Source organism: Brassica napus, chromosome C1, assembly GCF_020379485.1.
Source record: "Brassica napus cultivar Da-Ae chromosome C1, Da-Ae, whole genome shotgun sequence".
Taxonomy (NCBI): domain Eukaryota; kingdom Viridiplantae; phylum Streptophyta; class Magnoliopsida; order Brassicales; family Brassicaceae; genus Brassica; species Brassica napus.
In genome coordinates, this window is record NC_063444.1 from 13,921,118 (window position 1) to 14,205,393 (window position 284,276).

The 284,276-nt window shown below is 36.4% G+C and overlaps 25 protein-coding genes, 2 long non-coding RNA genes and 3 pseudogenes across 42 annotated transcripts in view; 19 read left to right on the forward strand and 11 right to left on the reverse strand.

Annotated features, from left to right (window-relative positions):
• Nucleotides 1-6,855: 6,855 nt before the first annotated feature.
• On the forward strand, nt 6,856-7,891 carry BNAC01G17750D. Its single transcript, XM_013855277.3, has one exon. It carries the CDS (start codon nt 7,407-7,409, stop codon nt 7,755-7,757), a length of 351 nt encoding a protein of 116 aa, XP_013710731.1. The 5' UTR covers nt 6,856-7,406; the 3' UTR covers nt 7,758-7,891.
• Nucleotides 7,892-12,246: 4,355 nt separating this feature from the next.
• On the reverse strand, nt 12,247-15,678 carry LOC125580153. Its single transcript, XM_048744214.1, has 6 exons — nt 14,839-15,678; nt 14,261-14,584; nt 13,835-14,119; nt 13,286-13,623; nt 13,123-13,216; nt 12,247-12,954 (listed from the first exon to the last, which is right to left on the reverse strand). The coding sequence occupies exons 1-6, from the start codon at nt 15,676-15,678 to the stop codon at nt 12,247-12,249; spliced, it is 2,589 nt and encodes an 862-aa protein (XP_048600171.1).
• A 1,344-nt stretch (nt 15,679-17,022) lies between these two features.
• Nucleotides 17,023-21,558, forward strand: LOC106351263 (annotated as a pseudogene).
• Nucleotides 21,559-24,775: 3,217 nt separating this feature from the next.
• Nucleotides 24,776-28,964, forward strand: LOC106346516 (oxysterol-binding protein-related protein 4B). Of its 3 annotated transcripts, XM_022712579.2 has the most exons (7): nt 24,788-25,067; nt 25,338-25,444; nt 25,909-26,064; nt 27,423-27,671; nt 27,759-27,855; nt 28,112-28,409; nt 28,481-28,964. In XM_022712579.2, exons 2-7 carry the CDS (start codon nt 25,430-25,432, stop codon nt 28,854-28,856), a joined length of 1,191 nt encoding a protein of 396 aa, XP_022568300.1. In that variant the 5' UTR covers nt 24,788-25,067; nt 25,338-25,429; the 3' UTR covers nt 28,857-28,964. The 3 variants fall into 3 exon arrangements, with proteins under 3 accessions (XP_013641326.1, XP_022568300.1, XP_013641327.1); XM_013785872.3 differs by lacking the exon at nt 25,338-25,444 and having other exon boundaries at nt 24,776-25,067; XM_013785873.3 differs by lacking the exon at nt 25,338-25,444 and having other exon boundaries at nt 24,795-25,067; nt 25,913-26,064.
• BNAC01G17780D (glycosyltransferase BC10) lies at nt 28,934-31,760 on the reverse strand. Of its 2 annotated transcripts, none has more exons than XM_013785874.3 (10): nt 31,555-31,760; nt 30,730-31,156; nt 30,437-30,636; nt 30,156-30,227; nt 29,980-30,070; nt 29,806-29,886; nt 29,665-29,727; nt 29,453-29,575; nt 29,330-29,368; nt 28,934-29,253 (listed from the first exon to the last, which is right to left on the reverse strand). In XM_013785874.3, exons 2-10 carry the CDS (start codon nt 31,060-31,062, stop codon nt 29,116-29,118), a joined length of 1,140 nt encoding a protein of 379 aa, XP_013641328.1. In that variant the 5' UTR covers nt 31,063-31,156; nt 31,555-31,760; the 3' UTR covers nt 28,934-29,115. The 2 variants fall into 2 exon arrangements, with proteins under 2 accessions (XP_013641328.1, XP_013641329.1); XM_013785875.3 differs by having other exon boundaries at nt 30,730-31,082; nt 31,555-31,759.
• A 5,211-nt stretch (nt 31,761-36,971) lies between these two features.
• On the forward strand, nt 36,972-39,642 carry LOC106349784 (annotated as a pseudogene).
• A 162-nt stretch (nt 39,643-39,804) lies between these two features.
• Nucleotides 39,805-43,661, forward strand: LOC106346520 (pumilio homolog 6, chloroplastic-like). Of its 2 annotated transcripts, none has more exons than XM_048744220.1 (10): nt 39,805-39,829; nt 40,090-40,535; nt 40,646-41,649; nt 41,726-41,867; nt 41,958-42,065; nt 42,156-42,368; nt 42,480-42,590; nt 42,695-42,889; nt 42,973-43,144; nt 43,346-43,661. In XM_048744220.1, exons 1-10 carry the CDS (start codon nt 39,820-39,822, stop codon nt 43,366-43,368), a joined length of 2,424 nt encoding a protein of 807 aa, XP_048600177.1. In that variant the 5' UTR covers nt 39,805-39,819; the 3' UTR covers nt 43,369-43,661. The 2 variants fall into 2 exon arrangements, with proteins under 2 accessions (XP_048600177.1, XP_048600178.1); XM_048744221.1 differs by having other exon boundaries at nt 40,646-41,643.
• A 163-nt stretch (nt 43,662-43,824) lies between these two features.
• Nucleotides 43,825-52,045, reverse strand: LOC106346519 (HEAT repeat-containing protein 6-like). Of its 4 annotated transcripts, none has more exons than XM_048744217.1 (27): nt 51,799-52,045; nt 51,014-51,289; nt 50,762-50,937; nt 50,431-50,683; nt 50,284-50,351; nt 50,089-50,158; nt 49,607-49,972; nt 49,434-49,513; nt 49,300-49,351; nt 48,969-49,122; nt 48,783-48,870; nt 48,394-48,496; nt 47,651-47,741; nt 47,466-47,563; nt 46,949-47,131; nt 46,484-46,729; nt 46,290-46,385; nt 46,108-46,202; nt 45,958-46,021; nt 45,787-45,865; nt 45,639-45,715; nt 45,217-45,399; nt 44,923-44,996; nt 44,743-44,849; nt 44,491-44,609; nt 44,326-44,403; nt 43,825-44,228 (listed from the first exon to the last, which is right to left on the reverse strand). In XM_048744217.1, exons 2-27 carry the CDS (start codon nt 51,266-51,268, stop codon nt 44,013-44,015), a joined length of 3,471 nt encoding a protein of 1,156 aa, XP_048600174.1. In that variant the 5' UTR covers nt 51,269-51,289; nt 51,799-52,045; the 3' UTR covers nt 43,825-44,012. The 4 variants fall into 4 exon arrangements, with proteins under 4 accessions (XP_048600174.1, XP_048600175.1, XP_048600176.1 ...); XM_048744218.1 differs by having other exon boundaries at nt 51,014-51,445; nt 51,799-52,043; XM_048744219.1 differs by having other exon boundaries at nt 45,639-45,712; nt 51,014-51,420; nt 51,799-52,042.
• Nucleotides 52,046-54,661: 2,616 nt separating this feature from the next.
• LOC125579829 lies at nt 54,662-55,661 on the reverse strand. Its single transcript, XM_048743694.1, has 5 exons — nt 55,515-55,661; nt 55,170-55,434; nt 54,984-55,080; nt 54,753-54,877; nt 54,662-54,672 (listed from the first exon to the last, which is right to left on the reverse strand). Exons 1-5 carry the CDS (start codon nt 55,659-55,661, stop codon nt 54,662-54,664), a joined length of 645 nt encoding a protein of 214 aa, XP_048599651.1.
• Nucleotides 55,662-61,681: 6,020 nt separating this feature from the next.
• On the forward strand, nt 61,682-64,108 carry LOC106346522 (putative glucose-6-phosphate 1-epimerase). The gene is made up of 8 exons (XM_013785884.3): nt 61,682-62,046; nt 62,244-62,318; nt 62,403-62,459; nt 62,560-62,720; nt 62,953-63,087; nt 63,176-63,278; nt 63,352-63,451; nt 63,747-64,108. Exons 1-8 carry the CDS (start codon nt 61,897-61,899, stop codon nt 63,935-63,937), a joined length of 972 nt encoding a protein of 323 aa, XP_013641338.2. The 5' UTR covers nt 61,682-61,896; the 3' UTR covers nt 63,938-64,108.
• Nucleotides 64,109-64,776: 668 nt separating this feature from the next.
• LOC106346523 (putative glucose-6-phosphate 1-epimerase) lies at nt 64,777-67,239 on the forward strand. The gene is made up of 8 exons (XM_013785885.3): nt 64,777-64,989; nt 65,452-65,526; nt 65,658-65,714; nt 65,880-66,040; nt 66,207-66,341; nt 66,468-66,570; nt 66,638-66,737; nt 66,822-67,239. The coding sequence occupies exons 1-8, from the start codon at nt 64,831-64,833 to the stop codon at nt 66,980-66,982; spliced, it is 951 nt and encodes a 316-aa protein (XP_013641339.1). The 5' UTR covers nt 64,777-64,830; the 3' UTR covers nt 66,983-67,239.
• A 5,568-nt stretch (nt 67,240-72,807) lies between these two features.
• Nucleotides 72,808-74,555, forward strand: LOC106349786. The gene is made up of 5 exons (XM_048743696.1): nt 72,808-73,277; nt 73,337-73,426; nt 73,650-73,926; nt 74,138-74,203; nt 74,322-74,555. The coding sequence occupies exons 1-5, from the start codon at nt 72,808-72,810 to the stop codon at nt 74,553-74,555; spliced, it is 1,137 nt and encodes a 378-aa protein (XP_048599653.1).
• An 802-nt stretch (nt 74,556-75,357) lies between these two features.
• Nucleotides 75,358-75,660, reverse strand: LOC106349787. Its single transcript, XM_013789754.1, has one exon. It carries the CDS (start codon nt 75,658-75,660, stop codon nt 75,358-75,360), a length of 303 nt encoding a protein of 100 aa, XP_013645208.1.
• Nucleotides 75,661-94,006: 18,346 nt separating this feature from the next.
• On the forward strand, nt 94,007-95,202 carry LOC125580155 (nifU-like protein 3, chloroplastic). Of its 3 annotated transcripts, none has more exons than XM_048744224.1 (4): nt 94,007-94,273; nt 94,357-94,474; nt 94,550-94,851; nt 94,944-95,202. In XM_048744224.1, the coding sequence occupies exons 1-4, from the start codon at nt 94,172-94,174 to the stop codon at nt 95,133-95,135; spliced, it is 714 nt and encodes a 237-aa protein (XP_048600181.1). In that variant the 5' UTR covers nt 94,007-94,171; the 3' UTR covers nt 95,136-95,202. The 3 variants fall into 3 exon arrangements, with proteins under 3 accessions (XP_048600181.1, XP_048600183.1, XP_048600182.1); XM_048744226.1 differs by having other exon boundaries at nt 94,014-94,273; nt 94,545-94,851; XM_048744225.1 differs by having other exon boundaries at nt 94,018-94,273; nt 94,398-94,474; nt 94,545-94,851.
• Nucleotides 95,203-95,497: 295 nt separating this feature from the next.
• LOC125580154 (putative clathrin assembly protein At4g25940) lies at nt 95,498-98,697 on the reverse strand. Its single transcript, XM_048744223.1, has 14 exons — nt 98,444-98,697; nt 98,292-98,361; nt 98,107-98,204; nt 97,884-98,022; nt 97,670-97,797; nt 97,467-97,580; nt 97,278-97,394; nt 97,127-97,192; nt 96,974-97,054; nt 96,813-96,890; nt 96,537-96,731; nt 96,367-96,442; nt 96,138-96,271; nt 95,498-96,033 (listed from the first exon to the last, which is right to left on the reverse strand). Exons 1-14 carry the CDS (start codon nt 98,531-98,533, stop codon nt 95,620-95,622), a joined length of 1,800 nt encoding a protein of 599 aa, XP_048600180.1. The 5' UTR covers nt 98,534-98,697; the 3' UTR covers nt 95,498-95,619.
• LOC125580156 lies at nt 96,068-97,109 on the forward strand. The gene is made up of 2 exons (XR_007317893.1): nt 96,068-96,290; nt 96,386-97,109. It is a non-coding gene; the product is annotated as an uncharacterized LOC125580156 (long non-coding RNA).
• A 3,543-nt stretch (nt 98,698-102,240) lies between the features above and the next one.
• LOC106374483 (V-type proton ATPase subunit G3) lies at nt 102,241-103,202 on the reverse strand. The gene is made up of 3 exons (XM_013814496.3): nt 102,804-103,202; nt 102,608-102,708; nt 102,241-102,538 (listed from the first exon to the last, which is right to left on the reverse strand). Exons 1-3 carry the CDS (start codon nt 102,889-102,891, stop codon nt 102,401-102,403), a joined length of 327 nt encoding a protein of 108 aa, XP_013669950.2. The 5' UTR covers nt 102,892-103,202; the 3' UTR covers nt 102,241-102,400.
• Nucleotides 103,203-106,703: 3,501 nt separating this feature from the next.
• On the reverse strand, nt 106,704-108,148 carry LOC125579830. The gene is made up of 2 exons (XM_048743697.1): nt 107,747-108,148; nt 106,704-107,675 (listed from the first exon to the last, which is right to left on the reverse strand). The coding sequence occupies exons 1-2, from the start codon at nt 108,146-108,148 to the stop codon at nt 106,704-106,706; spliced, it is 1,374 nt and encodes a 457-aa protein (XP_048599654.1).
• A 4,378-nt stretch (nt 108,149-112,526) lies between these two features.
• On the forward strand, nt 112,527-118,592 carry LOC106376071 (ABC transporter B family member 2). The gene is made up of 12 exons (XM_013816122.3): nt 112,527-112,837; nt 113,128-113,182; nt 113,276-113,451; nt 114,253-114,453; nt 114,538-114,797; nt 114,886-115,426; nt 115,539-115,918; nt 116,158-116,558; nt 116,728-116,969; nt 117,054-117,714; nt 117,849-118,189; nt 118,268-118,592. Exons 1-12 carry the CDS (start codon nt 112,595-112,597, stop codon nt 118,469-118,471), a joined length of 3,705 nt encoding a protein of 1,234 aa, XP_013671576.2. The 5' UTR covers nt 112,527-112,594; the 3' UTR covers nt 118,472-118,592.
• An 857-nt stretch (nt 118,593-119,449) lies between these two features.
• Nucleotides 119,450-124,576, forward strand: LOC106376067 (phosphatidylserine decarboxylase proenzyme 3). Its single transcript, XM_013816118.3, has 21 exons — nt 119,450-119,784; nt 119,869-119,948; nt 120,043-120,067; nt 120,152-120,211; nt 120,308-120,376; nt 120,619-120,708; nt 120,799-120,849; nt 121,105-121,188; nt 121,376-121,467; nt 121,574-121,729; nt 121,826-121,910; nt 122,145-122,256; nt 122,374-122,474; nt 122,558-122,605; nt 122,878-123,024; nt 123,165-123,260; nt 123,359-123,433; nt 123,520-123,612; nt 123,778-123,864; nt 123,963-124,013; nt 124,227-124,576. The coding sequence occupies exons 1-21, from the start codon at nt 119,599-119,601 to the stop codon at nt 124,350-124,352; spliced, it is 1,914 nt and encodes a 637-aa protein (XP_013671572.2). The 5' UTR covers nt 119,450-119,598; the 3' UTR covers nt 124,353-124,576.
• A 63-nt stretch (nt 124,577-124,639) lies between these two features.
• Nucleotides 124,640-126,754, forward strand: LOC106376069 (peroxidase 43). Its single transcript, XM_013816120.3, has 4 exons — nt 124,640-124,931; nt 124,996-125,178; nt 125,253-125,415; nt 126,150-126,754. The coding sequence occupies exons 1-4, from the start codon at nt 124,719-124,721 to the stop codon at nt 126,569-126,571; spliced, it is 981 nt and encodes a 326-aa protein (XP_013671574.2). The 5' UTR covers nt 124,640-124,718; the 3' UTR covers nt 126,572-126,754.
• A 124-nt stretch (nt 126,755-126,878) lies between these two features.
• Nucleotides 126,879-129,392, reverse strand: LOC106376068 (protein CHLOROPLAST IMPORT APPARATUS 2). Of its 2 annotated transcripts, XM_022694777.2 has the most exons (4): nt 128,910-129,392; nt 127,790-128,805; nt 127,350-127,508; nt 126,879-127,197 (listed from the first exon to the last, which is right to left on the reverse strand). In XM_022694777.2, exons 2-4 carry the CDS (start codon nt 128,750-128,752, stop codon nt 127,144-127,146), a joined length of 1,176 nt encoding a protein of 391 aa, XP_022550498.2. In that variant the 5' UTR covers nt 128,753-128,805; nt 128,910-129,392; the 3' UTR covers nt 126,879-127,143. The 2 variants fall into 2 exon arrangements, with proteins under 2 accessions (XP_022550498.2, XP_013671573.2); XM_013816119.3 differs by having other exon boundaries at nt 127,790-129,357.
• A 32,572-nt stretch (nt 129,393-161,964) lies between these two features.
• Nucleotides 161,965-163,393, reverse strand: LOC106376066 (putative F-box only protein 15). Its single transcript, XM_048743698.1, is given in 4 exon segments — nt 161,965-162,740; nt 162,742-162,976; nt 163,246-163,252; nt 163,307-163,393. Coding segments are annotated over 4 exon segments (939 nt in total). The 3' UTR covers nt 161,965-162,130.
• Nucleotides 163,394-180,026: 16,633 nt separating this feature from the next.
• Nucleotides 180,027-182,684, forward strand: LOC106352237. Its single transcript, XR_007317894.1, has 2 exons — nt 180,027-181,838; nt 181,940-182,684. It is a non-coding gene; the product is annotated as an uncharacterized LOC106352237 (long non-coding RNA).
• A 4,600-nt stretch (nt 182,685-187,284) lies between these two features.
• Nucleotides 187,285-194,939, forward strand: LOC106350753 (calcium-transporting ATPase 8, plasma membrane-type-like). Of its 6 annotated transcripts, none has more exons than XM_048744228.1 (34): nt 187,285-187,534; nt 187,618-187,716; nt 187,829-187,868; nt 188,028-188,137; nt 188,230-188,361; nt 188,450-188,539; nt 188,665-188,734; nt 188,905-188,975; nt 189,059-189,142; nt 189,229-189,306; nt 189,383-189,457; nt 189,721-189,804; nt 189,881-189,963; nt 190,057-190,165; nt 190,247-190,302; nt 190,536-190,578; nt 190,651-190,734; nt 190,959-191,099; nt 191,187-191,252; nt 191,341-191,442; nt 191,612-191,719; nt 191,852-191,986; nt 192,119-192,178; nt 192,382-192,546; nt 192,642-192,758; nt 192,850-192,948; nt 193,030-193,167; nt 193,247-193,347; nt 193,503-193,607; nt 193,750-193,795; nt 193,983-194,117; nt 194,219-194,326; nt 194,424-194,515; nt 194,586-194,939. In XM_048744228.1, the coding sequence occupies exons 1-34, from the start codon at nt 187,448-187,450 to the stop codon at nt 194,647-194,649; spliced, it is 3,177 nt and encodes a 1,058-aa protein (XP_048600185.1). In that variant the 5' UTR covers nt 187,285-187,447; the 3' UTR covers nt 194,650-194,939. The 6 variants fall into 6 exon arrangements, with proteins under 6 accessions (XP_048600185.1, XP_048600186.1, XP_048600187.1 ...); XM_048744229.1 differs by having other exon boundaries at nt 191,344-191,442; XM_048744230.1 differs by having other exon boundaries at nt 188,046-188,137.
• A 20,744-nt stretch (nt 194,940-215,683) lies between these two features.
• On the reverse strand, nt 215,684-216,355 carry LOC106373173. The gene has a single exon (XM_013813389.2). It carries the CDS (start codon nt 216,353-216,355, stop codon nt 215,684-215,686), a length of 672 nt encoding a protein of 223 aa, XP_013668843.2.
• Nucleotides 216,356-242,355: 26,000 nt separating this feature from the next.
• Nucleotides 242,356-250,904, forward strand: LOC106374475 (annotated as a pseudogene).
• A 23,411-nt stretch (nt 250,905-274,315) lies between these two features.
• On the forward strand, nt 274,316-282,062 carry LOC106376061 (calcium-transporting ATPase 8, plasma membrane-type-like). Its single transcript, XM_048744234.1, has 34 exons — nt 274,316-274,611; nt 274,698-274,811; nt 274,922-274,964; nt 275,147-275,253; nt 275,336-275,467; nt 275,562-275,651; nt 275,866-275,935; nt 276,085-276,155; nt 276,247-276,330; nt 276,420-276,497; nt 276,575-276,649; nt 276,913-276,996; nt 277,074-277,156; nt 277,250-277,355; nt 277,441-277,496; nt 277,680-277,722; nt 277,796-277,879; nt 278,095-278,232; nt 278,320-278,394; nt 278,486-278,584; nt 278,755-278,862; nt 279,004-279,165; nt 279,293-279,352; nt 279,507-279,665; nt 279,761-279,877; nt 279,958-280,056; nt 280,139-280,276; nt 280,352-280,452; nt 280,865-280,910; nt 281,031-281,165; nt 281,266-281,373; nt 281,462-281,553; nt 281,628-281,711; nt 281,798-282,062. Exons 1-33 carry the CDS (start codon nt 274,477-274,479, stop codon nt 281,677-281,679), a joined length of 3,144 nt encoding a protein of 1,047 aa, XP_048600191.1. The 5' UTR covers nt 274,316-274,476; the 3' UTR covers nt 281,680-281,711; nt 281,798-282,062.
• Nucleotides 282,063-282,426: 364 nt separating this feature from the next.
• On the forward strand, nt 282,427-283,402 carry LOC125579831 (peroxidase 44-like). The gene is made up of 3 exons (XM_048743699.1): nt 282,427-282,451; nt 282,563-282,831; nt 283,118-283,402. Exons 1-3 carry the CDS (start codon nt 282,427-282,429, stop codon nt 283,385-283,387), a joined length of 564 nt encoding a protein of 187 aa, XP_048599656.1. The 3' UTR covers nt 283,388-283,402.
• Nucleotides 283,403-283,409: 7 nt separating this feature from the next.
• LOC106373169 overlaps nt 283,410-284,276 on the forward strand; it is a 2,244-nt gene continuing 1,377 nt past the window's right edge. The window contains exon 1 of the mRNA XM_048743700.1: nt 283,410-284,276. This exon is cut by the window's right edge and continues 1,377 nt beyond it. Within this exon, the coding sequence (XP_048599657.1) occupies nt 283,410-284,276 (867 nt within the window).

The following is a 284,276-nucleotide window of genomic DNA, read 5'->3' on the forward strand; positions in this document are numbered from 1 at the left end:
ACAGGGCATTACGTCTATGACTGTCCTGAACGAGTACTTAAGCTGCAGGAAGCTGAGAATGACAGCACACATGAGGCTGAAGATCTGATGGTTCATGAGCTGATCTATCTTAACGAAGAAAAGGTAGTACCAAGTAGGTTTGAGACCCAATCTGGTGCGGATAATATTTGGTACCTAGACAATGGAGCTAGCAGTCATATGACCGGGAATCGAAAATATTTCACAAGTCTGGATGAGTCTATTACTGGAAAGGTGCGCTTTGGAGATGACTCAAGGATTGACATCAGAGGCAAGGGGTCGATTTTGTTCATTACTAGAGACAGAAAGCGGAAGGTCTTGGCCGATGTGTATTATATACCAGAACTGAAGAGTAACATAATCAGTCTTGGTCAAGCAACAGAGTCTGGCTGTGAAGTTAAGATGAGAGATGAGTACCTAACACTCCGTGATCGAGAGGGAAACGTGTTACTTAAATCAGTAAGATCAAAAAATCGTTTATACAAGGTCACAATGGAGGTTGAAGGAACAGAGTGCCTCCAACTTGAGAAGGTTAGTGACTCGGCTCTATGGCACGGAAGGCTTGGACACGTTGGTGTGGATGTTATGAAGGTAATGATAAACAAGGAGATGATCACTGGTATACCAAAGATAAGTGTAGAGAAAGAAACGTGTGCCTCCTGTCTTATGGGAAAGCAAACAAAAGCATCTTTTCCTAAAGTTAGCCCCTACCGTGCCACAAAAGTTCTAGAGTTACTTCATGGTGATCTCTGTGGACCAATCTCACCATCAACAGCCGGAGGAAGAAAATATATTTTTGTTTTGATTGATGATCATTCAAGATACATGTGGTCAATTTTGCTGAGTGAAAAAAGTGAGACTCTTGAGCACTTCAAGAAGTTCAAGCAACTCGTTGAAAGAGAAACCGGAGCTACCATTCAAATATTACGTACTGACAGAGGTGGAGAGTTCATGTCTCGAGAGTTCAAAGAGTTTTGTGACACGCATGGGATTAAACGACATATGACCGCGCTATATTCTCCACAACAGAATGGCGTAGTTGAGAGACGCAACAGGACATTAATGGAGATGACCAGAAGTATCATGAAAGCTATGAATGTGCCACACTACTTATGGGGAGAAGCCGTGAGACACTCCACCTACCTGATCAATAGGGTCGCTACTCGAACGCTGAAGGATCAATGTCCATATGAGTGTCTCAAGAAGAAGAAGCCTAACATGGGGCACCTACGTATATTTGGTTGTGTATGTTATGCTAAACGTGACACTCATCTCCTTAAGAAGCTGGATGATAGGTCTAGAGAGCTAGTACATCTCGGGGTTGAACCAGGCACAAAGGCATACAGATTATATGATCCAAGGAGTCGCAAGATAGTAGTCAGTCGCGATGTTGTTTTTGATGAAAGCAAGGTTTGGAGTTGGGATAAAATTGAGAAGAAATCTTCTGGAGTAACGTGTGAGATCACGTTACCAACTCATACAGAGGTAACAGTCGCTGAATCTGAGACTGGAGATAGTGAAGCTGAACAAGATGAAGAAGATAGTGACAGTGGGGATGAGGAGAGCGATAGCCCAATACCTAGAAGATCAACAAGAGTTATCACACGGCCAGGTTACTTGGATGATTACGTCCTAAAACTAGAAGTGGACGAGACTGAGAGACTTCTTTTACTCATCAATGAGGAACCATGGGACTGGAACGAGGCGAAGCATGAGAAAGTTTGGAGAGAAGCTTGTGAAGATGAGATAGCTTCTATAAAGAAGAACAAGACATGGACACTGGTTGAGCTTCCTGCAGGATGTAAAGCTATTGGATTGAAGTGGGTCTTTAAATTAAAGCGCAATGCGGATGGAAGTATAAGTAAGTACAAAGCAAGACTTGTAGCTAAAGGCTACGTACAACGTCGTGGTATTGACTACGAAGAAGTGTTTGCCCCTGTCGCAAGGATAGAGACTGTCCGAGTTATCATTGCATTGGCGGCATCCAATGGATGGGAAGTTCACCATCTAGATGTGAAGACAGCATTCTTGCATGGAGATTTGGCTGAAGAAGTATATGTGTCTCAACCTGATGGTTTCAAGACAAGAGGAAGCGAAGATAAGGTGTACAAGCTTCATAAAGCTCTCTATGGTCTAAAACAGGCTCCAAGAGCTTGGAACATCAAACTGAAGTCAATTCTTAAAGAGTTAAACTTCAGTAAGTGTTCTAAGGAACCATCGCTTTTCAAGAAAAGAACGAATGGGCGTGAGTTGTTAGTTGCTGTTTACGTAGATGATCTTTTGGTAACTGGATCTTGCGTGGAGATCATACGATTTTTTAAAACAGAGATGGCGGCAAAATTTGAAATGACTGATCTTGGCAAGCTTACCTACTACTTAGGGATCGAAGTGGTCCAGTCTGAGCTTGGCATTGTTTTGAAGCAAGAACGATATGCGTTAAAAATCTTAGAAGAGGCAGGGATGAGTGAGTGTAATGCAGTCCAAATCCCGATGGACTCAGGCGTAAAACTATCTAAGGCAGAAGAAGAAGAAGACGTCAACGAGACAGAGTTTAGGAAGAACATTGGGTGTCTTAGGTATTTGATTCATACACGTCCTGATCTTGCCTACAGTGTAGGGGTTCTGAGCAGATATATGCATAATCCTAAGGTCTCACACTCAGTAGCGTTAAAGCAAGTGCTGAGGTCTCACACTCAGTAGCGTTAAAGCAAGTGCATAATCCTAAGGTCTCACACTCAGTAGCGTTAAAGCAAGTGCTGAGATACGTTCGAGGAAGTTGTTCTCTTGGTTTGTGTTATAGAAAAAAAAGAACAAGAAAGGGCTTATAGGATACAGTGATAGCAGCTACAATGTGGATCCTAATGATGGAAGAAGCACAACCGGTTTTATCTTCTACTTTAACGAGTGCCCTGTTTCCTGGTGTTCAATGAAGCAAGAGATCGTGGCTCTATCTTCTTGCGAGGCTGAGTTCATGGCTGCGACGGAGGCAGCAAAGCAAGCTATTTGGCTTCAAGAGCTTCTAGGAGAGATTGTGGACGAATCTAACAAAGCTATGATATTGATTGACAACAAATCCGCTATAGCCTTAACTAAGAATCCTGTGTTTCATGGTAGGAGCAAGCATATACATAAACGGTTCCATTTTATTAGAGAATGTGTAGAGGATGGGCTGGTGACCGTGAAACATGTAGCTGGTAAGGAGCAGAAGGCTGATATCTTGACTAAGGCACTTGGGAGATGCAAGTTCAAAGAGATGAGAGGCTTCATTGGCGTTCAAGAAGTAAAGGAAGAACACATCAAGCTTAAGGGGGAGAATGTTGACATAACTTAAGCTTGAAGTTATCTTGTTGTTATCCTAATGAGATTAGGATTTGAATATCTTGATTTGTAGTTATCTAGTTAAGTTTATCCTAATGAGTCTAGGAAACTATGAGTTGTTATATAAGGAGCTATCATGATGTGATAGAACTTAACGTGTTGAGAGCTTTTAGTTTTTGAGACTTTCTAAAGGCGATAAAGAGTTCTTGAGTTTGAGATTATTGAGTTTGATTGTTGAGCTACGTTCATATCTTTGGTTTCAATAATATTCACCCCATGTCGTGTTTGTGGATACACGCCTATTTTTGTTATGACGTGAACAAGATGAATATTGACTGTAGAAGAAAAATATTCTAGATACAGAACTGGAAAGATTTTGAATAAGCATATTTCCATTGCAATGTCGAACTTGACTCGCTACTATAGGCTATGAAATGATATCGATTCATTTTACTAGTGTTTCTTTCGTGGACTTGATTATGTACCATAATCACTAATTCGAGAGAGAGAGATCAATTTTTGCATCAAAACTTGAAGATTGATCTTCAAGTCTCTCAATATCTGGTTTCGTTTCCGCGACTGATTGGATAAAAAGACAAGAGTTCCAATTTTTGTTTTCTCCTAAGTTCAACAGTCATGACACATGGTTGGTTTATCTTAGAGAAGAGTGTATTGTGGCAAAAACTTAACAATGTTTTTGTCATGAAAGAAAAAGAGTGTATTGTGGCAAAAATAAACTTAGAGAAGAGTGTTCATTATTAAAGGTTACTCCATTGCAAAATCACATACACTCAATTATCACAGAACCATCAAGTAATGGATTTGTTATTTCTTTTGAATAAGTATATCAATTCAGGCCACCACCTTATGAAATCATACATGGTCAATTAACTAATAACTTTCTTTGTCTTTACTTATTAGTATTTTAACTTAGTTCAACTTATACCTAATTCATCCTCCATTAAACTGAATTAGATTAGAGTTAGAAAACATAGATCATTGTTAAAAGGGATCTCCCATTGGATAAGACCAATGTCCGAAGATCAGTGCCCTGTCAATGTCAAAGTACAAAAACACAAGACGAGTTGTTTACCCTTGAAGCCAAACATTTGATTGTTGACACGTTGATTTTTGGATTTTTTTAGCATTGTGGAATACTAGACTCATCCATAATATGTCAGAATGTGGTGTCACCTTTTTATATTATTTTGTTTAAGAAACAAAGTATATGCTTCTGCTAATTAACTGGTTGACAAACAGATTGGATCTATCCATCGACTATATATTAATTAAATTGTGATTATATTGCTCATAGATAATAAAGTAATCTTGTGAACATGCTATTCTATGATATGGATAGATTTGGATGTCTCTAGTCGCATTACCACAAACATAATGAGAGTTGAAGTTCTAAAAGAGACAAACTAATAAAGTTTAATGTCATGAAATGATAATTGTGTACAAGAAAATACCTAAAAAGAGTATATATTTTATATCTATTAGTACCTTTTTGGGATTTGGTGAGAAATAAAAAGAAGATTTGATTTAGAAGTGAGTTGGAGGTGATGCATGTTCACTAGGCTTTTGTCTGAAAAGCTGAGAAAACTACAAGACTTCTTAAACCTATTTAAATTTTATTTGATATGTACTCACACTTTTACTTTTAACGAAGACATCTTAGAATCTTAAATTTTCTAAGACAATGATTAACCCGGATTCTTTAGGGTGGAGTTCTTAGCTTCGGCTAAGAACTGTTTCTTATCTTTTAACTAAGAAAAGTTAAGAATCGTCTCTTAAATAAGAGATATAAGAGTCGACTCTTAGCCGAAACATATAAAAAAAAAATGTCAAATCATAAGTTAAGAATCCCAAATTAAGTGTCCGAGTTAATCATGCTCTAAGAAATACATTGTCAAACGGAAACGGTAGCTCAAGTTTCATGGCAAGACTAAAACCGAAAAAGTCTTTGCACTAGACCATGTAACTAAGGGGCTGTTAATGGAGCTTAGATTTCTATAGAGTTTGTTAGTTTGTTTGATTTAAAAAGTTGAAAGATTTTTTAAATTTGGAAAGAATAAAAAAGAATTTTGTATAATGTAAAAATCTATGAAAATAAAGTATTATAATGATTTTAAAAATCTAAGGGACACATATGTAACATTTTCAAAATTTTGTTTTGTGAGTTAAAATGTTAAGATACAACTCCCAATAACACACTTATTTTATAGATTTATAGAATCATTAAAATCTAATTTTTAATAACAAAAGATTTTGTATAGAATTATAAAATCATCAGACCAATAACATTAGTTTTTAATAAATCTGTAAAAATCTTAAGCTAATTAGACTTGAAAATTCTAATAATTATTATAAATTCAATTTCCACTAACACCCCCTAAATCATTTATCATTTCTACATACTCATTTTCTTCCACATCAATTCAAATACCAAAAAGTATCTATATAACATTTCACAATATCTATACTAACCATATAGTTTCATAAAATCTCAAATCTATCTTTTTATTGCTCAAAGCTAAACCTCCGAATTATGAGTCACAGCCCATGACTAAATGAAGCCTAGTTAAGAAGACCCAATAGTTTTTGGGTGGTGTGTGAGCATGAATGGTGATAATGGTACCAGATCCAAGACAGGACAAGTCCTACTGTGATGTTGCGGATCAAGTTCTAGCCTCTGCTAGATTTCATACCAGAGCAAAAACTAAGACCATGAGGCTTCAGGGTAACGTTATCCTCAAGCGAAAGATACTTGACTTGTTCGCTTTGATTCTTTCATGATTGAAAGCCCCGAATCCTGTGATTGGGAAGACCGTCCATACCTTGACATAAAGACGATTGGTTCTTATTGGGGTATTTTACTTCATATTATATGGTTTGATATTAGATCATCTTTATCCGGGGATACTAGAGGGTTTCTTAGCGTGTGAGTTCCGCGAATGACCCACTTTTTTTTAAAAAACCGGTTACAAAAACTACTAAATAGTATTCGGTTCTTAAAGATTTCTTACACTGTTCGCGGACCCCACTAATACGTGGCGGCTCACGATTGATTCATTTTTTTTTTTTTCTAAATTCAAAAAAGTAAAAAAAAAAAAAAAAATTAAGAAACTCCATTTGGGGTTTCAGGGATGATGATGCTCTTAGTACTCCAATATCTTTAAGATTCTTATTTTCAAACCTGGTAAATTAATTGTTTGACATTACCAAACGCAAATATTACACTGCATGTCACTGACATAAGGAACAGATTGTCGCGGATTTATTGCAAATTCTGTCACAAATTAATATGAGGAACATACGTATGTTGCATGCAGTAATAGTTTTTTGCTTGCAGTAAATTTTTTTTTTTTGCTTGCAGTAATCTTATAGGTTGCTTGCTTTACTATTAAAAGTTTCGTGTTAGTTTTTTTTGTGATACCGTTTGTAAGCGATTGATGACAAGATGAGTGCTAACGTAGATAACTGATGATTAAAGAAGACGCAAAAGTTTGGCGTTTCTTTAGAGTTTTGGTTTGAGCCCTCACATGCGCGTATGAACCGTCCAACATCAAAGTAACTAACGTGCGCTTCGTATCAAAGTTAACACAGATTTGACCAAATATCATATATCTAAATTAGATAATCTAATACACATCCATCTATTCCCATTCATATATACGAGTCCATGTGAATTGGATACATGCACCGTGATAATGTAGTATAAAGTGGTACCTTGACCGTGTAAAAGCAAGAGTCATTGAAGTATTAAGCAATAGTATCTATTGTGCAAAGTCAAAAACCCTCAACACAGACTTACAATATACATCATCAGCAAGTAATTAAATACAATATTACAAATCAACTTGATCTATCATAACATGTTGTGTTTCCATCTTCTCGGCCGGACAAGAATATCACTATATATATTTCATAATTCCCAAAATTCTAACATATTCTCCCTCAGTCTCTTCTTGTGTCTATACGAAAACATCAAACCAAGAACCCGCATATAGTGAATCAAGAACATATATAGCATAACTCAAACACCATAAGGATCATTGGTGCTAGTCATGGAGAATGATATAGGCAAGAAAGGATCGCCATCAATGTCGAGAAACTCATCGATCGGATACTACTATCAGCGGAGGTCGGAGGGTGTACCGTTCAAGTGGGAAATGCAGCCAGGGACTCCAATTAATACTCAGACCACGGAGATGATTCCTCCTCTCAGTCCTCCCCCGGCGATGCTCAGCCTCGGCTTCCCAAAGCCATCCATCTCGGTCGAAGAGTCAAACCACTCTGTGTTTCCAGCGAAGCTTAAGTTGCGGAAATGGAAATATATTCGTTGCAGGAAATATTTCTCTAGATTGGCTAACAAAATGGTTTTGCCTTCGATTCGTTTGTACCCTGAGAAACGGTAGATGGCCACAAATGAATAAAGCATATCAAAATAGGCCGCGTTAATATCCTATTCGGTCAATCAACATAGTTTAGTTTTTAATTTTTTATTACCTAAACAAAATGATTATTTTTTTGTTAAAAATAAATAAAATAAAATCCTAGCAAAAAAAAAAATATATATATATATATATATAGGGCTTTTTGCAAAAGTGACTCACAACTTGGAGTCAAACAGAAAACTAACATTTTCTTTTGACTCCTTTTTTTTTGAGATTTTAACCCCACACCTGCACTTTATCTACGAAAATGCCATTAACATTTTTTTTTTCTTTTTTTTCGAAAATGGCTTCTTTACTGTCTCAACCTCATCTTCTTCAAGTATTTACAATACTGCCACTGCAATGAATAGTGGCAACAACCTTGTACGAACTGTTTGGAGCTTTTAATGCCCTTTAATGCACGTAAATCTCTTTACACTCTCTCTGTTTCAATTGTTATGAACTAAAAACAACATTTCTTTCACTTTCTCTCTATATTCATCCAAAAAACTCAAGCTTTTGATTCAAAATATGGGCTATGGTTGCAGAGCCATATTTCTTTCGTTTTGACTTACGGTTGCTTTCGTTTGAGGTTCTGGGTGGTTGGAGAAGACCCTGTGTGCAAACGAAGTCATCTCACCTAGTTTAAGGTACGAATTTGAATTTTTTTTCAAGATCTGTTCGCGTAGAAGACTTACTAGTAAGTCATTTGTATGTAGAAGACTTACTGATGAGTCTTCTGGTCAAACGGACGACTTAAATTAAGTCGTCCAGCTTTGTTTGTTAAAAAAAAACACTTCAGACGACTTATATATACGTCGTCTACGAGAAACGGGCTAGTTTTGCATTTGACCGAATCGTGTCAGATCTTTGACTATTTCTGGACGACTTATAATTCAGTCGTCTCTGGGAAAGTTAAAATTTCAATATTTTATGAAAACTTGACGACTTACGTGTAAGTCGTCCTAGGTTAGTTTTGTAATTGAAAAATAAAACTTCATAATTTAACTTTAACCAGACGACTTAATATAAAGTCGTCCCTCCAGAAGACTTAATTTAAAGTCGTCCGGGGAAAGCAAAGTCGTCCAGAATTTTTCCCAATTTTCTGGTCAAACCTTGCTTATCCCGGACGACCTTAAATTAAGTCGTTTAGCTGGACGACTTTCATCTAAGTCGTCTGGAGAAAGTTAAATTTCAAGTTTTATTTTTCAATTACAAAACTAACCTAGGACGACTTACACGTAAGTCGTCAAGTTTTCATAAAATATTGAAATTTTAACTTTCCCAGAGACGACTGAATTATAAGTCGTCCAGAAATAGTCAAAGATCTGACACGATTCGGTCAAATGCAAAACTAGCCCGTTTCTCGTAGACGACTTATATATAAGTCGTCTGAAGTTTTTTTTTTAACAAACAAAGCCGGACGACTTAGAATTAAGTCGTCCCTTTTAATTTTCAATTGCAAAAGTGACCTCTTTAGACGACTTACCTTTAAGTCTTCTGGACGACTTAATGCTAAGTCGTCTGCGGCAATGTTTATTGAACTTCTTCATTTCCCTTTTCTCTATGTTTACTAATGTGTTTTATTTTGAATATTTGCAGATGATTTTTCAGTTACATGCAGTGTATGGAGAATGGTTGTTGAGAGATTTCCGTTGGGATTTTGTGGTTGATGATCTCAAAGGAGGAAGATTGTTTTTATTGAATGAAGATTCAACACATGCTGAACTTGTTGCAATGGCTCAAGAAGATTATAACCTGGACATGAGAACAGTGAGTGTGGAGATTAGCTACTCATTACCAGCAGAAATGATGATGGCTCCAGGCAGTCTTCCCATTCATGTTACAAGTGATAGACAAGTTCGAAACTTGCTGGAGATACTCAAAACCCATAGAGTATGTCTTTGTGTATCAAGCCGCAGCAAGGTCAAAACGGTTTCAGAGAAAAGGGATATTGATGAAGCTGGTGAATGGGAAAAAGATGTTGGTGATAATGATGAAGCTGGTGAATGGGAAGAAGATGTTGGTGATAATGATGAAGCTGGTGAATGGGAAGAAGATGGGGAGGAGGAAAATGGGGAGGAGGATGCTGATAATTCTATTGTTGGTGAAACGGATCAGAATGGTGGGGATTACAGTCTTTATGGAAAGGTTCCAGATGAGGACGAGGAAGATGATGATAATATTTGTTTTGAAGAAATCCAAAAGACATATGCTAAGACAAATGCTATTGAAGGAGGAAAATCGAATGGTACCAGTATCTATGTCAACCAGAGTTTTGTTAGCAAGGGTGCTCTGCTTTCAGAGCTGCGGTTGGCAGCAGTGAGGGGTAAGTTTTCTTTCAATTATACAAATCAACGAAAACTCTCGTTGTGGCAACATGTCCGGTTAGCTATTGTGGATGGAAGGTCAGAGCGAGTGTCAAACATGGGACAAACACGTTTTGGGTAACAAAGTATGTGGAAAAACATTTATGCTCAGCGGGAGACCGAATCGCTCAGCGGAGACACTGTACTCCGAAGTATGTAGGTAGTCTTTTCATTGATCGTGTTGGAATCATTGATGGGATAACTCCGCAGCATATCACTGATGCAATGAGGAACATGTTTGGCATGGCGCTTGATTACACCACTTCATACAGAGCACTGTTATATGCACAAAGATTGGTGAGAGGATCAGCAGAAGAAGGGTATTCGCGTCTGGCATCATATCTCGAGCAAATCTCCATTGCAAATCCTGATTCTATCACGGCGATAGAACTTGATTCTATGAAAAGATTTAAGTATCTATTTCTCTCTTTTGGAGCTTCTATCAAAGGTTTTAAGTATCAGAGAAGGGTCATTGTGGTGGATGGAACTCACCTAAGTGGAAAGTATGGAGGAACTATGTTAGTTGCAGCCGCACAAGATGGCAATTTTCAGATATTCCCATTGGCTTTTGGGATCGTGGATGAGGAAGATATACCTTCTTGGGAATGGTTTTTCACAAAATTGGCTAGTTGTATATCTCATGACAAGCCTCTGGTGATAGTCTCCGACCGGCACAAGGCCATTAAAAGTGCGTGTGATAAGGTGTTTCCTTGGGCAACCCGAGGAATATGTTATTATCACCTTCAAGATAACATTGTCAAAAAGTTTAAAGGGAAACATCTCATGTACTTGGTGAAAGGGGCTGCTTATGCTCACACGGTTTACGATTTTGACCGGTACATGGCTGAGATACGGAGTGCAAACCCGGAACTTGCAACGTATTTGGAGAAAGCCGACGTCAGGCTATGGTCAAGGGTTTATTGTAAGGGGAACAGGTTCAACATAAAAACAAGCAACATTGCTGAATCTATTAATTCCGCACTGAAGCGAGCAAGAGGATTTCCGATTACGTTCCTGCTGGAGTTCATAAGGCAGAAGTTAGGAAAATGGTATTGGAAAAGGAGACAAGATGCTTTGAGTCTCACAACTGAACATAGCGGGGGTGTTGAATACTTGCTTGCTGTTCGAGAAGAGATAGCGGGTACGATGACGGTCGAACCAATTGATGGATGGCATTTCTTTGTCAAAGGTGGCAAAATGGACTGTGTGGTTGATTTGGAACATGCAAAGTGTGATTGTGGTGTCTATGGAGTGGAGAAAATACCTTGCTCTCATGCTATAGCTGCTGGAATACATGCTGGTTTGCATATCTCCACACTTGTATGTCCACTGTACTCAAAGAATTATCTGTATGCAGGATACTCAGAGAATATATATCCTATCGTGTCACAACATATTGAGGAACGAGAATGCTTTCCTCCAGAACTAAAGCGTGGTCGGGGGAGACCGAAGAAATCAAGATGGCAATCTTGGTTGGAGCTATCTAGGATGAGAGGACACAAACCCAGGAAGAAACACAGGGCACGGAGATGCTCAAACTGCAAGGAAACTGGCCATACGAAACCACAATGTACACAACCAGTTGACTAGTTGTCCAGACGACCTAAATTTAAGTCGTCCAGTCTTGATTACCCGTCCAGACGACTAAATTTTTAGTCGTCCAGTGTATTTTATTTTTAGACGACCTTCTACTAAGTCGTCCAGTGTATTTTATTTTTAGACGACCTTCTACTAAGTCGTCCAGTGTATTTTATTTTTAGACGACCTTCTATTATCCCTTCAAGTGTATTTTATTTTTAGACTACCTTCTACTATCCCTTCAAGTCGTCCAAACCTTCTAGACGACTTATTTGTAAGTCGTCCAGTTGGAAAACCTTCCAGACGACTTATAATAAGTCGTCCAAACCTTCTAGACGACTTATTTGTAAGTCGTCCAGTTGGAAAACCTTCCAGACGACTTATTTCTTCCAAACAACTTATATATTTACAAGTTCAAATACAAACACTAATCTTCCAGACAACTTATATATTTACAACTTATATATTTACAAGTTCAACTTATATATTCAAATACAAAGACAAGTTCAAATACAAACACTAATCTAATCATACAAGCCCACGAACTTATCACCATCCACATTTTCTTTTAGATGCTGATCAACAAGCTCCTTCCATATATCCACCGCCATATTATCCCTCATTTTCTTTGCGTTGCACCTAGCAAAGTCTTTAGGGTCAAAGGAGACACCGAGAGCATGACATTCAATGTACTTTACAGTGTACACGCCACAATCACCATTGTTGGCCGTGGGTACACCTTTCAGCGGTCTCTCATATGTGTATGGCTCCAACCCGTATTTGACCCGTATTTCGTCGGTGGCTGCGCACTCAACAAGCAGATAAGGGACCATCTGGAGAAAAGGCTCCATTATCGCATCCCATGCGTCTGGTACACTAGATGAAGGTATGCTGTCCCAGACGACTATGTGCCTCTTAGGGATCGATATCCAAATAGCAACCCAATGCTTGTCGTCCAAGTTCACTGGCGCATAGATATCATCAATGTCCTCCCCCCACTTCTTGTTTGATTGGCAAAATGAAGGTATTGATCCGTCATAAAAATACGACGCCCCACCAGGTAGAACTCTTCCTAAACCTTTGTGATCAGGTTCCGATGTTTTGAAGAGGTGATACTGCTCTCTCCAAGACTGGGAAAAGTTGTGATCCAGGAAGCACATTCGCTCGCTCCTGAAAGCTTGTGGGTTCTCCTGATACCTCTGCCTTAGCACATTAATCCAAGCATCTATATGCTGCATATTAAATATAACAAGTTAGAAGTTACCAGACGACTTAAATATAAGTCGTCTACGTGGTCGTCCAAGTAGACGACTTTCCAGACGATTTATCTTTAAGTCGTCTGGAAAGTAGTCTACTTGGACGACTTTGTAGACGACTTAAATCGTGTGCAGAAGACTTACGCAGTCTTCCAGCCATCCTCTGGCTGTCCGGAGGAAGTGGTACCACCTTGTTGGTGATGTACGTGGTTTGTCCTCGGTCTTAGTTAAATAATGACTGCAAACAAAAAAAGCAATCAGTTTTGGACGACTAAATCAAGCTATTATGGGTAAAGCAATCACTTACGGATCAGTTTTCAACCAATCAGCGAGTTCCTTCAACCGATCTTTGTTTACTGGCGGAAATGGATTATAGGCTGCCACTTTATCTTTTTTTTTCTCTGCCGTATAAGGAGATCTCACAGTGGGAGCAGGTTTCTTCGCTCGTTTACTCTTTGCACGCTTGTCCAATACAACCAGGCTCGGTTCTGAAACTGGATCGCTTGGCTCGGTGGAAGCGAGGCTCGGTTGTTGATCGGTGGAAGCGAGGCTCGGTTGGTGATCGGTGGAAGTGACAGCAACAATCTCTTTGGAGGTCTTATTTACCGAGTTCGCCTCGGTTGCTGTATCCTCCGGCAACCATCTCTGCAATAAAAGTTGCACACAAGTTAACTCTGGACGACTTAAACAAAAGTTGTCTGGACGACTAGTTGGACCTGGACGACTTAAAATTAAGTCTTCCGTGGTCAACTAGTCGTCCAGACAACTTACGTTTAAGTCGTCCAGGGTCAACTAGTCGTCCAGACAACTTTTACAGTCGTCTGGACAACTAGTTAACCCTGGATTTGATACTAACCTCTTTGATTTGAGGAGGCTGTTTCTTTTGAGGAGGAGGCTGTTTCTTTTGAGGAGGAGGAGGCTGCTGCTGTTTCTTTTGAGGAGGAGGAGGCTGCTGTTTGGTTTGATGAGGAGGAGGCTGGTTACTAACCACGGTTTCATTGGCATGAGGGGTAGCCTGTTTGTTTCTACCCCCGGTTTCTTTGGCAAGAGGGGTAGGTTGTTTATCTTGAGGGGTAGCCTGTTTGTTTCTACCCCCGGTTTCTTTGGCAAGAGGGGTAGGCTGTTTATCTTGAGGGGTAGCCTGATTGGTGACACCAACCTTCTTCTCCACAGCTTCCAATCTATCGGACAACTTCCTAAACTCCCTCATGCACTTATTAAACCCTTTTTTCATGCAGTCAGCTACGCCCTTGAACATAATTTCCAACTCCTCTCTGGTCACCCCTCTAGCCTCTTCTCTAGCCTCTTCACTAGCCACTTTAGGAGCCTCTTTACGAGCTTTCTTCCGAGGTCTTGGATTGTCTTCCTCCTCCTCCTCCTCCTCCTCCAACACAACCATCTCTTTGGCCTTCTTTGATGGAGTCACAACCTTAGGTTTTGTATTGACCTTAGTACCAGTGACTTCCCAGCAATCCATGGTCCACTTCCACGGTCTCCGCTCATACATGACTTTAATGATGTTCTCCGCGGGCAGGTCCTCAACCTCAGAGTCCCATTTTGGCCACATTTCACTAATGTCCTTCTCAACAAAGTTGATCACGCGGGTCTGCAGTAAATAGAAGAATCGAGTTAGATATTTGAAAAAAAATACTAAATAGACGACTTAATTATAAGTCGTCTACTAAGTCGTCCAGCTGGAAGACCTTCCAGACGACTTATAATAAGTCGTCTAATAAGTCGTCCAGATGGAAGACTTTCCAGACGACTTAATTAAGTCGTCCGATAAGTCGTCCAGCTGGACGACCTTCCAGACGACTTATAATAAGTCGTCTGCGCAGTCTTTTGGATTGAAGTAAATACCTGACTCAAGATAGCAGCTTTCATTGATCTGCGGCCTCTGCTGCCCTCGTAAGCCAGTATCGGTGGAGACGGACTGTCTGCTCTGGGACCACCAATACTAGCACCCAATTCCGGCATAGCTGTGTACGTCCAGACCTGAAGAACTTGTATAAACCCATCCACGGTGTAACAGCCAGCAATTTCTTTGTTCCACAAAGAGTCCATCAGCACCTTAAATGCGACTCTCCCCCATGGATAATTCTCAAACCGTTCTAAATCCATCACTAGCCTTGCCAGAGTAGATCGTGTAGCGGTTGAAAACTTTCTCCCTTCAATGAATCCAGTGAAGATGGAGAGGTACGCGAGCCGCTTGCGATCTTCCCTGGACCAATCCCCGCATCTCTGCAGTGCTGCTATTATCTGATCAGTAGTTGGGCCAGCTTCCAGATGAACTCCCAGCATCCCCCAGAAAGAAACCATCTCTGGGGTAACGTCACATTTTGGTGTCTCAAGGTCCTCGATGTACTCGCAGTTTAGACCAGTGAGGTTTTCAAACTCTAACAGTGAAAACCTCAAAGGTTCTGGACCAACGAGAGACCACATCTCATACTTCTTCTTAATGTCCAGCTTGAAACTGAGCATGTAGTGAACCAGCCTTGAAGCCCAACCAAATCCCTGCTCCTTGAACTTGATGAAAACTCCCAAACTCGACTCCTTGAGCTCTTCAAATTCGTCATCAGTAAGAGCTTTCCTAAGAGCAGTATGCAACTTGCTGTTATCCGTATGATACGAAATGCTATTGTGGGCTTCTGGTTCTTCCCCTGATGTGTATAACCTACGGGGGAGTTCTGGAATATCCATCCTTTTTGTCTGCAAAATAATCAAAGACAACAATATAAGTCCAGACGACTTAGTAGACGACTTATAATTAAGTCGTCTGGAAAGTCTTCCAAATGGACGACTTATATTTAAGTCATCTACTAAGTCGTCCAGTTGGAAGACTTTCCAGACGACTTAAATTACTTACAAGTCTTCCAGTCGCAGAAGGAGTTGGAGTACTCGTCATTGCGGTTATAGATCTGAAAAAATAAACGTGAAACGGTGAGAATGAGTAAATTGATAGAGACAACGTTTTATGTTCATCTTTTCCTCGAGATTGATGACTTAGCGGCGTTAGGGTTTACAGAGAAACGGCGCTAAGGTTTACAGAGAAGAAGCGGCGGCGCTAGGGTTTAGAAGAAGCGGCGGCGCTAGTGTTTAGAACGTTGGTGACCACGGTGGCGAGGGCGACGGTTTGTTCGGAAATAGTGGAAGCGGCGGCGCTAGGGTTTAGAGGAATCGGCGGCGCTAGGGTTTAGAGGAATCGGCGGCGCTAGGGTTAGAAGAAGCTGCGGCGACAACGGTGAGAATGAAGTGAGATAGATAGCCGATGTTGAGAACGATGGTTTGTTCGGAAATCGTGGGAATTCGAAATCGCCTTTGAGAGAGAACTGTTAGGGTTTCTGAATATCGCGAAAAATGAAACAAAAAAATAAAATCACCTTATATATTGGGTAAATAATCCAGTTAGCTTTAAAATTACATTGGTAAACTTTAAGGTTTGGTCCGGTTTAGACGACTTATTCTGGCTGATAATGTACAACAGACGACTTAATATTTAGTCGTCTGTTTTCAGACGACAAAATATTAAGTCGTCCTAGACCCTAAAATGAACCCCTAAACTAAAATGACTAGATTAACTAACTAACCACGTTATAAAATCAAATTATACTTAAATAGTGTTTACTATACACAGAAATGAACACGCATAAGTAATTTTAAAAATTTTCAAAAACGGTTTTAATGCTTTCCAAAATCTAACCCTAAGAACACATACAATACTACAACATATGTTGATGAAACATAAACTTAAGAATATCATGACTCACTACTTTCACTCATCTATGCTGAAAACAATTGAAATTTGTTATATCTTAATTTATACCTCCTAAGACATATGTTAATTACATAATTCCCATTTTTCACTTATCAAAATATTTTTTACAAAATTTTTAAATTATGTTTAAGACTAACTGTCCAGACGACTTTAAGTTAAGTCGTCTGGACGACTTATTTTCAAGTCGTCTAAACAGACGACTTGCGAGGGGTAGAAACGTAAAAAGAATTCCGTTTTTTTGTTTGGTCACAAGGGGATAGTTGTAATTTCAATAGCCTTTTAGGTTACTTTTGCCTTTGACCCAAGTTGGGGTATTGTTTTGGGTTTGACTCCAAGTTTTGAGTCACACTTGGCAATTCTCCCATATATATACAACGCAAAATTCTGTTTGTTTTCACGTAACATCCGTGCAATACAAAGGCTATTTGCTAGATCCACCGGAAAGATAAAGCCTTGCAACTATGAGTTAACGTCGTTCCTAACAGGTTGATATTGAGCTTCCTCCCACGCTTTGTAGTCGACTTATGTGTAAAATCGAGCTCGACTTTGGTTAGAACTAATCTTCAACATTTTAGGTAAACCGAAATAACTTGACAGAACCAATAGACATATCGAAATAACTGCATCAAACACATGAAAACCCTCGCCAACCAATAACGAAATTTTTTTGTTCCTATAAAGTTGATTCTACTAAGAAGATTTTTTTAAAAAAGATTTGATAATACAGTATGATCAAAAGTAAATACATTACCCCTTACAAAGTTATCCGATTCTGTATATAATATATCCGGTTCTGTATAACAGATTTGATATTTACAAAATTATGTGTTGTAATGGATCCATAATACTAATGAGTTCAGCATTAGAGCACGTTTTAAGTATTATGCCAGCCCTAATTAAAACTCATGAGTCAACGTAAAACGAATTCGAGAACAAGTTAAAACTTAAAATCAAGAGTCTAAAATCATTCCCCTAACCACGGCATAAAACGGCTACGTATGATTTAAGCGAATAATGAGGTATTAAATGATACGAAGATGGGATCTAACGACTACCGCTTCCTCCAAATCTATAGTTAATGCTCATTCAATTCTTTTCCTTCTCTATCACCTCTCTAATTACATGTCCTTGACTATGTTTATATATAAATGGAGCAAAAGGTTAGAAGTAGTACTATGGGTAGTGTGATATATGAAGAGTAGTTTAACACTATGGTTTTTGAGCTCTTCAGTTTCGTTTTGATTTCATAAATACAACACCTTAGTTTTTTTTTAATCGTTCATTCAGAAAACGAAGTTTCGTCAGCAAAAGTCAGAAATATCATTTCCCTTCCAAGACTTTTCAAATGGTAAGTGGATGATACTCTATCACATTCTTAGTTTTCTTTTAGTTTTAATAGTTCCAACTGTTAGTGATTAATGTACCACCTAGTTCCTACTCTCTATTACCAGAAAACATGCGCAGAGTAAATTTGGTTACTACGTTCTCTTAATATTTGTTTTCTTTTACATATATACATCTCGATCTTAATCATGTCATTTTGTTAGCAGGCCATTTAAGATGAAACTAGATTTTTTTCTTTGGAGTACATATATAAGCTAGGGTATATATAATTATATATGATGATATGAGTTGGGAGAACCATGTTGAACAGCTTTTGGACGTGAGAAATGGTGGTTAATTTGAAGGAAGTACAGATAAAGTTTTAACAAAAAACTCCTTGATTTGAATGTGTTTAAAGGCAGAAGAACAAGAAATTAGAAGGCACGTTGTACTTACCAAACCTTACTCGTTGGAAGATGAAAAAGATTCTGAGCACACCGCTGCAAATGTCATCCGTCGGATCCTTAGCCTCCTCAAGAATGTACGCCCAGGATCCGATCTCACCAATTTTCAGGTTTAACTTTTTAGAACTTGATGGAGTGATAGTTTTTTTTATTGCTATCATCTTCCTAAAAAAATGTTAAAGAAAGTTTTAGTAAAGGCAGAAACCAAAGTTTGTGTTAGGATAAATATGCTTATATATAGTTTAGAATATCAACAGATATTTTGCATGAAAAAAAAGATCAAGGTATTAGTTAGTCTATAATGCTATATGTCCAGGTTGTATCATTAATCTCTCTAAGACTTCTAACAGTTGAAAATTATATATTCGTACAAATCACATCATTTTCCTGACGAATTCATTCCTTTCTTCAACCATAAATTTCATTTAGAATGATGAGTATGCATTTTCTCCTTTAAATGTTAATATTAACTATTTTATTTGAACGTAAAGCTGCCACCACAGCTGAACCTACCAAAATCGCAACTCCAATGTTACGGCGAGATGATCTACACAGCTTTGGTGGTCATGATCTGCTAGGGGAATGCAACCGTCGCGATCTTCCCATCGAACGGCTCAAATCGGTCGTAGCGTGGAACATCTCCAAACTCCGTCCTGTACTCTTTGGACAGGCTCCGTACAACCCCGTTCTTGGAGAGACCCACCATGTCTCCAGTGGTCATATCAACGTCCTCATCGAACAAGTACAATATTTATGACAATAATGAAGAAACTTATTAAATTTCCGAAGCGAATATCTTGTTAAAATCATCAATTATTTAGCTATTTTCAGAAGTACACATATTTTTATACAAATATCATACGAATAAAGCATTTATTTTAGTATGAAGTTATGATTCATCATAGGTCTTGTGTTTTGCATGCGACTTAACATACGTCAATACCAGAAGAGTTATTTGGGGTTAACTTCTAGATTCACCAGCCAATAGGATTTCATTATTTCAAATTCGATATCTCTTAAAAAAGGAAACGAAATATTATCAAGTTATATTATGATTTTTTTTCAAAAAGTAAAAAAATAGCAGCTACAGAAAAAAAAATTAAAAAAATATTTTGAACGTCGTCAGCAAAACACTAAACCCTAAATCCTAATCCCTAAATCCTAATCCCTAAACCCTAAATCCTAAACCCTAAACCCTTGGGTAAACCCTAAACTCTAGGATAAATCTTAAACTCTAAGATAAATCTTAAACTATAAATCAAAATCACTAAACACTAAAACACTCAAGGGTTTAGGGTTTAGGATTTAGGGTTTAAAGTTTTAGGGTTTAGGGTTTAGGATTTAGGGTTTAAAGTTTTAGGATTTAGTGTTTTTATTTAGAGTTTAGGATTTATCCAAGGGTTTAGGGTTTACCCAAGGGTTTAGAGTTTACCCAAGGGTTTAGGTTTACCCAAGGGTTTAGGGTTTAGGATTTAGGGTTTAGGGATTAGGATTTAGGGTTTAATGTTTTGCTGACGACGTTAAAAATATTTTTTTTGTAATTATTACTATTTTTTATTTATTTCTTTTTACCTTTTAATTTTAAAAAGATAATATAATTTGACAATATTTTGTTTCTTTTTTTAAAAGATATCGAATATGAAATAACACAATCCTATTAGTTGGTGAACCTAGAGGTTCATCCTAGGGTTGAACCCAAGAATAAGTCATACTAGAAAACATTAAGAAAAAAAAGTGTTAAATGCAAACGTCGATTGAACTTTTGAAACAATTGTGAGATCGACATCGTATTTACATCGTTAACTTTTCAGGTGTCGCATCATCCTCCCGTGTCTGCACTTCAAGCTACTCACGAGGAAGAAAACATTGACGTTATGTGGGTTCAGCATTTCATTCCTAAATTTCGTGGTATGCTATCTCTTATTTACATGCACAACATCCAAATTATCCCAAAACCAGGTCTAATTTTGAATAATTTGTCCAAAAAAAACACAACCAAATTTGAATAATCATTTGGTTTACTCTAATGGCGGACGCATATTCCAACTATTTTATCATGGTTATGTATCCGGTTTAATAATCTTGATTATAAATCTTATTTCTGCGTCTCTGCATGGTTACCAAGGTGCTTATGTGGAGCTTGAGGTAAAGGGAAAAAGAGTAATGAAACTTCAGAGCCGAAAAGAGACTTACGATATGAACCAACCAAGATTAGTTATACGACTAGTACCCGTGCCGAGAGCTGACTGGGCTGGAAAAATGAAAATAAAGTGTCCAGAGACCGATCTTGAAGCCGAGTTACACTTGGTCTCCGATTCATTCATCGAAAGGTTCAGAGGCAACAACAATAGAGCAGTCAAAGGAAAGATCTCTGAATCTTCCTCTGGGAGTAAGCTCTACGACATCTTTGGTAATTGGGACAGGTGAAAACATGAACCATAAAGCCCTTACAACTCTTACGAACATAGTAACATGTAATGTAATTAACATTAACATCCCATAATGTTTCAGAACAATATCGGCTAAAAATCTCAAGACCGGTGAGGTCGAGGTTATTTACAATGCCAATGAGAGTATCTCAGGACTCAAACCTCCAACTGTCAAGAATCTGAAAGAGGTAATGGAGAGTGAGTCTGCGATGGTGTGGAGTGAAGTAAGTGAAGGAATACTGAATAAAGACTGGGAAAGAGCAAGAGAAGCTAAGAAAGCTGTGGAGGAAAAACAGAGAAAGTCTCTGAAACAGAGAGAGGTTTCTGGTGAGTCATTGGTTCCCCAGCATTTCTCAGTTGTCAAAAACGGTAAAGACTGGGATTGCACACCACTACAGCCTACTGTTCCTCGTGCTCCACTCGTCATCACAGAGGCACATGAAGATATTATGAACATGAACTAATATAAAGATTCCAAGACTTTGTGTTAATGATAGCTTTAAGTTACTACAATCCCATATTCCCATGTAACACAAACCTATTCGTAAAGACCGAATCAAAGGGAAAATCGAAAAATTAACTCTTTTTAGCCATTTTCTTGTCTAACTGCGTGCAACTGGCTTTCAGCTCCATCCAGTGTTGTAATGGATGTAACAATAACGAATAGAAACGCAGAGACAGACACATATTTATGTGGTTCAGCAACATTGTATTGCTACTTCTACATGCAAAGGAGACTGGTTTAGTAGTGACTGGATAAAGCTTAGAAAATAATAGTAAAGGTTAATTAGAGTATAAATAGAAAACCACATAGCAAATTTATATATTTATTCTGTCAATTTTTACACATTTAAAATATAAGGCATGACCAAACCAAACTCTAGTCGAATTCAAATGACTTTGGTTACAGTTAATTCTAGTTCTACTAAAGTCTAAAACTGAAATAACTGTACCCAACCGAGAAATAAACAAAAATACCCACCTAATCTACAAAGAAAATCTGTTGAGAAGTTGTTAGAAATGAGTTACTCTGATGCCATATGAGTAGATAATCTCATCTATTCTATTAAAACACAAGTGTGACCTATTGATAAAAAGTTGTGTCTAATTATTATTTAAACAATTCATACATTTTCTAATATAACTGCATCAAATTTTCTTTTTTAATGTAACCACCACATACACATGCCTAATAATACGGGGACACATTTTTCTTAACTGCAGCAATTATATCTTATTTAGTCAAACATTAATCAGAAAATAAGTAAGAATACAAATAGTAAGGGATATCCAAACATAGATAACTAAAAAAGTATTGAGAATTTTTATAAGAAAATAATGCTTCTTATTAAAGTAACAGAAAGCTAACCCAAGTTTACCTGTTTCAACCATCATTATTACAAACTTTGTAACAATTCGTTAATAGTATATACTACAAAAACACATGATTACTCAAATCTAATTTCATCTAACAATCAGGATCTTGAAGAACCATGTTTTTCAGATTTGTGATAAAAAAATCAATGTAATTTAGTTATATCTATAAATATTAGGCAGAATAACCCAAGAAAATGATGAAAAAAATTAAGAAAAGAAGACAAAAATGGAAATTTATTAATAATATAAATTTACAATAGGGTATTAATAACAAAAATCTATTCTATTAAAACACAAGTGTGACGTATTGATGTTAGTTGAGTCCAACAAATATTTTCCATGATACCTACATTTTAATATGATAACTGTATATAAGAAAAATACAAACTTTATACGATAACCACCGCATCAGTTAACCTAATAACCACCACATCAGTTCTCGCCTAACTGCATCAATATATTTGGGCCATAAACATTTAATTTACAAAACCCATTAAAATTGGGCCATGGACTTTGATTTACATAATAAATGATAAATGATTTTTAACAGAATAACCTATTTACAATCTGTTAAAATAAATGAGTTTAAACGAATATTTATTTCTATTAAAAGTTTATTTAAAGCCTGTTAAAACCTATTTTAACATCATTTTAATCTAAGATTATATAGGTTTAAACCCGTTAAAACCTATTCTGTAAAACATTCAGAATTTGAATAAATTAATGTCTCGATGAATAAATCATAACTTCTTGGGTTGAGATGTAAATTATGTTATTGTGGTGTAAAAATCTATTCTATTAAAACAGCAGTGTGACCCATTGATAAAAAGTTATGTCCAACTAATTATTTTATAACTGCATCTAAATAATTATCTAAATATATTAAATAACCACCTTCTAAATATCAATAATATTAAAACACCTGTTTGACCCATTGATAAAAGTTGGATCCAACAACTATTTTTAATGATACATAACTTTTTAATGTGATAACTACTATGCCTTTTTAATTTTCAAAACTAACCACCACATCATTTTTTTTTCCGAAAATAACCACCACTCCTTAATAGTAGGAAACCTCTATTTATATGCAACTTCCGCTTTTACAAGCTGTTTTCTATTTGATCGGGACCGTTTAAAATATATTTTTGGACTTTAGCACCATTTAAATTTTCTACTAATATATTTTTCAGTTAAAACCTGGGCTGATCTGAGCCCAGGTTTTTTTTTACAGATCTGATCTGAGCAATTTTTTTTACAGATCGATTAAGTATGAGATGAGACAAGATCCCCGGTCGGTTGTAATAGAAAGAGGGAGAGAGAAACTCTATTTTCGAGCTGATCTTTTTTTTTTGATCAAAAGAGCTGACCTTTCTAAAAAGATTTTTTTTCTCTATAATAAGTTTGTGATCGGGATTTATTTATTTATATGGGCCTTGGGCCTCAAATTTGATACATTGTTTTGCATTGGGTATTTGTATGGGTTTTTAAAATTCCTATTGTTTTAAAATTATTTTGCCTAATTGACCTTAATTAGATATTACTAATCTATATTATTATCAAACAATTTTTTAGGGTCATCTGTTATAGCTATTCTGTTAAAACACCTACTTAAGTTTAGAAATAAAATGTGGGAAATTAAAAATGTTATAATATATGAAAGTACAAAAAAATATTACAAATTGCAAATTTGGTGAATAAAGGTTAAAAATAATTTCCCAAACGTATATGACACAAGTACACAATTATGAAACTTGATAAATTATTTATTTAATATAGAGAAAATTATATATATTCTATTAAATTCATATCATACAAAAATATAATTATACAAACACATACATGAATTATATTAGGCAAAAAATTAAAAAAACAAAAAAATATACCCGCCCTCTGAGGGCGGGTCAATATCTAGTTCTCATTAATTAGCAAAGACTCTGAATTGATAGAATACAAACATGACCAAGACCTAAACCAAGCCTTTAAACCAAAATGGAGATTCTATATACTTCTGGTCTATACTATACCAGATCACAAGGACTCAATGTACAAAGCATACAAAGATTCTCTATGTACAAGGACCCTCTATATATGTACAAGAATAATATGATTCCCCTATAAAATTTATATATGCTGTAAGGAAATTAGAGACTTACAAGATCCAGTCAATCTATTCGGTGGTAAGTAAAAAAAAATAAAAAATCTCTACAGATTTTCATCTCCATAATTTATTAAAATTAACTAAATGTAGGGGAACCTTTTTAAAGCATAAGGCCAGCCTTAACATTCAAAAAAATCAACTCAAAAAAGAAGCGAGCATCTTGGACCACTCCCCTAAGCACTACACAAAACGGCCACGATGAGATAATAAATGTTAAAAAAAAAAAAGAGATAATAAATGTTATGATGGGTGATGGATCCAACGACCAACGCCACCTCTGAATCCAAGAGTTAATGCTTATCAAACTCTTTTCCTTATCTATCATCTCTGTGTTTACATATTCCTACATATACTTCTATATAAAAGGAGCAAACGAGATTCAGAATTATCACTTTGTGTACTGTGATGAACATGATTTTAACTTTTATTTTTTGAGTTTTTCTGATCGTTTCATAAATTGTACTTCTTGCTTTTTTTTTTATTAACACCATTCATTCTATAAAAAAAATCTCATCCATAAAAGTCAGAAAGATCGTGTCTCAGCAACAACTTTTCTGATGGTAAGTGGGTCATATATTCTTCTATCTTTTTTATTTAACACAGGATCATATATTCTTCTATCACACACTTGGGGTTTGCTTGGGTCATGCATACTTGTAATCTTGAGACACTTTTAAAATTTCAACAGTTTAAGATTGCAAAATCTATTTATATATCATTATTTATCTATCGTTTTACAACCCATCACACAAACCTGAATCTAGTAACTATAGAGAGCATATTTTTGGTACATATGCACTCTTAATTTATATATTATCTTTTGTTGATAGTTCTCCCAGTGCCAGGCCCTTGGGGAAAGCTAAAAAAGCTCAGGCTTCCAGCCGATTCCGTTAAATAAAAGTTTCTGCCACAAATTTTATAAATGTCCTTTAGTCTGGTACTAGAGTATCATTAATTGAATCGGTTCTAGAACATCTTATAACAATCTATATCTTCGTTTTAATCTAAAGAGTGGCGATTTTTTTTGTTCTTGCTTATATATAGTCTTCAATATCTCAAAACCGGCTCTGAATTCTCCATATTAATTATCTATCCATTTCATTTTTGAATCTAACCATTTAAGATGAAACGTAGATAAAACTTTCTTGGACTATATGATCAAGGGTTTATACGAGTGTAGATGAACTATTTAATTTGAAGCATTTAAACATCTATTTTCCGGATATTAGTTATGGCTCCGAATGTACTTACTATATATGTAGAGTTTAGGAGGCGGATTGTACAAATATACAACCATTTTTGGTACATTCTGTCTGCTAAATCATGTGTGGAACAGTAATTCGGACCCAGGTGTTCTTTTTTGGCAACTTATAGATTCAATGTTTTTGTTGTTGTGCAAAGGCAGAAGAAGAAGAAACTAGAAAGAACCTTGTGATAGCCAAACCTTTCGCGTTGGAAGATGATAAAGATTCCGAGCACGCAGCTTCCAATGGCATCCGTCGGATTCTTAGCCTCTTCAAGAACGTCCGCCTTGGATCTGATCTCACCAATTTTCAGGTTCAAACAAAAAAAAACTTGTTGAATTAACGAGTCTTATTGATATAATACAGAACGACCATTGCTTTTTTAGAAGACTAACAGTTATATCAGAATTGACTAAATTTTCATAGATAGTAGTAGCTAGGCAGTAGGCGGCATCGTGCATGAAAGTGAACCCTCGAACTATATTTCTTCGCTCGTTATTTAATACTCCCTCCTCGGTTTCCAATTGGAAGTAGTTTTAACACAAATATTTAGGAAGCTGTAATTTGAAAAAAAATATATCATTTAATCAATTAATTCAACCAATTATACAAAACCTAACATTATTTCATTGGTCACACAATATCCAATAAATGAAAAGATGCTTGAAATACGTAAACTACTTAGAGCATGTTTATCCGGGGTACTTAATGAGTTTCTTAGTGCGTAGGCCCCCACAAAACCCTCAATGATCGGTTACAAAAACTACTAATTAAGAACCGATTTTAGTGAGTTTCTTACACTGTTCGCAGACCCCACTGACTCGTGGCGACCAGCGATTGGTTTGCTTTTTAATTTTATTTTTTTTGAAAAAAAAAAACCTAAAAAACCCAAATGGATTTCTTAGGAATAAACATGGTCTTATATTGTAAATCAAACTCTTTTTGTTAGAACTACTTACATTTGGAAGAGAAAGTATATTATTTCCTTTTAGAACATCTCCAACAGCCATTTATCTCCTCATTTTTTAGGGGTTTTGTCCTCCAACACTTCTCCTTCCGTTCAAATTTTAAAGGGTAGAGGGTGTACTATTCACCATCTTAAAATATTATTTACTTTTTACTTTTGTCTCTACAATTATATATTTTTGACAATTACATGAATAATATATTATATTTTAGTATTTATAGTTATATATTTTTAAAATTATTTTGATTAAAATTATTTTATTAACATTTTATACTATTTATAGTTATATTTGACTACATATTATTATATTTTTCAAAAATATTTTATTTTAATATGTTTCAAATAGTATATTTTATTAATTTTGAAAGTTTAGTGATTATAGTTAATTATTATAATTTTAAAGACTAAAATATAAATTTTTAATTTTTCTAAAATAAATTTGAAGATGGCTGTTGGAAAATTACTCCCTCATCCCCTTATTTTAAGGGTAGATCTCAATAAAAATGAGGGTGCTTGCGGGAGATGCCCTTATGCACTTTTGGATTTTTACTTTTGAAATATTAATTTCCAAATTGTCGTTATATATAACAGGTAAACATTTATATTTCATACCATATCACGTCATTTACCAATAATTTGTTCAAAATTGTGATTACGATTTGTTTTCCTTTAAAATTTATTAATCATATTCTTTGAACGTAAAGCTGCCACCTCAGCTGAACCAACCAAGATCACAGCTTCAATGTTACGGGGAGATGATCTACAGCTTTTGCGGTCAGGATCTCATAGGAGAATGCAGCCGTCGCGATCTTCCCATCGAACGGCTCAAATCGGTCGTGGCGTGGAACATCTCCACACTCCGTCCGATAGTCTTTGGCATGTCACCGTACAACCCCGTTCTTGGCGAGACTCACCACGTCTCCCACGGTCACATCAACGTCCTCACCGAACAAGTATAACCTTTATTTATTGCAATCGTAACACATATTGATACCATGTCACGTCAAATATTTTGTGGTTGTTAACTTGTTATGTTTCAGGTATCGCATCATCCTCCGGTGTCGGCACTTCATGCGACTCACGAGAATGAAAATATTGACGTGACATGGTGTCAATATTTCACTCCTAAGTTCCGTGGTATGTTTCGTTCTTACATCCCCAGTATCTCAAAACAACCATTTTTTTTACAATCAAACAACGGCTATTTCACTACCAAACCCAAAACAGAACAACCAACGAACCCAAAATCCCTATAAAACGTTATAACAGTAACTAAGAAATCTGAAAACAACCGTCAACACTATGATATATATTTTCTAAAACGGAAGCATCACGTTTTGGCTTTGAAATCTAACTCTAGATCTAATTTGTGCGTGTACTCATGGTTAACAAGGTGCTTACGTAGACGTTGAGGTAAAGGGCAAAAGGACAATGAAGCTTCTGAATAGGAAAGAGACTTACGAGATGGACCAACCAAGGCTTGTTGTGAGATTCTTACCTGCTCCTGGAGCTCACTGGACCGGGAAAATCAAGATAAAGTGTCCAGAGACTGATCTCGAAGCCGAACTACACTTGATATCTGATTCATTCATCGAAAGATTCAAAGGCAACAACAATAGATCAATCAAAGGAAAGATCTCTCAGACTTCCTCCGGAGATAAGCTCTATGACATCTCTGGCCATTGGGACAGGTAAGTAGTATATGAATCAAAGAGTCATTACAGCTCTCTAAGAACATCATTAACATCTCATAATGTTTCAGAACAATATCGGCTAAAAACCTGAAGACCGGTGAGGTCGAAGTTATATACAATGCTAAGGAGAGTATCTCAGGACTCAGACCTCCAACTGTGAAGAACCTGAAAGAGGTAATGGAGAGCGAGTCTGCGATGGTGTGGAGTGAAGTAAGTGAGAAGATACTGAATAAAGACTGGGAACGAGCAAGAGAAGCGAAGAAAGCTGTGGAGGAGAAACAGAGAGAGTCTCTGAAGCGGAGAGAGGCTTCTGGTGAGTCTTGGGTTCCCAAGCATTTCTCAGTGGTTAGAAACGGTAAAGACTGGGACTGCTCACCGCTTCAGCCAACGGTTCCCCGAGCTCCACTTGTCATCACAGAAGCACAAGAAGAAAACATGAACTGATATCAAGATTAAAGACTTTAAGCTTACTACTATGTCATGTAACATATACTTATTGATATAGACTGAACCAAAGTGAAAATCGCAAAATAAAATTCTTTTTAATCAAAACTTTCTGCTCTAATTGCGTATAAGCGGATTTCAGTTTCACCAAGAAACATCAACTTCCAAGAATCATTTCAGCTTTTTTTCAAGAAAATTTACAGTATCTAAAAGATCCAAGAATATAATTAGGTCCAAGAATCGGCTCAAGAATCATCTCTCAGGCAGCTGTGCTTGTGTAGTTAGGGAAGAGGTTGACCAAAGTGTCAAGAGCATCAGGATGAAACTTCCTTGCAAACAGATAACAAGGTCGCGTGATCCCATTCCATGTACAAGGCCAATGCAGCTCATCTCCATGCTTCAAAAACCACAAGTAAAAGTGAGAAAGAAAGAGATAACAGAAGGCAACGAGAAAGAAAGTTTCAAGAGCATACCTCTCCCACACTTGTGACGTGTGTACTCATTTCCTCAGACTGCACAAGCGCAAAATCAAGAAAAGTTAGAATAAGAAGCTAATTGTGATTAATTTTCGAAGAGATTTCGTTTCAAAACATTACCGTGACATTTTTTATGAACTCTAATGATATCTCATTTGCTGTGTAAGTCTTTGGATGCCACCTTCTTTCAGACCAATCAACATACGTTACTGACCAGTTCGAGATCCCCATGGGATCAAGCATCTGAAAGACGAAGATTCAGCAAATAAAGAAAATGTTAGAGCAACAAGAAGGCTTTAAAGATTGCAAAAGATAGGGGTGTTCTTCCTCACACTGAAGAATGTTGGCAAGTAATGTTCATCAGCAATACAGTTCTTGTCTGCCTCTATCCCTGGCTGAAATTTTTAGTAAATTTCTTGATCAAAATCAGACCTCAGGACGAAGAAACTGGAAAATTTATCAAAAGGTCTTACACCACAATACTCGCGGAATTTTGAGTAGTAGAGACCATCAGCCATCACTATAATCGCGTGTTGTCGCTTCATTGTGAACCACTGATCAGAAGAAAAGAAGAAAGTTACACTACAAAAGTAGCAACCATACTAACTCAGACATACTCTTAGAGATTGAAGCTTTGTTTTTTTTACCTGAGCACCCTTTCTAAAATCTTCCCTAGCAATTTCAGGTAACATGTGTTCCATGTGTCTACCAGTACCATGTTGTCCAGGATCCACAAAACTTGAGAAACATAGAAAATTGAAGCTTGTGTCATTAATGGATAACTCAAAACTTTTTTTCTTTTGATTTAAGTGATTAATTTTACCTCTCAATGAAGCTGATGTTGGAGTATAGCAAATATCTGTAGGTGTAGTCAAAAGTATGCAACGGTATACAACTGCACAGAAGAATAAAGTTAATGTGATTTTGATTTGTGCAAGAAAACCTTGATAGGGACACTTGAGCAAGATTGCATCATTACATCAAGGTTATTGAATTCAAAGTAAGTTTTTATTTTGGATTTATTTTATTAAAAATTTCAGTATTTAATTAGATTTTATTAATTCGGTTTAATTCGGTATTTTAGAGTATGGTGTTACACATTACCTCTCTGAAAGAAGAACAAAGTGTTGGTTGTCAGGATCTTCAAGAGCATTAACCAGTAAACGCTTCTCAGCATCAACCATTGAGATCCTTCCCCACGTGACCTCATCACTATGAATCTCCCTATCAGAAAAGTGACGGCTGATATGAACTGGCCGTTCCTTGGACGGGTGGATGTAAATAGAAAACTTCCCTCCATGACCCTTCACAACACAAGCAACAAACAATGAACGTTTTAGTGAAAAGAATGTGACTAAATTTGGATTTTGGAAAACGTTGATGTGTGTTACTGTTACCTTGAAGAACTCATCCCAGAGCTTCTCAAACGGCAAAGTCCCCGGAGTCAAGAACAAGAAAGCGATTTTGGAGTTTTCGGTTATGGAGGGAGGCGTTTTAAGTATGTCTCTGACCACTGCTCTAGCTGCTATCTCCTCATCAGTGTGTTTTCTCACATGAGCAGGCAGCCACGCGGAGAGAGCATCCGAGGAGCTCCTCTTGCCTTGTCGTGGGAACATGTGGGTACTGATGAGAAGCATGCTGATCACTGAAACTGTTAAGACGACCCATAAGGGCTTCTTGAGAGATGTGTGGTGACGTGGCACTTGAATAGTCTTCTGCGCCTCACCCATTTGTAACTCTAACCACCTCCCTTAAGGTATACAAAGATCGAATCTTTATTTCATCTTTTACATTACTTCTTTTTTTTGTTTAAATTGGCATTGCCTGAAGGAGAAAGATTTGAGTTTTTATTTGTTCTAATGAAGAACAAGGACTAATACAAAGGCTGATCAAGACCGGAAAACACGGAGAGATTAAGTAATGTTTCAAACTAATCTTTAAAGAACAAGACTCCTTTATAAAGAAGCAATCAGTAAAAATGCACGTTGTTCCCGTGATTCGGGAAAGTCCAGGACATTCCTTAAGTACTCCTAGCTATCTCTCTCTCTCTCTCTCTCTCGCACACGTACCAACTTAACAAAGTTTTAAGTAAGTTCTCCGACCAAACTAAAAAATCAAAAGCTACAAATCTCAGATTTGCTTTCCAGCAAAGTATTAAAAAGAACTTACTTAACTCTGGACTGGAGACACTGTAGCTAACTAAAGAGTCAAAATGCAGTTACCTGGATAGTATCGAGCTGAATAAAAAACGGCAGAATGCAGAAAGACACAGTCTTTGTCCGAACCCAGATCTAGAAAAAGTGGACTTTGATCTAGGGAAAGAAAAGTAAAGAACCCAGAAGAGTGATTCAACGAATATGAGAGGGGGAGGTCGAAAGAGAGAGAGAAATCAAAAGAGAGCTTCTTTTTATTTATTTATTTAGCTTAAAGTAAAGATGTTTAATTTTGTTAAAACTTAAAAGTACATACACATGTTTATTGTTAATGTCAATACAATTTCGAGCCTTTACCAAAAAAAAAATGAAGAGACTTTTTGCTGAAAAGAGAACATAATAGTTGTTATAAAAAAAAAGAGAATATAATTAAATACAGGTTTTCTATTTTCTCCAATAATTTCTCTTAATATTTTGTTACTAAACTAGTCAATAAAAATTCTCCAAATGATCAAATATTTCTATTTTGTGTTGGATTTGAGTTGGCTTCACGACTCTGGAACCTTTTTAATTTTTTAAGAAAAATAAGATTCTGCAAGTGGATATATAAATAAACGAATTTAGCTCTGTCATCGCACTAAACTCTTAATGACAGTCGCCGGTTGTTCCTTCCACAACGGCGACATATCTGCTTATTTACATTATTTATTTATTTTTCATATTTGTTTCCTAAACTAGTTTAGCTTGCTGTTGATGTGCTAAATTATTCAAGTGAAGTTTGTTGTTGATACAAAACTAAGACTGACTTTTGAAGCAGTTTTGCGTTCAAAAAAAAAGAGACTTTTGAAACCGTTTCCCAAAACAGGAATGCGTCTCACGTACTCAAGGAAGTGTCCCGATCATCAGGAGCCAAAAATATACAGATCCATCCATCAAAGATTCGACTATAAAGAGTTGTACGTAAAATAGAAATCTGTCATACGCATGACCTCTCTCATTGCTCTGCTTGGGCCTTGGAGCCTTGGACAATAATGGGTGAAAACATGAAAAACTTCTTAATTCAGATGGGCTTTGGATCTTAGACCCATATTCATATTGGGCTAGGAAGCAGAACAATGTTACTAAAATTAGTTTCCATCCTAGCACTTAAGCAGCAAAACTCGAACTTGAAATCTTGAGCAGGTGTACCTTTCTTTGGCGAGTCCCCACTACATCAATATATTTAATGAAGTTGTTTAGGTCGAGTTTTGCTGCTTAAGTGCTAGGATGGAAACTAATTCTAGGAACAACCAGTCACTTATCTTCCCAAAATGCATTAACCATAAATGAAGTATGGTTTCGATAACCTTGGATGGAAATACGGAATGGAGGATGTCATATCCAAGGAAAGAGAAAAGTATGAATGCTATTCAGAATTGACCCCCCCCCCCCCCCCCCAAAGTCCCAAAACTATGAAATCGATTAGTAATGTCTTCACGGTTTGGATAAGACCATGATTAACTTCAGTATCTTAACTGAGATTCTTAACTTCGGTTAAGAGACGGTTCTTACCTATTCTTAGATTTTAACTAAAAAAACTAAAAATCGTCTCTTAAATAAAAGATATAAGAGCCGTCTCTTAGCCGAAAAATGTAAAAAAAACAAAAAAATGTCAAATCATGAATTAATAATCCCGGCTAACAGACCGGAGTTAATCATGCGTTCTTGCTAAGGTTTTGATTTTCTTATTCAGCTATAGTTAAAGTGTCTAATGAATTTCTGTTGAGTAGTTATCGTTATTGCTCTTCTTGTGTTGTATAACTATTTTTTTTAAGTGTTCTATAAATATTTTTTTTGACAAAAATATTGTAGCTTTGGGTTTTACCTGTGTAAAGGTCTCAACTTTTGCCAATTTTGTGTAACAAAAAGCTAATAGCATCAGTGAAAATGAAAATGAAAATAACTTTAGTTATATCAACTGTATATTTTTCTTTTGGTAGCATAGTACTTTAAGTTAAGATTTCGTTTGCCGTGGTTCTTTAATTGACCACCGTTGGATATTTGAATTCTATTCACCGAAGAAGCCAATTTTAATTACTAGGGCATTCTCTCCGCGCAGTCGTGGAAAGAGTTCTTGTTTCATTTCAATATTTTTGCTAGGGTTATTGCAGTTGTGAATTTTGCGTTTTGAGTTATTTTTCAAGTTTTTTTTATTGTTATAAAGTTAGAATTGTGATGATGAATTGTGTATGCATTGTTCTTCACTTATGAAGGACTAAACTGTGTTAGTAATGTGATTGATATAATTCGTGTTGTTGTTTGTTGTGTCACTGAAACTTATTGTTTGTTTATCTTTTTAATTTGTTTCTTGTACTGTTGAGAGTACATAAATTATATTAAAGTTGTTGAAAATATCTTTTGTTTATAGATATTTTTTCTCCAGTTTAGTCGTGTAAGTTGTGTGTATTAAGTAATATTTTTTATTATCCTTATTATGTTTGTTATATGTTTTTATTTTATTTCTAAACTTGTTGCTCTTACCGAACCTTTAAAACAAATACATGAAGACTTGTAGAAATAACTATAAAACGAGTGACAGTTCTGAGTATTTGGGTTTTAATAAGTTTTAAACGAATTTATGTATTTTTCATAAGAAGACAATATCATTGGCCTGTTGACATTGGGCATGTAAGCTATTTTTATAAGACAAGAAGAGTGAGCATGTGGAGCTGTTGTTGCCGCCTTTGTGTCTGTCGGGATTGTCTCTTGTATCTTTTGTTGTGGCTGTGTTTGTTTATCTTTTATTTGATGGGTAATATGTAAACAAAAATCATTGTTAGTTGTATTTATCAGAGTTCATAACTTACTCTGCTTTTTTGTTTAGGTAATTTCATTGATCTTGTTTGTCGTCTTCGTCTTCTTCGTTGCAAAAGTAAGTTTGTAAATTGTTAAATAGTTGGCCGTGTAGTTTGTATTTGTTTAGCTGTCTCGATGTATGTGTCGTTGCGAAAGTAAGTTTGTAAATTATTAAATAGCTGGCCGTGTAGTTTGTATTTGTTTAGCAGACTTGATGTATGTGTCGTTGAGTTTTAGTTGAGGTGATTGGTTTGACATATTTGTTTTTAAGTTTATTTCTAAGATTAGACAAAAAAAGAGAGGTGATCATTAATGATTCGTCTTTTTTAGAATTCTAGTTTTTGATGTTTTAAAAGTTTGGGTTGTTGTGGTTTCTTTTAAGCCGTAAAATAAAGATTTGTGTAAAATTAGTTTGATAAGTAAGTTAGATAAATAGACGACCACATAATTTGGGTAGAAAATATTTTTGATTATTGATGTTAACACAATATAGATAATAGTATAAAGGCAATTGTGTGTTGATTGTTTCTTACGAATCAATGAGGAGACGGATAACGACTCAAGTTGTTTCTTTACTAAGGTCAGAGCCTTGGACAGAACGGATTTGCCAACCACATATGCGAGTTTAAATATCAGTTATGATAACGAAACATATTATAAACTCAGATGCAATATGATAATATACCTGAGAGTTCTAGGTTTGTGTTCGCAATCACTTGGAAATTGTCAAACAGTCCAATTATGATTGGAGATTGATCTCAGGAGCACCCGTGATGACTTCATCAATAATAGTTGGTGAAATGAAACGAATGAGGAATGGATGATCAATTATCTTGTACATGCTTGAGCACCTAGCAACCTCAAAATGATCGACTTTCACAATGGAACTGGCTTTCAAGATGGCATGTAGTGATTAGCACGTCCGGCGGAAATAAATCCATGAATCACGGAATCTGCAAATAATATTATTTAACAAAAAATCAGGAAATCAATTAAAAACAATTATATTAAATAAGTGTGATAAATCGAAGATTAACTTACCTTTTCATCAAGGAAGAGAACCGTGATTCCCATAAACTCATTGTCTTTCTTGAAGTTCAGGGAATCCCATAAGCGAGGAGGCTAGAGGCTATGCTCTGACTACTACGACCAACACGGAGAGACTCGAAGGTTGAGTGACTGATGTCGGGAACGCCAGTTTGAGGAACTGGAGAGGCAGAAATGCATTTTCTAGAAGATCGTTAAAGCTAAGAGGAATCAATGAGTTTTATGGAGATGCAAATTGGGTTCCTCAAAGATGAGAATTATATATATATATATGGTTTAAAGAAAGACTACAAATCAGGAACATTTAAGATCAAGCGATTTAAGATGGGGAGATGAAGAGTTCACCGGTGAAAAAATAGATTACGAACAGACACACAGTGCGACTCTTCAGACTTGTCTAAGACAATGATGAAAATAACCCTAACTCATGTTAAATGAAGACAATTTACAATATGAAAAAACAATAATTGTTTTTTTCATATAACGTGATGAACCTCATTTAAAAATGAAACTGATAATACATTTGTAGGCCCGGCCCACAGAGAAAACCGAAGAAGCAAAGGTTTCCGACCTTCATAGATATATATTAGTTTCAGCCATCAATGTAAAAAGAATCATTTAGTTTAGTGGTATAAATGTTGGTGTTTATATCTCAATAACTCGGGTTCGAACCACAGGTTTGACACTTTTTCACACTTTTTAAAAATGAGACTCATCAAAATGATGACATGCCGTCTCAGGAGTGAGGTAACTGCCTCATTATATTATAGATTTTTCTCCTTATTCATCCCATTTTTATATAGTTTTTTGTTAACGTCTGGTTAATTATGCTATTACAACGATGGAAAATATTCAGTTAAAAAAACGATGAGAAATATTGCGTAGACGATTCTACAGCTGATAATTCTACCATCATATGAGAATGCACGTCTGACTGCATCACTCCGAGCAGCCCTATGAGATCCATGTTCGATGATACGCCATGCACCATGCTGAAGACCTCTTGTAATTTTTTTCTCCATAATCTACATCAGGGGCGGAGGCAGCTAAGAGGTAGGGAGGTCAGCTGACCCACTACTTTAAAAAAAAATATTGTTTTAGATAAATTTTGGGTTGACCCCACTTAGAAAATAAATTTGACCCCACAAAAATAATTACAAAACATTAAAGGCAAAATTTAATTATACAACTAATATATTTTCATTTTTTATTTTTAAAACTTTGGATTTATATTAGTTTTAATCTTATTTTCTATAGTTGCAAAAAAAAAAAAATCATTAAACATGTTTTCGTTATTTAAACTTTGGTGTTATTTTAGTTTCAGCCCAACTTATATTAAGCCCAAATAAATTATAATACAGAAGCATTAAAAAAAAAACTTAAAATAGGAGGAAAAAAAAAATCCTTTCTCTTCCCCTGCAAACACAAGACGACGGCGACCTGCTCCAACTCGTGCTCTCCACATTCAGGTTGGCTTTTTATATACTTTTTTGTTATATTCTGCTCTTTTGTTTATATTGTTACTTTTTGTCATGATCTGAATATTTTTAACGATTAGTTTTATATCTAAAAAAGACTAATCTATCTTATTTAACAGAAAGTTAATGGATAAATTTCTAAGTCCGAAAAGAAAATCTCCACCAACCGATGATATTCACCTAGACAACATGCAGCAAGAAAAGGGATTCATGAATATGATCATAATCAAATAGACGAGGTGAGACGCAAGTACTTGACTTGAGGACCTTGTCAACTTCGTGGGCATAGTTTTAAGCAAAGAGTTATCTCAGGTGCATTAAGGCGGTTTAATCCTTCTTGGTTTGATCAGTATGGTGATTGGTTGGAATACAGTGTCAAGAAAGAGAAGACATATTGTTTCTTTTGTTATTTATTCAGCAACGAGAAAAAAAGTGAAAGTGTTGGATTTGTCACAGAGGGATTTGATAGTTGGAATAAGGCTGACATATTGGCTGGCCATGTAGGTGCGATAAATAGCTTTCACAACATAGCAAAAAAGAAGTGTGAAGATTTGATGAGACAAGGTCAGTCAATCAAACATGCTTTTCAAAAGCAAACCGATGTTGTAAAAAAAGAGTATCGTATCTGACTAAATGCTTCAGTCGATGCTGCTAGATACTTACTGAAACAAGGATTACCGTTTCGTGCTCATGATGAGATAGCCGATTCTAGCAGCTAAGGAAATTTTTTGGAGTTAGTGAAATATACTGCTGCACAGAATGAAGATGTGAGCAAGGTTGTGCTGAAGAATGCTCCTGGAAATAATCAAGTGGTGTCTCATCCTACTCAAAAAGATATTGTTAATTGCTTTTCGGAAGAAGCAATTAACTCTATAGTTCAAGAGATGGACAATGATGTGTTTGCTTTATTGGTGGATGAATCAGCTGATTGTTCTATGAAAGAGCAAATGGCTATAGTTTTTCGCTTTGTCGATAAACATGGTATGGTCAAAGAGAGATTTGTTGGTCTTATCCATGTGAAGGATATATGTTCTTTATCTTTGAAATCTGGAATTGATTCATTGCTTGCTAAATATAGTCTGAGTCTGAAAAAGGTGAGAGGACAACGCTATGATGGAGCAGAAATATGAGAGGTGAATTTAATGGTCTGAAAGCACTGATTCCAAAAGAAAATAGTTTGGCATACTATGTACACTGTTTTGCTCACCAACTACAATTGGTAGTTGTTGCTGTTGCGAAGAAACATTTTGAAGTTAAAGATTTCTTTGATAAGATTTTTTTGTTAGTGAATGTGATTGCAGCTTCTTGTAAAAGGAAAGATAAGATGCGAGAAATTCAGCGGGATATAATTGAAAAGGGAATAAGCAGTGGTGAAATCAAGACTGGAAAAGGACTGAATCAAGAGTCTTCTCTTCCAGGACCAAGAAGTACACGTTGGGGTTCTCATTATAAAACGTTGCTGCAGTTAGTTGAGATGTTTTCTTCTGTGGATGAGATGCTTATGTACGTCGAGGATGAAGGTGCTGATCTTACCCAGCGAAGTCAAGCAAATGGTCTTCTCAAATATATCCACACTTTTGATCGTGTGTTCTACCTACATTTGACGTTGCACATTTTGGGACTCACAGAGAACTTGTCACTGGCCTTGCAACTAAAAGATCAAGACATCCTAAATGCTGTCTCATTAGTAGAATCCACTAAGCGGCAACTACAGAAGTTCAGAGATGATGGCTGGGATTCTTTTGTGAATGATGTTTGAGCTTTGTGTGAGAAACATGACACTGGTAGTCTCAACATGGAGGACGATTTCATCGATCCAAGGAAGCCACACAAAAAGACCAACATTACCAACTTGCATCATTATCAAGTCAATTGTTTTTATACAGTATTGGATATGGAGCTTCAAGAGTTTAATGGTCACTTTAACGAGGTAAACTCTGAGTTACTCGTTTGCAGATCATCTTTAAGTCCTACTGCTTCATTCTGTGAGTTTGATAAAGAAAAGTTATTGAGACTGGCTAAATTTTATCCTGAGGATTTTAGTGTTATGGAGTGCATATCACTTAAGCAGCAACTTGACATTTATATTGATAATGTACGAGGAGATGAAAGGTTTGCTGATTTGAAACATCTTGGAGATCTATCGCGATTAATGGTAGAAACCAAGAAACATCTTTCTCAACCTTTGGTGTATAGGCTCTTGAAGTTATCTTTGACTTGAGAGATGTTTTTCAGGAATGAAGATCATCAAGACAGTACTACGAAATCGCATCGGTGATCAGTTTCTAAGTGACTGTCTTATTTGTTTTATTGGAAAAAAAAATATTTGAAGATGTAGCAAATGAAACTATTATAAAAAAGTTTCAAGCTATGAGTGAACGTAAAGTACATTTGTAGTTTTTTTTGGTGTAATACATTTGTAGTTTTTTTTGATCATTTAAACATTATGTTTTGATTTTTTTTTCCGATACTAGTACAAAAAGTTTTTGGCTCTGCGAGGGCATAGAAGCATTTTGAAATAAATGAAAAATACAAGTAAGACTAAAATTTTGGTTAACCGAGAATATGATAAAAAAAAGTCAAAACTCCACGAACTTCGCGGAAAAAGAAAGGACGAAACCAATGGTACACATTTTTTATTTTATTTTGCTTTTGTTGCCATTATCGGGAAAAAATCAAACATTTATAAAAAATTCCCACTGACCAAGCCAAAGAGGTCTCTTCTCTCTCTCTCACGACTTAAAGTAGCAGCAGAATCTAGGGTTTGTTAACAGTGAATCCTTTTGATTCCCCCTCGTTCCTGGTAAGAACGAATCATCATTCGACCTCTTCTCTCCCTCGTCTATCTCTTCTGCTTGTTAAGGAAAAAGCTAGGGCTTTTTTCATTTTCATTTCCATTTCCGTACTACTTACTTACATACACTCTGTTTCTTCTCTGCCTCTCGTTCCTTTTGGGTTCTCTCTGTCTTTTCTTATGCGACGAGGTCTACTAGATATGTCATAATAGCCTTTAAAGTTTTGTTCTTGCTTTCACTTTTCACTTCTACACTTGTTAAACTACTCGATTTCGAACTGTTTTAATTTTTCTGCTGATTTTTAATTATTATTATTATTATTATTACAAGCTATGTATCATTTGCTTATTTTATAAACATATTTCGAAAACGAGCTTATGAATTGGTGTGTTTCATTGCTTTATTTTGTGATTAGTTTGTTTGAATCTCCCTTCTTGTTCTTATTGTAGAGAACCCAAGAAAAGCAACAACCTTTAAGCAAATGGCAACTGAGAATCCTATTAGAATGTCTGGGAGCAATGAGAGATGGTCTAACTCTGTTCCTAACCGAAGTGGGAGTGCTCCTCCGAGCATGGAGGGATCTTTTCGAGCCGTTGATAATCTGTTGTCACGACAGGGCAGCTCCGGTTATAACAACTCGAGCTTTCAAAAGCAGGAGCCTTTGAAACACAACCTGAACCGCACACCTTCTCCACCTGTCTATTACCCTGCTCAGTATCATCAGTTCGTAGACAATCGTGTAGGTAGTAGATTTTATAAAGTTAAGTCTCCCATTCACTTGTCCCAAGGTGCACTTTCTACTCACAAGGAAGTGTCTGAGGATGAAAGCTCTCAGCAGCTATCTGTTATTAGTTTTTCCGATATGACAAATGCTGTGGAAGAAGATTTGAGACAGGTTCGGCTTCGCTTGCCTTGCCTTGCCTTCTCTTCTCCAAGTTCATGTTTTTTTTTTTTTGATGCTCCAAGGCCTTTGATAAGTTACATCTGAATCTCTTTTGGTCGCAGGATGATAGTAGTGAGTCTAACTCATCAAACGGTGAAATGAACATAGCGGATGAGAGTGGTAATGTCTCGGAGATATCAGATGATGCTGCTGCAGTGACTAGAGCTTCCGTTGTCACTGAGAAGACTCCTGATGAGTCAACCATCATCTCTAAGATGAAGAATGTCAACATATCTGGACCTGGAACTCCCAGATACCCTCGAGAGCCAAGGAACGCAAGGCCAGAAAGGCAGGTTTATCAACAACACAATAATCTAACATGGGTTCAAGGCGGCGGTGGCAAAATGGGTTATCATCATGGTGTAAACGATGCGGTTAACGGGACCGGACAGTTTCATTACGGTCAACATCTGCTTCAGTCTCCAGGCTTTAAGCCGCCGCCTCAGCTTTACGTTCCAACTCAGACAGCTTATGTGACTTCACCAACTCAAGTCTACAACATGCAGTCTCCTCCTGTTTACTCTCCTCAATATGGTTATGGACCTTACACTAACATGATCCCACACCCACAGTTCATACCTGGAGGATACCCTTCACATGGTTCCGTTCCGCTTATTGTCGGTCCAAGTGCGGGAGGTGAAATGCAGTATGCTCAGAAGTTCTATGCTCCACAGGGGCAGCCTTCTTTTCCAGATCCTATGTATATGCAGTACAGTCAACAGCCATTCGGGCAGATGGAGCTTCCTAGGGGGAACCATAAGAATGGTCCTGAGCCTCAGAAGTTTGTCCGGGGAATAAGGGGGCCGCCGAGTAACTCTAATATGGGTAGAATGGGTGTTAATTATTATGGAGTCCAGTCAAATATTGGCATTATGATGCAGTATCTGCCTGCACAGCCCGGTGCTCCTCTTTCACCGGGCTCTGTTCCCTATGTAGAGGCATCATATCCTGGGTGGCGGCCACAGGGCAATGGTCCGAGACTGTGCAATTTTCTTGAAGAGCTGAAATCTGGAAAAGGCAGGAGGTTTGGTTTATCAGACATCACAGGACACATTGTTGAGTTCAGGCAATTTTTTCACGAGTCTTTGTCTTTTGGTTTTCTTCTCAATCAACTTTACTAAAACCTTCTGTTTTCTTTTCAGTGCGGATCAGCACGGGAGCCGGTTCATTCAGCAAAAGCTTGAGCATTGTAATCCAGAAGAGAAAGCAGCTGTCTTTAGGGAGATTCTCCCACATGCTTGCAAACTTATGACTGATGTGTTTGGCAATTATGTCATTCAGAAGGTCTGTTTCTACTTTTGACCTTATGTTTTATCCTGCATTGTCACTCAGACTAATCCCTTTTCTTGATTATTTGCAATTATCTGTGTTCAGTTTTTCGAGTACGGAAACCCATCACAGAGAAAGGAACTCGCGGATCAACTCATGGGACAGATAGTACCACTTAGTCTGCAGATGTACGGTTGTAGAGTTATACAAAAGGTACAAAAAGTCACTATACATTTTGTCTGAACTTTTATAAAATTTGTTAAAATGGTTGACTCATGGGTGTTAATTTGTTCTGGTGTTTAGGCTCTTGATGTCATAGAACCTGATCAGAGAGTTCGTTTGGCACGTGAGCTTGACGGACAGGTCATGAGATGTGTTCGAGACCAAAACGGAAACCATGTGATCCAGAAATGCATCGAGAATATCTCTGCAGACAGAGTTGGATTCATGTTAGCTGCATTCCGTGGTCAAGTGTCCTCGCTCTCTATGCATCCTTATGGCTGCCGTGTCATACAGGTACTAAGAAATAAATTAAACGACTGATTCTTTCCTTTCTCCTTATCTTGGCTTCTCTCATTATTGCTCAATGACAATGCATCTGTACGTTTCCTTTTCCCTTATGTATAGAGGCTTCTGGAGCGTTGCGCAAATGAGCATCAGTGTCAGTTCATCACCGAGGAGATACTGGAATCAGTATGCGTCCTTTCCAAGGACCAATATGGAAATTATGTCACACAGGTATGTCACACCATTTAAATCTTTTGTAATCGAATTTGAAATAAACCAAAATCCCAGAGTTTGACAACCAATCACCACTAAAAGCCTGTGTTGCTATTTGGCAGCATGTCTTGGAGAAAGGGACATCTAAAGAACGTGAGAGAATCGTGAGAAAACTATCAGGGCACATTGTGCAGCTTAGCCTACACAAATTTGCATCAAATGTTATAGAGAAGTGCCTGGAGCATGGTGGCAGAATTGAGCGGGACCTTATTATCGAAGAGGTTGCAGGGCCCGACGAGAGCTATGATAGTCTATTGGTGAGCAAATGGACCAAACCTGATACATTTTTTTATCTTAAACTGATAGGATATTATTAACTGCAAGCCCACCTTTTCGACAGATGATGATGAAGGACCAGTATGGAAACTATGTGGTGCAGAAGATATTCGAGACGTGTACTGTTGAGCAGCGTGCAGCATTGTCCAGCCGAGTCAGGATGCACGCTTCTGCTTTGAAGAAATACACATATGGGAAACATATTGTTACTCGTTTGGAACAGCCCTTTGCTGAAGGTACTACTAACTTCCTCTACTTCAACTAAAGAGGGTTTTGTCTTGATGTGGATTATATAGGGAGAAACAGGGTGAAGTACACAATCAGATAGAGTCTGTATGTTAAAACTGATCGCTCACAATTGACAAGTGCATAAGACTGAACAGGCTAGATCAAATATGTCGGCTGTTGTTTAATTGAGCTGTGGCTTTGTTCTGCAGGAAGCCGAGAATCGAGGCGATGACTGGCTCTTCTGATTCAAGGCAAGTGGCTGGCTGAGATTTAGTTGATGATACAATTGGCTTTTCACAGAAGCTGGAGATTCACTGCATTGGAAATGTTAAGAGTTGACAATCATTGTGGAAGCAATTGGTTGTGAAGAAACGTATCAGTAGATTGTGTGGGCATGTTGGTAAATATTGAAAAATGTATTAGTACTGTAGCTGGTTTGTGGATTCATCAAAGACAATTCCAGAACTTTTCTAAACAGTATCATTACTGATTCCATGCTAGTCGTTATACAGCCTAGTTCCATGATTTCATATCTTTTGCCAACAAATTTTTCATTCCACAAAGAGGAACTTATCATAAATGGACTGGAGCCAGATTCCCGAGATGCCATAGAGTCAGCAACCTGTATCAGCCGAGGAGATTAAAAGACAGTTGTTGGTTACATGTACTCCTTTCTGTGTCAGACAAGTTCTAGCAACAAAATAAGTTTCTATAATATTTTCAGAGGTCATATATATCGGCCAACGCTATATCTATGTATACATGGTAGTATAACAAAATTTGTCATGGAGGTAATGTACATTTGTTGAATTGTATACATTAACTAGAGTTACAACATGGCGAAGAAGATAACCCCAAAACGTAGCCCCTGCTAAGTCAATTCAAGTTGCTATCTAACTCTTGCAACTTTAGAGCCATTTCCGGGTTATGTCCAGCCTCTAGGCTTCTGGCAAGTGACCGTATAGCTCTAGAGATCAACTCTTTTTTCTGCTTCTCACCAGAAGTGCTCGTGCTGCCTGATCCAGACGCATTGTCTTCCTCCTTCAGTGTCACACACAATCCTCTTAACCACTCCTCTAGAAAAGAGGCTTTCTGTAGGGTTTCCAACAAAAAAAGTTATGTCATTACTTTAAAATCTCGCAAATGAAAAGTTATGTCATTACTTTAACAATAGCTGCCAGTTTCTTACTTTTAGAAGAAAATCTGTCAACGCTTCACAACGACCGCTTGAAACTAAGCTAAGGAGATGCAGCATGGTCGAGGTTAACTGAAATCAACAACCGCACTTGAGATTAAATCATTCATTAATAACCTGAAATTACGCCAACAAGGGTTTCATGGTTTTAACTTTTACCTGATTCTCAAGTGATTTCTTATATTTGAAATTTGTTGGAGTCGTCTCTCTGTCGGAATTGAGATTCTGTAACGTATGCCACACACCTTTGACAACATCAGGGAATGATCTCCCATAAGCTGCAATTACATTATGTGTGAGGGAATAATCAACCAAACAGTACAATCCCCAAACATTATGAAACAAAAAGCGACCTTGTTTAATATTATAGCTACAGGGGATGGGAGAAAGAGGGTTTCGAATCAAACTAACCAAGTGGGGTTACAGGGACAGCTAAAGCGGCAGCAGCTTGTATTCTTATCTTAAAGTTCGATGCATCACGAAGCAGCAATAGTAGAATGCTAAAAACACTTGGAGCCCTTCAAAAAGTAAAAGAGTTTGTAATGGTAACCGAGAGAAGTAGCAGGTAATAGAGAGCTAAAGGATGCATACCAATCCATATCTTGTAGTTTCACTGTCTCATTGGAGAATAAATTGCTTAACGCATGACAAACATTCCATTGAACCTGTACCAACCGAACCACATTGATACAAACCAGATCAAATCGAATACATTTCTATATAAAACATCTTTTATCAAACCAAACCAAACCAAATTAATTACATTTGAGTATGGTAAGCTTTCTCTCAAACCAGTTTAGGCCAACTCAAACCAAAACTGATTGAAACCCAAATACTCACATACAGAAAATACCATCTAATTTAATACTACTTATTAGGTTATACCTTAACATTACCAGTAGTAACACAGGAAAGAAATGCTTGCACGGTTCTCTCCAACCAGGTTGAATCTACCGCGCCAGATAAATGGTGATGGACGGAAGGTAAAACATCGTGGTTACTTGTCATGCATCTCAATTTTACATATTTAGAAATACTCCCCAGTGCTCGAACTGCATTTGCTTTGACCTAACAATAGAATTACGGAAATGATGATGGCAGGCAAATAATACCAAAACCTACTGTGTGCTTCATAGAGAAAAGTTTCTGCAAGCTAAAGTCGCAAGACAGAAACAAAACATTTGGATAACAAGGTACGGAGAGGACAACTAATTAATTGTTCTTAAGAGTAATTTGGGATTGGGGAGCATATCACTGAGTAATAATAGAACTAATTATCACGAAATGTTGGAAGCAATTTTCATTACCTTGTCCCCATCCTCAGTAAGGCGCAAAGCACATTCTATGAGCGAGTCCACGACTTGTGAAGTTGTATTTGATCCTACTAAGGAGAAGAAAGAAAAAATAAAATCCAAAAGTTGTAACAGCGTCTAATTATAACTTCAGCATTAATACCTCCAAAGGACGTATCATTGACACGGTAACGCAGAGCTTCACATACATTGGCCAAAGCCCAGGATGCTGTTACACGCACCTGAATTGACAAAACGCATAGCAATAAGAAAAAAGTGAATCTAAAATGCATAGCTCATGAGAGCAAATAAATGAAAGTCGGTAATGAAATACCGAAATCAAGGGATCGCGGGTATTCGCTTCAACAGCCAAGATAAACTTTTCATATATCCCAATACTGCATCAACAAAGTTCCTTAAGTTCTCGACCACGGATACCAAGACAGAAATAATTGGAGACACTCAAGAGAATGGGTTAACCTACCTTAAAGAAGTTTCTGGAAAACATGAAACTACACCAATAGCTCGGCAGGCTGCTGATCTGACTGAAGGTGATTTGTCATGCAATGCAGCGTTTATCTACAAAAAAAGGACGTCATGCACATATACTATAAACTAAAATCGGGATACTTAAATTCCAATCCGCAACAAGGCTCAAGTACTTACAATTGATGAAGTAACAAATTCCCTTTCCTGCTGACTGAAAGAGACAAATACGGATGACGTAATACCAGCAAAGCAAGTGACCACAGTGCTCCTCACCTTCCAAACATACGAAGAAATTTAAGACCGCAAATATTATGCAAACTACAGCAACTGCATGTATGATTGAACTGTTATTTGTTAAGTTTTCAACCTACCACCGCAGAACCACTGTGTAACACCAGAACTATATGTTTACGAATAGCCTCAGACCATTGGTAACACCCTGCCTGAGAGAGTTGCTCTTGAGCAATTTCAGGATTCTCAAATCCATATGATGGTGCAGATGAAATTCTTATTGACCTTATGCAGTCAGATGTAAAAGGTGTATCGATTATTCTATCAAAATGAAGATCCTCATTTCCCTTAAATCCAGATATTGCGCGAAGGCATCCATCTAGAACCTACATGCAATCATGAGTAAGTTCTTATTGCCCATGTGGCCTTAAGATATCCCTTAAAACTAATTATGAATATGCTACCAATCAGCAATGGCTTATGATTCAATAATAGAATTATATTATTTCAAAATAGAATGATATTATTTCAATTCAAGTTTTCGGTTGTTTTGGCTGGATGAATCTTAGCGATGACTTTATCTGGTCCACTCCACAGAGTCCTACCTTAATAGCAGCTGTGAGAATTTTATCCCCAACATATCCAACAGGCTCTTTAACTGAAGCCTTCCATGTCTTTGCAGGATCTTCAACAACAGCAAACTGCAAAAGTTTATACACGAGGACAGAGACCCGTTCCCAACACGCTGACACTATTGTTGGGTAATTGAGAGCCATAGCTCGGAGAACCTGTGCAGCAACCATATTATCTTTGAGAAGGAAATGTAGCAGCTGTCATAATCAAAATCTATACAAAAGAGCTATAAATTTGGCTAGAATAGCATAACGTTACACGAAATGCAAAAAGAAAAAACAGTCGGCATATTCCTCAACCATGCACCAGTGTCACATAATTTTCTACCACATCTCACCCTCATTACAGAAATGTTTCAGACAGGTTAAAGTGTTCTTAACGTACAACTGCCGTCCAGACTCCAGACAGCACTAACCCGCCTGAATTTGTTCTATTCGTCTATCCTTCTACGTTTATAACTCCTTAAAAGGGTAGGAACCCACAAAATACCTGAAGAGCCTCAATGCATGTCGATGCGTCAGAATATTGCTCAGCAAAACGAAATAAAGTAAAAATAACTCCCGACTTCCTTTCACTTCCGTCGAATCCTAAAACGAGTTCAAGAAAAAATGTCAAACATCATAATGAGATTATAGTCACAATGGAACAGGAGCAAGTTATCTGATAAGGTCAACCTGCTGCTGTCTCATCCAAAAGCATATTATGTACATTCATCTGAGGAGGAAAGGTAGAGAATGCAGCTGTCAGGCAACCTATTGCGGCAACCTGTACAAAACATATCACAATATAGGTATTGGCATTCACAGGTACAACTTCTAAGGAGAAGAAGCTTGAGATCAGAGAAGAAAATTGTTCAGCATATCAAAGCAAAAGCATCTTAAAAGTCTGAGTTCCTAGCTCGCATAACGACGCACCATCTAGGTCAAACGTGGGAAGGGATTGTATTGTTGTGGGTTAGGTATTGGGGCTCGAGAGCTAAGAATCCTCTATTAAAGAGTCTAAAGGTAAGTCTTTCCTTGGGTGATTGAATGAAGGAAGATTTTAGTTTGTTCTTACCACAATAAAAACTTAAGATCAATGGGAATAGGAAACCAGCGAAACCAAATGGAATAGAACAGATTTTATTAACATGAAATGAACTGGGAAAACATAAACAGAGACGAAATTGTCCCAAGACATCCCTAGACCTTTGTCCAACGCCTGTACCGTCCAAAGAAATACCCATATTTTTCTCCTCCTATTACTTCCCTATGTCTAAAAACTAACGTATGTAACTAAAACTAGTCTAAATCCCACATGATTTAGCCAGTGGAAACTAGGATAGTCCAAAGTACCCTAGATATTAACACATGAATTCATATCTCCATCATAGACCAAGACAACAAACACATAAAAATGAGGAGAAGAAGGCACAAACCAGGAGACCAGTTTGATCATTTTTGAAGGAAAACCCCTCAGTAATCCTAGCGTGCAGAGACATTATAACTTTTGGCAGCAATTCTCCTGGCATTCTCGAGTAACTGAAAATGATAACAAACATTAAAGAACACAAGAAAAACTCATACAAAATACCAAAATATTGGAATATGTTTTTTAAAAAAAAGCATCAGCTAAACGGGAGCTGGGTCTACGCACATATCATGAAGCTCTTGCACTTAGTCAAAGATAAACCTTAACAAAGAGCCACTAAGGTCTTTTCGATGACAAATATCAAATACTAATTATAAGGATACTGCAATGCTTACAAAACAAAAATTATTAACCACGAAGAGCTGACAGGATATAACACAAAAGAAATTTACGTACGGTGTGCTCGATATCAGCAGCAAGAGAAACTTGAACAGCTGAATCAACAATCTACCATGATTATCACGGTGAATCAAATGTAGAATGCCTACAGCCATAACGGAATAAAAGATCTTAGTCAAACAAGGAATAACTAATAGCCAAGCCAGAATGAAAAGAGAAAGAAAATTAATGTTGTTGAAGTACCTGTGTGAAGTTGCATTAATACCAGACCAAGGGAATTTGAGAGGGGCGTGAACGATCCATACTTAGAGGATTCCTTGTACTCTGCTACTTGAAGGAAAATAGATGAAGCCCCATCCATCATGGTGGAAAGAGCTGACGCAGATGCTATCCTTACCTAGACATTGCAAAAATAAACAAAAATGTATTCTGTCGGGACTAAGCAATCACAAAACTGAGTCACAAATATAGACCTCTAAATATATTTGCTTAACCACATAAGATGTTGAGAATATAAGAATAGAAAATCGAAATATGCAACCTCGATGACAAAAAAAGGGACAGGAAAAAACACCTTCAAATGAGGATCAAAAAGCAAGCAGGTCATAAGAGTAGCTTCAAGCTTCCTGTTTATGATCTCAGAGAGTTTAAGGAGACAAGAAAACATAACGATACCCTTACAAGAGATGTTGTAGGTAAAAATTTTACCTTGGCTTCAGTACATCATTGGTTGGCACGAGGGTCATCCACTGAGTGGTAAATGACTTTGAATCAGCTTGGCAAAGATCCTTAACAGAAGAATAAAAAACTGAATAAGTAACAGCCACTGAAAATTTTAGTAGAATATGAGAACCACATAAGAACAAAACATTGTTACTCGCCTGTATGCAAACAATCGCAGCTATCCTGACCTTAGAGCTTTGGGCGCTATAAGAATCCCTAATGGATCCGTCACTGTCACTAAAATCAGAATCTGATAATATAACATCAGAACTAGCAGAATCCTGAGCAGACAGCCGCCGCCAGTCGCAAGACTCTGGAAGCTTAGAGTTCAAATCATCCCTCTTGCGCAAGTGGGGTGGCCTATAAGGAGTATCATTGGCGTTCTTACTTACTCCAGATCTCAATGGGGAAAGCTTGACATTTAACTGCTTATCCTTGCGAACAACATCAGGATGAGAGAACTGAGGTGGGCCATTAAGTCCAAAACAGAAAAACATTCTCAATGCCGCTATGAAACTTGAGACCTGCAATCTTACAATTTCTGGTTAAACAACGCGGAAAAGTCTGCATTTGTTGTTAAAACCATAACATCACTTTATATACGGATAAGACGATAAAGGGCTACCAAGAACCAACTTACATGATCAGAAACCGGACATTTGATATTTGTAAGGACCACGTGCACACAGTCAAGAAGGCATGAATAGAAGCTGAAGAAAATTGAGAAAACAATATTAGCTAAGAGGAACAACAAGTCTAATAAACCCAAAAAAAAGGAGTGAACTGTATTCTCCACAAAACCAAAAGGCATAGCTTTAAGGCCCATAAGACGTACCGCCACATAGATCGGTCTTCGACAAGCTGCCCCTTGGATGCTAATACGTCCATTACTTTCCTTAGAACCTATATCAAAATGTACAACCTTGAGTAACAAAGCATACATATTATAGAGATGAGAGGAGAAGTGAAGGGAACTGAGTACCTCCAGGGTGGATTGACAGACGTCATTAGGAAACAAAGACCCAGAGACAGAAAAGGCTCCACCAAACATGTCAAAGGCAAGAGCCATGGCATCCCATAAGCTTAGCAGTTTTTTCCCGGTAGGTTCTTGATTTGAGCAACCATAAGATGCAACTAAATCATGGTGTAGGAACGGAATAATGCGCAGGACAAACTTGACAAGGTGAATGTTCTCCGGATGGGAGCTATTTCTCTGGTACAGAGCGGCCAAACGTCTGGGAGAAGGGGAGAAAGTGAAAAGTCAGCAAGAAGAAAACAATCAGAGAGAGAGAGAGAGTGGGACATGATATAACCTTAGAGTCTCGAAACATTGGATCACAGGTTCGACTCTGGAGGAATATGCCGTGGAACGGGGCGAAGGCATTGGTTGGCGCAGAAGAAACTCCAAGACACAAGCAAAAGAGTGAAGAAAGAGCGGCCATGACGATGAGTTTTGTTGCACAAGTACACGAGCACAAACATCGTGTATCTGGATTTACAAAAGCAAATAGAGTTAAGAAGAGAGTGGAGAGAGCAATAGAAGAGAGGTGGAGGAGAGGACGCACCAGCTGGCAAGTATGAAGAGAGACGGGGATCCAGTCAGGACCATCAGCTTTGGAAACCAAATCGAGAAGGAACAAGCAGTCAGAAGTGAGCTCGTGGGGTGGGAGGAGAGAGACGGCAGAGAGCAGGGAATTGGAGTGAGAGAAGATTAGATCCTGAAGCAAACGAGGAACAGGTGGCTGTGGAGTGGTTGAGATTTCGTCCCTGAGAGAGAGAAAAGCTGTCCGCCACTTTCCCGCGCTCGCCGCCGTGAACATGTTCAGTTCTCACCGAGAGATCTGAGAGAGATGTGACGCAGTGGAATCGAAACGGTTCTGACTAAAGGCAGTGAAACTATATTGGGGGCTTATCAACTTGGGCTGCCTATTTTAAGTTATTAGTCTTTTCTCTTCTTCTTCTTCTCGTCCTCCTTGGGAACGGAAATATGAATTGATCTTAAATTTGATATAAACAGAGTCACGAGTATTCTCAATGCAAGGCAAGATTCAAAGAGCAATGTGATCACACTATATTGACTTGTACTAGTTTAAGATCCCTGGAAACTACATTAATGTCCCAGGTTAAGAATTGAGCTATCAAAAAGCTGTAACCTTTATGCATCCACTGTTACGGTTTTTAGCAATCACAACTGATAAAGAGACTATGATTCGTAATGGGCAAGTTTCGATCACAACCTAGTTAAACGAGATCATGTGAGAATACACCATGATATCACCTCAGCTACAGACAGTGAAAGAGAGAAGCGTGATCCAGCAATCAACCGAGAAAGAGAGGATTTTTATAATACCTGGCACACGGCGGAGGTAGGGCAGAGATGAGAAAAATGAAGACTGAACGCCGCCGGATGAATCAGAGGACCTGGACGATGCTTGCGCTTGAGCTCGAAGGTAGACGAAGCGAGCAGCGGCCCTCAATGTCTTTGCCGATCATTCTCTGCCGCTGTTCCTGCACACGACCGTGTATATTCCCATCTTCTCTGTTTGAAGGCCCATTAGAGATTAATGGGTCTCAGATGGGTCAATTTGGAGAGCATCGAACTTGTTGAATTGCAAATCTTTTTCGGAAAAAAATTATGGCCTCCGATTGAGGTTAGAGAGGTGACATACGAACGGCTGAATGGCGCTAAAAAAGCAAAAACGCAAAAAAATATTAATTAAAAAAAAAAAAATTGCGGACTATAACATAAAACACTGAAAAATACAAGGGAAAATTGCCAAATCACAACTTGAATACAAAGTTAAACCCAAACTTGAATAAAATGCAAAAATAACCTAAAAGGCTATTGAAATTACAACCAGCCCATTGTGAACAAACAAAAAAATTATGGCCTCCGATTGAGGTTAGAGAGGTGACATACGAACGGCTGACATCATCTCCAAAACAGCTTTATTTTTATCTCTATATTTTTTTCTAAAATAAAAAAACTCTATTATAGAGGTAAAAATACTCTAATGTATACTTCTATAAGAACAAAACTTAAGTTCAATCTTTAAATTCACTTCACTCTTAAATTCTTAATGACCAATTAAAATGTTACATGGATTATTAACTAAAAACATTAAATTAAATAAAAAATAGCAAAAAAAATAAATATGTTAATTTTAACGACGTTAGCGCCGCTAGCGAAACTCTAAACCATAAATCTTAAATTCTAAGCCTTATACCCTAAATTCTAAACCCAAATCCAAACTCCTAAACCTAAACCCTATACCCTAAACCCTAATCCTAGACCCTAAACCCAAATTATATACCTTAAACCAAAAAATAAGACTATAAACCTAAACCTTATACCTTAAACAAAAGTCTTAGACCCTAAACCCAAACCGTGGGTTGGGGTTTAGGATTTACGGTTTGGGTTTAGGATTTACCGTTTGGACTTATGGTTAAGGTTTTGGGTTTAGGGTATATAATTTGGGTTTAAGGTTTACGGTTTGGGTTTAGGGTCTAGGACTTGGGTTTAGGGTATAAAGTTTATGTTTATAGTCTAGTTTTTGGGTTTAGGATCTAGGATTAGGGTTTAGGGTATAGAGTTTGGGTTTAGGGGTTTAGATTTGGGTTTAGAATTTAGGATATAGGGTTTAGAATTTAAGATTTAGGGTTTACCTGTAAGCGTTAGCGTCGTTAAAATTAGCGTTTTAATTTTTTTAGCTATTTTTTATTTAATTTAATATTTTTTAATTAATAATCTATGTGTCACTTTGATTGGTTCTAAAAGGTAGGGTGAACCTAAGTTCTGTCCATTAATAGAGTTTCTCTATTTATAGGAGAAAATATAAAGATATGTTATTTTCACCTATAAATATAGAGGCAAAAGTAACTTTTCTCTATATTTTTCTCTAAAATAGAAGAACTATATTATAGAGGAATACATTAGAGCATTTTCATCTCTATTATAGAGGTGTACATTGGAAATGCTCTGAATGACGTCTAAAAAAAGCAAAACCGCAAAAAATATAAAATCAAAACAAATTGCGGAATATAACATAAAACACTGAAAAATACAAAGGAATTTTTATTAGGTGAAAAGTGTTTTAGCAGATTATTTGTGGAATCAAATTTTTATATTGTTTAATTATATGAAAATAATATTTTAAATATTAGTTAATTATAAATAATTATGAAATAAATAATATTAATCAATAACTCTATTTTTAATGTATATGTTATTATTATTAATGTATTTAGATTAAGATAAACTAGATCTGGACCCGTCCGACCGGGCGGGTGTTTTTTTCTGTTTACGTAATGTAATTAAAAATTATTACACCATTATATAATGTATCAAAATTATAATACAAATGATGACAAAAAACATCACATAATACAAAAATTGCTGTAACATAATTTGATTACAAAATTGATCACAGTGTGATAAGGTAATTTAAGTTGGGCCACATTTCTATTGACAACCATTAAAATATGATCAAACAAAGAATTATGAGTTAGTATGATATATGAAATAGATAAAAAATGTATGATTTTTTACGGAAATTCATTTATTCAACGGCTATGAAAAAATAACTTATTTAAAATTTGATTAAGATTTGTAAAAGATTTTTTTATACAGATTATGAATAATATTGAAAAAGTTACAATTTAATTAAAAGCTTGAGTTTGTGTTAAATAGAAAACTATTTGGGTCATTTAGCATTGAAAAAGGTCCATAATTTTAAAAGCCCATGTGTAACAGTTTTGTTTCCCGGGAAGCAGACATATTTTTTTGGGAACTCGGTTTTGGCAAACGGTTGATGTTCTCTTATCTCTCTCAATCTTCTGCGATCTCTCTATCTTCTTCAATGAGAAGAAAAGTAAAACAAATCCGATTCTGCACCTCGAATTCCTTCTTATGAAGATAGATGATCGAGAATACTAATTCCATCAGAAGAGCTATGCAAGGTTATCAACTGTAATCCTAATCGAGTACTTTAATTAATTTTTTTGTTTAGATATATATTGAACTTGCAGATCTTACAGTGATTTGGAGATATTAGACATGGAACAATCAGATCTTCAAACTTGATAGATCCACCGACGACTTCATCTCCTACGATCATGGAAACGGGTTAAATATTTTACTTCTCTTTGAAATCCAAAGCCTCAGCCATAGTTGGATTGAGATCCAAAAGCGATGCATCAAATGCATTTGTTATTTAAACTTCACCTACGATATTGATAGTTAAAAACAATTATAAAATCGCATAAATGTTTGATATTAAACAAAATAATTAAATATTTTCATACCTCCAAATTCACTGATTTTAGAAAATCTTATCAAGCAAACAATGTCTTCACCAACATGTTTCTCAAGATGATGTTCGATTTGCTCAGCATAACGGCCCCAAAGACAACATGCCAAAGCATTACCACTGTTTTACACACATGAAAACATAATTTTATATTGAAATCAATCTAAGTTTATTGAAATCAATCTAAGTTACGATCTAATTTATTATATTGTGTTAACTACAATACATGTTGTCTCGTATGCGAAACAGAATCCTTTTCCTGTCTTCATTATGAACTTGGATGATCTGAACCTCACCAATATCAATAGCTTGGCCTATTATGTCTGTCATAAGTAAATATAGTAACACTAGTCAGAATATGTAGTACTGAAAAGATAAAATAATCTAAGAAAAGCAGTTCAAAATTATATACCAATAAGACACTTAGTATCAGCACTTCCATTCAATATCTCTTTGTAACTTGCTAGAGATAAAAAGCTGCTATCGCCAGTGAGATCCGAATCTGTAAAAACGGTATCGTTTGTGATATTCATCTTATAGCCCAGTTTTGTCGGTTTGTATTTGCCACCGGTTCCAGATATTTTCATGTTCTGAATAACACGCCATTTTCCAAGAGGAAGGTTACGTTGGACTCGCTTAATGAGAGTTCTCTTGCACGAGCACTGAACTTTAGCATCCTAATAATAACAAATGATTGTTTCAGAAATAAAATCTACTTTATTAAAATTCAAAAAAATACAAAGATTATAGAACTAACAGTTTGATCAGCTAAAACCATTTCTAATGTTTCATCAGCGTAAGGTGGGTTTTGTATCCATGAGTGAATCAGTTTCACTTGAACACGGGACGCATCCTTAAAGGGTTTAAGATCGCTGATCAAATGAAATCTTTTGTTAGCAGACATGTTTTTTTGTGAGGTAAGTCGTAAAAGAATGTGTAGAATGGGTTTGTACTCGGGTAGAATATATAGTAGAGTGACAATACCCTAGTTGAGAATAAATATCTTTGCTTATTTTGCAAGGCATATTAGGCGAAATAAATGAAAAGAATGTTTTGTTGATTCTGTTTCTTGTTTTCGAAATTATGGTAAAATCTTAATGGTTATGATTTGAAATAGGAAATGATAAGATCTTGTGCTTGTTCCGCGAGTGTGTGGGTCAATTTTTTTAACGCAATACAAAACGCTAAAGTTGAGGAAATATCTTAATCACTCTCGCAAGGCATCTCTTGTTTGCATTAATACGCAGAATATTTTGTTTATTGTGTGTTATTGTTAAACCAACAAAATAGGAAAGGGTAAGATTATATTGGTGAAATTCGAATATTGTGTTTATTGTTTAGTAGTTATGGATCAAATTTTATATATATCTTTCTTGTTCCGAAATTGAAGGGAAAATCTGGTTTAGAAACAAATTAGTAAATTCTGCAAATATTTCTAATTATTTTTCCGAAGTCTAAGTAGAAGATTGTTAGGGAAAAAGATTTTCAATTCAAAAATATTAGATTTTAATAAGATAAATAATGATTATTAATTATTTGGACATATGGAAGTCAGTGGAATATTTCAATATAATAAGGTGGTTACAAATATGCTACAGACACCACCGTGAAATTAAGTGAACTGAAATTGTTCAAACTCGTTTGAGAATCATTGTTAGTTTTTCTTAGTTTAATTACTTATAAAGCTTATATAATTTGATGTTCGTGCAGGTTACGTAAGCTAAGGATGGGATTCATATAATAAGCAATGTTAGGGTGTCGATATTGCAGGGGAATTATTTATGTTTGTTCCTTTATTTAAAAAATATGTAGTTTGTTTGAGTTTATTAATAATATGTTTCCTTCTTTTGTGGTTCGTTTGAGTTATTTTAGGAAAACAATGAATAAGTGGAAAAGACAATCATTTTTAATGTAAGACTAATTTAATTCTCAATGGCAGTTGACTGTAAATATTGTGTAACTTTTATGGTTATTCTATAAGTGTACTTCTGTTTTAATAAAGTGGATTGAGATCCAAAAGCGATGCATCAAATGCATTTTTTATTTGAACTTCACCTAATATATTGATAGTTAAAAACAATTATAAAATCGCATAAATGTTTGATATTAAAAAAAAAAATTAAATATTTTCATACCTCCAAATTCACTGATTTTAGCAAATCTTATCAAGCAAACAATGTCTTCACCAACATGTTTCTCAAGATTATGTTCGATTTGCTCAGCATAACGGCCCCAAAGACAAGATGCCAAAGCATTACCACTGTTTTACACACATGAAAACAAAATTTTATATTGAAATCAATCTAAGTTTATTGAAATCAATCTAAGTTGCGATCTAATTTATTATATTGCGTTAACTACAATACATGTTGTCTCGTATGCGAAACGGAATCCTTTTCTTGTCTTCATTATGGACTTGGATGATCTGAACTTCACCAATATCAATAGTTTGGCCTATTATGTCTGTCATAAGTAAATATAGTAACGCTAGTCAAAATATGTAGTACTGAAAAGATAAAATAATCTAAGAAAAGCAGTTCAAAATTATATACCAATAAGACACTTAGTATCAGCACTTCCATTCAATATCTCTTCGTAACTTGCTAGGGATAAAAAGCTGCTATTGTCAGTGAGATCTGAATCTGTAAAAACAGTATCGTTTGTGATATTCATCTTATAACCCAGTTTTGTTGGTTTGTATTTGCCACTGGTTCCAGATATTTTCATGTTTGAATAACACGCCATTTTCCAAGAGGAAGGTTACGTTGGACTCGCTTAATGAGAGTTCTCTTGCACGAGCACTGAACTTTAGCACCCTAATAATAACAAATGATTGTTTCAGAAATAAAATCTACTTTATTAAAATTCAAAAAAATACAAAGATTGTAGAACTAACAGTTTGATCAGCTAAACCCATTTCTAATGTTTCATCAGCGTAAGGTGGGTTTTGTATCCATGAGTGAATCAGTTTCACTTGAACACGCCATGCATCCTTAAAGGGTTGAAGATCGCTGATCAAATGAAATCTTTTGTTAGCATACATGATTTTTTTGTGAGGTAAGTCGTAAAAGAATGTGTAGAATAGGTTTGTACTCGGGTAGAATATATAGTAGAGTGACAATACCCTAGTTGAGAATAAATATCTTTGCTTATTTTGCAAGGCATATTAGGCGAAATAAATGAAAAGAATATTTTGTTGATTATGTTTCTTGTTTTCGAAATTATGGTAAAATCTTAATGGTTTTGATTTGAAATAGGAAATGATAAGATCTTGTGCTTGTTCCGCGAGTGTGTGTGTCAATTTTTTTAACGCAATACAAAACGCTAAAGTTGAGGAAATATCTTAATCACTCTCGCAAGGCATCTCTTGTTTGCATTAATATGCAGAATATTTTGTTTATTGTGTGTTATTGTTAAACCAACAAAATAGGAAAGGGTAAGATTATATTGGTGAAATTCGAATATTGTGTTTATTGTTTAGTAGTTATGGATCAAATTTTATATATATATATTTCTTGTTCCGAAATTGAAGGGGAAATCTTGTTTAGAAACAAATTAGTAAATTCTGCAAATATTTCTAATTATTTTTCCGATGTCTAAGTAGAAGATTGTTAGGAAAAAATATTTTCAATTCAAAAATATTAGATTTTAATAAGATAGATAATGATATTAATTATTTGGACATATGGAAGTCAGTGTAATATTCAATATAATAAGGTGGTTACAAATATGCTACAGACACCACCGTGAAATTAAGTGAACTGAAATTGTTCAAACTCGTGTGAGAATCATTGTTAGTTTTTCTTAGTTTAAATACTTATAAAGCTTATATAATTTGATGTTCGTGCAGGTTACGTAAGCTAAGGATGTGATTCATATAATAAGCAATGTTAGGGTGTCGATATTGCAAGGGAATTATTTATATTTGTTCCTTTATTTAAAAATATGTAGTTTGTTTGAGTTTATTAATAATATGTTTCTTTTTTTTGTGGTTCGTTTGAGTTATTTTAGGAAAACAATGAATAAGTGGAAAAGACAATCATTTTTAATGGAAGACTAATTTAATTCTCAAAGGCAGTTGACTGTAAATATTGTGTAACTTTTAGGGTTATTCTATAAGTGTACTTCTGTTTTAATAAAGTAGATAATTGAAATAAAATAAATGTTTTGATTAAATTTAGTTAGTATTTCTATTACAATAATATATTTTTAGTTATTCATAGTTATTAATTTTCAATAGATTAAATAATCTTTTAAGTTTAAAAGTTTTGTTATAAATAATTTATATTCCACCATTCCGTAAAATTTATCGACTTATTTAGAAAACTATTCCGCATTTATTGTTCAACAAATTTCAGAATTTTGCGCAGCTTAATTAATTTTTCCACAATTTAACTAATTTTTTCGTGATTTCGTGATTAAATAATGTTATAAATCGAAACTAGTCAATTTTTTCACCAATCAAATTGTTCTAATTTTAATGATTCTATAGTTCTCAAATCCATTTTCTATTTATCTCTTTTTCTCAATGGAATACGTACGACATCATTCATTCACGTGGCTTTACAAAAAAAAAAAAAGGTTTTTGTTTTATTTTATTGTAAAAATATTTTTTCTTTTTCTCCACAATAACAAAAATACTTATTCTACTTTATATTGATTTTATTATAAACTTTATATGGTAAATTAATCATTGTTATTTTTTTGTTATTTCGAGATCTATATTGTATAAATTTTGGTTTCATATATGTTTTTTTTATTATTTACATAATTTTATATTTATAATGAAAATTTTAAAATATTATTTACTTTTTTGATGATTTTGATTATTAATTTTACTTTTTCAGTATTTAAAATATTAACAGTTTTAACAACCAACCGTCTAAAACAACAGTTTAAAACAAAAGTGTTTACCAAAATCTCTACGGTTAACGGTCTAAAGTAACAGTGTAAAGCAATCAAAGCCATGAGTTCATCTTTATGTGTTTCATTTTTCAAGTGTTTAGTTCATTTCTTTGTGCACTCAGATGTTTACTTCATTATTTTTAGTTTTTAAATCTTTTTCTTAAACTATGCATGGATAGTTTTAATTATCTTGTTTATGGTAGGAAATAGGGCTGGGCAAATAAAACGAACCGGAAAACCCGAACCGAACCCGGTCCGATAAAAATAAATCCGAACCGATCTGAATCCGGCATAAATACCGAATGGATCTTGTTTTATGGTATTTTGAGGTTATGGGTATTATCCGAACCGAACCCGAACCTAAATGGATACCTGATATAACCCGAAACATTCAAAATTTCCAAAAAGAACTTGTACCAAACATGGAGGATGATTGGTTGAGTTGTTACTGTAGAAATTTACTTTAGAATTTAATCTGTAGGATTTTTTGATTTAACTTTAAGAGATGTAGCTTTAAAATTTTCTACTGCCAAAAAGATGAGGCTTTAGAAAATAAGACTTTTACAGCTATATTTTTTGTTTTTCCGGCTGTAGCTTTAATTTTTTGGTTGTAGCTTTAAAAACTAATATAAAACATGATTGATGGTTTTAAGGCTGTAGATAAAAATTAAAGCTAAAGTCACTTGCTACAGCCCAACCAACCACCCCCCATGATCTCAATTCCTAATATGTATTCAAAACATATTGAACATCTAAAATAATTATCTATTATATGAAGATTGATGGTTGAAGGTGGCAGTTGAATGTTGAAGTTTTTAGATTTTGGTTTTGTTTTCATTGAATAATGTTTTTTATTTCAAGAGAACTTGGTTTTCGTTTTATACTTTCATTTATTTGGTTTTCTTTCGATCAATAACTATGTTTACCTTTCACACTGATTTTGAATGATCACATTTGATGCTCCTTTCTTTTTTTTGAACCGATTTTATTTATGTTTTGGTTACAAAATATGTACAAATCAAGTATTTTAAAACTGAAGAACCGATTTTACTTACTTTTTGGTTACAAAGTAGATATAAATCAGGTACATTTAAACCGGAGAATCGATTGGGACCCGAACCCGAAAGTACATCGGGTTGTACCGGTTCTTTGAAGATTTTCTAACCCCGACCCGAACCAGATAGAACCCGAACCGGTCCCTAACCGAATTTTCATATAGTCCGAATGAGACTGGTTTTTATAAACCCGAAAAACCGAAATCCGATTGGACTAAACCGAAACCCGATTGAGACTCCGAATACCCAGGCCTAGTAGGAAACCAATAATTATTATTTTTCTTTGGTCAATAAACCAATAATTTTTAAGCGCTTATTATAGTTAGCACGTGAAACGAAAAGAATCCAAAAACATGACAAGTTAGAACACGATTATCGCTAAAATGGGCTTAAAGGTTTCTTAAATTTTTTTTTTCTTTTTTTGTCAGAAAAAAATTAAAAAAAAATAATTGCGGATCGCCTTGTGTCAGTGGAGCCCGCGAACAGTACATGAAACCAACAAAAGTTGATTTTTATTTGATCACTTTTGTTACCGGTTTTTTGCTGATTCGTGGAGTCCACCACTATTTTTTTTTGTAAAACCCCTATAAAAACTAGTGATAAAGATGGCCTTCGATTTACAGTTTTCTATTGTTGATACTTGATTTTGTGTTACTATTGTTGATACAGTTTTACTATTGTTGAAACAAAGAGAATCAGAAGATATTAAATCAGTGATTTTGTGTTCATATTGTTGATACGCTACTATTTTTTTTTTGACATCGAGACGTTACTATTTAAGTTCAATAATTATTGACATATAAATAATTTAAACATGGCAATATGTGTCATTGAGCCGGAGATGACGGAAATAAATATAACAAAAATGGTGTATTAAACTCCAATAGATTAGAATGAAATGGGTAACCGGAGTAATCGGCGTGGATATTGGATAAGGTCAAGAGCAGGCAAACAAGACTATTCTTGTTTCTTTGTTCAACAAAATAAAGTCTCCTCTCTTTGATAAAAAAAAAATGTCTTCTCTCTCAATCAAATTAGCGAGTTGTAGGTTCTTACTCGTTTTATTTCGTTGACTTTTTTTTATTCCTTCTCATTGGCCTATTTATAGAAATAAAAAGGATATAAACTTTCAACAAGGTATCGTCCTCGTGAGCGAACAGTGTGAGGAGACGATTCACGATGGGGAATAAGGCAAATCTGATCTTCTTATGGGCTATGCTCGTTGCAGTAGTCGCCATGGCCAACGAGCATCGTCCCTTTGAGCGGACTAAGGGCATCAATGGTCTCGAGAAGATCATCGTCCGCGACCGTCGCGGTCGATCTTTCGAGGTACTCTTCTTTGTCTGATTATCATATACGGAACAACCAGATCAGCCCGTGTTAATGTTTGCTAATTATTAGTATCAGTTTTGACTTTTGATCTGATGATCGTTATGTATATAGCCGACAGTTGGTTTCCAGTAATCTTTTTAGAATTCAATTCTATATGTAATTCATTTTCTTCAATATTCGATACATAATTTCAGGTTTATTTGTATGGAGGTCAAGTGACTTCTTGGAAGAATGAGAAAGGAGAGGATTTACTTTTTATGAGTACCAAGGTACTTCAGATTCACCCTTGTATATGAGCTTTTATGAGCTCCAAAATGAGTGAGATCTGAGATAATGTGTTATGTGCTGTGCAGGCTATATTCAAGCCTCCAACACCTATTCGTGGAGGGATTCCAGTATTGTTTCCGCAAGTATGTGCTTAAGAATGTTCTTTTTTTTTTCTTACTATGTTTATTGAATGTTGTATAAATGTTGTTAATGAAATGCTCTTTTTTTTTTCTGTAAATGCAGTACGCTAACACTGGTCCACTTCCCTCACATGGGTTTGTCAGACAAAGGTTCTGGGAAATTGATGCTAATCCACCTCATTTACCATCACATCCTTCTTCTGGTGCTCACGTTGACCTCATCCTAAAATCATCCGAAGCTGATTTGAAGATCTGGCCTAATAAGTAAAGATTTTTAAACCTCTCTTTTTTTTCCTACTCTTATATCATTTTTCAATATGTTATAATATCCCACATTAGAAATGAAAATGATTCAAAATCAAAATAAAAATCATATGATATAATATCTCTGGAATTGTCAATTAGTTTTGTGTTGAAAACCGGCTAACATATAAGCCTTTTTGGTTTAATTCTCATTTAAAAGCAGCCTTGTGACCAGCTCTTTTATGTCTTTCAGATTTGTATATCGCCTGAGAGTAGCATTGGGGCATGGTGGAGACTTGACTTTGACGTCTCGTGTTAAAAACTCTGATGTAAAGCCGTTTAACTTCACTGTTGGTCTTCACCCCTATTTCTCTGTTTCCGATATCAGGTAAATCTCATCTCAATTCTTTTTAAATATTTTGTTGTGTTGGTGTTAGTATATAAAGTTATACATCGATTTGCTTCTTTTGTTTCAGTCAAATCCAGGTGGAAGGATTGCAAAATTTGGATTATCTTGACCAACAAAAGAACAGAACACGTTTCACTGACCATGGCAAAGTTATAACTTTTAATTCTCAGGTAAGTCTTTTCTTTTTTTCCACCGCTTATATCATCACTAGTATAAAAAACACTGCTAACTCTTTCAAAATAGCTTGACAGGCTTTACCTGAGGACTCCAAAAAAGATCAGAATCGTGGACCACAATAAAAAGAAGACAATCGTGGTACACAAGGAAGGATATGCTGATGCAGGTAATGCGTTAGATTTTCTTATACATAATTTTATGAAACAAATGGACACATAAACATTTTGTTCTAGTAACGATGGATCATTTATAATGATAATAAACCGGGCCTCGTGGTCTGGTGGTAAAGGAACCTCAGCTGAGGTGCCCGCCATCACGACTTCGAGCCCCGGCCACAGCGGATTTAACATCCCTTCCGCTGGGGCGCTGGACCCCCTACGGGGGGATAGTTGGGACTGTGGCTGCCCAGATACCAGAGTTATCAAAAAAAAAAAAATTTATAATGATAATACAATATGCAGTGGTGTGGAATCCATGGGAGAAGAAAGTGTCCGATTTGGGAGTTGAAGATTACAAACGTTTTGTTGCTGTGGAACCCGTTGCGGTCGAGAAACCGATCATATTGAAACCTAGACAAGAGTGGAAAGGAGTACTCCAAGTCTCTGTGGTTCCTTCTGGTTGCTCCAGAAAGCCATGCATTCCACATACTTAAAAACTTAAAAATGTTCTTGAAGATATACTTTATGTTACAGAATCGTATGTGAACTAGTCAGGATTCATACCGGACCTTACCAGTGTATTTGTTTTGTAACTTTAGTATTCTTGGATCATTATATCTGCAATAATTGATATTTTCAATAAGAATTTCAATTTTATTTCTCTAGTGTACTTGCCATATACATTTTTCCGTTGTTGATTAATACAAAATATTTCAGTTTTCAACTAATGATGTAAATAAAATATTGTCAAGAAACAGAAAAAGAAATGAGAACAGATGGAGAAAAAAATGTCGAGAAGATAGTTTCAAGACCAACGATGCGTTGGACTAGTTGTTTATTGATTGGAGTTGGTTCTATTGTACTATTAGTTCGATTTTCCCTGAGGATACTTTACCTCATGACACTGGTATGACCACCGGCTGATCTCAGGTCTAAGGAAAGATTAGGGACTTGGTTCAAACTCTTCCTAGTTTACCAAAAAAAAAGTTCGAAGGAATAATAATAAAAGTGTTGCATTGAGATTTGTAACGTGCTATCGAGCGATCATATTATAATCCGTGTTTTTAATATAGCAATATGTGTATGAATCGTAAGGCGACGAACAAGAGCAGATGTGGCGTTATCGCTGATTTTGAGCAAGATGGGATAAAATAAGACTTTTCTTTATATGGCCAACGTAATGAACTCCTTTACTACAATATTTTTGGTCAACATAAATAGTCTTTTCTTAAATTAAATGATTGGAACTGTACGATTTATTTCTGTTTTTAGGCTTTGTTCTTTTTTCACCTTCTGTTTCTTTGGTGTATATATGGAACGAAAAGATAAAAGAACTTGGACAAGGTATCTTCTTCGTGAGCTACATTGAAGGAGAAAATAAATAAATATGGGGAATAAAGGAAATCTCGGATATCTCATCTTCTTATGGGCAACTCTCGTTGCAGTAGTCGCCATGGCCACCGCGCAGCGTCCCTTTGAGCGGACTAAGGGCATCAATGGTCTTGAAAAGATCATCGTCCGTGACGATCGTGGCAGATCTTTTGAGGTATTTGTTTTGGTTTTAATAAGATATATATTGCTTTAGTAAAAAAAGATATTGCTAAAGCGTATGATAGTAAAAATAAAATAAAAATTGAAGTTGCAAAATGAGAGAAAACATGTAGTTTGGAAAATGAATAAACAAAAATGAGAGGAAATATGTAGATTGAAAAAGAATGACATTCCCTTATGCGTGTGACTGGATAAATTTGCAGAACCATATAAAAATGTTGCAAACTTAATATGTACACCTATTAAGAAGCAAATAATATATCTAAGAAGCAAATAATACCTTTTAAAATAATGAATGTCAATATATTATCCTACAGGGTGGATATTCAAAACTTAATTTGTTTTGGTCTCAAGTCATGTTTTCAGTAGGGTCTCACTATAAATTAATTAGTGATTTATGCTACCTAGACTTCAACTTCCGAATTGTTTGGGCATTATCTTAGTATAATACTTTCAGGTTTACTTGTATGGAGGTCAAGTAGCTTCTTGGAAGAATGAGAAAGGAAAGGAGTTACTTGTTATGAGTAGCAAGGTACTTCAGATTCAGTCATCAATCTTTACTTCATTTTAGGCATGTAGATGAACAGATAAGTAGTTACTAGCCTATAAGTATGATCTCCAGAACCAAAGGAACTATAAAATCATGGGTTGTATATTGTGCAGGCTATATTCAAGCCTCCAATACCAATTCGTGGAGGAATTCCGATATTGTTTCCGCAAGTATGTGCTTTCAGATTATTATTATTATTATAATTTTTAAACAATTCTTTTTTTTAAACAATTCTTCTTTGTGTTTCAAAAAAAAAAAAAAAAAAAAAAAAAAACAATTCTTCTTTGTAATTTATTTGTTTTGTTAATGAAATTATTCTTTTTCTGTAAATGCAGTACGCTAACACTGGTCCACTTCCCTCGCATGGATTTGTAAGACAAAGGTTCTGGGAAATAGATACTAATCCACCTCAGCTGCCATCAAACTCTTACTATAAAGCTTGGGTTGACCTAATCCTAAGGTCATCCCAAGATGATTTGAAGATCTGGCCTCATAAGTTAGTTTCTTGAAACCTCTCTTTTACTTTATGTTTCAGATACATATTTGGCTATATACATTTACATTGAACTTTGACCCAAAAAAAAAAAAAATTTACATTGAATATGAATCATATCTTCTTTTGTATAGTTAGTATCTCACGGAAACCTCTATATCCATTTCAGGTTTGAGTACAGACTGAGAGTACATTTGGGAACTGAAGGAGATTTGATATTGACATCTCGTGTTAAGAATACTGATGTAAAGCCGTTTAACTTCACAATGGCTCTTCACCCCTATTTCTCTGTTTCCGATATCAGGTAAGCTCATATCTAGACTCGAGGGCAGTCATCTTCATCATAGCAAATTGTTAAGCAGTTCTTGTTTTCGGTTCTGCTGGTTATAGTATATTATATGGAGTTACATAAGCTTCTTCTTGCGTGCAGTGAAATTCAGGTGGACGGATTGCAGAATCTGAATTATCTTGACCAACTAAAGAACAGAACACGTTTTACTGATCATGACAAGACTATAACTTTTAAATCTCAGGTAAGCTTTGTTCCATATTTCATTACTAGTTAAAAGGAGAGAAAAAAAATAACTCTTTTAAAAATAGTTTGACAGGATATACCTAAGCACTCCAAATGACATCAGAATCGTGGACAAGAAGAAACAGAAGACAATTGTTGTACACAAGGAGGGACAAGTTGATGCTGGTAAAAAAAAAACTTAAAAGATCTTGTCTACGTGATTGTATATGTTTTATAGTAATGATGGAATGTAACAATAATAATATGCAGTGGTGTGGAATCCATGGGAGAAGAAAGTGGAGGACTTGGGAACTGAAGACTACAGGCGTTTTGTAACGGTGGAAAGCGCTGCGGTAGAGAAACCGATCACAGTGAATCCAGGACAAGAGTGGAAAGGAATACTCCAAATGAGTGTGGTTCCTTCGAGTTAATCCAGTAGAAAGCTTGATGTAAAGAAAAGTCATGCATTCATCCTCATACTAAAAATCATATCTTTATATATAAAGTAGACTTCTTCCCTTCTTCCGACAAGTGGCAGGGGGGTTTGCTGCCACGTGTCCTCTTCCATTTCCTTTGAAAATTCACTACTTTGTTAATCAAAAAATTATCCATGTAACTTAAATAAAAAATCATATATTTATGATAAATTAATAAATAAAAAAAGACAAAAAGACAGACATTTCTATTAGTTTGAATATGATTTAATTTGATAGGTAGTGTTGAACTGAGAATTTTTGTTATTTAATCATTTTCGCACTAACCATCATCATATAAAGTTTGATAATCTATTTTATCACTAAAATTAAAGATAAATAAAGTAATACAAATATATTTTAATATTTAATTTATTGACAACTAAAATAACATAAAATTTTACTATTTTCTATTATTTTAGTTACAAATTATATATTTATTTTGCAATTAAAAATCATAAATTAACCAAACTAATAAGAAAAAACTAAAGCAAAACACATTATTTAAACATAAAATCTCTTGAATCACAGAGAAAAATAAAATGTCATAATAACACTAACACAATAAAGGTCCGGAGCTGAAAAGAGATCAAGAACAAAGACTAACTTACTTCACCTTGCTATATAGTGTTTTGGCCAGAACAGATAGAGGTTAGAAAATGATAGGAAGATAAAAATCTGAGATAAAGTAATCTCCGAACACAAAAGAGCACGATCAAGCACCAACGCAAAGAATCAAAAAAGTGGGTTGGAGAAAGAATAATCACCAGAAGGCCAAAACCACCACAAAGCATGAATACATATGCCTAAAGTACCGAAAGCACAACTACCAACTAAGAGGTGAGAAACACCTCACAAACTAAAAAAATCACATACAAGGCATCCATGCCAGCGAAGAGCCACAAAGTTCTTGATAAAAGGGACCAAAGCTCCAAAACTAATTCTGCACGCCTATACCAAGGGAAACAGAAGAAGAAGAAAAACAACTGAGGAGGGAGAACGGAAGCCAATCACCGAGAAACTAGAGTCCAAGCTTGAGACCAGAAATAACCTTCCAAGCTCACAAAGCATACACGAAAAATAAAGCACTATCCAAACTTAGAGGGCAAACATGGCGAAACTGAGAGACACCAGAGATGCGAGCAGCAGATGAAAGCTGCAACGAGATGAGAGAGCATATAGGAAAGAAAGACAAAACGAAATCGGCAAACTGTGAAGCCGTCTTTGAGTTATGAAAGAGAGCATAGAAGTCTGATCACCAAAAACCAAATCTTGAAACCTAAGACGAGCATAGACTACCGACGGAAAGCCAACGACAAGGAAGACAATATCAAAGATGAATAAACTCTGACTCAATCCATGGATATGCAGTCTCTAACATCAGCTTAAATCTAAGAAAAAAAAAGAAAACCCAATATTAACCGGAACAGCCTACAAAACCGTGAGAAACAACCGCACAAGTGGAACTCATAAACAAGATCTACAACAAATATTAGATAATCACACAGGGAAAGAATGCGAGGAAGAACAAGCACGGAGATGAGTCTTTTTCGGTGATGGTGAGAAGCACTGTACGCTGGAAAGGTAAACGAAATACATAGATGGTGACAACTAAATGTCAAAAATATAGAGAGAGGAAAAAACATCTTAAAGGAATAATGTTCAAAATATGAAAAAAAATACAATATGCTTTATATCATAGACTCATTGCACCACTAACAAGTAACACAACAATACATTAGTGAGAAACAAACATAAAATATATAACCTACCACCTACTACTATATAACACAAATAAAAAACCAAATGCTCTTAACAGACGTAATTATATCATCAATAAAGTCATGATTAACAACAGTAAAATAATATTTCGCGCGAAGCGCGGACACCCCTCTAGTATATAAAAAAGTATACTTTGTCAGGATCCAAACCAGACTTGACCAGTCTTTGGTTTTGTAAAATTTTAGAATCCTGTAATAAACTCTAACAAAATCATAATAAGAGTCAATTGCACTAGAATTACTAGATAACAAGAAAATTTGCAAGGATGGAAAAATGTAAAAGTTGAAAGAGAGAGAAAGAAGTAAAATGACACTGTTACCCTATGGAAAAAGAAAAAGAAAATTTAAGTCTATAAATAGTTTATCGGCTATAAACATATGTTTTGATATTTATTTTCCAATTTACAAACCATGGAATAATAAATTTGATATAGAAAATTGTGTTAAAATGAACTAAAATAAACAGTTTGTATATATGGATTGAAAATTAGAATAAACGAACAAGTGTAATTAGAACATATGAAAAAGAAGAACAGAGAATAAAGAGAGAATAGTATATATGTACATGATATAAGTTAAAAGATAATTTAGTGTAAATATAATCTTCTAATACATAGTTGAATACTGATAAATATTTTGTTTAAAATTTTGGTTAAATTTTAGTAAATATAATTCATAGTTGATATGTAAATAAACACGGTTAAATTATGAATTATTTCATATGCTTCGTAAATTAGCATGATTATATTCCAGTTTATCCGGATATTTTACATATTACATGGTTATTATGTTAGTTATCCGTACAATGTTATTGTTAGTTGGATTTTTCGAACAGTAGCCGATTATCAGACTCAAACTCTAATAAGTTAAGTAGTGTATATCAATTATCCGGATAGCATCATTATATAGCTGGATTTTCCGACCAATGGTCGGCTAAAAAAAGAGTTTAGGAGGATTACGGTCAAAGGGGGCATGCAAAGTGACATAAAACATATGCAATCATCGTTGATAGTATCCACCATGCAATCACTCATCATCATGTAATTCTAATTACACAAGAAGACTAAGAAGAAAGTATGAAACGTTTACACAAAGGGCAAGATCAGAGTCCAAAAAATAAAATTGAAAAAGTCATAAAAATCAAAACTTTATCAAAAAGGAAAAATTCAGAAAAGCCCTCAAATCTCATAGCTATTAAATCTGATCATTCACGACTGGATTCTGTTGTTGTAGTGAGAGAAAGCAGTGTGGCCAGGGTTTCTGATGGAGGTGAATTGGGAGTATGTGAAGCTGACGGAGCTGTGGCGAAGTAGAACGTGACGTTTGTGACGGAGATCTCGGGATCTCTTAGTCGGAAAACGGTGTGGTAAACGTAATCACGACCGTGATCAGGGACAATGAAAGGTTACAGAGAAAACAAAGAGTTCCTATGGAGAAAACAAATAGATTGAGAGAAGATAAAAGATGGTTCCGCAGAGAAAACAAAGAAATTGAGAAGAGAGATGTGAGAGATGATTCTGACGGAGAAAACAAAGAAGTTGAGAGAGATGAGAGATAACAGGGGCAGAATTGACAATAAGAAAAACCACATGAGCGAGAAAGTTCAAATTCCATCCGTGCAAAATAAGAGATTATGTTTGTATATGCACTGCAAATTCCATCCGTGCAAAATTTTAATGGTACACAATATATATCTTTTTATGTTTATGGAATGAACTATTAAATTCTCTCTCCTTGCATCGTATCAATTTCCGATGGCGAACAACCCTAGAGTGCTATGTCTTCCCGAAACATTTTCAGAAGTTGGTCAATCAGTTGCGAGCTTGGCAACTGAAGGTGGCCGAGATGGAGAATGCACTGGCAATGCAGACCATTTCATATGAAATGGGGAACCGCAAATTCGAGATAAAGGAGTCCATGGCACTGCAGGAGCTGCTCATGGTACCTTGTACCCACAGAAAAGTAGAGCAGTCGGTGCCACATGAAAGTGAAGGAGAAGGCCCTGGTCATGGCATTCCTGAAGAGAAGTAGAGCACTCTGCAAATAGTTACGGCAGTAGAGCACTCTGCATTCCTGAAGAGCAGTAGAGCACTCTGCAAATAGATATTTTGGCTGGAATGTACGTGGATTTAATAAGGTCAACCACCGTACTGGATTTAAAAAATGGTTCAATCAGCATAGACCATCTTTTGGGTGTCTTCTTGAGACACATGTACAACGGATTAAGCTGAATAAATTTGTTACCTCCCTCTTACCCGGTTGGGGTTTTGATGGTAATTACGAGTTTTCTGAGCTGGGAAAAATATGGATCTTGTGGCATCCTTCGCTCCAAGTCTCGATTATCCACAAATCCCTTCAGATGATCACTTGCCTTGTCAAGCATCCGGACTATCTACCTCCGGTCATTGTTTCTTGTATCTACGCCTCTACTGATGAGGATATTCGAAAAGAGCTTTGGTCTGAGATCATTCGCATCTCAACTCATTCAGAAGTGCAAGGGAAAGCTTGGCTTCTTGTTGGCGACTTCAACCATGTCTTAAAACCTGAGGAACACTCAAGACCCGCCTACTCTTAATGTAGACAGGAAAACCAGGGAGTTCCAGGAATGTATTTCAGATGCTGCGCTATCTGATCTCAGCTACATTGGGCCAACTTTCTCATGGTGGAACAGTCAAAAAGCCAACCCCATTGGAAAGAAGCTTGATCGTATCTTGGTAAATGACTAGTGGCATGTTCAATTCCCATCTTCTCTCGGTGTTTTTGGACCTCCACAATTTTCTGATCACACGTCTATGTCGGTCATATTTGAATCTGCTAAGTCTAAGCATCGAATCCCATTCAGATTCTACAACTTCTTACTCTTGGATGGTGAGTTCCTGCTAATAATCACCTGGCTCTGGTTTTCTACAAATATTGTGGGTTCTGAAATGTTCCGAGTCTCGAAAAAGCTCAAAGCTCTTAAGAACCCGATAAGATCTTTCAACGGAGACCATTACTCAAACCTGGAGAAATGGGCAGAAGAAGCTCTAACAAGTCTGAATCAAATTCAACAGGATCTCCTTTCTTCCCCGACTGTGGCTTTAGCAGAAGCAGAGGCCGAAGCACAAAGAAAGTTGGGCATTCTCCTCAATGCAGAGCAAGTGTTCCTATTTCAGAGATCTAACATATCATGGCTTAATGTTGGTGACTGTGGTTCTCACTACTTTCACAAAATTATGGCTACAAGGCACTCTCAGAATCATATCCATCTCTTAATTGGCCTGTCTAGTCAAAGATTCGAAACCCGTGGGGCTATTCATGCTCATTGTCTTGCTCACTTTGCTGACTTCTTAGGGAGCGCTCCTACCATGTCTCTCTTTGATCCTAAAGATATCACTCTACTGCTAAACTACAATTGCCCAGAAAGTCAATGCGACAAGCTGCAGGAGGATTTCTCAGACGAGGAAATCAAGGATGCATTCTTCAAGTTACCACGTAACAAATCATGTGGTTTTGATGGCTTCTCCTTCGAATTCTTCATTGGCTGCTGGTCTATCATTGGTCCTGAGATCACTTCAGCTGTTAAAGAATTCTTCAGGGAAGGAAAGCTGTTGAGGCAATGGAACTCAACATTGTTGGTGCTTATACCTAAAATCAGGAATGCTTCAAAGATAGGGGATTTCAGACCAATATCTTGTCTCAACACCTTATATAAAGTGATTTCTCGGCTGTTAACTGGCAGATTGAAGGAGGCTCTCATCCCGGTTATCTCTCATGCCCAATCAGCTTTTATGCCTGGTAGGCTCCTCGCTGAGAACGTCTTACTGGCTACGGAGCTAATTCAAGGTTACAAACGGAAGAACATCTCACCTCGTGTTATGCTCAAGGTTGATCTCCGTAAAGATTTTGACTCTATTTGATGGGATTTTGTTCTTGCATCACTCAGAGCCATTGGACTGCCTCATCGCTTTATAAACTAGATATCGGAGTGTATCTCTTCTGCCTCCTTCACGATCTGTGTAAATGGGAGAAGCAGGTGGCTATTTCAAAAGCTCGAGAGGATTGAGGCAGGAGGATCCCCTATCGCCGTATCTTTTCGTGCTGGCAATGGAAGTATTTTCTAGACTACTCAAATCTCGTTATGCGTCGGGCTATATTGAGTATCACCCAAACGCTAAACCAGTGGATATCTCTCATTTAATGTTCGCCGATGACGTAATGGTCTTCTATGATGGTAGCAGCTCTTCACTTCATGGCATCTCAGAAACGCTTGACGACTTTGCTATGTGGTCAGGACTTGAAATCAACCAAACCAAGTCTAAGCTTTTCACTGCAGGCCTCACCCATCAAGAAACAATCACCTCCATGAGCTATGGTTTCCCTATTGGTACACTACCTATCCGCTATTTGGGCCTCCCGCTTATGCACCGTAAGCTGAGAATCTCGGAATACTCCCCGCTGTTGGATAAAATTGCTGGAAACTTCAATGCTTGGTCAGCGAGACGTCTCTCCTTCGCAGGCAGACTTGTTCTTATAAAATCTGTTATCTCAGGCACGGTGGTGTTTTGGATCACAACGTTCATCTTGCCAAAGGGTTGTATCAAGAATATAAAATCTCTCTGCTCAAAGTTCCTATGGTCAGGTCAAATCGAAGGTCCCGTATTTACAAAGATCTCTTGGGCTACTTGTTGCCTACCAAAGCAAGAAGGCGGGTTAGGTCTGTGCCGTTATGAAACTTGGAATAAAACTCTATGCCTTCATCTCATCTGGCTACTATTTGCTGAATGAGGATCACTTTGGGTGGCGTGACACAAACACCATCACCTTAACTGTCAAAGTTTCTGGGAGTTAACTGGCCATGCTAGAGATTCATGGCATTTGAAGTCGCTTCTCAAGCTTAGACAACTTTCGAGGCCGTTTATTGTATGCACGGTTCAAAATGGAAGATCAGCTAATTTCTGGTTTGATCAATGGACACCATTGGGAGCTCTAATTGATGCTCTAGGACCTTCAGGACCCCGTGCTCTACGAATACCTCTTCAAGCTACTGTCTCCGAGGCTACTACAGACGACTTATGGAATCTGCCAGTGCCTAGATCCGACGAAGCAGTAGCTCTCCATGCTTATCTGACAACAATTCCTGTTCCTTCAGGTGCACTTGACTCAAATTTCTATTCTTGGACCATTGGGGGGGGGGGGGGGGGGGGGGGGTGAAGCTTCAGTCTTTCTCCTCATCCAAAACGTGGAACACAATCAGAGAAAGACAACCAAACCGTAATTGGTACAATGCGGTATGGTTTAAAGGCAATACGCCTAAACATGCTTTCCATATGTGGGTTGCTGTCAATGACAGGCTACCGACGCGCTCCAGATTAGCGGCTTGGGGAATGCTCATTCCAACCACATGTTGCTTGTGCATGTGTGGAGATGAATTAAGGGACCATATCTTCATAGAATGTCCTTTTAGCAAGGACCTTTGGCGAAGGATGCTCCAAAAACTGTCTTTAACAAGACTAACTTTTCACTCTTGGATGCAGCTACTGAATTGGCCTTCCACGGCTCCCGTTCGGCCTCTGCGTATCCTCAGAAGTGTTGCAGTCCAAGAAATTGTTTACAATCTCTGGGCTGAAAGAAATAACAGAATCTTCAAGAACAAGGTGTTAACCACATCAGAACTCTTCAAGATTTTGGACAGACAAGTGAGGAACACCATCTCTGCTCGCAAGACCAGGAAGCATTTCAAGAATCTCATGGCTGTTTGGTTGTTCTAACTAAAAGCGTCTAAAAACTCTTTCAGATTGTAGGCATGTTTTTCCTTTGTTTTTGCCATCCCAAGCAAACTTTAGTTTTCAAGCTATTTAGATTGTAAGCTTCTTTCATTTATATTATATTCAAAGTTAAGCAAACAAAAAAGGCGCTGGTCTCGTTTACTATTTCTTGTTGGTTGTTTGTTTGGTGTTGTTTACCTTCTTCTTGTTTTAATTTGGATACACTATTAAATAATGTTAAGCGTAAAAAAAAAAAAGAATGTTGTGAACTTAAGGATTTAGAATCTGTAAGTTCTTGTTATTATTACTCAATCATAAGGTGCCCTTATATATGGGAGTTACAAAAAGATAAAAGGAAAGACATAAATATGGAAATTATACAAATACAAGGAAAATAAAATATAGTTTCCTTTTTTCTAACTAGGTAAGCCGCCTCTCTCTCTCCATGCGTGGCCGCCTCTCTCTCTCTCTAGGTATTGGGCCGGTTATAGACAGGGCCAGTTATGGACATCCATCATTTAGAATAAATACAAGGAAAAAGAAATATAGTTTTCTTTTCTCTAACTAGGTAAACCACCTCTCTCTCTCTCTCCATGCGTGGCCGCCTCTCTCTCTCTAGGTATTGGGCCGGTTATGGACATCCATCATATGATTTATAACACTTCCCCCTTGGATGCCATAACCATACATGGATTGTATACGCTTTGGATGTTGCCTCATTAAAACCTTACCAGGAAAACCCAGTGGGACAAAACCATGGTGAAGGAAAAAAAGTACAACACATATACTCCCCCTGTTCTGATCATCACTGAAGATCATCCAGTCTACGCACCCTAATCTGATGCGTGAGCCTCCTGAATGTAGAAGTCGGAAGTGACTTGGTGAACAGGTCGGCTGAGTTATCGCTGGAACGTACTTGGACCACTTGGACCTCTCCAGCCTTTTGCAAATCGTGAGTGAAGAAGGACTTGGGCAAAATATGCTTTATTCTGTCTCCTTTGATGTAGCCATCTTTGAGCTGATCAATGCATGCTGCATTGTCCTCAAACATCTCGGTCGGTTTCTTGCACTCGACCATCCCACAATCTGATCGGACATGTTGGGTCATCGACCTCAACCAGACACATTCGCAGCTGGCCTCATGTATGGCCAATATTTTCGAATGGTTCGAAGATGTGGCCGCGATCGTCTGCTTCATGGAACGCCATGATATGGCCGTACCTCCATGTGTAAAGACATATCCTGTCTGTGATAGAGCATTGTATGGATCTGATAGAAAGCATGCATCAGCAAATCCAACTAAACCATCTTTGTTATGGTTAGTATAAAATAGACCCAAGTCTTTAGTTCCTTGCAGGTAACGAAAAACATGTTTAATCCTGTTTCAGTGCCTTTGGGTCGGACAGGAGCTAAACCTAGACAGTAGGTTCACGACAAAGGATATATCAGGTCATGTGTGAGTTGCTAAATACATTAAAGCTCCTATGGTACTGAGATATGGCACTTCGGGACCAAGGACATCCTCATCGTCCATCTTGGGACGAAAGGGATCAGTGTCTAGGCTTAGAGACCTCACGACCATGGGGCTAGACAAAGGGTGTGAGTCGGCCATGTTAAACCTCTTGAGTACCTTTTCTGTGTATGCCATTTGGTGCACAAGGATGCCATCTTTTATATACTCAAGTTGTAATCCCAAACAGAATTTTGTCTTCCCAAGATCTTTCATCTCGAATTCTTTCTTTAGATATTCAACTGTTTGAGAAATCTCTCCAGAGGTTCCTAGGATATTCAGATCATCAACATATACTGCTATGATCACGAATCCTTTATTTTTGAATTTCTTTATGAAAATACATGGACTGATCGGGTCGTTCTTATAGCCCTCTTTCACTAGGTACTCACTTAGTCTATTGTACCACATTCGACCAGATTGTTTCAGTCCATAAAGAGATTTATTCAACTTAATACAATGTTGTTCTCGAGAACTCTCTTTGCTTTTCAATTCAATACCCTCTGGGACTTTCATGTAAATCTCATTATCCAGTAGACCATGTAAATATGCAGTTACTACATCCATTAACCGTAGGTTTAAGTTTTCTCTTATGGCCAGACTTATCAGGAATCTAAAATTTGTTGCGTCCACCACAGGGGAATATGTTTTCTCATAATCGATTCCAGGTCTCTATGAGAATCCTTGTGCAACAAGCCGGGATTTATACCTCACGACTTCACCATTCTCATTTCTTTTCCTCACAAAGACCCATTTGTATCCAACTGGTTTTACATCAATTGGTGTTCGGATTATAGGGCCGAAAACACCTCTCTTCTTTAAAGTGTTTAACTCCATGTTTATAGCTTATTTCCATTTGATCCAATCTGATCGTTGAGTGCACTCATAAATGGACGTGGGTTCATGATCCTCGTTTAAATCCATAAGTTCAAGTGCTACCTTGTATGCAAATACATCATCAATGTCGACATTCTTTCTGTTCCATTGTATCCCATACAAGACATAGTTTATTGAGATCTCATTGTTATATGGACCATCAGTACCATGAGGCTCGGCATCCCAAGCCACATTTTTTGGTACATCAGGGCCGGCCGCTTTTAGGGCATCAGGGTCGACCATGGCCGTGTCCCGGGGTTTCGGATCAGCCGCGGCCGTTTCTCGGATATCATGTCCCTCGGTTTCTATTTCAACACATTTCTTTGTTTTTCGAGGGTTCTTATCTTTAGAACCTATTGGTCTACCACGTTTCAAACGTTGTCTAGACTCTATAGTAACTTGATTGTGTCCTTGAACATCAATTCTTATTGGTGCATTAGCAGCTGGTATATATGACTTAGTCACTCTATTCGGGTCAGCAAAGGAATCTGGCAATTGATTAGCTAGCTTTTGTAAATGTATGATCTTTTGAACTTCTAGATCACATTCTTGAGTTCGAGGATCTTGCCAAGATATGGATGTTTGATTCCATGATATTTCTTTTACCATTTTACTGTTATCTCCCCCCAATGTTGGAAGTTCGGATTCATTGAAATGACAATCCTCGTATCTGGCCTTAAACAAATCACCCGTAGTTGGCTCGAGATACTTTAAAATAGTGGGAGAATCAAAACCAACATATATCCCCATCCTCCTTTGAGGTCCCATCTTTGTTCTCTGTGGTGGAGCAATTGGAACATAAACGGCACAGCCGAATGTCCTAAGATGAGAAATGTCTGGCTCATGACCCGTAAGCAATTGTAATGGGGAATACTTATGTTCACTAGATGGCCTGATGCGTATGAGCTCGACCGCGTGAAGGACAGCGTGTCCCCACGCTGAGACCGGAAGTCTCAACCTCATGAGTAATGGTCGAGCTATGAGTTGTATGCGTTTTATAAATGATTCGGCCAAGCCGTTCTGTGTATGTACATGTGCCACGGAGTGTTCCACACTTACCCCCATGGACATACAGTAATCATTAAACGCTTGGGAAATGAACTCACCAGCATTATCAAGACGTATAGTCTTTAAAGGGAAATCTGGAAAATGAGCTCGTAATCGAATTATCTGAGCAAGCAACCTAGAAAATGCCTGGTTGCGGGATGACAGGAGACAGACATGCGACCATCTAGTGGACGCATCAATGATGACCATGAAATATTGAAATGTTCCACAAGGTGGGTGTATTGGTCCACAGATGTCTCCTTGAATTCTTTCCAGAAAGTTTATAGTCTCCTTAGTGACTTTAACTGGTGATGGCCTAGAAATGAGTTTCCCTTGGGAACAAGCAATACAAAATAGAAGCTTAGGGATGATTCTTTTCTCTTTAATAGAATGGCTGTTTGAGTTCAGGATCAGTTTACGCATCATGGTCGAACCGGGATGGCCAAGCCGGTCGTGCCATAGAGTGAAATTGTCGATTGCCTCTTTGTTAAAAGTGACATTGGCCTCGATCATACTGACTTTAGTATGGTAAAGACCAGTAGATAGTACGGGTATGGATTCTAAAAATTTCTTATGACCTTGGGCGTTTTCAATGATCTGAAGGAACTCTTTGTTTCCTTCGCCCTTGGTTTCAATATGAAAGCCATTCATTCGAATGTCTTTAAAGCTTAATAGACTTCTCTTAGAGTTGAGTGAATACAAAGCATCTGATATCTCAAGATGTGTACCCATATGCAACAGGATATTGGCCTGGCTGTGACCCTTTATGAGACTAGCTATACCCGCAATGGTGGAGATGTTGGCGTTTTTTAATGTTAAGTTTATGAAGTATCTCTTTTCTTTTAAGATCGTGTGGCTTGACCCACTGTCCACAACGAGTACATCCTTGTTCTCGTTCATTTCTAAAAACAAGATTCAAAAGGATGCTACTTAGAGACTTCATTTATAAAAACATTCATTTATTATTAAGTTTTAAGTTCAAAGAAATGACAACATAGAAATGAAAAACACCAAAGCAAAGAACATAGAATTTAGATTACAAATGTCGAAATCAATCTTCAGTCTTTTAGACAATCTGAAGTTTCATAATCCATAAGATCATCCTTTTCATGATTGAAGTCATGTTCATCATCTTGATAAGTCATATGCGCTTCATGATTCTTCCCTTTCAAACTCTCTTGATAGAGGTCAACTAGATGCTTGGGAGTCCTACAAGTCTTAGTCCAATGATTGCCCATACCACATCTATGGCACACTGATTTGCTTGAGTTGGTCGAGTGTTGAGGTTTGAATGAAAATCCACGGCCGCGACCATGACCTCTTCCAAATGAGCCACGGTCACGCCCATGGTCTCGACCATGTTGATTCCCTCGCCCGCGGCCAAAGGAGCTTCGTCCACGGCCACGTCCGTTTCTATTTCCTCGACCACGGCCATGATGGTCGTTTCTTTGGACATGGTGGGACTCTTTATTGTCCTCAGTGGTGTGTGCTTCAGGTGGTGGTGCTGAGCCAGGAGGTCTCATCTCACTGTTTCTCATCAGTAATTCATTGTTCTGCTCAGCGAGCAAGAGATAAGAAATAAGATTAGCATAGGTTTTGAAACCTTTCTCACGGTACTGTTGTTGTAACAGCACATTGCTTTTGTGGAAAGTGGAAAAGGTTTTCTCAAGCATATCCTGATCCGTAATACTTTCACCACACAGTTTCAATTTTGAAACAATCTTAAACAGTGCCGAGTTATACTCGTCCATGGACTTATAGTCCTGGATTCTGAGATTCGTCCAATCAAACCGAGCCTTAGGTAAGATCACTGTTCTCTGGTGATCATATCTCGATTTCAATTCATTCCAAAGATCTAGTGGATTCTCAATGGTCAGATACTGATCTTTGAGACTCTCAGCTAGCTGATGGCGAATGATCAAGATGGCTCTGTAACGATCTTTCTCACTGGCATTATTGTCCTCGGTGATACACTCACCGAGTCCCTTGGATTTAAGGATGATCTTAGCATCAAGCGCCCATTGAAGATAATTATCTCCAGAGAGATTTAGGGCAGCAAAATCCAAGTTGTTGATTTTCGACATCTGAAATCATAGATTTAATTATTTTAGGTCTTTTAGGAATATTATTAATGTTTAAACAATCAATATGCCTCACGGCCAAAGATGATGCCTCTCGGCCAAGAAGAAGCCACACGGCCAAAGATAGGAAACAAGCCGCACGGCCATAGATTCAATTTAGTATTAATGCATTCAGTTTGTTGTGTAATTGCAATCCTAGCATAGATGATTTATATCAGTTCATGATGCAATCAATACAAACAAACTTCTCAGCCAAGCAAAAGAACAATCATACGGCCACTTGTTTTTAATTCAATACCATCTTAGCATAAGGTTTCTAAGTGTAAATTCAATTAATCAATGTGATCAGGTTATGGTATGAATGCAACAAGGCTGCACGGCCGCGAGATGATATGGTCTAGTGATTTTAATCAAAGCTATCAATATTAGGGTTTCAATCAATTCAATACCAAATTCGAGATTAAACAATCTTAGCAACATTTCTATGTGGTAAAACAATCAATCAAGATTTCAAATTCAAACAATAAAAATCGATATTTAAAATTAGGGTTTAGGGTTTCGATTTGATCTTAGATCAAAGGGGTTTGATTTGAGATTCAAAACCATTAAGGACTTTGATTTTAATTGATCAATAGATCAATCTCGATTTTAGGGTTTGGGGTATCGAACTTTAGAGCTTCGATTTACTTATTAGGGGTCGATCTATTATCCTATGGCTTTATCATAAAGATTAGGTTTTAGGGTTTCATTCTTTATCAAACAATCCAAATTCGATTCACAGGTTCTCAGATTTCGAATTACTTTTAGCTTAGTAGATTGTTGAAACCGGACCACCAATGGATGAACCGCGACCTGCAACACGAATGGGAACGAACGCAAGCAATCCGTGAGCTAGACACGAGCTGTCTGATGTTTTCGCGAACGGATTGAGGCTGAGGTCGCGCGCGCCAACTGCTATCGGGTTACAGACGGTGTGCTTGCTGTCGGGAACGCGAGCTGAGGTTGAAGTCGTCTGAGCTGAGAACGGACAGAGATCGTCTGAAGCTGAGACGGATTGAGAACGCCTCGGATCGGGAACGTAAGAGACGCGATCGGGATTAGGGTTCGTCGGGTTCGCCGGCTAGAGTTAGGATTTTTAGGGTTTTGGCGATTTGGATTTTAGCTTAGGGATTTAGAGTTTCGTGCTGATAACGTGTTGTGAACTTAAGGATTTAGAATCTGTAAGTTCTTGTTATTATTACTCAATCATAAGGTGCCCTTATATATGAGAGTTACAAAGAGATAAAAAGAAAGACATAAATATGAAAAGTATACAAATCCTTACTAATAAAAGGGACCTTTTGAGGCTCCATAGAGCGTCCACATCAGCAAAAAACTTCTCCCGAAAAATGACACGTGGCATAAAATATTGTTTTACATTTTAATATTACTAATTTTCAAAAATTATAAATAATATGTAAACATACAGCATAAAAAATGGAAAAACTACATTAAACATATGTAAAATTACCATTTTTCACTTTAAAAAAAGACGGCTTATCTCCATAATGTAACATTACCGTTTTATAAAAAAAAAATAAAAAACATTATATATAATTTCGAAAATAATAAATATATGTAAACATACAGCATAAAAAATGGAAATACTACATTAAACATATGTAAGATTACCATTTTACATTTTTATTTTTAAAAAATAATATGTAAACATACAACATAAAAAATGGAAAAACTACATTAAACATATGTAAGATTACCATTTTTCACTAAAAAAAAGACGGCTTATCTCCATAATGTAACATTACTATTTTGTAAAAAAAAACATTATATATAATTTCGAAAATAATAAATAATATGTAAACATACAACATAAAAAATGGAAATACTACATTAAACATATGTAAGATTATCATTTTACATTTAAAAATAACAAAAATATGTAAACATACAACATAAAAAAATGGAAAAACTACATTAAACATATGTAAGATTACCATTTTTCACTAAAAAAACGGCTTATCTCCATAATGTAACATTATCATTTTATAAAAAAAGAAAAAAAAACATAAATATAACTATTTGACTATTTGTCCAAGTTCTTCTATTAAACATTGCCGTTTTACATTAAAAATGAAAAAAACATTAAGATTTAAACATCTATCTTAAAATATAAAATATAGATATTAACTAAATATAAAGTATAAGAAAGAGAAATACTCAATATATAGAAAAATAAATAATAAGTAAATATTATAAATATATAAATATATGAATTATATATACAATAATAAGTAAATGCACAATTTTTAAAATATGAAAATAGTACATTAAATATTAAACATCTATTTAAAAATGTAAAATATAGATATTAAGTAAATAGAAAGTATAAGAAAAAGAACTACACAACTTAAAAATAACGGAAAAAGTATATTAATATTTAAACATCTATCTTAGAATGTAAAATATAGATATTACGCAAATAGAAAGTATAAGAAAAGGAGATACACAATTTAAAAAAATGGAAAAAGTACATTAGTATTTAAACATTTATCTTAAAATGTAAATCTATCTTAAAATATAAAATTATTAATAAATAGAAAGTATAAGAAATAGAAATACACAATATAAAAAAATAAAATAATAAGTAAATATATAATATAAGTAAATACGCAATTTAAAAATGGAAAATTACATTAAGATTTAAAAATATATCTTAAAATTTAAAATAATGATATTACGTAAATAGAAAGTATAACAAATAGAAATATACGATTTAAAGAAAATGGAAAATGTACATTAAGATTTAAACATATATCTTAAAATGTAAAATAGAAATATTAAGTAAATAAAAAGTACAATAAATGGAAATATATATACAGGAAAATAAATAATAAGTAAATAATGTAAATCCTTACTAATAAAAGGAACCTTTTGAAGCTCCATAGAGCGTCCACATCAGCAAAAAACTTCTCCCGAAAAATGACATGTGGCATAAAATATTGTTTTACATTTTAATATTACTAATTTTCGAAAATTATAAATAATATGTAAACATACAGCTTAAAAAATGGAAAAACTACATTAAACATATGTAAAATTACCATTTTTCACTTTAAAAAAAAGACGGCTTATCTACATAATGTAACATTACCGTTTTATAAAAAAAAATAAAAAGCATTATATATAATTTCGAAAATAAGAAATATATGTAAACATACAACATAAAAAATGGAAATACTACATTAAACATATGTAAGATTACCATTTTACATTTTTATTTTTAAAAAATAATATGTAAACATACAACATTAAAAATGGAAAAACTACATTAAACATATGTAAGATTACTATTTTTCACTAAAAAAAAGACGGCTTATCTCCATAATGTAACATTACTATTTTGTAAAAAAAACATTATATATAATTTCAAAAATAATAAATAATATGTAAACATACAACATAAAAAATGGAAATACTACATTAAACATATGTAAGATTACCATTTTACATACAACATTAAAAATGGAAAAACTAAATTAAACATATGTAAGATTACTATTTTTCACTAAAAAAAAGACGGCTTATCTCCATAATGTAACATTACTATTTTGTAAAAAAAACATTATATATAATTTCAAAAATAATAAATAATATGTAAACATACAACATAAAAAATGGAAATACTACATTAAACATATGTAAGATTACCATTTTACATTTAAAAATAACAAAAATATGTAAACATACAACATAAAAAAATGGAAAAACTACATTAAACATATGTAAGATTACCACTTTTCACTAAAAAAAATGGCTTATCTCCATAATGTAACACTACCATTTTATAAAAAAAAAAAAAAAAAAAATAAATATAACTATTTGACTATTTGTCCAAGTTCTTCTATTAAACATTGCCGTTTTACATTAAAAATGGAAAAAATATTAAGATTTAAACATCTATCTTAAAATATAAAATATAGATATTAACTAAATATAAAGTATAAGAAAGAGAAATACTCAATATATAAAAAAATAAATAATAAGTAAATATTATAAATATATAAATATATGAATTATATATACAATAATAAGTAAATGCACAATTTTTAAAATATGGAAATAGTACATTAAATATTAAACATCTATTTAAAAATGTAAAATATAGATATTAAGTAAATAGAAAGTATAAGAAAAAGAAATACACAACTAAAAAATAACGGAAAAAGTATATTAATATTTAAACATCTATCTTAAAATATAAAATATAGATATTACGCAAATAGAAAGTATAAGAAAAGGAGATACACAATTTAAAAAAATGGAAAAAGTACATTAGTATTTAAACATCTATCTTAAAATGTAAATCTATCTTAAAATATAAAATTATTAGTAAATAGAAAGTATAAGAAATAGAAATACACAATATAAAGAAAAATAAATAATAAGTAAATATATAATATAAGTAAATACGCAATTTAAAAATGGAAAATTACATTAAGATTTAAGAATATTTCTTAAAATTTTAAATAATGATATTACGTAAATAGAAGGTATAACAAATAGAAATATACAATTTAAAGAAAATGAAAAATGTACATTAAGATTTAAACATCTATCTTAAAATGTAAAATAGAAATATTAAGTAAATAGAAAGTACAATAAATGGAAATATATATACAGGAAAATAAATAATAAGTAAATAATGTAAATATATAATATATGAATTATATATATAATAATAAGTAAATACACAATTTTTTTAAAAAAATGGAAAAAGTTTAAGCATTAACCATCTATCTTAAAATGTAAAATATATAATATAAGTAAATATATAATTTAAAAAAAATGGAAAAATTACATTAAGATTAAAATATCTATTTTAAAATATAAAATATAAATATAGATATTACGTAAATAAAAAATATAAGAAATGGAAATAAACATTTTTAAAAATGGAAAAAATACATTAAGATTTAAACATCTATCTTAAAATGGTAGTAAATTATATAAAAATGGAAATACCACATTAAGCAAAAAAAAAAATGTATAGTTTTACATCAAGAAAGTCCCTATAAAATTCATTATTCCATCAACATCAACCTCACACTATCAAGGAAAACTTCAAAGCACTCGAGCAAAAAAATGGTTCCACCATCAACTCTTGTCGTCCCAAAAACCTTTAATGACCTTGAAGGAGATTTTTTATAACAACGAACTTTTTGTTAGGTGGATTCATTGTTGGGAAACCCGCAACTTCCAAAAGCCAAACTTATTCATGGGAAATGAATTGTTTTTCATAGACTCAAAGGTATTCTTACAAATTTAAATTAATCTAATCCATAATTTTATTGTTAATATTCATATTACTCTTTCATGATTAAACCATTACAGTTAATACCATTCAAGCGTTTGTCCCGAAACACTTCTTTCCTCGCCGAATCAGGTATTGGTTCATGTTGGTTTAGTATTGTTTTTGGTTTATTAACCTGTTTAGGATGATCATATTGTAAATATAATTTAAGTTGGTTTAGCATATATAATGCTTAAAATAACTTAAATTAAATAATAGTAATATTATGATTAAAATATAATTTTAGAGAATTTTCAAATATAGTTTACAGAACATTATAGGTGATGAATTTAATTTATTAAATTCGTTTATTACTTAAAACTAAGTTTTTTTAAAAAACATACTGAGTTATAAATATCAATGCTGGATTGGTGAGTGTAATATGAAGACAAAAATATAAATATTTAATTTTCAAGATAAGAAATTCTGCTTTTATTCAGTTACTCAATATATAATATTTTAAATTATTTTTTAAAAAATGTACATAATTTATATATATAGATTAATCTTCCAAACTTAAACTATTATATTATATATGAATAATGTTTTTAAATAAAAATAATTTCTGATTTAAAAAAAAATAAAAACAACAAATAGTTATTTTCAAATAATGGATGTAATTTACGTTATACTATCATTTAACAAGTATTAGATACGTTTTGATATATCATTATTTTCTATTTCCAGAAAAAAATAAATTGTTAAACATCAATATCATCTAGGTTAAGTATGCTAACAGCACAAATTCAAACATCACAAAAAATATTTACATAAACATTATAATACAATAATTTAATCAAAAAATACAATTCAAAAAAAAATATTCAAAAGAATAGTTATATACTTAATATTTGAAAATCAAAGATATTTTTGCTAAAATTGTACTTACATGGCCAAGGAGATCGACCATCTTTTTACGGATCGATCAATTGTTGAGCATGTGGTCGATCCGAAAATACTTTGCAGTTTAATTAAATATCTAAAACATTTATTCCAACACTCAACAGATAGTTTTGCTAAATATGATAACTAGATAGCCAACAAAATTACAAAAAAATATTTAAATAGTAAAAAATATGTTAATTTAACGTGTTAAAATTTAAAAATAAATTTTAATTATGACATGCATCTTAACATTTATATAAATATATATCATAACCTAAATATAAATAATTTTAAAACTTATTATTTACTTATAATTTTAATAATAAGTAAATACACAATTTAAAAAAAAAATCGAAAAAGTTTATTAAGCATTAAACATCTATCTTAAAATGTAATATATATAATATAAGTAAATATACAATTTAAAAAAAATAGAAAAAGTACATTAAGATTTAAATATATATTTTAAAATATAAAATATAGATATTACGTAAATAAAAAATATAACAAATGGAAATAAACATTTTAAAAAATGGAAAAAGTACATTAGGATTTAAACATCTATCTTAAAATGTACATATATCTTAAAATAGTAGTAAATTATATAAAAATGGAAATACCACATTAAACAAAAAAAAAAATAAAAATGTATAGTTTTACATCAAGAAAGTCCCTATAAAATTCATTATTCCATCAACATCAACCTCACACTATCAATGAAAACTTCAAAGCACTCGAGCAAAAAAATGGTTCCACCATCGACCCTTGCCGTCCCAAAAACCTTTAATAACTTTGAAGGATATTTTTATAATAATGAACTTTTTGTTAGGTGGATTCATTGTTGGGAAACCCGCAACTTCCAAAAATCAAACTTATTCGTGGGAATTGAATTGATTTTCATAGACTCAACGGTATTCTTACAAATTTAAATTAATCTAATCCATAATTTTATTGTTAATATTCATTACTAACTCTTTCATGATCAAACCATTACAGTTAATAACCATTCAAGCGTTTATCCTGAAACACTTCTTTCCTCGCCGAATCAGGTATTGGTTCATGTTGGTTTAGTATTGTTTTTGGTTTATTAACCGGTTTAGGATGGTCTTATTGTAAATATAATTTAAGTTAGTTTAGCATATATTATGTTTAAAATAATTTAAATTAAATAATAGTAATATTATGCTTAAAATATAATTTTAGAGAGTTTTCAAATATAGTTTACAGAACATTATAGGTGATGAATTTAATTTATTAAATTCGTTTATTACTTAAAACTAAGTTTTTTTAAAAACATACTGAGTTATAAATATCAATGCTTGATTGGTGAGTATATGATGAAGACAAAAATATAAATATTTCATTTTCAAGATAAAAAATTCAGCTTTTATTCAGTTACTCAATATATAATATCTTAAATTATTTTTTAAAAAATATACATAATTTATATATATAGATTAATCTTCCAAACTTAAACTATTATATTATATATGATTAATGTTTTTAATTAAAAATGATTTCGGATTTAAAAAAATAAAAAAAACAAATTGTTATTTTCAAATAATGGATGTAATTTACATTATACTATCATTTAACAAGTATTAGATACGTTTTGATATATCATTATTTTCTATTTCCAGAAAAAAAAATTGTTAAACATCAATATCATCTAGGTTAAGTATACTAACATCACATAAACATTATAATACAATAATTTAATCAAAAATTACAATTAAAAAAACAATAATCAAAAGAATAGTTATATACTTAATATTTGAAAATCAAAGACATTTTTGCTAAAATTGTACTTACCTGGCCAAGGAGATCGACCATCTTTTTACGGATCGATCGATTGTTGAGCATGTGGTGGCTCTGAAAATACTCTGCAGATTAATTAAATATCTAAAACATTTATTCCAACACTCAACATATAGTTTTTCTAAATAAGATAACTAGATAGCCAACAAAATTACAAAAAAATATTTAAATAGTAAAAAATATGTTAATTTAACGTGTTAAAATTTAAAAATAAATTTTAATTATGACATGCATCTTAACATTTATATAAATATATATCATAACCTAAATATAAATAATTTAACAACTTAAATTAGAAATAAATAAAAATCCCGGGCGTAGCCCGGGGTAATCCCTACTCTATACTAATAAAAGAGACCTTTTGAGGCTCCATAGAGCGTCCACATCAGCAAAAAAAACTTCTTCCGAAAGATGACACGTGGCATAAAATATAGTTATTTTAATATTACTAATTTTCGAAAATTATAAATAATATGTAGACATACAGTATAAAAAATAGAAAAACTACATTAAACATATGTAAAATTACCATTTTTCACTTTAAAAAAAAAGACGGCTTATCTCCATAATGTAACATTACCGTTTTATAAAAAAAAACAAAAAACATTATACATAATTTTGAAAATAATAAATATATGTAAACATACAACATAAAAAATGGAAATATGTTTAATGTAATTATAATAGATGTTTAATGTAATATTTCTATTTCTTATATTGTATATTTACTTTTTATTTATTTTTCTCTATATTGTAAAAAATGAAAATATGTTTAATGTAATTATAATAGATGTTTAATGTAATATTTCTATTTCTTATATTGTATATTTAATTTTTATTTATTTTTCTCTATATTGTATATTTACTTATTTATTTTAATGTAATATTTCTATTTCTTATATTGTATATTTACTTATTATTTATTTTTCTTTATATGTATATTTATTTTTTATTAATGACACGTGTCATCTTTTAGAAGAAGTTTTTTTCGGTGATGTGGACGCTCTATGGAGCCTCAAAAGCTCTATTTTATTAATATAGATACATTTTTCAGATAGATGTTTAATTTAGTTTTTTTCATTTTTTAATTATATATTTACGTAATCTAATTTTGTTACTTTTATATCAGATGATAAATTATGATAGATGTTTAATGTAATATTCTATTTCTTATATTGTATATTTACTTTTTATTTATTTTTTTTATATTGTATATTTACTTATTATTGTTTAATGTAATATTTCTATTTCTTATATTTATATTTACTTATTATTTATTTTTCTTTATATGTATATTTATTTTTTATTTTTTGTTAATGCCATGTGTCATCTTTTAGAAGAAATTTTTTCCGTTGATGTGGACGCCCTATGAAGCCTCAAAAACTTCATTTTATTAGTATAGAGCTCTATTTTATTAGTATAGATACATTTTTCAATAGTATCTATCTTAAAATGTAAAATATAGATATTAAGTAAATAGAAAGTATAAAAAAAGAAATACACAACTTAAAAACAATGGAAAAAGTATATTAATATTTAAACATCTATCTTAAAATGTAAAATATAGATATTACGCAAATAGAAAGTATAAGAAAAAGAAATACACAATTTAAAAAATGGAAAAAGTACATTAGTATTTAAACATCTATCTTAAAATGTAAATCTATATAGAGCGTCCAAATCAGCAAAAAAAACTTCTCCCGAGAGATGACACGTGGCATAAAATATAGTTTTGCATTTTAATATTACTAATTTTCGAAAATTATAAATAATATGTAAACATACAACATAAAAAAATAGAAAAGCTACAATAAACATATGTAAAATTACCCTTTTTCACTTAAAAAAAAAAGACGGCTTATCTTCATAATGTAACATTACCGTTTTATAAAAAAAAAAACAAAAAAAAATTATATATAATTTCGAAAATAATAAATATATGTAAACATACAAGATAAAAAAAATGGAAATACTACATTAAACATATGTAAGATTACCATTTTACATTTTTATTTTTAAAAAATGATATGTAAACATACAACATAAAAAATGAAAAAACTACATTAAACATATGTAAGATTACCATTTTTCACTAAAAAAAAGACGGCTTATCTCCATAATGTAACATTACTATTTTGTAAAAAAAAACATTGTATATAATTTCGAAAATAATAAATAATATGTAAACATACAACATAAAAAATGGAAATACTACATTAAACATACGTAAGATTACCATTTTACATTTAAAAATAACAATAATATGTAAACATACAACATAAAAAAATGGAAAAAGTACATCAAACATATGTAAGATTACCATTTTTCACTAAAAAAACGGCTTATCTCCATAATGTAACATTATCATTTTATAAAAAAAGAAAAAAAAAACATAAATATAACTATTTGACTATTTGTCCAAGTTCTTCTATTAAACATTGCTGTTTTACATTAAAAATGAAAAAAATATTAAGATTTAAACATCTATCTTAAAATATAAACTATAGATATTAACTAAATATAAAGTATAAGAAAGATAAATACTCAATATATAGAAAAAAAATAATAATTAAATATTATAAATATATGAATTATATATACAATAATAAGTAAATGCATAATTTTTAAAATATGGAAAGAGTACATTAAATATTAAACATCTATCTTAAAATGTAAATATAGATATTAAGTAAATAGAAAGTATAAAAAAAAAGAAATACACAACTTAAAAACAATGGAAAAAGTATATTAATATTTAAACATCTATCTTAAAATGTAAAATATAGATATTACGCAAATAGAAAGTATAAGAAAAGGAAATACACAATTTAAAAAATGGAAAAAGTACATTAGTATTTAAACATCTATCTTAAAATGTAAATCTATCTTAAAATATAAAATTATTAGTAAATAGAAAGTATAAGAAATAGAAATACACAATATAAAGAAAAATAAATAATAAGTAAATATATAATATAAGTAAATACACAATTTAAAAATGGAAAATTACATTAAGATTTAAAAATATATCATAAAATTTAAAATATAGATATTACGTAAATAGAAAGTATAACAAATGAAAATATACAATTTAAAGAAAATGGAAAATTTACATTAAGATTTAAACATCTATCTTAAAATGTAAAATAGAGATATTAAGTAAATAAAAAGTACAAGAAATGGAAATACATATACAGGAAAATAAATAATAAGTAAATAATGTAAATATATAATATATGAATTATATATATAATAATAAGTAAATACACAATTTTTTTAAAAAAATGGAAAAGGTTCTTTAAGCATTAAACATCTATCTTAAAATGTAAAATATATAATATAAGTAAATGCACAATTTAAAAAAAATGGAAAAAGTACATTAAGATTTAAATATCTATTTTAAAATATAAAATATAGATATTACGTAAATAAAAAATATAAGAAATGGAAATAAATATTTTAAAAAATGGAAAAAGTACATTAAAATTTAAACATCTATCTTAAAATGTACTTCCATCTTAAAATGGTAGTAAATTATATAAAATTGGAAATACCACATTAAACCAAAAAAATAAAAATGTATAGTTTTACATCAAGAAAGTCTCTATAAAATTCATTATTCTATCAACATCAACCTCACACTATCAAGGAAAACTTCAAAGCACTCAAGCAAAAAAATGGTTCCACCATCAATTATTGCCGTCCCAAAAACCTTTAATGACCTTGAAGGAGATTTTTTATAACAACGAATTTTTTGTTAGGTGGATTCATTGTTGGGAAACTCGCAACTTCCAAAAGCCAAACTTATTCATGGGAATTGAATTGCTTTTTATAGACTCAAAGGTATTCTTACAAATTTAATTTAATCTAATCCATAATTTTATTGTTAATATTTATACTAACTCTTTCATGATCACACCATTACAGTTAATAATCATTCAAGCGTTTATCCCGAAACACTTCTTTCCTCGCCGAATCAAGTATTGGTTCATGTTGGTTTAATATTATTTTTGGTTTATTAACCGGTTTAGGATGGTCCTATTGTAAATATAATTTAAGTTGGTTTAACATATATTATGCTTAAAATAACTTAAATTAAATAATAGTAATATTATGCTTAAAATATAATTTTAGAGAGTTTTCAAATATAGTTTACAGAACATTATAGGTGATGAATTTAATTTATTAAATTCGTTTATTACTTAAAACTAAGTTTTTTTAAAAACATACTGAGTTATAAATATCAATGTTGGATTGGTGAGTATAACATGAAGACAAAAATATAAATATTTCATTTTCAAGATAAGAAATTCAGCTTTTATTCAGTTACTCAATATATAATATCTTAAATTATTTTTTAAAAGATATACATAATGTATATATATAGATTAATCTTCCAAACTTAAACTATTATATTATATATGAATAATGTTTTTGAATAAAAATAATTTCTGATTTAAAAATAAAAATAAAAACAACAAATGGTTATTTTCAAATAATGGATGTAATTTACATTATACTATCATTTAACAAGTATTGGATACGTTTTGATAAATCATTATTTTCTATTTCCAGAAAAAAAAAATTGTTAAACATCAATATCATCTAGGTTAAGTACACTAACCTCAGAAATTCAAACATCACAAAAAATATTTACATAAACATTATAATACAATAATTTAATAAAAAAATACAATTCAAAAAAACAATATTCAAAAGAATAGTTATATACTTAATATTTAAAAATCAAAGATATTTTTGCTAAAATTGTACTTACCTGGCCAAGGAGATCGACCATCTTTTTACGGATCGATCGATTGTTGAGCATGTGGTCGATCTGAAAATATTCTGCAGTTTAATTAAATATCTAAAACATTTATTCAAACACTCAACATATAGTTTTGCTAAATATGATAACTAGGTAGCCAACAAAATTACAAAAAAATATTTAAATAGTAAAAAATATGTTAATTTAAGGTGTTAAAATTTAAAAATAAATTTTAATTATGACATGCATCTTAACATTTATATAAATATATATCATAACCTAAATATAAATAATTTAACAACTTAAATTAGAAAAAATAAAAATCCCGGGCGTAGCCCGGGTTAATCTCTAGTACAAGGAAAAGGAAATAGGGTTTCCTTTTCTCTAACTAGGTAAGCCGCCTCTCTCTCTCATGCGTGGCAACCTCTCTCTCTCTAGGTATTGGGCCGGTTATGGACCGAACCGGTTATGGACATCCATCATTTAGAATAAATACAAGGAAAAAGAAATAAGATGAGAAAAAGACAAAAATAACACTAAATCAAGTTTTTTTTCCCAAACTAGCACTCAAGGTCAAAAGTCAGAAAAATAACACTTAATGTTTTATCAAAAGTCACAAACTTAGGGTTTAGAGTTAAAGGGTGGGGTTTAGGATTTAGTGTTTAAGGTTTAGGGTTTAGAGTTTAGGGTTTAGGGCTTAGGGTTTAGAGTTTAGGGTTTAGGGTTTAGTGTTTAGAGTTTAGGGTTTAAGGTTTAGGGTTTAGGGTTTAGAGTTTAGGGTTTAGGGTTTAGAGTTGAGAAATGAGGTTTTGGGGATAAGATTTTAAATTTTGAAAAATAAAAAAATTAAAATTTTCAAAGGATAAACTTAGAAATGTGCTATTTTGGTCATTTTAGTTTTTGAATGCTATTTTTGTGATATAAACTTAGAAATGTGCTATTTTGGAGATTTGCCCAAATAAGATTTCCTTTTCTTTAACTAGGTAAGTCGTTTCTCTCTCTCCATGCGTGACCGCCTCTCTTTCTCTAGGTATTGAGCCGGTTATGGACTGGACCGGTTATGGACATCCATCGTATCTTATGATTTATAACAAGGAATGAATTATTAAATTATTGAAGTGAAATAATATTGGCCACAAAATGAAATCAGACGTATCATCATCTCTTCATCCACCAATGAAAAAGTTCATCTTTTTCTCTTATACTGTTCAATTCCCAGGATATTCGAGAAGGGTTTCTTTTAAATTCTTTGAAATCTTATCGATCGTAAATTGAGGATTTCAAATGGGTTCGGTTTCGGGTCAAACCCGAATTGCTACGATGAACCTCTCCCTCTCCTCATCAGAGAAGAGCTCTAATTATCGCTCCTCGCTTCTCAACTCTAAGGTATTGTTTTCACCTTCATCGTCGTTCACCAGGAAAAAAAAAACAACTCTTTTTTTTATTCTTCTTCGTTGGCTTGTGTTTAGAACGCAATTTCAGATAGTTACGGGGTCTCTTCCAAATGCAGCACATTCCTCAGGGGCCAATTCCAAAGAATACAACTCTCTTGCGCTCGCCAAACTCGACCCTTGCCAAAACGTGCAGGTAATAATAAAACTCGTATTGATCACCACCAAATCGCTTAGAATGTTAATTGTGATTAGGTTTCTTGTAGTATAGGCCACGTTGTGTCGCCCAGCTGCGTGATGCCCCTGACGGAAGAGAATGTTGAGAGAGTGCTCGACGAAGTTCGCCCCGCGCTGATGGCAGACGGAGGAAACGTGGCGCTGCACGAAATCGACGGGCTTGTGGTGGTTCTTAAGCTACAAGGAGCTTGTGGTTCGTGTCCCAGCTCGTCGATGACGTTAAAGATGGGTATCGAGAGTCGTCTCCGTGACAAGATTCCAGAGATCATGTCCGTCGAGCAGTTTCTTGAAGCGGAGACTGGAGGGTTAGAGCTCAACGAGGAAAACATCGAAAAGGTTTGATTTTAACTAAAGAAAAGTTTTAGGGTGAAATTGAAATTTTAAGATATTTTTCAATTTGGCCCCTGAGTTTGATGACTTTTGTTCAGGTTCTCGCTGAGCTGCGGCCTTACCTATCAGGAACAGGAGGAGGGGGGCTTGAGCTTGTTGAGATCGATGGTTATATAGTTAAGATTCGGCTCACTGGACCAGCTGCTGGAGTCATGACGGTTCGTGTCGCGTTGACTCAGAAACTGAGGGAAAACATTCCTTCAATAGGTGCAGTCCAGCTTCTAGAGTGACCTTTTTGTATTGTTCATCTACACAGAGCCTATTTTTCGATTCTATATACATCATTTTCAAATCTAACATCCATACAGAAGAAAATAGTTCCATTAAGGTCCACCAAGTTCTCCTACTAGCCTCCTCTACTCTCTTTCTACTTGCTAGTGACTTTGATATTATCATTAATGGGACTGGGATTTCCGGTATTCGGGTCGGTCCCGGGTAAGAACCATTCAGTTCCTGGTGGCTCTTGTGTTGGCTCTCATTTTTGTCATATAACTAGTCTAACGATCCATATACTTTTTGATCTCATACGCAAACCTTGGATTCATTCTTGAGCATTTGACCGGTTTATATAATCAAATTAAGAAATCACCAGTGACCAGAAGAAGTAGGTATCTAGTAAGAATGAAAGAATATCACCCTGAATAAATATTCAAAAGACAACACTCAAACCATGCATGAGAGAGTGAGAACCTGAATAAGCTCGTATTTATCACTCTAGAGGAGCATATGATGATGGCTGTTTTGCTGCTGCATCTGACCAGATGAGCCTGGCGGAGGTGGGAGGGCAAGGAAATGGTCTCCAAAAGGGTTAGAAGGAGAAGGACCTGCGGCTGAGAACTGATGATGATGATGATCATGGGGATGAGAGTAATTGTAGGGACTTTGATGCATCATCATCATCTGTTGTTGCTGTTGTTGCTGCATTGCCATCTGAACGTTAGTTGGAGGAGCAATGTTATTTGACATTGCAAAGGGATCTTGTTGCATCTCAAATGGGTTTTGTGGTGGTGCTGCTCCTGCTGTCTCTGTGCCACCATGTCCATAGCCAGCATTGGTTAATTGTATCTGTCTCCTCGCTGAATCATCCTCGTAAAGACTATCAAGCAATAGCTTGTCAAATCCTCCTGCCTATAAAACACAACAAGAGAGAACAAACAACAAACCAATGTGAGTTTTGAGAGTATAAGTAGAGAGTTTCAAATTTAGATAGATGCGGTGTTAGACTTGATTACATATTTGGTGTCAGGAGCAGGGCGATGAGTGTTGTTGTTGTTGTTGTTTTGAGGAGTGACCAGTGCTAGTTCCCAACCGGATCCACCGGTTTCTATTAAGCTTAAACTATTGGATGGACCTGGAGCTTCATGACCTGTAGAGACCAATAACAGGTTCGCAATCTTAATTTCTTCCTTTAATAGTGAAAATGGACCAGATGGAACACAATAACGTGGTTGTTTTGGCTACCTGGTGGATATATTGCCAGAGCCAACGCATTGCGGTCTTCTATCTCTGTGGCTTTCGGGTTTATCTCACTCAGGCCCTGTGAAGTAGAAAAGAGGGGTCAAGGGGGTTTGAGAGTTTAGCCAAAAGAGATGTCAATACACATTAAGACAGTATGTAGAAAGAAGATTCACCAGCAAGTCATCCGTGTCTATCAAGAAAGAAGGTTTAGTATCTTCTTCTTCTATTTGTTCTTTCTCCTCTTCTTCGATAAGCGGCTGGTCTCCTTCAGTGTTTTCAGTTTGACTTTCGGTTTCTGCAGGTTCTTCAGGCTGAGCAGACTGTTCTTCTTCATCTTGTTCTTCTTCCTCCTCTTTTTCATAATACTCCTGTTAGAACAGCAAATGCCAACCATAAAGAAACTTGCTAATAGGCTTCAACAATATCTGTGGTGAGATAAGACTCTGTACCAGCTTTTTCTGTACAGAACCACTTTGAGGCGCTTCTTTAATGTATTCTTCCATTGTTGCAAGAAAAGACGGAGGAGGCTGAATCAAGTTTTACATATTAGGTCTTTTGAGTTGATCAATCTCATATCATAAACACACAAAAAAATGGTTTTAGAGTGAACCTGTCTCAATGTTGGGAACTGAAAGTTCCTTGCCAGCTCTAGACTTTTGCAGTGTTCATAAAAATCAGCCAGGTTTTCAGCCTGTGCAGTGAAAAACCTTTTAACATTCAAGCTTATAAAATATTGATACTAAGTGTAGCTTTAAACTCTTACCTGTTGGCCAGCTCGTTTGTATATATTTAGAGCCTTAACTGCATCATGTCTTGACATCTCAAAGAACTACAGAGAGAGCAGAAATATATGTACACTTTTTAGTAACATCTAAAACTTGATACTAAACTAGAGAAAGGAGATTTATACAAACCAAGTCTACAAGATTAATGATTCCATCATTAATGGCACAGTATATTTTGAAGCTTTCTTTAAGCACCAATGCAAGAGCATATTGGATTAGGTAGTTGCTATAGCCTGCTCCTTCAGGCTGCAAAGCTGAAAACATGTTAAGAAACCATTCGTTGTAAAATAAAATAAAAAGTTGATATATAAACTTTACCTTACAACCGGTAAGTCTGAAAAGAAGCTGCTGTAAAGCAGGCAACTGCTCAAGCAGTTCTTCATTAGATAACATCCTTGTTCTATATGTTTGAGAAGCATTGAAATCCACGTTCTGAACAAATGATTTGTTGTTATAAACATATTAGTTTTAACTCTTATTTTTTTGTTGGTTTTTAAATGATGAGAAACTCCAGAACAAACCTTTGAAGATGCACCTGAACCTTTTGGTAAACGTTCTGCTTCTATGTCATACTTCAAAACACGGTAGCATTCAAGACGCTCTTCTAGGAAAAGCGCATATGTTCTAATCCATGCAGAACAATCCCAAGCTTCAACACACCATGCAAGCGATCAAGAAAATGTCTTTTAAGCAATGTTTCATTAACATACCAAAGATTCATTATTATCATTCTACCTAGAGGACTTGTATCGTCTTTGAAGTTAGATATTCGAAGTATATGTCCTCTGTGTGAATAATTGAGAAGCTCATCTCTGAATGTTGGGTCACCTTCTCTTAGTGTTCTATGAATGACTATTAAAACCTTTATAGCCACCTGCGTGTTGATAAAACAATTTAGAGCAGTCTAAAGAGAGAGTTCATGTAACTGAAGAAAGTGTGTGTGTTTTAAGTGACTCACAACCCAATTGTGAGTTCTAGACAATCTCTTGGCTAGTGCGTGAATGCAGTAAGCAACATCTGCTCGTGGTCGTACCGCAGATGTTGCAGAGAATATTTCTGTAGAAAAGATTACAAAAAAAAAACTCTGATCGAATCAGAAACTCATAATCGTCATAAACAAAGTCAGGAGAGAGAAACTATTACTGCGAATATGGCGTTCTTTCGGAGCAGATTCGACGTGATTTGTGGATTTGACGATCGCAACATCCAAATCCTATTTGCCATTATTTTCAAATCAATTCATAGGTATCATCATTTTAAGAGAACGTTTTCAAGAAGAGATAATGTAACCTGACCTTAAATTCGCTGTTGACCTTTGCGATGCTGACTGTTGTGGAATCTTTAAGGGCTCCAACGGCTTTTCGGAAGCTATGAAAAGTTGCCATGGAGAGATGATCTGAATCTGGAAAATTGTTTGATTATTCAGACGGGATTGAAGAAGAAGAAGACCGAGTTTGGTCTACTTCTGTTAGTCGCCTTGCAACAAACAGAGCACGATGTATGTTTAAAAAAAAACAGAACAAAACAGAACACCATAACAGACTTTTCCACAACCTCCTCTCTTCTCTCTTTTGCCTCACCATGACGTTCGCAACGGAATATTGATTATCTGGTATTTTGTCATTTTTATTTAATATTGTATCAAAAATAGTATCTCATATACCAGATCAATATTTTATTTTAAGGTTAACAAATATAGGTATACTAGGTGATTTTTCCGTGCTCATGCTGGAGTATAAATATTTCTGAAGTAAATATACTATAATAATTGATTGCTATTTACTTTTAATTTTAAATTAATTTATAATTTGTATGCATCATTTATATTTATAATATTATATTACTTTAATAATACATATGATTTTATATATGTTATATTTAATCGGTTTTGTTGTTTCACAGTCAATTTAGTTATCATTTGAGAAATTTGAATTGCATCTCTGAATTCAACTATAATATTTTTATTTTAAATGTATTAAAATTTTGATTAATTTCTTATTTGCATTTAGGTGGTTGTTGTCTTAAATATGTAAATATATTTTATGAAGATTATGTATAACTTCATATATATTGTGGTTAGAATAAATAAATAAATAAACTAAAGTGTCTAATTCCAAATTACATAAATTAATATAACGATAATATTCTGATCTCATGTATATATATAAATTTTAGAAAAAAAACTAAATTGTAACAGTTGGTTAATATTTTATTTTTATTTTAATATGTTTTGAGTTGTCCTATGATTTATATTTATAAAATAAATTACTATTCTTATTAAATTATATATTCTTATCGTACTTAAATCTATGATTTTAGATATAAGTTAGATTAGTTGAATCACTCATGTTGTGAGTATATTGAGTTACATATATTCTTTCACATTCAAATGAAATATAATTATTTTTTATTATAACTAAGTCAAATATCAAATCAATTTTATTTATCGTTTAAATGTGCATGTATTTTCATAATATTTATCAAATTATATATTGATGTTTTTAAAAATATATTATAAAATAAAGTGATGCTCAATAGAAAGTTACATACATAAGTAGGTGATACATTTTTGGAAGCTCATGAACACATATTAATATTTAAAATAATTAAAATATTTTATAAATTCTAAATAACTTTATGCCTTTGATTTATTGAATGAAAACTAAAATTTATTTTAAATAATATTAAAAATGAGAATTCAGATTTGTTTTGGTATTTTGATTATGGTTATATTAAGTTCCACAAATGTAAAATTTAAAAGAAAATTTAATATTAAGAAAACAAATAACTTTAATAATGATAAAACATAATATATCTATTTTGCAACTATTTGATCAAACGATTTTTATTTTTAATTTTATTTTTAATATCTCTTAAAAATAAGCAGTAAACAAAATTGTGATTTTATTTAAAAATAATATTATATAAGTAAAATATAATTTATCAATATTTTTTTGCTGTAATTGGAAGATATTATAGTCAACAAAATATATGAAAAATAAATAAAACACTTCAATAATAATAATTATAAACTATTTTTAGTTAATTAAACATATATCAGTTCATGTTACTTAATTATTTTATGTAATCATCTAAGAAAATAGATAGATATATAAAAATATTTCTATTAGTTTGATTTTTTTTGTATTGTTTAAAATTATGTTTTAAAAGAAATGTTATTTTTTTCTAATATCAAGATTATCTGTGTAATTTTTTTAATGAAATCACATTATATATAAATTTATATTTTTCATTAAAAAAAATATAGATATAAAGAAAGTATTTTATTACTTCAAAAGTATATTTTATGTTATTTAAAAATATTTTTTAAATGTAATATTACTATTTTGTGAACTTTCCTTCTTTTTTTTTTTGAAATCATATTATATACATATATTTTCGTTTTCAATTTTTTTTTAATTTTATAAAAAAAAATCATTTTTTTATTATATGTATATGTTTTTGGAAAAAAATTTAAAAGGAAACTAAATAAAAAAAAAATAATAGTATGTAATATTTTTAATTCATTAAGAGTATCAATGTAATCAACAATCGTGAGAGTTAATCTGAGATCAACACATAAGAAACTGACTTCTCAAATAATATTATAGAGATTCTTATAATCGGATGCCAGTTACTAAAAATATCTTATTGTATGGTATATCCCCTATATATTATTTGTGAAGCATTACAACTTCTTTTTGTAGCCACATGTCATCACTAGAATGATTGTTAGAATCATTAGAGAAATATATTGGTCCATCTAATTATATAATAAGTTTTTTATTACACTAACAATAAATTCATCATTAATGTACTTTATTATTTTCTTAAATAAAATTTACGGAATTGCCTAATGTAGCTAAAGTATATATGTAAATTAATGATTTTGAATAATAAAGATTTGATAAAAAATAGTGTATCTTCTATCATATTTATTTAATTTTAAACTATTAAATAAATTAAACAACCACAATAACCATATAATAAAATTTTAGATTTTTATGTATATGTTATATTTTGAATTTTTACAAACGGCTATAAATTACTAAAACTGTTAAAAGTCTCACATTCAAATTTTATGAACCATGATTTAAAATTTTTGTTATGACAAAATACAAATGATTACAAAAATTATATAAGTAAAAAGTCTAATTTAATTAATAATTAAGATTAATATATATATATATATATATATATATCGTTTTTAATTAAATTATAAACCATATAAAATACAATATTTTAGTTTCAAAATTTACTTTGAACAATCTTTTTGATAAAAGTTTTGAACGATCATTGACAACTTTTTTTTTTAAATTATAAATTACTAAAACTATTAATCTCATAATGGAAATTTTGTTATCAGTAATTTAAATTTTTTTCTATAAAAGATACAAATGTTAAAAAAACTATATGAGTAGAAATCATCATTTAATAGACATTAATATTAAAAATATACTAAAATATATTATCTATGCTAGTATCATTTAAATTTAATAACATATCCTATCAAATATAAAAAAAAATATTTTTTGGATTAATAAAATTGATTTATATGTTCGCATCAATTTAATTATATATTTAATAGTTACTGACTTTTAATTATTTAATATATATTTATTATTTCATAATATGTAAAAATATTTAATACATAAAATAATTTATATATATAATGTTGATCCCGCACAAGACGCGGATCTTAACCTAGTATGGAATTATTTCCCTAATTATCCATATACTGTATGTATTTGTACTGTCAAAATGAAATCCATTTTCTTAAAAAAACGTCATTGCAATCCACTTGTTTATGTGTAATACCTAGATATATAATATAATATACAATAAGCCTTTGTCCTGGAAGGCCAAGTTGTATTATTGGTTCTCATTGCATCTCAATTCGATCCTCATTTATTCTTGTTGGGTCATATTTGTTACTTGTTAGTATCATTGGAATGCACCGCATCTCGATTCAATCCTTACTGATTCTTACTGGGTCACGAATATATCACTGCGCATGTTTTATTCTGAACTCTCATTTCTCTTGTGAGGGCCACTTTTTTCTTTAGAGGATCATAGTGATATCTTTAGAACCATCATATTTGTTGTTTCCGCTGAAAAGTTCTTGTTTAGAAGTATATTATTAGACGGTTGGACAAAAAATACTTTATTAGACATTGTGAGTAATAAAATAGAACGGGCCACATTGTTTTTTATTTGAGCCACTTTCTTGGGGTGAGTGTATACATTGAGCATCATGCTCCAGTAGTGGTAACATACTTGATGAGCATTTTGACAATTTCCTTAGAGACCTTTGAACTAGATTCCTTAAGATTCTGAATCCTTCCATCTGTCTCCTCTTCTAAACGTTTTGCTGCTGCTTCTTGTTCTGTCTGAAATCAAATGTAAAGAATTAGTACAAATCAATCTCAGTATTTAACTTTTGCTTTTGTGCTGATTACCCCAGAAATTTGTGTCTGATACTCTTCTTCTAGTCGGGACCGATACTCTTCCATCTCCTTCTCAGCCTCGTCCTTCGCTTGCTTCATTCTTGCTAGTTTTGCTGATCATCGATTCATCCATCAAAAAAAAAGGATTCAACACAAAAGTTTTAGTAACTGAGCCAAGAAATCGTAAAAAAAAGAGAAAAGACTATACCGGTCCTAGCAGCTGAAACGATCCGACCAGCTTCTTGTTCAGCAGTTAAAAGCATCTGAATCCCACCTTGGCCTCTTAAAGAATCCATAGCTTGTGTTCTCCCCAAAGACGATCAAGACTTGTGTTTGTTCTTTTAAAAATCTTGATGCCAGAGATGGAAATTGTTGATATAAGCGTCTTTGATTATTTTTTTAATTAGACGGAGAGCTTTTTTCTCCTTGGTCTATGGAATTAGTTTTTGACTCGTTATTTTGAAACTAAAATGAGTTCAAATAACATTGCGTGATCATCGGATCGGTGTGATTTTAAGATTTAAAGATGATTATGAACATAAAACATATTCTCTGTGGCTGCATGTATATCGGCTAATATGAACAACATGGGACTCTAAAGATGATAATGAGCATAGAACACATTCTCTAGGGCTGCCACTGGCTAATATGATCATTAAAGAAGACAGCGGTCACTGCATACTAGGTCGTTTTCTTTGGGCGAACAATTATCTACATGTAGATGTATCTATAGTCGCTAATCCCGAGTTTTTAATGTCTCAAATAATCAGTTTACAAATTAGCTAAAAAAATTATTTAAATTAGACCTTTAGTAAACAGCTCAAATACATCATTTTCACTGATATAAATGCAATAATTAGCCCAAATGAGTCATACACATGCATTATGGTTAGCATTTAATAAATAAAATAATGAAAATCGTCACATCTATGTTATAAATATGTCAACAGAAACAAGTCGTTCGAGATAGAATTTCATATATTAAAATAGAAGTAATGATTTTTTTCATCTGTGATTTTTTAATTTGGATCATCAATTAGAAATTTTATTAAATGAATTTTATTAAGACTAATAATACATAGAATTTTTAAAATACTTTAATCATAATATATTTTGATATCTTTTCATTTTAATTTAAATTTTTAACAAATTTGTTTTAAAAGAATTTTACAAGATCTTCATTTTCGAAATTATATTTAAATATTTATACTAATTTCGAAATTAGTTTGAAATATTATTATACATTAATATATTTAGTTATCGTTTATAAAATGAAAATAAAATATTCTATAATATTTTATCTATTATATAATCATAATCAATCATATTAAAAGAAAAGTATTATAATGAGGTAAATATAATAAAATTGTATTAAAATTATAAAACTATAAATTTTATTTTCGTAAGTATAAAATATTTATGTTCAAAAATAAAATCGAATACGTTGGTAAAATGGGTTAACATTAGCAAACTATATAATATATGTATAAAAATTAACATGTATTTCTTTAAAGCTAATAATATAAAATCTTTGTAACTACTTTAATCATAATATATTTTCATTTTAAATATAATATAATATATATTATATTTTCATAATATAATATATTTTCATTTATATATTATATTTTAAAATTCTAATAAATCTGTGTAAAAATATTTTAACAATAACTTATTGTATTTTAAGTTATCATTTATAAAATGAAAAATAAATAATTTTTTTTTTGTCAACTGAAAATATACATAGATCTAAACGAAGAGTTTTAGTACAAAATAGAGGGGAATGAAGACAATGCAGCCTTCGCAAGGGAGTCAGCGACTACATTGTTCTCCCGTCCAACAAAGGAAACAAAGAAGAAATCAAAGCAATAAGATAGAGACTCGATATCCATGAGAACCCGAAAGAGCTCCACCGGATATGACTTCGAGTTAACAGCTCTAACGAGCTCTTGAGAGTCGGTACGAAACCAGACGTCGGTAACGGATGCGCGCTTTGCTTCCCTGATGGCTTCCCTCATGGCCAGCGCTTCCGCCATAAGGAGGGAGGAGATGAGTTCCAAGGACCGAGCCCCTTCCTTGTGAGAGCCTGAGACAGGGTCGTCAAAATACCAGTCGATCCCCACCCTAAGAGTTTTAGCTGACCAAGCTGCATCGGTGTTACAATGCACTATGTCTGTTCGGACTGGTGCTTGGGGTTCGTGCTGGGCGGGACTTTTCGTAGGCCGAGGAGCTGTAGCTTGAGCTGCAATCCATTCACGAACCGATGACACTGACTTCTCCATTGTTGACTTCGCTGCTACTGTTCTGTGGGTGGTAAGCAGATGAGATTCGACATGATCATGAAGGCATCTTGGGTAGTCTGAGCCGCTGAGAAGTCCGGTGATGTTCTAAATGGGGCCAAGTTCCAGATTTGTCGTGCCAAGGGACAGGTGAAGAAGAGATGGAGTGTTGTTTCTGGTTCGAGACTGTGTGGGCAGAGGCCACTAGTGTCAATCCTACGTCGTTGAAGGTTTGTTCCTAAGGCGAGTGCTCCACGAGCCAGCTTCCAGAGGAACATCTTGATTTTTGGCGCTGTCTCCTCCCTCCATACATATTTTTGCCAAGGGAAGCTCGTGATATGTGGCTGGGGATCGTGTAGGTTCTCTGAGGCTTCCCGCATCGCATAGTACCCAGACTTAACACTGTAAACCCATGTTTTAGTTTTGTGCCAACAGAAAGTATCTTCTGCGTTGCAAGTGCTCGTTTTAATGAGGTAAATTTGGCTTGCTAGATCAGGGAAGGTAGCCTCAACCATATGGTGATTCCACTCGCCTGATCCTCGCTCTATCAAGTCCGAGACAAAGAGGTCTCTACCATTCTCTGTTGGTGGGCCCGTGGGAACAAACCGTGTTGTTGGTAGCATCCATGATTCGGTCCATGCTTTTGTTGTATTCCCATTCCCTATGGCCTTTCCTAGTTGGAGTTTGAGGAGCTCACAGCCCGCAATCACTCCCCTCCAGCCATGTGACGCTGACGAGGAGCATGTGGCCGTTAGGAAGCTAGTGTTGTGGCAATACTTCCCAAGCAGTAGACGCGCTAGAAGGCAATTTGGGTTGGTAAGGATGCGCCAGAAGTTCTTTGCTAGCATGGCTGTGTTGAAGTCTTGGATATCACGAAAACCGAGCCCTCCTACATCCTTGTGTTGAGAGAGGGAGTCCCACGATACCCAGCATAGCTTCTTTACGGCTGGGTCTTGGTCCCACCAGAACCGGGTGAGCGCCGCTTGGATCTGGTCGCACAGACCCACAGGAAGTGGGAAACAAGACATAGAGTATGTTGGGATGGCTGATAGCACTGACTTCAGCATGGTCAGTTTCCCGGCGGAGGAGAGCCGTCGTGTGGACCATGACACCGCACAAGCCTTGATCCGATCAACAATCAACGAGGACAGATCCCGCTTTTTCCTGGTGAACAGCTCCGACAGTCCTAAGTATTTTCCCTTCCCCCCTTCGTGTTCTATACCAAGGATAAGTTTGACTCGAGATCGAGTCTCCTGTGGCGTCTTAGAAGAGAAGGAGACGGAGGATTTGGTAGTGTTTATGAGTTGTCCGGACGCGAACTCATATTCTTTGAGCATTGAAACCAGAAAGTTTATGCATTCCGTAGTCGCTTTGGTGAAGAACATCATATCATCGGCGAAGAGGAGATGGTTGATCCGTGGACAGTGATGACCGATTTTAACTCCGGTGAGATCTCCGCTGGTCTGTCCTGCCCGGCACAGTCCCAATAGGACTTCACCACAAAGGATAAAGATGTACGGGGATAGCGGATCTCCTTGGCGTATGCCTCTATTCGGTATAACACTTCCATGGGCTGAATCATTTATCAAGTAGGAATAAGAAACAGTTAAGACACACTGGTGTATCCAATTCACCCACACGGGATCAAAACCGATTCTCTCAAAGACTAGCCGGATAAAGCTCCATTCTAATCGGTCGTAAGCTTTGCTCATATCCGTTTTCACCGCCATGTAACAATGCTTCTTGGCTTCGGAATCCTTGAGATAGTGAAGAATCTCATGGGTGATTAAAACGTTGTCTGCTATAGCTCGTCCGGGGAGGAAGGCTGACTATTTCTCAGAGATTATGCTGCCTAGGACTGGTCTCAGGCGGAGTGACAAGATCTTTGAGATGATCTTGTAGTACACATTGCACAAGGCAATGGGCCTATAATCCGAGACCTTCAACGCGTTCTGGTTCTTAGGGATGAGGCGCACGTGAGTCATGTTGATCGTCTCCGGCATTCTTCCTGTGATGAAAAATTGTCGAACTTCCTCAACAATAGCTGGTCCTACTGCAGTCCAATTGGCCTGAAAGAAAGAAGCTGAGAAGCCGCCGGGGCCTGGAGCTTTGTCAGGGTGTATCGCAAAGAGGGCCTTCTTCACCTCCAGTGGCGTTGGGATGGTAGTAAGAGCTTGGTTGGTCTCCGGAGTTATTTGTCGAGAAAGGGCTCTTTCAATTACTGCTTCCCCATCTGAGCCTATTGATCTGAAGATGTCATCAAAATAACGAGCAATTTCCTCTGCTATCTGCTCTTCTTCGTATGCCGACTGCCCCATAGGATCTTCTAACATGGTAATGCGATTGCGTGTTTTCCGTCCTTTTGAGCCAGCGTGGAAGAAGCCGGTGTTCTTATCTCCTAGTGTTAGCCACAGCAGCCTACTCCTTTGCTTCCAAAACACTTCTTCCGCTTTGTAGGCTTCTAGTAGTTGTTTGTTAAAGTCTGAGATGGTGTCGCCGGGGGCATTACCGGTCATCGCTTCATCAATTCTGGTCTGTAGAGACACGATCGCTTTGCAGCTATTAGTATGGTGCTCTCTACTCCATCTGGCAATCGCCCTTCGGCAAGCTGCAAGGCGGTGAGCTACAGTAGCCTCAGGTGATGCATTCCAAGTAGACTCAATGAGCTCTTTGACTTCCTCAATGTCCTTTAGTCTTCGATCATAGCGAAAGATCTTCCTATGCCTTTTCCTTGTGGCGTCGAAAGTTGAGTAGATGGGTCTATGGCCGGAACCATGGAACCTAAGGTAGTGGCTACGACCCTGTGGAAAGGCATCATACCATGAGCTATTAGCCATAGTCCTGTCAAGGCGACAGTGAACGAGGTGGTTGCCTCTCCGACCCCTCCTGATAGGCAGTTTCCTGTATGGCGTAGATCAAACAGATCATTGTAGGCAAGGAACTCCCGGAAAGCCGAAAAGGATCGTTCCGATTGAACATGACCCCCTGACTTCTCTGTGTTGTCGATAATCTCATTGAAATCTCTGGTTAAGAGCCATGGGCTCGACCTGTCCGCAGCTAGGTGCGATAAGGCATCCCAGACTAACTGCCGCCTTGCTACCTCTGGTTCACCATAAACGAAAGTAATGGAGAAGTTTGCTCCTTTGAACTTGAGAACAGTATCCAGAAATTTGTGGGATTGCGCGAGGATGGAGATGTCAACTTCTTGTGACCATAGGAGTGCTAACCCGCCACCTCCAGGGCTATGAGGAGAGACAAGAAAATGATTATCCATCTTAATAGCTTCAAGTTCTTTTAGTACAAAGGTATCAGCATTTTTTGTTTCCATGAGGAAAAAGATATGAGGACACATAGAGTTACACATGTCCTTAATACGCTGGACTGTTTTAGGGTTCCCCAACCCGCAACAGTTCCAGCTTATGACGGCTAAGGAAGATCCCGACCGAGGTGGTGAAAATCCACCTCTCGGTCATTTTGGCTCGCTGGTTGCCCTACATTATTGGTCCTTCTTGGGGTCTGATGTGTTTGTTGAGCTTGTGGTTGGGACTCTTCCTCTTGTGGGACATACCTTTGAGTGCTTTGATTTGGCTCTCTCCTTTGTGCCGGTGGAGCTTGAGGGAGAGAGGCTCTATCGTTTGTCTGAGGCGTGAAGCGAGTGTGGGATCCAGTGTGTGAGGTTCTTTTTCTTGTTGATCTCGTTGAAGTGTCCCCCTTTTGTGCATTGGCAGTAGATCGGGTAGATAGGGATCGTTGGGATATGGCTTGGTTATGCTTCCGCAGGTTTGGTCCCCGTAGCCTTCTTTGAGCAGGTGTACTTCGTTTACTCTTAGGGGGTCTCCCCGCCCTTGATATACCAGAATGGGAGGGGATGGGGTTGGCTACTGCATCTCCCTCAGCTTGCATAAAGACGATCTCCTGTCCTGAGGTATGTGCATACCCTTCCTCTGGTTGGAAACAGATCAGCTGTTGGGCAGGAGATGATGTAGTTACTGTAGCAGCAGCAATCATACGCCCTGCCGTCTCTTCCATCAAGCCCTGGGCTTCACTGTCAAGCACCCTCTGTCGTCGTGCAGCACTCTCCGCTGGATCAGGGCAGTTGGTATATTGGTAGGTGACTTCTCGCAGTTCCTCCATAACCTCCTCTGTTGTCGGGATCCTAGGGGGAGGTGGAAAGTCAGAAACATTAAGGTTTCGTTCAAGAAGTCTCTGTGGGCGATAAGTTCCTAGATGACAATCAAACGTCTCTTGTGATGATGCACCATTGGAAGTATGATTCGTCGCTGGTAGCGGGAGCAGTGGAGTATTTCTCTGAGTATCAAAACCATCGTGTCGAGGAGCTCTATCTGTGGTATACGGTGGTGAGGTGTGATACTGAGGAAGGTGACGTTGGAGTGAGCCTCTCAGGTCCTCTCTGTTGCCATTTGTCCTGCTATCATGGCGAACGTTTGCATTCTCCACTGGGGGGCTTTCGTGGGAGGAGTTGGATGGGTCTCGCACTTGGCCGTGTTTCCTCCTCCATTCGCCCCTTTTGTCACCTTTAGGTATTGGTCCAGCGGGATGTGTCTCTCTGTAGTACCGATGGGGCCCTCTGTTCCTCTCTGCACTGGTAGTATCATGTGACACAGCTCTTGGGGTAATTTTGTTCTTTAGGGGGGGTATTGGCCTTGCAGATAGCGAGACTCTCTCACCAAAGGGTCGACCGTGTCGATCAAGCCGTTTGGAGAAGGTTTGAGGTAACAGAGCTCTTGAGCCCTCAATGAAGTCATTTCGTAGGGGAGTGTTGATGGGAGGCGCTCGTGTCTCTTCATTGTCTGGGGAGATTCTTTGTCTTCTGTCTATTGGGCTTACTACTTGTGATTTATAGGCTGGTCCTGCATTCAGTGGCTCTCTATACGGACATTCAGCTTGGAGGTGTGAGAGGCGGGAGCAAACCGAACAGTGGTTTTTTAAACCTTCATAGTCAAGGGTGAGAAGACATTCTTCACCGGAGTCAAAGTCTATGATTGTCTCTTTGGTCAGAGGGTCGAGTCCGTCGATAAGTACTCTCATGCGGGCTGAATTTGCCGATATCTCATAATCATCTAGCGTTCCCAGTTCGTGCCCAATTTTGTAGATCATTTTGTGGTGCCAGAAGTGCAGCGGGAGCCCCTGTAGCTCGATCCAAAACGGGATTTTCGAGGGAAAAGTGCTAGAGATAATCGGTTCCCATCTCTGGATTATTACCATCCAGTTATCACAGTGATAGGGGCGATTGGCTAGCACTGCTTTGAGATCCTTTTCAGAGCTAAGGCGGAATTGAAAGCAGTTGTGGCCTAGTTCCAAACCAGTAGCAGAACCCTCTAGATTCCATTTCTTTGCCAGAGCGGAGATAACGTCTTTTACTCGTTGTGCCTGCGGGTTGGTGAGGTGGCCTATGAGCGTCAAGAGATTGGCATGGATCAGTGCAGATGTGTCGAGTTCCGGTGCTCGAATGCGTTTGTAGTTACCACTTGGTGCCGGTGGACGGAAACCCTTGCCTTTTTCTTCAGCAGTGAGGCGGCGAGACATGTTTTCACTAGGTGGTCAAGGAGAAGCAAGGAGGATGTAGTGGGGATCAAGGATAGCGCAATAGCTCGCTTCAAACAAGGAGCATAATCCTAGAGGAGTAGCGGTCGACTCTAGGTTTTCCCGGCCTTCAGGGTTTTGAAGCTGACAGGCGGCTAGAAAAGTAGATAGCCAGCGGGGAAGACGAACTAGCGAAGAGATTAGGCTCTGAGGATCGAGCTCCGGCCATCGCCGTCGGCGGGAGAAAAACCACCAGCGTGGAAAAGTGGTTTTTTTTTTAAAAAGGTTACTTAAAGAGGAAGGAAACCAAGTGGGTGAAGTGACCAGGGAAATTCAGATCGAACTCAGTAACCAAAAAGGGTAAAAAACCGGGTGGGTGAAAACCATGGGTATGGGTAACCGGAGTTACAAGCTACCTTGGTTATCGTGCCAAGGAGAGAAATACCAAAAACTGAGTATTATACTATTATTTGTATAGCTGAAATACGCCCTCGCTCCTATTCTACTATGCATGATTTTTTTCTTTGCAAATCAAATCCATTAGTTTTGAAATGAAAACAAAAAAATTATATCCTACTTTATCTACTTTATAGTCATGATCATGTTAAAATACAATTATTATACTTAAATAAATATGATAAAACTATATTCAATTGATAAATTTATAAATTTTATTTTCATAAATATAAACTGTTTATTTTAAAAATATAATATGATGATAGAACAACTTAAAATTAGCAAACTATATAATACATGTCTAAAAATTAACACATTTTAGACTTTTGTATATACAATAATATATTATCTAAAATGAATAAGCATAAAAAAATATTGGTAAAAAGAAATCCACATTTGAAAGACGGGTCAGAATTTAACATAAATTAAATACAAAATAATTTTCAAATATGTTTTCTCATAAATATATTAATTTCCTTAATAACTAAATGCAAATACAATAAGATAAAAATATAATAAGAATTGACAAATTCATACGGTTTTAAACAATTGATTAAGTATAACATGTAAATTATAAAATTATTGTATTTGAAATAGTTTTGTAAATATTTAAGTATACGGTTAACGTTAAAAATATATACACTTATGTTCTAAAACAATAATTTATGTATAGAAAAGTGAAAACAAACACCCGCGCAACCAAAATCTAGTAAAATCTTAAAATAGAGGAGATTTGATTTTCTTGTTTTTCTATTTCTAAATGATCATGTAAAAATCTTATAAAATTTACAATATAAGATGGTGATTGATATATAACATAGGGTGTGGTTGTTCTCAGTTATTTTTATGTCGGGTTTCTGTTCGGAGGCCATACTTTGATGTTCTTGTCTCCTTTAAGTTTGTTGTTTTAGCTGTTCTTGAACATAAAATTTCTTGAAATTTTGATATACGGATTCTAGATATGTTTACTGGATAATAACATGTTTTTATCAAATAGTTTCCAAAGGCAAACTTGGGCCATTTTGACCTAAGAGGAAAATGTTAGATTCATTTTTATTATGGATTTCTAATTTAAAATCAATTGGTGATTAGTGGATTGGCCATAACTTTTTACGTATTAAAAGAACTTTTAAAATTTCGAATGTCAGATATTTATCTCTAATAGGAAAAAGCAAGCTTATAAATGTGAAAAAGTAGAATCAAGAGAACATGTGAGACGTCATATCATACGTGATACGTACCAACTGCGTCGAGAACCCTAAGACTTGGTCACTTCACTATGCACCATCCAAAGCAGCCAAAAGAACATGTTAATCGAAAACTAGACCCCACCACATCATAAGTTCACCAGTCATCAGCACAACTAACGCAAAATCGTACACCAATATTAACCTTCTGAATCATTAGCTTTACCGTGAACAAAATTAACAATAATTGCCAATTTAATTAATCAAAAGATTATAAACAATTAAAGTAAAGCGAGAGATCAAAACTTAATTAGACAGTTATTAATAAGGGTCACGCTTACAGCTTCACACCAAACATTTCACGCTGAAACCGATAAACTTGGTCTTATATGTCTGCTTTCATTTAATGTACTCTCTCTCTCTCATCTTCTTGCTCTCTAACCACTTTACCTCTTAACGTCTCTCTCTATTTATTTTATCTTCTTTTTCATCATTCTCCTCTCCAACAACTAAACACACTCTTTCCGGTGAACATGGAGGCGTCCAGTGATCCGGCGACCAAGAAGGAGAAGCAGAAGGCGACACCGAAGGTGTCACTTCTTAAGCTCTTCTCTTTTGCTGATTTCTACGATTGCGTTCTCATGATTCTAGGATCAATCGGCGCGTGCATTCACGGAGCCTCCGTTCCCATCTTTTTCATATTCTTTGGCAAACTCATCAACATTATTGGTCTAGCTTATCTCTATCCACACCTTGCCTCTCACAAAGTCGCCAAGGTTTTTATTTATTTTTCCTAGTATATAGTTTTAAATCTTCATATGTAACTAAACCTGTAGATTCTTCGGTTGATTACTCGGAAACTGAATATAACTTTACGTTTCCTTCAAAAATCAAAACAGTGTCATTGTTAGTAGATTGTAATTAATATGTACTCCAGACAAAATTGACTGAAACCCTAATTATGTAAGTTTATTAAAAACCCTAGTTAATTATTTGCGAGTATTATAATTTTTATTTGTGATTACGATTGCTTGGCTTTAATTTGTATTCAATTCACTTGGTGCAGTACTCGTTGGATTTTGTATATCTGAGTGTGGCTATACTATTTTCTTCATGGTTAGGTAAATAAACATTTATTAAAGTCAAGCAATATTTCTGAATTATACAATTCATTTTTAGTAAATAAAATATAAAATATACAAAAATGGAAACAGAGGTTGCATGTTGGATGCATACGGGAGAGAGACAAGCGGCAAAAATGAGGAGAGCTTATCTTCGGTCAATGTTAAGTCAAGACATAAGCTTATTTGATACCGAAGCTTCCACCGGAGAAGTCATATCGGCCATCACATCCGACATTCTCGTCGTCCAAGACGCTCTCTCCGAGAAGGTACATCCTCTTCACCGAATCTAACCGGCTCCCAAGTTCCTAACAATTTGATTAACTTGACAATTTTATTTGTTTTTGTGTTTTGTCAACATTTTGCATAAGTTCTATTATTAAATTCATAATAGATCAATTACTAATTGCATTCAAATCAACATAAGATTTATATACACAAATCAATTTATATGTTTTTGTGCAACTACCTAGTAAAGCCTGCTAACTAAGACGTTGGTCAATCAAAGCTATAGACATTTTATTTATTTGTTCATTTTTAGCTATAGACATTTAGCTGTTAAAATTTATAAATCTTTAAAGTGGGTTGTTTCTATTTCGTACACATGGGTTCTCTACTCTGTGTCAGTTTTAATGTGGATCACCATATGGTCCATTGAGTTCAATAAATAATACAGAGGCTTTTGCATGCATCTCTTTTGTTTTTTAGTATTGCAAACACTAATATTATTATTTTCTGATATTCCAATAAACCATATACCTATTTTTATAGTTTCAAAAAAAAAAACCTTTATTTTTACTTTCCTTTTTGTAATATGCTTTCGGTCCTTGATGCAAAAATAATAAATGCATAGTCTTTAATTCGGTTATAGCTGCTTTGCATTTTGCATTTATAAGGCGGTTGAGTTTGATACAAATTAATTTATGTTTTTATGAATGACCTATATTTGGTTCTTTCCAGCTAGCCAGTTACTTAAACAATCTAGTCGCTGTAATCTCAAACTTTACATGTGATCATGCAAATCCGGTTCTGGTTTATAATAGCTTCATTACCGGTTGATTTCGTTGCAGGTAGGGAATTTCTTGCACTATATAAGCCGGTTCATAGCCGGTTTTGCGATCGGATTCTCGAGCGTATGGCAAATAAGTCTTGTCACTTTGTCCATAGTCCCTCTCATTGCTCTAGCAGGCGGCATCTACGCGTTTGTAGCCATCGGACTTATCGCCAGAGTCCGAAAATCATACATCAAGGCCGGTGAGATTGCGGAAGAGGTTAGTTACTTGTCTGACAAGTAAAGTTCATATATTGAAATCATAGGTTTTGTGTGTACTTCATGTTTCTCTGTGGAAACTCAGGTGATCGGTAATGTTAGGACAGTACAAGCATTCACGGGTGAAGAAAGGGCGGTGAAATTATACCGAGAAGCTCTCCAGAACACGTTCAAGTACGGGAGAAAAGCCGGTTTAACCAAAGGACTAGGTCTTGGTTCGTTGCACTGTGTCTTGTTTCTGTCATGGGCCTTGCTCGTCTGGTTCACAAGCGTTGTTGTCCACAAGGACATCGCAGATGGTGGCAAATCTTTCACTACCATGCTCAACGTTGTCATCGCCGGCCTGTATAAGATCTTCCTATCTTGCTTGATTGCTTGCTATTCACGTTTCCTTTGTATCTTTTATGTATCATAACGTTTTCGTGTCGTGTAGGTCGCTTGGACAGGCAGCGCCGGATATTTCCGCGTTTGTGCGAGCCAAAGCTGCTGCATATCCAATTTTTGAGATGATTGAACGTGACACCGCGGCTAAAACAAGCGCAAAAACTGGCCGTAGACTCGGCAAAGTAGACGGGCACATTCAATTCAAGAACGTGACTTTTAGCTACCCATCTCGCCCCGATGTAGTGATCTTTGACAGGCTAAACATATCAATCCCTGCCGGGAAAATCGTGGCACTCGTTGGAGGAAGCGGTTCAGGGAAGAGCACGGTCATATCCTTGATAGAGCGGTTCTACGAGCCAAACTCTGGAGCAGTGTGGCTAGACGGAAACGATATTAAAGATCTTGATATAAAGTGGTTAAGGGGGCAGATTGGTTTGGTTAATCAAGAACCAGCTCTGTTCGCTACAACGATCCGTGAGAACATTATGTATGGTAAAGATGACGCGACGAATGAGGAGCTTGCACGTGCTGCAAAGCTCTCGGAAGCCATTTCGTTTATCAACAACCTCCCTGAAGGGTTTGAGACTCAGGTATGTTATATATGAACCTTGGAACACAAGAAACACTTATAAACCCTATGTCAAAGAGATACCTTGGAAGACAAGAAGCAACTATAAACCCTAAACTCAACTTTTACCTTAGGTTGGAGAGAGGGGAATTCAACTTTCGGGTGGACAGAAACAGAGGATTGCGATATCAAGAGCAATCGTGAAGAATCCATCGATACTTTTACTCGACGAGGCGACAAGCGCTCTAGATGCAGAGTCAGAGAAGAGCGTGCAAGAAGCGTTGGACCGTGTGATGGTTGGAAGAACAACGGTGGTGGTGGCTCACAGACTATCAACGGTAAGAAATGCAGACATCATAGCAGTAGTTCACGAAGGGAAGATCGTAGAGTTTGGAAACCACGAGAATCTCATAGCGAATCCTGACGGGGCGTACTCTGCTCTCCTTCGTCTCCAAGAAGCTGGCTCATTGCAGCGTAACCCTTCCTTGACTCGCACGCTAAGCAGGCAACAGAGGTACTATATGCTTCTCACTATACTAAGTAAAGTTTCATTAGACCTAGTTAGGTCTAAAATCCTAACAGCAAAACCGATTGTTTGAAAATTTATAGTAAGAGTTTTAATAAGTTTATTTTTAACAAATTGTGGCCGTATAGTTTATGTATAGTAACACTTAAAAATTCAAGGGTACAATATCAAAGTTTCAATTGGTTATGTCAAGGACCGGCCTTGAATATCAGTTGTTTCGTTTGCAGTGTAAAGTACTCAGGGGATCTATCAAGAACAAGAACGAGCTTCTGCTCAGATAGGGACTCCGTAACTAGACAAGACGGTGCAGAGCCACCCAAAAAGACTAAAGTAACGGTGGGACGTCTTTATTCTATGATTCGACCGGACTGGATGTACGGACTTTGTGGCACAATATGTGCATTCATTGCTGGATCTCAGATGCCCCTTTTTGCGCTTGGAGTCTCACACTCCTTAGTTTCATACTACGAGAAGGATTGGGTGGACACTCAAAAAGAGGTAAAAAAGATCGCTATACTCTTCTGCTGCGCTTCAGCCATCACCCTCATTGTCTACACCATTGAGCATATCTGCTTTGGTACTATGGGCGAGCGTCTCACTCTCCGTGTCCGCGAAAAGATGTTTTCGGGTTGGTCTCAAACTCTCTTGAAAGTTCTTTGCAATTTCTTCTTTTGAATGAATGTTAAATTTATTAAATTAAAAAAAAAATTACAAAGAATATGGCTTGTATCAAATTTAAACTTATTTTTGGTTTTAAAATTAATAATAAACGTAATAACTTATTTTTGGTTTTGTAGCTATTTTGAGGAACGAAATCGGGTGGTTTGATGAGGTGGACAACACGAGCTCCATGTTGGCGTCACGGCTAGAGAGCGACGCGACTTTGCTTAAAACCATAGTGGTCGATAGGTCAACGATTCTACTTCAGAACTTAGGTCTTGTTGTGACATCTTTCGTCATTTCCTTCATGCTCAACTGGCGTCTTACTCTTGTCGTAGTGGCCACATTCCCGTTGGTTATAAGCGGACATATCAGCGAGGTAATTAAACGCAGCGTTTTTGCGTCTTTCTTAACGTGTTTATTTTGACAATTAATTAGGTTTTAATCTTTGGTACGTTTGTAGAAACTTTTCATGCAAGGCTATGGAGGAAACTTGAGCAAAGCGTACTTAAAGGCCAACATGTTGGCGGGAGAGTCTGTTAGCAACATCCGAACCGTCGCCGCCTTCTGTGCTGAGGATAAGATTCTAGAACTTTATTCAAGAGAGCTATTAGAACCATCCAAACGTTCTTTCAGGCGTGGACAAACAGCTGGACTTTTCTACGGCATCTCTCAGTTCTTTATTTTCTCCTCCTATGGCCTTGCTCTCTGGTACGGGTCAACGTTGATGGATAAAGGCTTATCGAACTTCAAATCTGTGATGAAAACATTCATGGTCTTGATTGTGACGGCTTTAGCGATGGGTGAGACATTGGCTCTAGCTCCGGATCTGCTGAAAGGAAACCAGATGGTGGCGTCTGTGTTTGAAATCTTGGACCGGAAGACTCAGATTGTTGGAGAAACCAGTGAGGAGCTGACTAATGTGGAAGGCATGATTGAGCTTAAAGGCGTCCACTTTAGCTACCCTTCAAGACCAGATGTTGTTATTTTTAAGGACTTTGACCTGATAGTTCGTTCCGGAAAGAGTATGGCGCTTGTGGGACAGAGTGGGTCCGGTAAAAGTTCGGTTATTTCACTCATTCTCCGGTTCTATGACCCGACCGCAGGAAAAGTCATGATAGAGGGTAAGTGTCTGAACACAAAAGTTTCTTGCGTCTCAAGTTAACTATGAAAAACACCAATGTTTCTTGCTTTCTTGTGTCAGAAGAAATGTTTATTTGGCTGACTAATCTGTTTTTCTTTTAAATTACATTTGCAGGAAAAGACATCAAGAAACTAGACTTGAAAGCACTGAGGAAACACATTGGTTTGGTTCAACAAGAACCAGCACTTTTCGCAACCACAATATACGAGAACATTTTGTACGGAAACGAAAGAGCTACTCAATCTGAAGTCATCGAAGCAGCTACGCTCGCAAACGCTCACAGCTTCATTACCTCTCTACCACAAGGTTACTCTACCAAAGTAGGTGAACGAGGAGTTCAGATGTCAGGCGGTCAGAGACAAAGGATCGCTATCGCTAGAGCCATCCTCAGGAATCCTGAGATTTTGCTCCTTGATGAAGCCACAAGCGCTTTGGACATTGAATCCGAGCGTGTGGTAAGTTTCTTTAGGGTTATTTTCTAGGGTTTAATCTACATAAGACTTATTATGGGTTTATAAACGAATGCATGTTAGGTACAACAAGCATTGGATCGGTTAATGACAAACCGGACAACGGTGGTGGTTGCTCACCGGTTATCGACGATCCAGAACGCGGACACGATAAGTGTATTACACGGAGGTAAGATCGTAGAGCAAGGCAGCCACCATAGACTCGTTCAGAACAAGACGGGTCCTTATTTTAAACTCATCAGCCTTCAGCGGCAGCAACATCCTTGAATACCATATAGTTAAATTGTTTAAAACTCTTAAACTCTTAATTTGTTTTTGTGGAAAATATTGATCATACCTATATTTACCCGATGTGATTATATTAATCATATGTGATTAATTATGCCAATCATCTTGATTTACAAATTATCAAATTCAAATTAGTAAAATTTTCTAAACCAGCAATATGTATTTTTTTTTATTCAAATGAATCTTTATTTATTTGTTCAAATGAGTCATCTCGCTTTTCGTATAAACTCTCTTCATCATCAACACGTTTCACTGCGACATTCTCCCAGGATAAGAATAAAAGGATCAACAAAAAGACAAATGTGATGATAAGGAATAAAGGTTAGTGCAGAGTTCATGTCCCTACAAAATGACACAACCTCTTACAACAAAGCAGCCATCATTACCAATTCACCACAAATAAGGCGAAGTCAAATTTGATATAACTATATTCATCAACTTGAAGTTTTATAACTAATATTTTTCCAAAAAATATTAAGAAAAGAATTACCTATAGATAATACTCTATATTCTATGTGTACTACGATATTGTATTTATTATTCAGATATATTAAAATCCATGTCAATTTCCATAATTTATCTCTGGTAACTAAAGCTAAAAAAATAAAATTTCCTTTTTCCCAAAAAAATACTAAAGCTAAAAATAAATTACTTACATAGTTCATAAATACTAGGTATGAATGATCGATGAACGACGAAGAATAATATATTCTCTAACATCTTTTAAAAAATCAATATTCATAAGAAAATATTTTTTCTTCTCATTTTTTATCATTTTTTTTAAAGAAAAATAAAAAAACAAAGTTATTCTTTGTCAAATATGAAATTGAACAAATATTCTTATTTATTCCTGTAATTTTTTTTGTTTTTTTTTTGTTTAGAATAGAATGACCAGTGGGACCCCTTAATTTCAATAAAATATTCGGTCGAATATAATTATTATTTATAAAAAAAAAAACGAAAAGTATTAAGTGTGATTATTCATCTTCAACTACTCGCTCGGTGACAAAGATATTTTCCAGATAAAGAGACTCCGGTCACTGCGCAGCCGGCGACGAAACTATCTAAACCCCCTCCCCTTTGCTCTTATTCTTCTTCCATATACCATGGGAAACGGAAACTCAACGGAGACGAAGGAGTCGCGCCGATCAAAGATGCGACAGAAGCTTCAGACCTTCAGCAGCCGCCGCCGTCTTCGTCGTCCAGGATCCGGAAGCGTATCCGGATTAGCGAGTCAGAGATCTGTGAGCCAAGAGGATTTCGCCGGCATTGCTCTCCTCACTCTCATCGGCGTACGGTTTTGATCTTATAATAATCGTTAATTGTGTAATTCGATTCGATGGTCATGGACTCATGCGTGTAATCGGTTTTGGCAGGCGGAGATGAAGTTCAAGGACAAGTGGCTCGCGTGCGTTTCCTTTGGGGAACAGACGTTCCGTACGGGAATCTCAGATTCGTAAGTCCTCTTGTTAATTTTCTTGAATCGATTTGTAGTTTTGAGAATGTCAACGTCATCTTCTTTTTTTTTTTTTTTTTGATGTTTTTTGCAGTACTGATAAGCCGATTTGGAATTCGGTAAGAAAAGTTTAAACTTTTGTTTTCTCAGCTCCTTTTGAAGGGTTGTGGATGATCGATTGGTGTTTCCTGTTCTGTATGTAGGAGAAGAAGCTCCTCCTGGAGAAGAATGGGCCAAGTCTCGCTAGGATCTCTGTATTTGAGGTGTGAACTGAATCAAATACTGAGACTTGGCGTTTACTTATATTTTCACTTTTGAGTATTGATCGGTTGGGATCTCACTTTGTTTTCTTGATGCAGACCAATATGCTGTCGAAGAACAATCTTATCGGTTTTTGTGAGCTCGATCTCCTTGAGTTTGTAGTGCAGGTCAGTAGTTCAAAGTTTGTTTGTTTTCACGTGAATTCTTCTACCTTTTCTCTTTTAGTACCTTTTCTAGTTGGCAAGTATCAGCAAGTTGATTTCTAATACTTGTCTTCCCTTGGTCTTGGTTGAGAGGGGATCTGCCTGATTGATAATTGTCTGTACATGGATTGGAAGAATGATAAATCTATGAGGAAATTGTTTGTTGACAGAGTTGTTTTGTTTCTCTTGTATACAATGTTATATAGGAACCTGACTCTACTTGCAAGTCTTTTGACCTGTTAGATCCGGCTTCCTCTACTGTTGTTGGAAGCATGTTCCTTTCATGCTCCGTTGAGGTATGCTGTAGGTCTAAATTTAAAACAGTCGTCGAACAAATGCGGGGGGAAGGGTTTCTGATTTTTTTTTTTGGTTGCTAACATTCGCAGGATCCTGTTGAAACAGAAACAAGTTTCGCGAAGCGTATTTTGTCCATCGTGGTATGCTTTACTTTATTTTCCACTCTGTCTACTCTGGTCTTGTGAAGTTTTGTGATGTTATCCTCTCTGCTACATTTTAATTTTCTTGAAATTTTTAATGATTGGTGCATCATTTAATAAAATTCCCTTGCGTTTATTTTTAAGTTCCCTTTGCGTTTTCTTCTTTTTCAAATTGCTTCTCAAGCAGTTTTTCTACGGAAAATTATGGCCTCCTGCAGCCTTTATAATGAATTGATGGAGTCCATCTAAGTGCAGGACAATAATGGAGATGGACATCTCTCATTCTCAGAGTTCTCTGATCTGATGAATGCTTTTGGGAATCTAGTGGCTTCTAAAAAGGTTTGACCTTCACCTCTAGCTGTTGTGTGCGCTTATGAATATGTGTTTCGTTCCAAGTGTGTAGTGTCAGTTAGTCTTTAAAATTTCAAGCACCTAAAGTTGTACCTTTTAGCATTTTCTAGTAGAGAATGCTAGATTGCTGCACTTTTTTTGAAGGCATTGTTTGACTTTTTCACTTGTTTACCAGAAAGAGGAGTTGTTCAAAGCGGCTGACCTTAATGGAGATGGTATTGTTACGATTGATGAGTTAGCTGCACTTCTTGCCGTTCAACAAGAACAGTAATAACATTCTATGCATTGCCTATGTTGATAACTTTCGTTTATACATATTATTGTATCCCATTACATCCTTGAATCCCACTCATTTTGCATACTTCTTTTGCAGAGAGCCAATTATAAATAGTTGTCCGGTCTGTGGCGAGGCTCTTCAACTGTCTGACAAGCTTAACGCAATGATCCATTTGACTCTTTGTTTTGACGAAGGAACTGGTAATCAAACGATGACTGGAGGGTTCTTGACTGATAGGCAGGCTTCATATGGGTTAGAATTCTCCCCTCTTAAGGTTTTTATCAGCCATTCAAAATCATTTATGTATTCTTAGCTTGCTGAGCCTTTAAACTTTTAACATTTTATCAGGTGGATGTTCAAACTAAGTGAATGGACTCATCTATCAACTTATGATGTTGGTTTGAATACTGGTTCAAGTGCTTCACATATTGTGGTAACTTCCCTTTCTACCACTTTTGTTTGTGTCATGATAAACAACTAATACGGAGGCCGATTATGAAGTTATCTTATTTCCTGTATTCTTTAAACTCTTTAAACTTCAGAAAATCCTGGCTTGGGGGGAGCTTAATTTAAAATAATAATAATTACTTTGTGGTTGTCGTATGAGTATCTTATAATGCTCAGCAAATGCACTAAAATATACATATATGCACTTTATTTGCTATAGGTGATTGATAGGAAGACTAAGAGGCTCGTCGAAGAGTTGATTGATTCAAAGATTGTTATGTCGATGAGAGCTATTTACCAGTCAAAAATTGGACTCGGGCTTATGGACCAAGGTAAAAATCTGGTTCCTTCACTTCTATAATGCACCTAGCATTAGTACCTCTACAAGGTTCCAACAAGCTACACATTCTTTTATTCATTCTCGTTCTGGATCGACCTCCTTGATGCAGGAGCAAAAGAGATTTTGCAGAACATTTCTGAGAAGCAGGGGAAGAAAATGAACACAGCTGAATCTGCCCAAAATATACCCAGCTTTCTCGAGTTTTTCAAGGTATGAGATCCTCTTTTAAGCCGTTTGGTTACGTTTTGTGACTTTACATGAACATCGAAAACTGAATCATTTGTCTGTTGCAGGATCAAATAAACATGGCTGAAGTCAAGTATCCTCTAGACCATTTTAAGGTATGCAAAGGCAACTCATGGTATCATTATAACTAAAATCAAATATGTTGCTAGTTGTTGAACTTGAGATCTAATCAAAGACTGTTCACTGTATGTCTTTTTAAGAAAAACATATTAGTTTGTGGCTAAGGTATTGATATAGAGGAAAGTTTGAGTAAATATAAGCTAGATCGTGTGCCGGTTTTATCTAAGAAGGGGAAAACCCCTTTGATAATTTAGTTAACTGTAAGCTTGTTAACTTTTCATGGATAATATGGTCTATTCACTTGCAGACGTTCAATGAATTCTTCATACGGGAGTTAAAGCCTGGTGCAAGACCAATTGCGTGCAGTGATCGGGATGATGTAGCTGTATCAGCTGCTGATTGTCGATTAATGGCGTTTCAGTCGGTGGATGATAGCACGCGGTTCTGGATCAAGGTAAACCGGCCTCTATAGTAGCTATAATATAACAATTCTACAAGCTCCGCATCTGTAAAAAATGATTAACTCTTAAGATAAGTGATGCAGTTGATAATTGCTTTATTCTAAAATTTTCAATCGTTTTCAATATTTTGTAGGGCCGTAAGTTCTCAATTAAAGGCCTCCTTGGGAAGGATGTGGATTCAGATGCTTTCCTTGATGGATCTTTGGTGATATTCCGATTGGCTCCACAGGTGAGACAAGACTGCATGTTTCATGTCTTTCGACCAAAAGCTAGAATGTTACAGTCGTTTTTGTTCCATCTCTTTATGCATTCACTGATCTGTTACAGGACTATCATCGTTTTCATTCTCCTGTTTCTGGCGTCATTGAAAAGTTTGTCGACGTTCCTGGAAGCTTATATACAGTATGTACTTAACCCATTTCCCTTTTTAAGTTTAAGAGTTTCCAATTTTCTCTTCCTTTTCTTATTTTTGTTTCCTTGCTTTTTAGGTTAATCCGATTGCAGTCAATAGCAAGTACTGTAATGTGTTCACTGAGAATAAACGGACCGTCGTAATGATATCAACAGCAGAGTTTGGAAAGGTTTGTCATCTCGCATAACTCTCTCTGTGTGCTGAAGCAAATTATTTCTCAGCTGTCACTGTGCTTGCTGCTTTGAACTCATTGGTGCTGTAGTTTATACACGAAGCTGTATAATGAAATCTGAACTTATTACGAAACTTGACATCAGCATATCGTCTGTAACAGGTCGCATTTGTTGCGATTGGAGCTACAATGGTTGGTAGCATCACCTTCGTTAGAAAAGAGGGAGACCACATAAAGAAAGGGGACGAGGTAACAGTTCTGTATTTTTTTAAAAAATTTATTTGAAAAGATGCGGAATAGCTTTTTATGCAAGCGAGTACTAATTTAACTTTCTACTTTTTTTCTAGCTTGGTTACTTTTCATTTGGTGGAAGCACAGTTATATGCGTCTTTGAAAAGGTAAGCTTCTAACTTGCACCACTATGATAATACTGTATACTTAAATATTTTCGAAGAAAGAATTGAAGTATAAGCTTCCACTACCATAGAAATTGAGTTTCTTGATTCGAAAATTTTGTGACGAAATACCATACATGCTCATAATACTATATCCCTAGATGAGTGCCTGCATCTGCACCACCAACCTTACCTTTCATGTGACACGTATTGCAGGACTCGATTAAGCTTGATGAGGATCTCCTAGCTAACAGCGCTAGGTCCTTGGAGACATTAGTTACTGTTGGAATGCAACTAGGTGTCTCCTTTCCAAAGCTGGAAAACTGTTCTCTTGAATCCTGAACTGCTTCAAACTCAAAGATACTGATGATCTGCTTCGGTTTGGTTTGCTTTGTTTTAGTTTTCTTTTTTTTTTTTTTCCGTGAGAAACTCAAATCCTCTTTTGTTTGATACTCAGTGACTTTGTTCTGTATATATAAACACCAGTATGTCTCGGGCATTGGTACTTGTTAATATTTACTGTGTTTCGTTTATTTTTAATGCTAGGTGACAATTTTACATGCAAATAAGGCGAAACACATGTCATGTCTTCTTTATAACCGTTCTATTAAAGAGGCTTTCTCTGCATCTCTCTTTCTTTTTCACCTCTCTAACTCTCTCCATTTGTAAATCTCATTCTCTGTTGAGCTGAGTTCACTAAAATCACAAATGGTGTGGACGAAGGCTAAGGTTAATCTAGCTTTGTTTCTGGTCATAGTTTTCATCGGCATCTCTGTTGCTGATCTCAAAGTCGGGTTTTACTCCAATACATGCCCTCAAGCCGAGTCAATCGTCAAAAGAGTTGTCTCGGGAGCTTCGCTTTCCGACCCAAACCTCCCAGCCATACTTCTCCGCCTCCATTTTCACGATTGCTTTGTCGAGGTACAAAGCAACTTTCCTTCTCCGTCACTGCTTTCCTTCAGAAGTTTTTAACACACACTTTCAGGGATGTGACGGGTCGATCCTCGTGGACAACGGAGCAATCTCTGAGAAGTTTGCATTCGGGCATGAAGGCGTTAGAGGATTTGAGATAATAGAAGCCGCCAAGGCCGAGCTTGAAGCTGCATGCCCTGGTGTTGTCTCGTGCGCAGACATTGTTGCCTTGGCTGCACGTGATGCAATATCTTTGGTAACAAAAAAAAATGAAAACCTTCTAATCTTTCTTTATACACTTCTCCGTTGTGATCGATTCATCATATACAGGCGAATGGACCGGCGTATGAGGTGCCAACAGGAAGAAGAGACGGTCGGGTTTCGAACTTGTCGCTGGCTAAGGACATGCCTGATGTAAGTGACTCGATTGAGATACTTAAGGATAAGTTCATGCGGAAGGGACTCCACGCAAAAGAACTCGTCCTTCTCAGTGGTTTGTGTCTCTTCTTCTTCTTCTTCTTTTATTCTTTCTCATTCATGTTTGTTAGGTGGTTTCGAATTGCTCAAGGTTTTTGGTACGAAGTCTAAGTTTCATTTCCGAAATCCGTGATGAGTTTTGCATGTTTCTTCCTTTCTTCGTATTGATGTCACGTGACTAAATTACTGGATTTTTCCAAACTATGTCAGTAATATTTTCTTCAGGAAAAGAAAGGTTTTATGAAAATTTTAGATGATGAATTTGTGAAATAAAATCTCTGAATACTTTTGCTAGTAGTTTCCTAATTTTATAAAGAATTGAAAATGCGTTGTTAGGGGGAAAGAAAGTTAAATTTGTATTTTAACAACTTAATTTTGGCATTATTTTAAGAATTTTACCATTTTACTAAAATGAACATGCCTCGTTGATTTAACAAATTCGTATTTTAACAAAAAATGTTTTGATTACCTGTCATCTTACCCACTAAAGCTGGCATGCCTCGTAGATATTAAGATTCACACGGAAACAGGCCTGCTTTACCATCGGCAAACGTTAATGGTTACGTTATGGGACCCTTAAATCGACTTGCACGTGTCACAGAAAATATATAAATCTATCAACATGCGCGATTAGAACATTCTGATAGGGAAAAGGTGCTCCTAGCTAGCTTTAAGAAATCAAAAGATTTAATGGATAACTCAACACCACTTTGCTTTCGTCCTGATAATTATTCTCTACCTTATAATCAGCTGCTCATACTATCGGCACAACGGCCTGCTTCTTCATGACTAAACGCCTCTACAATTTCTTACCGGGTGGCCAGCCTGATCCGACCATCAATCCAGTATTTTTACCCGAACTAACCACTCAGTGCCCACAGAATGGTGACATAAACACCCGGATACCAATGGACCGGTCCAGTGAGCGGCTATTCGACAAGCAGATTCTACAAAATATAAAGGATGGTTTTGCGGTGCTTCAGACCGATGCAGGTCTCTACGAGGATGTAGCAACCCGCCAGATCGTTAATTCCTATGTTGGGTTGCTAAATCCCCTCTTTGGCCCATCGTTCGAATCAGATTTCGTCAAGGCGATGGTGAAGATGGGGAAGATTAATGTGAAGACTGGTTCTAATGGGGAGATTCGACGGGTTTGCTCAGCTTTCAATTGAGAAAGTAAGATTTGAAGTGGTTAATTTCTTAGAAAAATTGTAATATATATATAGTATGTCTTCCATGCTATCTATATATTAATTATCTTCTACGGGTAATGAGCTTAGAAAACTGGTTCATTTGTAAAAAAAAAAATGTTTTGATCTTCGATTCAAAAGTGTGTCTAAAGTTTGAATTATTAATGCGTGATGCATTATGCAAGACACAACAAAGGATATTAAAGAGGGTGAACAATATTTTGAATTCTAGTACTTTTTGAACAAAAATTCTAATGTTCTTGTAAAAATAACAATTCAAAATTTAAAATGCTATGTATCCTCGACGTTAATAGTGTTGAAAAATATGAATCCATAATCTCATCACGTGGTCTCCAACAAAAGACAAAAGAAGTTTTATTCATTCTGATTTTTTGACTTTCTCGAATCAACTAATCTATATTCCCCATTCCCTTAGGACCAAAAAACAAGAGGAGTCAGTAAAGATAAGAACAAAGATGGAGAAGGCGAAACCAAAAGTATCCAACATCAAAGAGAAAGGAATAAAAGGGCTCAAGTTCTTTCGACACTTCTTCTTATAACCGTAACCCACCTAAGTTCCTTATGTTGGACCTTCTCACAAATCGTCCCTGTCGATGAAAATAAACAATATTATCATTAGAATCTTTGTCCCAAGTCGCAGCTCAAATTTCAAATTTGTTAAACATTAGTATCAATATTTTACCCTAATCGTCAATGTATAAATACAACCATTTAAAGACGATAACATAGGTGTATGTACCTTCATACGGGGTCGTTGATCAGCACTGAGTTTGCGGACTTGATATCGAATTCTTTTGGAGTTAGAGAAGAGCCGATTCCTCCTTTTCTCTTTATACCTTGACACAATAGCTTCTCTCATCCCGCTTTCTCCAAACAAATCTATCTCAGCCAATCTTGCCTGTCCCAAAAACCCTCACTCATTAGTTCATCCAATTCACTAAAATTCACTCGTTGAAGCATCATCTAACGTTTTGTTTCTTGGTTTAATAATTTCAACAGTTGACTCGTTTGAAAAGATTAACGAACCAATAGAACATAACTAAGACTTTTAATTAAGAGCCTACTTTCAGATACTCGAGAGATTTGTAATGAATTGTTTCTAACGATTGGTTATCAAAAAATATTAAAAGACAATTATACCACTCTTTTCAAGTTCATGAGAAATAAAAGTAAACGTACATGGATGTCGCTTCCGGCAGTTTCCGAACCAAGAACCTCATTGGAGAACGGCGACTCCTTATCCGACCAAGCTTCTAAAACCCTGTCGTAGTCGAGCTTCAATAACGGACTCACTCTCTGTTCTGTCTTTAAATCCGCCGCAGCCGCAGCCGCATCCACATTCTTCTTCTTTGTCATCTTCCTTTTCTCTTCTCCCGCCACCGTCTTACTCTTGCTACTACTATTCACGTCGTCGGGTTCGCCGTCATCAGCTGCTAAAGCGGCGGCGGTTATAGTGGTCTGAATTCTCGGCGAGATATGTTCGAGTTCCACGGTGGGAAACATCCACAAGCTCGCATCGTCGCATTCCCTGAGAGAGTTCCTCAAACCCAGGGAGCTTCCTTGCCAAGGAAGCATCGTCATTTCCCCTAACGGGGCGATTCCGGCAAAACCAGATTCTCCGTCGTTGGATTCAATGCTCCCCATGAAACTATCGATCCCTTCTTCAATCTCTTCATCAAGAATCGACTCAGCGTCGAAGTCCTCGAAGAATCCAAACCGATTCACCTCTGAGTCGAAACTGACTTCCTTGTGCTCCAAGAAGTCATCTGGTTTCGTCTGTATAGTTGGACTGAACAAGAAGCCTTGATCCTCGATTGACTCAAACGGTAGAAGTAACTGAGAAGCTTCCTCATATTCGTTGAGAAACAGAGGATTCAACGGAGATTTTCTCTTGGACGAGAAGATGTTCGGGTAAGCAGTTGAGAGAAGAGCGGCCGCTTCGTCGTAAGTCTGGTTTGGTCGTTTCCGTTGCGTCCGTGGCCTTCTTGTGGAGATTGTTAGCGGAGGAGAGTTTGACTCGGAGATTGTAGATGACGGCGAAGGAGTGTTGTGTGAGGATGAGGCGGCCGTTCTCGACGGCCGAGACTTCATCATTTCCAACTCGAAGGTATAAGCGCCGCCGCCACTTAGACAAGACGACATGTCTCTGCCGATGAGAAAGAGAAACAGAGGAGCCTCACTTATCAGCTCGATAACTGTTGGATTTGAGGATGAGATTAAATTTTAGTTAAGTTAAAAGGAAAAAAAGAAAAAGAAAAAGAAAAAAACTTTCGATTCAGAAAAGTTCTGAGAATCGTACGAACTCTACTGTTCGTGCGTCGTGCCTGAGAGAGAGAGAAGCTTTTAAGGTTTCCTTTTATAGCAGAGTTATTATAATAGGGAGCTTTGGGAAGCGAAACTGGATTTGTTTGTTTTGTGTGTTTTCTGTAGGGGTGATGATGATGCTAAACCCTAAACCCTCTGACAAAATCTTTGTTTACTAAATAACACTTTAAGGAGAAAATAGAAAGATTTTGTTTACTAGAAAGGAAATAAAAAAAAGATAAAGAGAGACGTTCATTCAACAGCTAGAAGAACGAAAGAGGAGAAAAAAACCAATGAACATCTAAAGATTAGAGAGCAGAGAGGGTCACCGATTGGATTGGGAGAGTCACGAGAAGAAAAGAGAAAAGATCCGTTAGGGTTTGTCAAATTTATATAATATATACTAGTAGTTGTCCGAGGTTCTTTGTTAATTGATTTGTGAAAAAAAAATCCTCCCTAAGTCGGCGAAAACAAAGGTGAAAAGTAAGACTTCGTGAAAATGTAAAGAGTAGGGGAAAGAAACAAAATGTATGTCGTTGGAAGATAATTACTATTTTTACATTTCGTGAATTTCTAAAGAACACAAATTTCAAGTTAAATGAGTTCTGCACGAGAATGGAAATAATACTTTTTTTTAGTAAAAATCATAAACCACCCACTTGTAAAACCATTTTCGGCTCTGTATGTTAAAAGAAAACATACAACATGTCACCTTATCTATGTACGTGGCATGATCTAATTGCATGTATTAGATTTCTGTAGTGACGTAGTGCTTTTCTTTTACACGAACTAGGAAACGTTTTGACCCTCTCTTCCAAATGAGTTTACTTAGAACATCATTATCCCAGGTTCTTAAATAGGGTTTTTAATAAAAGCAATGATTTAATTAAATCAAAATAAAAGAAAATCAATGTAACCGATCCTTAATACAGAGTTTTGGCAACCAATCATAATGAGATTTCTTAATACACGTGTCAGCAAACTGTGATTTAGAAATTTTTTTTTTTCTTCTTCTTTCTTTCCTCTTCTCTCGTGTTCGATTAGAAGAAGAAAAACACAGAGATGCCCGCTTGACCGCCGGCGTTTTGTTTCTCTCCGGCCGCCGTCGTTCACTCTCTCACGCCACCGTTCGTTCACTCTCTCACGCCGCCGTTCGTTCACTCTCTCAAACCCTTATCAAGCAAAATCCGTCAATCTTCTTCGTTTTGTTGTAAATCGTAAGCTTTCTTCTTCTCCTTGAAAGGTTTATCTCTAGAGAATTATTGTCTTAGATACAAACCCTAGTTCAAAGATTGGTCCTTTATTGAGTTTTCACCTTTTACCAGATGGTTAAGAGTCTCAATATCAAGATCCTAGTTCAAAGATTGGCCCTTTATTGATGAAGAGTCTGAATATTTAAAGTAGCTTGACTTTGATTGATTATTGTTGTTGTTTAGTTTTTTAAGAACTGATTTTGTCTCTCTTTCGTTCTTGTTTAAATCAGACACCATCAACTATGGTTAGTTCTTGTTTAAATCATACACCATCAATCTGAATTTGATTTGTAGTCTTATTGTCTGAAGGTGTATGATGTTTGTCATGTTTCAATCTTTTACTTTGTTTTTGTCTGAAGGATGCATTTAGCAAGTTTTTGCCTACAACTCAGAGGATGCTTCTGGCTTCATTTAACTAAGGCTTCATTTTAACTAAGGCTTCATTTTTCTCCAATCTACAGCTCAGAGGATGCTTCTGGCTTCTTCGTTTCACTTCTCTTTCATCTAGGCCCATTGCTTGGGGGAGTGTTTCTGGTTGCATCGACACTCACCTTCCGTCTCCAGCACGCCCTTCTCATGGGAGTAGCCTCATGCATTGCGTTTGTCCTCGGTCTCTGGCCTCCGCTTCAACTGCTTTTATCTGCAAAAATGGGATTCATCCCTCTGGTTAGTCTACTCGCTGTTGGAGCCGTGCTGAGCCATTTCATAAGCTCAACGATCCTGAATGTTACTTCTCGGAAGAAGTCTCGAGCTGGTAGTTTAATAACCCCAGTAACCAATTTTCCAATCAACGATCATGAATGTTACTTCTGATGATGCTGTCTAGAGACAAGTTTCAAGAAAGTACATAACTTGGTAGTCAACTCTCTGGCTGAGTCATCAGACAAAAACTCTGTGATTCTCGAGACTAAGTCATCTTCAGGTGAACAGCTCAATCTTCCTGCTCCTATGTCTTGTGGTGATTGTGTAATTTTTTGATTGTGTAATGTGTTTTAAGAAACCTTATCTTTGTTCTATCTACTTCCTCTTAAGTGTTAGCAACGCTCTCTAGAGTTAATTGTTATTACCGTGTGTTGTGAAGATCATTACAGGGAATCAGAATCATCCAAGCAGCAGCTGGTGCTGGCCGTACAATATTGATAAGTGATAGTGGAAACGTTTACTCGTGTGGGAAAGATTCGTTCGGTGAAGCTGAATACGGAGGGCAAAGGTCTAATGTTCCTGGTGTTGATCTTGTTCTGTTTTCTCATTGTTTCAAATGTTCATGTTGATCTTGTTCATGCCAAAATGTTTAAAATTATCTTGTAATGCAGGTCTTGTTGTCTAGTTCGTATGTCAGGATCACTCACTCTATCTTCAAAGAACGTCAAGAATGGCTCGGGAAAGGTGTGTGTGTGTGTTGGAGTGTCTGTTGTAGTGTCACGAGATATGTGTGTCTGTTGTAGTTGTTGTCTTGTGGCACAGAAACTTTATAAATCACAAGAGAAGTGTTGTTGTTGTTGTCTTGTGTCACGGGTGATTTATAAATCACAAGAGAAGTTGTAGTTGTTCTCTTGTGTCACAGACACTTTATAAATCACAAACACACTTGATTCTCTTTATAAATCACAATCAATTCTTCTCCTTCTCTTCACATTCTTCTCTCCATTTTCTTGCTCACATTCTTCTCTCCAATATGATGGGTGTTCGAATTACAATTCGTAATAGACAAATGCATCATCAACTCAAAGCTGATTTGGTTGAACATTTATAGAGTAAATTTGGACGTGACGAAGACAACAATTGAGTTCGAAATGTATATTTCAAATTATTCTCGTTTATTGTACTAATCTTTATTTTTATGTTTTTTTTTCAATCTATGTTTTAAATGTTATCTTTTAATATGTTTTATTTAATAAATAAATTTTATCTTTAAAAAAAAAAAAAATTGTAAAAACTCCTAATTAAGAAACTCCCATTGGACCACTCAAAATAGGAGTTTCTTAACTAGAGTTCTTAACCCCACTAAAGTACATTTATATAATTAAATTATTATTAAGAAACCCTAAGAGTCATGGGATAATCATGCTCTTACGATGAAGCACTACAAGAAAACAACGATATTCTGACGGACATTCCGACGGAAAATGAAATCCTCGGAATATACCGAGAAATTTCTGAGGAAATTCCGAGGAAACACAAAATTGGGTTGCCACGGAATTTCCTCGGAATATACCGACGGAATTCCGAGGAAACTACAGTCCGTCGGAATATTCCGAGGAAATTCCGAGGAAAACTCTGTTCCTCGGAAAAAACCGATGAATTCCGAGGAAATATTATAGCCGTTGGAGAGCCGTTGGGGGATTTTACAAAATTCCGAGGAAATTCCGACGAACTAGTTTTGTCCGTCGGAATTCCGTCGGAATTTCCTCGGTATGTCGGCAGGATTTAAACTATAAATACAAGCACTCCTCTTCCTCTTCATTCACTTCATATCTTCATCCTCCCTCTTGCTCTATTTACACACGAATTTGATTCATAAAAAATATGTCTTCTTCAAATTATTTTCGTTCTTGGATCGATCGACCTCATTTGGATCCGAACACGAGATTGCTTACGGAAGAATACCAACGAGGTATAACTGAATTCATGGGGTTAGTTCACCGACAACCGGAAGCAAAAACAGGTATGTTAAGATGTCCTTGCTCTAATTGTAAAAATAGAAAGGTTATTAAAGAGTGGGATGTTTGGACTCATCTATATTTGAGTGGGTTTACACGAAGTTACAAAATTTGGTATCATCATGGGGAAACTGATTATGAACATGGTAGTACTAGTGAACCTCAGCCAGCGGTTAGATTAGAAGAACCAATTAGAACGGATGTAGATTATGGTGTAGGTACTGAGCAGATGGTAAATGATCATTTTAGAGGGGAAGATTTACCCAATGCAGAAGCTAGGAGATTTTATGATATGTTGGATGCTGGAAAGCAACCATTGTACGAAGGTTGCAGAGATGGTCATTCAGCTTTATCATCTGCTACAAGATTGATGGGCATTAAAACAGATTATAATTTGGCTGAAGACTGTGTGGATGCGATTGCTGATTTTGTAAAAGGTATTCTACCCGAGGATAATGTAGCTCCTGGTTCATACTACGAGGTTCAGAAACTCGTAGCTGGTCTTGGTTTATCGTATCAGGTAATAGATGTATGCAGCGACAACTGCATGATTTATTGGAGGGTGGATGAACAGCGGGTTACATGCAAATTTTGTGGAAAGCCTCGTTATAAAGATACAATTGGAAGAGTTCCAGTGCCATATAAAAGGATGTGGTATTTACCTTTGACGGAAAGGTTGCAGAGGTTGTATCTGTCTGAACGCACAGCGCAACCAATGAGATGGCATGCGGAGCACTCAACAGATGGTGAGATCAGACATCCTTCAGATGCAAAAGCGTGGAAGCATTTCCAATCAAAGTATCCCGACTTTGCGTATGAGAGAAGAAATGTCTACCTTGGATTATGTACTGATGGTTTCAGTCCGTTTGGCAAGAGTGGAAGACAGTATTCTCTATGGCCCGTCATTCTTACACCATACAACCTCCCCCCAAACTTGTGCTTGCGACGAGAGTTTTTGTTTCTCTCGATTCTCGTTCCCGGACCAGAGCATCCTAAGAGATCACTTGATGTGTTTCTTCAGCCACTAATATATGAGTTGCAACAACTATGGGCTCAAGGTGCTGAAACATACGATGTTTCGTGTAAAGAAAACTTTCAAATGCGGGCAGTACTAATGTGGACAATAAGTGATTTTCCAGCATATGGTATGTTGTCTGGATGGACAACGCATGGAAGGCTATCATGTCCATATTGTCAAGATAACACTGATGCTTTCCAACTAAAGCACGGAAGGAAAACGTGTTGGTTTGACTGTCACAGGAGATTCCTACCACCTGATCATCCATATCGTAGGAGTAGGAATTTGTTTACGAAGAACAAGAGGGTGTTTGACAGTCCACCTCCGGAAATTTGTGGGAAAGATTTGAAGATACAACTAAGAGATTTTGGTGCAGAAAGGACGCCAGAAGTCGGTGGACATGAGCGTTTTCCGGTAGATGCTGTTGGAGAACTACATAACTGGCACAAAAAAGTATTTTCTGGGATCTGCCATACTGGGAGGATCATCTGCTAAGGCATAATTTAGATGTCATGCATATTGAGAAGAACTTTTTTGACAATCTCATGAACACGATCCTTAATGTTCAAGGTAAAACAAAGGATAATTTGAAGTCAAGACTGGATTTAGTCGATATATGTGCTCGTTCAGAACTTCATGTTGATGAGAATGGTAGGGCTCCTTTTCCCATATACCGACTTGATGCAGCGGGAAAAGATGCGTTCTTTGATTGGATTTCAAACGATGTGGAATTTCCAGACGGTTACGCATCAAATTTGCGTAACTGTATCGACAGAAAGGAAGGAAAGTTTACTGGCTTGAAAAGCCACGATTGCCATGTAATGATGCAGCGCCTCCTTCCGTTCGCCTTCAAGGAAATATTACCACGAAATGTTCATGAAGCAATTGCAGGGATAAGTGGTTTCTTCCGCGATTTATGCACGAGATCAGTGACTCTTGAAGGTATTGAAAATTTGAAGACTAACATAGCCGTGATTCAGTGCAACCTTGAGAAGATATTTCCTCCCTCATTTTTTGATGTTATGGAGCATCTTGTTATTCACCTGGCAAGAGAATTGGAACTTGGTGGTCCTGTGCAGTATAGATGGATGTATCTGTATGAGCGGTATATGTTCCATTTGAAGAAGATGGTGAAAAATTTAAGTAGGGTGGAAGGTTCTATAGTCGCACAGATGATCAATGAAGAAACTTCAAACTTTGCCGAGTACTACTTTCCAGCAGAAGTTCAGACCAAAAACAGAAGACCTGCTCGGCATGATGATAGAGGCGAACGGGCAACATATCATGTTACGGTTCCAGACATTTTCACAGACGTTGGACGACTTAGCGGAAAACCAAAGGACCGTCGACTTACTGAGCAGGAGCGCAGTCATTTGCAAACATATTTGCTCACCAACTGCGAAGACGTTCTTCAATATGAGAGGTAAATAAATGAGCTTACAAATTTTTATTTTAACAAGTTGAAATTTAAATCTTAATTAATTACATTATTGTCATCATATACAGGATTTTCATGGCAGAAAAGCGGTTCGAGTATAGATACGCCACAGAGGACGAACTAGAAGAAATGAAGCAGAGAGAATTTACTGGATGGATGTTTACTTATGTGAGTGCTTTAAACAAATTAAAATATATTTTATCACATATTTATACTAATTCACATTTATTGATATAATATATATATATGTGCTATTAATAGGTGTCTGCTGGTTTGGCCAGAGGTGAAACATTTGACGATTGGATACGTGAGATGGTCGTTGGACCAAACTTTGTTGTGAAGTCATATCCGAGATTTTGTACTCGAGGATATGCATTCACAACTCAGAAGAGGAGACGTTCGAGTACGACTTATGATGCTGGCGTTTGTTCTGCATCAGGAGATGATGTATACTACGGACACATACATGAGATTTTGGAAATCAAGTATTTGGGCATGGTTGGATTGCGCTGTACTGTTTTCTATTGTGATTGGCACGACAACACCCCAGATCGAGGTGTGAGAACAGATGCATTTGGTGTTACATCAGTAAATTCGAGGCGAAAGCTGCAATATTATGATCCTTTCATTCTTGCTTCCCAGGCCGATCAGGTAATTAAATGTTAATTATTCAGAATGATTCATCATCATGTGTATTAATTTATAATTTTTCTAAATGTTACAGGTTTGTTATATCAAGTACCCCCGGGTAAGGAACAGAGATGATCCATGGGTTACTGTTACAAGACTCAACCCGAGAGGCCGAGTTCAGGGAAGTTCTGAGCTGGAAGACCCACTACAACCAAGCACATCCGGCAACTGTAGTGCAGCAGAAGATTTAGCTGGAGTTGGCCTTGTAGTCGATTTAACCGACTTTGGAGAGGAAGCCGTCGTTCACGTAGAGGATGAACCAGTAATTGGAGAGTTTCACCAAGATCCAGATTCAGATTCATCTGGTGATGATGACTCGGAAACAGACTACCATTGAACTTATTTTTTTTTTTTTTTAAGAAATACCGAGGAAATTCCGAGGAACACTTGATATAACCTCTTTCCTCGGATAATAGTTATTTGGTTTATCTAGCAAGGCAAAGCTGAATACGAATTAAAAGCTACACAAAACACAACCAAATAAAACAAAGAAACCATGTAAAAGAAATACGAACTCATAATTAAGAAACCTAAAAAAAAACTCAGTTCAAAATTAACAGAAAATAAGACCATAAAACGTTAGAATAGAAAAGAAAATAAAATAGCCGGTGATAGCTCCTACTCCTCGTCTCCTGCTCCAGATGTTCCTGCATCGTTGGGTCTCTTGGACCTCTTTCTTACCCTGTGTGTACCACTCGAACCCGAACCAGAGCTGGATGGAGAGTTGTCCCGATGAACTACATCATCCTTTTGGCAACGACACGGCCTGATACGTGAAATGGCAGCCCAGATCTTGTGTAGCATGTCGTTGTTTGTCTTTATGCTCTGATCTCTCCAATGTTGTTGCTGGCGCGAAGTGGCGTTCGGTGGAAGCTCTTGCAGCTTGTACTGGCTGGAGTCTGATGGGAGTAGCTGATGGGGTTGTGAATCATCTGGAATGGCTTGTGCAGCCTCATCTTGTCCTTCTTCATCAACCACGCCCTTGCCTTTGGTCTGATATTTTGGCGTGAAGAAGGATGGCTTGTCTACTAGTGCGGTAGCAGGGGGTAGAAACTCAACTGCAGCCTCTGAAAGTAGAGCAGTCAGGCCGATCTGAGGCAGGTGGCAGTAGAGTGTTTTCTTCGCTCGGTCCTGGAATACGTAGACGTAAGGACCATCCCGATCGATCCTCGAGTGGGGACCAGCTATGAACTCCTTACTTACTAGAGAAATGACATCCAGGTAGTTCCAAGCAATGTTGTTCGATCTGTCCAGTGCTACCTGGTGGTTCTCACAGTCTACACCCACATGTCTAAGGATCCGAGTAATCACTGCACCAAATCCACATGCATTGCTCTTGGATTTGGTTACTTTCCCCTTGTATCCTGCTAAGTTTGCGGCCAGCACCGCTCCCATGTTGAAGGCAGTAGCAGGTGGGAATGTAGAGTTTCCAAATGCCGGTAGCAAATGCCTCACACCTTGGTACAGGAGGCACAACTCCCATTGCGTGACTGATGCGGCTGTGGTTGTCCCGTATAGCAATGAGCCAATGAGGCGTGTCGCATATCTCAGTACTGGGCTCCGGATAAGTGACTCCTTTGCCTGAGAAGATCTATAAACCCCTGTGCCAATCGTTTCCCAGAAGTTCAACAGCTCTGAAGTCCAATAAAGACCATATGTCCTCTCCCCCGCACTCAATCCAAATAGTCCGCAGAGGTCTGTGAAAGATACCTCATAGTATACTTTCTGCACTACGAATGCCAGAAAACCTTCCTGATGGCTATCATCGGGACGGGTGACGTATGCGGATGCTATGAACTGGCGTACCAACTCCGGATAAGTGGGTTCCTTGAGGTTGCATAGTTGGCCTAGACCCATGTTCTGGAACAGTCCTTCAATGTCTGCTTTGATTCCCAATATTGTCATCGTCTCAGGACATGCTAGTTGTGTAGCCGGAACGGCTACCTTCTTCATGTTGTTGTAGTGGGTGGTATCAGACTTATCCCACTTCTTTGGCCTTTGCTTCTCCAGCTGTGACGAACCCGCTTCTTGTGTGTTTTTCTTTGCTGATGTTTTCGTGCGCTTCATTCTCTACAAAATAGAATCATTGCTCTCAACATGGTTATAATCAATTAAGAAGGCAAAGCTGAACATGAAAATGAAAAGCAAAATCGAGTTGTGATAAAAAAAACGAAATTGAAAAAAATTCTCTATCCCTAAATCATCTCAAATCATGTTCCAAACTCGTTGATCACAGACAATTGTGTTCTATTCCATGTTTAAACATCTGTTTCATGCATATTTGATCAAGGAATCAACACGGAAATAAGAAATTCACAAAACCCAAAAAATTGCTCAAGAACACGATTTCAGAATGTGGAGATTCGCGGAGTATACCTGTCTTAGGGTGAAGACGAGTGTAGGAATCAGGTAGAGCTCGAAAAATCAAGTGGAATAGAGCCCAAAATTGTTCAAATCGGATGATTATAGAGAGAGAAAGGGGGGGGGGCGAATTATAGGGGAAATCGGAGGGGATGAGAGTTCTAAGGTTTAGATCCAAAAAAGGTCGGGTTTTGCCTTATAATTCTGTTTTCCGAACACGCATCGATCGATGCGTTTTGTTTCTATAACGCATCGATCGATCACATTCTTACGGCCCGGGCCATCTTGGTAATCGATCGATGCGTTTTTGTTCTATAACGCATCGATCGATGCGTTTTTAAAAAAACATACAAGATTTTCCGAGGAAATTCCGAGGAACAATTCAGATTGTCGATCGATCGATGGGATACTCTCATCGATCGATCACAATCTTACGGCCCGGTCCATCCTAGTAATCGATCGATGCGTTTTTGTTCTATAACGCATCGATCGATGCATTTTTAAAAAAACATACAAGATTTTCCGAGGAAATTCCGAGGAACAATTCAGATTGTCGATAGATCGATGGGTTACTCTCATCGATCGATCACAATCTTACGGCCCCGTAAATCCTAGTAATCGATCGATGCGTTTTTGTTCTATAACGCATCGATCGATGCATTTTTAAAAAAACATACAAGATTTTCCGATGAAATTCCGAGGAACAATTCAGATTGTCGATAGATCGATGGGTTAATCTCATCGATCGATCACAATCTTACGGCCCGGTCCATCCTAGTAATCGATCGATGCGTTTTTGTTCTATAACGCATCGATCGATGCATTTTTAAAAAAACATACAAGATTTTCCGAGGAAATTCCGAGGAACAATTCAGATTGTCGATAGATCGATGGGATACTCTCATCGATCGATCACAATCTTACGGCCCGGGCCATCTTAGTAATCGATCGATTTGTTTTTGTTCAAAAACGCATCGATCGATGCGTTTTTTTAAAAAAAATTACGTTTTGAAACCCCAAACACTAGTTCGTCGGAATTTCCTCGGAATATTCCGAGGAAATTTCGAGGAAGAAGAGGGTTTCGTCGGAGTTCCCTCGGAATAATCCGAGGAAATTCCGAGGAAATAGGGTTTTTAAACCGAAAACAACGTTTTGCCGTTTGAATAACACCTATATAACCCTTATTAAGTGTCTTACGTTCATTATGAAGTCAAAAATTTGTTCCTTACCGTATAATTAACACTTTTCCGATTGTATGAACGAAATCTCGCAACATAAGAGAAACACTTATACCTTTTAACGAACGGTAAAGGGAATACTTTCAATTAGTTTTGAAATTTGTTATTTCATGGTTTATGCTCATGTATACAAAGAATCCTCAATGGTATGCATTACAATTGTATAAGAAATGAAATACGGCAAAAAAAATTGATGTTTTGAAACCCCAAACACTAGTTCCTCGGTATTTCCTCGGAATATTCCGAGGAAATTCCGACGGATATTTTACTATCTGTCGGAATTTCCTCGGAATATTTTCATTTTACCGGGCAAATATTTCGCGAAAATTGAAATTAGAATTCCGACGGAATTCCGACGGATAATGTCCGTCGGACCCTAGGTTTTATAACCACGAGCCCCTTCTTCTTCCCCATTTCTCTCTTCTTCCTCTGCGCGACTCCTCTCTTTCTCTCCGGCGATTTCCCCCTGAAATCCGACGATATCTCCGGCGATCTCCCTCTTCTCTTACACAAATCATGTAAGGACCCTATCCCACTCTCTTAGGTTCTATTTGTTAGGTTTTTGTGTAGTTTTGATAGATTTTTGTTAGGGTGATTGGTTAGGATTGTGATTTGGTTGTATAATAGGTTTAGAATTGTGATTTGGTTGAATAATTTGTTTTGTTGAATTGATTTAGAATTTTTTTATAATTTTTTTATTTTTTGTATTTATAAAATCGATTTTTGTATATAAAATCGATTTTTGTATTTTACAAAACGATTTTTCTATATAAATTCGATTTTTTGGATTTTACAAAAAAAAATTTCTATATAAATTCGATTTTTTGGATTTTACAAAACATTTTAATTATTAAACAATTTTATTTATTAAAACTATTTTTTGTTTATTAGAACTATTTTTATATATTTATTAAAAAATTTTAATATATATAAATCTTTTTCTGTGATTAAATTATTTGGGATTTTTTTTTAATAAAAAAAATTAATTTATATATTTCTGTATTTATTAAATATATTTTTTTAATTTACAGGTCTCATGATGATCAGACCCGGCCTCGACAGCGTCGTGGTCGTGGTGGTACGGGGAGCCAGTCTCGGGATTCCAGCCATTTTCAGGATTCCCCTTCGCCCCACAGCTCCAACCATACATCTCCCTCTGCTGCACCCGCTCATGCTCCTCTCGCTCCCGCTGCTGCATCCGCTCCTGTTCCTCCGGGTCCTCCGGGAGTGATGAGGGTTGCGGAGTTGGTTCAACAGCCCGGTCGTGACCATCTTCCGTATCTCACTCCGTATCCACATGGACGGGGTCAAACATGGTAATTAAACATTTTTTTTTCTTTAAATTTGGATTCATTATTAACCGTTTGTTCTTTTAATAAGGTTCAACCGATCCGGGAACGGGATCAGCGCATGGATCAACCGTATGATGTACTCGGCCCTCGACAGTGGACATCCGACTTTCACTCACTTCCCAACCGACAAGCAGGTTCTGTGGTTTCGTCAGTTTGCGGTAAGTATTCTAATTTTTTACTTATATTTTTAATCTTTAATATAAATTTTCTACTAATTGTGTTTTTTTTTCAGCAAGAGTTCAACTGGAATTCCGATGAGACGCTCTTTATCTATCACCACTTCGTCCATAAAGTAATGGACAACTATGGGAAGCAGATCCACGAGTGGAAGAAGAAGTGGGAAATCAATAAGGTTCGATTTAATTTATTAAACAATTTTTTAATTTATTAAACTATTTTTTAATTTATTAAACTTTTTCTTTTTTTTTTAATTAAAAGGTCCCAAAGTCGATGAACGATACGGTCTGGAAGGAGTTGTGTGCGCATTGGGATAAGGAGGAGACGAAAGAAACTTCTTCCACCAACTCCACCAACCGCAGGAGCGACCGTAAAGGGAAGGGCATCTACAAGCATAACTTGGGTGCTCAATCTATTGCCACTCTCGGAGATCGCATGGTAAGTTCAACCGCTTTTTCTTCAATTATTTGAGTTTCAGAATTTAAATTTATTGTGCATTTCTTCTAATTTCTAATGTTTCTTTAATTTTATGTTTTTTTCAAGGCGGAAGAAAATGATGGCGAGCCGGTCGATGATCTCGCCCTAATGAGGAGGGCGTATACCAACAAGAAGACCGGCCAGATTGATGACGGTCTTGTGAGGGACGTGGTCGACCTGGTCCAAACTCAGGTGGTAGACGAAGTGTCTCAGCTTCAAACCGAGGATGACGCTTCGACGGCTTCGACCAACTTGTCCCGGTTTCGAATCAACGAAATCGTTGAATCCGTAAGTTCTTTTTTTTTTAAGTTCAATTCATTTATTTCTTGGTTTAAATTTCTAAATTTGGCTTTTTTCTATTCAGTCGGTTCCAAAGAAGAAGGGACGTTTGTTCGGTTTGGGTCGTCGCACCCGGTCGGTTCCTCCTTCTTCTGCACCACCGCCCTTTGTTGATCCAGAAGTACTTACGGCTCAGTTGAAGGACAAAGATGATCGAATATCTTTGTTGGAGACCCAGATGGCGGCTCAACAGGCGGGCTATGAGGCACAGAGGAGGCTGAACCAGCAAATGATGGAGATGATGCAGAGGATGTACCCGAACGAGGTGTTCCCGGACGTGCCAGACCCGTAGTTTTTTTTTTCCCCAATCTCGGAATGTTTTATTTTTATTTGTGAAACTTTGAATATTAATTAGTATGATTTCAATTTTACTTTTAATTTCATATTTTCGAATTTAAATTTCAGAAATTTTATTTTTTCAAAAAAATTAATATTTTTTACATTTCGAGGAAATTAATTATATTTTTCACTACATCGATCGATGCGTTTTTGAACAAAAACGCATCGATCGATCCGTTTTTTTTTAAAAAATATAGCGAGGGACATTTCCCTCGGAATTTTCCGAGGGACAACTCCCTCGGAAAATTCCGAGGAACGGATCCCTCGGAATATACCGAGGGAACAGTTCCTCAGAATAAACCGAGGAAAAAGTCCGTCGGTATACTCCTATCGATCGATGTATATATGTCCAAACACGCATCGATCGATGAACTTCCGAGGAATTATCCCGACGAAGTTCTACCTCGATATATTCCGAGGACTTTTCCGACAAACAAGGGATCCTCGGAATTTCCTCGGAAATTTATTTCCTCGGAATTCCGTCGGAAAATTCCGAGGGATTTCAGAGGAAAAAAGAAATTCCGAGGAATTATTTCCGACGACGTGTTTCGTCGGAATTGCGTCGGAATAACGATATTCCGACGAAATTCCGACGATTTTTTCCCTCAGAATCCTTGATGTTTTCTTTTAGTGAAGATAGCTAGTTGTAGTTGCCTAGTTGCTTAGGTTTCACTAATTATTATTTTTTTCCCCAAAAAGAAAGAAGTTAATTATAACTATTGACACCCTTATAAATATTTGTCCCAAGTTGGAACTCTTTCTAATTCTTGTTATTTTTTTTTGTTTATATCAAAACAAAAGCACATCTTTTGTTTCTTATTTTGATTTATTGGTTCGGATATAAGTTTAGTGTCAGACATCCCTAGAAAACCAACGCCTAGGCTGACGACACCCTCAACCACTAAAACGATAGCTATAGTTTTCTTTAGTTATACATAAAAATTCTATAAATTAATATTTGGTAAATTAATAAACATGATAAATTAATAATTTTTTTGGTTCTAAGTTAGACCGGTTTAAATATGAGATAAATCCATAAAATAATAAATTAATATTTTTTTCGAAAAATCCCATATAAATATAAGGTTCCATTAAAATCATAAATTAATATTTTATTATATACAATTTCTTTATATAAGTATGAGCAAAACATTATATTGTTTGTCCGTATTCACAATAGAATTATCTATATATTTTCTAGTCAATTTAATATATTTTGATGATATTTAGTAAAATTATATCTAAAATCATGTTTAAGTTCTATGAAACATATTTTATATATAACAAATAATATAATAAAAACAATAAGAAAGTCAAATTCTAAATTTTGATTAATGTATATACGGTAAAATCAACTATTTTCTTCTTATAAAAGATATATTTTGAAATAGATAAATATAAAAAGAAACTTTTTGTAAATTAATATAGATTTTTATTGTAGTTGCCTATAGTATTGAATCTATTGATTATAGTTTTGAGTAACTCGTAATTTTCCAGAAAATAGTGTTAATATTAACTTGAAATGAAACTGTGGAGAGCGGAAGAGAATGAACGATTTGAGATTGAACAATTTGGTCTCATCCGAAGGTAATATGTGGCATATGACAATCATACGTACGTTTGCCTCATTAGGTTAAATGGGCTCATTAGATTTTCTTAAATTATTTCCATATATTTTGTGTGAATTTTGAATGCCTAGTGAATAATTCAAATACTTCAGGCTGTCTTTGTCATATACTGCCGATTATATTCCCACCGGTCCTTTTTTACGTTTAACTGTAATTTTTTTTGTCTCTGGATAATGTGTGTATATATTAACCTATAAGTTCTAAAATTCTCATTGTGTACGTCTTCAAATTAAGAACCCCTATATATATATGCTTATGGGATGAATACGTATAGGAGAACGATAAAAGATAGGATTTATCTAGTAGAGAAAATGTAATGGGGATAAACCTGTCTGCCAACTCTGCCCACTGTCTCCGAAGTCCATCCCAGTTCTTTATTGGAATCTTCTTATGATATTACACTTCTTTTCGTATGAAAACATGTGACCTCTCCTCCTCATTTTTACCCCTTCATTAAATCATTTGCTTTTTCTTGTCTTTTTCAATGTTAAAATAAATATATAACGTACAATTGGAAAATATATGGCATTTTGATTGGCTAACCAGTACCTAGTCATCGAATTTTTGTGTAGAAGCACATTGGGTCGATGGAAATAGACGATTCGACTGTGTATTTGACTTTTCAACCGATCTTCTAACAGTTGGTTCGTGAAAGTATTGATGTTTGATATGAACCTGTCACTCGGTCACGTCATTAAATGTGTTTACTGTTGGATAAAAATATTACTTGTTGGGATTTTATTCTCATTTGACGGTAGATGTGACCTTTCATAGGTATCAGAAATAAACTAATTGCTGACGTTAATATGATGTAATTACTTATTAGTCAAGGATTTTAAAATGTGCTAAAAATATGCAAGGTTAACTATGTTGTGGGTCTCTCTCTCACCAAATTTCTCATACAAAAAATATATAACGTACAATTGGAAAATATAATTTGTGTTTGAGATGCTCTTCTTACATTTGTCACTTTCTCATTAATTTAAAATTTAATAGCAAGAGACTCATTTGAGTTTCTCTCCAAAGCAGATGGCCTAAGGTTTGTTTTTGAAAATTAACCAATAAAATTGCAGGTAACTGGAAAATTGATGCAGCATGGATCGTCCTTTCCTTTTTGGTGTTGGTGTTATTTTCCTTTATCGTTTAAACTTAAGATAAATGTTAGCTTTCCATTATTTTAGGAGATTAGAAATAAGACTTAAGGATATAATGTTAGGTCATAATCCCTAAGGACTTAGGACTTTTTCTTCAGCTATATATAGTGATCTCTAGGTGTTGTAAAGAGACACATTATTATTGATTCATTAAAACAGAGCTTTTGCTTTAAATTCTTGATTACGGCTAGTTCATTGGTTGAACTCAACGGATTCAAGTTCATAGGTACTTTTGGGAATTCTCAGACTAAACAATCGTTCCTATTCTATCGGTTACTCTATCAGTTGGTATCAGATTCCAGGCGTTTGATTTCTCAATCAAACAAATCGATCATGGCACCACGCAAGACTATGACGGACGAACAGCAGGAGGAAGTACGCCTTATGTTCGAAACTTTAACCACAAACCTTCAGGAGGCGTTGCAGACAGCAGTCCAAAACGCTCTTACCACCGCTCTCCAGGATCAGCGTGCTCAACGCGAAGCTCCGGGAGATCAACACGTTCCACCGCCTCGCCGTCGTGATGCTCAACTCAACACATCAGATGATGACGAGATCGTCGAGAACGTTTTTGCTAACCAAGACCACGACCAACATCAACAACGTCGTGATCAGCAAGCAAATCCTTTTCATCGCAACGAACAAGACCAAAGAGTTTATAATCAACCTCGGTGGGAAACAAGTTTTCGCTCCGATATTCCAGAGTTCCTCGGGACACTAAACCCGGAAGATTTCATCGACTGGTTAAATACGGCGGATGAGATTCTCGAGTTTCGACAAGTTCCTGAGGATATGCGAGTTCCTCTTGTGGCAACTCGTTTCAAAGGAAGGGCTATGGCTTGGTGGCAACAACTCAAGGAGTCACGTCGCCAAACTAATAAACCTCGAATCAATTCATGGGATCGCTTGACAAAACACATGCGTCGCGCCTTCCTACCATACAATTATGAGCGTACTTTATACAACAAATTGCAAAATCTAAGGCAGTGTTCACGTACTGTTGAGGAATACGCAACCGAGTTTTTCTACATGACAACCCGAATGACCGCAGGCGAAACCGAGAAGCAACTAATCTCACGGTTCATCGGAGGATTACGCTCTCAGCTACAGCTTGCTTTGGCACAATTCAATCCGACGTCAGTATCTGAGGCTTATCAACGCTCAATCTCTATGGAGTTACAGCAGCGGTCGTCTTGGTCATCGTCTTCACGATCCCGCCTTCAAACTCCAGCTGCTGGTGAGAGTACCACACCTGGTACGGACAATACAACACAACGGTCAGAAGTTGCCAAATCAGGCCTCAACACCGAACCTATTGCTTCTTCAAGACCAGCTCGTCCCAACGCTCTGCGTTGTTTCACATGTGGCGAACGCGGCCACATACAGACAGCGTGTCCCAACAAAGCAAAGCGTGGGTTGATTCTTCAAGAAACAGAGGATGCCGAGCCCCGATATGATGACTATGATGCTATTGACGATGGGAATCCTGATATTATTCAAGGTGATACAGGTCTTAACCTTGTCCTCCGCAGGAACTGTCTCATACCTAAGGCATAACCAGAATCTTGGCTTCGCACCAACTTGTTTCGTTCGACGTGTACCATCAACGGACGGGTCTGCAAACTAATTATAGACTCTGGCAGTTGTACTAACATTATGTCGTTTGAAGCACCTCAGAAACTTGGCCTTGCCGTGATACCTCACCCATCTCCTTATCCGTTGGCATGGCTCAACAATAGCACCGAAATCACCGTGTCAAAACAAGTGCTCGTCTCCTTCTCCATTGGAAACTACAAGGATTTGGTTACTTGTGATGTTATACCTATGGACGCTTGCCACTTGCTTCTAGGACGACCTTGGCAGTTTGATCGAGATGCGATACATCGTGGAAAAGCAAACACTTATAGCTTTGTGTTTGACAATCGTACGGTCACACTAGTTCCTTCCAAGGAGCAACCTGAACCAAGCGCTCGATCTGAGGGTACTAATACCAAAGGCAATACATCATCAGCGAAATCACTCCTAACACTTCCCAAAGGCGAATTTGAAAAGCTTATTCTCGATGCTGATGTTCTGTGGGCTCTTATCGCGTCTCCAGCCACAACAACAACCGAGACTGAACCTTCCCCAGCATTTAATCCTTTGCTCCAAGACTTTGGTGATGTCTTTCCAAACGAACTTCCTAGCAATTTACCACCATTGAGGGATATTCAGCATCATATAGACTTGGTTCCTAATGCAGTTCTTCCTAACAGACCACATTACCGAATGAGCCCTCAAGAACATGACGAGCTGCGTCGTCAAGTTGAAGAGCTCCTTCAAAAGGGCCACGTGCGTGAGAGTCTAAGCCCTGCTGCTGTTCCCGCTTTACTCATTCCTAAGAAAGATGGAACTTGGCGAATGTGTGTTGATAGCCGTGCAATCAACAAAATAACGGTTCGGTATAGATTCCCTATTCCACGCCTTGATGATCTCCTTGATCAAATCGGTAAAGCAACCATATTTACTAAACTTGACCTGAAGAGTGGTTATCATCAAATCCGTATCCGTCCCGGAGATGAATGGAAGACGGCTTTTAAAACGCGAGAATGCCTTTTTGAATGGACAGTCATGCCATTTGGCCTCTCAAATGCTCCTAGTACATTCATGAGAGTGATGAATCAAGCCCTTCGACCGTTCATTGGAAAATATGTTGTTGTCTACTTTGACGACATCTTGATCTTCAGCAATGATTTGACGAGCCATCTGCCCCATTTAAAAAGCGTGTTAGAGGTCTTTCGACGTGAGAAACTCTTTGCAGCTCGCCACAAGTGTATCTTTGGAGTCCGTCACGTGCTCTTTTTGGGTTACATAGTTTCCGATAAGGGACTACAAGTTGACCCAAGCAAAGTGGAGGCCATCAAGTCGTGGCCAACACCACGGTCTATCAGCGACATACGGAGTTTTCACGGCCTGGCGTCTTTTTACAGAAGATTCGTGCATCACTTCAGCAATATTGCAGCACCACTAACAGACTGCATGAAAGGTTCGTCGTTTCTTTGGACTGACGAGGCAAATTCCGCATTCGAGGATCTTAAGCAGCGCCTGGTATCAGCTCAGATATTAGCATTGCCGGATTTTACTCAGGTTTTTGAGCTCCATTGCGATGCTTGTAAACTCGGGATTGGTGATGTTCTAAGTCAATTGGGACGTCCTATAGCATTCTTTAGCGAGAAGATAACTGGGTCGCGTGCTCGTTACAGTACATACGACGTCAAATTTTATGCTATTGTGCAGGCTATTAAGCATTGGAGGCATTATCTGTTCCATCAGGAGTTCATCCTCTACACTGACCATGATGCCTTAAAACACCTGGGCAGTCAAGACAAGATCTCCTCTCGTAACGCCTCTTGGATAGCGTTTCTGCAGCAGTTTACTTTCGTGATAAAACACCTGTCGGGTAAAACCAATAAAGTGGCAGACACCTTAAGCCGAAGACATTCCTTGGTGGCTACTTTGCAGGTTTCTGTTCCGGGTTTCGCTGCCTTACCGGACCTCTATCCAACCAATCCTTATTTTGGATCGATATGTTCTTCTTTGTGTGATGGTGTTGATTCCGAGTTCGTCCTTCACGATAACTTCCTTTTTCGAGGCACTCGGTTATGTATCCCAGAAAGCAGCTTACGTATGAAGATTATAAAGGAGCTTCACGAAGAAGGTCATGTAGGTCGGGATCGTACACTACAGTTGGTAATGGACGCTTATTTCTGGCCCTCTTTGCGCAGAGATGTGTATCGCTTCGTGGCAAGGTGTGTTATTTGTCAACAATCAAAAGGGCATGCGTCTAACGCTGGCTTGTATCTTCCGCTTCCCATTCCAACTCAGCCATGGACTGACGTTAGTATGGATTTTGTCTTGGGTCTTCCTCGCATTCAGCGTGGTCATGATTCCATCTTTGTGGTCGTTGACCGCTTCTCTAAGATGGCTCACTTTATACCCTGCAAAAAGACAACAGATGCGGTACAAGTTGCAACACTTTTCTTCTGCGAGGTTTATCGCCTTCGTGGCTTGCCGTTATCCATTGTGTCGGACAGGGACTCCCGTTTTCTCAGCCATTTTTGGCGATCCCTGTGGCGTCTATTGCGTACAAGTCTTGACATGAGCTCTGCATATCATCCACAAACCGATGGTCAAACTGAAGTAACTAACAGGACACTTGGTGACATGCTTCGTTGTTTGGTCGTGGGTAACATAAAGTCTTGGGATTCTATGCTTTGTCAAGTGGAGTTCGCTCATAATCATGTAGTCAACAAGAGTACTCGCTTCAGCCCTTTCCGGATCGTATATGGCATTGTTCCACGTGGTCCGTTGGACCTTGGTGTGGCTCCAGACACGTCTAGGGATCATGGTCAGGCTATGGATTTTGTGGCCAACGTCTCGGCTATACATGCACAAGTTCATGACAATTTACAGCTCACATCCGCTAAATACAAAGCAAGTGCTGATCGTCATAAACAGGATCTACAATTCAAGGTTGGCGATCGCGTATGGGCAGTTCTAACGCGTGAACGTTTTGCACCGGGAGAGTACAATAAATTGAAGTCTAGAAAAATAGGTCCCTTGGAGGTTATTGAGAAGATTAACGCCAATGCATATCGACTGTTATTACCACCAGAAGCTCGATTTTCGGATGTGTTCAACATCAAACATCTCATTCCGTTCGTGGCACAGGATGATACCGAAGATCCGAGGTCGGATCTTTCTCTACCCCGGGCGACCTGATGCAGCATGGATCGTCCTTTCCTTTTTGGTGTTGGTGTTGGTGTTATTTTCCTTTATCGTTTAAACTTAAGATAAATGTTAGTTTTCCATTATTTTAGGAGATTAGAAATAAGACTTAAGGATATAATGTTAGGTCATAATCTCTAAGGACTTAGGACTTTTCCTTCAGCTATATATAGTGATCTCTAGGTGTTGTAAAGAGACACATTATTATTGATTCATTAAAACAGAGCTTTTGCTTTAAATTCTTGATTACGGCTAGTTCATTGGTTGAACTCAACGGATTCAAGTTCATAGGTACTTTTGGGAATTCTCAGACTAAACAATCGTTCCTATTCTATCGGTTACTCTATCAAAAATTCTATGTAATAATGTCTAAGTATGATGTTAAGCATGTGACCCTTGAGAGTCACTTAGGGCACTGTAGAAGATTGACCCAAATGGTTACAAACAACAAGTGAACTATCTTCTCTTACATATGTACGTGTATAGAGGGGACCATTAATTACCGTAAACACACACACCTATATATATGTATATGTATGTGTGTGTTTTGCCCTAAATTCCAAAATTTGATTGAGCATGGGGACTCATGCGACAGCAGTGCTGCTTTTTCACATTGCTTTTCGTTTCTTGTGATTAACCTTTCGAACCCTTTCCGGTAACCCCAAATAATGAAAAAATAAAAGAAATAAGACAACAAAAAAACAACAAAGACCAAAAAAACATCCCTTTTTCATCAACTTGAATACGGACTCCGTCAGTGACAAAAAAAAAAAAAGAATACAGACTCCGTAAACACAAAAAGAACATGTTATAAACTAATAAACGCCTAATGAGACTATATATTAAAATAATTATGTTATAAAATTGTGACTGACGTTAAAAGAGTAATTGAGTATAAGAAATTATAACATTTGGTTCTCGAATAACAGGAAAAAGGATCAAAATAATTGTGCATTCGGATTTTAGAAAGCGGTGACTATATAGTAGAGTAGTACTTCGAAAATATGTGAAAACATTTGAAAAAAAAACACTTGAACACTATATTTTCAAAAAGAGGACTAGTTTCAAAAAATTTATCATTAAAATACAAATTCATATATTAGTAGTTCAACCGCTATAAAGATGATTCGTGTTTTAGCGCTATATAATCCATAGTTCTAGTTTATCATGCATTATTATTTCTGATACAAACAAAAAATTATGCCTAAGTTAAGGCTTAAAAATTTTGATACTTAGAAATAAAAGTAGCAAAGTTTTAAAAACCTTTTTTTTTTTTTGAGCAAAGTTTAAAAACCTACATACAAAAAATACCCGCAGAGGGATAAAGTATCTTCTGGGACAGCTATTTTCTAGGTCACGTCGCTTTCTTTCCCATTGCATATGACGACAAGATATGTCAACCAAAATCTTCCAAAGCATACAAAAGATAAGATATGCCAAGTTACGGTAAAATTCATAATGCACTGTCATTTCAAAGCTGAATCATCTAATTAGGTTATATTTACCTACCTTATCGTAATATATGATATAGTTCAATTATGTTCTTTTACATAAAAAAAATTCAAAAGAGTTTAGCCTACTTTCAGGACATATTATATGGAAACCAAACAAAATCTACGTTAAATGAAGAAAAATGGTTATTAATGTTAACATGATAGATAAGTCCACAAAAAAATACTATTGGAAGCTCCCTTATTCCAATGATTTAATTGAGGGTTTATTAATGATTTTACATGATGAGGATTGGGTTTCTAATCTTGGAAAGCGCTAATTATGCTATAGTCTGCATTCAAACAGATAATCAAGTCCAGACAACATACCACTTTGATTTTTTGGGTTATAAAACCTAATCGATATATATATAATTTATTTTAAAAATATATATAGTATAAACTCTATGAGATAATACTCACTAAATCAATACTTATAAATTCATAAACTGAGTTCAAGTTAAATCATTTATAATATACACAACTTAATAAAAGTAATAATTTTTTTTAAAAAAAATGCTAACATATGATCACATTTATATCTTAAATTAATATTTTTTGTTTAACGTTTCTACAAATACAAATATAAATCCATTTCTAACTTTACTATTATTTTAAAATATATTGTCTTGTTTAGATCTTATAGCGCATATACATCTGAAAGTATGAATTCACAAAAATCCAAATAGTCTAATAAAAAGAGTGGAAGGAAAATCTATAAAATTTAGTAAATATATAAGATTATGAAGATAAATATTTTTAATTTTTAAACATGATTCAATATTTGTTTTTATTTAAAACATTAACTGTAAAAATTGAGTAACTCTAATATTATTAATTTATAAAATTTATTCTATATATTTAAGTGGATATTGGTGCTCAAAAAAAAAATTAAGTAGATATTGAATATTATTTGGTACTATATAGCTGATGGGTTGTATGTAGGAAAAAAGTATATAGCTCATGGCCTAAAAGAAGCTGAACTGAATATCATCACGGGCCTACTTACACAACACGCTCAAACGACAACGTATGTTTAGTTCATACTTCATTTCAGTCAAGATCCATTTGTGTTTATGTTGCTTCCTCAGTAGCCACTTCTGGACCAAATCCTGAACTCTTAACTCTTTTCATTAAAGAATTAAGCTTTGTGAGACTTTGGTTTCTCTCGCATAAAACTACTCTCATTGATACTCATGGATCCCATAGTAGATTGATTGATCAAACATATCACCAACGGAATCAGTAGGGTCCGATTGGTAATGGCTGTAGCTTTAAAATTTTTGCTGTAGAAAAAAATCTGTAGATTTTTTGCTGTGGCTTTAAATTTTATTGCTGTAGAATTTTATGAAAGCACTAAAAATTTGCTTTGGATATTTGGCTCTGCAGAGCACTTGTACAGCTGTAGGTTATTTCTAGAGCTGTGGCTTCAAAAAAAAATTTAAAGTTTGATTGCTCTGAATTTGGTGCTTTAGAAATAAATAAAGTTGTGGACAGCACCTACAGCAACTACCAATCACCCCCATAATAGCACCATTGGAAAGACGACGACACCACCGAAAATAGAACCATCTCTTGGGAAATAAACAACACTCTACTAAAAGTAAGGAAATAAGTAACAACTATAAAGATGACTCGTCTGAAAACGTAATAGCTGTAATCTACCGCTACGAGAAAAAAAAAATACCAAGACGAAACATGTTTTATTAACAGCTAACGAAACCAAATAAGTTTCAGACCGAGGAGCCATCTGATGATGGCTTTAAAAGAAGAACAAGATGAAGGACCAATGGCTTCTTTGTCGAAATGTTAAGAGATTCAACCAGTCATATAGACTTAAGTCTTGACAAACTCCTAACTTGATGAACCATCACCATTTGTGGAAGCTTGATCACAAACATATACGAGTGAAAGGAAAGTAATAACACCATCGGAGATTAACGAAAAACAAATATTAATCCAGAACCATTATCGACTAGTTTATGAAAACGTAAATGCTGGCAAATATAATGATTGAAGATGGAGGGGAAAATGGTTAGAGATGAACTGTCAAATCGTCTCTGGAAGATAGTTTTCATCTATGTTTTAAAGTATTCAATGTATATATTTTTTTTCTTTTCTTTTGTATGGACTATTATCAATTTTTGTATTTAAAGTATTCAATGTATCAACTTTTGTATTTCAACATTGACAGAGAGAGTTAAACCTTCAAGATCTAAACATTAGAGATTTCAAATAATGGAAAGAGATATATCGAGCTTCTTGGTTAATTCATTGTCATTTAATTAATGAAGCACGATAAATTCCTTGATCATCGAATTCAAGGAAACCAATTCGTACGGAGACAGAATATTTGATCTCCGTGAATGAAGAAGAGTCCTAGAGCATCGTTATCCTAGAGACTTTTTTTAATTTTTAATACTATTTAACTAGTAAATTTGGTTAAGAGATTTAGTTAAGAACTTTCAATTTTTTTGTACTCCATTGCAAGTTTCTTATTTAAAGATTCTTAAAAAAAAATTATTAAACATTTTTTATAAATTGGGTTGAATATGAGTAGCAGCATCAGTGGTTTTGATAGTGGTTTTCACTTATGCTTTGATTGTAGGGAGCATGACACACTAGTCCGGAGTCTAAACCAGAGAAGAGTCATGTCATGTTACAAACACTACAAGAAAACATAATCTTAACGAGGGCGGTTTTCCTCGTGAGTTCGTCGTAAAAGAGGCTTTACGACGAATTAGCGAGGAACCACGTTTGCTCGTTACTCATCTGTCGTAACACATAATTCCTCGCTAATTCGTCGTAACTTAGCGAGGAATATATTTCTTCGTAAAGACGAAGTAGATCATTTCGTCGTAAAGACCACGTCAATATTCCACGTAAGGAGGTCGCTATATTTCTTTGTAAATACCTCGAAACGAGTTCCTCGTTTAACTACACGTAAATACCTTGAAAGTGTTTCCTCGCAAAATACACGTAACGACCACGAAAGGATTTCCTCGTAAAATACTCGTTTATCTTTCCTCGTTATTTCCTCGTAAATGTTTTCTCGTAAAATACTCGTTTATTATTTCTCGTCATTTCCTCGTAAGATTTCCACGTAAATAGGTCGTACATTAGCTACGAATTTACTTCGTTTTTATTGTTTTACAGAATTTAAAAATATAATTAAAAAATAATTAAAATTATTAATTTATAAATAAAATTAAAATTTAAAATAAAAATAAATCAATATGAAAATATTTTATATATAAATAAGTTTTGAATTTATAATACAACAACCGGAAAAAAAAAACTAAGGGTCGTTCATCGCCTGGTAGAATTCATCACTCCTCCTCGTAATATCCGTCTCGTTATGTACATCGGATGACTCGCCTCGAATGGGATGTTGTTGTCGCATGTTCCTCAACATGGACTCCCATTCCGGATTTGTGGCCGCTATAACGTCCAAGAAGCCCTCGACTCCACCCATACGAGATTTTGTTGCGGCCAACTCGTTACGCAGCTGAGCGGACTCTCTACGCAACTCAGTGACTTCATCATCCCGTCGCTGACCATAAGACGATGTCGCTCTCGGAACATCGTTGACGGAACCAATCCCCAACGTTCATCCCTTTTTTTTAGGGACAACCTTAAAAACAAAAAATAAATATTGTTAGTAAAAATTTAAAGTTATATTAAATAAATAATAAAAAAATTAAAATTTTTGAAAATTTACCTCCTCGTAAATCTTATCCACTTCAAGTGTGGATAAGGTGACGGGTAATCCGTCGATAGACTGCTGGGTCAGCTGAGTCTGGCGGTCTTCAACCCGAGCAACCACGTCGTTGTAGATTTGCTCGGACTTGCCATCTACAAATACGCCCACCTTGTTCTTGTGGGTCCTCTCGTAAAGTTTCATAAGAGACGGGACATCTCCCGTCTCTTTGGCCTAAGAAACATTTAAGAAAGTTAGAATAAAATATATATGTTAAAAAATTTATTTAATAAAATATTTAATTACCATTTCCAAACGGACACCAGCGTGGGGTTTTTGGCCCGTAGTGTGAAGCATCGGCCCGTTTCCGTGCTCATCGACCGTGTTACGGGAGTTAGAGCAAGCCTGGGCGATTCTAATGGAATCAAGAAGGCGCCAATAACGGATGAGGCCATCCCACACATCCGTGGTTAGCTCAGCGGGTTTGCCACGCTCATACCCCTTCACGATCTAGTCACCCTTCCAGTTGGAGACCGTGTCCAACAAGCGAACTTTCGCCTTCGCGTTAAACTTCTTCCTCACCCTCCCAGTGATCCCCAAGGCCCAATTATATTTTTGCTGTTGGAAAAATAAATTAACAATTAGTTTTTTAGAAAGTATATATATAAATCATAAAAAAATTAAAGTATATATAATTAATTAATAGAAACTTACAGCGTAAATTTTGAACCACGTCTTTCTGACGTAGTGAGGCGTCTTACTCCAGTTCGGATGTGCCATGGAGAAGTAACCTTTGATCGTGTCGGTTACGTCCGATGCAAGACATCCGTCAACCCCCCACCTGGAAAATACAAATTTAAAATATAAATTATTTTTAATGTTATAAAAGAATTTTAAACGAATTAAAAAAAAATTAATGCAACATACCACAAAGTTCCGTCCGGTCGGTCGGGGTCGATGACTGGTAAACCTTCTCTGCCTGGCAGACGGAGAATGTCCTCTACAGTGTACTGCGAGTAAGGAGCACTCGGAGGCACCATCAAATCGGGATGAATATCGGCGGCCATCGGAGGTGCCCTCGGAGGAGGCACAGGAGGAGGCATCGTCGGATGAGCCATCGGGGAAGGCACATGAGGAGCCGATGGTGCACTAGAAGAAGTAGACCCAGAGACTCTCTGAGTGTACTGAGTCTCGGGGACAAGCTTCTGACCCGAAGAACCGGGGGCTGAAGAAGAGGCCTGGTCTAAACGTCTACCCGGCTCACCGAAGATCTCTCTGTAATGGGCAGTAAGTCTTTCTTTTCGAACCTGAGAAAAAAATTAAATTTTTAAAATTAACATCAACAGTATATTTTCCAACATTATCCACCTAATGAACACTAAATAACATAAAATCCGTAAACCTATCTAAATTCCCTATACTAACCACCTAATCTATCCTAAACTAACCAAATTAGAGAGGAATTAGAGAGGCTTACCATTGCTACGAAATGGAGAGGAAGTGGAGAGGAAGTAGAGAGGAAAGAAAGAGTGAGCGCTCGGGGGTATATATAAGATTACATATCGTCGCAAATTCGTCGTAAGGTTACGACGAAATAGCGAGCAGTTACAAAGGCCCGTGTTTTTCAATACAAGGAAATTGCGAGGAATCACAAAGGCCCGTGTTTTTATATACGAGGTATTAACGACGATTTTGCTTACGTGGAATTAACGAGCCTTGCTTTCCTATAAATATACCCACAACTCTCATTCTCAAACCACACACAAACTCCCAAATCACACCCTATCTCAAATCACATTCCTCAGCAAAATCGTATTCAAATTATAAGTATTTGAAAAAAATAGGAAAAGGAGAAGATATTAGAATTCATGTGGGCGAGACTTACGTATTATAATTGCTGGAAGTCTTGCCACATGTTAATCTGGTATTTTTCTCTTTTTTCTTTTTTTCTCTAGTTTTTACACTACGAGGTATTTACGACGATTTCTGCTTACGTGGTATTTATGACGATTTCATTCAACGTGGTCTTTACGACGATTTGGGCTTACATAGAATTAACGAGTGTTTTGTTTAAATCCTTTTACTTGGTGTTTACGACGATTTCTGCTTACGTGGAATTAACGAGTATTATGTTTAAATCCCTAAAATCCGAAACCTCTAAACCCCAAACCCCGAAACCTCTAAACCCGAAACCCCAAACCCGAAACCCCAAACCCCAAACCCGAAACCCCAAACCCCAAACCCCAAACCCCATATTCTAAACCCCAAACCCCAAACCTGAAACCCCAAACCCCTAACCCCAAACTCCATATTCCTTATTTTCATATATTCCAAACTCAATCTTTATTTTTAAATTTCGTCGTTATTTCCTCGTTGGCTTACGAGGTATTTACGATGATTTCTGATTACGTAGAATTTACGAAGATTTCTTATACGTGGTCTTTACGACGATTTGTGCTTACGTGGAATTAACGAGTCCCGCGTTCTTTATTTTAATATTTCGTCGTTATTTCCTCGTTGGCTTACGAGTCCTTAACGACGATTTGTGCTTACGTGGAATTAACGAGTGTTATGTTTAAATCCCTAGAATCCGAAACCCCAAACCCCATATTCCTTATTTTCTACTTCATATATTCTAAACCCCATCTTTATTTCCATTCCAAACCACAATTCCCACATTTGCTTATTCATAAAACAAACTCCCACATTACCTTATTCATAAAACAAACCCCACATTATCTTATTCATAAAACAAACTCTCTTATCTTATTCATAAAACAAATACATCAATCGGATACATCGACATTCTCGTCATCACTAGAAACATCATCATTTTCATTAAACTCGTCTTCAACAGCTTCGTCTGTGGCATCATCGGTAAGATCTTCGTACTCGTGATTATGCGGATCAATGAGAAGGATGTCATCAATTTCTTGTTCAGGTTCCTCGACTTCATTTATCTGTTCTTCTTGCAATGGTGGTTCTTCTCCACTGATGATTCGTCCTCGAGGTGTAATTTTGATCACTGCTAACCAATTTATACCTGAATCTCTCATCCGAGGGTATGGAAGGAAGCTAACTTGGTCTGCTTGTGAAGCTAAGATGAAAGGCTCGAATTTGTTGTACCTTCGTCCACCGTTGACATCAACTACACCAAATTTGTTAGACCGAACACCTCTGTTGACGACGGGGTCGAACCATTCACATTTGAAGAGGACGCATTTCAGCTTCAGTATCCCTGGAAATTCGACTTCAATAATCTCCGTCAAGATTCCATAGTTACTGGTCACCCGCTGTCTACCATAATCATATGTATGAAAAGTATAGCCTCGTGTGAAATACATCTGTGATATGGTGACCTTTACAAGTGGAGATTGAATTACTTCGTGTAACCACTTAGGATAATCTGCATCGTCGTCGTCATAATCAACCTGCAAAAATGAAGAGAATGTTAATGAAATACAAATCATGTATGAAAAAAGAGTTTGAGTTAATACCTGATTCCGCAGCCATTTTAATGAAGTGTTGATCTTTCCTTTTGTCTACGTCACTTGTGGATATACCAGGAAATGTTTCTTCGACTTGAGAAACAAATAGGCTGTAAAATCACATTTTATAGGAATGAATCTCTCGCAATTATACAATTAATTATACTTATATGTGTTTCGAAGTGTCAATATATGTTACCTTTCAAAATAACGCATCAATGGATCTTCGCAATTGAGTAGAATATAGGTGTGTGCACTATGAGCGTCTTGTTCACTCGACCACCAAACCTCTTTAGACTTCCCACCGAGTCGCCCAATCTGGCTAAAGATGTCTGGAACACCAGCAACTGCATATGTTGGCGCAACACCACCATCATCATATCTTCTTGGAGCTCTTCTCCGGGTACGTACTTTTGACGCAAAGTAGTACGATGTGAAGTGAGAAACTTCTTCCGTCAAACTTCCAGCAATTATAGAACCTTCAACTTTGGCGAGGTTCTTTGCTTTTCCCTTCAAATATTTCATGGCTCGCTCATACTGATACATCCATCCGTAATGTACAGGTCCACGAAGCAATGCCTCATATGGGAGGTGGACAGCTAGATGCTCCATGACGTCAAAAAATCCGGGAGGAAATATCTTCTCCAAGTTGCACAATAAGATGGGAATGTTCTCCTGAAGCTGTTCCACAACTTCTTCTTTAAGAGTGCGTGTGCTCAGATCCCTGAAAAATGCTCCAATGCCTTTTATATTCCAAAAAAATTAAACACATTGTTAGTCATATATTATTTTGTAAATTATTGTGATATAATACACTACGTACCTGCAAGTGCTTCATGTACGTTTGTTGGAAGTAGCTCCGCAAATGCAAAGGGCAGTAGTCGTTGCATAAAGACATGACAATCATGACTCTTCATCCCGGAGAACTTTTGACCCTTTTCAACACATCTAGAGAGATTCGAAACATACCCATCAGGGAACTTCACTTCTGATGCCACCCAGTTGAACAACACCGACTTTTTTTCTGAAGATAATCTGAATATCGGAACGGGAACTTGTCCATTGCTTTTAATATGTAACTCGCTTCTTGAGCAAATATCCGGCAAGTCCAACCTCGATTTTATGTTGTCTTTTGTCTTCCCTGGGACATTCAATATTGTATTCATGATGTTCTCAAAGAAATTCTTCTCTATATGCATCACATCGAGGTTGTGGCGCAGAAGAAGATCCTTCCAATATGGCAACTCCCAAAATATACTCTTCTTGTGCCAGTTGTGATGAACACCGTAAGAATCAGGCATATTACGAGGGACATGCCAATTACCACCCCAACGAACTGTTTCGTTAGCTCCGTAGTAGTCGATTTGCGCTTCAATTTGTTCTCCAGTTAGATATGGAGGAGGAGTGTCTCTCACAACCCTTTTGTGCCTAAACAAATTCTTGTTTCTTCGGTAAGGATGGCCAATGGGAAGAAATCGACGGTGACAATCAAACCAACTTGTCTTCCTACCATTCTTCAGTTGAAACGCATCTGTCGTTCCAGTACAATATGGACAAGCTAATCTCCCATGTGTAGTCCATCCAGACAACATCCCATAGGCAGGAAAATCACTTATGGTCCACAAAAGCATCGCTCGCATCGTAAAATTCGTCTTCGTTGAACAGTCATACGTCCTCACCCCTGTTGACCACAAATCCTTCAACTCTTTTATCAGTGGTTGTAGGAAACATCCATGGACCTTTTTGGATGGTTCGGACCAGGTATTAATATGGTCAAGAATAGCAACTCCCGTTGCATGCACATCTCCGGTGGCAGGTTGTATGGTGTAAGAAAGACTGGCCACAATGAATATTGTCTCCCTGACATTCCGAACGGACTAAATCCATCTGTGCATAGTCCGAGATACACATTCCGGATATTGCTAGCGAAATCTGGATGTACTTTGTTGAAATGTTTCCAAGCTCTTGCATCTGATGGATGAGTCATCTCACATCCGTCTGAGTATGCTCGGCATGCCATCTCATCTTTCCAGCAGTCTGCTCTGATTGATACAATCTTTTCAATCTGTCTGTAATTGGTAGGTACCACATCCTTTGGTACGGTACCCTATTACGTCCCCGTCCTTGCGGCTTGAATCGTGGCTTCTTGCAGAATCGACATTCTTCTAGCTTCTCATCATCTCCCCAATAGATCATGCAGTTGTCGATGCAAACATCTATCATCTCCGAAGGCAACCCAAGACTATAAACCAGTTTCTGAATCTCATAATAAGAATCAGCAGACACATTGTCTTCCGGCAAATACTCTTTAAACAAGTCCGCCCATTCGTTCATGCAACTTTCAGGTAGATTGTGATCAGTTTTAATATTCATCATTCTAGCAGCTAACGACAATTTAGAGAGACCTTCTCTACAACCACTGTAAAGTGGTTGATTCGCCGCGTTTAACATTTCGTAAAACTTTTTTGCATCTATATTAGGTTCTTCATCTTCATCATGAGCTACGAATGCATCAGCTACCATATCATGAACCCTATCATAATCTACCATCTCCTCCTGATGGTAACTATGTTCATTATGCAAATGATGATCAACCGGTTCTTTTTCCTGAAAATTGCTATTACTACTACTAGCTTCATTCTGATCATAATTAAAACCTTCTCCATGTTGAAACCAGATATAGTAATTTGGCGTGAAACCTCTATTTATTAAATGCTTCCAAACATTTTCACGGTTTGCCAGTTTCGAATTGTTGCATTTCCGACAAGGACAGAACATCTTACCACTTTCTTGGGCGAGCGGTGTTGAATCTGCTTGATGCATAAATGTCTCCAGACCCGCAAGGTATTCTTTCGTCACTCTCCCGTTAGCATCTCTATGCATATACATCCACTTCCGCAACTCGTAAATAGTCCCAGAGCCAGCCATTTTTTTTCTTTCACGTTTTTTGTTGTTGGTGTGCTTAAAATGATGTTCAAACATCCATATTTATAGGAAATTTCGAATCTGGTAGTTGTAATTTTCCTATGAATTTACGACGAAAATTAATTAGGTGGCAAAAAAAACGTGTAACACCTACAAAGTTGGTGGATTCAAAATTTTCTCGCTAAATACACGTAAACTATTTCCTCGTAAATAACACGCAAGGTTTACGTCGTATTTACGAGGAAATAGTTTTTCCTCGTAAAATACTCGTCAAATTACATCCACTTTACGACGAAACACTTTTGTCGTTACGTTACGAGGAAATAACGATAACTTTAGTTTTCCACGTAAATTCCTCGTAAAATCGACGTAAATTTACGAGGATTGTTTTTCCTCGTTAAATTTCCTCGTTAAGCATGTGTTTTCTTGTAGTGAAAGGTGGATCGGTGAGAAACCTCTCGAACAAGATAATTATTATCAGAAGACTAAGCCCATACCAGCACTGAAAGCAACGTTACCGTTACTGAGACACACAACATGATATAACAGTGCACCATAACCTAAAACTTGGATCAAGATTGTAATACAAAAACCAAAACCAACGTCATATTCAATAACTTCTGAACAACACATCAGTATCATAGTTCCTTTCAAGATATACATGGCAGAAGATCAACAAAGAAAGAACAAAACGAACGCTTGGTGAACAAGAAACAAAAACCCTAATCTCTTATCCATGGAAGAGGGATCATACTTGGAACATACACATAGCCACAAACAAAGGCGCGAGAGTAGTCACGCACGTAGTCCCGTTCCGTCACCTTCTTACTCTTCACCCCATCCTCACCAATCTCATAAAGAGTACAGCAAGTACAAGCCTCATCAGTACCTTCTCCTTCAACTTCCACGCACCAGACGGTGACCCTCTTAGGCTTCACAAAGCAGTACACAGGATTCGCCATATGATACTTATCATCATGGACCTGTAACGCCGGAAGATCAGGACCGGACAAACTGAAATACTTGCTAAACGAGACCTCACCATCACCCAACTTGCTCGAAACCCACACCTCAATCTTCCTTGACGCTTCGTCTTGCTGCAGCAACGACAAGCTATCTCCATTGAAACAAGACAAGTGACTATTATCACCATAAGAGGGAGGACAGAAGCATATGTCCTTGAACGTTTCATCCGAGAAATCGAAAACCCTAATGAACTTTTCACCTTCTTTCCAACATCTATAAGCAACCCAATATATGTTACCCATCACAGACACGCACCTCCTCGTGATCTCCACGTCGACATCAACCTTGCCGCCCACGGTTCTCCAAGAACTCGTAAATCTCAACCTCTGGTACATTCTCGAAACCTTCAACCTCAAACGGACGACAAGTAAACCTCACGAGCTTGTAGTTACCATCGCCGTTGTTGTATCCAATCCCGTAGTAATCACTACTCGTGATACACCCGGCGGCCTGCTCGACCCATCTGAGTTTATTCAAAAGAGGATTCCAAAGTGCGATGTTGGGGAGTATTGATCTGTGGCTTCTACACTCCCAACCACTTTCTTAGATCAGCACTAAGAATAACTCAATTCACAAGCAAAAAACATAAACTTTGAATCCGAGGATCAGACCATCAACACAAATGCGATCAGACAAAAGCCATCGAAATCGAAACAGCTTAACAAGTTGAATTACTGTGATAAAGATAAAGACTTTAACCCACAAACATCAATTAAAACAAAATTCACCTCCTACAAAACGCCGAGATCCAATCAAACAGGCTCCACAGTTACTCAACGTTACAAGCACACTGCCTCATAAAAATCGAAACTTTCCACCTACCCACATTCCAAAAAGGTACAAAATCGAAGTAGGAGAGAGTGGCGGCACACCTGAGAGAGATCGGAGAGGAGAATGGCGGCAGTGACGCCGCTCGAGTAAGCGATCCATCCCCAGCCTGGACCACTAGCATCAGCCATGGCTTCGCTGGGATTCTTCTTCTTGCCCCATCAGAGGAGCTCTCAATTGCGGATTTCAAAACCCTAGATTCGCAAGAACAGTCTCTTGCTTCCCCTAATTAACATACATGCCTTATGTTAATATGTATTTTTGATTTTGTATTAAATCAAAATTAACATAAGAGACCCAAAGAGCTTGGCAACCACAAAAAATATAATAGAAAGAGTGTGAAAATTGTTAGAAACTTTAGTAGAATTTCTGATGAATCACTATTTACTAATCAACTAGGTCAAGATTTGTCCTTCACCAGGACGAATTGTTTTACGTACACTATTATTTATTTTACATTTTAATATATCATAAAATAATAAATATATCTTATTATATAAAGTTTGGTTCTTCGAAGTTTAGTTGCTAATTAACATAATCACGACACATGTCAATTATATAATTTAAGATTGTGACATGTGTTAATCTATTTTATAATTAAAATATATATACTAAGATATAATCACGACACATGTCAATTATATAATTTAAGATTGTGACATGTGTTAATCTATTTTATAATTAAAATATATATACTAAGATATAAACAAAAACAAATTTTATTAAAAGGTAATTATAAATATTATTTAATAGTAATTTTCCTTTTTAAAAATCTTTATCAAAAGATTATTGCAAAAGATTATTTGATAATAATTTTCCTTCTAATATTGTGACATGTGTTTAAACATAATGATTAAAAATATATATAATAAAATAATAAAAACGAATATTGAAAAAACTACTTTTAAAAATTATTTAATAGTAAAACAATTTTTAAAAAATATTTAGTATTAATGTTTTTAGAAATTTTCCTTTTTCAAAATCCTAAAAAAAATAGATTTGAAAAAATTTATTTAATATAATTTTGCTTTTCTAAAATTTTAATGAAAATATAATTATAAAAGTTTATATTGAGTTTGGTTCTTCAAAATTACTAATTAACATGATTGTGACACATGTCAGTTATATATTTAAAAATGTGATAGGTGTCAAACTACCCCATAATCAAAAATATATATACTAAAATAATGAAAACAATTTTCTTAGAAATTATTTATAAATATTATTTAATAATATTATTATTATCATCTTATTATATAAAGTTTGGTTCTTCAAAGTTGCTAATTAACATGATCACGACACATGTTAGTTATATATTTAAAAATGTGACATGTGTTAAACTATCTTTTTTTTTTTTTTTTTTTTTTTTTTTTTTGTCACGGGCGGTCTCCGGAATCCCAGAGGACTCGAACCCAGGTGCCTTGGGATCCAGTTCACTCTAGTGTTACCACTAGGCTATTCTGTCCCGGCGTGTTAAACTATCTTATAATCAAAAATATAGATACTAAGATAATAAAAATGATTTAAAAAAAAAAAATTAATTATAAATATTATTTAATAGACTTATTATTATTATTTTTTATTATTTTAGTGTTTGTTTAAAAAGATACCAAAGATAGATAATTATAAAAGATAAATATTATATTTTTAAAAAAATGTTAAACAAAAACAAATTATAAAATCTTACAAGTACAATAAATTATTTAATAAAAAACATGAAGAAAAACTAAATTTGAAATAAATATTTTTACTTTTTTAAAAGTCTAATTAAAAGAAAATTGTAAAATTCTTTTATTATTTTTTTACAAGTAACTAATTTTTCTTTTTAATAGATAATTGTATGTCAGAAAATCATGACCAAAAATAACTACAAATATTTCAGATCTATATTTAGGTTTAAGCTTCCACGTATTATTTTTACAAAACACAATAGTATTTACATGAAAAGTATTACCTGAGTATTTTCTTTTAATTTCTTAATACAACTCAACTTTTTATTATCTTTATTACATCTTATGATGCTAACATAACTTTTAATTTTGATGTTGTTGTCGTACATGAGTATGTGTGAATATGATAAATATGTGTCTGTATGTATAAAAAAATATATAAATAATTAAACAGGATTTTTCTATTAAAAATAAAATAGTTGTATAAAAATCTAAAAGAAAAATTAATTATAAAATAAATAGTTTCCTTTTTAAAAGTCTAAATAAAATAAAATGTAAAAATAATCTTATTTTTCTTATAATTAACTAACTTTACTTTTTAATAATTTTGTGTTAAAAAAGTTAAACCAAAATTAACTTCGAATATTTTACCTCATATGATTGTGACATGTGTTAGTTAAAAAAATTAGATTGTGAATGTGTCAATAAAAACTGTCATTATGTAAAAGTAACTGCTTATTTTTCTAAAATCCTAAATAAAAGAGATTTCTAAAAAAATATATATTTTTTTCTAATTTTAACCAGTTAAGAGTTTTTTTCATTTAAAGAAAAAATCAAGACCAGAAAGAATTGTAAAATTTTATTTAATAATAATTTTTACTTAAAAAATTAATGATAAGCATGATAGTAACAATTATTTAATTAACAAGAAAAATTAAAAATATATTAGTGATATTGAAAAAAAAGACGAATTTTGAAAATGAAAACTTTTAAAAATAGTTAATATTAACTGGAAATAATTATTTGATAGAAATTTTATTTTTCTAAATTCTTGACAAAATATAATTGTAAAAAATTATGTAATATTAATTTTCTTTTCTAAAATCCTAAAAACTGTAAAAAAATATTTGATAGTTGTTTTCCTTTTTTTTTATAAACAAATCCTAAGCAAAAGAATTTTGTATCATATTTGTAAGGCTTACCAAAAAGTGAATTGTAAAAAAAAATTTGATAATATTTTTAAGAGAGTATTTGATGATGAACATTATACTAAAAATTATTTAATTAACAAAAGAAATGTAAAATTAGTATTGATACGAATTTTAAAAATAGTAATTTAAATTTTTTATTACTAACTAAAAATAATTATTTGATAGCAATTTTTTTTTCTGACAGTAATTTTCGCATGACAGTAATTTTCTGATAGCAATAATTATATGACAGTAATTTGCGCATTTGTTACAAAATATTTAGATTCCAACTCACATTGGAAAACATAAAGATATTTTTTTCCTAATTATAAATAGAGAAATTGTTTAAACTACTATTTTTTGTTATAATTTTCATGTTTATTTTAACCACATTTACTTTTAGTTTTAAAGGGATAAATAGACATTTATGTCCCTAGGATTAACTAATATAAAATTTAAGTTTAGATTTGAGGGAAGTTTTGGAGGGTGGAGTTTAGAATTTTTAAAAATAAATAAACAAATACTAAAATTTAATATTTAATTACTTAAAATTTTATTAAAATAATAAAAAATTGAAAAAACTTCAAAAAGAAAATTTGAAAAAAATATTTTGCAAAAAAGTTTATAAAAATTTTGAATATAAAAATTTATAATTCAAAATTATAAAAAAATAATAAAAAAAATATTTATTTAAATAGTAATTTATATTTATGTATCTATAAAACAAGGATATAAGTGTCTTTTACCTCTTTAACGAAGAAAGTATTTGGAAAATGTCTTTTCAATGAAAGTAAACATGAATAATAATATAAACAATGTTGTAAACTTGAAATTCTCCCTCATAAATACTACATTTAGCCATTGTATGAAATTTATGTTTTTTTATTATTTTAGTTTGTATCATTCCGAAAGTTGAAAGATATTTAAGATTGAATAATATTTTCAAGTTTAAAATATAGTAATTAGCTAAAATATTATAGAAAGTAAGAACAAAAAAAGTATTTACTTTGTTTTCATTTGGATTATGAAACTAATATTCAAAACATATTTAATTTGCTAAGCGTAGATACCTAAATAAAATACATGTAGTAATATGGTGATAGCTCACAACTAGGAATGGCTACAAGAGTCGCTAAAATCATTCTGGAAATCATTTTGCATTTGTAGCAAATTTTATAGTAAACTTTGATGCATAAGAATTTTTATAGTCCCTCAATGATCCAATCTCAAACGAATTGTTCTGACTTTAATATCTTATGATTGCTTTCTAAGAAGCAAGTTTAGAACTTAAAGCAAATAGGTTGTTCTTAATCTCTTGGATGATTCACTTTTGACATAACACAAATTCAGTGTGGGCACTAATCGTCAAGATGTGGATCGTAACCAAGAATTTATGTTCAATCAGCTGCAATTCATAAGTAATCGGAGATATAAAGTTTTCATGGTGGCAAATATATCACTTAAATAAAAAATTAAAAAATACAAACTTAGCAGTCTGATACATACTTACTAATAATTCTTATTTGCATCGAAAACTATTATTCGCTTCATTATCAATCACACAGTTTTACTTTGACACAACAATAAAAACATCAAAAACTTCAAAGGAAAAATAAGAGTAAAAGTTTAATACATGATTTAGGGCTAAACTTCCAATGTACAACTCATAAGATTATGATAAAGAAAACATAATTAAGAATAAATTTCTGACATTTTGAGAATTGTTTATGTATTTTGAATTTAGTTTTGATATTATGCCCACTAACAAAAAAAAAATTTCAAAAAATTTGACGAAAAAACATATATCCAATATTCAAATAACAAAAGTCATAAAATATCTCTTTTCTTATACTATATATATCCTAAACGCTAAATAGTTTATAAACACATAAATTTTACAATATTTAATATTCATATAACAAATTCAGTGAAAATATATAATATCAACTATCAAACGGTCTAGTATGGAATAATTGAGAAGAAAATAATGATTACAGATATCATTAAATTGATACGAACCTAAATAAAAATAATATTTTTTATTTATGATCTTTTTATGATAAATAAATCAAAACAATCATATTTACCTATTTTCTACGATATATAGTTAAATTTAAATGATATTAACATACATATATAATAGGACAATTCTTTTAAATAGATTATTTTCAAGTTTTGGTCACAAAAATAGACCACAAGGAGGAAAATGACCAAAATATTTCATTTAATAGGTAAAAGAACTATAATACCCTAGATATATAAAAAAATAAAGATAAAAATAAAAAAAATAAAAAAATTTTTAAAATTTTTTTTATATAGTTTTAGATTATATGTTTTCAAATTCGAACTTTTTTATAAAAAAAAAATTCAAAATTTTTTTTTTTGAATTGGTTTTTTATTTTTTTTTCAAATTTTCTTTTTGTAATTCGAAAATAATTTTTGAAAATATTTTTAGAATTTTTATTTTCAAATTTTTAATTTTTAATTTTTATTTTATAAAATTTTAAATCTCAATCTCAAATCTCCACCCCTTAACTCTAAACCGTAAAGTTTGGATTAGTTAACCATAAGGGTATAAATGTATATTTACCTCTTTAATGAAACATTTTGGTCATTTTGATCTTTAGAGTCTATATTTGTGACATAATTTTTTTTAGTGTTATCCTAGGGTATTTCCATATATAATATACTTTTTAACATGGTTATCTATTAAATAATAAGACTTCTTACTCATATGATTTTATGATCATTCGTATCATATGATTTTAAGACTTCTTAAACTGCTAAAAACAAAAATTTCACGTGGACTTTAATAATTTTAGCAATTTATAATCGTATTAATAATTCAATGCAAATTTAAATATTTAAATATTAAGGAGGGCCTATTGGAAATGAAATTTGTGTGGAATCTGAAAATTTTAAAAGTTCAAAGATTTTTAAGAGTTAAGTAGATTTGATAATTCTTTTGCCATATATAATTTCAAAATGTCATGATTTATGATTGAATAGCATGATTTTTCCATATATGTTTTTCTTCCAGATTTATCTTTCAATAAAAATACTTAAAATTTTTTTTTAATTTCAGAAATAGGTTTTTGATGTTAAATAATTTTTTTTTTATTTTTTAATATTTGAATTTGTCCTTGTTTGATTTTGTTAAGTTTTCTAAGGCAACCTCGTTTTTTCATCATTCTTTGATTATGTTGTATTTTTAAATAATTTTTTTTAATTTATCTTTAAATTTCTTTTACAATTATCTTTCCAATGACAACAGAAATGTAATACACAATTTTTTGGGAGAATTGCCAAGTGTGACTCAAAACTTGGAGTCAAACCCAAAACAATACCCCAACTTGGGTCAAACGCAAAAGTAACTTAAAAGGCTATTGAAATTACAACTATCCCCTTGTGACCAAACAAAAAACGGAATTTTTTTTACGTTTCTACCCCTCGCAAGTCGTCTGTTTAGACGACTTGAAAATAAGTCGTCCAGACGACTTAACTGAAAGTCGTCTGGACAGTTAGTCTTAAACATAATTTAAAAATTTTGTAAAAAATATTTTGATAAGTGAAAAATGGGAATTATGTAATTAACATATGTCTTAGGAGGTATAAATTAAGATATAACAAATTTCAATTGTTTTCAGCATAGATGAGTGAAAGTAGTGAGTCATGATATTCTTTAGTTTATGTTTCATCAACATATGTTGTAGTATTGTATGTGTTCTTAGGGTTAGATTTTGGAAAGCATTAAAACCGTTTTTGAAAATTTTTAAAATTACTTATGCGTGTTCATTTCTGTGTATAGTAAACACTATTTAAGTATAATTTGATTTTATAACGTGGTTAGTTAGTTAATCTAGTCATTTTAGTTTAGGGGTTCATTTTAGGGTCTAGGACGACTTAATATTTTGTCGTCTGAAAACAGACGACTAAATATTAAGTCGTCTGTTGTACATTATCAGCCAGAATAAGTCGTCTAAACCGGACCAAACCTTAAAGTTTACCAATGTACTTTTAAAGCTAACCGGATTATTTACCCAATATATAAGTGATTTTTTTTTTTTTGTTTCATTTTTCGCGAAATTCAGAAACCCTAACAGTTCTCTCTCAAAACCCTAACAGTTCTCTCTCAAAGGCGATTTCGAATTCCCACGATTTCCGAACAAACCATCGTTCTCAACGTCAGCTATCTATCTCACTTCATTCTCACCGTTGTCGCCGCAGCTTCTTCTAACCCTAGCGCCGCCGATTCCTCTAAACCCTAGCGCCGCCGATTCCTCTAAACCCTAGCGCCGCCGCTTCCACTATTTCCGAACAAACCGTCGCCCTCGCCACCGTGGTCACCAACGTTCTCACCGCCGCTTCCTCTAAACACTAGCGCCGCCGCTTCTTCTAAACCCTAGCGCCGCCGCTTCTTCTCTGTAAACCTTAGCGCCGTTTCTCTGTAAACCCTAACGCCGCTAAGTCATCAATCTCGAGGAAAAGATGAACATAAAACGTTGTCTCTATCAATTTACTCATTCTCACCGTTTCACGTTTATTTTTTCAGATCTATAACCGCAATGACGAGTACTCCAACTCCTTCTGCGACTGGAAGACTTGTAAGTAATTTAAGTCGTCTGGCTTTGTCTTCCAACTGGACGACTTAGTAGATGACTTAAATATAAGTCGTCCATTTGGAAGACTTTCCAGACGACTTAATTATAAGTCGTCTACTAAGTCGTCTGGACTTATATTGTTCTTTGATTATTTTGCAGACAAAAAGGATGGATATTCCAGAACTCCCCCGTAGGTTATACACATCAGGGGAAGAGCCAGAAGCCCACAATAGCATTTCGTATCATACGGATAACAGCAAGTTGCATACTGCTCTTAGGAAAGCTCTTACTGATGACGAATTTGAAGAGCTCAAGGAGTCGAGTTTGGGTTTTCATCAAGTTCAAGGAGCAGGGATTTGGTTGGGCTTCAAGGCTGGTTCACTACATGCTCAGTTTCAAGCTGGACATTAAGAAGAAGTATGAGATGTGGTCTCTCGTTGGTCCAGAACCTTTGAGGTTTTCACTGTTAGAGTTTGAAAACCTCACTGGTCTAAACTGCGAGTACATCGAGGACCTTGAGACACCAAAATGTGACGTTACCCCAGAGATGGTTTCTTTCTGGGGGATGCTGGGAGTTCATCTGGAAGCTGGGCCAACTACTGATCAGATAATAGCAGCACTGAAGAGATGCGGGGATTGGTCCAGGGAAGATCGCAAGCGGCTCGCGTACCTCTCCATCTTCACTGGATTCATTGAAGGGAGAAAGTTTTCAACCGCTACACGATCTACTCTGGCAAGGCTAGTGATGGATTTAGAACGGTTTGAGAATTATCCATGGGGGAGAGTCGCGTTTAAGGTGCTGATGGACTCTTTGTGGAACAAAGAAATTGCTGGCTGTTACACCGTGGATGGGTTTATACAAGTTCTTCAGTCTGGACGTACACAGCTATGCCGGAATTGGGTGCTAGTATTGGTGGTCCCAGAGCAGACAGTCCGTCTCCACCGATACTGGCTTACGAGGGCAGCAGAGGCCGCAGATCAATGAAAGCTGCTATCTTGAGTCAGGTATTTACTTCAATCCAAAAACTGCGCAGACGACTGAAGTCGTCTGGAAGGTCGTCCAGCTTGACGACTTATCGGACGACTTATAATAAGTCGTCTGGAAAGTCTTCCAGCTGGACGACTTATCGGACGACTTAATTAAGTCGTCTGGAAAGTCTTCCATCTGGACGACTTATTAGACGACTTATATAAGCGTCTGGAAGTCTTCCATCTGGACGACTTATTAGACGACTTATAATAAGGCGTCTGGAAAGTCTTCCAGCTGGACGACTTTCGGACGACTTAATTAGTCGTCTGGAAAGTCTTCCACTGGACGACTTATTAGACGACTATATAAGTCGTCTGGAAGGTCTTCCATCTGGACGACTTAGACGACTATAATAAGGCGTCTGGAAAGTCTTCCCAGCTGGACGACTTATCGGACGACTTAATTAAGTCGTCTGGAAAGTCTTCCATCTGGACGACTTATTAGACGACTTATTATAAGTCGTCTGAAGGTCTTCCAGCTGGACGACTTAGTAGACGACTTATAATTAAGTCGTCTATTTAGTATTTTTTTTCAAATATCTAACTCGATTCTTCTATTTACTGCAGACCCGCGTGATCAACTTTGTTGAGAAGGACATTAGTGAAATGTGGCCAAAATGGGACTCTGAGGTTGAGGACCTGCCCGCGGAGAACATCATTAAAGTCATGTATGAGCGGAGACCGTGGAAGTGGACCATGGATTGCTGGGAAGTCACTGGTACTAAGGTCAATACAAAACCTAAGGTTGTGACTCCATCGAAGAAGGCCAAAGAGATGGTTGTGTTGGAGGAGGAGGAGGAGGAGGAAGACAATCCAAGACCTCGGAAGAAAGCTCGTAAAGAGGCTCCTGAAGAGGCTAGAGAAGAGGCTAGAGAAGAGGCTAGAGGGGTGACCAGAGAGGAGTTGGAAATTATGTTCAAGGGCGTAGCTGAGGCTATGAAAAAAGGGTTTAATAAGTGCATGAGGGAGTTTAGGAAGTTGTCTGATAGATTGGAAGCTGTGGAGAAGAAGGTTGGTGTCACCAATCAGGCTACCCCTCCACCTCTAACCAATCAGGCTACCCCTCAAGATAAACAGCCTACCCCTCTTGCCAAAGAAACCGGGGGTAGAAACAAACAGGCTACCCCTCATGCCAAGGAAACCGTGGTTAATAACCAGCCTCCTCCTCATCAAACCAAACAGCAGCCTCCTCCTCCTCAAAAGAAACAGCAGCAGCCTCCTCCTCTTCAAAAGAAACAGCCTCCTCCTCAAAAGAAACAGCCTCCTCAAATCAATATGTTAGTATCAAATCCAGGGTTAACTAGTTGTCCAGACGACTGTAAAAGTTGTCTGGACGACTAGTTGACCCTGGACGACTTAAACGTAAGTTGTCTGGACGACTAGTTGACCACGGAAGACTTAATTTTAAGTCGTCCAGGGTCAACTAGTCGTCCAGGGTCAACTAGTCGTCCAGACAACTTTTATTTAAGTCGTCCAGGGTCAACTAGTCGTCCAGACAACTTTTATTTAAGTCGTCCAGGGTTAACTTGTGTGCAACTTTTATTGCAGAGATGGTTGCCGGAGGATACAGCAACCGAGGCGAACTCGGTAAATAAAGCAGATGGTGTCACCTCCAAAGAGATTGTTGCTGTCACTTCCACCGATCACCAACCGAGCCTCGCTTCCACAGATCAACAACCGAGCCTCGCTTCCACCGAGCCAAGCGATCCAGTTTCACAACCGAGCCTGGTTGTATTGGACAAGCGTGCAAAGAGTAAACGAGCGAAGAAACCTGCTCCTACTGTGAGATCTCCTTATATGGCAGAGAAAAAAAAAGATAAAGTGGCAGCCTATAATCCATTTCCGCCAGTAAACAAAGAAAAGTTGAAGGAACTCGCTGATTGGTTGAAAACTGATCCGTAAGTGATTGCTTTACCCATAATAGCTTGATTTAGTCGTCCAAAACTGATTGCTTTTTTGTTTGCAGTCATTATTTAACTAAGATCGAGGACAAACCACGTACATCACCAACAAGGTGGTACCACTTCCTCCGGACAGCCAGAGGATGGCTGGAAGACTGCGTAAGTCTTCTGCACACGATTTAAGTCGTCTACAAAGTCGTCCAAGTAGACTACTTTCCAGACGACTTAAAGATAAATCGTCTGGAAAGTCGTCTACTTGGACGACCACGTAGACGACTTAAATATAAGTCGTCTTCGTCTGGTAACTTCTAACTTGTTATATTTAATATGCAGCATATAGATGCTTGGATTAATGTGCTAAGGCAGAGGTATCAGGAGAACCCACAAGCTTTCAGGAGCGAGCGAATGTGCTTCCTGGATCACAACTTTTCTCAGTCTTGGAGAGAGCAGTATCAGCTCTTCAAAACATCGGAACCTGATCACAAAGGTTTAGGAAGAGTTCTACCTGGTGGGGCGTCGTATTTTTATGACGGATCAATACCTTCATTTTGCCAATCAAACAAGAAGTGGGGGGAGGACATTGATGATATCTATGCGCCAGTGAACTTGGACGACAAGCATTGGGTTGCTATTTGGATATCGATCCCTAAGAGGCACATAGTCGTCTGGGACAGCATACCTTCATCTAGTGTACCAGACGCATGGGATGCGATAATGGAGCCTTTTCTCCAGATGGTCCCTTATCTGCTTGTTGAGTGCGCAGCCACCGACGAAATGCGGGTCAAATACGGGTTGGAGCCATACACATATGAGAGACCGCTGAAAGGTGTACCCACGGCCAACAATGGTGATTGTGGCGTGTACACTGTAAAGTACATTGAATGTCATGCGCTCGGGGGCTCCTTTGACCCTAAAGACTTTGCTAGGTGCAACGCGAAGAAAATGAGGGATAATATGGCGGTGGATATATGGAAGGAGCTTGTTGATCAGCATCTGAAAGAAAATGTGGATGTTGATAAGTTCGTGGGCATGTATGATTAGATTTGTATTTGAACATGATTTTTTAACATGATTTTTGTATTTGAACATGATTTTTTAACATGATTTTTGTATTTGAACATGATTTTTTAACATGATTTTTGTATTTGAACATGATTTTTTAACATGATTTTTGTATTTGAACATGATATAAGTTGTCTGGAAGAAATAAGTCGTCTGGAAGGTTTTCCAACTGGACGACTTACAAATAAGTCGTCTGGAAGGTTTTCCAACTGGACGACTTACAAATAAGTCGTCTAGAAGGTTTGGACGACTTATTATAAGTCGTCTAGAAGGTTTGGACGACTTATTATAAGTCGTCTGGAAGGGATAGTAGAAGGTAGTCTAAAAATAAAATACACTTGAAGGGATAGTAGAAGGTCGTCTAAAAATAAAATACACTGGACGACTTAGTAGAAGGTCGTCTAAAAATAAAATACACTAGACGACTTAGTAGAAGGTCGTCTAAAAATAAAATACACTGGACGACTAAAAATTTAGTCGTCTGGACGGGTAATCAAGACTGGACGACTTAAATTTAGGTCGTCTGGACAACTAGTCAACTGGTTGTGTACATTGTGGTTTCGTATGGCCAGTTTCCTTGCAGTTTGAGCATCTCCGTGCCCTGTGTTTCTTCCTGGGTTTGTGTCCTCTCATCCTAGATAGCTCCAACCAAGATTGCCATCTTGATTTCTTCGGTCTCCCCCGACCACGCTTTAGTTCTGGAGGAAAGCATTCTCGTTCCTCAATATGTTGTGACACGATAGGATATATATTCTCTGAGTATCCTGCATACAGATAATTCTTTGAGTACAGTGGACATACAAGTGTGGAGATATGCAAACCAGCATGTATTCCAGCAGCTATAGCATGAGAGCAAGGTATTTTCTCCACTCCATAGACACCACAATCACACTTTGCATGTTCCAAATCAACCACACAGTCCATTTTGCCACCTTTGACAAAGAAATGCCATCCATCAATTGGTTCGACCGTCATCGTACCCGCTATCTCTTCTCGAACAGCAAGCAAGTATTCAACACCCCCGCTATGTTCAGTTGTGAGACTCAAAGCATCTTGTCTCCTTTTCCAATACCATTTTCCTAACTTCTGCCTTATGAACTCCAGCAGGAACGTAATCGGAAATCCTCTTGCTCGCTTCAGTGCGGAATTAATAGATTCAGCAATGTTGCTTGTTTTTATGTTGAACCTGTTCCCCTTACAATAAACCCTTGACCATAGCCTGACGTCGGCTTTCTCCAAATACGTTGCAAGTTCCGGGTTTGCACTCCGTATCTCAGCCATGTACCGGTCAAAATCGTAAACCGTGTGAGCATAAGCAGCCCCTTTCACCAAGTACATGAGATGTTTCCCTTTAAACTTTTTGACAATGTTATCTTGAAGGTGATAATAACATATTCCTCGGGTTGCCCAAGGAAACACCTTATCACACGCACTTTTAATGGCCTTGTGCCGGTCGGAGACTATCACCAGAGGCTTGTCATGAGATATACAACTAGCCAATTTTGTGAAAAACCATTCCCAAGAAGGTATATCTTCCTCATCCACGATCCCAAAAGCCAATGGGAATATCTGAAAATTGCCATCTTGTGCGGCTGCAACTAACATAGTTCCTCCATACTTTCCACTTAGGTGAGTTCCATCCACCACAATGACCCTTCTCTGATACTTAAAACCTTTGATAGAAGCTCCAAAAGAGAGAAATAGATACTTAAATCTTTTCATAGAATCAAGTTCTATCGCCGTGATAGAATCAGGATTTGCAATGGAGATTTGCTCGAGATATGATGCCAGACGCGAATACCCTTCTTCTGCTGATCCTCTCACCAATCTTTGTGCATATAACAGTGCTCTGTATGAAGTGGTGTAATCAAGCGCCATGCCAAACATGTTCCTCATTGCATCAGTGATATGCTGCGGAGTTATCCCATCAATGATTCCAACACGATCAATGAAAAGACTACCTACATACTTCGGAGTACAGTGTCTCCGCTGAGCGATTCGGTCTCCCGCTGAGCATAAATGTTTTTCCACATACTTTGTTACCCAAAACGTGTTTGTCCCATGTTTGACACTCGCTCTGACCTTCCATCCACAATAGCTAACCGGACATGTTGCCACAACGAGAGTTTTCGTTGATTTGTATAATCTGAAAGAAAACTTACCCCTCACTGCTGCCAACCGCAGCTCTGAAAGCAGTGCACCCTTGCTAACAAAACTCTGGTTGACATAGATACTGGTACCATTCGATTTTCCTCCTTCAATAGCATTTGTCTTAGCATATGTCTTTTGGATTTCTTCAAAACAAATATTATCATCATCTTCCTCGTCCTCATCTGGAACCTTTCCATAAAGACTGTAATCCCCACCATTCTGATCCGTTTCACCAACAATAGAATTATCAGCATCCTCCTCCCCATTTTCCTCCTCCTCATTATCACCAACATCTTCAAAACATTCATCAGCTTCATCATCATCACCAACATCTTCTTCCCATTCACCAGCTTCATCATCATCACCAACATCTTCTTCCCATTCACCAGCTTCATCATTATCACCAACATCTTTTTCCCATTCACCAGCTTCATCAATATCCCTTTTCTCTGAAACCGTTTCGACCTTGCTGCGGCTTGATACACAAAGACATACTCTATGGGTTTTGAGTATCTCCAGCAAGTTTCGAACTTGTCTATCACTTGTAACATGAATGGGAAGACTGCCTGGAGCCATCATCATTTCTGCTGGTAATGAGTAGCTAATCTCCACACTCACTGTTCTCATGTCCAGGTTATAATCTTCTTGAGCCATTGCAACAAGTTCAGCATGTGTTGAATCTTCATTCAATAAAAACAATCTTGCTCCTTTGAGATCATCAACCACAAAATCCCAACGGAAATCTCTCAACAACCATTCTCCATACACTGCATGTAACTGAAAAATCATCTGCAAATATTCAAAATAAAACACATTAGTAAACATAGAGAAAATGAAGAAGTTCAATAAACATTGCCGCAGACGACTTAGCATTAAGTCGTCCAGAAGACTTAAAGGTAAGTCGTCTAAAGAGGTCACTTTTGCAATTGAAAATTAAAAGGGACGACTTAATTCTAAGTCGTCCGGCTTTGTTTGTTAAAAAAAAAACTTCAGACGACTTATATATAAGTCGTCTACGAGAAACGGGCTAGTTTTGCATTTGACCGAATCGTGTCAGATCTTTGACTATTTCTGGACGACTTATAATTCAGTCGTCTCTGGGAAAGTTAAAATTTCAATATTTTATGAAAACTTGACGACTTACGTGTAAGTCGTCCTAGGTTAGTTTTGTAATTGAAAAATAAAACTTGAAATTTAACTTTCTCCAGACGACTTAGATGAAAGTCGTCCAGCTAAACGACTTAATTTAAGGTCGTCCGGGATAAGCAAGGTTTGACCAGAAAATTGGGAAAAATTCTGGACGACTTTGCTTTCCCCGGACGACTTTAAATTAAGTCTTCTGGAGGGACGACTTTATATTAAGTCGTCTGGTTAAAGTTAAATTATGAAGTTTTATTTTTCAATTACAAAACTAACCTAGGACGACTTACACGTAAGTCGTCAAGTTTTCATAAAATATTGAAATTTTAACTTTCCCAGAGACGACTGAATTATAAGTCGTCCAGAAATAGTCAAAGATCTGACACGATTCGGTCAAATGCAAAACTAGCCCGTTTCTCGTAGACGACGTATATATAAGTCGTCTGGAGTGTTTTTTTTTAACAAACAAAGCTGGACGACTTAATTTAAGTCGTCCGTTTGACCAGAAGACTCATCAGTAAGTCTTCTACATACAGATGACTTACTAGTAAGTCTTCTACGCGAACAGATCTTGAAAAAAAATTCAAATTCGTACCTTAAACTAGGTGAGATGACTTCGTTTGCACACAAGGTCTTCTCCAACCACCCAGAACCTCAAACGAAAGCAACCGTAAGTCAAAACGAAAGAAATATGGCTCTGTCAACCATAGCCCATATTTTGAATCAAAAGCTTGAGTTTTTTGGATGAATATAGAGAGAAAGTGAAAGAAATGTTGTTTTTAGTTCATAACAATTGAAACAGAGAGAGTGTAAAGAGATTTACGTGCATTAAAGGGCAATAAAAGCTCCAAACAGTTCGTACAAGGTTGTTGCCACTATTCATTGCAGTGGCAATATTGTAAATACTTGAAGAAGATGAGGTTGAGACAGTAAAGAAGCCATTTTTGAAAAAAAAAAAAAAAATGTTAATGGCATTTTCGTAGATAAAATGCAGGTGTGGGGTTAAAATCTCAAAAAAAAAAGGAGTCAAAAGAAAAGGTTAGTTTTCTGTTTGACTCCAAGTTTTGAGTCACTTTTGCAAAAAGGCCCAATTTTTTGTGTTTGTATATTTGTGTTTTTTTGTTACATAGATTCTAAGAATTTTATGAGTATAGATGATATTTATAAAGTTGAGTGTTATGAGTAAAACTAGAGAGAATTTATGTCCCAATAACAAGAGAGTTTACTAGAATTAAAAAATCAATAAAAACTAAACTTTTTGAATAACAAAGGATTTTATATAGAATTTAAAAGTCCATAAACCAATAACAAAAGATTCTAACAAGATTGTAAGAATACATAAACCAATAACAATAGAATCTCTAAATTTTATAACTCCTTCAAAATTTAACTACCAATAACCCCCCCTAAGTTCTCAATATTTGTTTAATGCAAATTTAAGAACTAAAATAATTATCTTTATATGATATAATTTAATTTAAACACTATTAAAATATATATATACTTTTAATATGAATATTTATTAAATGAGAATTTATATTTATATAGTTGTATGATTACAAATTTTTAATTGTAAGACTTTTAACAATTCTAGTAATTTAAAGTCTTTTTTAAAAATTTTAAATATAACATATACAAAAAAATCTAAATTTTTATTATATGGTGAATATGATTGTTTAATTTATTTTAATAATATAAAATATAAAATATAAAATTTATGATTGGGAAGATAAACTTAATTAGTTTAGGGTCATTTAAGGTTATTTCTTTTTATTTAAGGAAAAAAAAAATATTTTTGTACATTAATAAATAATTGATGATTAGTTTAATAAAAGTATTATATATGTTTAAATCGACCGACTTAATTCTCTAGTGATTCTAAGAATCATGGTAGTGGTGACACATGCCATAGATAAAAGATTATAATGCAGCTATTTTAATAGATAAGAGATACATTGATAAATGATTCTCGATTGCATTGCTGAGAAGAAACTTTTTAGAAAAACATAATTTGGTCAATAATAATTTTTATTGATGAACTTACCTGCTAATTTAAATTAATGATATTATTTTCTCTTATTCTCTATTTTTATCATTGATTTGGAAATGTAATAAATTTCACTAAAATTCATAGTAACTAATTCACTTGTTTTAGAGAAGTCAACACTATAATTCATAGTAACTTCATGTGTTTCAGAGACTTTAATTAAATCTATTAAACTACTTTCCAATTAAAATTACATTAAATAACACTAAACTTCTCAAACCATTAGACCAAGAAAGAAAAACTTCTCAAAGCAATACACATTCCTAAATCGTTTTATCTCTCTCGCTCGCTAATTCTTCTCTTTTATTGCCGTTTATAATGTCCGCCGTCGCAGATTCCGTTAAGAACGGACCATTAAACTTACCCGAGAATGAAAATCTCAGACCTTCGGGAGTCAGCGCCACCGCATTCCCTAACGAAAACTCTGGCGCTGCGGAGAGATGGCCAGGTTTTCCTGGTGATTGCGTGTTTCGTGTGATCATTCCGGGGCATAAGGTCGGAGCTATTACCGGACGTCAAGGAGAATTCATTAGAAAGTTGTGGCAGGAGACTCGTGCTCGCATACAAGTCCTCGATGGCCCCGTTAAGACTCCTTATCGCCTCGTGAGTATCCTCTCTCTCTATTTACTATGTGCAAACATAACGGGTCTCAATTAGGCATATAGCAAAATAAAACATTTGTCTATGGTCCTCAAAATATTAATGTTTAATACCTATAAATTAATTTTAAAATACATGTATTGATCATTTAATAATTGTTTCAAATTCCATAAATTTTATGTATGCAAAGAAATCGGAATTGAGATTGTTTTCTTTTTCTGTTTCTATGCTTTCTCTTAGGGTTGTAACTTCGATTCCTAGGGTTTTGATCATTGTCTTGACATTCAGTTCTTGGCGGGAAAATTACAAAACTTTTGGTTTCGAAACATCGTACGCAATGTCAAGGATATCTCTTTTATGTTATGTGTAGGTGATAATATCTGGAAAGGAAAAACCAGAAGCCAAAATGTCCCCTGCAATGGACGCAGTCGTCCGGGTGTTCAGGCGAGTTTCAAGCTTGCCTGATAACGATGATGATGTTCAAAACGCTGGAAGTGCGTTCTCTTCAATGCGCTTGTTAGTCCCGGGGATGCAGGCGAGCTCTTTGATTGGAAAGCAAGGATCTATAATCAGATCAATAGTACAGAACTCTGGTGCATCAGTTCGCATTTTATCACAAGGTAATTAGCATCATCATACGCATTTTCATATGGAACTCTTTTGTTGGTATTTGAAGTTGTGTGATTTATACTTCACATGAGGCTATTAGATAATGATACGTTTTTTTTTCGCTAGATGCAACGCCGTGTTATGCTGCAAAAGATGAAAGGATAGTTGCTTTCCATGGGGAAGCTTTGAAGATTGTAAAAGCGTTAGAAGCGGTTGTTGGACACCTAAGGAAATATTTAGTTGACCATTTTGTGATTCCTTTCTTTGAGGAAGAAGTAAGCTTTATTGTCTGAAACTATCCTAGTTCCTTGCTTGTCACGTTTCTCATTTTTTTTCTATGAATTATCTTTATTTTTTTATCTTTAGTATCTAGCTAGAGTCTTTCAAGAAGATGGAGCATTAGCTGACAAGAATCCATCTCTCCATGCTGAACCCTCAAATGTAACCGATTATGATTCCTGGCTCTTGGCAAGGAGAGAAGCTCTCGTTCTGGAGGGCAAGAATCGAGTGGAGTCACGTGTTCAGCCTTCAGGAGTTTTATTTACACAGGAAGATCCCATTTTTAGTGCTATCGAGGTTCGTATTTGTTATGGTATGGTTTTGATATCATCGCATGCATGCAAGCTTATGTCTCAGAACTAGTAAAAGACGTTTTCTATAATTGGTTTTCCTGCTAGGTATGTCAAACAGTTCGAGCTCCAATCTGCTATTCCGATGATATTATTGGTGCACAAGGAGCTAATATAAATTACATTCGTTGGAGAAGCGGAGCTATCCTAATCGTTGAAGAGAGTCTAAATCCTGGTGAAATGATATTGGTAATCAAAGGCACATTTTCTCAAGTAGAAATTGCTTATCAACTAATTCAAGTAAGAACACACATTCTTCCATTTATTTATACATTTTTTTTGTGAAATAGTATCGTTAAATTGCTAAGATTACACTTTATTAATTTACATACTTTTTTTGTTATTGTTTACGTGTGTGTAGGAGTTAGTCAGCACGCAGAAGTATCCAGTTTCGGTTTCAGGGGGAAATGCCAGGATCGACACTGGCAACGTACCTGTACACCCTCCTCAGCTGAGCAGCCGTCAAGAGCCGCTCTCGAGCAGCTACATGGGCACAGAGACGGAGCCAAACGCGTGCTCTCAGGTCACGGGTCCTTCCCCCAGCCGTCACTGACTGGGCAAACTTAGGAGCGGAATATAGACCAGTTTGTGTATTGTTCTCAAGGTCTAATTCATTTCTAGATCAATTTATGTTTATAGTCGGGCAGCTCATTTATACTAAAGAGGGAAAGAACAAGTGCTAGAAACCAATGTATTGAATGTGTGATATAAATCTAAGTGCCTTTTGTTTTTCCCTTTCAAATCTCGATATGTTCACTGACAGTGTCAAATAAGAACAGTTTCATGTTTTTTTCTTTTCAGTTTCATGTTTTTCATTATTATACTGTTCGTTTTGTTTTTGTTGAAAAAGTATATTTTACCTAGAGAGATAAGTTTTGTCTGGTCTCAAGAGTCTTTTTGCAAAAATAACCAAGGTCTACACAAATTATGTTTATTGCTATCACGCTTGTTGGTGAAATGTAAGAGCATAAATATCGCTAGTTTCTAAATGAGGTTTTTGAACTGTTTGTGGGCCTCACTGATGTGTGGGTCCCACAAAAATTTTGAAAACAAGTCTCCAAAATCACGAAATAAGGATCGGTCTTTGGAGAGTTTTTGCACTGTTTGCAGGTTTCACCGACACGTGGTGGTCCGCGATTGGTTTATTTTTTAATTTTTTAATTTCTTTTTTAAGAAAAAAAAAATTCTTAAGGACCTCATTTGAGGTTTTACCGATAATAATGGTCTAAGAGCATTATTAATGGGGGAGCTTAGCAAAAAAATTAATATAATAATGGGTGGATCCCACAAAAAATTTAAGCACCATTGCTTCTGCTGCCTATTTAAACGTCAGTGTTTGCACGTTTGCGGACCCCATTGACACGTGGCGACTCGTAATTGATTCATTTATTAATTTTTTTTTTTAGTCAGAAAAAAGAGAAGTTTAAGCACCCTATTACGGGTTGTTAGGGATAATGATGCTCTAAGACACTAGATACAACTCAAGAGTCACGAGTTTGGAGAAAAAAGGGAAAGAGGTCGTGAAGTAACATTTTAAACAGTTGTAAATTGGCTTGCAGAAAACCAAGCTCAATGTCTCCTAATTACTATTGTGACACACAACACACGAAGACTGTCCATCGCGTGAGGAACAGTGCGCAATCAGCAGAAACAAGGGTACACCAAAATCAATCCCCATGCAATCAAATTCTGTACTCTTTCAAATATGTTGTAATTTATGATAGATTGATCATGAGTGTGTATAAAATAGGTTGTAAATCATTTTGTCAAAAACTATTGACAAAGAAATAAGAAAATTTTCATCTTTTCCAAATTACTTTCTTTTTCCTTGTCAATAACCTCATTCTACTAGGTTTGAATCGGGTTGAAGGTGCAACAAAAATACACCAAACCAATAAACTACATGCCATGTTTTTCTCCAAACCATTTATTTCTTCACTTCTATGTTTTTTTTTGAAATATCTATTTTATTTCATTGGCGGTGTTTTTTTTTCTCTTTTTTTCATATTTAATATTAAATATGAGCACTCCACTATACTACCATGTATATGGATATGAATTTGTTGCCTAAGGCTCATTTGAATATTCATTGAGATAATTTATCCGTGGGCTGCAATTCTATTTGTGGATTGGTCTGGACATTTCGAAATACCCTAAATTAATTAAAAAAATAAATAGAAACCAACTTTGAATCACTGACAACGACATGCACACGAATAAAATAGAAAAAAAGGTAACGCAAACCGTGTTAATTAAGAAAATAAAGCATATAGATTGCAAAATTATATTCGCTGCACATGGTATTTGTAGTTTGTAATTTGTTGTTTTCTGAGAAAAAGCAAAATAAATGGACGAAAACAGCCATCTTGTGTTATGTACGTAGTAAATACCTACACGTAAGAACATATTTATTGTAGGTCTCTTAGATTAGGTTTTTTAGCGTAATATAAGATACGGTTTTTTAGCGTAATATGTCTTTTAATTTTTAATTAAAAAAACTAAAAAACATCTCTTAAATAAGAGATATAAGAGATGTCTCTTAACTTTTTTAGTTAAAAGCTAAGATACATTATCTTATAATACGCTAAGAAACCCAACCTAAAGACGTAACGTACATGCTCCTTCTCTTCTATAGCGAATAAGGAAATGTTGATTTTTTCTGTATACTTTTTATAGACGTATGTTTTAGAGTTTTCTTACTTAATAAAATGCATTAAATTTTATTTACCAATGCATTATTTTTTGTTATTAATTATTTTATATAATTATTTTATATAATTTTAACTAATAACATTTTTTTAATAAAAACAATTATAATTTTTTAATTTACAATTTATCATTAGTTAATTAATGCATTGAAAATATAAAAAAATTGTTTAACATAGTTCTTTTTTAAAACGGAAGAAGTATTTATGAACGATACGATTTGTCATTGGGGATCAAACCGGATTAAGAAAGTATAATATAGTCCCCATAAAATTTACCCAATCTACTTTATCTTCTTGACCTCACCACCTCTAAAGCCTGAGTAAATGTTTTTGCATTATATTTCATTCAAATGATTATGGATGTCTAACTTGATAAAAGTAAACAATATTTAATTTATATTTATTCTAAATGTTTCTCGTTGTAGTTACTTCAACTTTTAATTAGTATTCTAAGCCTCCTCTATATGACTATAGTACTTTATATAGAATTCTCTCTTTTTTCTTTATCCCTACATCCAGATTTGATTCTTCTTCTTTGTTCCTAGATTCTTTCTTAGCAGCTTGTACATTGTGGGAAACATTGGGCATGTGCAAGCGTGACAATTAAAGTAGATAATGATGACTAAAGCACTAGTTGATGACATGGAAATACATAAAATGTAGAGTTTAGAGGATGAAGTAACAAAAAAGAAGGTTCTTTTCCATATGAACCAACATATACTACTATTACTTATTCATATGTAGAGTACTTGTCATATGTATTTTAAAGTGTTTTAACTTTTAATAAACTTCACCGAAAGGTAAAGAGGATTATGTTCAATCAACAACGTACTTGTTGTTCATATATACTACGAAAGGTAAAGAGGATTATATTCATATATAGAGTACTTGTCATATGAACCAATATATACTACTATTACTTATTCATATATAGAGTACTAACCATAATTAGTATTAATCTGTAAATATTCATATCCATGATCTAATTGTGTTCAATCAACAACGTTAAAATGTCCAAAGCTTTTGTTGCCGGGATTATAATAGCAATATTGTTCTACTAGCGTAGAAGAGCAACCACCAATCTCATCATGAACCTTTCTAGCAAGGCTGACTTCTACATGTTTTGTTTCATTTCATTAAACTTTCTCCATCCCTGAGCTAGTCCTACTCTCATAAAAAGCAACTTGAATCCAACGCTACAATACATCCCTGAGCTAGTCCTACTCTCATAAAAAGCAACTTGAATCCAACGCTACAACACGACCAGAATTGTCTTTTCCTTTTTTACTGATTGAGAGTTCCACCAATAAATCTCGTAGTGAGCAATTTTTTATTATAGAAATATACAACTTGACGAAACAACACTAAGTAAAGAAACCAGACGGAGCACGCGCTTATCAAAGAGACCAACCGAGCGTATTTATACCAAAAAAAAAAAAAAAATTATTCAAACATAAAAAAATTTAAATGTAATTCTACTAAAGTTGTGATTTAGATTAACTTTAAATTGCTGACCAAAAAAATGATTAACTTTAAATTTATTGTTTTTAAAAATATTTTATTTTGATAGTGTTTTAAACAAAATACAGATATCTGAATCTCATGAATATGAAATAGTTATGTAGCTATTTTATTTTGTAAAGAAACCGATTTAAAATGTAAATCACTGTAAAAAATCATTTTTTCATCAAAAACTCTGGTACATAAAGCACTGTAAAAGTTTTTTTTCTCATCGTTATGCTTAATGTCTGGTTTTATAATTGCAAATGTGTATTTTAAGTCTGTCTATTTTTTTTTTTAAAGAACGGTTATTCTATTACTCAAATTTGAAGTGATCTACGTAGATTGGAATACAACAACCAATAAAAAAAGTTCTCTATAAAAGACTTTACAATCTTAGCTAAAGAATTATAAATTTCATTATGCGTTCTTGGAATATAAAAAATTTTGAAATCTGGAAAACAAAGCTGGAGAGTCTTTATCTCTTTAATTCTGTTACGAAACTCGGCCATACGTAAATATCTTTTATCATTGCAATCAAATCTTTGCAATCTGTACCTAAACTTTGACATGCTGAATATACTATCCAAATCAGTAAAAAATCATATGTTAAAACAAAAATCAATTTTTTTTAAAGATATAATTGTTTTAATTTTTCTCAAACCTTTTCCAATGGTTTATTCTATTTTTTCTCTAAAATAGAGTAATTCTATAATATAGTTGGATGTTGCTCGTACTCTATTTTAGAATTAAAAAAAATGATAAAAAAACAAACGAGTTACTCTATATATAAAGTAAACCTATTTTTTATTCTATTATATAGTAGAAAATAGAATAATATTAGAATATTTTTAGGGCAATTCTTTTAAATAGTTTTTTTTTATGTTTTTGTCACAAAAATAACTTTCAAAAAAGAAAATGATCAAAACAGTCCTTTTTTATTTTGAAAATTTTAATATATATATATATATATATTTTTTTTTAATTTGAAACCATATCCCCGAAAATCCACCCCTTAACTCTAAACCCTAAATCTAGATTAGTTAATAATGTAATTTTACCTTTAATAAAAATTTGTTGGTCATTTTTCTTATGCTATTTTTTGTACAAAAACTTAAAATGAGTTGTTCTAGAGGATACTAGAATCCCCGTAGATAAGGTTTGTCTTATAATTGGTGAGTGGAAGAGTGGGACCGACATGTTGATAGCTTTTTCAAAGATGGTCAAAGCTTGCGACGACGATTTGAAGATGCATCCATCCCACGTATCCCCACCCCCATATAACTAACTAACTCAACTCCCTCCGTTACGCACACACACACTCTCTCTCTGTAATCACCATTCTCCGATGAAATCACCTCAGCGCAGTTCTGATGATTTGGAAGCCGGCGGCGATATTCCCAAGTCCCGGAACCACTCTCGCCGCCGCGGCAGAGTAAATTGCCTCTCTCGATTTCTTCTTCATCCTCTTTGGTTTCTGTTTCGTTCTCAGTTCTCACCTCATGCTTGCTGTTGCAGGGTATTTTTGTTGCGGTTGATGCTTCTATACGTTTTAAGTCTGCTATGGGTTGCGAAAAGGAAATTGAGCTCGGATCTCATGATCAACCTACTGCAAAGGTCTGAAAATGAAATTATTTATGGTTGATTCAATCTCCAATTACAAGTTTTGTGTTGTTGGTTTTTATATTAGTATATATATTTCCTAATATGTTGGTGTTGCCTTTTGTAGGATGTTAAACTATCTCAGTTAGAGGAACAACCAGTACAAGGTATCTTCTTAATTCTTATTCATCCCCATATTTTATTGATTGAAACATCGTATAAGCTACAGTAGTGGGACAACTTGTTACCTTTTATAGAATTTTTGACATTTTTCTACCCTCTTTGGGGTTCATGTGACATCAATTTGCGTTTACACTTTTTGATAGTTGAAATTGAACTCCCAGCCTCGTATCCAGATGAATTTGGTATCAGATTGGAGGAACTTGTTTCTATATCCTGTGATGGTGGTCTAAGTGTTTTAAAGCGATTTGATGGGGTAAGGCCGTACATTTGTTTCTACCAATTAGATGTTCTACTTGGCTGTTTCTTTTTGTTTACTTATTTTGGTCTGTTTCATGCTTACCACAGGTTAGCGGATTATCACCTCTGTTGCACACCGATCTAGACAAGGGTATCTGTGGTACTCATGAAGACATACGGAGACGAAGGAACAAATTTGGATCCAACGAATATCCTTTGAAGAAAGAAAGGAACTTTTGGGTGTGGTGACTTGTTCAGTATATGTACTCTGTGAAACCCTTTGACAACAACAAAATAAAAGCTTTCGTTTTTGCTCTTCTGATTGTAGATGTTTCTCGGGGAAGCAAGCAGAAGTTTTACTTTGATCGTCTTGGTTCTTGCTGCACTGGCTTCTCTGCTGCTGCAAATAAAAACTAAGGTGGGTGGTTGCTGAGATCTTTGGCTAATTGTTTTATTGAATCGACTCTATTTGGCTTACTCTATACTTTTAGCTTCTTTGAAATCCAAAGCTTACTGCATTTTCTATTCACGTCCCTCAAGCAGACTATCAGTCATGAATGGTATGACGAAGCTGGCATCATTGTTGCAGTTATCCTTGTCATCTTTGTGACAGGTATCCTGCTATCTTTGATGCTTTTTTACACATTGGCAACTTTTCCTTTTATCTGTAGAAATTACTTTAAAAATCAGTCACATCTAGCTCGGTTTTATGTGATTGTGTAGACGGTAGCGAATAGAATTGGTCTGTTGTTTACTTTTGTGACTTCTGCCCCTTTTCTGCAGCTATCAGTAATTACAACCAGTCTCTTCAGTTTGAAAAGTTGAATGATGAGAAGAGAAATATATGTATCGAGGTTTGTGCTCATACCATAAAGATTTCCATGACCACAGGATATGTTACTCGTCACTTAACTTTGCTGAATATCACTGGATACAGGTTACTAGAAATGGAAGACTGGTCGAAGTTCCGATTTATGATGTAGTTGTTGGCGATATTATACCTCTTAAAAGTGGTGACCAGGAAAAGATCCAATCCTTTTGTCATTGTTTGGTGGTTTCAATCAACTGGAGTTTCATCATTAAACTGAAGTACTATATATGCTGCAGGTGCCTGCAGATGGTGTCTTAGTTTCTGGGTACTCGCTTCAGATAGGTGAATATGAAACCATGGGAACTAACAGAACGGTAAGCTTTACTTTTGCACCAAGCAGTAAATGCATTATTATGTCATACTGATTTAACACCCCGTTCTCATAAATAGGTTCACAAAGATACAGATATAGACCCAATTCTAATATCCGGATCTAAAGTGGAAGATGGCATCGGTAGAATGCTGGTACGAATTAGCTTCACATCTCTTTTACTGTGTTATCTATTCAGTAGTTTGCCCCTGTATCACCTCAGATCACATGGTCTTCCAGGAAGTAGTTCTAAATGATATAACTACATAGACTTGAGTTTGGTTAGGACTACATGACAAGAGTCTTATGAGAAAAGATTCTCTATTTCTCTTCCATACAACTGAAGGTTTCAGACCTTTTTTTTTCTGCTTACACTGGGTTTTTGGCTCCACTCTTTTCCTTGTCCTGTGTTTCTAAGGTTACTAGTGTCGGGATGAACACCCAATGGAGGATGCCGATGGCTTGTATTCCACTATATACTGGTGAAGAGACACCGTTGCAGGTACGTTTTATTGGTGAGTGTCCCTTTTATATTTCTTGTTGCAGTTCTTTATTCACCTGTAAGTCTTTTCTATTAGGTGCACCTGAACCGAGTTGTTATTGCGTTTGGCCTAATCAGTATCTCGGTTGCTTTGGTTGTTTTTCTTATCGAGTCATGCCTGTAAGTTTGTCTCTACACCAAGAATTTCTTTCTGTTAATTCGTCTCAAGTCCTATTGCTCGATTCTTATCTTCAAGAAACCTGTCACCCCCAGATGCTTCATGGGCCGAACCAAAAATACAGATGGTAGTCCGATGTTTGATGCTGGGAAAACTACGTTGGATGAAAAAATAGACATGGTGATTAAGTTTATAATTTTGGGGGTAAGTTAGATTAAACATATGATAATTATATTTTACTTTTCATTTTTAATCATGTGGGGATCTTTATTTGTCTCTTTTTAGGTTACCATTATAGTCGTGGCCGTGCCTGAAGGACTTCCATTGGCTGTTACTTTGAAGTAAGGCTGTTCAAACATCTCCTAATTGAGTAACTTGACATATTCTGTACTTTTGAATGGCTTTATATGTTATGGTTGCCTACCAGTCAATATCTATTTATTGTCTGTAGCCTATATGCATCTTTTATACTCGAGCATGCAAAACCTACATGGGTTCCTTCCTTTCTTATAGCAGTTTGAACATCTTGTTTTTTGTTTGTTCGTTTCATTAATGCCAATCACTCTGGAAACAGCATTGCCTATATGACGAGAAAACTTCTAGGAGAGAAGGTTTTGGTACGCAATTCGTAAATGACTATTTTTTGTCATAACTTAAGTAACGAATTAACAATCTCACGCGATGTTCAGGTGCAAAAGCTCTCTGCCTGTGAAGCAATGGGGTCTGCAACAACTATTGTATGCCACAAGACCGGGATTTTAACCTTAAATCAGGCAATTTGCTATCTCTCCTCTTTTTTTTCACAGCATACTTAGTTACTTTATTATCCCCTTGTATCATTGTTTCTTCACAACTGAATATTTACTCATGGTTTAAGAAATTGAGTTTGTTGGCCCTACCGGATCACTTCTCCCTTGTTTACACAGCTTTCAAAGTGTCTGTTCTTATTAAACTTGTTGTGTTCCTTATTATAGACAATTCATTTTCTTTTGAGCAGATGGAGGTTGTTGATGTTTGTGCCGGACGAGTAAGAACGCATAATTTGGATACTATGGCAGCAGAGTTGTCTCCCCTTCTAATCTCGTTGATCACCGAAGGAATTGCCCTGAACACGAATGGGAGTGTATATCATCCTGAGGTACAGTCATATGGTCAAGTTTTATATAGATCGGTTCCAGTTCCCGCTTTATAGTTTGATGAGTCAGCCTTGATTGATTAAAATCAGGGACAGTCTGAACCAGAGGTCTTTGGATCAGCAACAGAACGTGCCATTCTTAATTTCGGTGTCAAGGTGGGGCTTGTTTCTGATAATGTTTATTAGTTATCTCAAACGTAGTTGCAACCATCTGATTGCAGAACTAATCTAACTCATCTTTTAGCAGTTAGGAATGAATTTTGACGAAATAAAGTCAAAATCAACAATTTTTCGCGTTTCACCTTTCAATTCAAGGAGAAAACGTAGAGGTGTTGCAGTCCAATTGGTAATGTAACCTGATTTCTTATTCTTGCTAATTTATCCCACTTTCTTACCTACTTCATGTGGGAGAATTGGTTCAGTATGTTCGGTTTTGATTCAACTTTTTTACGGTTTCATGTTTATGTGAGCTATACCCCGTTTGTCTGATCTCTTTCTTGCTAATACACCTTTAGCATGATTCTCAAGTCCGTGTTCATTGGAAAGGTGCTGCCAAGACTATTCTAGCTTCTTGCCAGTGGTACATGGACAAGGACAACATAGCAGCTATGGACCAAGAAAAAGTAATTAATTTACCTGAAATAAATTCATACACTATAATCATAAATATAATTATAAAAACAACAACATAAGGAGGCCTCTAGTAATCTTTATTTGTCTGGTCTTATTTGTGTTCTTCGTTTTTGTTTCCTCAGAGGTTTTATTTTGAAAAAACCATTGATGAAATGTCCAAAGAAGGATTGCGCTGTGCTGCCCTTGCCTACCGAAAATTTACTGACGGAGACATACCTGAAAGCAACCTCGTTCTATTGGCTATCATTGGTATAAAGGTAATATTTTGCTTTTCAACATGGCATCAGAAATGACGACTGTGGAACATGTTAAACTACTAATATTTGCTATAGATCCCTGCAATATAGAAGCTTATCTTCACTTTTAACAAATGGATAAAATGTGTGCAGGATTCTTGTCGGCCAGGCATAAGTCGGGCAATCCAACAATGTCGTAATGCTGGAGTAAAGGTGGCATGTTTATTTTGCAAATTTCTATACCACTTTTTCATATTTTTTCTCTCATGATGGCATACTCCTTAAATCTATTTAACGGCTTCTCTCGTTTTCTGGGACCCAAACTCATTTTGCTATGCAAGACTATATAATAAGAGTCTAAGATCAAATTAGTTCTACAAGCTGATATGTTACATCGTGTTTGATTTGTATCATAGGTGTGCATGGTGACAGGCGACGACCTTCTGACTGCCAAAGCAATAGCGATGCAGTGCGGGATACTGAGAGGAACCTTAGACGAGCCTGCGAATACAGCAATCTTAGCAAGCGAATTTGCTTCGATGTCAGAAGCAGACAGAGAAGAAATTGCTGAAAATATTGTAGTACGTATAATTATGTTCTTACCCTCATTTGTATGTACTGAGATTTTGCAGCGGATTAAATAAGCAGTTAACTTAAACAACCTTATTTTTGATAGGTGATGGGTCGATCTTCTCCTGATGAAAACCTTCTTCTACTTGAAGCACTGAAAAAGAAGGGACACGTGGTTGCAGCAACTGGAAAGGGAATCCGTGATGCTCCGAGCCTGCGCCAGGTCCTTAAAACTACTAATTTGTGCTTTGAAACTCTCAAAATGAGATCTTCCCTGTTACTGCTATAGTTGTTAATTTGATCATGGACCGCAGGCGAATATCAGTCTTGCAATGGGCATTGGGGGGACTGCAATTGTTAAAGAATGCTCTGATATCATTATATTGGAGGACAATTTTACTTCGATTGTCAAGGTTAGTGAAATATCACGCATCAATGTAGTTGACATCATATTTGAAAATGATTGCAACTGAAAAAGAGGTGTTTGTTTTAAGGTCATCCAATGGGGACGTTTTTTATACACAAATGCTCAAAGATTTCTCCAGTTCCGGCTAACTGTCAACGCATCAGCTCTAATTATATGTGTTGTTGTGGCGGTTCATTCTCATGAAATTCCCCTAAACGTTGCGCAGGTAATTTTCAGTCTCTGCATCATGAAGAACTCATTCTTTCTTTCTTTCTCATCAAGTTACTTTCAATTTCTCTATGCAGCTTCTGTGGATTAATCTTCTCACTTTTACTTTTGGAGCATGGGCCTTGGCATCAGAACCACCAATGGACAACTTAATGCGAAGGCCTCCGGTTCGTAAAGGGTATGAAAACGGTTCAGTAAATAATATTTCAATGGACAGATTCCTTAATTACCATATATGATGGTGACTGCATGACCATATCAAACTTTTTTTAAGCTTTCTGCAATTCCAAAAATCTGTTTATCCTCAATAAGTTTCGGTTCTGATTTATGCAGTGGAGCCAAGAGGATAACTTGGTTTTGCTCCTACTTATGTGAATTTCTGAAGTGGATGGAGAGAAAGAAGTCCAAGAAATTCCCTATAAGTAGGAGCAGAACCAAGTTAGTCTCTTGTTAGCCCATAGCATGATAGGAAAACTGAACTTTTGTCAAAAGCATTTCATCAGAATATAAATTCCCTGCTTCTGTTTCCCTTTCGTCATATATAAGATGCAGTTTGATGGTACTCCCTTTGCCATTTCAGAGAACCCTTTATAACCAAACTCATGTGGGCGAAGTTTGTTGCACAGGTATGCATGCCCATTTATAAGCTTCATCTTCCCATCAATACTAGCGATTGTTTTATTCATATATTTCAATGAAGTAAATACAGTTGCAAAGCTGAATTTACACAAAGATATTTATTTATCCGCCTGTTTGTTGCGATCATATCATGATCTTGTTTTAGGTAACATCGTCTTAAGTGTACTTTTACAGGTTTCTTTCCAAGTGAGTGCATTGCTTTACCTAAACTTTCGTGGAGAGAGTATACTAAAACTGGAGAACAAAAGTCTAGATCAAGCTAACAAAGTCAAGAACACAGTTATATTCAATTGCTTTGTCTTCTGCCAAGTAATCGATCTCTCACCCCTTTGTCTTGCCTCTCAACACCATCCTGTATTTGATTGGTGAGCGCTTCACGTTTGTTGGTATCCCGGTCTGAATTTGTGCAGGTATTTAACGAGGTTGAATGTCGAACTTCATACCAAGGAAATACATTCAGCGGGATCCTAAAGAACCATTTGTTCCTTGGAACAATTCTTTTAAATGTTATACTTCAGGTAATCCCTATGCATAAACTGATATTTGTAACAATTATTCTCTCTTTAATGCTAAACACTCCCTAATCTCCATGCTTGCTTTTGCTGTTTTGATCAGATAATCGTGATAGAATGCCTTGGCATATTCTTTTACACAGCCAGGCTTAACTTGAAGCAGTGGCTGATCTCGATTGGAATCGGTTTTTTCAGGTACCACTTCACAGAAAAGAATCATCCCCTCAATTGGCGAGACCTTTAACTCTCGTGTATTTTTGTGCAGTCAAGTCATTGGTCGTTTTCCTTTCCAAGCATTTCCTTACCTCCGGAACGAAGATCATATATAAGACATAAAGGCTGATAAAGAGCTGGAGATGCTGTTATCGAAAGAGATTGAAGGAGAATAACTCGGAAGCTGACGTGGACAAGAGTGAAGAATAAGAAGCTTAACGGTTCTACGTGGGAAGTCGTTAGGGACTTTAGAAGTTAGTTCGGTTCGAGTTGTAATTCAAGCTATAAATAGTGGCCTTAGAGTTTATAGATCTTCGGCTTTGTATTGTGAATTTTGGGTCTTTGGTTTGTAACATTAAGAAGTGTTATACAGTTCGTGTTTATACGTATTGAATACATTGTGCTATATCATAGGCCTTATAGTCAGTGCCGGACCAACCTTTTATATTGCCCCAATCAAAATTTAAAACTATGCACTCATACATGCTTTATCAAGATCACAAAACAGTATAAAAAATAACTTAAATTTTCATTAAAAAAATCAAATTTCATAATATGTTCATAAAAAACATTGATATAAAAACACTTATTGCTGAAATATAAATCTTCTTGCATTTTTCCCTGCAAAATCATCCATTAAACTTCTATAGTCAGGTTTTTCGACCATAGCAGTCTCAATTGTTATGTTTCTATTTTAGAATTAAGGTTTTAACTATTATCTAAAATATAAATTTACTAATATATTTAAAAAGTTTGACAAATCTTATTATAACTAAATATGCACAATAGATAATATTTTAACAAAATAATCTACAGATTTTCTTTTTACGTATATACTAATAATTTTTTTTAAAAAATATGCCCCACTAATTTTGAATGCCCTAATCCTTGGCTTGGTTGGCTTCCCCTCAAGGCCGGCCCTGCTTATAGTGTAAATATTATGTTACTCTTTTACATCTAACTAGGCATCTTTTATAATACTAAAGCACAAATACAAATCAAAATTTGACAAATGAAAAATACAAAATACAATAGAAAAAAACACAATTCCTAGTTTTCAGCACATATATCCTAAATTTTCTTAGGATGCACGTTCAAAATCAATTGACTACCATTTTCAAACTGTTTTTATATAACCGGGTCGGTCCATTCTACAGACGGGATATATTATACTTGTGATCTAGATTATTAATTTTTTGTATGATTTTGTGGTTTGTGTTTTAGATCTGTATTTGCAAAAGATGGGTAAGATAATGATTTTTGTCTTTTAGAAAGTTTTAGGTGAGAAGATATTATATGTCATAAGATAGTTTGCTTGATTACAATAGTTGTTTATGTTGTCCAAAAAAATAAATAAATGATACTGTATATTAGTTAAATTTTATCTACTTAATTAAATTATTTGATATCTAATGTGTGTTGAATTTGATGATAATATATACATGTCTTTTATCTGTAATTCAATTAAAACATAAGAATATTGAATTTTTTAAAAAAATGAAAGACGAATTCATTTTAAAAAACATGATTTGTGTATGTTTGTATACAAGTTATATATATAATAGTTATGCTATTATTATTTTATTGAATTAAGTTATATTTTACATATGTCCTATTCAAAACCAGTAAAATTTACCCGGATCTCACAGTGGATTCCTTCATTAACTCGGAATCCCGCACTTGGAACCTTGAGGCAATTAGGGCTTTGGTGGATCCTCATGATGTAAAAATCATTGAAAGTATTCCGTTAAGTAGAAACCAGATGGAAGAAAGGAATGAACGGCATTTTACTAACAATGGAAAATATTCGGTAAAATCAGGGTATCATGTGGAACGGGAGATAAGGAAAAACCACCTGCTTTTTATGGGCCAACAGTGGATATACTAAAAGCCTTCTGTTGGGAAGTGCGGTGCCCACCAAAGATAAAACACTTTTTATTGCAACTACTTTCCGGTTGTATTGCGGTACTGAAGAATCTTAGTGTGAGAGGAATACAAGGGGATATAGGCTGTGTTCGATGTGGATATCCGGAGAAAACAATACACCATGTGTTTTTTGAATGTCCCCAGCACGTCAAGTATGAGCATTATCTAAAATACCATCGAATCCCGATATTTTTCCTACCTCCTCTATTTTTGGTAACATGGATCATCTTTTTTGGAGAGTCAATACAAAGATGGATGACCACCAATTTGCATGGATATTATGGTATATATGGAAAGACCGGAATAATAAAGTGTTTAGTAATCTGGATATTGATCCCAGGGATACACTTTAATTAGCAGAATTAGAATCATCACTTTGGGCTGAAGCACATGTAGTCACTGATCAGCAGAGGGAGCGACAGGTACAGCCCAGACTCCCATTGACAACTTCAGGACGATGGTGTTTTATAGATGGTTCGTGGAAAGAGAAGGAATTATTTTCGGGACAGGGATGGTGTAGTACATTATCGGGCTTTGATGGTTTATTAGGAGCAAGGAATGTAAGGGCATATCTTTCACCTCTTCACTCGGAGGTGGAGGCTTTGATTTGGGCAATAGAATGTATGAAGAATTTACGACAGTTTCAGGTTACGTTTGCAACGGATTGTTCTCAATTGATGAAGGTGGTTTCGGAACCAGAAGAATGGCCAGCTTTCAAAAGTTATCTGGAAGATATCAAGCTTCTACGGAGAAGCTTCTTCAACTCAGATATTGTTCATGTACCTCGGACGGAGAATCTACGGACGGATAGCATAGCACGCAGTGCTAGGAAGCAACCGTCTTTCGTCGTTCACATGGATGCGGAGTTACCGATTTGGTTCGCAGAGTCAATATGAATCTGTGAATGTCTTGTTGCCTAAAAAAAACCAGTAAAATTTATTAATTATTGTGTCTATTCATTTGTCGAGTATTAATTTTAGAATTTCTACTATATATATAATTTATTTTTTCATTATTTTGTGTCGATATAATGAATCTCCATGTTATCGGTTAAATATTTCTATTACCAAACATTATCGACTAAAGCAAGTGATTATACAATTTGTTAAGAAAATACATTTCAAACTGAAGCGAATATATAATGGAGTACAAACCAAAACCAAATTGTTTCGTGTTAAGAGCATTTCCAAAAGCAACTTCAAAACTTCAAATATGAAATGTTGCATGCTCTAAAAAAACTTCAAATTTTTAAATTTTGAAGTTTTGTACATTAGAACTTCAATATGAATTTTCACTGTACAAAAATTATATTGTTTAGTTTGGAAAAGCTAGAAATGAGAAGGTTGGAAAATCTAAATAAGCTTTACAGTCGGTGTAGATTTTATTATGTCGTGTAAAATTAGTGGTTCCATCCAAATTGCAGCAGTTCTTTACCATGTAAGGTATGTAATGTCAGTTAGTGTATGATATATCAGCAACCTAGACCAGAGCAAAACATAATCCAGAACAGGTTCTGCCATACTACGGGTATACATATCCTGTGCGTAATCGGTAACAATTTTTGTTTGTTGTACCGTTAATACTCATGTATAAAAATGAAAACTGAGTGATTCATTGATAATTGACCAAATACGATTAGGAAATCAAAATTTGATTGTCCTTACAGTTTGTAAAAAACAGAAATGAGAAGGTGTTGTAAAAAAAATAACAAACAGGCTTGAGCATTATTCTAGTAGCTACCACGTCGACAAATATTACAGATATGGTGGTGCTTCAGGATTCCAATGTACTGCGTCCAAGATCAGAACGAGATTGCCGGCGGATAAGTTGCAATATTCGTCAATGAGATTTGCTTGTAGCACCGTTAAATTCCAAAGGTGGATGAGTTCATTGATCATATGGGCAAATATGAGGAAATCCAAATACAATAGTCTTTATAGTTTAAGGGTAACTAGTGTCGGTCCACCCTACGGACGGGTTAGTATATGAAAGAATTGCATAAATTTATCATCATTTAGCTTATTTTAATTTAAATTCATCTTAAATTTCACAACGTATATTTTTTTTATTTTTATTATAGTATATTTATCTTAATATTAAAAGGAATGAATTACAATTTCATTCATATATAAATAGAAATTTCAATTATTTTAATATTTAATTTAATTTATTATATTTTATAATATTTTGTTTCTAAATTACTTTTTAAAAATATTTTAAAATTAAGTTATTCCTCTGTTTTATAATATTTTGTTAGTTTATCATAATTTTTGTAGTTTGCACCGAATATTTGTTTTGTACAATACATTGTTATTTTAAAATAATTTTTTATATTATTGAAAGTTATTTTATAAGTTTTTAACAATTTTTTTGTATTGTTTGCAATTAGGTTATTCATTATTTTTAGAATCATATTTTTGTTAGAAATATTTTCACGACCGTGACTAAGAAATTGTATGTTGTTAATTTTTAATTTTAAGAGTAGTTAACCAATATGGTGCTCTGATATGTTTTAAGTTTGATGTGTATTTTTATTGAATTTGTTTTCTGTTAGCTTATTATTTTATTGCGTAGAATTATTATTTTTTTCATCTTAAAACAAAAATGCATTTGTCCTAAAATATTTTTTATTTTAGTATATAGTTCATTATTACCTTTTCACTATTTTGTGTATAAAAGAATAATGAAAACATTTGTAATTTGATATATGAAAATTAAGTGTGATATATAATTATATAATGGTTTGAAGATACATTATGTGTTATACTACTAATTCATTATAAAAGATGTTAGTAACCATTTCTGAGACTGGAAAATATGTATCACAGATCTGCAATATACAAATCGTTAAGGTTTTATTCAATATAGTTAACTCTTTTTTTTTTCTTTTGTGCAACAGTCAATATATTTAACTTTGTTTGATAATATTCTGACAGCAAATTTTTATATACAGTGTATTTCTAACTTATATGATTTAATATATATATTTGTCATTTGGGCATCATGTGTGTTGTTCTGTTGTGTCAAGTTGTGTCAATTACCACTTGATGAGTCTTTCACTGCAAATGTTTTTGGATTCGTTGTATTCAATATACGCAATGCGTATCTAAAATAAAAAAAATCCAGTTTTTTTTTTGGATCATGCATGGTTGAAGTTTAAAATCTTCGTTGAAGTTAAATACTGATTAGTATTTTTCTTGTTGCAATAAGAAATAACTCTGTTATGTGTTGAAATACTGGACAATGTTGAGTCACTACTGGGTCAATGTTTTGGTAAAGTTACCGCAAAAAGTGTTGCTATGCTGGTTAGTTTCGGCGGGGTTATTTCTAATAGAAAGAGATCACCAGAGATTTTTTTGTTCTTTTGGAGATTAATGGACAAACCGAATACTTTATTTTCTCGTGTTTTCAAAGGGAGATATTTCAGGAATGCTTCACCCCTGGAACCCATTAGATCATACTCGTCATCTTATGGCTGGCGTAGTATTGTCTCTACTAGATCTCTGGTTAGCAAAAGACTAATCAAAAGGGTGGGAACATGATCATCTATCTCAGTATGGAATGACCCTTGGCTTCCATCCACTCGCCTGAGACCAGCAAATAAAAATCAACACAATCTTTACCCGGACCTAACAGTGGATGCTATTATCGATGGAACATCACGATCATGGAACCTACAGGTTATTCGGACTCTGGTGGATCCGCAAGATGTGAAAATTATTGAAAGTATTCCTATAAGTAGATCTCATCTGGAAGACCGGAATGGATGTCATTTTACAAACAATGGAAAATACACGGTTAAATCTGGATATAAAGTGGAACGAGTAAATCCGGATAGAGAAAGAATGCCACCCCAGTTTGGCCCTTCGATAACACCATTGAAGGCGTTCTGTTGGAAGTTACTCTGCCCACCCAAGTTGAAACATTTTTTATGGCAACTATTGACTGGATGTATAGCGGCTAAGAAAAATTTGAGGTCAAGAGGAATGCAAGGAGATACTGTTTGTGACCGATGTGGTGCTCCCGAGGAATCAACTAATCATGTGTTTTTTGAATGTCCACCGGCAGTTCAGGTCTGGGCACTTTCACGAATCCCGATGAATCCATATATTTTTCCCACTCAATCATTGTTTGCCAATATGGATCATTTATTTTGGAGAGTTTCCACTGAAATGGAGGATCATTCCTTTGCATGGATTCTCTGGTATATATGGAAAGGTAGAAACAAATTTCTTTTTAGTAATTTGGATATGGACCCGAGAGATACTCTCAAATTGGCAGAAACAAAATCGTTACTTTGGGTGGAAGCACAAAATTCTAAGACTCAAGGCATGGAACGCACCCAAGTTCTTGTATCTTTGACAATACCGAGTATACCAGGTAGATGGTGTTTTACAGACGGATCTTGGAAAAATGAGGATCGATTTTCAGGGCAAGGATGGTATAGTACCCTGGAAGGCTATGATGGACTAATGGGAGCAAGGAATACGAGAGCGAGTCAGTCGCCACTACACTCAGAGATAGAGGCCCTTATATGGGCAATGAAATGTATGAGGAATCTTAGACAGGCCTGGGTTACTTTTGCAACGGATTGTGCTCAATTGGTGAAGATGGTTTCGGAACCAGAATAGTGGCCAGCCTTTGCAAGCTATTTGGAAGACATAAAAGTTTTGAAGAGGAGTTTCAACAGCTCAGAGATCATTCATATACCACAGACACATAACTCAAAGGCGGACAGTCTCGCACGCAGTGCAAGAAAACAACCGTCGTTTGTCGTTCATATGGATGCAGAGCTACCGGGGTGGTTCGCAGAGTCTACATGAGTCTGTTTTGTTTGCTGACAAAAAAAAAATATTTATGAAACAGTGAGAGGGTCAACTTGACCAAATTTGTTTTGTCTCTCAGAATGTTTGTTCTGTTAGACATTAACGTGTCACATTCAGATGTATCATATTCAAAGACTAACAATAACATTTACTGAAATTATAAATTGAATCCCGGTGAAAATTTACCATAGCAAATCATCCCAAATCCTCATTACTCATAACTCATAAGCACATGATACATATGGATATGGTTTTGCATCTATTAGTGACATTCCTATTGTGTTGACTAAGTGTCTGAACCTAAATGCCTTTTTTGAAAAAAAAAATCTCCTTCAAATTTAACCCTGGCTTCTTCTCCTCTTTCCTCACTTTATTCAGAAAATTTGATTTGGATTTGTTGTTAATGGGGTCGACTGATCCACCGCCGTTGATTAAAAAACAGAGCCGTGTGCCTTTCGATGTACTCCAGCTTCCCCTTCTGCCTCATGCCATCGAATTTGAGCAACTGCCTCATGAGAAGCTTATCAGTCATGTCAGAGTCCACCACAACTTTCATCCCTATATTCACAAAAACTTTGAACCAACAACTTCTTTCTTGAAAAACAAAATCAAGTAAAAAATGATTGTATCTCTTGTAAACTCACCATGTCAAAGAGACTGTCGACCTCTGATGTGACAGTTTGAACTGCAGAAATAGTTTTTCCCATCTCTCTCACACTCTCCATCGCAGAACAAGTTCCAGTGATATTGTTGCTTTAATAGTTTCTCATCTGAGCACACGTCGACAATGGAAGAGCACTGTCAAATCATCGAGAAGAACAGATGTGAATAACCTTAAACTAAAGAACTACGGTTGAGAACAGATATCAAGTGTTCCATGAACGTAAATGGAAGCTTTGTATGTTGAGACAAAGCCTGCATCAAAATTTGATTGTCAATAAGATGCGTTTGAATATGCAGAAAGGCTGAGGTTACCACACTGACAATAAGAAAGCCTGTTACCACGGCGGCGATGTTGATACGCCCAAAACGGGAGGGATGGTTTTGGCCGGGTGTTTGATATGAACCGAGAAGGCGATGGCACTTCTGGAACTGGAATGAAATGAATGGATCGTCAAGAGATGCGGAATGACTCTTGATATACCACGATCTAAGGCTAACCACCTAAGAAACGATGAAGGTGTGTTGGCTAACCACCAAACGACACAAAAAGATGATTGGCTGACCACCAAATCAACGAGCCGGTTCAAACCGACGAACAAGCTACTAACTCTCTCACTCAGAGAAGAAGAACGAAATTAAACAACCAAACTGATTTTATTCATTGTAGAGATTACATATTTATAGGAATCTCTAGTCAAAGATAATAAAAGAAATACATAAAAAAGAGACATAGAAAATGATAGAAAATGGGCTAGACAACAGCAGGGCAACAGCTGGATGACAGCTTGAATATTTGTCCAGGTTCAATGTATCTTGAAGCATGTCCTGTGGACAGGGCCTGTACGCGAGTCAGTACAGTCCGAACTAGCCAGAGATGAAGTTGCACCGTCTATCTTGAAATCCACTCGTTCGAATTCAGTTATGTCTTGACCGTTGATCTTAGAATGCAAAACAGTACAGGAAAGACAAGCTCCAGTTCGGGGGATTCGGTCGTCTGGTTGTGGTTCTTGTCTGAGCTTCAATCGGGACGTACGCGGGACTGCTCGGTCAGTCTGATCGGTACGGTCGGATGAACGAACCTTGGTTGAAATGAGCTGAACGTCCTGATCTCCATACTGGTTGGCTCCGATGGACTGATCCTCGAACCAGGGCGTATCATTCCCTTCCTCTTCAAAAAGATTTGTCCTCAAATCTGAATCATTAAAAGGAAAAGGATTATATGCAAAAGGATTATAATCCACACAAAGCTCAGTTTGAGTTTGGTCCGACTTTTGGATGGACAAAGATACTTCCTTTTCTGGCTCGGTTTCAACGTTCTCCAAAGTCACCAACGGTTTCTGTTTTTGGCACTTGTTGGCATAATGACCGACCCTATGGCATTTGAAGCACCTCGTAGAAAGAACCTTGCTTGTGGGTTTCACAGCTTTGCTTTTATCAAAAGAAATCTTATTAGTTTTCAAATCAGAATTTGAAAGATACGAAGACTTACATTGCTGTTTTGGTGCTGATGAAGTGTAGGTGTTTCCCTTCTTTATGAGTTGCCGGACAGCATGAATCGCCTTATGCAACATCTTCTCCAAGCTAGCATAAGTCTGAATTTCGTTCTGGTCAGTCACATCATGGCTGCTCCTCTTGGTTTTGGTGAAGGGACAATCACCACTTCTGACCCACTTCTCATCATCGTACCTGTTTTGTTTCTTCCTTCGTTTCTGCACAACATCAAACCCATTAGAAACAAATTGTTTCTTATCTCCAAAAATCGTCTGGATTTTTTTTCAAACGCGATTCTTAAGGGGTAAAAAACGTCTTGTTGTGGGGTTGAAGCCAGATTTGATTTCCCGTGAAGTCCAATCATCCTTAAAAAACTTAATAAAAAGTTAGCAAATAAAAACCCTCACACTCACAAAGTGTTTAGCTCTCGATTTTTTTAGGTGATCACACAGAGTTCTTTCACTGGTTCAAAGGATGATAGAAAGTCAAGATTAAGCAATCAAAACCCAAAATAAACTTTGTGGGAAAAAGAAAAGAGAAAGAAAGATGAAGAGATATTTTTGTGTGGATCCGCCTTAATTGTCCTAAGGCTGGGTTTCTCTTCCACCACTCCCCCTAGATTTCTCTTCAGAAGTGATTCAAGCCAAACTTTTACTCTTTTTTTTATCGATTTTTTTTTTAAATGGCGATCACAAGGGAGTAAAATAACAGCCCGGATCCAAAAAGAAATAAGAAAAGAAAATGATGACGAGATGAGAAGATGAAAAGAAGATAGAAAACAAACCAGCCAAAGTGGCTCTGATACCAAGTTGATACGCCCAAAACGAGAAGGATGGCTTTGGCCGGGTGTTTGATATGAACCGAGAAGGCGATGGCACTTCTGGAACTGGAATGGAATGAATGGATCTTCAAGAGATGCGGAATGACTCTTGATATACCACGATCTAAGGCTAACCACCTAAGAAACGATGAAGATGTGTTGGCTAACCACCAAACGACACAAAAGATGATTGACTGACCACCAAATCAACGATCCGGTTCAAACCGATGAACAAGCTACGAACTCTCTCACTAAGAGAAGAAGAACGAAAATAAACAACCAAAATGAATTGATTTTATTCATTGTAGAGATTACATATTTATAGGAATCTCTAGTCAAAGATAATTAAAAAAATACATGAAAAAGAGACATAGAAAATGATAGAAAATGGGCTGGACAACAGCATGGCAAAAGCTGGACGACAACTTGAATATTTGTCCAGGTTCAATGTATCTTGAAGCATGTCCTGCGGACAGGGCCAGTACGCGAGCCAGTACAGTCCGAACTAGCCAGAGATGAAGTTGCACGGTCTATCTTGAAATCCACTCGTTCGAATTCAGTTCTGTATTGACCGTTGATCTTAGAATGCAAAACAGTACGGGAAAGACAAGCTCCAGTTCGGGGGATTCGGTCGTCTGGTCGTGGTTCTTGTCTGAGCTTCAATCGGGACATATGCAGGACTGCTCGGTCAGTCTGATCGGTACGGTCGGATGAAAGAACCTTGGTTGAAATGAGCTGAACGTCCTGATCTCCATACTGGTTGGCTCCGATGGACTGATCCTTGAACCGGGCATATCAACACGGCCCAAGGAGTTATTTTCCGACCAACCCAACAAGTTAAGACTGATGGTCGAGCTAGAATCCACTTTGGACGAGCTGGACGAAGTGTCACTTACTTGGATGAGATGAGTGAGCTAAGTGACATTAGCTTGGAGCTGAATGAGCTAAGTGACACTGAAGATGGAGCTGGTTTAGTTGCTGGGCGAAATGAGCGTTTCTCAGCCCAAGGAAAAAATCATAACAAATTCAATTTGGGTCGGTTTTACACCAAATTCGACCAGGCCTTTGCTGATGGTCTCATGCCCATTTGCATCAAGAAATATCAACAAAAGGAGTCAAAGTCGTGATCATCCAAGAGGCATTCAACAACACACTTATTTCTAGTCAAGATTCTTAGTCTTTGTTTATGTTTTCTAAGTTTCTAGTTTTCTACAAAACTCTTAAGTCTTTCTTTGACTCATTGTACTATAAATATGTAAACTCTTCCATGAATAAAATAAGTCTAAGTTTGAGTTATATTTTGTTTCTTCTTTTCTCTGAGTGAGAGAGAGAGTTCTTTAGCTAGTTCATTGGTGTGAACCGGCTTGTTGATTTGGTGGTCAGCCAATTCATTTTTGTGTGTTGTTTTGTGGTTAGCCAACGCACTACATTCTTTCTTTGGTGGTTAGCCTTAGATCATGAGTATATCAAGAGTCATTCTGCATCTCTTGACGATCCTTTCAATCCGTCTCAGTTCCAGAAGTGCCATTTGCTTTCTCGGATCATATCCAACACCCAGCTAAAGTGATCCTTCCTATCTTAGGGTTCTTCAAGTGGTATCAGAGCCACTTTGGCTGGTTTGTTTTCATTTCATCTTTTCATCTTCTCATCTCTCCATGATTTTCTTTTCTTATTTCTTGTTGGATCCGGGCTGTTCCTTTACTCCATGTGATCGCCAGTTATTAAAAAAAACGATAAAAAAATGAGAGTAAAAGTTTTGGCTTGAATCACTTCTGAAGAGAAATCCAGGGGAGTGGTGGAAGAGAAACCCTGCTGGCTGAAGAGAAACCCAACCTTAGGATAGTTAAGGCGGATCCATATATAAATCACTTCATCTTTCTTTCTCTGTTTTTTTACCCATAAAAGGTTGTTTTGGTTTTTGATTGCTGATTTTTGACTGCATATCATCCTTTGAACCAGTGAAACGAACTCTGAGTGATCACCTAAAAATCATGAGCTAAACACTTTGAGAGTGTGAGGATTTTTATTTGCTAACTCTTTTGTTAAGTATTTTTTCAGGATGTTTGGACTTCACAAGAAATCAAATCAGGCTTCAAAACCACAACAAGACGTTTATTATCCTTTTAAAACCGCTCTTGAAAAAAAACAATTGATTTTTGGAGATAAGAAACATTTTGCTTCTAATGGGTTTGATTTTGTGCAGAAACAAAGAAACCAAAGGAAGAGGCAAAACAGGTTCAATGATGATGAGAAGAGGGTCAGAAATGGTGATCGTCCCTTCACTAAAGCCAAGAGAAGCAACCGAGATATGCTTGATCAGAACGAGCTTCAAACTTATGCTAGTTTGGAGAAGATGTTGCATAAGGCAATTTTTGCTATTCAGCAACTCAAAAAGAAGGGAAATACCAACACTTCTTCTCCACTAAAACAGCAATGTAATTTTTCTTCTCTTTCAAATTCCGATTTGAAAACTAATGTGTTATCTTTTGATAAAAGCAAAGCTGTGCAAACCACAAGCAAAGTTCATTCTACCAGGTGCTTCAAATGCCATAGGATCGGTCATTATGCTAACAAGTATCAAAACCAGAAACCATTGGTGACTTTGGAGAATGAGAACGTTGAAACCGAACAAGAAAAGGAAGGTCTATTGCCAATTTTCGATGACTATGCACATAAGCTAATGGCAGGTAGCTCTGAATTGATTTTTCAGTTTGAAAAGAATTCTAAAAAGGTTTTGAACAAGAATGAATTTTCTGGTCCTTTGAATGCTTTTGATATTGGCGCATATGACCTTGGTCTTGGAAGCTTTGTGTCAATGCAGGAAGGGCCAGATGAAGAACAAAACTGTGGTCATCAAGCAAACCAAGAAAGATCTTCTTCCATTCAAAAACCAGACCAAACTCAAGGTGACCATTGTGGGAACTGGAATTCACACCGTCGATTTTAATGAATGAGTATGGAGGAAAACCAAGAAAACCCGATTTTCCCTGAAGGTCCGAATTCTCTGCGTAATCACTTTCAGAGCGTAAAAAGATAGATAGCAAGATAAAGATAAATAGTCGCTCGGAGGCGTTTTATTAATGAAATAGTATGAATACATGACTTCTCCGAGTGGAGTAGAGATATGCTAACTAAACGAACGCAGAACAGAAAGGCGGCAAAACGTTTTAAGCCTTGCCTTGCTAGTCTAACCACATAAGTTCTAAGTTCCTTAAGCTAGCAGGAGTTCTCTAAGTCTAAATTCTCGGATCCCTTTTCTTCTGCTCCAGCTCTCCTTATATAGTTGTTTTAGGTCGGTGATCCATTTACTCCTTTGCCTTTGGGCCCAAGTTTATCTCTTTTGGGAATATTCCATTTTTCGTCGATCTTTGTAGTTATCCTCGAATCTTGACGTTTATCTTCGGAAACTTTTCGTTTATCCTACTTCCGCGAGTTAGGATAAACCGTCATAACTCCCATTGGGCTCGGGTCCCTTCTAAATCATAGATTGGCCTCTAGGCACGTTTAGATCCTCTCGGGCCGTTCTTAGGCCTTCAGGCTTTTCTACGATTTTAGTCGTAAAACTTCGAGAGTAACTCCGATCGAGACGAAACGAGAGGTATATGATCCAAAAGTCGGATATCACAACTATACAGAGGACACGAGAGTCAAAACGAGTCGGACTGGCCGGGATTGGATTGTCCTCCCCCTAGGGCGAGGTGAACCGGGCGCGGATCGTCCTCGCCCATGGGCGAGGCGACCTTGGTGATGGTCGTCCTCGCCCATGGGCGAGGCGACCGTGGTGCTTGTGGGAACCGAAATTCGCACGGTCGATTTCCGTTTAAATTAGGAAACTAGGAAAACCCTAATTTCCCAGAGGTCCCGGAGATCTGTTAATATCACATGCTAAGCAATCAGAACACGAAATATAAACGAAAAAGTACAAAAATTGTAAAAGGAGAGCAAAATAGATCTTATTCCGAATCCGTGTTTGAGCGTTACAACAAGGGATAAGCCTGGGCTCGAGAGCTGTCGGTGAGATTCCTAGTTCTAGCAACCCTAAGACGGCTAAACATAATTGAGTCGCAGCTCAAAATAACAAAAACGGAAATATGCCTAAATCGCTCTAAGTGCTAAGTTTGCACCGAAAAAAGTTCTCCCTCATGCATCTCGCCTAGGACTCCTCATATACTGGCTCCTAGGTCGGTTTACGCTTTCCTCTTCCGCCCTTAAGCCGTCATAGCATAAAAATGGAGATATTCCACTTTTTCTGATCTTCGTAATTATCTTCAAAATTTCGTATTTATCCGCGGAAACTTGACATTTATCTTTCCTTGCGAACCAAGCGTAAACCTTTATGCGGCTTACGGGCTGTTGGTTGAGAAATCGTAAGTTGGGACTCGTGTCATGTCGTAAGTCCCTTTGGGCCGTCTTAAGACTCGAAGAATTTATTACGGCTTCTTTCGATAAAGAACGAACTTTCTGTGGTTTTTACCGTAAAGTTTGATCGATGACTTTGAATGGCGGGAAACATGAAATGGGTTCGCTACGGTCTTCGGGAGATAGCAGCGACGGGTAGACGAGAATGTATGGACTAATGTCGTATCGACGTTTCGGAAGAGCTCGGTCGCTACGTATCGACTGAGCGGAACGGACGCTCTGTCGCTACGTAGCGACAGAGCTTGGCTCGAGCTTGGTCGTTACGTAGCGACCGAGCGGAACGGATGATCGGTCGCTATGCAGCGACCGAGCTTGGCTCGAGCTTGGTCGCTACGTAGCGACCGAGCGGAACGGACGCTCGGTCGCTACGTAGCGACCGGACTGCGTCCATGTACGGTAGTTGCGCAATGACCGAGCTTGGTTTGTCCTTGTTCTGATCGTCATACTCGGACCTATCCGTAGCTGGTCTGGGTATGTTTCCGATGGCTTATGTTTGATCTAAATAGAATTCGAACGAAGCTTTATCTCGGGAACATACATTGCGACGTTTTCTTGACCGAGCAAGATTTGTTGCGGAAAGACATACTTGTATTTTGCGGGGATTTGGACGTTAACTTCGTCGTAACCATTATCGACCCCAACAGTGCTGGTCGTCCTCGCCCATGGGCGACGCGACCGTGGTGCTAGTCGTCCTCGCCCATGTGCGGGGCAACCGTGGTGCTGGTCGTCCTCGCCCATGGGCGGGACGACCGTGGTGCTGGTCGTCCTCGCCCATGGGCGAGGCGACCGGGGTGCTGCCCGTCCTTGCCCGTGGGCGAGGCGGACAAGTGAGAACGGACCGGTTCTCGGGTCTTGACCTGTGTCTTTTCGTACCGATTTTTCCGGAGATCTTCGTCCATAAGTATTTGTATTCTTCCGATCTTTCTTTCGAGAAGAATTTGCTAAAACGATAATCTTAGCTGTTGATTTCGAGATAACCGTTTTCGACCCCAACAGTTAGCCCCCCAGCCTGCAAGACTCGGAGACGATTTTGCGGGCGAGTGAAGTGTTTTTAATCGGAATTTTCGGTTAAGAGTACGTTTTCTCGTATACTGTCTTTTGAGATTATTTTATTGTGGAAATCCACGTGACCCTCATATCCTTATAAGTTGCAACTCATCAATTACCATTCTTCACACATCTTATTCCTTCAAACTTTTCTCTCTTCATTCTCTCAAGCAAGAATGTCTTCCTCCCAAAGCGGAAAAAAGAACTCCAACGTCGAGATGGGTGAGGCCAGTCCGGTTCTACCGATTCCAGCCATTCATGAAGCCACTCCGACTTTCGTTGCCGGATTCATTTCTTTCAAAGAGAGACTATCCAGGCGTAGTACCAGAAAGGAAACTAGTCGGACCTCTGCTGAAACGTCGGCTATCCCTTCCTCGTCTGCGCTGTCGATCTCAGCTGAAGGAAACAAGTCTCAGAGCGATGTTGCGCCCCTCGTAGGAACGGATACGGCACCTGTGCAAGTGTCGGAGGTCTTGGCCCAACCTTCGGGCTCTTCCACTACCCCGGTCCCGATTCTTGAGAGAGGACAAGTAATGGATTCGATGCCTCCGCCTTTGGACAGGAAAGAGATCGTCCTAGGGCTTCCTGCGCCTAGTGCCGTTCCGCTGCCCAAAGGTCGCAAAAGGAATGGAGCTGCAACCGAGACCGCCAAGAAGAGGAGATGTTCCAAAGGTGCGGAAGGAGAGCCTTCGGGGCCTTTATCGTAATATCGTGCCAAGGTTTGTTTTTGTAAAACAAATTTTCTTGTAGGATACTTTGTTCTTCAATTATTATGACTCTTATTTCGTTCGCAGTTCATATCGTTGATCGACGGGATGATTAACGACTGCGGTTCGGAGGTGGAGCGTTTGACAGAGGGCCTAGTAGAGTCGCGGGAGGCGTTGAAACAAATTGAGGCCACACTGAAATCTACTGAGGATGCTCACGCCGCTGAGACTTCGCAGCTGGAGGTTCAGGTCAGCGGTCTCAAGCGGGATCTCGGAAAGTCGGCGAGTGCATTGTTTAGGATGAAGAGAGAGAAAAAAGCCAAGGCTTCCGAAGTCCGTCGTCTTCAGCGCCAAATCCAGAGTCAAGAGGAACCGAGGACTCATGAGCCAGCGGGGACCATTGTCCCGCGGGACGAGTTTCATGCCCGCCTAACGAGGATGGCTGTTCTGTTTGATTCCCTCATGGCAGTCCGTAAGAAGGATCTGGCCCTGGCGGGCATCGAGGGAGGTCTAGGTGGATCCAACTACTCAAATGCGAAGCGGTTCCAACTCTGGACTATGAAGAGGCCAAGCTACTGTCTCATAAGGAGGAACTGATGGCCTCCGAAGGTGACTTTGATTCGATCCTCTCTCTCCTGAAATCTGAATGCACCCTCACGCCGTGTTTGGAAGAGACAGAAGGGCAAGGCCGTGCGGCCGAAGAAGGCGAGGGCAATGCAGTCGAGAGAGGTGACGGTGAAGTGGCTGAGGGAGGTGATGGAAATGCGGTCCCGAGCTCCGATGAGGCTGAGGATGAAAGCGGTGCTCCGAGGAGTGCCTAGGGTAACGATCCTTTCAGGGATTTTCTTTGTTTTGTTTTGGCCTGTTCATGAGGCTGTAGTTTGTATATTCAGGGACTGGCTGTTGGTTGCTTCGAATCCCTGCCCTTGTTAGGGCTTTTTGTAAGATGCTTGGCTCAATCTATAAAACTTTTCGGTTGTTATAAATCGAGAGAACTTTTGTTTTTCGAAGTTAGAGGGCGAGGATGTGAGTTGTCGTCTCATCCCCCCGGATGATCACCGTATCCATCGTTTGTTGAGTACGCGAGTTTTACGTGGTTTTCCGCTTTATGCGAAGGCTCGTGAAAACGTACAGATTTAAGTGAAGAGACAAGTTTTGGGATCTCATATCAGGGTGTTGATATTATGACTTTGAGATGTTAAGATCCAGCAAGGCTGGGTTTAGGGCAAGACCTAGGTTTACTCTCGGACTGAGGCTATGCGATGACAAGTCGGATTTCGTTTTGCCTGTTTGTGATTTTAACCTGATGCGTACCGATATAAAGTCCGCAAATTGTTATCGGCTTATACGACTTGTCTTGATACGAATCGAGCTACCTCCAAATGCCGTTTGGAGATGCTGACCAAAATTTTGGATTTCTTGTATAGCGCTCTATGGTATCCTTGTCGGATGTAAGAGAGTCTATCCTTTCGAGTGCGGCTGATGTATGTTTAGGACGTTAGGGTTCATTTGTTGTGATCAGCAACGAAGAAATGATGCCAGTTTAAAGGCATTTTACCGTTAGAGGTGTACTAAGTTTATTTTGGAAACGAAAACGTCGTTTCCATGGATGAAAAAAATCGTAACTTTAAGCGTGTAGCGACGTCTCGCAAAGCCGAAAGTTGACATTTTCTTTTGTGCCGCATTTGTTCGCGGGCTTTTTCCGAAGGATGCCTCTTTTACAAGCATTCGGGGGTTTATCGGATTTAGTGTGATAATTAATCGATTTTTCTTAGGCGCTTTGAGCGAGTCTTAGATTGCCACTTTGGCCATTTGGTGAATAGCGGGATTGGTGACCTTAAGGTCGCGTTTTTCCGCAAAAAAATTCGAAAAAGGTCGAGTTTTTTGAAAGTTGTGGGAGTATACGTGTATACGTACCCACCCCCCCCCCCTTTTTTTTTAAGATGGGGGGGATAGCTGAACTCGCTTGGCGAGCTGCCTACGTACCTTTTTTTCGGGGATCAAGCCATCTCGTAGTTCTTAGTTCCCACGTTGCGATTAATGGTAGTATTTTTTAAGATGCATCGCGTTCCAGGTTCTTTGGATCTTGACGTCTTGCATGTTCGCAATTTGGTACTATCCTGGTCGGACCACCTTTATGACCTTCTATGGTCCTTCCCAGTTTGCTCCCAGTTTTCCTGCGTTACGTTCGGCAGTGTTTTGGAAGACTTTGCGCAGAACTAGATCACCTTTCTTGAACCTGCGGTGGCGAACGTTTGAATTGTTGTATTTCGCGGCAGCGTGCTGGTAGTTCTGGATTCTTATGAGAGCTTGGTCTCATCGCTCGTTGATGAGATCGAGTTCGTCCAGCAGCATCGCGTTGTTGAGATCTTCTCGTTTGAGGAGGAATCTTCTCTGCACTCTGGGAAATTCTACTTCCGCTGGGATCATACATTCCGTCCCGTAAACGAGGGCGAAGGGGGTTTCTCCCGTACCCCGTCTTGGGGTTGTACGATGTGACCAGAGAAGTCCTTCGAGCTCATCTGCCCATCGTCCCTTTTTGGCTTCTAAGAGTTTTTTAAACCCCTCAAGGACAGTTTTGTTAATGGTCTCTGCCTGGCCGTTACATTGTGGATATATAGGAGTTGACTTGTTCAGCCGTGTCTTCCAGTTCTCGCAGAATGCTTCAAATCGGGTAGAGATGAACTGAGATCCGTTGTCTGTTACGATTTCGTAAGGGACTCCGTGCCTGGTGATAATGTTCTTCCATATGAAGCTCTCGACTTGTACTCTTTGATACTTGCGTAGGATTCTGCTTCTACCCACTTCGAAAAGAAGTCCGTAAGGACCAAAACGAACTGTTTCTGTTTTGAATTGGGTAAAGGTCCGACGATATCCATGGACCATCGCATAAAGGGATACGAAGATGAAATGGACGAGAGGACCTCCGCAGGTTGATGGATTGTGGGCGCGTGCCTTTGGCATTTTTGGCATTTTCGTGCGAATTTCTCGCAGTCTTTGATCATAGTTGGCCAGTAATAATCATGGCTTTTATTTTGACTGCGAGTGACCTTCCACCGGAGTGGTTTCTGCACGATCCGGAATGGACCTCTGCCATCACTTTTCTCGCTTTCTCTCCCTCGGCGCAGGTCATGAGAGGGTCGGAGAATCTCCATTTGTAGATTTCTCCCTCTACCGTTACATATCGTGCGGCTCGGGTTTTAATTTTGTGTGCCGCCCATTTCTCGGCGGGCAGCGTTCCGTTGACTATGTAGGCTCGGATCGGTTCTAGCCATGGGTTGTCGCAACCGTATTCTGGCTGATCCATGTTTCCTTCTGGTGGATCTTCGATTTCCTCCACATCTTCGATTTTTCCCCAAATCAGATTGGCGATCACCGGCTGTCCGATGCTCGGATGCTCAATGAATTCCACGGGGATTACCCGTTTTAGTCCTGGATCTGAGCTTGACGCGAGCGCGGCCAAGGCATCTGCCTGGGTGTTTTCCGTGTGAGGAATTCTGGTGAGGGCGAAGTGGTTGAAGTCTTGGGCCAGGTCCTGGAAGAGTTTTAGATATGCGTCCATTCTTTCGTCCCTTGCCTCGTATTCTCCGTTGTATTGATTTGCGACTAACTGAGAATCACAGTAAGCATGGATGTTGCAAATCTTCAGCCCATGGGCTAGTCGTAATCCTGCAATGAGCGCTTCATATTCAGCCTCGTTGTTTGATGCATGGAATTCTAACCGAAACGACTGCTCCAAGATTTCCCTGGTGGGCGACGTGAGCCGAATCCCAATTCTGGATCCTTGTTTGGACGATGATCCATCGACATGAAGAACCCAAGTTGAATCTGGTTCCGTGTTTGTTATATCCCCCGTGGGCAATTCTACCAAGAAATCCGCCAGCACCTGAGATTTTGCGCATGTTCTTGGGCGGTACTCGACATCGTACTCGCTCAGCTGTCCTGACTGACTCGGACTGTGCAGAATCGTCCGCAGGGGAAAGGTGGTGAGAATCACAATGGTATTAGATTGGAAATATGGCATGAGCTTTCTCGCCGATGTTACGACAGCGAATGCTGGTTTTTCCATCAAGGGGTACCGCGTCTCAGCGTCCAGCAAGGTTTTACTTGTGTAAAAGATTGGTTTTTGTTCACCGCGTTCTTCTGTGATCAAAACGCCACTTACAACTATTGCGGAGACCGCGATGTATAAGAATAGAGGTTCTCCCTCTACTGGATTCGCGAGAACAGGAGGAGTGGCCAGGTAACGCTTTAGCTGTTGGAAAGCCTTTTTGCACTTTTCCGACCATTCGAACTTCTTGTTCCCTTTCAACGTGTCGTAGAAAGGCAGGCACTTGTCCGTCGAACGTGAGATGAAACGGTTCAAAGCTGTGACCCTTCTGGTTAGCCTTTGGACTTCTCGTTTTGTCTTTGGAGAGACCGTCTCTATCAGTGCATTTATCTGTTTGGGGTTGGGCTCGATCCCGCGATACGTGACCAGATAACCGAGAAACTCTCCTGATGCGACTGTGAACCTACATTTTGCCGGGTTTAGTTTCATGTTATGTAGGTTCAGCCTTGCGAAGCACTCTTCCAAGTGGGATATGTGGTCGTGTTTGTCAAGGGATTTTCCGAGCATGTCAACGATGTACACTTCCATAGTCTTTCCGAGCTGTTCGGAGAACATTCGATTGACAAGTCGCTGGTAAGTAGCGCCCGCATTCTTGAGACCGTAAGGCATTACCTTGTAGCAATACGTTCCGCGGTCGGTGATGAATGTGGTCTTCTCGCGATCGTCGGGATTCATCATGATTTGATTGTACCCGGAGAAGGCGTCCATGAACGATAAAAGTTCGTTCCCTACTGTTGCTTCGACCAGTCGGTCAATGTGCGGAAGTGGGAAGAAATCTTTTGGACATGCCTTGTTGAGATCGGTGAAGTCGACGCATACTCGCCATTTGCCATTTTTCTTTTTGACCACGACGGGATTGGCGAGCCAATCCGGGTATCTGACTTCTGTTATTGACCCTACTTTGAGGAGTTTCTCAACTTCCTCGTTTACCGCGGTAGCACGCTCTGGTCCTAGCTTCCGTCTTTTTTATTTTACGGGTTTGTAGGTCGGGTCAATGTTGAGTTCGTGGCATGTTATGCCGATGTCGATTCCTGGCATATCCTCCGCGGCCCAAGCGAACGTATCGAGGTTCTTCATAAGAAAAGCTATGAGCTCTGTTCTCAATGGTTCGCAGAGGTTGGCTTCGATCTCGACGCATCGTTATGGGCGGGATTCGTCGAGACAGATCGAGATTACCGGTTCGCAAGTTGGTTCACGCTTCCCTTCCAGAGCTTCGACCCTCTGTGACTGCCAAGAGACTTCCGAGTCTTGTTCTGGGGCGCCCTCGTCGAGAGTCAGCTTTCTTTTCTTCTTGTGGGAAGCTTCGATCGCAAATTTCTTTCTTTTTAACTCATCGGCGAAACATACTTGTGACATCCTGTGGTCTCCTTGAATTGTTTTGACTCCATGAGGGGTTGGAAATTTAAGGCATAGGTGGAACGTCGATGGCATCGCTCTCATGGAATTTAGCCATGGAGTTCCAATGATTACATTGTACGATGTTGGGCGATCGACGACCAGGAATTCCGTGATTTTTACGACGCTCCCAGCTTTAACCAAGAGGTTGATCGAGCCGAGGGTCATAGTAGCGTCTCCCGAGAGTCTGAAAATTGGACTGGGACCTTCCGTGACGGCGCACAGGTCGATTTCCATTCTCTCGAGGGTGCTTTTATAGATAATGTTGGCCGAGCATCTGGTGTCGACCAACACTCTTGCTACATCGATGTCCTGGATGGTCAGTTCGATGAAAAGGAGATCGTTGTGAGGTTTGACCTGGTTGGCCGTTGCTCTTTCCTTGAAAGAGACGACATCGTGAGCTACTGGAGCGGACATCTTGTATCTTTAATCGTTTGTGATTTTTGAGTTAGAGAATTCGACCCCCCTCCTTCTAGCGCCAAACTGTGGAAACCGGAATTCACACCGTCGATATTAATGAATGAGTATGGAGGAAAACCAAGAAAACCCGATTTTTCCTTAAGGTCTGAATTCTCTGCGTAATCACTTTCAGAGCGTAAAAAGATAGATAGCAAGATAAAGATAAATAGTCGCTCGGAGGCGTTTTATTAATGAAATAGTATGAATACAGGACTTCTCTGAGAGGAGTAGAGATATGCTAACTAGACGAAAGCAGAACAGAAAGGTGGCAAAACGTTCTAAGCCTTGCCTTGCTAGTCTAACCACCTAAGTTCTAAGTTCTCTAAGCTAGCAGGAGTTCTCTAAGTCTAAATTCTTGGATCCCTTTTCTTCTGCTCCAACTGTGGGAACCGAAATTCGAACTGTCGATTTCCATTTAAATTAGGAAAGTAGGAGAACCCTAATTTCCCAGAGGTCCCGGATATCTGCTAATACCACACGCCAATCAATCAGAACACGAAACGAGAACATCAATAAAATAAGAAATCGAAAAAGAGAGCAAGATAGTTCTTATTCCGAATCTGCGTTTGAGCGTTTACAACAAGGTAAGTGCCTGGGCAACGAGAGCTGTCGGCGAGATTCCTAGTTCTAAAACCCTAAGACGGCAAAAACCTGATTGAGTCGCAGCTCGAATAACAAAAACGGAAAATTGCCTAAAATCGCTCTAAGTGCTAAGTTTGCTGTGTCAAAGTCCCCCTCCATGCCTCTCGCCTAGGACTCCTTATATACTGGCTCCAAGGTCGGTTTACACTTTTCCCCTTCTGCCCTTAAGCCGCCATAGCATAAAAATGGAGATATTCCATAAAAGGGTAGTCGAGAATGCATGGACTAATGTCGTGTCGACGTTTCGGAAGAGCTCGGAATATCTCCATTTTTATGCTATGGCGGCTTAAGGGTAGAAGGGGAAAAGTGTAAACCGACCTTGGAGCCAGTATATAAGGAGTCCTAGGCGAGAGGCATGGAGGGGGACTTTGACACAGCAAACTTAGCACTTAGAGCGATTTAAGGCAATTTTCCATTTTTGTTATTCGAGCTGCGACTCAATTAGGTTTTTGCGTCTTAGGGTTTTAGAACTAGGAATCTCGCCAACAGCTCTCGTAGCCCAGACACTTACCTTGTTGTAAACACTCAAACGCAGATTCAGAATAAGAACTATCTTGCTCTCTTTTTCGATTTCTTATTTTATTGATGTTCTCGTTTCGTGTTCTGATTGTTTGGCGTGTGGTATTAGCAGATATCCGGGACCTTTGGGAAATTAGGGTTCTCCTACTTTCCTAATTTAAACGGAAATCGACAGTGCGAATTTCGGTTCCCACACCCTGCTGACCGCCTTGATCGTGATAACCGTGGCCGGGTCAGCTTTCTCTTCTGGATGTTCCGGTTGAGTCGTAGTGTCGGCTTCGGACTCGTGTTGAGTTTCGACACCTGAAGCGTTTGCGTCAGCAGACGATGTTAAATCATCTTTTCTTGAAAGGTTTTTGGTCGAAGATTTATCTATCTTCGTGCGCTTGCGATTTGCCGTTGCAGAAGCCGTCACCTGCCTTAACTTGTGCTCCGCGAGAAAGCATAGTCGCGACTGTTTCTGACATCCCAGATAGCTGCGACTCCGTTTGGGGTTGGGAATTTGACACCCAGGTGGTACGTCGATGGAACGGCTTGCATGGAGTTGAGCCATGGGGTTCCCATGATCACGTTGTAAATGGCAGGATGATCGACTACCGCGAACTCGACTATTTTCTTGATCTCCTTGGCCATGATTGGCAGCTGGATTGACCCGAGGGTCATCGATACTTTGCCTGAAAAACCTCTGAGCGGTTTCGGCGTTGGAGTTACTTCTCCCAGTTTGATGCTCATCCGATTAAGAGTGTCGCGGAAGATTACATTGACTGTGCTTCCCGTGTCAACGAGTACTCTGCCGACTTTCAGATCTCGTATGACGAGATCTATGACGAGTGGATCGCAGTGAGGTTGATCGATCCTACCAGCTTCCTCCTTCGTGAAGGTGATCGAGCAATTTTGACCATCTCGGGGAGGAGATAATGTAGGCCAGTTTTCACTCGACTCCGCCTTCCGCTGGCAAGCCTTGATGGCCAAAACTGTATCGTTGCAGAATTGCGATCCTCTGATGATCATGTTGACTTTGCGACGATTGTCATCGTTCCCCTTGTCGTCCGGCCTTCTGCCGCGTTTATCCCCAGATTGGTTTCTTTGACGAGATTTCTCCGCGGGAGGATTTCTGTCCGGCTTCGGGGGCCATCGGTCTCGAGGATGAGATCTTTCACGCTGGTCACTTCCGAGAGCTCTCTAGCTAGCAGCTTCGCAGCCAGCCTTGCTCCCAAGACTTTGCAGTTAGTCATGGAGTGTACTCGGGATTGGTGGAACTCGCAGAAGGTGTTTTCATCATATCCTTGAATGCGAGTCCATGTATTTCCCGTGGTTCGGCCCTGGTCCGAGCTGATCGCATAATTGTGCGCTCCTTGGAGATCTTCCCCCTCGTGATGGACATACTTGTCGTTACGAGGGTTCTTCTTCTTCGTTTTTGGGTCTACATCTTTCGAGGATGGTCTTGCCGACTTATGTTTTTGCGATAAGACTTTTGTTTCCTCTTCGATTATGATGTAATCCGTCGCCTTGTGGAGAGCGTCCGGGATTGTCCGCGGTTTGTCGAGGGTTATCCATTTTGTCGAGGGTTATCCATTTTGTCGCTTATCCCGCTAACCCTGGATATCACCAGTTTAAACCGGCTGATGAATTCGCGGAGGGGTTCGTCTTCCCTCTGGGATACACTCCAGAGATCGACATCGAAAGTTTCTCTATCTATGAACATAGAGTATTGTTTGAGAAATTCCGATGCGAGCTGTCGGAAACTCCCGATAGAATTTTGCTAAGACACGCGAACCATTCGAGAGCTGCTCCTTCCAGATTCTCGACGAATAGGCGGCAGTAGCCGGCGTCTTTTTCGTCGTCCTTCAGTCTCGCTCTTCCCATCGTGATGTGGAAAGCCTGAAGGTGCGCCTTCGGATCGGTTGTACCATCATACTTCGGTACTTTGATTTTTTCCGGATCGGATACCCTCATATCTGAGATGCGGGTGGTGAAGGGGGTCTTCCGAGCCCCTTCCAGCAGCATGTCGATCTCGGGTACGGCGCTGGTAGCGTGATGGATTTGGGATTTCACGGCTCTTACTTCCGCCGCAGTCTTGGTGATATAGTCGTGATGGATTTGGGATTTCACGGCTCTTACTTCCGCCGCAGTCTTGGTGATATAGTCGCGAAGATCGCGGATATCCGACGTCTCGCCAGCAGATTTCCGAGCCTTTCGGCGTTTACTGCGAGTGAGCTCGGTTTGCTTTACAGCCAGCTCTTCTTGTTCGTCCCAATAGAGGATTTCCTCCTCTTCTGTCATTGGTTTGTCGAACGGAGAGCTTTCCCGAGCGAATCGGCTTCTGGTCCTCCTTGGATGTCTGTCGACGTCCTCATCAGTATCGTTGGAGACATCGCTAGGATCCAGGTCGACGTGCTCGACTCCGTTATCCTCCGAAGCCTTCGCGGAAGGTGGAGGACTGATACAAGCCTGAGCTATCAAAGGCTGTATGTTCCCAAGCAAGAGAGAAGGAACCGATTTAACACAAGGGTGATCCGGATGGACTGATCTAATCAACCAAGAGGATCTGAACTGGAACAGATTGATGGAATGAAGTGCACTACACGAGATATGGAAGGCTCGTGATACAACACAAGGTTCCTCTAGGCCGTGGAGGTACTGGTCTCACAAGGCAAAGAGAAGGAGGCGAGTTCTAGCTTGAGAGCTCTAGGTTTTTCTTTAAAAGAAAAGTTTATGTTTATTCAAAGTCTGCCCCAAAAGTGGGCTTGCAAAAACATATAAATAGAACCAAGGGAACAGGCTCCACTTAGGTCACGAAAATACAAATAAGGAAACAAACTATGGTGTAAAACATGAAATAAGGTCATGAGTCTTCTTAGCCTTGGATCGAACTTAGCACTTGGTATAAGTGTGAAGCAAGTTGTGGCCTCGTTAAAAACCTCCTCCGGAAAACCCATTTGGGACAAAACCAAGAGTAAGGGAAAAAGAGCACACACAAAGAGCTTAGCCTAGTTGCTAGATTCGTCCAAGAGACTTGCTAGGCAAGTTGATCTTCCATGGTAATGATCATCAGGTTGGTGTGGCCTTGCTCCGAGATGAATGGCCACATAACCTCACTTGATGCTTGTTTCTCCTTAGCTGGTTCTTCACCCTTTAGTTCATCTTTCTTCAAGATTGATTCACCAGCTAGTTTAACCTGTCCAAGATCAGAAGCAAGTATCATGCTTTCATTAAATTTATGTTGAAGTATCTTAGCTCTTTGTCTAGTGATAGCTCCCTTGAATACGGGTTGTACTGGCACTTCTTGAACTGTCTCTGATTTGGTTATGTTGCTGATCATGTCCTGGATATCAGGTTCAGTTAGGTCTGGTTCCGGCTCTGGTTGAATGTCCTCATCATTCCCTCCCTCTTCAAAAGGTTTTGACCTCAAAACTGGTTCATCTGCAAAACAAGGAGATAGATCAGTAACATTGAAAGTAGAAGACACATTCAACTCACCTGGCAGATCAAGACGGTAGGCATTGTTGTTGATCCTCTCAACAACTTGAAATGGGCCGTCTCCTCTTGGCTTCAGTTTGGAACTTCTCTGGTTAGGAAACCTTTCTTGCCGCATGTGTAACCAAACCCACTCTCCTGGTTCAAATACAATTTCCTTGCGGCCCTTGTTGGCATGTTTAGTGTACTGCTCAGTCCTCTTCTCCAAATTCTCTTGAACCTTCTGATGGAGTTCCTTGACATAGGCAGGATTAGCTTCCCTGGTAAGACTGACAACTTCAGCTGGAGGTAAAGGTTTAAGATCCAAAGGGGTTTTTGGGTTGAACCCATAGGCTGCCTCAAAGGGGGACATCTTAGTGGCTGAATGCTGAGCTCTGTTGTATGCAAATTCGATGAATGGGATACAATCAACCCAATTCTTCATGTTCTTCCCAATGGTTGCCCTAAGCAGCGTAGAGAGCGTCCTGTTGACAACTTCAGTTTGCCCATCAGTTTGGGGATGACAAGTAGTAGAGAATAGCAGCTTTGTACCCAACTTCTTCCATAGTGTTCTCCAAAAGAGGCTGAGGAACTTGGTGTCTCGGTCAGATACAATAGTCCTTGGCACCCCATGTAAGCGCACCACCTCCTTAAAGAACAGATCAGATGTTTTGGACGCATCATTCACCTTGGCACAAGGTATGAAGTGTGCCATTTTGGAGAATCTGTCCACGACAACAAAGATTGAATCCTTGTGATGAATTTTTGGTAATCCTAGAACAAACTCCATGGAGATGTCTACCCAAGGAGCTGTAGGAATCGGCAGTGGCATGTAAAGGCCATGAGGCTGGACTCGAGACTTAGCTTTCTTGCAAGTTACACATCTTGCGCAATGAGATTCTATTGATTTCTTAAGATGCGGCCAATAGAAATGTTCCCTGACCACAGCAAGTGTCTTATCTACTCCAAAGTGACCCATGAGCCCTCCTCCGTGAGCCTCTCTAGTGATTAGATCTCTCAAGGAGCATTGAGGAATGCACAATCTCCTGCCCTTGAAAAGAAATCCCTCATGCAAGTAGAACTTTCCTTGTGGTCCTTTGGTGCAACTTGAGTAGATAGCAGCAAGATCCGGATCTTCTCCGTACAAACTTTTGATGAACTCAAATCCCAACACCTTTGCTTCCATGGTTGCAATCAAAGCATATCTCCTGGAGAGTGCATCTGCTACAATGTTCTCCTTGCCCTTCTTATACTTGATAATGTAGGGAAATGTCTCAATAAACTCTAACCAGCGCGCATGTCTCCTCTTGAGATTGGTTTGCCCTCTTAGATGTTTAAGGGTTTCATGGTCAGTGTGTACCACAAATTCTTTAGACAGCAGGTAGTGCTGCCATGTCTCCAAAGCTCTCACCAAGGCATACAGCTCTTTATCATAGGTCGGATAATTGAGAGCTGCTCCACCAAGCTTCTCACTGAAGTAAGCCACGGGTTTTCCTTCTTGAATAAGAACTGCCCCTACCCCAATCCCTGATGCATCACATTCTACTTCAAAGGTCTTGTTGAAGTCGGGTAAGACCAGTACTGGTACATGGGTCAGGCGATACTTCAAGGTCTGAAAGGCTTCCTGTTGAGCTTTTTTCCCAAATGAACCCAATACTCTTCTTCACCACAGCAGTAAGGGGTGCAGCTATGCTACTGAAATCCTTGACAAACCGCCTGTAGAAGCTAGCTAGACCATGGAAACTTCTGACTTGGCTGATGTTCGTTGGAGTTGGCCACTCTTGAATGGCCTTAACCTTCTCTTCATCAACCTGTAAACCCTGTGAACTCACAACAAAACCTAGGAAGACAAGTTTATCAGTGCAGAATGTGCACTTCTTGAGGTTTGCATAAAGCCCTTCTTGTCGAAGTGTCTCTAGTACTTGCTCAAGATGTGTCACATGATCAAGTAAACTAGTACTGTAAATTAAAATGTCATCAAAATAAACCACAACAAACTTACTGATGTATGGTCTAAGAATGTGTTTCATGAGACGCATGAAAGTACTAGGAGCATTGCTAAGTCCAAATGGCATCACCATCCATTCATATAGACCTTGCTTTGTTTTAAAAGCTGTCTTCCACTCATCTCCCTTTTTCATTCTTACCTGATGGTACCCACTCTTAAGGTCAATCTTGGAGAAGATGGTGGCTCCGCTTAGCTCATCTAACATGTCATCAAGCCGTGGAATGGGGTGTCTGTACTTGATGGTGATGTTGTTGATGGCTCGGCAGTCTACACACATTCTCCATGTCCCGTCCTTCTTTGGTACAAGTAAGACAGGTACAGCGCATGGACTGAGGCTCTCCCTCACGTATCCCTTGTCCAATAGGTCCTGAAATTGTCTCTCCAACTCCTTAGTCTCTTCCGGGTTCACCCTATAAGCCGGTTTGTTTGGCAGAGCAGCTCCTGGCACAAAATCTATCTGGTGCTCAATGCCTCGGAGTGGGGGTAAACCGTGTGGAATCTCCTCTGGAAACACATCTTTGAACATTTCAAGAAGCTTAGTAATCTCTGGATGAAGAGTTAACTCATCAGAACCTGCACTCAAAAGCTCCTTAAAGATCATTAGTAGCATTGTGTGTTTGGTAGCAGCAGCCTTTCTTACGCAGCTAGGACGGATAAGAAAGTTTGATTTAACAGACTTTTCCTTTTCCTTAACCATTTGAAAATGAATTTCATGAACTTGTGCTGGGGTGAGAGGTGCTAAGCTTATCTTACGCTTATCATGCATGAATGTATACATGTTAGTTCTACCATCATGCTTAGTTTCTCTATCCCACTGCCATGGTCTTCCTAACAATACTTGTCCAGCTTGCATAGGGACTACATCACAAACTACTTCATCTTGATACTTACCAATGCTAAATGGAATGGTCACTTGTTCTTTAATTTTAAGCTCAACCTTATCATCTAACCACCTTAGCCTATATGGATACGGATGCTTTGTCTTTTCTAGGCCAAGTTTCTCTACCATGTAAGCACTAGCAGCATTAGTACAAGACCCACCATCTATGATAAGGTTACATACCTTGCCTTTTATGGTGTAACGGCTGTGGAATATGTTTTCTCTTTGGATTGTCTCGACGGGTTGCACTAGGACGCTAAGCACACGTCTGATCATCAAGCTCTCTCCCACATCAGCATATTCAACCTCTCCATACTCTTCTTCAATCTCAGGTACTTCTCCTTCATCACGAGACTCATAGCCGTCATCAGTGAGCAGCATAACCCTCTGGTTTGGGCATTCTCTTGCCATGTGTCCTCGGCCTCTATATTTGAAACAGGTGATGTCTCTGGCACGTTGGGGGTTGGTAGTTTTGGCTGGCTTGGTTTTGCTGTCCTTCGTGGGTTCGGTGGTGCGAGGCTTAGGCCGGCTGTCTCCTTCAACCCCTTTTCCTTTGTCCACCGACTTGTTGTAGTTGCTATTGCTTGAATTCCAAGAAACTTGAGACTTGCCCTTGGAGCTCTTCTTCTTGATGTGTTGTTCAGCTTGGATAGCTAGATGGAACAGGTCCTTCATGTCAGCATAAACATGTCTCTCCACCTTGCAGCTTAACCTCTCCTGTAAACCGTCGAGGAACTGAGCCATGGTAGCTTCCTCATCTTCATTAAGGTCCAAGCGGTTTCTTAGTTTCTCAAACTCTTCATAGTATTCTTCCACTGACTTGCTGCCCTGCTTGAGTGCCCGTAACATCCTTTGCAAGTCTCTGTGAAAGTGTTGAGGCACAAACCGTTGCTTCATCGCATCTTTCATGTCTAACCAAGAGTCTAGTTGCCTCAGGCCGTTCCTTCTCCTATCGGAGTACAATCTATCCCACCAGGAAAGAGCATTGTCCGTGAGCTGGGCTACTGCCAAAGCAACTCTTTTAGGACCAGGGTGGTTATAGTAGGCAAAAATGTGATCCATCCTTTTCTCCCAGTCTAGGTAAGCTTCTGGATCAACCTTTCCCGCATAGCCGGGAGCATTCATCTTGATGTGCTCTGGTCCTTGATTATAGTTTTGTTGGCGTGGAGCTCTCTGTGGCGGTAAGAAGTCTCCTTCTTCAAACCCTTGGTTGCGGTTTTGCCTGCGTGGGGCTCTTGGCCGGGGTAAGAAGTCCTCATCCTCTTCATCTTCTTCGCCACAGTCATCTTGTTCCTCAGTTCTCCTTTGATTCTGGTTTTGGGGATAGAAAGGTCCGGGGTCATCTTCTGGTTGTTGATGAGTATTGCTAGCCTCCGGAATGTCGTTGAAGTGTATTCCGGTTCTTCTTGGAGCTGTGCCCGCTGGCATTGTATTGGCCTGAGCTGTTCCAAAGTCAACTCGTCTCTGTGGCCTAATGACTGGCCTATGCTCAATCTGGTCCATCCTGCCTCCAAGTTCTTGTCTCATGTTCTTCATCTCTTCTTGCAGATCACGGAGGGCCTGCATCAAAGCTGCTTGAGTTTCTTCTCCCATGGCGGCTTTTCTCTTGTAATATAAAACTAAGAGAAAATAAAAGAAAACTTAAGTTGTGATCGACCAAAGTAAAGGAAATATGCAATATGAATTTTTTTTTTTTTTAAACTTTAGAAAAGGAAAATTTAATTTAAAATCGACAATATGCAAAGGAATATTAGATTGGATGTAAAAGAGGAAAAGGTTGATCACACGGTTGAAAGAAAGGAAACTTTTTTTTTTTTTTTAAACTTGACCAAAAAGGAAACTCGGATTTGCAAGCTTTTGCTAACAAGTTTTAATGACTTTTTTGAATGAAAATAAAGATCTAGCAGCCACTAAACTCGACAGGATGAAGAACACAACTTTTTATGGTTTTATGAAATAGAAACAAGATAAACTAGATGCAACAGAAACAAGTATGACTTTTTATGGGTTTTATATGAATGCAAAAACAAATGAAACTAAAAATGATTGTAAATAAAACAGACAGGATAGATAAAACCTGATGCTGAAGGAACTTCAGCTCTGATACCAGAAATGATACAAGCCTGAGCTATCAAAGGCTGTATGTTCCCAAGCAAGAGAGAAGGAACCGATTTAACACAAGGGTGATCCGGATGGACTGATCTAATCAACCAAGAGGATCTGAACTGGAACGGATTGATGGAATGAAGTGCACCACACGAGATATGGAAGGCTCGTGATACAACACAAGGTTCCTCTAGGCCGTGGAGGTACTGGTCTCACAAGGCAAAGAGAAGGAGGCGAGTTCTAGCTTGAGAACTCTATGTTTTTCTTTAAAAGAAAAGTTTATGTTTATTCAAAGTCTGCCCCAAAAGTGGGCTTGCAAAAACATATAAATAGAACCAAGGGAACAGGCTCCACTTAGGTCACGAAAATACAAATAAGGAAACAAACTATAGTGTAAAACATGAAATAAGGTCATGAGTCTTCTTAGCCTTGGATCGAACTTAGCACTTGGTATAAGTGTGAAGCAAGTTGTGGCCTCGTTAAAAACCTCCTCCGTAAAACCCATTTGGGACAAAACCAAGAGTAAGGGAAAAAGAGCACACACAAAGAGCTTAGCCTAGTTGCTAGATTCGTCCAAGAGACTTGCTAGGCAAGTTGATCTTCCATGGTAATGATCATCAGGTTGGTGTGGCCTTGCTCCGAGATGAATGGCCACATAACCTCACTTGATGCTTGTTTCTCCTTAGCTGGTTCTTCACCCTTTAGTTCATCTTTCTTCAAGCTTGATTCACCAGCTAGTTTAACCTGTCCAAGATCAGAAGCAAGTATCATGCTTTCATTAAATTTATGTTGAAGTATCTTAGCTCTTTGTCTAGTGATAGCTCCCTTGAATACGGTTGGTACTGGCACTTCTTGAACTGTCTCTGATTTGGTTATGTTGCTGATCATGTCCTGGATATCAGGTTCAGTTAGGTCTGGTTCCGGCTCTGGTTGAATGTCCTCATCAAGGACTTTCAGGGTTTCCCTTTTGATGGGAGATTTCTCGCTAGGGTTTTGACTCGAAGGTCGTTCCCGTGCGGCTCCAGGCCTGTCGAGTGGGGTTGCGAAGTCGAGTCTTTTCCCGCGGACTTAGGTGGTTCCACGGGGGCGTATTGCTCGAGTCCTTGCCGTTAAAGTTTCAACTTGTTTGGTCAAGGTGCTCACGAGCTTATCATGTTCTTCCGACCTTTTTTCGTAGGTGGTGAACATCTTTTTAAACTCCTCGAGCGCCGCGGCGTTAGCTGGTGCTTTGGCCGCGGATACGTCCGCTACGGGAGTGTGGAGGTCGGTGCCACTGCTTCCGTTAAGAGGAGTCTGCACGTTATCCGCGTCGTCAGTTGACATGTCTGGTTGAGCGTTATGTGGTTGAGAGTTAGATTGATCCGTAATCCCCCTCCTTCTAGCGCCAAACTGTGGGAACCAAAATTCGTACCGTCGATTTCCGTTTAAATAAGGAAAGTAGGAAAACCCTACTTTCCCAGAGGTCCCGGATATCTGCTAATACCACACGCCAAGCAATCAGAACACGAAACGAGAACAATAATAAAATAAGAAATCGGAAAAGAGAGCAAGATAGTTCTTATTCCGAATCTGCGTTTGAGAGTTTACAACAAGGTAAGTGCCTACGCTACGAGAGCTGTTGGCGAGATTCCTAGTTCTAAAAACCCTAAGACGGCAAAAACCTAATTGAGTCGCAGCTCAAATAACAAAAACGGAAAATTGTCTAAAATCGCTCTAAATGCTAAGTTTGCTCTGAAAAAGTCTCTTCCATGCTTCTCGCCTAGGACTCCTTATATACTGGCTCCTAGGTAGGTTTGCGCTTTTCTTCTTCTGCCCTTAAGCCGTCATAGCGTAAAAATGGAGATATTCCATTTTTTCCGATCCTTGTAATTATCTTCAAAATTTCGTATTATCCGCGGAAACTTGACATTTATCTTTCCTTGCGAACCAAGCGTAAGCCGTCATGCGGCTTACAGGCTGTTGGTAAAGAAATCGTAAGTTGGGCCTCGAGTCATGTCTTAGGTCCCTTTCGGTCGTCTTCTGACTCGAAGCGTTTATTACGGCTTCTTTCGATAAAGAACGAACTTTCTGCGGTTTTTACCGTAAAGTTTGATCGATGACTTAGAATGGCGAGAAACATGAAATGGGTTCGCTACGGTCTTCGGGAGATAGCATCGAAGGATCGACGAGAATGCATGGACTAATTGTCGTATCGACGTTTCGGAAGAGCTCGGTCGCTACGTAGCGACCGAGCGGGACGGACGCTCTGTCGCTACATAGCAACCGGACAGCATGCATGTGCGGTAGTAGCATAATGACCGAGCTTGGTTCGTTCGTGTTCCGATCGTCATACTCGGACCTATCCCTAACCGGTCTGGGTATGTTTCCGATGGCTTATGTTCGATCTAAATAAAATTCGAACGAAGCTTTATCTCGGAAACATACGTTGCGACGTTCTCTTGACCGAACATGATTTGTTGCGAAAAGACATTCTTGTATTTTGCGGAGATTTGGACGTTAACTTCGTCGTAACCGTTTTCGACCCCCAGCAATGGGCGAGGCGACCGTGGTGCTGGTCGTCCTCGCCCATGGGCTAGGCGACCGTGGTGCTGGTCTTCCTCGCCCATGTGCGGGGCGACCGTGGTGCTAGTCGTCCTCGCCCATGGGCGGGGCGACCGTGGTGCTGGTTGTCTTCGGCCATGGGCGGGGTGACCGCGGTGCTGGTCGTCCTCGTCCATGGACGGGGCGACCATGGTGCTGGTCGTCCTCGCCCGTGGGTGAGGCGGACAAGTGAGAACGGTCCGGTTCTCGGGTCTTGACCTGTCTCTTTTCGTACCGATCTTTCCGGAGATCTTCGTCCATAAGTATTTGTATTCTTCCGATCTTTTTTTCGAGAAGACTTTGCTAAAATGATAATCTTAGCCGTTGATTTCGAGATAACCGTTTTCGACCCCAACAACCATTGTGCTTATTATGATTCTTTTGCTTATAATCCTTTTTCATTTAATGTTCCAGATTTGAGGACAAATCTTTTTGAAGAGGGTGGGAATGATAGAACCCAGATCGAGCATCGACCGGTTCAGATCATGGACACGACTCAAGGAGTTATTTCCAGACCAACTCAACAAGTTAAGACTGATGGTCGAGCTAGAATCCACTTTGGACGAGCTGGACGAAGTGTCACTTCCTAGGATGAGCTGAGTGAGCTAAGTGACACTAGTTTGGAGCTGAATGAGCTAAGTGACACTGGACATGGAGCTGGTTTAGTTACTGGGCGAAATTGACCTTTTTCAGCCAAGGAAAAAATCATAACAAATTCAATTTGGGTCGGTTTTACACCAAATTCGACCAGGCCTTTGCTGATGGTCTCCTGCCCATATGCATCAAGAAATATCAACAAAAGGATTCAAAGTCGTGATCATCTAAGAGGCATTCAACAACACACTTATTTCTAGTCAAAACTCTTAGTCTTTGTTTATGTTTTCTAAGTTTCTAAGTTTCTAGTTTTCTACAAAACTCTTAAGTCTTTCTTTGATTCATTGTACTATAAATATGTAAACTCTTACATGAATAAAATAAGTCTATGTTTGAGTTATATTTTTTTTCTTCTTTTCTCTGAGTGAGAGAGAGAGTTCTTTAGCTAGTTCATTGGTGTGAACCGGCTTGTTGATTTGGTGGTCAGTCAATTCATCTTTGTGTGTTGTTTGGTGGTTAGCAAACGTACTACATTCTTTCTTTGGTGGTTAGCCTTAGATCGTGGATATATCAAGAGTCATTTCGCATCTCTTGACGATCCTTTCAATCTATCTCAGTTCCAGAAGTGTCATTTGCCTTCTCGGATCATATCCAACACCCAGCTAAAGTGATCCTTCCTATCTTAGGGTTCTTTAAGTGGTATCAAAGCCACTTTGGCTGGTTTGTTTTTATTTCATCTTTTCATCTTCTCATCTCTCCACGATTTTCTTTTCTTATTTCTCGTTGGATCCGGGCTATTCCTTTACTCCCTTGTGATCGTCAGTTATTAAAAAAAATGATAAAAAAAGAGTAAAAGTTTTGGCTTGAATCACTTCTGAAGAGAAATCCAGGGGGAGTGGTGGAAGAGAAACCCTGCTGGCTGAAGAGAAACCCAGCCTTAGGATAGTTAAGGTGGATCCATGTAAAAATCACTTCATCTTTCTTTCTCTGTTCTTTTACCCATAAAAGGTTGTTTTGGTGTTTGATTGCTGATTTTTGACTGCCTATCATCCTTTGAACCAGTGAAAAGAACTCTGAGTGGTCACCTAAAAATCGTGAGGTAAACACTTTGAGAGTGTGAGGATTTTTATTTGCTAACTCTTTTTTAAGTGTTTTCAGTATGTTTGAACTTCACAAGAAATCAAATCAGGCTTCAGAACCACAACAAGACGTTTATTATCCTTTTAAAACCGCTCTTGAAAAAAAGCAATTGATTTTTGGAGATAAGAAACATTTTGCTTCTAATGAGTTTGATTTTGTGCAGAAACAAAGAAACCAAAGAAAGAGACAAAACATGTTCGATGATGATGAGAAGAGGGTCATAAATGGTGATCATCTCTTCACCAAAGTCAAGAGAAGCAACCGAGATCTGCTTGATCAGAACGAGCTTCAGACTTATGCTAGTTTGGAGGAGATGTTGCATAAGACAATTTTTGCAATTCAACAACTAAAAAGAAGGGAAATACCAACACTTCTTCTGCACTAAAACATCAATGTAATTTTTCTTCTCTTTCAAATTCCAATTTCAAAACTAATGTGTTGTCTTTGGATAAAAGCAAAGCTGTGCACACCACAAGCAAAGCTCATTCTACCAGGTGCTTCAAATGCCATAGGATCGGTCAATATGCTAACAAGTGCCAAAACCAGAAACCGTTGGTGACTTTGGAGAATGAGAACGTTGAAACCGAGCAAGAAAAAGAAGGTTTATTGCCAGTTTTCGATGACTATGCACATAAGCTGATGGCAGGTAGTTCTGAATTGATTTTTCAGTTTGAAAAGAATTCTAAAAAGGTTTTGAACAAAAATGAATTTTCTGATCCTTTGAATGCTTTTGATATTGGTGCATATGACCTTGGTCTTGGAAGGTTTGTGTCAATGCTGGAAGGGCCGGATGAAGAACAAAACTGTGGTCATCAAGCAAACCAAGAAAGATCTTCTTCCATTCAAAAACCAGACCAAACTCAAGGTGAGCATTGTGCTGATTATGATTCTTTTGCTTATAATCCTTTTCCTTTTAATGTTCTAGATTTGAGGAAAAATCTTTTTGAAGAGGGAGGGAATGATAGAACCCTGATCGAGCATCGACCGGTTCGGATCATGGACACGGCCCAAGGAGTTATTTCCTGACCAACTCAACAAGTTAAGACTGATGGTCGAGTTAGAATCCATTTTGGACGAGCTGGACGAAGTGTCACTTACTTGGATGAGCTGAGTGAGCTAAATGACACTGAAAATGGAGTTGGTTCAGTTGCTGGGCGAAATGGACCTTTTTCAGCCCAAGGAAAAAATCATAACAAATTCAATTTGGGTAGGTTTTACACCAAATTTGACCAGGCCTTTGCTGATGGTCTCCTGTCCATTTGCATGAAGAAATATCAACAAAAGGAGTCAAAGTCGTGATCATCCAAGAGGCATTCAACAACACACTTATTTCTAGTCAAAAGTCTTAGTCTTTGTTTATGTTTTCTAAGTTTCTAGTTTTCTACAAAACTCTTAAGTATTTCTTTGACTCATTGTACTATAAATATGTAAACTCTTCCATGAATAAAATAAGTCTAAGTTTGAGTTATATTTTGTTTCTTCTTTTCTTTGAGTGAGAGAGAGAGAGTTCTTTAGCTAGTTCATTGGTGTGAACCGGCTTGTTGATTTGGTGGTCAGCCAATTCATCTTTGTGTGTTGTTTGGTGGTTAGCCAACGCACTACATTCTTTTTTTGGTGGTTAGCCATAGATCGTGGGTATATCAAGAGCCATTATGTATATTTTGACGATCCTTTCAATCCATCTCAGTTCCAGAAGTGTCATTTGCCTTCTCGGATCATATCCAACACCCAACTAAAGTGATCCTTCCTATCTTGGGGTTCTTCACCACGCCTCTTCATCAACGGCCCTCGTTGTCACTGAACCTGAGAACAAATCAAAAGAAAACAATCGCAACCAGTCCAGGAACAACAACAACAACAACATAGGTAATCGAAAGGGAAATCGTGGTCGTGGGAGATACAACAACTACAATCAACCTATTTCAACTGGAACGTGCCTCCCTCCTACTGGCCGGCAGTACAATGCATGGCAATCTCAGCATGTTCCGTGGATGAACTACCAGCAGTTCCCTCGACGGCTCGACCGAGTACTCCACGCTTCATTCAAACTTCTAATTTAACAAACTATCAAAATAAGTAATCAGTAATGTTAAGTTTAAGGCTTTGATTGGTAACCTTGCGAAATGGAGGAATCACGTTTCAAAACGCAATTCCGCAAGTATTTTATCAATCAAGAAAAGTTGGAATGAAAAAAAAACGCAAAAACGCAATTTTGACAGATTGAGGCTTGCATAAAAGGCGCTTGAAAACGTTTACACCATGAATCATGTTGTTGTTACGATTCTCCACAACCGGCAATAAAAAAAGCTGGATACACCAAAATTACTCTTTTTGAACTCAAATACATTTATTCACAACTTGTTCTTCATCATTGTATCAACATTCATTATTAATAAGAAACACTTTTTGTTTTGAAGTTTGATATGCTCAAATTTATTCTAAGAGCAATTGTGTTTCAAAGTGTTAGTTGATATTTAGGGATCAGATCCACAGACTGTAATCATATAATTAACTTTAGTAATCAGATTAAGTTATATCGATAAATAGAAAACAGTGAAAGATATGAAGTAAATCGATTGTAAGTTATTGAAGAAAATGCTATACTCAGAAAAATTCGCAGGAAATAATTGCATACGAAACATTTATAAGAGTTTCCGAAAACCCGTTCTACAACTCAAAGCACAATAATCAAATAAATCAACTGATGTTCGGAATCTTAATTTCATCTCCATCCAGTTTTCGTACAACAAACATGATTGTAAAGCAAGGCATGAATTCTTTTGAGGACATTATGACAACTTGGGGCTGAAGCCTCTGTAGTGCATGTGTTCTCATACAATCTGACAGCATTCTCAAACAAACCAACTATACGAAAATTTTGATACCAATCTAAGTAGATCACAGTATCACACATAAACAAAAGAAAATTATAAGAGTGACACGTGTCTTTTGCACTTTTTTAACAGTTTATCTTTTGTACTTTTTTATTTGTAGATAGTTTTAACAAAATAGATTTATTTCACAAGGTAAGCTGTTACAGAATCCAAAGCAATGAAATAATTTAATTAAAAAACATTTAACTAAAGAGTCTTTACTTTTCCCAAAAAATTGAACACAACTTACAATTAGTAAAATTTAAATTTAATAGGTAGTCAACTACTAACATTTACTAGTTACCAAAAATGGTGTCCTCTAAAATTCACTATAAATTCCAAAAACGGTCTTCCAAAATTATGTTGTAAAAATTTCTTAAAAACTCAAACGTGTGATTTTTGGTATTCATGTTCCCTTTTTTTTAATTTTTCTTTTTCTTTTATTCTTCTTAAGAATGTCAATAACCTCACTCTCTAATTAAATGTTCCATACAAAATGAATGCTTTATAAATAAAGCAACGTGTTTTGATTGCTGATTTCTAAAAAGTTAAAAAGTCTTAATCCAAGTGCTTTTATGTAAAACTACCTGCAAATAAAACATAGGGGGTATTGTTTTCGAGAAAGTTAATTGTTGTCTAATTTTTCTTAATCTTCTATTACTAAAAATTCTTTCACTTATCTTAAAGAAACTGTTTTTCCACTATCTTTACCTCACTACAAGAAAACAGCGACATACTGAGGGAAAAAATCGTCGGTATGTCGTCGGAATAACGTTATTCCGACGACATGCCGACGAAACAAGTCCTCGGAAATAACTCCTCGGAAATTCATTTTTCCTCGGAAATCCCTCGGAATTTTCCGACGGAATTCCGAGGAAACAAATTTCCGAGGAAACTCCGAGGACCACCAGTTCGTTGGAAAGCTCCTCGGAATATACCGAGGGAGAACTTCCTCGAAATTTACCTCGAAAGTTCCGACGAAATGTTCCTCGGAATTTTCATCGGGAATTTCCGAGGAAATGAACCCTCGGGAATTTCCGAGGAAATGAACCCTCGGAAAATTCCGAGGAACAAGTCCCTCGGTATATTCCGAGGAATGAGTCCCTCGGTATATTCCGAGGAACATGTCCCTCGGTATATTTCGAGGGTTCATTTCCTCGGAATTTGAACCCACGGAAAATTCCGAGGAACAAGTCCCTCGGTATATTCCGAGGAATGACTCCCTCGGTATATTCCGAGGAACATGTCCCTCGGTATATTCTGAGGGTTTATTTCCTCGGAATTTAAAAAAAAAAAATTTAAAAAAAAAAAAAAATTTGAAATTTAAATTCGAAAATATAAAATTAAAATTATAGTTAATATTCAAAGTTGTACAAATAAAAATAAAACATTCCGAGTTTTTGAAAAAAAAAAAAACTACGGGTCTGGCACGTCCGGGAACACCTCGTTCGGGTACATCCTCTGCATCATCTCCATCATTTGCTAGTTCAACCTCCTCTGTGCCTCATAGCCCGCCTGTTGAGCCGCCATTTGGGTCTCCAACAAAGATATGCGATCATCCTTGTCCTTCAACTGAGCCGTAAGTACTTCTGGATCAACAAAGGGCGGTGGTGCAGAAGAAGGAGGAACCGACCGGGTGCAACGACCCAAACCGACCAAACGTCCCTTCTTCTTTGGAACCGACTGAAATAGAAAATACTCATATTTAAATCAATAAATAAATGAATTGAACTTTTAAAAAAAAAGAACTCACGGATTCAACGATTTCGTTGATTCGAAACCGGGACAAGTTGGTCGAAGCCGTCGAAGCGTCATCCTCGGTTTGAAGCTGAGACACTTCTTCTTGCACCTGAGTTTGGACCAGGGTGACCACTTCCCTCACAAGACCGTCATCAATCTGGCCGGTCTTCTTGTTGGTATACACCCTCTTCATTAGGGCGAGATCATCAACCGGCTCGCCATCATTTTCTTCCGCCTTGAAAAACATAAATTAAAGAAACATTAGAAATTAGAAGAAATGCACAAAAAATAAAATTTCAAAACTTAAATAATTGAAGAAAAAGCGACTGAACTTACCATACGATCTCCCAGAGTGGCAATAGATTGAGCACCCAAGTTATGCATGAAGACGCCCTTCCCTTTACGGTCGCTCCTGCGGTTGGTTGAGTTGGTGGAAGAAGTTTCTTTCGTCTCTTCCTTATCCCAATGCGCACACAACTCCGTCCAGACCGTGTTGTTTATCGACTTTGGGACCTTTTAATAAAAAAAAGAAGAAAATAGTTTAATAAATTAAAAAATTGTTTAATAAGTTAAAAACAAACCTTGTTGATTTCCCACTACTTTTTCCACTCGTTGATCTGCTTCTCATAGTTGTCCATAACTGTATGAACGAAGTGGTGATAGATAAAGAGTGTCTCATCGGAATTCCAGTTGAATTCTTGCTGAAAAAAAAACACAATATAATTAGTAGAAAATATATATTAAAGATTAAAAATATAAGTAAAAAATTAGAATACTTACCGCAAACTGACGAAACCACAGATGCTGCTTGTCGGTAGGGAAGTCAGTGAAAGTCGGACGTCCCTTGTCGAGGGCCGAGTACATCATACGGTTAATCCATACTTCCCGGATCGGTTGAACTTAATAAAAAGAACAAACGGTTAATAATGAATCAAATTTTAATGAAAAAAAATATGTTTAATTACCATGTTTGACCCCGTCCATGTGAATACGGAGTGAGATAGGGAAGATGGTCACGACCGGGCTGTCGAACCAACTCCGCAACACTCATCACTCCCGGAGGACCCAGAGGAGCAGGATCGGGTGCAGCAGCGGAAGCGAGAGGAGCAGGAGCGGGTGCAGCAGAGGGAGATGTATGGTAGGAATTATGGGGCGAAGGAAAATCCTGAAAATGGCTGGAATCCCGAGACTGGCTTCCCGTACCACCACGACCACGACGCTGTCGAGGCCGGGTCTGATCATCATGAGACATGTAAATAAAAAAAAAATATTTAATAAATATAGAAAGATATAAATTAATTTTTTTTTAAATCCCAAATAATAGTTTTTAATCACAAAAAAGTTTAATAGATATTAAAAATGTTTAATAAAAATATTAGAATAGTTCTAATAAACAAAAAAATAGTTTTAATAAATAAAAAATAGTTTAATAATTACAAAAATAGTTTTAATAATATTAAAAATGTTTAATAAATATTGAAATTTATATAATATAAATATATATATATATATATATATATATATTTTTTTTAAATCCCAAATAATAGTTTTTAATCAAAAAAAAAGTTTTATAGATATTAAAAATGTTTAATAAATATATTAAAATAGTTCTAATAAACAAAAAAATAGTTTTAATAAATAAAAAATAGTTTAATAATTACAAAAAATAGTTTTAATAATATTAAAAATGTTTAATAAATATAGAAATTTATATAATATAAATATAAATATTTGTATTTTTTAAATCAAAAATTATAGTTTTTAATCACAAAAAAAGTTTTATAGATATTAAAAATGTTTAATAAATATATAAAAATAGTTCAAATAAACAAAAAATAGTTTTAATAAATAAAAAATAGTTTAATAATTACAAAAAATAGTTTTTATAATATTAAAAATGTTTAATAAGTATAGAAATTTATATTATATATATATATATTTATTTTTTTTTGTAAATCCCAAATAATAGTTTTTAATCACAAAAAAAGTTTTATAGATATTAAAATGTTTTGTAAAATCCAAAAAATTAAATTTATATACAAAAAATGTTTTGTAAAATCCAAAAAATCAAATTTATATACAAAAATCGTTTTGTAAAATACAAAAAATCGAATTTATACACAAAAATTGAATTTATATACAAAAATCGATTTTATAAATATAAAAAATTCTAAATCAATTCAACAAAACAAATTATTCAACCAAATCACAATTCTAAACCTATTATACAACCAAATTACAATCCTAACCAATCACCCTAACAAAAATCTATCAAATCTACACAAAAACCTAACAAATAGAACCTAAGAGAGTGGGATAGGGTCCTTACATGATTTGTGTAAGAGAAGGGGGAGATCGCCGGAGATATCGTCGGAGAGAAGGGGGAGATCGCCGGAGAGGAGGGAGAGGAGGCGGAGAGGAAGAAGAGAGAAATGGAGAAGAAGAAGCGGCTCGTGGTTATAAAACCTAGGGTCCGACGGATAGTTTCCGTCGGAATTTCCTCGGAATTCCAATTTCAATTTTCGTGAAATATTTGCCCGGTTAAACGAAAATATTCCGAGGAAATTCTGACGGATACTTAAATATCTGTCGGAATTCCGTCGGAATATTCCGAGGAAATACCGAGGAACTAGTGTTTGGGGTTTCAAAACATCGATTTTTTTTGCCGTATTTCATTTCTTATACAATTGTAATGCATACCATTGAGGATTCTTTGTATAGATGATCATAAACCATGAAATAACAAAATTTCAAAACGAATTGTAAGTATTCCCTTTACCGTTCATTAAAGTGTATAAGTGTTTCTCTTATGTTGTGGGGATTTCGTTCATACAATCAGAAAAGTGTTTATTATAGGGTAAGGAACAAATTTTTGACTTCATAATCAGTCTAAGACACTTAATAAGGGTTATATAAGTGTTATTCAAACCGCAAAACGTTGTTTTCGGTTTAAAAACCCTACTTCCTCGGAATTTCCTCGGAATTCCGTCGGAATATTCCGAGGAAATACCGAGGAACTAGTGTTTGGGGTTTCAAAACATCGATTTTTTTTTGCCGTATTTCATTTCTTATACAATTGTAATGCATACCATTAAGGATTCTTTGTATAGATGATCATAAACCATGAAATAAAAAAATTTTAAAACGAATTGTATGTATTCCCTTTACCGTTCATTAAAGTGTATAAGTGTTTCTCTTATGTTGTGGGGATTTCGTTCATACAATCGGAAAAGTGTTTATTATAGGGTAAGGAACAAATTTTTGACTTCATAATCAGTCTAAGACACTTAATAAGGGTTATATAAGTTTTATTCAAACCGCAAAACGTTGTTTTCGGTTTAAAAACCCTACTTCCTTGGAATATTCCGAGGGAATTCCGAAGAAACCCTTATCTTCCTCGGAATTCCGTCGGTATTTCTATTAAAAAAAAAAAGTCGATGCTAGTCTGTTTCCGAGTCATCATCACCAGATAATCTGAATCTGGATCTTGGTGAAATTCTCCAATCACTGGTTCATCCTCTACGTGAACGACGGCTTCCTCTCCGAAGTCGGTTAAATCGGCTACAAGGCCAACTCCAGCTAAATCTTCTGTTGCACTTAAGTTGCCGGATGTGCTTGGTTGTAGTGGGTCTTCCAGCTCAGAACTTCCCTGAACTCGGCCTCTCGGGTTGAGTCTTGTAACAGTAACCCATGAATCATCTATGTTCCTTACCCGGGGGTACTTGATATAACAAACCTGTAACATTTAAAAAATTATTAGTAAAATTATAAATTAATACACATGATGATGAATCATTCTAAATAATTAACATTTAATTACCTGATCGGCCTGAGAAGCAAGAATGAAAGGATCATAATATTGTAGCTTTCGCCTTGAATTTACTGATGTAACACCAAATGCATCTGTTCTCACACCTCGATCTAGAGTGTTGTCGTGCCAATCACAATAGAAAACAGTACATCGCAATCCAACCATGCCCAAATACTTGATTTCCAAAATCTCATGTATGTGTCCGTAGTATACATCATTTCCTGATGCAGAACAAACGACAGCATCATAAGTCGTACTCGAACGTCTCCTCTTCTGAGTTGTGAATGCATATCCTCGAGTACAAAATCTCGAATATGACTTCACAACAAATTTTGGTCCAACGACCATCTCGCGTATCCAATCGTCAAATGTTTCACCTCTGGCCAAACCAGCAGACACCAATATTAATAGCACATATATATGTTATATCAATAAATGTGAATTAGTATAAATATGTGATAAATGATATTTTAATTTGTTTAAAGCACTGTACATATGATTACAATAATGTAATTAATTAAGATTTAAATTTCAACTTGTTAAAATAAAAATTTATAAGCTAATTTATTTACCTCTCATATTGAAGAACATCTTCGCAGTTGGTGAGCAAATATGTTTGCAAATTACTGCGCTCCTGCTCAGTAAGTCGACAGTCCTTTGATTTTCCGCTAAGTCGTCCAACGTCTGTGAAAATGTCTGAAACCGTAGCATGATATGTTGCCCGTTCGCCTCTATCATCATGCCGAGCAGGTCTTCTGTTTTTGGTCTGAACTTCTGCTGGAAAGTAGTACTCGGCAAAGTTTGAAGTTTCTTCATTGATCATCTGTGCGACTATAGAACCTTCCACCCTACTTAAATTTTTCACCATCCTCTTCAAATGGAACATATACCGCTCATACAGATACATCCATCTATACTGCACAGGACCACCAAGTTCCAATTCTCTTGCCAGGTGAATAACAAGATGCTCCATACCATCATAAAATGAGGGAGGAAATATCTTCTCAAGGTTGCACTGAATCACGGCTATGTTAGTCTTCAAATTTTCAATACCTTCAAGAGTCACTGATCTCGTGCATAAATCGCGGAAGAAACCACTTATCCCTGCAATTACTTCATGAACATATCGTGGTAATAGTTCCTTGAAGGCAAACGGAAGGAGGCGCTGCATTATTACATGGCAATCGTGGCTTTTCAAGCCAGTAAACTTTCCTTCCTTTCTGTCGATACAATTACGCAAATTAGATGCGTAACCGTCTGGAAATTCCACATCGTTTGAAATCCAATCAAAGAATACATCTTTTCCCTCTGTATCAAGTCAGTATATTGGAAAAGGAGCCCTACCATTCTCATCAACATGAAGTTCTGAACGAGAACATATATCGACTAAATCCAGTCTTGACATCAAATTATCCTTTGTTTTACCTTGAACATTAAGGATCGTGTTCATGAGATTGTCAAAAAAGTTATTCTCAATATGCATGACATCTAAATTATGCCTTAGCAGATGATCCTCCCAGTATGGCAGATCCCAGAAAATACTTTTTTTGTGCCAGTTATGTAGGTCTCCAACAGCATCTACCAGAAAACGCTCATGTCCACCGACGTCTGGCGTCCTTTCTGCACCAAAATCTCTTAGTTGTGTCTTCAAATCTTTCCCACAAATTTCCGGAGGTGGACTGTCAAACACCCTCTTGTTCTTTGTAAACAAATTCCTACCCCTACGATATGGATGATCAGGTGGTAGGAATCTCCTGTGCCAGTCAAACCAACACGTTTTCCTTCCGTGTTTTAGTTGGAAAGCATCAGTGTTATCTTGACAATATGGACATGATAGCCTTCCATGCGTTGTCCATTCAGATAACATACCATATGCTGAAAAATCACTTATTGTCCACATTAGTACTGCCCGCATTTGAAAGTTTTCTTTACACGAAACATCGTATGTTTCAGCACCTTGAGCCCATAGTTGTTGCAAATCATATATTAGTGGCTGAAGAAACACATCAAGTGATCTCTTAGGATGCTCTGGTTCGGGAATGAGAATCGAGAGAAACAAAAACTCTCGTCGCAAGCACAAGTTTGGGGGTAGGTTGTATGGTGTAAGAATGACTGGCCATAGAGAATACTGTCTTCCACTCTTGCCAAACGGGCTGAAACCATCAGTACATAATCCAAGGTAGACATTTCTTCTCTCATACGCAAAGTCGGGATACTTTGATTGGAAATGCTTCCACGCTTTTGCATCTGAAGGATGTCTGATCTTACCATCTGTTGAGTGCTCCGCATGCCATCTCACTTGTTGCGCTGTGCATTCAGACAGATACAACCTCTGTAACCTTTCCGTCAAAGGCAAATACCACATCCTTTTATATGGCACTGGAACTCTTCCACTTGTATCTTTATAACGAGGCTTTCCACAAAATTTGCATGTAACCCGCTGTTCATCCGCCCTCCAATAAATCATGCAGTTGTCGCTGCATACATCTATTACCTGATACGATAAACCAAGACCAGCTACGAGTTTCTGAACCTCGTAGTATGAACCAGGAGCTACATTATCCTCGGGTAGAATACTTTTTACAAAATCAGCAATCGCATCCACACAGTGTTCAGCCAAATTATAATCTGTTTTAATGCCCATCAATCTTGTAGCAGATGATAAAGCTGAATGACCATCACTGCAGCCTTCGTACAATGGTTGCTTTCCAGCATCCAACATATCATAAAATCTCCTAGCTTGTGCATTGGGTAAATCTTCCCCTATAAAATGATCATTTATCATCTGCTCAGTGCCTACACCATAATCTACATCCGTTCTAATTGGTTCTTCTAATCTAACCGCTGGCTGAGGTTTGCTAGTACTACTATGTTCATAATCAGTTTCCCCATGATGATACCAAATTTTGTAACTTCGTGTAAACTCACTCAAATATAGATGAGTCCAAACATCCCACTCTTTAATAACCTTTCTATTTTTACAATTAGAGCAAGGACATCTTAACATACATGTTTTTGCTTCCGGTTGTCGGTGAACTAACCCCATGAATTCGGTTATACCTCGTTGGTATTCTTCCGTAAGCAATCTCGTGTTCGGATCCAAATGAGGTCGATCGATCCAAGAACGAAAATAATTTGAAGAAGACATGTTTTTTATGAATCAAATTCGTGTGTAGAGAGAGTAAGAGGGAGGATGAAGATATGGAGTGAATGAATAGGAAGAGGGGTGCTTGTATTTATAGTTGAAATCCTGCCAACAGACCGAGGAAATTCCGACGGAATTCCGACGGAAACGGCTAGTTCGTCGGAATTTCCTCGGAATTTTTAAAATCTCCCAACGGCTATAATATATCCTCGGAATTCATCGATTTTTTCCGAGGAATACATTTTTCCTCGGTATTCCATAAGAATATTCCGACGGATTAATATTTCCTCGGAATTTCGTCGGTATATTCCGAGGAAATTCCGAGGAAACCAAATTTGGTGTTTCCTCGGAATATCCTCGGAAATTCCTCGGGATATTCCGAGGATTTCATTTTCCGTTGGAATGTCCGTCAGAATACCGTTGTTTTCTTGTAGTGCCTTCACACTACCTCCACTTCTTTTACATCTAAATAAACTGAAAACTCCACCTTTAAAAGATCAGAAAATGTGTAAATTATTAGTTTAACGTAAAACACAGAAAATTTCAAACACATGTATTCATTGTGTAAAATATTAAAGCATGGAAGACGTAGAACAAGAAGACACCAACTCCTTGAGGTCTAACAACTATGGTGATCAAATGTCTAACACTCCTCTTATCTAAAGCTCCCTCAAATGTTTCGTTTCTTGAAGCGTTCAAGACTCAAAGTTCATCTACAAATGCAGTTGTCAACTATTAAAGGTGTGTATTTTTGTATCCATTTGTAAACAATGGTAACTAAAGCCCTTTCTCAGGAAAAAAAACAAAGGTAACTAAAATGTTTTTCATCTTTAATTTGACAATCATTTTTGCCATAATACTAGTGATATATATATATTAGGTTGGTAATATATCTATTAATATAAAGAAGATCCCAACTCTCTTCTCCTCTTGCCACGTAAGAAAATAGTGCAAAGAGAGGCCGCCATGTGTCCCCCTCCTCAAAACTCACTGTTTCATTTATTAAAAATCGATAGATTTTTGAGCTTTTTTTGGTAACTCTTCCACCGATGGCTGATAAATCTCCAAACCTCACTTTTACGGAGTTCTATTGGGAAAATGTGCAAGTTTCGCCTCTAAAGTCTTCAAATCTGAGGCGAAATGGTATCTCGAATTCATGGTATTCATCTGAGGCGTCATCTTCCCATTGAGTATAGCGTCTTCTTCGAGCGGGAAGAGGGCTTTGCGTTGTACCTGGTCAAACTATTCATCTTCACTGAGAAGGGATCTGACGGAGGAGAAAGATGAAAAGATAGTCCCAAATCAGGTAATATTCTTTTTTTAATCTTCCTTATTGATCATTTCCCGTTTTTGTAGAAATACAATTGTTTTGTATATTAGTTTGTCCTTTCTTTGTGATTTGGAGATCTCTATTGAGCAAAGAAAACATGGACATAAAACGAAGAGATTAGTTTATTTATTGTTTCTTTGTATTGGAGGGCTTAACATCATCTCGGCTTGGAGGGATTAACTTCATCTCGGCTTAAATATTTTCCTCTACTATGACTTGACCTTTGATTTTTTTATTCATGTTAAAGACCAATCTTACATTGCTTTCCACGATTAAGAGTGTGGAGTTCCTTTCCTTGATGACAAGTACGTGGTGAACTCTCTTTTGTTTACCCTGCTGCTCTTTGTGGATTATTAATGCTCTTATTTCTTAAATTCAGTTTCCAGTTATTAAGCATGTCTGAGCCCTTGCGTAGTAAAGACATTCTTTCCAAAAAGACAATTATTAAGATAACTAAAATCAAAGTGTTATGGTAACATCTTCTCACGACCTTAAATCTCAAATGCTTTTGCTTTGTTTGAACAGGGAAGTTTTCATGGACTTTGATCCAAAAGAAACATCTGAACTAACTAATAGACAACATCCCCTGAGACTGCAACCCCCTCATTACTATCTACGGAGGCAAACAAAATTTGCAAGGTAACTTAATATTTATAATCATGATCATTGTTTATGTGTTATGTAAATTTATTTTTTGCTACTTAGTTTGTTATAAAGTTAGTGTTTCCTCCTCAGAAAATCCTAACGTCTTGGTTTCACATGTGCAAACAATCAGAAACATTTCCAAAGAGATCTACATGTTGTTGCCATCATTCCCTAATTACTCCGCTTGGCTCAGGTACCATACTAAATTCATACTTTAAATGAAATAAGCAATGTTTGCATCCTTTCAAAATGTTTGAAACTCTTATTTGGTTTGCAGTGTATATGGACGTTGGTTGAGGAGAATGAATGGCCAAATGAACTGAAGGATATCTCCACCATATTACCGGTTGCAGCTAGAACAAACTTTGAAGAAATGGACTTACTGGCTTACAGCTACGGTGGCTGTAACCACTTCGAGCATTGCAATAGTGTTCAATATTTATTGGGACATTTTCAAGGATTAGGTTCTCATGAACCGCAAGTACAAAAATTACACGGAGCATGCGATGATGAGTATGAAAATGATGATGATGGTAAATGGAGGAGGAGAAGAAGAAATGATGGAAACGGGTCAGACAGTGGGTTATTTGGGTCGGATAGTGATAGATCCAAAGTCTGAAACGAGTTTGATGTTAAATAACTTTGATAATAGATAAAATCTTTCTCCTGCGAAGAAGAAACATTACTTTTAACATACAAAATGTCAGATTCAAGCAATGGAAGTGTAAGCTTAGTTTTTTTTTTTTTTTTCCTTTTTAATTTTTTTCTTGATGTGTGTAACTCATATATCAAATTCATCTTTCTGCGTCATCATTCCAATCTGAAAAGCAGGAAGGCATAGATATGGGGAAAAGAATAATATCTTGAGACACAGGGTTTCATTTCCATATAGTCAAAGACCGATCTGTGAGAATACCTATTACACAAAAAGCTGTAAAACTATAAACTGATATGTTACGTTAAATCTGTATCTTTATGAAATAAGCTAATCTTTAATCACAGTGCTATACTGTACAATATTATAGTTTTTAATAAAGACTGGCTATAGATATGACAATGTACGAGAAAAAAAAACTTCTTTTAGGATGTTAGATTGAGATGTGCGTAAAAGAATTATTGAAATGTTGAAACTCTTTAGCTTAGCCGACTACATAGAATTTGAAGTTACTCACATACAACTGAACAAATATTCATTAGTCATTTTTCCTTCTATGGGGTTCAGGTTTCAAAAAACTCACGGGCAAGTTCATTCGTCAATGCTTGGCCTGGAAGTTTATGCTGTAGATAGTTTTGGTTTCAAAGGTTACTTGAACATATGTTGATTTTATGATATTGATGGAAAAAAATAATTCTTTCTTGCTTACCCAAGGTCCAACAATGGCAGCTCAATTTCCTCTGTTTATAATATATCTTTTCTTGGCTATGAGTTCTTTATATTCTCAATAGAATCCTTAAGCAGAGAAGAGAGTGCATAAGGCCATGTCTCAGAGAGGGATCAGTGATGATTTTGACGCAGAGAAGCTTCTTTGGTGAATTGCGAAGTTTTGAAGTCAGGTTTCACTGATTTTTTACTTCACAATGAAGCACAACGGAGTTGCAATGGTAAAGTCATGACGGCTCACTTTTTTTCAGGCCTAGATTCGACATGTGTGTACAGTGTACACACATTTTCTTTAACATGAGCTCCAACTGCATGATTTTGAATACAAAAGCTTTAACTTTCAACACGCTTACCTGAATCAACTGCTTAGGATGATTGTCTAACTGTGGAAACAGACATCATTTATCATAGGTTTTACATTAAGATATTCTGAAATTACTGATTAGAAGAACTATTGATAATGAGAATAGAGGATTCGCTTTTGGTTACATAGATGTTAATCTAATCCTTTGGTGTCATTGATATACTCATGTAGCGTCTGTGTACTCATTTAGTTGCATCATAATCACAAACTGAGAGCTGAAAGAACAATTTAAAAGAATAAGAAAACTGCACCAAATAGCAAAGAAGCAAATATGTAATTGTTGTTAGTCTGTACAATGTACTGTCGATTTGTATGAATTAAGCATGTAAAATATCGAAAATCTGTGAGAAACTTACCGTATATTTCACTATAAGTGTATTACCAAGTAATTGCATTACCAAGTGTTATTTTTACTAACTAACTTTATAAACAATGCATGAAATTTATTACTCTCCTTAACACCATGAGCAATAATTTACTTCACCCGCATATGTTATCACAAGATAAATCAAATTGACCTATTCAGAAAGAAAGAAAACACCAAATATATAGAAAACCAATCTCAAATTTACAAACAAATCCATAAAAATTTCAATTTATTTACATCGACTTTTACTATTCTAGATTTATAAAGATTATTAAAAAAAGTATTAAAATATATAAGAAAATCCATCATCCCAAATTAAAAATAAGCGGAGTTCAACGACAAGGAAGAAAAAGTAAATTATATATATCTTCATCATCTTTATTGTTAGTTGAGTATTTTTTTGGTTGTACAAAATATGACCTTAAACGAATTGAACTATTTGAAATTAAATTTTATAACTATACATTTAAGAGTTAATTTATAATATAAACAATTAGATTTCCACTTTTACTATTTTATTCAGCTCTTCAATATTATATTTTTCCTAACATAAACCTTAACGAAATGCAATCACGTTGAGTCTAATCCATTCGTACAAATGATAATCATGAGAACCACAAACCCATTTTTAAGAACCCAAAATATAGAAAACTACAATTAACCAACTAATTATGAATTCAGAGTTATCAAAAACATAAAACGAGAACACCATCTATACCTCATTCACTCAAATAATAATATCTTATAGGCCGCAACCTATTAATATAAACCCAAATATTGAAATCAAACATAATTAATCTTAAATAATCCCTCCACACCCTAATATTCTAAAAACCATAAACGTTTTGTATACAGCAAAACCTTACATAAAACACACGCAAAAAAAGTATACAATTATATAATTACATATAAAGCATTTCGCGCGGGCTGTCCCTAGTTTTTATTATATAAAGAAGAGTTTTTCTCTTCTATGAGGGTGCCACCTCATCAAATAGAGACACCAGAACATGACACGTGTACTTTTCAATCCCCAACGGTTGGGCTGTTATTTGGGCATCATGAATTGATTACACGGGCTTTTGATGTTTGTAATGTTGTCTGCACAAAACCTATTATTTAAACACGATAAGGACACTTCATCTTCGACAATTTTCATCTTAGCTTTCCAGGTTCTTGGTGTTCTCAGGGGCGAAGCCACTTAGTAGATAGGGGGTGCACAGGCACCCATAATTTTTTGATAAATTAGTGTAATCGTTAAAGAATTTTGAGTGTGCACCCATTATAATATATGATTATGCACCCATTAACATTTACATTTAGTCCAAAAGTAAATAAGAAAGAAAGAAAATATAGTTTAGCCCATTAAAAATTAAAACTTGCTCTGAAGCCCTATTATATTGTCTTTACTTTTTAGTAAAAACACTAACTATTTGTTCAATTTTTTTAATCGCTTACTTCTTCTAAAACCCTGCAAGTACAAACTATCAATTCGACAGAATTTTCTTCTATTGTCTACCATACAAAACTGGTAACTAATTTAATTTTTTTTGTTAGTGTTTTGAGTTGTTCCAACAATTATTTAAATATCATATAGATTTTTGTTTCAGTCGTAAAAGTCCAAAAGTCATAGAAAGTGGTTTTACTCTTGACGAATGGGTTAATGCCTTGATGTTTTTCAGGTTTTACATAGTTGTAATGTATATTATTATATAGGTTTCAAAAATCATGTTTTTTATATTCCACGGTTGATTTATATTATGTTTTCAGTTTTGATTAGATTTTTTCATCGATGAAAAATAGTTTGTTACTTAATCAACTTTGATGTTATTTATTTACTAAATGTAATTTATATTTATACATTTTTATATTTTGTAGATTAATCAATGGAACGGTACTACAAAAAAGCATCAGTTTCACCATCTGATAATACTTCACCATCTGATAATATCGGCGATTTACCATGGGATCCTGCTAAAAGAAAAAGTATCAAAGATTATCACGCAAACCAAGTAGATGAGGTAAGACGCAAATACCTTCTTAGAGGTCCGTGTCAACCACTTGGTCATAACTTTGAAAAGAAACTCATAAGTGGTAAAATGAGACGATTCAATCCAGCTTGGTTTGAATTGTATGGGAATTGGCTAGAGTATAGTGTATCGGAGGAAAAGGCTTATTGTTTGTGTTGCTACTTGTTTAGAGACGATGGATATTCTGGATTTGTGAAAGATGGATTCTCTAGTTGGAATAAGCCTGACAGGTTATCTTTTCATGTTGGAGACTTTAACAGCTCTCACAATAATGATGTCAAGAAATGTGATGATTTGATGAATCAAGGTCAATCCATAGTACATGCTCTGTATAAGAAGACTAATTCCATGAAAAATGAGTATCGTATCAGGTTAAATGCTTCGATTGATGTTTCTAGATACTTATTGCGACAAGGATTAGCTTTTCGGGGCCACAGAGAAGGAGAAGGGTCTTCTAACAAAGGAAACTTTTTAGAACTTCTGAAATACACAGCTGATCACAATGATGTTATAAAAAAAGTTGTTTTGGAGAATGCTCCAGGAAATAACAAGATGGTTTCTTCAGAGATTCAAAAGGATATTGTAAACGCTTTTGCAGAAGAAGTAGTGAAATCAGTTATAGAAGAAATTGATAATGGAGTGTTTGGTCTATTAGTAGATGAATCTGCTGATGTGTCTGACAAAGAACAAATGGGTGTTGTTTTTCGATTTGTTGATAAAAATGGAGCAGTCAAAGAAAGGTTCGTTGGAGTTGTCCATGTGAAAGAGACTTCTTCTTTATCTTTGAAACATGCTATTGATGAGTTGCTTGCTAAGTAAGGATTGAGCTTGAAAAAAGTGAGAGGACAAGGTTATGATGGAGCTAGCAATATGAAAGGAGAGTTCAATGGGCTGCGATCATTGATTTTTAGGGAAAACAACTCAGCGTATTATGTTCATTGTTTTGCTCATCAACTTCAGTTGGTTGTAGTAGCTGTGGCGAAAAAGATATTTGATATTGCTGATTTCTTTGATATGGTTTCTACATTACTGAATGTAGTTGGAGCTTCTTGCAAACGAAAAGATGTGGTTCGGGAACGTTATCGAGAGGAGATAAATGCTAGAATTGCTAGTGGTGACATTAACACTGGCAAAGGACTGAATCAAGAAATTTCTTTTCAAAGGCCAGGAACTACTAGGTGGGGTTCTCATTATAAAACGTTGCTGCGATTGGTTGGGTTGTTTTCTACTATTATTAAAGTTCTTGAGTATATTGAAGTGGAAGGCGCTGATGACTATAAGAGACGCCAAGCATATGGTCTTCTCAAGTACGTTCAGACCTTTGATTGTGTGATCTATATGCATCTGATGTTACTAATTTTGGGAATATGTGAGAATCTATCGATGGCTTTGCAAAACAAAGATCAAGACATTTTGAATGCTATGTCACTAGTAGAATCTACTAAGCGGGAGTTACAGAGAGTAAGAGATGATGGATGGGATTCGCTTATGCTGGCAGTTTCTTCTTTTTGTGAGAAACATGATACTGAAATACTCAATATGGATGAAGGTTTTATCGATTCTAAGAGGCCAAGGAAAAAAACCAACATAACTAATATGCATCATTACAAGGTTAATTGCTTCAATGCAGCTTTGGATTTGCAACTTCAGGAGTTCAATGATCGTTTTACTGAGGTAAACACTGAGCTGCTTACTTGTATGGCTTCCTTAAATCATGTTGGTGCTTTTCTTGGATTTGACAAGTCAAAATTGGTGAAGTTGGCAAAGTTCTATCCAGATGACTTTAGTTTTATGGAGTGTATATCTCTTGAGCAGCAACTTGGTATTTTCATCGACAATGTAAGACATGATCAACGATTTAAAGATTTGAAAAGTCTTGGAGATCTTGCTCTTATGATGGTAGAAACACATAAGTATATTGCACATCCTTTGGTTTATAGGCTTTTGAAGTTGGTTTTGACGTTGTCGGTTGCTACTGCAAGTGTTGAAAGATGTTTCTCTGCAATGAAGTTAGTGAAGACAGCTCTACGAAATCGAATGGGAGATCATTTTCTAAGTGATTATCTCATTTGTTTCATCGAAAAAGAATTGCTTGACGATGTCACAAATGAAGAAGTGTTGATCCGATTTCAAACAATGAGTGAAAGAAGAATGATTTTATAAAATATTGTTTTAATATTTTCAGAATATTTTATTTTATTATTTTCAAAATATTTTATTTCATATTTATTTTTGCTGGTGCACCCATACTAAATACTTTCTGGTTTAGCCCCTGGTGTTCTTCACCTTCTTCTTTCATAAACCGACCATTGAGTTTCTAGAAGTTGATGGGAGACGACTTTATAGGGCAGATCTCTGGAGCGATTTGATGTTCGTGTCGTTTGGACAGGATCTTTATGCCGGTAACGTAAATTAGAACCGTTATTTGAAAAACAAACTATTTCCTTTTCCTTTAAGATTTTTCATTTAGGATTAATCATTTGAGTTATACGTTTTCCAGTCGCAGAGGATTGCGGAGCTGATAGGATAAAGAAGGAAGCAAGCAGAGACAAAAGCAAGAAGGGAATCGCAGGAGAAAGACGCTTAGTGCTCTGGTACCTAATGATGTACGGTCATGAAGATGCTATGCATAAGAGATTGAAGAAGCTACTTAGAGGTTCGCGAGCAACAGAAAAGTAGGTGAAGGCGGACCAGTCTATAAAGCACACTTGATCACACCCCTCTTGCCGTTAAATTCTTGAGCTTGATGTTTCTCATTGGAAAAAAAAAGCAATTTCAACAGGAGGCTGAGGATCTAGAGTTAATATGGTTAGAGAAAAAAAGTATGCTCTGCTTTTATTACTTTCAACAAAACTGCTTTCTGACCGGTTTCTAATAAATTCACAACAGCTCTAATCCACTGACATTCAGACGTATGCTATATACGATAAGCCAATAGTTGAGTCACTTGCCTTCTTTGAAGCTTATTAAGAAACATTAGTTAGTGCTCTTTTTTTGTTAAAAAAGAAGCTATTAGTATGGAACAATCACTGACAGTAACTATTCTGAAGCTATTATCGTGTTCATCTTAGTATTTGAATACACAACGGCTATTAAAATCAGAGATGAAAATCATGTTTTCAATCTAAAAACAGAGTAAAGCTTGCTCTGTATTTAGATGTGGTGAATATTTTTTAGTAGAAGATTTACTCTGTGAGTATTATGCTTTTGAGTATCATTGATAGTTTTTTATATCACTGAGTTTCCTATGCGAGTGAATAAGCTTTGGGGTTCAAATTTGAGCGCTTATTGAAATTTTAATTAATTATAAGAGAGATGATTTTTATTAAAATTCTCACCCTTATTTGTTTCTTTAGTTAAACAAAAGATTCTCACATTTATCTGTTTGCAGGAATGGATTCCAGAGATAGGAGTTACTATGCAAAATTTTTGATGAACAAACACAATTCACTGGAGGAGAAGAAAAAAGAGGAGACTCTGAGCACACAAAGCTCAGATTCACGTTGTTGTCTCTGTAGATGGTGTGGATGATATCGAAAAAGCCACCGCCGCGTCTTCGAGCTCTGGGATGGATGAGCAAATGGCTAACACCAATGTGGCGCTTGCCGCGACCCTTGCGGATGCTCGGTCTATGCAGGTTGCTGAAGTGATTGGAGCTAAGAGAGAGCATTAGGCCTGTGTTTTCAGCTCCGCTATCATGTTATGTACTTCTGGAAATATCATGACACTTACTACCAGTATAGCCACATGTTTAGGAACTTCAAAAATCAGTATTGTTTTGGATTTTAGGATTTGAAGTTTTGATTTTATGTGAGACATGCTTAATACTTCTTGACAAGGTAATTATCATTGCTAAATTTTTTATTTTGATGAAGAAAATGTAAGAACAGATTCAGGGATTAGCTCAGACCGGTACTTTTTGAGAGATCAAAGTTACTTTTTAGATATTTGCTGCAATGTTAAGAGGAGTGGCGACATAGAAAATAAGATCTATAAAGGAAGTTTGGAACATAAAGGAAGTCTGGAACATTGCATGAGTTATTCCAATAGATAAAAGACTCACTATTTCTGAAGGATGCATCAACTTATTCGATAAATCTTTTGATATTGAGATATACTTATAATTAAAAAGTAAAAACCCAAAGCAAATAGTAAAAGTTAATGCTAGGAAATTATATTTAATTTATAAATACTCTTTCAATATTATATTATTTATACATTATATTTAAGTCTATAAGCAAGTCTAAGAATCTATATCTAAAGATGATGATTCTGAAACACACAAAAGATGTCATCAAACTTATCTTGCCATATAAGAAACTGTCACTGAGAATCAGACAAGCTAGGTAACGTGCCATTGAAGAAATTATGATCAAATCTGAAAGTTTCAAGCTTTACCATTGTAGAAAACTTGGGTGGTACTGATCCAAACAGAAACTTATTGCTCAAATCCAATTACTCGAGTGAAGTTAACCTATGAAGTTTCACAGGGATGTGACCCAAAATCTCTAAAGAAGCCAAAGTAAGAATCCTAAGGGATTTTAGTCTTCACAGTGTAGTGACAAATGATTATATTGACAATCGACAAAGTGACGTGGCAGATAGTAAATCCCTCAAAGACTAACCTTTTCTGGTAATTAAAGAGCGGACCATTTCCACACAACCTTGCTTTAACCTACCATGTTATTCAAATTTATGCTTTCAGTACAAAGATTATAAAACGTGTTTCACCACCGTCTTTGCATACATTTTGGTCGCCTCTGTTTCTTTGAAAATGTTACTCCTTCGTGGATTAACTAACTGCCAGATTCCGGATTCTCATAAACTCTTCCGAGACATTTCCAATCAGGTCAAATTTAAACTGTTAAATATTCACCTGTTTGCAATCTCCATGGACACATCAGCAAGCAACCATAAGCTCTAACATTGGCAGCTAAACCTCTAAAACCCACCTCATATACGCCATGTGTGTGAAACCTGAGCCAAACATCTACATGTATTCTCCTGAAGCGTGTTTACAACATCGGTTAAGAGCACATTAGCGATGGAGAAATTTGTTGTCATTCAAGACAGAGATATAGTGACATTTTTTCCCAAATAAGCAGAGCCATTTTATTTGAAAAAAAAAACAGATTATAAAGAATCCACCAAACTACTTAAAATAAAATAAATTGACAGCCTCCGAATTCCTAAAGATCCATCCGATAGACCGAACCCAACATACACATAAGCGTCGATGACATCCAAAACAATTAGTAAAACACTTGCAAAAACTATACATCCAATATTACACACAAAAATAACAAAGGTCATTAAGGAAAAACGACTATATTATCATATGTAGAAGTGGGAGCCGATATCCAAACTTTTATAAAGTATTCGTGATTTGATAGCTTTTCGATTTTTATTTGATCTGTAAGCTTCTGAATATTCGGTGTCACGGTATCCAAAATATGTTTTTAATCATCCAATTAGATCCAAAAAAATAAAAAATTAATATAAAATATTTATTTTATATTATTTTAATATAAATCAATATAGTATTATTAAATAACAGATTAAAAACAACTCACCAAACTACTTATATGAATGCAGTATTATTTATATGAACTTTATATAAATATAGTATTAAAATAATTATTGGTAGAAATAAATATAGTATTTTTTTTATATAAACTTTAGATTATTTTTAATTATGTCAAATTGAAATAGAATAATAAGAAGATATATATATTATTATATTTTCTGAATTATTTTTGCTAATTTTGTATTCTCTAAAAATAGAGAATAATGAAGATTACTCTCATTTTAATTCAAACTAAAAATATTTATTAAAAATAACAATATGATCTCATAATTCTTATCATTAATTGTTTGTTTATAATATTATTTTCAATCTATGATAATCTTTAATTTTATATAACTAATATAAATTTATATAAAATAGTTTTATTATAATTTTCCGCCCGTATGGCGGACCAACCCTAGTATATAAAGAAGTTCTATGTTTCTTAAAGTTGTATGCTTTATGGCTTTCAGTTTTCACACATTTAAAACCTTATTTGTATAATTAGTTAGCAGCCTTTTTATCCAGATTAGGATCTTGACTTATTTTTGTAAGAACAAGAGACTCAGAAAAACTGAAATGTAAGACTCTAGATACATCTCAAGAGTCACAGAGTTTGGAGAAGAAAGAAAATAAGTAACACTTCAAATCAACCAGAGGTCGTGAAGTAACACTTCAAACAGCTGCAAACAGGCTTGCAGATAATCAACCACAATGTTTCCTGATTACTATTGTCACACACAACACACGAAGACTATGTCCAGAACAGTGCACAATAAGTAGACACAGGCTACACAGAAGATCAATCCCTTGCAATCATTTGATTCCCTTTTGTCACGTACTGTTGATTTATGATTAGTTCAGGAGTGTGTATAAAATAACTTGTAACTCATTTACACATAAACTTTTGACAAAGGAGTATGAAAAACTTATTTTCCAAAATACTTTTCTTTTAATTTCCTTATCAACAACATTGATTCTACTAGGGTTGAATAAGTGTGATGGTTATACAAACCAATAAACTACATGTCATGTTTTCCGAAATTTATCTTCTTTAGCTCTATGTTTTAATTCTTTATTTCACATTTAATTATCAAATGGTACATTTTTATGTCATCGGATGTTAACGATGTAGATTAAGGATTAGTAGGATAATTCAAGACGAATTTATGGTCTTAATATTAATCGATGCATTCCAGAGGATGTCAATAGCCATCCAAAGCCAACTTCGAATCACTGACAACGACATGCACGCGCACAAATAGAAAAAAACCCAAAAAGTAATGAAATCCTTGTTTACTAAAAAGTAATGAAATCCTTGTTTACTAAGAAAATAATGGATATAATATTATATAGATTGCAAAATTATATCCACTGCACATGGAATTTGTAGTTTGTTGTTTTCTGAAAAAGATGCAAAAGAAATGGACAAAAACAGTCGGCTTGTGTTTTTGTTATGTACGTAACATACACGTAACGTACATTCTCCTTCGCTCCTGTAGAAAATAAGATATGTTGAGTTCATTAATATGTATAGGTGAACGATACGCTTTATTAACGAGTCAATGGATCAGAATTAACAAAATATAATAAAATAGGGAAAACGGCTTAAAAATCCTCAAAGTGTCACTTATTTTCGCTTTAAATTTTGAAGTTTTTTCACTAACACTTTTAACATTCAAACTGACATTTATATCACAAAAAACCTCCAAAATAAAAATAATTTTTTTTAAAAAAGTTACTTAACTAAAAAAATAAACAAAAAATTAAATAAATTCAGAATTTTTTTTTTAAATTAGAAATTTAAATAAAATTTAATAAAATTAAATAAACTAAACATATTTTTTAAAAAAAAATATGTTCAGAAAACTAAATAAAGATTTAGAAAATTTAAAAAAATAACTAAAAATTCAAAAAAAGACCAAATTAAAATACAGAAAAATTTAAAAAAAATATATCATAAATTTCAAAAAGAAATTGAAAATTCAAAAGTTCAAAATAGTTTTTTTTTGTCATTTTCAACGATGATGTCGGAAACTATTATTGGAGATATGCCAAAAAAACCGTCATTGTCAATGCTTAAGTGAAAACCACCTTTGTCATAAGTGATATATTTGAAATTGTTATTTTAAACGATGATATGATATTTTTATTTTTTTAACTTGTAATTTATGATAAAAATATTTTGATATTTTGAATATTTTAAATTTTTATTTAGTTTTTCTGTATTTAAATTTCATCTTATTTATTTTTTGAATTTTAGTTATTTTATTTAATTTTCTAAATATTTAATTTAATTTTAAAATCTTTATTTAATTTTCTGAACATTTTTTAAAAAAATTTAATGTTTTATTTTATGAATTTTTATTAAATATTCAGAATTATTATTTAATTTTTTGTTTATTTTATTAATTAGATAATAATTATTTTTAAAAACTGATACATCATTTTTTTTTACATGGACAACCTGTCAATTTTTTACTTTAGATGTTTTTTTTGATATAAATGTCATTTTGAAAGTTAAAAGTGTCGGCGAAAAAAATTCAAGCTTTATAGTCAAATCGAGTTATCTCTCTTTCCTCGGATCATTTCTAATTTTTTCTATTTTTTTTTCTATAAAACTTTATAGTCAAAATTAGTTTTATTCCAATGTATGTTTTTATAATTGAATTATTATATTGTTTGTGTATCCTTTTTTCCGTTGAACAATAATTGAGGTAAAGTTTGTTTTCTATCCTTGAGAAGAGAAATCTGACGAGATTGATACCGATAATGCTGAAAAAGTGATGAACATATTTATTTCACTATTTCAGTTCATTTATTTTTCTTCTTGGTGATGACGGATTGCTCCATCCTTGAAAGAGCAATCTATTTCTCGTTGCAATTACTTCAATTTAATTGCCATTTCTAGTAAACTCCTCTATATGACGACGGAACACAACTATATATACAATCCTTTTTCTTCTTTACCCCCTAAAGCAAGATTTGCTTCTTTCTTTTCATGTTCCTAGATTCTCTCTGAGGAGCTTGTTCTTTGTGAGAAAGATTAGACATGTGTACGCGTGTGAATTAAAGTATATAATGAGTTTTGAGGGACAAAGGAGTGGTTGATGACAGGGGAGTAAATTAAGTGTACTTCAGATTAAAGGATGAAATAAATAAGAAAAAGTGGTTCCCCATGAACCAATGTATATACTTCCACTCCCCTCTGTTCCTTAGAGTTATACTCCTATATTCTAGATTTTCCACGTATTTTAATAAAACACATTAAATTTGTATTGTTTTTTGTGTTTATTTTTTTTCCATAATTTTAAGCCAATAAAAATTTAACTAGTGCAATTAAATTTTTTGAAGTTTGTAATTAGTTAATAAAATATGCATTGAAAATATAAAAAATGAATCTTTTTGAAACAAAAATTTTCTATGTAATTTTAAGGAAGGGTGGGAGTATTATTATAAAGGTAGTCTTTCTGACTTTCTCATATGTTAATCGAAAGGGGAAGAGGAAATATACTTTCCACGTCGAAAAGTATTGCAAGATCAGTTTAAATCAATAAAAAAGTTCGACATCTCTTAAAAATTCTTATCGAAGTCTAACTGTGTTCAATCAACAACGTTAAAATGTTCAAAGCTTTTGTCGCCGGGATTATAATAGCAATATTGATCTACTGGCGTAGAAAATGCCACCAATCTCATCACCTTTCTAACAAGGCTGACTTCCACAGGTTTTGTGGATGTAGACAATCTTTTGGGTGGGGGTAAATTACATATAAACATAGAAATTGAAGATATAATATGATTTTAGTACGGGAAATGATTTAAAAACCATGTTCGGGAACTCGCTAGGCGCTGTACGTTCGCTCGGGTAACGCCTAGCGATTTATGAAATAATTTGAGATTAATCGGGAATTAATCGGGGATTAATTTTATGTGTTTTATTATTGATATAATTAATGTGTAAAGTTTTCAAGAATTTACCTTAGTCTAGTGGTTCGGTAGAATTTATTTCACCTAGATCACACGGGTTCGAGTTGGTTAGGGGGAGTTTTGTTATGTTTTTTACATTTTTCTTTAATAAACGTTAATTTACGAAACTACCCCCATCTTCTTCCTTTTACTTGTCGAGAACAAACCTTAATTTTGATGTTCTCTTCTTTTTTTTCACGATTCTTACACGTTTTCACTGTTATTTCTTATGTTTATGCTCACTTATGATGGATTTGCAGAGAAAACTATGATTTTGAGTAATCGGTCCCAGGCGGCGCATTTTAGAACAAGGCTAAAAAATAAGTAACATTAAACAGAATTTAAAATTTTCATGGGCACAAGTGCTACCTCATTGGCCTACCTACATCCGCCAATTGTCCCAGGGGTTTCATTGCATCAAACTTTATCCATCCATGAGCTAGTCCTACTCATAAAAAACAGCTTGAGAAATTGATTGTTCGTGGTTTCTGAAACAGTTTTTAGTTTTTGTTTCTCTAAAAGTTATTTTTTTACCAATCAAATTTTTCAGAAAATAAATTTTCTAAATTATGGAGAACCAGATTTTTTACCATTTTACCATTTTACACACAGAAACCAAAATCCATATTTTGTGGGTTTTTTCTATTGACACAACATGCACTTTTTTTTGCTGTTAATTTTCATATATAAAACCACTTCGACAATTATATTAAACAATTAAAAACTCACAAAAAATAATTATTTTCTGAAATCAAGTTATTGGAGTTTTGTTACTGTAAATTATTTCCATAATGCTTTAAATCAATATTTTGTATCATAAAAATATAGCAAAGTTTATGTAATTTGTCAGTTATAAGTATTATATATTTATTACACTGAAATTTAATTTTGTATTATGAATATCCAAATTTATTTTATAATAATTGAATTACATAAATTTTATACAGTATGCCAAACATATAAAAATATAATTAAATTTTATTTAGTATGTTTAAATAATAAACTAACTATCAATTGTGTAGATCTAAATAGAAATTTAAAATATAACTATTAATATATTTTCTATAATATTTGAATTATAGAACATTTTAAAAATAAAATAAAAATTTATTTTCTTTTAAATTTTAATTATTAATTATGTGTTGTCTTTTTTGAACTGCATTGATTATGTATTTCATATATATATATATATATATATTGAATTATATTTTTCTTTTAAAATAATTGTATTAAATTAATAAATATATTTTAAGTTGTAATATTTTTATTATTTGTTGTTTTCATAGTAAGTAATAATTAATATTTCAACTTTAAAATAATAATTAAATATAGTGAAATTAAAATTTAAAAGATCACTATTCATGTTTTTTTCTAAAATTAAAAATACAACAAAATAAAAAAAAATAAATTTAAAATAAATCGTTTATTAATTTTTAAAACGAAAACCAGAAATTAAAAATTAAAATCACCATTCGTATATTTCTAGAATCTATTTTTTCTCTAATCAAGATTTTGGTAAAATAGATTTTCTTTTCTTCAGGGAAATCAGATTTTAGTTCTTTTACCATTTTACACTTAAAAACCAAAATCTAGTTTTTATGGGTTTCTCAAGCAACCCACAACTACTTTTTTTTTCTTTTAACAAAGTAATAATTTTACATATATAAAACCACATCAACCATTTTATAAAACAAACACAAACTCACAAATAGTATAATCTTCTCTACATATCAAACTATTAGAGTTTTGTTTATCTAAATTAATTCCATACTATTTTAATCATCTTTTATACCATAAAATCTTATAGTAAAATAATTATTTTTTCAAATTAAAAATATTTTATATTAATCAACCTGGAATTTTTAATTTTGTATTCTAAAAATCCATCTATTAACTTTGTATTTATAATACTTGAATTAAATAAATTTAATACAAATTGCAAAAGTAATAAAAATATATTTAAATTTTATTTAGTCTTTCAAATAATAAGATAACTATTAATTGTGTACAATTTGATATGTCTAAAATCAAATAGTATTTTAAAATGTAAATATAAATATTTTTGTAATATTTGAATTCGGGAATATTTTTTAAAAAATATAATTATTTTTTAGATAATTTAAAAAACAAGAAATATATGTTATGTGGTGATATTTTATATTGTCTATCATTTCTATAATAAGTAAGATTTTTATTAATTTTAATCAATTTCAGTCACAAAAAAAATAATAAATAAAATATAGTTGAAAACTAAAAAATACTTCTCATGTTTTTCTAAAATCTAAAATTACAGAAAAAACAAATAAATTTAGGGAAATTGTCACAAATATCACATTCATAGTACCATTTTTCATGTTTACACTAATCACTTTTACCCTCACTTTTAATGAAAGGTAAAAGACACTTATACCCGGAGGATTAAATAATCTAGACTTAGAGTTTAGAGTTGAGGGGTGGGGTAAGGTTTTTGGAATGTGAAATTTAGGATTCTAATAAGTATATAAATAAATATTTAAAAAATATTAAAATAATTTAAAAATAATTTCAAACATTGCCAAAACGAAAATTTTATAAAAAAGTTCGAATTTGAAAAAAAAATCAAATTTGTTTTTTTATAAAAAGTTCGAATTTGAAAAAGTATAATTCAAAAACATAAATTTTATTTATTTATTTAAATAATGATTTATTATATATTTAAAGAATAATGGTATAAGAGTCATTTGCCACTTAATGAAGAAGATATTTTTGAAAATATCCTTTTAGCGGTGGTAAAGATGAAAAGTGGTACCATGAAAGTGGTAAACATGAAATTTTCCCTAAATTTTATTAAATATCTTATTAAATTTATTTTTAAAAAAATCTAAAAATAAAAGTATCATTCTTGTTTTTAAGAAAACTAAAAAACAAAATATCATTATTTTTAACTTGTATTTGCAGTTTTTGTTTTAAAATAATTTTATAAAATAAGATTATTTGTGTTTTGATAATAGTATTCTATAGATTTATGGGGAAATTTCATGTTTACCACTTTCATGGTACCATTATTCATTTTTCCCACCATTAAATGAACATTTTCAAAAATACATTTTTCATTAAGTGACAAAAGACTCTTATACATTTTTTCTCTATACATATAATAAATCAATATTTAAATAAATAATAATAATAGAATAAGTTTTTTTATGTTTTCGAATTATAGTTTTTCAAATTCAAACTTTTTTTATAATTAAAAAAAAAATCTTTCAAATTTTCTTTTTGACAATGTTTGAAACTCTTTTGAATTTTTTTTTATATTTATTTATATATTTATTAGAATCTTAAATTTCACATTCCAAAAAATTTAACCCACCCCTTAACTATAAACCCTAAGTCTAGATTAATTAATCCTAAGGGTATAAATGTCTTTTACCCTTTATTAAAAATGAAAGTAAAAGTGGTTAGTATAAACATGAAAAATGGTACTATTAATATAGTATTTGTGGCAATTTCTCTAGATTTTTGCAGAATAAACAATTTACTATTAATCATATTTTTCATTATTAATTTTAAAAGCAAAAACTAAAAACCAAAATCTAAAACAACATTCATGTTTTTCAAGAAACTAGAATCTACTACAAAATCAAAAACTAAAATTTAAAAACTAAAATTTAAAATCCAAAAACCAGAAACCAAAATCTAAATACTAGAAAAACGATCATCACCTGAATCAACGGTACAATACTACCAGAATCATCTTTCTTTCTTTTTTTTTTGAACTGTTGGGAGGTTTCCACTAATAACTAGTAGTGATCAATCTTTTTATTATTTCTTTCTCGCTACAATTTTTTGTTGTTGCTAAAAACAACTTGACAAAACACTAAGGCGTTTCTCCTTCTCCGGCGTCCAGCGAGTCTCGTCGCCGCCGGGAGAGGGTCGGTAGTGTAGTTCTTTAGGTGTTAGAGGTGTTTTGAGGATTTCCTTCGATAGTCTGGAAGATGTTGCGGTGTGTTTGATTTCTTCGCTGCCGCGGTGGTCCGCTTGATGGGCTTGACTAGATCTGTATCTCTTTATGGTGTGCAGTGCTGGTTGAAGGCTGCCTCTGATGTGGGTTGTTAATTCTTCCATCAGATTGGGTCAATCTGTTGTCAGATGAGTCATTTATGGTCTGCGTTCGGGTCCGTCGTGCTCATCTCTTCCTGGGTTTCCAGCTTCTCGAAGGTCTTCTGCTTTTTTCTTGTCAAGTTGATCCTTCTCAGGTATCACCTTCTCCGCTTCTCTTTGCTTAGCGGTTCCTTAGATGCGATTCATTCTGTCTTTGGATTGTGTGGCCTGCTGATGTTAAGAGTTTTCAAGGCTCCTAAGACAAATTATGTAGTATAAAAGATTGTCAAACCAATTCTAAGGGATTCAAAGCACCGAGAATGCAAGTACGTACTTAATCTAAGTGCAACCGATAATTTGGATGGTTTTAAACTACTACTAATAATAGAATGCAATAACAGAACAATAAAACAATAAAAGAAGTGACTTTCTTTGGTTATGATAAAAGAGAACTCATGGGTATAAGAATTAGACCTTGGGTGATCAAGTTTCGAACTAAGGGTGGCAAATGATCAATCAAACTATCAACCTTAAGCTTAGACACAATCTTAAATAAACTCTATGTCTAGATGAATGTTCATTTACTAACATATTTCAAACATCAAATATCTTTGGTTGAATAATATGAAAGCAATCATTACTAACAAGTCTATTGGCTATCTTAATACCTTTAACAACAAATGTCTTTGGTCAAGTATGTTAAAAGCTTAGGAGAGTTGTCTCAAGCATTTCATCAAACACCTTGTGGGTGGAAAATGCCTAAAGATCAACTTTTGAGAGGCCAACTCAGAAGATGCATTATGAATACTCTACTAGCAAGGAATAGGGAGGATCTACACTATAACGTCCTAGATCTAGCCTAATCATCCTTAATCTCCATAACCCATGAATTCAAGAGTGGATTACTCACTACTCTTCATGATTCCTCTTAAACCCATATTGGATTTCAGATTAATCATGTAGAGAAATACAGATAATAGATTAGAAATCAACAGGATAACATATGATCAAATGAATCAAAGAGATGAACTTTTCAAGAGGTTTTTGGTGGTTTTCTCAAAGATAAAAGATGATCTGCCTCCTCCGCTTACAAAAGGTACTTAAACTTAGGTTTAGAAAGTGTAAAACGTCAAGACAAATGACCAAAAGGTCCCTGGAAAATCATAAGTTTCGACTGAGTAAATGACGCGCAGAGACTTCGTGGTGTCGCTCCGGGAAGTCGCTCTGGCTTGGGAGCGACCTCAGGTGGTCGCTCTGAGAGGTCGCTCCAGGCCTATTTTTTTTGCCTCCAAAGTGATGAAAAGGCGAGTGACGTAGGTGGGTCACTCTGGAGGTCGCTCTGGGTTGGGAGCTACCTTATGGTGTCGCTCTGGAAGGTCACTCTGCGATGCTCGACCAGGATGAATATGCTTCTAGTAAATTGATCATAACTCCTTCATTACATCTCCAAATGAATTGAAACCACTTCCACTAGAAAGCTAACTCAATTTGCTGTGTTTCCACAAAATCTTAGCAACAGAAGATTTCTCTAAGGCCTCCATCCATGCTCATCTTTCACCCCTTTTTGGATCACAATGCTCCCAAACATCTCAAATCACTCCATGGCACACTCCAACACCTAATAAGGACAATGAATGCAATATGGACTCTAAAGATGCCTAATTCTTAATCCATATGATCAAAATGTACAAGAATTAATGGCTATCATGTAATTATACAAGATATCACCTGCTTGTTCGTATTTCTTTAAATCGCTGGTGGTTGCCATTCTGATTTGCCTTCGTGAGAAACAAGTATTTTCTCAAGGCTTCACCCAATGATTTAAGTTGTGTATCCCCGCCGTTTCTTTCATTATCCAGTCTCCACTCCGTCAGTTTAGGAGTCTTGCTCTTCTCACGGTGGTCTCGTGTCTCCGGTATCCTGTTGCTCCAACTGTCTTCGATGGACTCCTTCTTAGTGGTGAAGAGGTTTATGCGATGAGGCTCTATTCCTTTAGTTTGGATCCGGTTCAAGCAAGTGACTCTTGTCATCTCCAGGAGATTTAATGTTCTTGTTATGGTTTCAGTTAAGCGGCGGCCTGGTTTGGGTTTGGATGGGTTAGCCCTTCTATGTTCTCGGTCTTTTGTCCTTGATACTTGCTTCCGGCTTCGTTTGGCTTTTTCAGAAAGGGCCTTAAGGTTACTTGCTCTACTAGTTATGTGTGATGCTACTTCGTATGTGGGTTTGGTTCCGTCAAAACTCCGAGTGGGCTTCGCATTCCGCGGCCCATCTCGCCAGAAACCTGCAAAGAAGAAAACAAGCCCAAGTCTAAGTCCAATCCATTTGCTATGCAAAATGAAACGCAGCGTTTCAGAGGGAAAAGCAAGTGGACGAGTTTGTTATAACAAACTCATGAGCTGGCATCGTCACTATCACGAAGAGAGAGAGACAAACAGATCAAGTTGCAGAAAATAGAGAGAAAGAGCAGAGACTCAGCTCAAGGTTGCGAGGGTGAGCATCGACGGAATCACGAAAGCGGTACACGGTTGCGATACCATTCCGGCGGTGATTTTCCGATCTCACAGAGGAAGCAACAAGTGAGCTTTACTTTTCTCAATCGTGAAATCTGTTGTATAGATCCTTCATTACTTGTGATCTTGTAAGCTTGATCGGTGATTGATAGTGAAGGTCAGTTGAGGGATGTCGTTCCCTCTCCGGTGAGTAGGTCATCGAACACTGGGTGAACAAATCGATCGCGCTGTTCTTCATTCTCTGTTCTTTGATCTAAAACCTGAAACAAATTCAAATAAACACCATTAATCACTCAAGTCAATCAACCTAAGACCTAAAGAAATCGATCTAAAACTCTACATCGTAGAAGTGTGATTCTGATGAAGGATTTATTGTGTGATGTTTATGGTTTAGCTTGTGTCTTAACGTTTCCGAAAGCGTCGGCTTGTGGCTCCGGCATAGTCTCTCCTAAAAGGCGTTGTGTAGCTTTAGTTTTTGATCAATCTATCCTGGTATAGGATGTGATGATTGTGTATTAAACTCTTGATCCTTGTTAAATTTCAATCCAAAAGATGACCAAAAAAAAAAAGAAATCAGATGAAACAAAGCCTTCAATCAAAAAAGAAAAGAAAAAAGAAAAATCAGATGGAGCACTGTATCATATATTCGGAATCTCCAACGTTCACATGCGCTTTGCCAAAGAGACCGACCGATAAGACAACCGTTCTATTAGAGTTTTCCTACTCCAAGTGAAGTTTCCGATTTACTAAACCAAAAATAACTATACATAATTTCACTAAAGAATAGATCAAATATATTAGAGTGTAGTGTGTTGTACTTTAATCAGTACTGGCTTAGGACATTTACATCTTCACTCCATATTTTATTTTAAATTGGAATGGAAAATAGAATAAATGAAAAAAATAAAATAAAAATTATTTAATTTATAAAATAATATTTTTTAGTTTTTGTTCATTATTTCATTTTTCACTCAATTTTAGAGCAAAATGCAGAGTGGAAATGAAGATACTCGTGGAGTCAGTGCACAAAATGCATTGCACTGGGTCTTGGTTTTTAAAAGAAAAAGTCTTAAAGAAATTAAGGTTCTCTTTTGTTAGAATGTATAAATATTAGGGGTTTAGTGGTAAAAGTTACAATCTTATATATTAAAACAGAAGTCACAACCTTGAATCATGTGTGATTTTCTTAAAAATAGACCTAATGGACATATTCATATAAAGTCATATTACATTTAATCTCTAATCTTGTTATTTAAATTTTGGGTCTACCAAAAATTTTTATTGGGCTATCAATAATTAGATTTAAACAATAGATGATCCATTAGATTTATAGATAATATAAATTAAATAGATATAATTTAATGTTGTAATACGATATCAACATATGTTAATTATTTAAATATTTATCGATGATAACTTTTAAAATTATAATGATTTTTTTTTAAATAACAAAAATCATATTATCTAACAATGATTAATCTTTACTACCTTAAACCAATGAAAACAAATTTTAAACTATATAGTTTATTTTTAAAATTAAACAAAAACTAAATGTTTAATTATTTACTCGATAATATAAATCTATGAAGCGAAAAGTTTATTTTTTAAAAAAAATTATAAATTTGTGAAATGTTACAATATCTTTGGATTTGACAGTAAAATAATATTTTACTAATCTTTATATATATAGTTACGATTTTAATAATGAAATAATAATCCGAAAATATATATATAGAAGAAGATACAAATACATATGAAAGTTTGAAACAATCTATTCAATGAAAAAAATATATAGTAAACTTATTAGTATGTTTTAAAAATTGATAGACACATATATATTATAATATCTACCAATTTAGAATTGAAAACAAAATATTTATATAAAAATAAATGAAAACAAAAATCTGCGCGGTTGCGCTGACCGAGATCTAATGATATACTTAAAATTGTTAGAAAAATTCAACTCAGCACAGGGTCCACTTAATATTTAAGCCGGGTCTGACTTTAATGTTCTCTATGGGTAAGGTTCATTTATGGGCAAATATATAGCTGTATTAATCAACTTTGATTAAAGTTGATTTGGTGGTTTTCGAGTTTAATGTTTTTAATTTATCTGTTCACAAAACTTAATGCAGGGCAACGGTGGATGACAAAAGGATTGTAAAGGAAAACTTATGCATACAAATGTCCACCTAGTTTGATAGTTAAAATTAAAAGCACATTAAATTCGGTAGGCTGGTAAAGTTATGTGTTGCTTAGTGGGAATAGAAGCTAAATTATAAGTATAAGATTAAATACTTGAGAATGTGATAAAAGACAAACAGCTATTATATCTACTTGCATAATCATCTCTTCTATATTAATTGAAAAACATTACAACATTGTTTTGTAACCACGTGTCGCCATGAGAATAAAATTTAGAATTATTAGAAAATAGCCCGGTTTATCTTAACTTACATTATACTTTTTATTAAACTAACTATCAAATTAATAAATAATAGACAAAAGAATATTCTCACAATTTCCTTAAATAAAAGTTACGGAATTACGTAATATGAATAACGTACATATGACATTAATGATTATGAATAATAAATATTTGATAATAATTTTTGTATCTTAGTTTTTTTTGTTTAATTTTATATTATTAAAATATATTAAATAATCACATTAACCATATAATAAAAATTTTAATTTTTTATTATATGTTATATTTTGAATTTTTAAAATGACAATAAATTAATAAAAACGTTAAATGTTTCACACTAAAATTTTGTGAACAATGATTTAACTTTTTTGTAATAACAAGATAGAAATGATCATAAATCGTATGAATATGATGTCTCATATAATAGAAATTCATATTATATATTAATATAGTTTAAAATTAAACTATATAACATATAAAATACATAAATATGTTAATTTCTAAATTTGTATTGAAAAAGTATTGAAGCCTGAGTATTTTAATTTTGAAATTTTCATTGAAAAAAATCGTACATTAGAAATTTTGTGTTTATCATATGAGTATGAATTCTCCATAATAAATATTTATATTAAAATATACTATATATCTATCGTCCTTATCATCGAAATTTAGTTATATACTATATTAAATAAATAAAATAATTTTTTTAATTTATTTACCAAAAAAATATCGTAAATAAACTAGAAGCGTTGTTTTGATTTATGTGCTTACTCTAATTTAATTATATATATATATATATATATATAATATCTAAATAAACGCAAATAAATAATAATAGATAAAAACATATTTTTATATATGACTTTGATCCCGCGCGGGTCTTAATCTAGTTTTAGTTTACTACGATGTGATCAATTACATCACTATAAAGATTTATTTTGACTGCGAACAAACAATATTCTATCTAAAAAATACGACGATTCTAAATTTTAATTTGATTACTTTCGGGTAATACTGTAAATTAGTAGTCTATTCATTTTCTCAGCTTTGTTTCAAAAAAAAAAAAAAAAAAAAATTCATTTTCTCAGCTTTTACAAATTTAAAACGCTTAAAATATACTCCAGCTAGCTAATTGTCCTCTTCTTCTTTACACAATTTCGTCAGGTTTCTTCGAGAAAAAGAGTGGGAACCAAGCGGGGATATTAGCCTTTCAAAAACAAAAACATCAAGATCAAACAGTTCATTAAATTGTTTAGAAAAATGTGTGTTTAAGTGTTTGTTAACCATGTAAGAAAATTGAGAAATTTATATATCCTTTCTTCAACCTTTTTCTTATAAATTTATATGTTTTTTCTTATGTTTTATTTTGTTTTGCCCTTTCATATTGTTGTCTTCCGAAATTTTAGAAATTTGTTTAGATAATCTTTTTATAGAAGTTTTAGCTCAATTGAAAAAAAAACTTGTATCATTAACTGTGTCAGAAGTTTCCGATTAGATAATCTTGTTAAGTTTTTGTTTTTTTTTTTTTAAAGATATTTGAAGCTGACAAATTGTAATTTTATGGAGAAATAATAATTTTATATTTCATTAATTTAAATATATTCCATTAAGATTCTTGAAACCAAACAGGCAATTATGTATCAATATGAGCAACGAATGACAGTTAATTTCTGAAACTGAGTGTCTCAAAGCAATTTTCACAAACCGAAAACATTTTGTTACAAATGTCACATGATATTGTCGTAGTTTTTCATAATTTCCATTGTCCAAACGAACGCTTCTAAAATACATGGATGAAAGACTGGTTCGTGTTATTTTTGCCTCCATTAATCCATCATGCTATATCAATTTTGTCCAGATAAAATTGCATTTGCATTTTATAAAGCATCAGTAGAATACCTTTTTTTGCTAAGTATTTGAATTTCATTACTAAACGAGGCTGGTTGTTTAATACAAAGTTTTAAAACATCCTAGATATCCTATGCCAAAAAAGAAAAAAAAAACAGAGAATAGCTAAACGGGGACACTTCAGTCACTAAAGAATCAGTCATATTTCAGCCATAGTAGCATGAAGTTTCGAAATTTCTTTCGCTCATTCCTTGCTAGTATAGCGTTGCGAACAAGTCTGTCAATCTTCTTGCAGGTTACTGTTGTAGGAGTCGAAACGGAGTTGTGAAGCCTGTTGTTGCGCTCCCACCAGATGGAGTAAACCGTAGCTTGAACAACCAAACATCAAAGAGTTGTAGAGGAAACTTTGTCCTTTAGCTCAAGCCAATCCATGAAAGCAGTCCATGTATGGAAGAGAAACTGATTGTAGCCCAACCTCTTTGTAACAAAAAGCCAAATCTGCTCACTGTAACCACACCGAAGAAATAGATGATCCCTTGTCTCCCTGTACGTGTTGCAGATACAACATTTGTCTAAGGTCTGATCACCCCAAGCAGAGGTACGCGCACGGGTTGGTAGACGATCGAGGTGAGCCAACCACATCATAAAAGCATGGCTCGGGATGAATCCTTTATACCAGACAGAATCAGTCCAAGATTGCTCAGTACCTCTGTGTCGAATAGCCTCCCAAGTATGCTTTGCAGTGTACGTTTGTAGAGCGGAGTCATCAACCTCCCAAGCATATAAATCAGGATCAGTAGACAAGGAAGGAAGAGGTATTGTACAGAGATAAATTTGCAGGGACTCAACCTCCTGAGAACGAGCAGGCCGCAGCCGCCAACCACTTGTAGAACAAGCATCAGAGACTGTGGATTGAAGGGGTACTCCTAGCTGCGCTGGGCCGGAGGGGCCGATGATCTTGATGAGTGGCCCCATTGGCGTCCAATGATCATACCAGAAGCTTGTGTTTCTTCCATTACCAATGTAACATCTCAGGAATTGCTCAGCTAGGTTTCGAAGCTTTAAGAGAGCCTTCCAAATCCAAGAAGTCTGAGTTGAGGCATCCAAGCTCCATATACTGAAGCTTTTAAACCTATGTGTTTTGCACCAGCTTACCCAAAGAGATTCGTTCTCTGTGAATATAAACCACACCAGTTTCAGGCATAGGGTTTTATTCCAAGTATGAAAATCTCTTAGTCCTAAACCTCCTTCAGATTTTGACAAGCAGCAGTTTGACCAAGAGACTCTAGCCGCTGCTCTGGAGTTTATATTCCCATTCCACAGAAATCTAGAGCACAGAGATTCCACTTGCTTTAAGCATTCTTTTGGTAGAATAAAACTTGAAAACCAGAAATTCAGAGTGCCATAAATGACTGACCCAATCAGCTCTCTACGGCCCGTAAAAGAGAGAGCTCGAGAAGACCAAGAAGTAAAGCGTGATCTTAATTGGTCTAGCAGTGGTCTGTAGTCGCATATCCTGAGTTTCCTGTGCATAAGAGGGAGTCCCAAGTAACGGACAGGAAGAGACCCAATGGAGAACCTGTGAGCCCTCATGTCCATGTTTTCTGTCTGGTTCAGGCATGCAGTATATAGTTCTGTCTTGCTACGGTTCATTGTCAGACCAGACCATGCAGAAAACCGATCCATTGTTGCTAAGATTTGTTGAAGAGAGCTGTAATGACCATAAAAATATCATAATATCATCCGCGAAAGCAAGATGAGTGACAAATGGGTTTGAAGCCGCAGGATGGTAGCCAATCATGCCTGACGCAAACTCTTTGTTAATCATTTGAGAGAAGACCTCCATGGCAAGAACAAATAAATATGGAGACAGAGGGTCACCCTGCCTCAATCCTCTAGCACCTTTAAAGTAACCACACAATTCTCCATTTATGGCCACTGAGAAGCGAGTTGTAGAGATGCATTGGAAGATCAGATTCACAAAGGCTTCGGGGAATCCCAGAGCCCGAAGGATCTTTCTTCAAATCAACTTTAAGCATTGATCCCTTACTGATTTTCTTCCAGTTGTAACCTTGGATCAATTATGTGGCCATAAGAACATTTTCCACTAATAATCTTTCGGGAATGAAAACAGACTGAGAGTTGGAGATAATTAGGGGCAGAGTCTGTTTAAGTCGTTCAGCCAACAGCTTAGATACAGCTTTATAAACCGTATTACAACATGATATCGGCCTAAAGTCAGCGATCCGGTTTGCGTTCTGCTTCTTTGGAATCAGAGTGAGCGTTCCATTGTTGAAGGAGAGATCCAGAGGAGAAGAACTCATGAACGGCATCAAGAACATCTCTTCCTACAACATCCCAATTACCCGTAAAGAACTCTGAAGAAAAACCATTGGGACCCGGAGCCTTATTCTTAGGCATAGAGAAGAAGACCTTCTGGATATCTTCGTCTGTAAAAGGCTGAGAGATGCTTTCAATAACCGAACTGCTCAGTCTCTGTGGGAGGAGAGCCAAGATATCATTCAAAGAAGCCGAGGATTCAATCTGATTTCCACCCAAGAGACTCTCATAAAAATCCAGAATATGACTTTGAATGTCCTCTTTAGAGTCCAGAAGATGATCATTGTCATCCAAGAGGGTGAAAATAAGATTAACAGCTTGCCTTGTTTTGATGGAACGGTGATAGAAACCAGAACTGCAGTCATCCTTTCATAACCAGTTTACTTTTGATCTTTGTTGAAGGAAAGATTCTTCTGCTGAGGCTAATTCAAACCATTTGTCATGAGCTTTCTTTTCAAATAATGCTGCAACAGGTGATGGGAGTTGAGACATACTCTCTAACAGGCTTGGAGGTCTTCAAATGCTGCACTAACACGCTTTTCAAGCTCTGAGTAATTCTCTCTGCTAAAGGAACGAATCACGCTTTTCAGTTCCTTCAGTTTTCTTGATACCCGAAGCATTTTGGATCCTTCAAAAGAGAGAGCTCTCCAACACTCTCCTATCAAGATCCGGAAGTCGGAGGTTTAGTTTAGCATACTGAAGAATTTAAAAGGTTTTTTTCACCTTTTCCTTCTTGGAATCAAGGTAGATACAGCATGGGCTGTGATCAGAAATGCCAGGGTCACCAAATACTCCTAAGGCGTTAGGAAAAAAATTGAGCCAGCAATCATTTATCATAATCCTGTCCAGCTTTTTCGAGATAAGAGTATCACCTTGCTTGTTTGACCAAGTGGAAGAATTACCAATACATGGCATGTGCGAGAGTTCTGCTGATGTAACACACTTTGAGAATTCCCTCATGCCAAGGGGTGAAGAGAACTGATCCGCTGATGAGTGCTCCGAAGGAAAGAGAGTTTGGTTAAAATCTCCAAGCACTGTCCATGGACGGTTTCTGGTATGAGAAGAGACAACAAGGAACCTGAGATCAGACCATAGCTGTTTCCTAACAATTCTGATATTAGATCCATAAACCATTGTTGCTGCAAAATCCGATGAGACCAGAGGCAGCTTCACAATGCAAGAAATCGATTGAAGAGACTTATGACATACTGAAACAGAGACTGAAGGATGCCAAAGAAGCCAAATTTTTCCTAAATCCGAAAATTCGTAATTACAGTCATAATGCCAGCCATGGAAGACTCTTCATCTTCCGATTAAGAGGTAAAAATCAGAGGTTTAAAGGGCCTCTGGCCCTAGCTTTACCAAAATATTGCTTCTTCATCTTCCGATTCATAACTTCAGTGAACCGATCAGTCAACTCCGGTGGGTTATCTTCATCAGCAGAGATGCTATCTGATCCTGAATCAAATTCTGTGTCAGTTCCCTGAGCAGAGTTCCTTGGAGAGTTGAAACCCGCAAAGTCAACAACCAGTAATTCTTTCTGGGCCGCAGACACTGCTTGGCCGTTTTTAGATTGGATACGCAGAGTTCGGTCAGCATTGCTTTTGGCTTCACCTTGATGCTTCTTCACTGCTGTTCCGGTATCTTTAGGAGGCCCAGTCCGTGAAGGTTCAGGAATGTCCACTATAGGCACTTGACTGGCAATGGGAGCCTTGTCTTTTTGCAGACCCATACGGGTTCTGGTGCAAACCTTCGAGCTATGCTTGATAGAGTTGCAGACTGTGCATCTTGGCACATTGGGGCACTTAGAAATCGTATGACCAACCTTGAGGCATTGACTACAAAGAGAAGGAAGCCATGGACTTGAGACAGTAATTCGAACGACTTCTTCGTTCTCGAATTGGGCGTTCACAGCTTCAGGGAGGGGCTTTCTTGGATCGATCACTGTGTACACTTTGGCAACCTCAATATTTGTAAGATTTTCAGTTGATGGGTGTAAACAGATAGGGTGACCCACCAAGCCAGCTATCTCCTTCAAGGCATCTTGATTGAAGAATAGAAGTGGAACACCGGTGAAATCAAGCCAAACCGGGACCGTCGACAGCTCAGGCTTTTCAGCTTGGACTCCGGGAGACCATTTGGCAACAAACATAGTCTGTCCGTCGACCTACCATAGGCATTGGCTGAGTATGCGGCGACGAGCATGTGGGCAAGGAACACGGAACAAGAACGCGTGCCCTTCCATCTTTGAGACTGAGATATCACGGCGTTGTTTACTCCATATACCATTGACAATAGCATGAACAGCTCCTCGAGCTGGAGGTTCCTCATAGAACTGACCGAGGATAAAGCTATCCCAAGCTTTCTTGTTTTTCTCTATCACAAAATTAGGGATCTTTATGCAAGCTTCCCCTGAATCAATAGTGAACGGAGTGCCTTCAGGTTCGAGCTTTTTAGAGGTCGTCTTTACAAACTTACGCCAGTGGTTGGCAGCCAACTTCGCATTATCTGAACCAGTGTTAGCATCACGTTTTTGGGGTGAGTTTAACTGTTCCGTTTCAGAGGATAGGGGTTTCTCCACAGGTACTGACGTAGTCGTAGCTGGAGTGTCAGATGAGGGAGGCACGAACTCTCCTTCTTCAATGGTGGCTGTGACAGCACCTTCAATTTCAGGGTTAGGGTTTCTGTCGACTCCAATTGAGATGGTAGCTGAAACGACACCAGATTCGATTGGGGACAGGTCCTCTGTGGTAACGTCGGTGGCTGTTACGGCACCTATAACTTCGAGATTTTTGTTTTCATGAGCTCCAGCAGAGGAGGTGGTGGCTGTGACGGCACCATTCTCGACTGTAGACAGATCCTCAGTTGCGGCTCCGGTGGCTGTAACGGCACCAGGAAGGCCTAGATCTGATGGATCTGTGTTTACTTCAACAGCTATCTCTGAGGAGAGAGGCGCAGAAGATCGGGAGACAGAGGAATTGGAGGAGGCGGAACCAGCGGGGCTACCGCTTGCAAACTTGGACTTTAGTTTCTTCTTCTTCGTCATCTGTGGCGGCGGAGACCGATGCCGTGAAAGGCGACAGTGAGCGGCGAAGGACAGGGACCTCAGCTTCGTCGGTTTTGGAGAGAGCTCTTTCCACTTAGAAGAAACAATTACTCCTCTCAGTAGAATACCTTCGTCCCAAGATTTGAGGTAAGAGTGTTGCGCCCTCCATTTTATGTGATTGGGTGATCGAATGTGAATCATCTACCTGCGCTTCAATCCAAAGTAATGACGTTGTTTCTGCCGGCTGCAGAGTATTTCTGAGATCTATATTATTAAAAAATATATATTATTACGTCCCTTTGAGATGTAGCATAAAATCCATAGAAATTGATGATTTTCATCTGAAAATATAATATAATTAATAAATTTAAAATACCTTCTTTTGATTTTAATATATTTTGATAAAATTTAAAATCTAAAAAAAATACATCTCATGATGTTAGATAAAAATACATCTCATGATGTTTAGATAAAATTATAATTAAATAATCTAAATTCCACAAAAAAAAACAAAACAAAAACTCTTTAGCTTTTCAAACTGAAGGTGGGTCAAATTTTAGGACGACAATATGAAGAAAGCGTCTTTCTCTTCCGACGAGTCGACCTCAAAGTTTGTTATATAACACACACACACACACACACACACACTCTCTCTCCCTCTCTTTCGCTCTGTAACCACATTCTCCGATGCAATCACCTCGACGCCGCTCTGTTGATTTGGAAGCTGGCTTTGCCGGCGATGAAGGCGTGACACAGGAAATGGCGGTGTTTCACGACGGCGGCGTTGTTACTGAGTCCCGGAACCCCTTTCGACGCTTTAGAGTAAACGGCTTCAGTTTTCGAATTTGTTTCTGTCAAAAACGGTGTCGTTACCCCCATGCTTTTGTTTTCTTTTGTTTTTGTTGCAGAGTGCTGTGCTTGCGATTACTGCAACAAGGCGTTTTAAGATTGTGTTGGATTCTAAAAAGGATTCTGAGAGAGAAGAAGTCTGCGGATCTCATGATCATCAAGCTACTACAAGGGTATGACATATTGAAACGAACAAAGATGATTACTTTTGATTCAAGCTCCAATTAGAAGTTTTGTGTTGTTGGATATATTTTTCCTAATATGGGGCTTTGCCTTTTAATAGGCTGCTGCACGGCTTCTATATCAGTCAGAAGAACCAGTACAAGGTACCTTCCTTATTCATCCCATATTTGGTTGATTGAAACATCATAAAAGCTAAATAGTGGGACAACTGTTACCTTTTTATTAGAGTGTTTTCTGTTGTTATTGTAAGTTTAGTGTTTATATTACCTCATTGGGGTCCATCTGTTGTGATGTGCTAACATGAATTCGTGTTTCCACTTTTTAGTTGTTGGAATTGAAATCCCAGATGAGTTTGGTGGCATCAAACTGGAGGAATTTGTTTCTTCCATCTCTCGTGATGATGGTCTACGTGTTCTGAAGCTTTGTGATGGGGCAAGCTGCTTACCATACACTATTTCTACCCAGTTAGTGTTTTACTTCTGTTTACTTATTGGGTCCGTTTCGTGCTATACAGGTTACAGGATTATCACGTCTGTTGCTCACTGATCTAGAGAAGGGTATCTGTGGTAGTCATGAAGACATACAGAGACGAAGGGACATATTTGGATCTAACACTTATCCTTTGAAGAAAGAAGGCAACTTTTGTGTATGGTGACTAACTGTATTTGTAGTATTCTGTGAAAACTTTGACAACAAAAAAAAAAAAAGAAAAAGCTTTCATACTGCTGTTCTGATTGTAGATGTTTCTCGGGGAAGCAAGCCGAGGTTTTACTTTGATTGTATTGGTGTTTGCGGCAATGGCTTCTCTGCTGCTGCAAATAAAAACTAAGGTGGGTGGTTACTGAAATGTTTGCCTATTCTTCTTATCTTGTCGACTCTGTTTGGCTCACTCTACACTTTTAGCTTATTTGAAACCCAGTGCTGTTTGCCATTTTCTCTGTCTTTTTATATACCCTGTGTTTGTTTGCTAGAGTGGTCCACTATGCCTATCTATTCTAGTTGGTTATACTGCCAAGCATCCTATAATATTCACGTCCCTTGCAGACTATCAATCATGGATGGTATGAAGAAGCTGGCATCATAATTACAGTGATCCTTGTCATCTTTGTGACAGGTATCCTGTTATCTTCGGTGCTTCATTTCACCTTGGCAACTTGTTCTTTACCTGTAGAAATTACTTTAAAGAAGAAATCAATCACATCTAGCTCGGTTTTATGTAATTGTGTAGCGAGTAGAATTGGTAATATTTCCCCTTTTCTTCAGCTATCAGTAATTACAACCAGTCTCTTCAGTTTGAAAAGGTGAATGATGAGAAGAGAAAAATATGTATCGAGGTTTGTGCTCATACGGTCATACCATATAGCTTTCCATGATTACATGATATGTTATTCGTCACTAACTTTTGCTGAATGTCACTGGATACAGGTTACTAGAGATGGAAGACGGGTCAAAGTTTCGATCTATGATATAGTTGTTGGCGATATTATACCTCTTAAAAGTGGTGACCAGGAAAAGATCCAATCTTTTTTTCATTGTTGGGTGGTTTCATTAAACTGGAGTTTCATCATTAAACTGAAGTACGATACAATATGCTGCAGGTGCCTGCAGATGGTGTCTTAGTTTCTGGGTATTCACTTCAGATAGGCGAATATGAAACCATGGGAACTAACAAAACGGTAAGCTTGTACTTTGTACCAAGCAGTAAAATGCATTATTATGTCATACTATTTTAATATCTTGTTTGCATAAATAGGTTAACAAAGATACAGATATAGATCCAATTCTAATATCCGGATCTATAGTGGAAGATGGCATCGGTACCATGCTGGTACGAATTAGCTTCACATCTCTTTTAATGTGTTATCGATTCAGTACCTTGTCCCTGTATTCACCTCAAATCACATGGTCTTCCAGGAAGTAGTTGTAAATGATATAAATACATAGACTTGAGTTTGGTTAGGACGACGTGACAAGAGTCTAATGAGAAAAGATTCTCTATTTCTCTTTCGTACAACTGAAGGTTGCAGACCATGCTTTTTCTGATTACACTGGGTTCTTTGCCTCACTCTTTTCTTGTTCTGCTTTTCGAAGGTTACTCGTGTCGGGATGAACACCCAGTGGAGGATGCCGATGGCTTCTATTCCACTATATACTGGTAGACAGACACCGTTGCAGGTACGTTTCATTGGTCACTGGCCCTTTTATATTTTCTTGTTGCAGTTCCTTATTCACCTGTAAGTCACTTTTATTAGGTGTATCTGAACCGAGTTGTAACTGCATTTAGCCTAATCAGTATCTCGGTTGCTTTGGTTGTTTTTCTTATCGAGTCATGCCTGTAAGTTTGTCTCTATACCAAGAATTTCTTTCTGTTAATTCGTCTCAAATCCTACTGCTCGATTCTCATCTTTAACAAACCTTTCGCCCCCAGATACTTCATGGGACGAACCAAAAATAAAAATGGTAGTCCGTTTGTTGCTGGGAAAACTACGTTAGATGAAGAAATAGACATGGTGATTAAGTTTGTAATTTTGGGGGTAAGTATAAATTAAGTATATGATAATTATATTTCACCTTTTATATCTGATCATGTGGTTGATCTTTATGTGTGTATCTTTGTAGGTTACCATTGTAGTGGCGGCAGTGCCTGAAGGATTGCCATTAGCTGTTACCTTGAAGTAAGGCTTTTCAGACATCTGCTACTTGACAAACCCTTTCAATTTCTATTAACTGTCTGTAGCCTATCTGCATCTTTTATCCTCGAGCTTGCAAAACCTAATTGGCTTCCTACAACTTTCTTATAGCAGTTTGAACAACTAACTTTCTGTTTGTGTAATTAATGCCAATTACTCCGGAAACAGCATTGCCTATATGTCGAGAAAACTTGGAGGAGAGAAAGCTTTGGTACGCAACTCGTACATGACTACTTTTGTCATACTTTTATAATAACAAACTAATAATCTCACGGAATGTTCAGGTGCAAAAGCTCTCTGCCTGTGAAGCGATGGGGTCTGCAACAACGATTGTATGCCACAAGACCGGGACTTTAACCTTAAATCAGGCAATTTGCTATCTCTCCTCTTTTTTTTCACAGCATACTTAGTTACTTTATTATCCCCTTGTGTCATTGTTTCTTCACAACTGAATATTTGCTCATGAAATTGAGTTTGTTGGCCCCTACCGGATCAGTTCTCCCTTGTTTACACAGCTTTCCTAGTGTCTGTTATTAAACTTTTTGTGTTCCTCATCATAGACAGTTCATTTTCTTTTAAGTAGATGGAGGTTGTTGATGTTTGTGCCGGAGGAGTACGACCGCAGAATTTGGATACTATGTCAGAGTTGTCTCCCCTTCAAATCTCGTTGATCGCCGAAGGAATTGCCCTGAACACGAATGGGAGTGTATATCATCCTGAGGTACGATCATATTGTCTAGTTTTGCGTAGTTCGGTTCCAGTTCCTGCGTTATAATTTGATGACTCAGCCTTGATTGATTAAAATCAGGGAGGGTCTGAAGACTCTGAACCAGAGGTCTTTGGATCAGCAACAGAACGTGCCATTCTTAATTTCGGTGTCAAGGTGGGGCTTGTTTCTGATAATGTTTATTAGTTATCTCAAACGTAGTTGCAACCATCTGATTGCAGAACTAATCTAACTCATCTTTTTGCAGTTAGGAATGAATTTTGATGAAATAAAGTCAAAATCAACAATTTTTCGCGTTTCACCTTTCAATTCAAGCAGAAAACGTAGAGGTGTTGCAGTCCAATTGGTAATGTAACCTGATTTCTTGTTCTTGCTAATTTATCCCACTTTCCTACCTACTTCATTTGGTAGAATTGGTTCAGTATGTTCGGTTTTGATTCAACTTTTTAACGGTTTCATGTGTATGTGAGCTATACCCCTTTTTGTCTGATTTTTTTCTTGCTAATACACCTTTAGCATGATTCTCAAGTCCGTGTTCATTGGAAAGGTGCTGCCAAGGCTATTCTAGCTTTTTGCGAGGGGTATATGGCCAGAGACAACATAGCATCTATGGACCAAGAAAAGGTAATTAATTTACTTGAAGAAAAATCATTCACTATATTATAATCATAAAGATGCTTATTAAAAAAAAGGAAATATATAAAGGAGGCCTGTAGTGATCTTGATTTCTCGTCTTATCTGTGTTCTTTCATTTTCCTTTTTCAGATATCTCAATTTGAAAATATCATTGATGATATGTGCAACGAAGGATTGCGCTGTGCTGCCCTTGCCTACCGAAATTATCCTGAAGGAGATATTCATAGGAACGAAGCATTCACAAATATACCTGAAAGCAACCTTGTTTTGTTGGCTATCATTGGTATAAAGGTAAAATTTTGCTTTTCAACATGGAATCAGTAATGACGATTGTGGAATTTTAAATTGCTAACTTTTGCTATATATGCCTGCAATATAGAAACTTATCTTCTCTTAAAAATGGATACATTGTGTGCAGGATTCTTGCCGACCAGGCATAGGAGATTCAATCGAACAATGTCGTAATGCTGGAATAAAGGTGACATTTTTATCTTCTCTTAATCTATTTGAAAGCTTCTCATCGTTTTCTAGGATCCAAACCCATTTTGTTATGCAAGACTATATGACAAAAAGTTTTAGATCAAATTGTTTCTAGAAGCTGATATGGTAATCGTATTTTATTTGTATCGTAGGTGTGCATGGTGACAGGCGACGACCTTCTGACTGCCAAAGCAATAGCGATGGAGTGCGGGATACTGACAGCAACATCAGATATAAATACAACAATCTTAGCAAGCAACTTTTCTTCGATGTCAGATGCAGAAAGAGAAGAAATTGCTGAAAATATTCTAGTGAGTATAATTATGTTCTTACCCTTATTTGTTGGTACTGAGATTTTGCAGCGGATTAAATAAGCAGTTAACTTAAACAACCTTACTTGTGATAGGTGATGGGTCGATCTTCTCCTGAAGAAAACCACCTTCTACTTAAAGAACTGAGAAAGAAGGGACACGTGGTTGCAGCAACTGGAAAGGGAATCCGCGATGCTCCGAGCTTGCGCCAGGTCCTTAAAAATTCTAATTTGGCCTCAAAATGAGATCTTCCCAATGCCTGCTATAGCTATTGTTGATTCTTGGACCGCAGGCGGATATCAGTCTTGCAATGGGCATTGGAGGGACTGCAATTGCTAAAGAATGCTCTGATATCATTGTGTTGGATGACAATTTTGCTTCGATTCTCACGGTTGGTGAAATATCATGCATCAATTTAGCTGATATCATATTTGAAAAGGGTTGCAACTGAAGAAGAGAGTGTTTGTTTTAAGGTCATCCAATGGGGACGATCTTTATACACAAATATTCAAAGATTTGTTCAGTTCCGGCTAACAGTCAGCGCATCAGCTCTAATTATATGTGTTGTTGTGGCGATTCATTCTCATGAAATTCCGCTAAATGTTGCCCAGGTAATTTTCAGTCTCTGCATCGTGAATAACTCACTCTTTCTTTCTCATCAATTTGCTTTACATTTCTATATGCAGCTTCTATGGGTCAATCTTCTCATTGATACTTTTGGAGCGTTGGCCTTGGCATCAGAACCACCTATTGACAACTTAATGCGACGGTCGCCAGTTCGTAAAGGGTATGGAAACGGTTCAGTAAATCATATTTCAAAGGAGAGATTCCTTAATTACTATATATCATATGACTAAATGACCATATCAACCGTTACTTGAGCTCTCTGCAATTCCAAAAGATGCTAATTCTCAACAGTTCTCAGTTCTGATTATGCAGTGGAGCCAAGAGGACTGCTTGGTTCTGCTCTGCTCCAACTTATGTGAATTTTCTGAACTGGATGGAGAGAAATGAGTCCAAGAAATTTCTTATAAGTAGGAGCAGAACCAAGTCATTCTTTTGTTCCTTTGGAGCCCATAGCATGATTGGACAATTGAACTTTTGGCAAAAGCATTTCATCAGGATATAAATTCCCTGCTTCTGTTTCACTTTCATCATATATAAGATGCAGTTTGATGGTACTCCCTTTGCCATTTCAGAGCACCCTTTATAACCAAACTCATGTGGGCGAAGTTTGTCTTACAGGTATGCCCATGTACAACCTTCATCTTCTCGTTAATACTAGTGATTGTTTTTTCATATATTTCAATGAAGTAAACACAGTTGCAAAGCTTAATTTACACAAAGATAAGCCTGCTTCTCCAGGTTGCTTACCAAGTGACTGCATTGCTTCTTCTAAACTTTCGTGGAGAGAGTATACTGAAACTGGAGAACAAAAGTGTAGATCATGCTTACAAAGTCAAGAACACACTTGTTTTCAATTCCTTTGTCTTCTGCCAAGTAATCTCTCTCACCTCTTTTTATGTTCTCTCAAACACCATTCTGTATTTTCTTGGCGAGAGCTTCACATTCGTTGGTATCCCGGTCTGAATTTATGCAGGTGTTTAACGAGTTTGAATGTCGGACTCTTGACCAAACAAATATGTTCAGTGGAATCTTGAAAAACCATTTGTTCCTTGGAACAATTATTATAACTGTTATACTTCAGGTAATTCTTTATTATTCTATCTTTCATGCTGATTGCTGATTGCTGAACACTCCCTAATCTCCATGCTTGCTTTTCTTGTTTCCATCAGGTAATCGTGATAGAATGCCTTGGCATTTTCATTTCCACAGTCAGGCTTGACTGGAAGCAGTGGCTGATCTCCATTGGAATCGGATTTTTCAGGTAATACTTCACAAGAAACAATCGTCCTCTGAATTGGCGAGACCTTTAACTCTGTTTTCTATGTTTTTGTACAGTCAAGTGGCTGGTCGCTTTCCTTTCCAAGCTTTTCCTTATCTCCGGAACTAAGATTCTTCTTAAACACCTGTAAACCTTATAGTGTAAGAATTGTGTTTTACTCTTTTACATCTTACTACGATATGTATAAAAGATGTCATTTATTCACAATCTCTATGTTTGATTTCAGGTTTGGATACTTCTCCCGACCGTTGATCATAGTTTCGACTTAGCAAGTAATAGTAGATTTCGATTTTCTATGTAAATAAAATAAATATAAACAAAAAAAAACGAAAAGCACATAGGTGCATTTGTGTTGTAACTTGTAAGCGCTTCGAAGTATATATAATCTTCATTTGTGTATAGGATCAGTGGTATGGATCGTTGTACAGAGTATATAATCGTAACTTTTATCTTGTTTTTTTTGTTGGACTGCAAGAAACAATCTTTAGAGATTTTATCACCTTCCTTAATAACATTTTTTCTCGCAAGTCCGTATAATAAGTAGAGACAAGCCTAAAAGAATTCAGTGGTTTAGTGTTAATACACCGAGCTTGCAGTTTGATTTTTGAATTTGTTTCTAGGTCTAAAGGTCTTTTATCAATTTTAGGGTCCAATATTTAGCTAGGTCGACTCGGGTCAGCACTAAACTAGATTCACTATTCGACATGGAAATCATATAATACCTTTCAAAGCCAACTTAATGTTGAACGGAAATTGTTTACATATGTATTCCAAGTTGGCCATATTGAATCTTTGACGTGTGTAGAACAAACACTAACCTTTTTTGGTGAAACATTATTATAATAATAATGCATCATGTATATTCCTTTAGACCAGTCAAGTTGACAATTTATCCATCTTTAAATTACGCACGTCTTCTAAATGAAACATTCTCTTTGTCAACGTCTGGTCCCCAAATTTATATATAAATATGCATGTTACGGGCGGTAAGAATATCATCACCAAAACTTGGAAGTAACATTCATCGTGGAGAGGCAAAGAAGAGCTCATCATTTCGAAATGAGGTCGATCACAACTTTGTTTTTCCTTTTCTGCTTCCTTGCTCCTTCTGCTTTGGCCCAGCTCCGATTTGGCTTCTACGGCCGATCATGCCCACGAGCAGAATCTATTGTTGCTAATGTTGTTGCCAACCGTTTCCGCCGTGACCGTAGCATTACTGCAGCGTTGCTTCGTATGCAGTTTCATGATTGCTTTGTCAGGGTTAGTACGCTTCTCCTTATGTGCGTTTGTGAGTGTATATATCATCAGTGCAAGTCTGAAATCTTTTTAAAACAAAATCTCTGACATCTTTAAACAAAAATCGTAACAAATAATAGTTTGTGTCCTTATTTTTCATATAAGAATTTCATAATGCTCTACATACAGTTAAAATTGTCACATAAAATCATGATGCTCTAACCGACTGGTTCTTTTAGATGTATATCATGGACTAACTAATATATCTTGACGTAACATTGACGAAATCAATATTTTTTGGTATGGTTAGGGTTGTGATGCTTCCCTCTTGATCGACCCAAGACCCGGAAGGCCTTCAGAGAAAAGCACTGGACCAAATGCAAGCGTTAGAGGCTACGAGATCATTGATGAGGCTACGAGACTTCTCGAGGCTGCGTGCCCCCGAACTGTCTCATGCTCAGACATTGTAACTCTAGCCACTAGAGACTCGGTCGCATTAGCTGGTGGTCCAAGGTTCTCAGTACCAACAGGAAGACGTGATGGATTAAGGTCAAGCCCCAATGATGTGAACTGCGGTTGAAGAAGGTTGGTCTGCACCCACGATGTTGATGGAGGACAAAACTATGGGATTAAAACCTAAAGACAGGTGGACCGAATCTGATAAGGCTGCTTCGAAATTCAACTCTAAAGCTCTCACTGTCATATTCTCAGCTGTAGACTTGGATCAATTCAAGATCATCCAGGGATGTGAGTCAGCCAAAGAGACTTGGGATACTCTGATCAATCACTTCGAAAAAAATACCAGTGTGCGAAGAACTAGGATTGATCATTTGGCTTCAAGTTTTGAAAAATTGAGAATGGGAGATGATGAACCCATTGATGGTTTTATATCCAAAATCAGCGAGCTAGCCAGCGAGTCTTCTGTTCTCGGAAAGAAGTATGAAGAAAAGGATCTGGTGAAGAAGCTACTGCGATGTCTGCCTCCTCGATTTGAAGCTTACAAAGCTGTGCTTAACATCGCTGTGGACACTGACGAGATGAAGCTTGATCAACTATCTGGTATCTTGAAGGTTCATGATCTTGAAAAGACTGATCGACTATCAAACACTCCTAAGAGTATAGCCTTCTCGACTGAATCTAAAGGAGATGACAGATTTGCAAAGATTGAGGATAACTTGAGATTAATGGCACGGAATTTCAACAAGTTTGTTAAGCGTATGGAGAAAGGTGGAGGCAGATCAAATGGACGCTTTCAAAAGAATGAATCTGAGCCTTTCAATTCTCAAACCTCAAGGTCTAATACTGCTAAAAATTCAAGAAGGAAAGAACTTCAGTGTCATGAATGTGAAGTATTTGGTCACTTTCGAAGTGAGTGTCCTCTGGCTAAGGGAAAGGAGCTTAAGTGCATTGATTGCAAAGGCTTTGGACATACTCGTAGTGAATGTCCGAACAATTTGAAAATGGACAAA

What these genes read in the sequence shown, in the direction of transcription:
- LOC106346522 (XM_013785884.3), top strand. Translation starts at nt 61,897, where the DNA reads ATGGGGAATAAGGCAAATCTGATCTTCTTATGGGCTATGCTCGTTGCA. An exon ending in TTGAAGATCTGGCCTAATAA is followed by an intron (nt 62,721 to 62,952) that starts GTAAAGATTTTT and finishes TATGTCTTTCAG; the next exon opens with ATTTGTATATCGCCTGAGAG. An exon ending in GGAAGGATATGCTGATGCAG is followed by an intron (nt 63,452 to 63,746) that starts GTAATGCGTTAG and finishes TACAATATGCAG; the next exon opens with TGGTGTGGAATCCATGGGAG.
- LOC106376069 (XM_013816120.3), top strand. Translation starts at nt 124,719, where the DNA reads ATGGTGTGGACGAAGGCTAAGGTTAATCTAGCTTTGTTTCTGGTCATA. An exon ending in TTCACGATTGCTTTGTCGAG is followed by an intron (nt 124,932 to 124,995) that starts GTACAAAGCAAC and finishes ACACACTTTCAG; the next exon opens with GGATGTGACGGGTCGATCCT. An exon ending in CACGTGATGCAATATCTTTG is followed by an intron (nt 125,179 to 125,252) that starts GTAACAAAAAAA and finishes CATCATATACAG; the next exon opens with GCGAATGGACCGGCGTATGA.
- BNAC01G17780D (XM_013785874.3), bottom strand. Translation starts at nt 31,062, where the DNA reads ATGGGTGAGGCGCAGAAGACTATTCAAGTGCCACGTCACCACACATCT. An exon ending in TCTGGGATGAGTTCTTCAAG is followed by an intron (nt 30,637 to 30,729) that starts GTAACAGTAACA and finishes TGTGTTGTGAAG; the next exon opens with GGTCATGGAGGGAAGTTTTC. An exon ending in ACTTGCCAACATTCTTCAGT is followed by an intron (nt 29,576 to 29,664) that starts GTGAGGAAGAAC and finishes TTCGTCTTTCAG; the next exon opens with ATGCTTGATCCCATGGGGAT.
- LOC106349787 (XM_013789754.1), bottom strand. Translation starts at nt 75,660, where the DNA reads ATGACCCAACATGTCCGATCAGATTGTGGGATGGTCGAGTGCAAGAAA.
- LOC125579830 (XM_048743697.1), bottom strand. Translation starts at nt 108,148, where the DNA reads ATGGATAATCATTTTCTTGTCTCTCCTCATAGCCCTGGAGGTGGCGGG. An exon ending in TATCAGGAGGGGTCGGAGAG is followed by an intron (nt 107,676 to 107,746) that starts GCAACCACCTCG and finishes GCCTTTCCACAG; the next exon opens with GGTCGTAGCCACTACCTTAG.
- LOC125579831 (XM_048743699.1), top strand. Translation starts at nt 282,427, where the DNA reads ATGTATATTCCTTTAGACCAGTCAA. An exon ending in TATTCCTTTAGACCAGTCAA is followed by an intron (nt 282,452 to 282,562) that starts GTTGACAATTTA and finishes ACGGGCGGTAAG; the next exon opens with AATATCATCACCAAAACTTG. An exon ending in TTCATGATTGCTTTGTCAGG is followed by an intron (nt 282,832 to 283,117) that starts GTTAGTACGCTT and finishes TGGTATGGTTAG; the next exon opens with GGTTGTGATGCTTCCCTCTT.
- LOC106376067 (XM_013816118.3), top strand. Translation starts at nt 119,599, where the DNA reads ATGGGAAACGGAAACTCAACGGAGACGAAGGAGTCGCGCCGATCAAAG. An exon ending in TCCTTGAGTTTGTAGTGCAG is followed by an intron (nt 120,377 to 120,618) that starts GTCAGTAGTTCA and finishes AATGTTATATAG; the next exon opens with GAACCTGACTCTACTTGCAA. An exon ending in CAAGTGCTTCACATATTGTG is followed by an intron (nt 121,911 to 122,144) that starts GTAACTTCCCTT and finishes TATTTGCTATAG; the next exon opens with GTGATTGATAGGAAGACTAA.
- LOC106376061 (XM_048744234.1), top strand. Translation starts at nt 274,477, where the DNA reads ATGCAATCACCTCGACGCCGCTCTGTTGATTTGGAAGCTGGCTTTGCC. An exon ending in ATCATCAAGCTACTACAAGG is followed by an intron (nt 274,812 to 274,921) that starts GTATGACATATT and finishes GCCTTTTAATAG; the next exon opens with GCTGCTGCACGGCTTCTATA. An exon ending in TTATAACTGTTATACTTCAG is followed by an intron (nt 281,374 to 281,461) that starts GTAATTCTTTAT and finishes TGTTTCCATCAG; the next exon opens with GTAATCGTGATAGAATGCCT.
- LOC125580154 (XM_048744223.1), bottom strand. Translation starts at nt 98,533, where the DNA reads ATGGCAACTTTTCATAGCTTCCGAAAAGCCGTTGGAGCCCTTAAAGAT. An exon ending in TCTGGCAATATATCCACCAG is followed by an intron (nt 96,272 to 96,366) that starts GTAGCCAAAACA and finishes TGGTCTCTACAG; the next exon opens with GTCATGAAGCTCCAGGTCCA. An exon ending in CTGCTCCTGACACCAAATAT is followed by an intron (nt 96,034 to 96,137) that starts GTAATCAAGTCT and finishes TGTGTTTTATAG; the next exon opens with GCAGGAGGATTTGACAAGCT.
- LOC106374483 (XM_013814496.3), bottom strand. Translation starts at nt 102,891, where the DNA reads ATGGATTCTTTAAGAGGCCAAGGTGGGATTCAGATGCTTTTAACTGCT. An exon ending in CGTTTCAGCTGCTAGGACCG is followed by an intron (nt 102,709 to 102,803) that starts GTATAGTCTTTT and finishes ATCGATGATCAG; the next exon opens with CAAAACTAGCAAGAATGAAG. An exon ending in ATCAGACACAAATTTCTGGG is followed by an intron (nt 102,539 to 102,607) that starts GTAATCAGCACA and finishes ATTTGATTTCAG; the next exon opens with ACAGAACAAGAAGCAGCAGC.
- BNAC01G17750D (XM_013855277.3), top strand. Translation starts at nt 7,407, where the DNA reads ATGGAGAATGATATAGGCAAGAAAGGATCGCCATCAATGTCGAGAAAC.
- LOC106376068 (XM_022694777.2), bottom strand. Translation starts at nt 128,752, where the DNA reads ATGTCGTCTTGTCTAAGTGGCGGCGGCGCTTATACCTTCGAGTTGGAA. An exon ending in CTGCCGGAAGCGACATCCAT is followed by an intron (nt 127,509 to 127,789) that starts GTACGTTTACTT and finishes TTTTTGGGACAG; the next exon opens with GCAAGATTGGCTGAGATAGA. An exon ending in ATCAACGACCCCGTATGAAG is followed by an intron (nt 127,198 to 127,349) that starts GTACATACACCT and finishes TTTCATCGACAG; the next exon opens with GGACGATTTGTGAGAAGGTC.
- LOC125580155 (XM_048744224.1), top strand. Translation starts at nt 94,172, where the DNA reads ATGGGTTCGGTTTCGGGTCAAACCCGAATTGCTACGATGAACCTCTCC. An exon ending in ACCCTTGCCAAAACGTGCAG is followed by an intron (nt 94,475 to 94,549) that starts GTAATAATAAAA and finishes CTTGTAGTATAG; the next exon opens with GCCACGTTGTGTCGCCCAGC. An exon ending in ACGAGGAAAACATCGAAAAG is followed by an intron (nt 94,852 to 94,943) that starts GTTTGATTTTAA and finishes ACTTTTGTTCAG; the next exon opens with GTTCTCGCTGAGCTGCGGCC.
- LOC106376071 (XM_013816122.3), top strand. Translation starts at nt 112,595, where the DNA reads ATGGAGGCGTCCAGTGATCCGGCGACCAAGAAGGAGAAGCAGAAGGCG. An exon ending in AACGTTGTCATCGCCGGCCT is followed by an intron (nt 114,798 to 114,885) that starts GTATAAGATCTT and finishes CGTGTCGTGTAG; the next exon opens with GTCGCTTGGACAGGCAGCGC. An exon ending in ACATTGAATCCGAGCGTGTG is followed by an intron (nt 118,190 to 118,267) that starts GTAAGTTTCTTT and finishes AATGCATGTTAG; the next exon opens with GTACAACAAGCATTGGATCG.
- LOC106346520 (XM_048744220.1), top strand. An exon ending in TGGAAGAAGATTTGAGACAG is followed by an intron (nt 40,536 to 40,645) that starts GTTCGGCTTCGC and finishes TTTTGGTCGCAG; the next exon opens with GATGATAGTAGTGAGTCTAA. An exon ending in GGAACAGCCCTTTGCTGAAG is followed by an intron (nt 43,145 to 43,345) that starts GTACTACTAACT and finishes TTTGTTCTGCAG; the next exon opens with GAAGCCGAGAATCGAGGCGA.
- LOC106346523 (XM_013785885.3), top strand. Translation starts at nt 64,831, where the DNA reads ATGGGGAATAAAGGAAATCTCGGATATCTCATCTTCTTATGGGCAACT. An exon ending in TTCTCTGTTTCCGATATCAG is followed by an intron (nt 66,342 to 66,467) that starts GTAAGCTCATAT and finishes TCTTGCGTGCAG; the next exon opens with TGAAATTCAGGTGGACGGAT. An exon ending in GGAGGGACAAGTTGATGCTG is followed by an intron (nt 66,738 to 66,821) that starts GTAAAAAAAAAA and finishes AATAATATGCAG; the next exon opens with TGGTGTGGAATCCATGGGAG.
- LOC106373173 (XM_013813389.2), bottom strand. Translation starts at nt 216,355, where the DNA reads ATGTCCGCTCCAGTAGCTCACGATGTCGTCTCTTTCAAGGAAAGAGCA.
- LOC106346516 (XM_022712579.2), top strand. An exon ending in TCAACGTCCTCACCGAACAA is followed by an intron (nt 27,672 to 27,758) that starts GTATAACCTTTA and finishes GTTATGTTTCAG; the next exon opens with GTATCGCATCATCCTCCGGT. An exon ending in ATCTCTGGCCATTGGGACAG is followed by an intron (nt 28,410 to 28,480) that starts GTAAGTAGTATA and finishes ATAATGTTTCAG; the next exon opens with AACAATATCGGCTAAAAACC.
- LOC125580153 (XM_048744214.1), bottom strand. Translation starts at nt 15,678, where the DNA reads ATGGATATTCCAGAACTCCCCCGTAGGTTATACACATCAGGGGAAGAA. An exon ending in AAGCTGCTATCTTGAGTCAG is followed by an intron (nt 14,585 to 14,838) that starts GTATTTACTTCA and finishes TATTTACTGCAG; the next exon opens with ACCCGCGTGATCAACTTTGT. An exon ending in CTAGAGAAGAGGCTAGAGGG is followed by an intron (nt 14,120 to 14,260) that starts GTGACCAGAGAG and finishes GTCACCAATCAG; the next exon opens with GCTACCCCTCAAGATAAACA.
- LOC106350753 (XM_048744228.1), top strand. Translation starts at nt 187,448, where the DNA reads ATGAAATCACCTCAGCGCAGTTCTGATGATTTGGAAGCCGGCGGCGAT. An exon ending in TTTCTTATCGAGTCATGCCT is followed by an intron (nt 189,964 to 190,056) that starts GTAAGTTTGTCT and finishes TGTCACCCCCAG; the next exon opens with ATGCTTCATGGGCCGAACCA. An exon ending in TGGCTATCATTGGTATAAAG is followed by an intron (nt 191,987 to 192,118) that starts GTAATATTTTGC and finishes AAATGTGTGCAG; the next exon opens with GATTCTTGTCGGCCAGGCAT.
- LOC125579829 (XM_048743694.1), bottom strand. Translation starts at nt 55,661, where the DNA reads ATGTCTGCTAACAAAAGATTTCATTTGATCAGCGATCTTAAACCCTTT. An exon ending in TGGTTTTAGCTGATCAAACT is followed by an intron (nt 55,435 to 55,514) that starts GTTAGTTCTATA and finishes TGTTATTATTAG; the next exon opens with GATGCTAAAGTTCAGTGCTC. An exon ending in TTTCGCATACGAGACAACAT is followed by an intron (nt 54,878 to 54,983) that starts GTATTGTAGTTA and finishes TGTGTAAAACAG; the next exon opens with TGGTAATGCTTTGGCATGTT.
- LOC106346519 (XM_048744217.1), bottom strand. Translation starts at nt 51,268, where the DNA reads ATGTTCACGGCGGCGAGCGCGGGAAAGTGGCGGACAGCTTTTCTCTCT. An exon ending in ATTAATGCAACTTCACACAG is followed by an intron (nt 48,871 to 48,968) that starts GTACTTCAACAA and finishes TTATGGCTGTAG; the next exon opens with GCATTCTACATTTGATTCAC. An exon ending in TGACAGATTTTCTTCTAAAA is followed by an intron (nt 44,229 to 44,325) that starts GTAAGAAACTGG and finishes GAAACCCTACAG; the next exon opens with AAAGCCTCTTTTCTAGAGGA.
- LOC106349786 (XM_048743696.1), top strand. Translation starts at nt 72,808, where the DNA reads ATGGGAGAAGCAGGTGGCTATTTCAAAAGCTCGAGAGGATTGAGGCAG. An exon ending in GCTGGAAACTTCAATGCTTG is followed by an intron (nt 73,278 to 73,336) that starts GTCAGCGAGACG and finishes CTGTTATCTCAG; the next exon opens with GCACGGTGGTGTTTTGGATC. An exon ending in CTCAAAGTTCCTATGGTCAG is followed by an intron (nt 73,427 to 73,649) that starts GTCAAATCGAAG and finishes TGGCCATGCTAG; the next exon opens with AGATTCATGGCATTTGAAGT.